This window comes from Phocoena phocoena, chromosome 20, assembly GCF_963924675.1.
Source record: "Phocoena phocoena chromosome 20, mPhoPho1.1, whole genome shotgun sequence".
Lineage (NCBI taxonomy): Eukaryota > Metazoa > Chordata > Mammalia > Artiodactyla > Phocoenidae > Phocoena > Phocoena phocoena.
The window spans coordinates 46,496,492-46,784,849 of record NC_089238.1 but is presented as its reverse complement, the minus strand read 5'-3'; the positions used below and the strand labels follow the sequence as shown (position 1 = coordinate 46,784,849).

The window sequence follows — 288,358 nt, the reverse complement described above, 5'->3', positions numbered from 1 at the left end:
ACGCAGGTTGACTGACTCTCAATGACCCTAGCAACTTACCTGATTCTCTAGTAACAACCCAGCTGCCCTAGCAGTGGACAGGGCCATAGCCATTATCTTTATTTCTGGCCTCGCTCTACCTCCAGACACGCTGTCTTTGGGCGTTTCTCGGCCGACCTGAAGAACCACCCTCTTAACTTGACTCCGTTCCACTCCTGCATTGGCTCTAGCCTCCCATCTCTGTCTTTGAACTTTGTACTGTTTCTAATTGTGCTCAGTGCAAAGCCTAACTTGTAACAGGCCCCAATAAGTGTTAGTCTTGTCTCTGTCAGATCTCTGGCAGGTTACATTGTTTGGGCTTTGGTTTTCCACCGGTTCCCTGGCCTCTGCTGCCCTCTGGTGACAGCATGCGGCTCTGCCCCCTTATGACTGGAAATTAGATGTCTGTGATTGTAAAATTCCATCACTTTTCCACCTTACCTGTTCTCTTAACTTACTGTTTTGTCTCATCTACTGTTTTTGAGAGGAAGATGGAACTATACATATGAACTTTCCAGTTCTAACTTTCTATAAAGATATGATGGTTGCAAAAACAGATGGAGATTTCTTTACAATGAGGTAATAACGGCACAATGAACTGTTACCTATTAAGGTTGCTACAGGGTGAATGTGAAATTTGGAAAATGCCAAGAGTCTCATCTGCACTCCATCCCAGACACCTTATTAGCTTATAGTGGGGGAGGTGGAAGAAGGAGCGATAAGAAAAAGAAGAAAAAATATCATTTTGACAAAAGCATAAAGGTAGGGGGCTGTCTTCATTTAGGTTCCCTAAAAAGCAAACCTTAAAACAAGAGCATTCATGCATGTAGTTTATTTGGGAGGCAATTGCAGAAATAAAGAGTGAGAAATTGGGAAAGAGTAGACAGTGGGGGAGCCAAATAAGAATGAGTATTTGAAGTTCTCATATGGATTCCACAGGGGCATCTTGAGAAGCAGACAGAATACCTGCCAGAATTGTCCACCTAAAGGACAAGAGGCTGGAACATTTACCCACAGCTTCCTCTCCTATTGGTTGAGCATTGGTGTCAACACCCTTCTCACTGGTGTGCTGTCCCAGCATGCAACGCAACCAGATTCCTTGGCTTTGACAAAGGTCCTGGAACAAAAGCAGAAAGACAGATGTATGCAATTGAAGTGGGATGCAGTCAGTACAAGCTGAGTGTGAGCTTGCTAGGAACTATCCACCAGAACTGTGGCTGAGTTCCCACAGAACCTTCCACCACAACTGAGGTTAAGACCAGAGGTGGACTGAAGGGATATGACAAGGATCCCAGACATGTCTGCTACAGACCCCAAAAGGCTAGATCCGCAGTGGAAGAGCGAACCAGAAGTAAAACCACCTTCCCAGGGCACTGCAAGTAAAATTACCTGCATGGAGTGGAGAAAAAGCTCTTTTGAGAATATAGAACCCCAAGCATAGCCCTCACGGTGGTCTGAAGCGTGGATTCACATAAACTGTGTGGTTTGAAACACCTCAAGTCAAAATTTTAGTGTAAAATATCCCTGACAGGTGGAGTCACAAGGCTCTCAGGAGAAGCACTTATAAATTTTGGTGGAAAAATATGTAGCTTCAATCCAGGCCTCAAAAAATTCCCACAGATAAAATTCCAAGGACTATAAGCTCACAATAAAAACAAAACAAAACACACAGGGAAAGAAGGCACCATGAGTAAACGCTGATAGAAACAACATGCAACAAATACACCGACAAAGACATCAGACATAGGAATTATGAGATGGGCTAGATACTTGCCATTTACTCTCCAGATTCACTCTCCCCTTCTTTCCCATCCCTCTCAGTACCCTGTGAGGCTGATCTGTGTGAACTGCATCAGTGTGTTCTTTTGCATATTGACTGCCAGTTCTGCAAATACAGGCACTGGCAAGAGACTGGCGGTCCAGGTGTTTATACCTGGAACTCTTTAATTTACTTCAGCAATGGTTTGTAGTTTTCAGTGTACAGGTCTTTTCACCTACTTGGTTATATTTATTCCCAAATATTTTATTCTTTTGGCTGCTATTGTAATTGGAATTGTTTTCATAATTTCCTTTGTTGTATTTTTCATTGCTGGTGTATAGACACACATCTGATTTTTGTGTTAATCTTACATCCTGCAACTCTGCTGGATTCCTTCATTAGCTCTAGTAAAATTTTTATTGGACACTTGGTTTTCTACATACAAGCTTATGTCATCAGTGAACAGAGATGTTTTTACTTATTATCCAATTTGAACGCCTTAAGTTTTTTTTCTTGACTAATTGTTCTGTCTAGAACTTCCAGTACAATGTTGAACAGCACTGATGAACATAAGCATCCTTCTCTTATTCCTGATCTTAGGGAGAAAGCATTCAGTCTTTCACCATTAGATATGATGTTAGCTGTGGGTTTTTCATAAATGTCCTTTATCAAAGGGAAGTTCCCTTCTATTCCTGGTTTGCTGTTTTCATCATGAAATGGTGTTGAATTTTGTCAAAATTTGTTCCTGCATCAATTGAGATGATCATGTGGGTTTTTTTCCTTTGTTTTATTAATATGGTGTATTATATTGATTGCATATGTTGAACCACACTTTCATTTCTAGGATAAATCTCATTTGGTCATAAAAAGGCGTACAATCCACTACTGTGTTTTAGGATTCAGTTTTTTAGTATTTAGTTGTGGAGTTTTTCATCTATATTCATCAATGGTATTTGTTTGTAGTTTTCTTTCTTGTGGTATCAGGGTAATGCTGGCCTCATAAAATGGGTTAGGAAGTGTTCTCTCCATTTATCTTTTTGAAACAGTTTGAGAAGGATTAGTGTTAATTCATTTTCAAATACTTTGTAGAATTCACCAGTGAAATCATCTGGCCCGACCTTTTATTTTGGGGGGAGGGTTTTGATTACTGAGTCAGTCTCTTTACTTGTTATAAGTCTGTTCAAATTTTTCTATTTCTTCTTGAATCACTTAGGTTATTTGTGTGCGTCTCATCTAGGTTATCTAATTGGTTGGTGTACAATTGTTCATATATTCTCTTACAGTCCTTTTATTTCTTTTTTATTATTATGGAAAGAACACTTAACATGAGGTCTACACTCTTGACAATTTTTAAAGTGTACAATATATTATTGTTGACTGTAGGTACAATGTTGTACAGCAGTTCTCTGGAGCTTATTCATCTTTCTTGACCGACACTTGATGCTCAATGACTAGTAACTCCCCATTTCCCCCTCCCACAGCCTCTGGGAACCACCATGCCTCTTTTTGATTCTATGAATTTGATGTTTTAGATACCTCTTATAAGCTGAGTCATGCTGTATTTGTCTTTCTGTGATCAGCTTATTTCATTTAGTATAATGTCCTCGAGGTTCATCCATGTTGTTACATATTGCAAAATTTCCTTCTTTTTTAAGGCTGAATTCTATTCCATTGTAGGTATATACCACATTTACTTTATCCATTCATTTGTTAATGGACATTTAGGTTGTTTTCACTTCTTGGCTATTGTGAATAGTATTGCAATGAACATAGATGTGCTATTTCTTTGAAATCCTGATTTCAACTATTTTGGTTAAATACCCAAAAGTGGGATTGCTGGATCATATGGTAGTTCTACTTTTAACTTTTTGAGAAACCTCCGTACTGATTTCCATAATGACTGCACCATTTTCCCTCCAACAGTGTGCAAGGGTTTCAGTTTCTCTACATCCTTACCAACACTTGTTGTCTTCTTCTTTTTTATAATAGCCATCTTGATAGGTGTGAGATGATATTTCATTGTGGTTTTGATTTGCATTTCCCTAATGATTAGTAACGTTGAGCATTTTTTCACATGCAAGTGGGCCATTTGTAAGTCTTCTTTGGAGAAATGTCTGTTCAAGTCCTTAGCCCATTTTTTCCCATCAGGTTATTCATTTTTTTATCATTGAGTTGTAGGAGTTCTTTATATATTTTGGAGATTAACCCCTTATCAAATATATGGTTTGAAAATATTTTCTACCATTCCATAGGTTGCTTTTCCACTCTTGTTTCTTTTGCTGTGTAGAAGCTTTTTGGTTTAATATAATTTTACTTATTTTTGTTACCTGTGCTCTTGGTGTTATATCCATGAAATCATTGCTGGGGTCAATGTCACAAAGCTTTTCCCCTATGTCTTCTTCTAAAAGTTTTACAGTTTCAGGTGTCATGTGTAAGTCTTTAATCCATTTTGAGTTGGTTTTTGTGAGTGATATAAAATAAGGGTTCAATTTAATTTTTTGGCATGTGGATATGGTTTTCCCAGCACTAATTGTTGAACAGACTATCCTTGTCCCATTGTGTATTCTTGGCACCCTTGTCAAAGATCAGTTGATCGTATATATGTGGATTTATTTCTGGGTTCTCTATTCTGTTCCATTGGTCTATATGTCAGCTGTTATGCCAGTACCATAATGTTTTGATTACTGTAGCTTTGTAATATATTTTGAAATAAGAAAATGTGATTCTTCCAGTTTCGTTCTTCTTTCCCAAGAATGATTTGGGGGCTTCCCTGGTGGCACAGTGGTTAAGAATATGCCTGCCAATGCAGGGGACACCACAGGTTCATGCCCAGGAAGATCCTATGTGCTGCGGAGCAACTAAGCCCATGTGCCACAACTGCTGAGCCTGCGCTCTAGAGCCCACGAGCCACAACTACTGAATCCCGTGCACCTAGAGCCCATGCTCTGCAAAAAGAGAAGCCACTGCAATGAGAAGCCAGTGCACCACAATGAAGAGTAGCCCCCACGCACCACAACTAGAGAAAGCCTGCATGCAGCAATTAAGACCCAATGCAGCCAAAAATAAATAAATTTAAAAAAGAATGATTTGGCTATTTATGATCTTTTGTGTTTCCATATTAATTTAATTTAATTTAATGCTGCATGAGAGATCTTAGTTCCCCAACCAGGGATTGAACCTGCACCTCTTGCAGTGGAAGCATGGAGTCTTAACCATTGGACCACCAGGGAAGTCCCTCCATATTAATTTTAGAATTGTTTTTCTATTTCTCTATAAAGTGACATTGGGAGTTTGATAGGGATTGCATTGAATCTGTAGACTGCATTGGGTAGATGCTCATTTTAACAATATTAAGTCTTCCAATCCATGAACACTGGTCTTTACATTTATTTGTATATTGTTTAATTTCCTTCATCAGTGTTTTGTAGTTTTCAGTGTACAAGTCTTTTACCTCCCTAGTTGATTTATTATTCCTAAGTATTTTATTCTTTTTGGTGCTATTGAAGATGGCATTGTTTTCCTAATTTCATTTTCAGATAACTTGTTGTTAGTGTATAGAAACACAACTGATTTTTTACGTTGATTTTGTATCCTGCAACTTCACTGAATTCATTTATTAGTTCTAACAGTTTTGTGGGCTTTTTAAATGGCGTCTTTAGAGTTTTCTATAGATAAGACCATGTAATCTGCAAACAGGTACAACTTTACTTCTTTCTTTCCTATTTTGATGTCTTTTCTTTCTTTTTCTTGCCTAATTGCTCTGGCTAGGACTTCTATTATTATATTGAATAGAACTGGTGAGAGTCAACATCCTTGCCTTGTTCCTGATCTTGGAGGAAAAGCATTCAGTTTTTCACCACTGAGAATGATGTTAGCTGTGAGCTTGTAATATATGGCCTTAGTGATGTTGAGATAATTTCCTCCTATTTCTAATTTGTTGAGAGTCTTTAATCATTAAAGAGTTTTGAATTTTGTGAAATACTTTTTCTGCACCTATTGAGATGATCATATGTTTTTATCCTTTATTCTGTTACTGTGGTGTATCACATTAATTGATTTTCATATGTTGAACCATTCTTGCATCCTAGGAATAAATCCCACTTGGTCATGGTGTATGATCCTTTTAATGTGTTGATGGATTTGGTTTGCTAGTATTTTGTTGAGGATTGTTGTATCTATATTCAGCAGGAGTATTGGCCTGTACTTTTCTTATATCTTTGTCTGGCTTTGATATCAGGGTAATGCTGAGCTTATAAAATGAGCTTCGAAGTGTTCTCTCCTCTTTAATTTTTTGCAAGAGTTTAACAAGGATTGGTACTAATTCATTTTTAAATGTTTCGTACAATTCACTAGTGAAGCCATCTGGCCCTGGGCTTTTCTTTGTTGGGAGGTTTTTGATTACTGATTCAGTCTCCATTACTAATTATAGGTCTGTTCAGACTTTCTATTTCTTCATGATTTAATCCTGGTAGGCTGTATGTTTCTAGGAATTTATCTGTTTCTTCTAGGTTACCCAGTTTGTTGGCATATAATTGTTCATCACAATCTCTCTCTCTCTTTTTTTTTTTTTTTTGCTCATGCTGCAGGGCTTTGTGGGATATTAGTTCCCCAACCAGGGATCAAACCCGGACCCCTGGCACTGAAGACCTGGAATCCCAATCCCTGGACCTCCAGGGAATTACAGTCACTTTTGATCCTTTTTATTTCTGTGACATCAGTTGTAATGTCTTTTATTTGTGACTCTTTTTATTTGAATTTTCTCTCTTTTTTTCTTAGTGAAGCTAAGGGTTTGTAGAGTTTATCTTTAAAAAAATAAACTGTTTCACTGATTTTTTTCTATTATTTTTCTGTTTTCTATTTCATTTATTTCTGCTCTAATATTTATTTCCTTCCTTCTGTTAACCTTGGGCTTAGTTTGTTCTTCTTTTTCTAGTTCCTTGAAGTGTAAAGTTTGGTTGTTTATTTGAGATTTCTTCTTTTTTATGTAGGTATTTATTGCTGTGAACGTCCCTCTCAGTACTGCTTTTGTTGCATCCCCTAAGTTTTGGTATGTTGTGTTTCATTTGTTTCAAGGTACTTTCTAATTTTCTTTTGGTTTCTTTTTTGACAGGATAGTTGCTCAAGAGTTGTTTAATTTCCACATATTTATGAATTTTCCAGTTTTCCTTCTATTGATTTCTAGTTTCATTCCACTGTGGTCAGAAAAAATACTTGGTATGATTTCAATCTTCTTGAATTTGTTAAGACTTCTTGTGACCTAACTTCTGATCTATTCAAAGCAGAAGCTGCCTCTTGCTCCAGAGCTTCTTGCTCCAGACCTCCCCATGGAATCTGGCTGAAGCTAGTCTGCACTGAGACCGCATCCTTGCTTAGCTATTTTCTCCCCCTGCCCTATCCTACCCTCTATCCTGAGAGCCTTCCTTCAATAAATCACAATGTACCTGATTCTCTTTTTTGGACTCTGCTACTAGGGAACCTGAGCTAAGAAGAAAACTGATAATGCAGTAGGTGGAGAAAACAGCAGGAGAATATAAATGAATAAACACCCCAGACGTCCTCTACCCAGGTCTTCCCTATCCAAAAAGTCTTCTCATACAATCCAATTCTGTCCTTTTAGAGGAAACAGCCTGATGAGTTAATGAATGTCATTCCTCAGACTTCCCAGCTGGGGACACAGCTAACTGTAATAAAACATGACTTGCACCAAAAGAGAAAGCTCTGCAGTGACCTTAGAGGAGGAAGTTGATTTCCGCCGAACTCCCCACCCCAGCTTAAGTGTGTCTCTTCCTTCACTCCCTTCCCCCAACCCCAACATTTTCAATCACCGAGAAGCAGACACAAGCACCTTCTCTCTAGCTCTGTTTTTTGCTCATCTAATCTTTCCCATACTGTGTCCTGGTTATAATAGTTTCCTGGGACCTTATTCTTTTCTGAATCTCTGGCCCCAGGAGTACTCTGTAAATAATTACTGAGAAATTTGGGGAAGGTCGGGGAGTGTGGAAAGGGCAAGGGGAGAATACCAGGAGGAAGGAAGGATCCTTCGCTCTGAGCCAGATGGAAAGAGGTTCTAGGGAACCAATGCACCCTGAGCCTGGGGTTTGGCTACAAGAGCCCTGTGAAAGCTGCGAGAAGGCGGGCCAGACTTCCCTGTCCGACGCCCAGTCCTTTAGCCGGCTCAGGGCAAAAACAGCCACCGATAAAGCTGATTCGGGGACACGTGGAGGGGCCGGGCTCAGGCGCCGTGAGCCGAACGTCGCTTGACTTCGAAGGGACACATCCGGCCGGTGGCAGCCGGCGTCGGGTGAGTCCCGCTCCGCCAGCGGAGCGCAGGGCGCGCGGCACGGGCACCGAGGGCAGGAGGCGCGGGGACTCGGCACTTCCCCCAGGGTCTCGCGTTCGCAGACTTCTCGCCCGGGAGGAAGGCAGTCGTCCGAGAAGAGAAGCCGATGTGTCTGCCTGGAACTGTGCACAGGACCGACTGGACGCCCTCAGGAGGGACAAGGGTGAGTCTGGCAGTCGTCCCGGGGCGCGCGCGGTCCCCGGAGGCGGCGGGGCTGAAGGGCGCAACCAGATTCGTGAGCAGTGAGGGGAGAGCCGCAGTGGGAGGTGGGGGTGACCCACGGTCCCATTTCCTGCAACTCAGGACCGAGTTGGTTTTCTTTCCTCGGCTCTGAGGGTGGAGCCGCCCGCTCGTGTCTCCGACCGCTTCCAGCTAAAGAAGGCGCGGCAAAGGGGTGGGCTCCGGGTGGAGGTCGTTGTGGAAGGGCCTCGGGAACCCAGCTCAGCAGAATTGACCAAGCAGCCCAGACAGACAACTCCAGACAGTGCGACATTGCCAAGGGAGATGATTCCAGATCTTGATCATTAATGCCCTCTTCCTTTTCTGGGGGCCCATTTTAGACACAAGGAGAGTAACCTTATGTAAAATGGCTCATCAGGAAAGGTTGCTTGATGGCATTTTTCGGAGGGGAGGAGGAAATGGCATTAGAGTTCTCAAAGGATTTATATTGTTACTACCGTTTTAAGATTTTTCACTTTTAAAATTAGTGACTTTTACCCCTCATTGTTTTTCTGCAAGTAACATATCCTTATCAAGGTTGTTATCAGTTTTACATATTACAAATAGCACCTCAATGTACATCCTTAGTATCCAACTATCTGTACACACATGAGCTTTTCCACAACACAAGTTCCTAGAAATTCACATTGTTGAGTCAAAGTATATATGTATTTATATTCCCTTTCATCCTTTTGGTATCTTTTTCCTATACTTAATAAGCCCTAAACAATTTTAGTAATTATAAAATTAATAAGCCCTAAACAATTTTAGTAATTATAATATCTTATAGGTAAGTCCCTTTTTATTACAAAAATCCTTGTTATTGCTACTAATTTCCTCTTTCAAATGAACTTGAGGATCATTTACTTTCAGTACCAAAACGTGCCATTGCGAGTTTTATTGGAGCTGCGTTAAATTGGATTTACCTTTGGAAAGGATTGCCAGGTTTGTCATTTTTAATCTTCCCAGCTAGGAAAATAACAGTTCTTTCCATTTCGTTTTTTGGTTTTTATTGTGGCCACGCCTGGAGGCATTCGAGACCTTAGTCCCCCAACCAGGGATGGAACCCGAGCTCCCTGCAGTGGAAGCACGGAGTCTTAACCACGTCTCTGCCAGGGAAGTCCCTCTCCATTTCTTGAAGCTTTGTTTTCTGTGGTTTTCCTCATACCACGTTATCACTTTTCCTGCGAAATGTATTGTTTTAAATTATTGCTTTGATGAGTGGGGTATTTTTTCCGATTATCTTTTGATTAGTTGTTTCTGAGATATGGCTTTTTTGATGAGGCTGGCAATAAGATAACTGAAGCTTGGAGCTATGAAGCTGAAATCCTCAAGGTTCCTTGAGCAACATTTTCACGTCTGCCTTTGTCTCCGGTGGACCAGAGAAAGGTATATAGTTCATTGCCCTCAGGAGTCCCAAGAAATGGCCTTGAAGCTCTCTGCTTAGCAACTGTGAATAGCTGGGCAGCCTGAGACCCATTGAGTCTTTTTAGGCATGCCCTAATACCTGTTACTTCTCTTGTTAGATCAGTATAACTCTAAGACAACAACAAAAATGTATCAATTAGTTGCTTATTTGGTTTGGCTTCTGCTAGTTTCTTACTCATACTTTTAAACCAGATTTGGGCTCCAGACCAATTACCTTCTTGGAATAGAACTGTTGAGATTAACTTTGTTTAAAAGTATTTTAGAGAGACTTCCCTGTCAGTCCATTAGTTAAGACTCTGCTCTTCCACTGCGGGGGAACTAAGATCTTGCCTGCCAAAATAAAAGTCCTTTGGCAACCGTTTCTGTGGACTTGTACTTATTTAAATGCAACCTTTCCCTACCTCAGGATCTTCACCTATACAATGCAGATAACCACAGTGAGCTTGTGGTTCCAAAGCACTTAGCCTGTAGTAATCATCGCTATTATCATCATTCATTACTGAACACAGTTGCCTTTGGTTGCAAGTACAGCAAACACGATTCAAAGGAGCTTAAACAATAAGGAAAATTATTGGTTCATGAAACCTGTAATTGAGGAATGAGGTACACTTCAGGGTCAGTTCAAACCACCAGTGGCTCAATGTTGTCACCGAGGACTCATTCTTTTCTTTCCGTTCTGCCATCTGTAGGTTAGCCTCATTCCACAGCTTTAGAATCAGGGCTCCATGCTTTCTCACTCCTATTCAGAGAGAGGTTGAGAGTTAGAAGCTGACTTACTGGGCTGGCTTAGGGGAGCCAGGAACTTCCCCAGCAAACGTACCCCTCAAAGTAGCCCAGGTGCCCAGTTTTGAACAAATCACTGTGATAAGCTACTAGGAATTGTCTGATGACTTAGATCAACGTTTCTCAACCCCTGCACTATTGACATTTGGGGCTGAATCATTCTTTGTTGGCGGGGCGGGGTGGGAAGCATCCTATGCATCGTAGCACCTTGACCTCTACCTGCTAGATGTCAATGACACCCATCCCCTAGCCGTGGCAACCAAAAATGTCTCCAGACGTTGCCAAAAGTCCCAGCAGGGAGTGGGGGGCGTGTGCAAAGTCACCTTCAGTTTAGAACCACTGGCTTAGATACAAGTCTCACCCTTAGAACCAGGGGTGGGGCCAGCTCCCCACAAACTGATTGCTGAATGGAGGAGGAGCAGATAGTCACAGAAAATTTGGGCAACAATAGGAAGTAGAGAAATGGATGCTGTATAGGCAACACAGATGTCTACCTCAACTCCTCTGGGCCTGAAAAGTCTCTTAATCTTTAGTGCAAATGCCTCTGAGGGGTCAGCACTTACAACATGAAGGCTTATTGATGCATCGGCCAATGGGGAGGCTGGAACAAATTTACAGAGTGCTAAAAACACAGTAGAGAGGGATGGAGGTGAGGACCAGGGAGGCAGGGCTGCTCAAGCACTGGGAAAAGAGACAGAAAAGAAAATTTGAGACTGCAGAAGCCAACTTCTATTACAGTCCTGAATATCCTCAGCCGGCTGTGGCCAAGGTAGTAAACTGAGGCTTCATGGCAATATCCAGTTGACAAACGTATTTTATTTGATCCACACAGTGTTGGACTGCACAGTTTTTAAAACATTTTTTGACTTGGTTGCAATATTTTAAATTGAGAGATTTAACATAAAAATCCAAATTTCTGATTGCTCTTTAAAAACTAGATCTTCCACCACTGGGCCCTTTATCCTTGAACAGTTGGTGACTTACTAGGTAATCCTTGCCTTATTTGGAAAGGGCCTGAGCTTTTCAACCTACTATCCTATAGTCACCCCTATACTTTGGCAGGATATATTTGTTAGAATAGGCTAAATTTATTTAATAAATAGACCCCAAAATATAATGGTTCAAATGCAATAGAAATTTAGTCCATGGCAGATATTCCAGGTTTATGAGCAGCTCTCCTCCAAGCGATGATTCCGGGATCCAGGTTCTCCCTTCTTGGGCTCTACCACACCTAGGGCTACATCATCCTGTGTAACCAGCTGACAGTGTGTGAAGGAGACAAACCTGACTCAGCCCAAAGTAACACTTATGTTACTCACACCCCATTGGTGAGAACTAGTCACATGGCCACATCAAGGTGCAAGGAAGGCTGGGAGATGTAGTCCTAGCTGGGCCAACACTTTCCAGCTAAAACTGGAAGATTTTGGTGGACAGCAAGCCATCTCTACCTTACATGAAGTTTATGGGGAGACCTCTACAGCCATTTAAATCACAGACACCCTTAGCCCAGTAGTAAATATGCAGGAGATTCCTGAGACTTAAACAAATTCCATCTGTTTCTTCCAGAAATGGATCAATTGAGGCAGATCATCTCCTTAGTCCAGCTTATCTACAACCAGTGTGAAGAGATGAAATACTGCCAGAAACAGTGCTGACATCTAAGGAGCCATGTCCATGGCCTGCTGCAGCCTCTGCAAATGCTCCAGGCCCAAGGAGAGAGGAACCTGCCCACCGAGATAACCACTGCCCTGAAACGTTTCCAGGCTGCCCTAGAGGAAGCTAAGGAGTGGATAGATAAGTTCAGCAATAAATCCAGAAGTTTCTAACAGTAGGGCATGACAGAATACTGTTCACTGGAGTGAACAAGAGGCTGAGAGATGTCTGGGAGGAGTTCTCACCACTGCTTCAGGTGGATCAACAGATGCATATTTCAAGCATCAGCCCAGGAGCATTCTGGCAACAGGAAGATCAGTAGGACGCAGAGGAAGACAGGAAGGTTATCCAAGGACTGAGAAGTGGTAAGGAGTTTTTTTAGATGGGGGGACTCCAAATGGGGGTATATTAGTCTCATTTTTGTTTACCAAAAAATCAGGAAGGCTGAAGAGGTTTTAGTAGGTGTCTATTCATGTAACTCAGAACTCCGGACATCCCTGGGTACAGACATGGTGGGGGCTGGTGAGATTTGAGTGTGCCACCAGTGGCGGGGTGGGGGTGGTACGGATGAGTCATGTTTCCCTTTCCATTCTCTTTGATGTCAATCCTCCCAGCCTTAGTTTTTCCAGGACGTTCCATTAATATGTAAATTATCCAGGAAGAAAAATTCACTAATTATCTAAACAAACAGGAATTGAGTACCATGTGCCAGGCACTGTTCTAAGTGCTGGAGATTCAACACAGAGCAAAATACACAAGATCTTTGCCTTCACGGAACATAAAGTCTGCAGATAGAGGGCTAAGTAAATTATTTTATCTAAAGGCAATAAAAATCGTACACATGGTAATGAGATGGAAAGTGACAGTGGGTGCAGTGAGAGTGGTCAGGGTGACATTTGAATGGACACCTTGAATAATCAAAAGGAGTGAGTCATGTGAAGTTGAGGGAGAGGCGCATTCCAGGCCGGGAAGACAATGAATGCAAAAGCCCTGAGGTGGGAATAAATATGGCCTGTGCAAGGAACAGCCAGAAGCCAGCATGGCTTTAGTGTGGTAGGTGAAGGAGAGATACCAGATGAAAGTGGGGAGGTAGGCCAGAAGATACAGGAGCAAGGTCATGCAGGTCCTGGTAGACCTGATAAGAATTTTAGATTTGGGCTTCCCTGGTGGCGCAGTGGTTGAGAGTCCACCTGCCGATTCAGGGGACGCGGGTTTGTGCCTTGGTCCGGGAAGATCCCGCATGCCACGGAGCGGCTGGGCCCGTGAGCCATGGCCGCTGAGCCTGCGCGTCCAGAGCCTGTGATCCGCAATGGGAGAGGCCACAACAGTGAGAGGCACACGTACAGCAAAAAATAAAAAATAAAAAATAAATAAATAAATAAAAAATAAAATAAAATAAAAAAGGACACTTTCTATTACTACCATAACTTGAAGACGAGAATCACTTATCACAAATAGGTGACCACAAATAAAACCAAAACAATGTTATTAAATTCTGGCTGCATGATGCCTCCTGCCCAAAGCCCTGCAATTCAGACCGGCATTCTCTTTGTGCAGAGGAGATGTCAGCAGATTTAGGGAGGTATTAAAGACATCCAACACCAAACTGAGACTTTCTTCTTGGCGTAATCAGAAAGACTGGAATTAAAAGAAGAATAATTTTCTCACTATGTCATCTTGCATACCACTTATCCATACTTTTGGAAATACTGCCTTAGATCTTTCTTGGAAATCATAAAGTTTATTCCTCCTCAACTCCCTACACTAGTGAGTTTTATGAGAAGTCATTTTGGACTGTAGGAGACACTGTTAGCACCTATCCAGATGTCCTCTGATCCTTTTCACCTGCTCTGCACACTCATCCCCCCCCCACTCAGCATACTTTGCTGCTAACAGCTCATGGCCGCCATCTGCAGAGGAATATCCATGGGCACTGGAGCCCCTTGGCCCTGAGAGCTGAAAGTGCCCGGGAGCTTTATAGCCACCTGTCCCTGTCCCTGTTCCTCTCCCCCAACCCCACCCAGTCCACAGTCATTGAACAACAGGTGTGAGTACAAAAGTCCAGCTCCTTTGCTTCGTGCAGAACAAACCCTGAGGGGTAGTTATCCTCTAGAAGTCCCCGTGGGGTCAGGCTGAGCCTGGAACTTCACCTGAAGTCACACCCTTGCTTGATTTCTTCTTCTCTGTCCTGCTTCCTCTACTCCCTCACCTGGTTTCTCCTGGGAATACCTTCTTAATCAATCACTTGTACCCAAATCTGTGGCTCATGATCTGCTTCTGGGAGAAGCCAACCTAAGGCCAACTCTGTGATAACACCCCAAACTGGGAGGCAGGGGCTCCATTAATCCAAAACACTTAACACTTACTAAGTTGGTGGGAACCCCAGCTTCACATTCTGTTTCAACCAGAAGGGTCCTAGGTAGGGTCCAACCATCCAGCCATGCCTCTGAGCCCTTTGCTTTGCTCAGTGCTTCCCAGGCAGAGCACCACAGAGGCGTACAGCTCACAATTGTCAAATCTCACCTCTGCATCCCGGTTTTCCCACCTACCCGTGGATAGCAAAGTCTGTGCAAAGGTCACTAATGTCCCGTGCCTTTGGTCGTGTCAGGCTGCACCATTTGGAAACACCTGCAGAACTCCACAGAAACATCAGCAGCACGAGCTTCCTGGTGACTAAAGACTGCAACGTGAAGGTGAGTATGGCTTTCCAGGGGCCCTTTGAGTTTGACCTGTGTGACTGTTTGGTGCTGGGAGAGGGATGCACATTTCCCAGAGGACTGTGCCTGCTTGTTTCTCTGCCTTCAACTGAGTTCAACTCTTCCCCTGCCCGGACAGCTTCCCGTGTGCCCACCACAGGACAGACTCAGTCCTGCCTGCTCTTCTGATGCCCGTCGTCCACCGCTGCCCAGGCACTCAGCAGGGATGGGCTAAGAGCCATTTCCCCTTAGATGCCTGGACACCACTTCTGTGTCCCTGAAACACCCATGAGGGGATCTTCTTAAGCCCAGGTAGGCATTCAGACTCACAGGCCAGCCATAGCCCACACTTGGCACCTGGAGGCAATTAGAAGGGTAGCACGCAACACAGCTTGCCAGCAGGGTAGCATCAAATTCTTCTCTCCAGCCGGAGATGCCACACCTGTCCCCACAATCCTCCAGGAGATATTCTCCTCATCCTAGGTGTGACAGAAAGAGGCTCCCCTCGGGTGGGTGTGGGGCCATCCAGGCTTAGAAGCCTCACGACTCACAGGAGTCAATATTCTTTCTTTTTCTTAGACTATTTATTTATTTATTTTCTTTACTTTTTTGGGTGCGTCGGGTCTTAGTTGTGGCACACGGGATCTTCGTTGAGGCATGCAGGATCTTGCGCTGTGGCACGCAGGCTCTTCCTTGTGGCGCATAGGCTTCTCTCTAGTTGCGGTGTTTGGGCTCTCTAGTTGTGGCACATGGGCTTTCTAGTTGAGGTGCAAAGGCTCAGTAGTTGTGGTGTGCCAGCTTAGTTACCCCAGGGCATGTGGGATCTTAGTTCCCCGACTAGGGATTGAACCCACGTCCCCTGCATTGGAAGGCGGATTCTTTACCACTGGACCACCAGGGAAGTCCCCCAATAGCTCTTTATAGTCCCCATCCCCCCGACCTCTCATCCATAAACAAGTTACTAATCACCCATCATTTTTAAATCAGCAGCAATATTACTTAGGAGCATAGGTAACAGTCAGCTTTTGTCAGTTTCCCAGGCGAATAGAGCTAAAAGGTCCACTGAAATTCAGATTCCCCTATGGAAGAGAAAAGGGTTCTGTTAACTCGATGTCCACTGTTCCCAAGTGCTAAAAGAATATTTTCTCTGTCATCCACAGATAGCTTTCTCTGAATAACAGAAGATGGGTCTTTTCTGCCTTTCAGATGTCTTTCCCCGTAGCTGGTGTAATATAAGTGTTCACAAAGCACGGTCCTTCTCACACCTGACTGTAACATGTGCTGTTCAGCCTTTCACCCCGGGTGGCTAGCGTGGAGCCAGATGTCAGAGGATGTCAGTGCTCACTGAACATGTGAATGAAAGGGGGAGGAGCCACCTAAGTGTCTAATCCTTTTCCTGACCTTGACCCTAGTTTTGGATCCCTGGCTGCGTTTAGGGCTGGCAGCCCTCTGCACACGGATGGTGCTGATGACAGATGTGCATGGACCAAGGAGAACGCACACTCCCGTGACTTGTGCTGTGGCTTCTTTAAGAGCATGGCATTGACCGTGCAGGGTCAGTGGGGTAACAGGCTGCCTATAGGTTCAGATACAACAGAGAGGATACCCCTGTGTTGGTTTTTTGTGTGTTTTTTTGGTCTGCTTCCGAGAGAAAATGAGCCATCGGTGACTCCAGGCACCCCGTCCACACTCACTCAGTGGAGCTGAGTCGTCAACTGAGAAAGCCCTGTATCTAACATAGTAACACTAGAACAACAACATACCAAGTCTTACAGGTGCTTTATAACCATCACCTCAAGTAATCCTCATGCCCCGTTTTACAGAGAAGAAACCTCTTTGTGTTTCTCTTGGTCGTTACACCATAATAAATTGAACCCAGGATGCCAGCCAGGAGAGTAGCCACAGAGCCAGAAGACACCACTGGAAATACATCCCAAAGGAAAAAAACCATCCCCTGAAAATCATGTGTAGCACCAACCCCTTCCCTCTATCCCCCACCTGAGATGGTGCTGTTTCTTTCTGTCTCTGAGTCATTATCTAGCTTGCAGGATTTGAGTTGAGCAAAACACAGATTTCCATCAGCTGACCAACTAAAGGGAAAGAAGCAGAGAGAGCCAATTCTGCCGCATACATCTCACCTCAGAGACTGGAAAATGTGTATAATAAATATGACATAAAAGCTGAAATATACAAGTATGTATATGTTCTTGTGCAGATTCTAACTCAGATGAACGGGACAAGAAAGTCCAAGTCAAATGCCATTAGGGAGGAGCACCTTAACTCTGTTGAATGGAATTGGGTGGTAATCAGAAAATTCACTGTGAGGACTTCCCTTGTGGTCCAGTGGTTAAGACTCTGCGCTTTCACTGCCGTGGCCCAGGTTCAATCCCTGATTGGGGAACTGAGATCCCACAAGCTGCTCAGCACAGCCAAAAAGAAAATCCACTGTGTTTTCTGGAAATGGCTAGAGGGGCATGGGAAGAGGGAAACTTGTTACGGTTGTTCAGTTTCTTGGTTCTCTTTTAGCTTTGGAATCGTCCTCTGGGAAATTGCCACTGGGAAAAGCCCATTTGAAGGTAACCAGTGTGAAAGTTGGCTCAGATGGTGCTGGGATTGGGTCGCCTTCCAAGAGACTAGAGATTCCCATCAGTGCTGTCCCGGGTGCTTTGTTCTTCAATGTGGGCATTGCCTGCGCTTGTCATTGGGGTCATTGGAAGCTCCTGTTTCTTCAGTTCTCAAAGTCCTTGCTTCCATTGCCAGCCATCAGCATCCAGAGAAATGTGTGTGTGCCAGAGCAATGTTTAAGCCTCCCATCCTATCATTTCCATGCCAGGCTGTGATTCCAAGATCTACCAGCTGGTGGCTGTGGACTGGCACCAGGAGCCAGTGCATAAAGATTGCCCTTCACAGTTGCAGGAGATCATTGATGATTGCTGTGCATATGAGCCCTCCAGGAGGCCCTGTGTTAAAGGTAGGGCTTTTTCTGGTCTAAAGAGCATGGGCCACATGTGTTACTTAACATTTGTGAAAGATTTTCCTTATGTATCACAACCAGGGGTTGTTTTGCCCTTCGGGGGACATTTGGCAATGTCTAAAGACATTTTTGGCTGTCACAACTCAGGGGAGGTGGGGTGGGGTGGACATGCCATTGGCATCTAGTGGATAGAAGCTTCTCAACATCCTACAAGGCACAGGACAGCCCCCTACAACAAAGATTATCCGGCCCAGATATCAAGAGCACAGGAGTTCAGAAACCCAGCCCTAAGGGCATTGTTTAGTCTAAAGTTGGGTTGCGAAGGCAGATTACTCCAGCCTATATTCTTTCTCTCCCTTCCTTCTCTTTTATCAACATCCTGGGGGGGTGGTAATTTCCTCTACTCAGACTTTTTTTTTTTTGCGGCACGCAGGCCTCTCACTGTTGTGGCCTCTCCCGTTGCGGAGCACAGGCTCCGGACGCGCAGGCTCAGTGGCCATGGCTCACGGGCCCAGCCGCTCCGCGGCATGTGGGATCTTCCCGGACCGGGACACGAACCCACGTCCCCTGCATCGGCAGGCAGACTCTCAACCACTGTGCCACCAGGGAAGTCCTCTACTCAGACTTTTATTTCACCAGGTTATCAGCTGCTCTTCCGTTTCTTTACACCATCTCCCTCCCTGGGAATGTCTCCCTCTCCCACTCTAGATCCAAATTTCTCAGACTTTCCACAAAGCTCCAGACACAAGAGAACATGATTCACAGGCAGTATCCCCGGATTGGGGAAGTGTTTCCACTGAAGTTGCTACAGAGTTCAAAGATACAAAATAATGTTTTTCTTATCTTTATTGTGATATGTATCACAGTACAGCAGTGTATAAAATATATATGTGCAATTTTTTTTAAGTCAGAGGAAAAGAACATCACATATCCACCCCTGGTTAAAGACTAGAACATTGCCACAGACTCAGAAACCACGTATGAGTCCCTTGCTTTCACATTCCTCTCCTGGAGTAGGACAGTGGCTACTCCAATATTTGTTGATCGAATGAACCAGAAAATGAATGAATGAAGGTACTGCTAATGGTAGAGGGAAATTCATGGCTTTCCCCAGAGCCTGGGGATGAGGCTTACCACAAGTGTAAACTTTCTTTGGCATATTTTAACCTTGACAGTTCTTTCAAATTTTTCATTTAAATTATACGTTCAGGTCCATAAAAGTAGTTACTATCATGTAGTTTAGGGGAACCCATTAGTTATGTCTTTTGGTGGAGAAAAAAAAAGACATCCATCTAAACAACTCTTCTATGAAGTGGCGCTTAGTGCATTTTTTTTTCAGTCTTTTTACAAATGGGCCAACGGGGGGTTGGTGTTTAAGTAATCACCCATAAAGTTGTAAATGGGAATTTCACCCCTAAAATGAAATACAGCCAATACCTTTCTCCTCTAACTATATAAAACTTTTGGAAGTTGGAGACAAGACTATAACCTTCTGGCTTGTGTGTTTATTCTTTCTCTTCTAATTAGTAAACATGGCCATTAGGTGGATCATGAATGAATATACTCTCAGAACCTTTTAGAAACATTCTGTATATTTTTCACTAAGCAGCCCTCTGTGTTGTCCGGATTTTTTTTGCCATGTGATATTACCTATTAATTTTTTTTAATTTTCAAAGAATCACTCAGTGTTTGATGATGTGCCTATGTATTCATGGACAAGGAAAGCAATTCAAGATATATTTTGAGATTAAAACACAATTCCATCTATACCTAAATATACACATTTAGATAGATGACGATTTTAAACAAAGTAACTAATGACTTCTCTGGAGACGATTTTTCTTTTTTGCTTCTATGTATTGTCTAAATTTTCTGCATTGGACATGCAGTTACTTATATAACAGTGAGAATCACTCAAAATGTTTTTCATTCTATGCCATAATATATGTATTTGTTTACAAAATAACATTCCTTTTCCTCATATTAACCTTGCTATAGCTCAGTAGAAGCTCCCTTAGGGGCAGGAAAAGGAAAAAAATGCTAATGTTCACTTTAGTGACAGGTTTGGAGGAGGAGAATATTGAAAAGTCAATTACTTGGATAATCCAAGGCTTTCAGTTGTTTACACTCTCCTCTGCTACTAGTTCCACTCAGAATTGGAAGCTGAGCAAATGAAATTCGGCAGTGTGCCGTCTGTGCCTGAGGTTTAGATTCTTAGGTCTTCCTCCTAAAGGTGAGATTTCGTCTTTCAGGGAAATGCTTGAAAAATGTTTGCTGTCAAGTGATGTGACGGTAGTTTAGTAGCAGGCAATTTGTTGCAATGGTTTGGGATTGAAGAGACCGCGTAGGTAAGTTCTTTTGCATGAGCTCTTCAACCCACTGGAGGATATACAATATATGAACAGGATTGTCCCACTCCTCTTTACCGGCTCCGGGATACTGCGGGCAACATTTTGAAATTATTGGATTAGCTACCAGCCTTTGGATAAAGACATCTCCTTCACCAAAGACTTAGGGAGAAACAGCATGAGGCACAGTTTTAATATTTTCATCTTTCCAAAATGGACCAAGAAATCTTTCTCTCCGCTTCCTCTCGTCACAAAACTCAAATAAAGACCGGTAAAACCCTTCTTCCGCTTTTCTCTTTGGGCGAGAGTTGACGGACATAGGTTCCTACCAATTGTACGAGGCCTCCTCGAGCGTGGTCCCGCCTAGTCCGTTTACGAAGGATCAGCCAATGAGAGCACCGCTGTTTCAGCCAGTGGCGACCAAAGAAAGAAGAAGAGAGGGTATTGGCCGCCGACTGGGACTGCTGCCCAATAGGAGCAGGCCGAGGCCGCAACACAGGCTGGCGGATTGAGCTGCTCCGGAAGTGGTTGTTGGCGCCAGTCCGGCGAGACTTCTTCAAAGGAGACTGCAACTGCTCCGGGGGTCTCGCGAGTCTGAACGCGTCCTTCCGGCTTCAGGTGAGATGGGCGCTTACCTTTTCCCAGACCTTGGGCGTCTGGCTCCGGGATGACTTCCTGGGCTGGGTCCATGGACGCCGGGCCCCGGGACGCCCCAAGATGGGCTGCGGGCCGGCCTGGAGCCCGGCTGTCTGAGGAGGTTCGGCCGCTCCGGAAGGCCCCAACTGTCGGGGCTGAGTCTCCCGAATCCCCGCTCTTTTGGGGTTGCCGGTGAGGGTGGGGGCGGGGAAGGCAGGAACATCGGGGATCCCGGAAGGAGCCGACTTGGCCGCGGGGCCGGAATCACAGGTCCCGGTTTGCTCTCCAGGCAGCCGAGCCTCAGACTCATCATCTGCAAATAACTGCCGTTCCGTGGAGCGCCCTCTACTTGCATCACTTTCAAGTTGAACGAAAGACCTATTCTGTCCAACTTTATCTCACAGCAATACTGTGACGTAAACACTTTTATTATCCCCGTTTTACAGAGGAGCAAGTAGAATAGGGAACCTCCTAAGGTCCCAGAGGTAGAGATGTGACAGAGCAGGGATTTGAACCCAGGTCGGCCCGACTCTCCGCCGGCGCCTCTTATTCTTTTAACTGGGAGCCATCATCCCGACTGGAGCGGACATTGGTTGAAATCTGAGTGACAAAGCTTGGGAAGATTACGGGAGGTCTAGGACCAGGCTGCTCACGGCCTGGGGCCGGGGGGTGGGGGTGGGGGTGGGGGCGGGGGCAGGCGACGCACCGCTGCTCAGCCCTAGGCCTGGAGGGATTTGTGTTTCCCCACGTTGATTGGGAAGCTTTGCTCCAGTATGGCGCTGGTTAGAGAACTTTCTGCCGGGATGAACATGTTCTATATCTCTCCTATCTCTGTGTCAATATCGGGTGCTAATATGTTCTTAGTTGTTGGGGGAATTTTGGTTGGTTTTGTGTTTTTAGGTGGATGGTGTGTAATTCAGTAGATATTTAGCATCTGCTCTGTACTTCTTGCTGTGTAGGATACACCGATGAATCAGGTTTGGATTCGGCTCTGGGCCTTTCACGTCTCATCAGAACTGGTTGTTCTCTAATCAGATCTGGCATATGATGGGAAGAAATTTCACTTTTTAATATTTAACCATACTGAGAAGTGCACAGAATAATTTTTAAAAGACCTGTGCATTCACCACACAGATGTAACAAATCTTGGCTTTGACTTTTTGATAGAATTCTTTTTTTTTTTTCTTAAAAAAAAAAAATTCTGTATTCAAAGCCTCATGTGTACCTCTGCACCCTTCCTCTCATGAATATGGTATTTTTCATGACTGGGCTTGTTTTATACTATCTTATATCTATAAATCCATATAGTAGTGTGGTTTTGCATATTTTATAAGTGTCCTAAAATTGGAATTAATAATGGAGGTTGTTCTGTAACTGATAAAATTTTTGAGGAAATTTACCGTGTTGGGGTTCTTAGAAGAGAGTGTATGGTTACATCTTGACCAGAGGTTTTGCTTCACTTTCTTCTCCATTTTGAGTTCTCTCATTCTTGTACTTCAGTTAATCAAGTATTCTAGCTTGAGCTTTTAATATTATTATTATGTTTTAACTGTCTTTTGTTTTCTGAAAGAGTTACTCAGGTTTATCTTCCAGTCCTTCTATTAAAGCATTTATTTTGGCTGTAAATTTTCTTTTTTAAGAGCTCTTTCTTGTTTTCTGATTTGATCCTTTTTTCCTTGGCATTCTTTTAAGTTTGGATTTGTTTATTTATTTACTTATTTCTGTTTCTTGCATTGTATTCCTTTCTTTTCTCCGAGTTTCTTCTCTTTGTCTGCTTTGGTCTCTTTCTCTCATGTTGGAGGCTTTTCTTGAATGTCAGTTGTTCTTTGGCTATTTGGTCATTTTGAGGAGAGACCCCCAGAAAACTGAGTGGAAGCTCTTTATGAATGACTGAACCTTACCAACCAATGGACTTTTACTGTTAGATGTATGGGCAGAGATCCAGCCATTTTCTTGAGAGTCAGAGCTGTCAGTATTTATAGATCTTTCCTCTTGAGTTGGTTTTCTCTAGGCAACAATCCTGTAATTTCCTGCCTTGAGGCATAGAGAATGTATGTAAACCAGAATATTGCGTTCTGGATTTGTGCAGCTGGGGAGAAGGGTTGAAGTGTCTCACACTTGTGAAAGTTTGTAGACTTTCACTTAACTCTTTGTTTTCACTGCTGGTCTTAAGTCTGTCTGGTTCAAACCTCCAGTTGTCTGCAGCACAGGAGGAGGGGTTTTTTGATTGTTTGCCTGAGGGACAGAGTAACTACTTTCACAGGCTCTCCATCTCCGTCTTTCAATGCTGTCTTCTTTGGTATGTGGTTTTTACAGTCCCCTCAGTGGAAATTAGCTTGCTTCTCAACAGCACACAGTCCTACCAGTTATCAGTCCGAAAAACTGATTTGTGTGTCTCATACTCTCTTTGCCTTGTACTTGTGGATCCACTGCTTTCAGTAGTTCAGTCCTCTTATTTTATCGATCGATTTATTTATTTATTTATTTATGGCTGCGTTGAGTCTTCATTCCTGTGTGCGGGCTTTTGTCTAGCTGCAGCGAGCGGGGTCTACTCTTGGTTGTGGTGTGCGGGCTTCTCATCATGGTGGCTTCTCTTGTTGCAGAGCACAGGCTCTAGGCACGCAAGCTTCAGTAGTTGCGGCATGTGAGCCCTAGAGTGCATGGGCTTCAGTAGTTGCAGCACACAGGCTTCAGTACTTGTGGCTTGCGGCCTCTAGAGCACAGAGTCAGTAGTTGTGGCACATGGGCTTATTTGCTCTGCAGCATGTGGGATCTTCCTGGACCAGGGATCGAACCTGTGTCTCCTGCGTTAGCAGGCGTATTCTTAACCACTGTGCCACCAGGAAAGTCCCTAGATCTATTTTAAAGGTTAGTGCTGTGATCACATGACTTCATGTTTTCAAAGGGCAAACAGGAAAACTGGTTATAAGTACCTATTATGGAAAAAAAAAGTCGAACAAAATCATCTCTTTAAGTTTCTCAGTTTTGCCAAGAATGATCTTAAACAGAAATATTAAAGAACAGATATGATTAGATAAAACATGTCTTATAGCTGATATATTTTACTAATACTTACAAATATTGTTTCTTCAGTGATGGCTCATGAAGCAATGAAATATGATCTTCAGGTGCAGTTAGATCATGGTGCTGCACAACAGCCTGCTCCTCCTGAAGTGGTCAGCGGCCAAGGGGGACCAGCCCTGCTCCAGCCTCCTCATACTGAGGTGGTCAGCAGCCAGGAAGGACCACCCCTGTTTGAGCCTGCACCTGCTGCAGTGGTCAGCAGCCAAGGGGGACCAGCCCTGCTCCAGCCCCCTCCTGATGAAGTGGTCAGCAGCCAAGAGGGACTGCCTCTGCTTCAGGCTGCTCCACAGGTATCCATTGATATGACGGAGGAGCTCTCAGGAGAAGAGACTGTGGAGAACATCAATCCAGGAGTTTCAGAGGAGAGTAGGCAGGAATCTGGTGCTAACCACACTGCCCAAGTGTCTTCATTGGATTCAGTGAACAACTTCATCAGTGGGCTGCAGAGACTTCATGGCATGCTGGAATTTCTGAGGCCAACTTCGGACCACAGGGTGGGGCCAGTGAGAGCTAGGAGGAGGAGTTCTGCTTCACAGAGGGCAAGAGCTGGAGGGTCTCACAGGACAAACAGTGCCAGGTAAATATATGTATAAACAGTAGGATTAGTGCCAGATTGGGAATTATGAACCTTTAGGCCCTGATCGTAGCCCCAGTGCTGCCAAGAATTGGCGTTGTGACTTGGCAAGTCAGGTGACCTTTCTGAACCTCCGTTACCTCATAAGTCAGATGAAAATAAAAGTGCTTGCCTTATTTACTTCACGAAGTAATGGAGGGGACAAGTTACACTGATATGTTTTGAAAACTCTGTGGTAGTTTGTTGACAGCGGTTTCTGTAGAGGCTGGCTTTTCTTCAGATCATTTGTCTCTTGTACATCAAAAAAATATTTAACTTGCAAGGCCACTCCACTCGCCCATGTTTCATTGTTCTCTACTTAGTGGTGCAGTAGATTTTGGAAGATGGGCAGGCTGGATTTAGAGAAGCCTTGTGAAAAGTAGAGTGTGAATTAATTTAGAGCTTATCTGACTAAGTGAGAAACATTCTAGCCCTCCACACCTGATAATGTGTTGTAGAGTTTAAAATAATTTTCTTCCATAGGTTTTGGTTTGAATTTGCCTCTTGAAGGGCTTAGCTGTCAAGTCTTGACAGAGTTATTATGAAGAACAACAATTACCTATGCCTTACCTGTTTTTTCACTTCCTCCAGCTTTTTTGAAATACTTTGTTTCACATTTGGGCTTCTAAGTATCTTCATAATGTTGAGATTGAATTCAACCTTTTCATTTTAAATACGAAGGAAACTTGGACCCTGAGAGAGTGGTTTGTTCAGGGTCTCATAGCGACAGCACTGAGGAGGTTAGAGCTGGTGTTGGAACCTGAATCTGACTGTTGTCAACAAAAACAGATAGAGGAAGCTTCAGTCAGACCCATTTGTTTTCTAACACTGAAAATAATGAGGTGACAATAAAAAGTGGTAGCTGGGCCATCTAATACCTATGTTTTACAAATGAGGAAGATGATGGGGTGATTTGTGATTTGACTGGGATAACTGGAACTGGACTGTGCCTTCTGATTCTGGATTTCAGCATCCTTTTCCATGGATCCTGCTGATTACTGTATCAGGGCCTGCTATTACTATGGCTTCAGTCTCTGTAATGCCTGGTCACTGCTGGATGTGATCCATCAAGGGTGAGAGGTGCCTAGTTCTGTGTTGACAAGAGTTGCAAATGTATGCTACTCTGTTATTTTAAGATGCCGTTTACTCGGATTTTGAAAACAAAGTAGGATTTCATACATTTGTGTCATAGGTGAAGGTACCCTGTAGTGCAATTTGGGGTCCCTGTTGAAGTAAGGGGACTGAGAGTTGAGAGCGGTGTCCCCAAGAACTGTCAAGAGGCCTCTTGCAGTAGTCCTCACGCTTGGTTGTTCATCTACTCACGAGCAGGCAGGGGTGGAGATTGCTCTTGGTCGGGGACTTTTGTGTTAACCAGTTCACAGGAGAGTGACACTTATAAACCAGATGCCAATTTACAGAGAAAATTAGAAACACCACAGAGACCAAATTCTCTTGTTGGCATGGTCAGCATGATTCACCTAGGGGATGCTGCCACACAGAAGCCAGACTCTAATCAGAAAATAGCTTGATGTGTGTAGAATCTCTGCTCAGGGACTGAGCTTCAGAATTTAGATGTTAAATGATGTCAGTTAAGCTATTTGACTGACGGTCATATGTTTGTCTCAACAAAGAGAATAAAGCTTAAAGGCAAAGAATTATGCAGTTCAGTGGAGAGAACATGGATTCTGGAGCCAGATAAATGTGGCGTTAAAATTTTTTTCCTTTAAATTGTGTTGTAAACAAATTCCACACTAAATTCACATAAAAGTCTGAGCTTTTCCAGGACTCATTGCTTATACCTTCTGAATTTCTTGAGGTGGATTTCTCATTATGGTGTTTGACACTACTCACCCGACAGACCATTCCTGGGCCAGGTGCTGAGAGCCTGGGCCAAGGTGAGCAGCTTTTGCCTCAGACTCCACCAAGAAGCCAAAATTGGGGAAACCTGCATAGTGGAATATTTTTCCCAACTACTTCTCAGCCAAGGTCACAAACTCCTTTCCTGTTTCTTTGTTTGAGGCTGCTTGATTCTGACAGCCAGCATCATCACTTATTCATCAAATATTTGTAACACTCCACTATGTGAGAGACTGAACTTTTGCTTGAAGATACGTTGGTGAACAGGACAGATCAGGGTACTGTTTCTCTTGGAGCTTATAGAATCTAGGACTATAGAGGGTAAGCAAGGGACAAGAACTTACTATACTGTTATTTAATTCAGAGATGATAAGTGTAGGAAAAAAGGAGAATTTCTTGGGTTCTAAGACTGTACTCCTAGCACTGCCTCCCAGTTGCTCTTCATAGTTCCTCTTTTATATGTCCCCACCTGACTTTGGAAATGCCTATTTTGCTATGTAAAAGCAATATTAATGAGTGATTTTTTTTTTTTTTTAATGAGTGATTTTTAAAAAAAATAGTCAATCACTTAATTTTTTACTGGTTTCTATGCAGAATGCTATTGATATGCACGTAATAGCCTAACTTTATTATGTATTTCATTTGGTTAAAATGTTCTTAGGAAATACTGTTCTTATATTCTTATTCTCATGAGTAGCTATAGCTGCTGTTCATGCACAGTTCCTAAAATAAGTTTGTAAACTTGGTTAGCATTTTTTTTTGAAAAGGAAACCTGAGTGACATCAGTGAAAACGGCAGAGTAAGGACCTCAGAAAATTCTCTCCATAAAGTCATTGAAACAGGGCTTCCCTGGTGGCACAGTGGTTGGGAGTCTGCCTGCCAATGCAGGGGACATGGATTCGAGCCCTGGTCTGGGAAGATACCACATGCCATGGAGCAACTAAGCCCGTGTGCCACAGCTACTGAGCCTGCACGTCTGGAGCCTGTGCTCCGCAACGGGAGAGGCCGCGACAGTGAGAGGCCCGCGCACCGCGATGAGGAGTGGCCCCCGCTCGCCGCAACTGGAGAAAGCCCTCGCACAGAAACGAAGACCCAACACAGCCATAAATAAATAAATTTATTTTGTAAAAAAATAATTGAAACAACTGGCAAAATTTATCAAAATCAACTTTTCAGTACTCTGGAAATTAACCAAATACTTGTAGCAATTCAGTGAGTGATTCTCAAACCAGCTGAATCTCAGTAAGAACTGTGAGTTTTGTGGCATTCCCTATTCCCATCCCCTTCTTCAGGTTCATAGTAGTCTTTTTTTTTTTTTTTAATATTTATTTATTTATTTGGCTGTGTTGGGTCTTAGTTACAGCATGTGGGATCTTTCATTGTGGCACGCGGGCTTCGTTGCCCCACGGCATGTGGGATCTTAGTTCCCCTACCAGGGATCGAACCCATGCTCCCTGCATTAGAAGGCTGATTCTTAACCACTACGATGGAGGGATTTACTATGAAGTCCCTCCATAGTAGTCTTGAAAACTAAATGCCTGCAATCACAGTGAAAAGGCAGTAGTCTGGAAGCAACTAGAGAGAGTAGAATGGAATTAGAGGTCCTTCAAAGGCTCATCCCCAGAGAATTCTCTTTCTTTGACCTGTTTGTTGGTTTCCTGGAAGATCCCACTTGAAAGGCAATCCCTGGCTTGTCCAGTTCGAAAATTCTAAAGCCTTTTCCCCAGGGTCTGCCTGTGGCAGTGGATGACCATTGGGCCAAACATTAGACTAACCAAAAAGCTTAAAAGGAAAAGGTGGAGAATGAGATCTTCCTATGGGGTTTTGAAAAGTTCTGACATATTTCTGGGACTCTAGAAGACCACATACATGCCCAGGGCTGTGTGCAGCTGGGCCCACAATCAGGAAAGACCTAAGAAGGCACTAAGCTCTCAACTCTGGCTGACTTTGAGGCTCTGCATAAGCAGGAAATGAAGGCTGAGGCAGAGTTGTCACCTGCCTGGCTGATTATTGATGATGTGTCCCAACACACACATCAAGTCTCTCAGCAAAGACTGGGAGGTGTACTGATTCCAAGTGTTTAAGGAAATCTCTATCTAGTCATAATGAACTGAACACTAAGCTAACCAAACAGAAACTTCAGTGGCCACACACAATGAAGAATGCAAACTTTATAGAATTAACTTCAGAAAAGTCACTAAACCAATAGTAGCAACTATAAGAAATAGCAACAACAACAAACCCTGGGAATGGGTGAAATCTCATTTCCAGAGTTACCACATTATATTATTTGAAACGTCCAGTTTTCAAGAAAAAATAAGATATGTAAAGAAAGTATAACCAAAACACAGGAAGAAAAAATAGAAGCTGTACATGAAGAAGCCAAGATGTTGGACTTACTAGACCAACTTTAAATCTGCTATTTAAATATATTCAAAGAACTAAAACAAAGTATAAAACAACAAAATAGACAATATCAATAAAGAGACTGAAGTTATAAAAATGTACAAAATAGAAATACTGGAGTTGACACAGTAAATGGGAAAAAATCACTAGAGAGCTCAACAGCAGGTTTGAGCAGGCAAAAGAGAGAACTTTCGTCCTTTGACATTTTTGACTTGAAAAGTGGCTCAGAATAAGAGATGAGACAATGATGACCATAGCCAGGCTTCATACCTTCAAAAGACCTTGGTCTTAGTAGCTGCAGAAGCAGAATCCCATGAGGCCATATTTGATCAATAGGGCCGTTTTAGGGCTTCCCTGGTAGCGCAGTGGTTGAGAGTCTGCCTGCTGATGCAGGGGACGCGGGTTCGTGCCCCGGTCCGGGAGGATCCCATATGCCGCGGATCGGCTGGGCCGCTGGGCCTGTGCGTCCGGAGCCTGTGCTCTGCAACGGGAGAGGCCATGGCAGTGAGAGGCCCGCGTACCGCAAAAAAAAAAAAAAAAAAAATAGGGCCCTTTTTCATCTTGCCCACTCTCTTTTCAACCCCCTAATATCAGCAGACAAATTGCTGAGTCAGCCCTCCCTCCCTTCCTCCCTCCCTCCCTCCCTTCCTTTCTTTATATTAATGAGTCATGTCTTTAAAAGGTATTGACAAAAGAAATGCCAGTAAAGTAGGATTAGCTTTTAGCAGAGGGGTCAGGCTTCAGTGTGGGCCAATGGAATACTTGAGTGGAAAGAGCATGTCTCGTCCAGTCAGCACCTGCCTGAATCTCTATTCCTACTTCAGCGTTCAAAGGCAGCACTTAATGGCCTGATGATGCATTAAAATGACTAGGATTTACCTCCAAATCACTGTGGATTATTCTTGTGATGATGGTATATTGTACAAGAATTCTGTTGTCTTTCTGCATATATAGGTTGAGATCACCGCTGGATGCTTACTTTCAAGTGAGCAGGACGCAGCCTCATTCGCCAGCCACCTCTTATGGTTCAGAGACTAGGAATCCTGTCTCTGAAGACTTGCAGGTATCAGGTAGTTCTGACAGTGACAGCTCCACAGAGTATGAAGAGGGAGTTGTCCAGGCAGAGGAGCCTGGAGCTGTTGTTTTAGAAGGTGAGTGTTTTATCCAGATTTGATCCACAAGGTCAACATCTGGAAAGCTTAGACTCCAGAAGGCTAGAAACTCTAGACCTGTGTTTTGATACTTTGCCTTTTCACCCCAAATATCATAGATTAATGCTTTATAGTACAGAGCTTTCACTGGCCATAACTATATAGAGAGGATTTGATCTGGCTTGCAATTTAATGTGACTTGTGACCCATTGAGTTGGTCACTTTATAATGGCATTTTACATTCCCTTTCATTTTCTTAGACATTTGAGAAGGAAATAGATTATTTAAAAGAAAAGCTTTGTAAATTCAGCACCCTGTCTAGTCTGGTACTTTTTAAGTCCTAGTGTAATGTTACGTGTTGTGCAAGTGGAACGTTATTTAACAGTAGATGCGCAGAGACCCTTTAAGCATATGCTTGTATTAAAAAACTCTCTGGGGACTTCCCTGGTGGCATAGTGAATAAGAATCCGCCTGCCAACGCAGGGGACACAGATTCGATCCCTGGTCTGGGAGGATCCCATGTACTGCGGAGCAACTAAGCCCATGAGCCACAACTACTGAAGCCCACACGCCTAGAGCCCATGCTCAGCAACAAGAAAAGCCACCACAAGGAGAAGCCTGCGCACCACAATGAAGAGTAGCCCCCGGTCGCCACATCTAGAGAAAGCCTGTGCGCAGCAACAAAGACCCAATGCACCCAAAAATAAATAAAATTAAATCTTTACCCAGAAAAAAAAAAAAACCAAAAAACCTATCTGATACCCTACACTGTGGTCTTCTCACACTAAAGGGGACCAAGGCTTGGAGAAATGGCTTTCCAGGTCTGTGATAGGAAATATACAAGATGGGCCTAGGGCATTTTATTGTGCTGGAAAGCAAGGAAGCTGTCTGAGTCTTATACATTTACATCAGTAGGCACAGGTGCAACCTTGAGAGAGATCTTACTGGCCTAAGTTGGGACAGTTTGAGCATTAAAAAGAATAATGAATGTATTCTTAGATTATAGATTGAAATACATTAAATCTGTGTGAATCTATAAATTCATAATTGTGCACTTTTTAAAAAAAAAAAAAACCTTACTTATCACCATAATAAGTTATTAGAGCCCTAACTCATTGCTCCGAAAACTGTTGAATAGAGGATTAAGCATTTATCCTGCCTTTCCTATATGAACTGTATCCAGAAAACCAAATAGTTGATGGAGAAGGTCTTTTAAGTGTTTGTTTTTTGTTTTTGTTTTTGTTTTGTGGTACGCGGGCCTCTCACTGTTGTGGCCTCTCCTGTTGCGGAGCACAGGCTCCGGACGCGCAGGCTCAGCGGCCATGGCTCACGGGCCCAGCCGCTCCACGGCATGTGGGATCTTCCTGGACCGGGGCACGAACCTGTGTCCCCTGCATTGGCAGGCGGACTCTCAACCACTGCGCCACCAGGGAAGCCCTGTTTGTTTGTTTTTAAGACTTTTTTTTTTTAGAGTAGTTTATGGTTCACAACAAAACTGAAAGGAAGGTAGAGAGATCTCCCATATGCACCTGCCCCCCTCCCTCCCCCACACATACATGCACTGCCTCTCCATTATTGGCATCATTCACCAGAATGGTGCGTTAGTTACACACTGTAATCACTCGAAGTCTTTGGTTTACCTTGCGGTTTACTGTTGGTGTTGCACATTCTATAAGTTTGGACAAATGTATAATGACATACATCCATCATTATAATATCATATACAGTATTTTCAGTGCCCTAAAGATTCTCTGTGCTCTGCCTATTCTTCCCTTCCACCCACCCTCTAAGGAGGTTTTTTTTAATAGAAAAATTCCAACTAGTAATTGTAGCATGAATGATAGGGGGGAAAATTATCATTTTGTGACTCCTAATGCATTGACGTATCTAGTCAAAGATCATCAGTGACTCTTCAAACCATTAGATTGGAAGGTTGGTGGGAGTCTTTTTAATAGAGGGACCAGGCTGACACCACCTGAACCCACTGATCAATCTTAGCATTTCAGAAAGTGAAACCACCAGATTTTATGTGCCTCTTGATGTGCTGCAATCACAAATGTCCAGGGCTTCCCTGGTGGCGCAGTGGTTTAACAATCCATCTGCCAATGCAGGGGACACGGGTTCAATCCTTGGTCCGGGAAGATTCCACATGCCGTGGAGCAACTAGGCCCGTGAGCCACAGCTACTGAGCCTGCGCGTCTGGAGCCTGTGCCCCGCAACAAGAGAGGCCACGATAGTGAAAGGCCCGCGCACCGTGATGAAGAGTGACCCTCACACCACGATGAAGAGTGGCCCCCACTTGCCGCAGCTAGAGAAAGCCCTTGCACGAAGCGAAGACCCAACACAGCCAAAAAAAAAAAAAAAGACATCATTAAAAGAGTGAGATGGCAACCCACTGACTAGAGAAAACATTCATAATACATATATCCAGAAAAGGGCTTACATCTAGAATGCATAAATAACTTCTACAACCTTATAGAAAAATGGGCCAAAGATTTGCAAAGGTACTTCCAAAGCAAGATAGCTAAATGGCCAATAAATATATACAGAGATTTGATTAGTCATCAGGGAAATACAGATTAAAACCACACTGTGGTAACTGATATGCACCCACCGCAACAGCTAAAATTTAAAAGACTGACAATATCAAGTATTGGGAAGGATATAAAGCAACCAGACCTCTCATACAGTACTGGTGGGAGTGTAAATTTTTTTTTTTAATGCTGCTTGTAAGAGGGTCACTTTATTTATTTTTTTATTGAAACATAGTTGATTTACAATGTTGTGTTAGTTTCTGCTGTACAGCAAAGAGATTCAGTTATATATATGTATATTCTTTTTTTATATATTCTTTTCCATTATGGTTTATCATAGGATTTTTATTTATTTATTTATTTTTGTCTGCGTTGGGTCTTTGTTGCTGTGCGTGGGCTTTCTCTAGTTGCAGTGCCTGGGCTTCTCATTGCAGTGGCTTCTCGTTGCTGAGAATGGGCTCTAGGCATGCGGGCTTCAGTAGTTGTGGCACGTGGGCTTAGTTGCTCCGTGGTATGTGGGATCCTTCCAGACCAGGGATTGAATCCATGTCCCCTGCATTGGTAGGCAGATCCTTAACCACTGCACCACCAGGGAGGTCCCTCTTCTGCCCTTTTTTTTTTTTTTTTTGCATTTTTGAGTGTTTTATTTATATCAAATTGGATAAAATGTGTGTATTTCTCAGACAGAAAAGACATGTCGAGGTAGAAATGTACCTTTCAACTATTCGTGGGTACACAAGTACACTGGGGAGATTGTAAAAGTGCAGATTGTGATTCAGTAGGTCCGGTAGGCCTGAGTTCTATTTTTTTTGGCGGGGGGGGGGGGTGTTGAGTAATTTTTATTTAAAATTTTTATTTCCTTGTATCTTTTTTTTTTTTACTTCTTTATTAGAGTATAATTGCTTTACAATGATATGTTAGTTTCTGCTTTATAACAAAATGAATCGGTTATACATATGTTCCCATATCTCTTCCCTCTTGTGTCTCCCTCCCTCCCACCCTCCCTATCCCACCCCTTCAGGCGGTCACAAAGCACCGAGCTGATCTCCCTGTGCTATGCGGCTGCTTCCCACTAGCTATCTACCTTACATTTGGTAGTGTATATATGTCCATGCCTCTCTCTTGTTTTGTCACAGCTTACCCTTCCCCCCCCACATATCCTCAAGTCCATTCTCTAGTAGGTCTGTGTCTTTATTCCTGTCTTACCCCTAGGTTCTTCATGACATTTTTTTTTCCCTTAAATTCCGTATATATGTGTTAGCATACGGTATTTGTCTTGCTCTTTCTGACTTACTCTGCCCATTTTTTGATTGGGTTGTTTTTTTGTTGTTGAGTTGTATGAGCTGTTTGTATATTTTGGAAATTAAGCCCATGTCGGTCGCATCTTTTGCAGATGTCTTCTCCCATTCTGTAGGTTGTCTTTTCATTTTGCTTATGGTTTCCTTTGCTGTACAAAAGCTTGTAAGTTTGATTGGGTCCCATTTATTTAGTTTTGTTTTTATTTCTATTGCTTTGGGAGACTGACCTAAGAAAACATTGGTATGATTTGTTTTGCCTATGATCTCTTCTTAGGAGTTTTGTGGTGTCATGTTTTATGTTTAAGTCTTTGAGCCATTTTGAATTTATTTTAGTGTATGGTGAGAGGGTGTGTTCTAACTTCATTTATTTACATATGGCTGTCCAATTTTCCCAACACCACTTGCTAAGGAGACTGTCTTTTTCCCATTGTATACTCTTGCCTCCTTTGTTGAAGATTAATTGACTGTAGGTGTGTGGGTTTATTTCTGGGCTCTATTTTCTGTTCCATTGATCCATATGTCTGTTTTTGTGCCAGTACCATGCTGTTTTGATTACTGTAGCTTTGTGGTATTGTCTGAAGTCTGGGAGGGTTATGCCTCCTGCTTCATTCTTTTTCTTCAGGATTGCTTTGGCAATTCTGCGTCTTTTATGGTTCCATATAAATTTTAGGATTATTTGTTCTAGTGCTGTGAAAAATGTCATGGGTAATTTGATAGGGATTGCATTAAATCTGTAGGCTGCTTTGGGTAGTATGGCCATTTTAGCAGTATTAATTCTTCCAGTCCAAGAGCATGGGATATCTTTCCATTTCTTTGAATCATCTTCAGTTTCCTTTATTAATGTTTTATAGTTCTCAGTGAATAAGTCTTTCTCCTCCTTAGTCAGGTTTATTTCTAAATATTTTATTTTGGGGGGTGTGATTTTTTTTCTTTCTTCTTTTTGGCCGCACAGCATGCGGGATCTTAGTTCCCCGACCAGGGATTGAACTCATGCCCCATGCAGTGGAAGTGCGGAGTCTTAACCATTGGACTGCCAGGGAAGTCCCTTGCGGGTGTGATTTTTAAAAGGTATTGTATTTTTACATCCCCTTTCTGATACTTCATTGTTAGTGTAAAATGCAACTGATTTCTGTATGTTAATCTTGTATCCTGCTACCTTGCTGAATTCCTTTATCAGTTCTAGTAGTTTTTGTGTGGAGTCCTTAAGATTTTATATATATAGTACCATATTATGTGCATATAATGACAGTTTTACCTCTTCCCTTCCAATTTGGATACCTTTTATTTCTTTTTCTTGTCTGATTGCTGTGGCTAGGACTTCCAGTACTATGTTGAATAGAAGTGGTGAAAGTGGGCATCCTTGTCTTGTTCCAGATTTTAGCAGGAAGGCTTTCAGCTTTTCTCCATTGAGTATTATATTGTCTGTGAGTTTGTCATAAACAGACATGTTTATGACAAAAAACATGTTCTTGTTCTTTGAGGAAGGCATGTATCGCTTGAACTTCTCTGTAAGAACTGCTTTTGCTGCATCCCATAGATTTTGTATGGTTGTGTTTTCATTGTCATTTGTCTCAAGGTAATTTCCTGTTTGATTTCATCATTGACCCATTGGTTTTTTAGTAGCATGTTGTTTAGTTTCCATGTAATCGTTTTTTTCTCATTTCTTTTTCTGTGGTTGATTTCTAGTTTCATGCTGTCGTGGTCACAAAAGATGCTTGAGATAATTTCTAAAAATATCAATTAAATCTAAAAGTTCTGTTGTATCATTTAGGATCTCTGTTTGCTGTATTGATTTTCAGTCTAGAAGATCTGTCCATTGATGTGAGTGGGGTGTTAAAGTCTGCTACTATTATTGTATTCCTGTCAGTCTTTCCCTTTATGTCTGTTAATTGTGTTTTATGTATTTTGATGCTTCTATATTAGGTGCATATACGTTGATGGGTTAAAATCCTCTTCTTGTGTTGATCCTTTTATCATTATATAGTGTCCTTTATCTTTCCTTATGGCCTTTTTCTTAAAGTCTATTTTGTCTGATATGAGTATTGCAACCCCCACTTTCTTATCATTTCCGTTAGCACCATATATCTTTTTCCATCCCCTCACTTTCAATCTGTATGTGTGCTTTGCCCTAAAGTGGGTCTCTTATAGGCAGCATATTGTAGGCTTTTGTTGTTTTTATCCAGTCTGCCACTCTGTGTCTTTTGATTGGAGCATTTAGTCCATTGACATTTAAAGTAATTTTTTTTTTAAAGAAATGTACAATTTATTTGTTTGTTTATTTATTTATTTATTTTGTGGTACACGGGCCTCTCACTGCTGTGGCCTCGCCCGTTGCAGAGCACAGGCTCAGACGCGCAGGCCCAGCGGCCATGGCTCATGGGCCCAGCCGCTCCACGGCATGTGGGATCCTCCCGGACCGGGGCACAAACCTGTGTCCACTGCATCGGCAGGCAGACCCTCAAGCACTGCGCCACCAAGGAAGCCCCCTATTTACAGTTTCTTTATTATTTTCTCAATTTTTTTAATTAAAAAAATTTATCTTTATTATTACTATTATATTTTTGGCTGTGTTGGGTCTTCATTGCTATGCACGGGCTTTCTCTAGTTGCAGCAAGCGGGGGCTACTCTTTGTTGCCGTGCACAGGCTTCTCCTTGCAGTGGCTTCTCTTGTGGAGCATGGACTCTAGATGCGCAGGCTTCAGTAGTTGCAGCACATGTGCTCAGTAGTTGTGGCACATGGGCTTAGTTGCTCTGTGGCATGTGGGAGCTTCCTAGACCAGGGATCAAACCCATTTCCCCTGTGTTGGCAAGCGGATTCTTAACTACTGCACCACCAGGGGAGTCCTTAAGGTAATTATTGATAGATACGTATTTATTGCCATTTTAAACCTTGTTTTCCCATTGATTTTATATTTCTTCTTTTTCCCTTTTTTTCTTTTTGTTTTTCCTTTTGTGGTTTGATTCTTCTTATTATTAGTTTTTATTGGAGTATAGCTGATTTACAATGTTGTGTTAGTTTCTGCTGTACAGCAAAGTCAATCAGTTATACATATACATATATCCACTCTTTTTTAGATTCTGTTCCCATATAGGTCATTACAGAGTATTGAGTAGAGTACCCTGTGCTATGCAGTAGGTTCTTATTAGTTATTTATTTTATATATAGTAGTGTGTATTTGTCAATCCCAGTCTCCTAATTTATCCCTTCCCCCGATTATCTTTTGTATTATACTTATGTTCTCTTCTTTTTGGTTTTTGTGTATGTTTTTAATTTGTGGTTACCCTGTTTTTCAAGTGTAGTAACCCTTTCCTATATCTGCTTGCCTTAGACTGGTAGTCATATGGGCTCAAATACATTTAAGGAAATTTTTTTTTTAATCTACATTTTCTTACTCTCCTCCTCCACATTTTATGATTTTGATGTCCTCTTTTACATCAAAATGTAAATTGGTACAAACATTTTGCTAGTATTTTTATACATTCACTATATATATATATATATATATATATATATATATATATATATATATAGAACCAGTGGCTCAACAATTTCACTTTTAGGTATATAGCCAAGGAAGTGAGTATATGTGTTCATGAATGACATGTATAAGAATGTAATAACACTGTTTGTAATAGGAAAAAACTGAAAACTATCCACAAACCCATTTGCAGTAGAATGGATAAATAAATGTTATACTTTTACGCAGTAAAACACAGAAGTAAAAATGAACTACAACTCCACACATTAGTATGGAAAAATCTTGCAAAGAATGTCAAACAGAAGTAGCAGAAAGTGGGTAACTCAGATGCCATTTATATACAAAAACAGGCAAAACCAGTCGATGGTGTTAAAATTTAGTAAAGTAGTTACTTTGGGGGGGCAAGGTCACCTCCCTGCCTGTCACCCAAGATAAAAGGAGGACATAAGGGCATAAGGGCCACTCTTAGGGTTGTTGGTGATGTTCTGGTTTATAGTTCAGTTTGTGAAAATTCACTAAAAATATTTATGGTACACTTTTCTGTATGCATATTACATTTCAATAAAAGGTTTTTTTTAAAGAGCCAATTTGAAGGGATTCTTTCTGGCTTACGATGGAACAATTTGAGCCTCAAAAAGAAAAATAACTAAAAATTAAGATTACTATCTTGACCATTAATGGAAGCTGTGAAAGGTTGTTGAGGAACCAGATAGTCTGGTCAGACTGACATCACCTGAACCCAGTATAAGCCTCCTGGTGTACTGCTATCAGAAGCACAAAACCTAAGTTTCTTGCTGCCCTTCCTCTTTCCAAAAAACAGAATTGAATCTACAAAATCATCTAGGTCTAACGGCCAGTTTATAGGAAAGGCAGGCAGTGAAGCAGTAAGTAAGGAATACCACAGGAAGCAATCAGCCAAATCCAGGATGTAGGACATTTCGTAAGACAAATGACCAAATCTCCCTCAACAAATCAGTGACAAGGAGGGGATAGAAGTAAGTGAAGGAGAATTGTTATAAATGAAAAAGACTTAAGAGACATAACAATCCAAGCTCACTGTTTGAAGACCTTGTTTGTATCCTGATTGGAATAAATCTATTTGTAAAGAGCAACTTTAAAGCAATTGGGAGGGACTTCCCTGGTGGTCCAGTGGTTAAGACTCTACGCAGGGCATGCGTTTGTTCCGTGGTTGGGGAAGATCCTGCATATCTCACTATGTGGCCACAAAACAACAACTGGGAAATTTTGAGTACAAACTAGGTGTCTGGGATGGTATTGAAGGATTATTGTTAACTTGTTAGATATAGTATTGTTAATTTTGTTAGGTATAGTGTTTATGTAAAAAAAAAAGTCCTTATCAGTGAGTGCTACAAAAGTTTTTACAAGTGAAACCACATTTTAGCGTTTGTTATTAGGAAAGAAAATAATGGGAATGGGGGCTTATTTGGAACAAGATTGGAAAAATATTATTTTTGAAATTGGGTGATGGGTACTTGTGGGTTAGTTTACTATTCTGTATACATTTAAAAATGAATTCATTGGGACTTCCTTGGCAGTCCAGTGGTGGGGACTCCATGCTTCCACTGCAGGAGGCTTGGGTTCAGTCCGCAGTCAGGAAACTAAGATCCCACATGCTGCACAGCCAAAAAAAAAAGGATTCATTGATGCTACTTGGGGAAATTGTCATTCCTTTTACATCAATGTATCAATTAGAAATGGAAAGCTGTGGTGAGTCAGGCTCTCCTGCTAGCCTCATACCTGACTTATATCTTCTTTTATATATTACCTATCCCATCATTTCTGGAAACGACTTGGCAGAGCAACTAGGAGGTAACGACTTGGCAGAGCAACTCGGAGATATCTCAACAGAGCAAGAAGTTACATGTATTGGTGGAGGAGAGACTCTCCCCAAACAGGTAATATGAACATCCTTTTAAATGAGAGGTTTCTATTTACATTTAAAAAGGCAGGTGCAGATTAAAGTGGAAAACCCACAGACTTTGTAGGCAGGGGGTCCAGGTGTAGATCCTATACAAGTTACTCATTGTGTGGCTGCCTCCCCTTAGGTTTAAAAACATGGAGTAGGGGAAGATGTGAGGAGAACTTGTCCTGTCCACCTAACAAGGTTAAGTATCAGTTTAAGTAGAAGATATGAATGCAGTTTATGAACTGTCTGGCAGAAAGATTGCTATGAGATAAACAGTTTTTATTTTTAAAAATTACAGATATCACTGTCCTCAATATGAGACTTATTTATACCAACTGTGGACCCTGCCAGTTCCAAAACATCATTGATTCAGTTTTTGCAAGTTTCTATTTTTATTCATTCTCTCTAGAAAAGTTACTCTCATATAAATTTACTTATGTGTATAAATGTTTTTTCTTTATTTATTGAAATATAGTTGATGTAAAGTATTATGTTAGTTTCAAGTGTACTGCAAAGTGACTTGACATTTGCATACATTATGAAGTGATCACCACAATAAGTTTAGTAACCATCTATCCCCATACAAAGTTATTACAATATTATTGGCCACATTTTTCATGCTATGTATTACATCCCCATGGTTTATTATTTTATAACTGGAGGTTAGTACCTCTTAATCCCGTTCACCTATTTTGCCATACCCCACTCCCCTTCCCTCTGGCACTCACCCATTTGTTCTCTGTGTCTCTTAGTCTGGGTTTTTTTGTTTTGTTTTATTTTTCAGATTCCACATGTAAGTGAGATTATATGCTATTTGTCCACACTCCATACTGTTTCCTATAGTGGGTGCACCAATTTACATTCCCACCAACAGTGCATGAGTGTTCCCTTTTCTCCACATCCTTGCTAATGCTTGTTATTTGTTGTCTTTTTGATGATAGCCATTCTGACAGGTATAAGGTGGTATCTCTTTGTGGTTTTAATTTGCATTTCCCTGATAATTAGTCATGCTGAGCATCTTTTCTTTTTATGTGTCTGTTGGCTGTTTCTTTGGGAAAATGTCTGTTCGTGTCTTTTGCCCTTTTTTTTTTTTTTTTTTTTTTTTGTGGTATGTGGGCCTCTAACTGTTGTGGCCTCTCCCATTGTGGAGCACAGGCTCCGGACGCGCAGGCCCAGGGGCCATGGCTCACAGCCCCAGCTGCTCCGCGGCATGTGGAATCTTCCCGGACCGGGGCATGAACCCGTGTCCCCTGCATTGGCAGGTGGACTCTCAACCACTGCGCCACCAGGGAAGCCCCTTTTGCCCATTTTTAATCAGGTTGTTTTTTGCTGTTGAGTTGTATGAGCTCTTTGTTTATTTTGGATATTATCAGATATATCTTTTGTTAATATCTTCTCCAATTCGGTAGGCTGCCTGTTCATTTTGTTGATAGTTTCCTTTGCTGTGCAAAAGCTTTAGTTTGATGTAGTCCTGTTTGTTTATTTTCACTTGCTTCCCTTGCCTGAGGAGACATATTCAAAAAAAATACTGCTAGGACTGATGTCAAAGAGCCTATTGCCTATGTTTTCTTCTAGAATTTTTATGGTTTCAGGTCTTATATTTAAATCTTCAGTCCATTTTGAGTTTACTTTTGTATATGATGTGAGAAAGTAGTCCAGTTTGATTTTTTTGCATGTAGCTGTCCAGATTTCCCAACACCATTTATTGAAGAGGCTGTCTTTTCCCCATTGTCTATTCTTGCCTCTTTTATCGTAAGTTAATTGCCCATATAAGTGTGGCTTTATTTCTGGGCTCTCTGTTCTGTTCCATTGATCTATATATCCGCTTATGTGATAGTACCATACTGTTTTGATTACTGTAGTTTTGTAGTATAGTTTGAAATCAGGGAGTGTAATGTTTCCAACTTTGTTCTTCTTTCTTGAGATTGCTTTGGCTATTTGGAGTTTTATGTTTCCATACAAAGTTTAGAATTGTTTATTCTAGTTCTGTGAAAAATGTTATTCATATTTTGAGAGGGATTGCATTGAATCTATAGATTGCCTGGCGGGGGTATGATTATTTTAACAGTGTTAATTTTTCCAATCCATGAGCATAGTATATCTTTCCATTTGTTTGTGTTGTCTTCAGTTTCTTTCATCAGTGTCTTATAGTTTTCAGAGTACAGGTCTTTTACCTCTTCAGTTAGATTTATTTCTAGGTATTTTGTTCTTTTTGATGTAGTTCACAAATGGGATTATTTTCTTAATTTCTCTTTCTGATAGTTCATTTTTAGTGTATAGAAATGCAACAGATTTCTGTAGATGAATTTTGTATCCTTCAATTTTACTGAATTCATTTAAATGTTCTATTTTAAAATTCACACAAGAGGGATTATATAATATCTTGTTCTGGGACTGGTTCCTTTTCCCCCAACTTACTGCATTTTGGAGAGCCTTTTAGTGTCAGTACATAAAATTGAATCTCATTCTTATTGGTAGTAATAGCTGCACAGTGTTTTTACATAGGAATACATTTTTAGTTAACTCTTCCCTTGCCATGTACACTATGGTTGTTCCCTTTTTCTTTATTTCTTTGTTGTTGCTGTTGCTTCCTAATAAGATCATGCTGCATTGAGCATCTTTGTACTATTGTCTTGGCAAATATTTGTGATTATCTTCATGGGATATATTTCTAACAGAAAGATTGCTATATCAAAGGAAAGATGTATATATTTTTAGTTTTGATAGATAATGCCAAGTTGCTCTCAGGAAAATTTGTGCCAGTTTTACTTGCAGCAACAGTATGTAAGCATGCCCATTTCTCCCTCACCCTCAGTGCTTGGTGTCATCAGACATCAATTTATGCCATCTAATAGATGAAAAAGTAAAAATGTGGTCTCTTACTTGAATTTTCATTTCTTTAATTATAAGTGAACACTTACCAACCATTTGTATTTTTGTGTGAGTTGTTTATACCCTTTCTTTTTTTCCTGGTATTTTTTTTTCTTTATTCACATGAGCCAGGTATTTTATAGCTACTTGAATTGATTATGGACCTAATTTCCAATGTATAACAAATTTAATATTCCCTGTTGTTATTTAACTGGGTCACTTCTACGTTTGTTTTGTTTTAATATCTTCGTAAATATAGCTCCTTTTTGTCATTTGAATGAAAGAAAATCAAGAATTTTATAAGCTCAAAGGGTAATAATATTTTCATGGCTTATATTACCTTTGACCAGATTGCATTCTGGAAAGAATGGGAAGTGATTCATGGGTGTTGGGGTTTTTCTTTGGCATTTTCAATTGTGTTTGTATCATTTTTGTGTGACTTTTTGTTAATTTGATAGAGTTTCACATCTTCTTCAAGACTGATTTTGCATTTTCTCTAATTTGAATGTATTCTGGTTTCCATATAGCAGTCTCCCCAGAAGTCTAATCCTCTTCTAGCTTCTGCTTCTGTGGATGAGGAAGAAGTGGACACTTGCACAATATGTTTGGAACAGTGGACCAATGCTGGGGATCACCGGCTCTCGGCATTGCGCTGTGGGCACCTCTTTGGGTATAAGTGCATTTCTAAGTGGCTCAAAGGACAGGCACGAAAATGTCCTCAGGTAAAGACCATAGTTAAGAACTGTGCATGTGCACAGTCAACATGTTAAGTCAGGAGGATTCCTAGAACCACACTTATTGTGTCCCATTGGGCTCCTTAGTGCAACAAGAAAGCCAAGCACAGTGACATCGTTGTCCTTTATGCCCGAACCCTGAGAGCTTTGGACACTAGTGAACAGGAGCTCACAAAAAGGTAGGTGGCAAGAGTCTGCCTAGCTGGAATATTCCCTTTTGGTTCTTTGTATGCACCTCTGAAAAGGTATGAGTCACTCTTAGTGTGGTTCTGAGGCTTTCCTTGGGCTGTGACTGGGGATCTCTGGGGATCATTGGCAATCTGTCTAACACTGTGATTTATGATACATGTCTGACCATCTGAAGCATGGTTTGCTCTCCATATAGCATTAAAAATGATGATCTGGGGCTTCCCTGGTGGCACAGTGGTTAGAAACCCGCCTGCCAGTGCGGGGGACACGGGTTCGAGCCCTGGTCCGGGAAGATCCCACATGCCATGGAGCAACTGGGCCCATGAGCCACAACTACTGAGCCTGCGCTCTAGAGCCCGCGAGCCACAACTACTGAAGCCCACGTGCCTAGAGCCCATGTTCTGCAACAGGAGAAGCCACCGCAATGAGAGGCCCACGTGCCGCAAGGAAGAGTAGCCCCTGCTCACCGCAGCTAGAGAAAGCCCACGCACAGCAACCAACCCAATGCAACCGAAAATAAATAATGAATGAATTAAAAAAATTTAAAAGTCATAGAGAAACCTTTAGCCATACAGTAATACCTCACACCTAGGCTGGGAAGCAGACCCAATCAGAAAGGTAGCCTGGATTTTTTGTAGCCTGTCCAGATTCTTCCCTAGGGGTTACATTTACTGCCTGCCTCTGCTGCTAAATACTGTGAACACTGAATCAGGGAATCCTCTGTCTTACTCTTTGTAGCCAATTCATGGCCATCTAGAACATACTCCCAAGTCTCAATCTCCTTGTCACTAGAATAGACTTAATGATACTTTTTAAAAACTGAGAATTTTTGTTTCTTGTGTCCCTAAGCCCTCCTGCAACAGTACTCTGCAAAGAAGTCTCACAAATGAGACTTTGCACTTGTCGTACAATGCAAGAAATTATCAAGATTTTGGAAGCCCATGAACAAATGCTAATAACACTACTTATAAAATATGCTCTAAGAACATTAAAGATTAAAAATACCTGCACTGGACTTCCCTAGCGGTCCTGTGGTTAACACTGCACGCTTCCACTGCAAGGGGCACAGGTTCGATTCCTGGTCAGGGAACTAAGATCCCACATGCCTCGCAGCACAGCCAAAAAAAATAAGAAGAACCTGCACTGAGAGAGTACAGGGATGTGGGTTTGCTCATGTATTACTGGTAAAAATGTACACAGGCACAAACATTTAGAGAGGCCTTTGGCACTATGCTTCAGAAGTCTAAAAGTAATTCTGCTTCAGGCATTTTTTCTAAAGAAATGATTAAGGATATGTGCAGAGATGTACTTAGTAAGACTTGATTTTTGCTTAATACTCTGAGGCACATATCCTAGTTGATATATGTAGCTCTAGTTGATTCATTTTAATTTCTATATAATATTCTATTTCTCTAATTAGAGTTTACTTACATGTATTTCGTATTGGTGGACAGTTAGGTCGTTTCCAGTTTTTGTTAATATAAGCCATGCTGCAGAGAGATAGGTGAGTTTCTTTAGGTCTAGAAGTGAATTTGCTTTATCATAGGGTACATGTAATTTCAACTTTACTAGATATTGTCAAATTGCTCTTCCAAGAGGCTATTCCAGTATATACCAGCAGCAGTGTAAGAGATTTCTCATTTTTTTCATACCCTCACCTACTTTATATTATCAGACTTAATTTTTGCCAGTTTCATGGAGTGAAGTAGTATTTACTTTAATTTGCTTTTCCTCAATTGCGGTTGAACCTACTTTTCTATACATTGTGCTCAAATATTTTGCTCATTTATACTGAACAAAATATATTGTCTCTTACTAATTTATAGTTCTTTGTTTTCCTTATACCAACGCTTTGTTGGTTGTATACCTTGCAAATGTCATCTTCTAGTTTATAGTTTGTCTCTTTAACTTGTCTATTGTATCTTTTGTTGAACACAAGTTTTTAATTTTAGTGTAGTCATTTATCAGTCTCTCGTTTTGTGTGTTTTTGTCCCTACTACATTACAATCATGGAGATATAATATCTTCTTTTAAATGTCTTTTTTTTTTTTTTAATAAATTTTTTCTTTTTGCTGCATTGGGTCTTTGTTGCTGCGTGTGGGCTTTCTCTAGTTGTGGCACGCGAGGGCTACTCTTCGTTCCGGTGCGCGGGCTTCTCATTGTGGCGCCTTCTCTTGTTGAGGAGCATAGGCTCTAGTTGAACGGGCTCAGTAGTTGTGGCGCATGGGCTTAGTTGCTCTGTGGCATGTGGGATCTTCCTGGACCAGGGCTTGAACCCGTGTCCCCTGCACTGGCAGGCAGATTCTTAACCACTGTGCCACCAGGGAAGCCCCTTTTAAATGTCTTTAAAAGTTTTAGTTTTTACACTAGTTTTTAGTCTGCCTAAAATCTAGTTTTATGGATGGCCACAATTGTATTAATTGTTAAAATTAATAATTTAAAAACTAATAAATAATTTTAAATTAATAAATAAAAATTTATATAGAAATATTCTTTCTATATAAATTTCCATTGCTACCTCTATCCTAAACTTAGTTTCTATATTATGAATGGACTACTCTGTTGTTCTGGGGTCTGTTTGTTAATTCTTGCACCAGTACTTCAATTTAGTCTTTCCAGCTGTGAACATTATATAATATCCTTTCACTTATTCCCTGTTTCATTTGTGTCTTTTATAACTGTGTTTTGCTTCTTAAAGGCCTTAACTTTATTCCTAGGTTGCTGTTGTTAGACTGCTATTTCGAATGAATTTTTTTCTGTTATATTTACTAGTCAGTTATCTGGTATATGGGGAATTCTGTTGATCTAATTTTCTTGATCTTGACTACAGCAGCCTTGCTGAACTCTAATAGTTTGTGGGTTCTCTTGAATTATAAGAGCCACTTTATCCCTTCCTTTCTAATTTTCATCTTTTTTTCTCTCCTATCTCATTGGAGTGGAAATTTCTTTTTTTGCATTTCATATTTTGAAACATTCAGAGTTATGATTTTTATTCCTGGTGAATGTGTCCTTTCATTACACATTGTTCCTCTTTATGCCTATTCATCCTTTTTAATTCTAATCAGTCTTTTTTTAACATTTGCCGAGTGTATACTTTCTATCTTTTTAACTTAAGCCTCTTTTTAAATTTTATTTATTTATTTATTGATGGCTGCATTGGGTCTTCATTGCTGCACGCGGGCTTTCTCTAGTGGGGGCTACTCTTTGTTGTGGTGTGCGGGCTTCTCACTGTGGTGGCTTCTCTTGTTGTGGAGCACGGGCTCCAGGCACGCGGGCTTCAGTAGTTGTGGCATGCGGGCTCTAGAGTGCAGGCTCAGTAGTTGTGGCACATGGGCTTAGTTGCTCCGTGGCATGTGGGATCTTCCCAGACCAGGGCTCGAACCCGTGTCCCCTGCACTGGCAGACAGATTCCTAACCACTGTGCCACCAGGGAAGTCCAGCCTCTTTTTATAGTGTTCTTTAATTTGAATATCTGATGAACAACCAGTCCCTTATTTTCTTTTCATCCAGTAGATAACCTTGGTCTTTTAACAGGTCATTTTTACTCTTTTATAATTTGGCTCTAACTCAAGCAGTGAGCTTGGCTGTAATCCCTCATTTTGCATTTTAGGTCCCCATTCCCTAGTAAGAGCCAGATTCCTGGTCATCACTGCCTACTTCAACACTGAGACCCACCCCAGTAGGCTCATGAGTTCAGCCCTGCATGCTACTTTCCTGTAGTGTTTCTGGGCTTGAGAGATTTTTCACTCGTTATATTTTATTCACTATCGTGACATATTTACAGCAAAGTGTATATCATAGCATGAATTTACTATGTCATCTTGATGAGAAGTCTTCTGTAGCCTTTCTAATCTCCACCTGTTGCCGGCTTTCCCCCTCTAGTTCCTTAGAAGAGGAGCAGATGCTAAGGAAGAAGGCTGAGTTAGAATCGGCACAGTGCCGGCTCCAGCTTCAAGTCCTCACTGAGGAATGCACTAAGCTTCACAGTCATGTTCAGGTAAGTTTGCCTTCTCTAATCCAAAGAACTTTTGGAGTAGGAATTAAGAAGGCATCTAAATATTATTTAGTTTCATCTCAGATACGAATAGGATTTACCAGGTTTTTCAGGAAGCAAACATGATCAGCTCTTTGTTTCTGATTAGGGCTTATATACATGCTTTATGATGAATTCTACTGCAGTGTGAATTCTTAAAAAATTGAACAGCCACCTGATAATCAAAACTTGTTTAAGTCGTTTCACTTCCTTGAATCTACCAATTAAATGAGAATTTCAGACAAAATGACCATTAAGGACTTTCAGTGCTTTATGATTCCATGCTCTCCCTATTTCAATTGCTTGTTGAAATATTGTGAAAACTGCAGCAGTTCTTTAGGATTCATGTTAACATTTTCTCGTAAAGGATAAGAAATATCCTTGTATTAGATCAAGGAATTGTGTATGAGGGGAATACCAAACGAAAAAGCTTCACATTTACAAAATCTTTTTCGTTTTAGGACTTGAAAAAACTTATCGTGCAGCATCAGGGTCAGATTTCACAGCTGACTGGGAGTTCCCAAGCACGTTTCCTAAGCAGCCTGTCCTCCAGCCAGAGCCAACACAAGTACCATTTCCAGAAGACATTCACAGTGTCTCAAACAGGAAACTGCCGAGTCATGACATACTGTGATGCTCTGAGCTGCCTGGTAGTATCACAGCCTTCTCCTCAGGCCTCCTTCCTTCCAGGTGAACAGTCCAGAACCTCAGGTGGTTTTTTTTGGTTTTGTTTTGTTTTGTTTTAAGGAACATTTATTTATTTATTTTTTGGCTGCGTTGGGTCTTCGTCGCTGCACGTGGGCTTTCTCTAGTTGTGGCGAGAGGGGGTTACTCTTCATCATGGTGCATGGGCTTAAGAGATGCAGTGGCTTCTCTTGCTGCAGAGCACGGGCTCTAGGCACGCAGGCTTCAGTACTTGTAGCTTGTGGGCTCTAGAGTGCAGGCTCAGTAGTTGTGGCACACAGGCTTAGTTGCTCCGCGGCATGTGGGATCTTCACGGACCAGGGTTCAAACCCGTGTTGCCTGCGTTGGCAGGCGGATTCTTAACCACTGCACCACCAGGGAAGTCCCCAGAACCTGTTTTTATGTTCATTTTTGGACTCTATTTCTCTCCTCCCTTCTTGAAGAATCCAGGACTCACTAGTAGGTGAACACTGTCCACAGCCCACCAAATCACTTTTTCCTAGTCACTTTCCTGTTAATACAGATACTTTAGGGTACTGCAAAGATGTCTGTACTGTCTATTGACGTCATTCTGTAAATTTGTTCACCAAAAGGGTAGAGATACTGAACCATGGTAAAGTGAGAGAAGATGTACTTAGAAGTGTGGGTTGTCCAAGGATAAGAACATCATTCCTGTATGTCCCACTAAAGTACAGGTTCATTTTAGGCTAGAAATATTTGAAAAAACACTACCCCAAGCTCTAATTCAAGTTAAAACAAGATTTAATGCTTATTTTCAGTAGTGTTCAAATGGACAAATTCCAAATAAAAGAATTTGGGAACATTATTATTTTATTAATATTATACTGCTTTTCTCTTTTTTGTGTGCTTTTCAAGCTTAATTTTAGGTTGTCTTAATGTTGAAAACCAAATCTCACATGCCCAGTGTTGTAGATGTTTTTCCTGCTGTCTTCAGCATATGATTTCTGTCAACTGTCAGGTCCCTTTGCTTCAGCCTGATTTCCTGTCCCCCAACTTAGAAGTTACATTCAAATGCTTCAAAACTATGTCCCCCACACTTAGGTATATATAGGATTGGTGGTGGAATCCCTAGATTATCTTATATTTCTCTATTCACTAATATTACCTATGAGTTGAGAGGCTATCAGGAGGCTCCAATTGAGGGGAAAGTAAAAGGATTGTTTATAATGTTCCTATATCCCATTCAAGATTTTAATAAAATGATTTATCATCATATAAAACCTTCCCCATTAATTGGAAAAATACTTATTTCTTCCAGTTGTTACCCCAAATTGGGTGTGATCTGTTCCTTTATTTCTTAATGTGTCTATTCCATACTGCAAGCTAGCTCTTCCTGATAGACTGATGATGCTGATTTCCTCTTGTTTCCTTTAATGATTAACTAGGCAAATACTCATGTTCCCTTGTCGATTTAAAGCCTGTAGTTTCTGTGTTTGTTTCTCTGGCTCTCCTAATTCTGTTTCAGGAGAAAACACAGTAAACTTTCTCTCACTTTTTCCCCTAGTGAAGCAGAAGTGTGATCTTGAATCTAGGATTTGACAAATTTTGTTTGTGTATAACTCAGGTAAAATAGATTCTTGGTAAAAATAAATGTATTATCATAACCTTGTAAGAGAACAGAGTAACAAATAAATTTAAAAGGACAAGTTTTTGGCTTTCTTTTCCTCTCTTGGAATGATATACATTGATTAGCATACTTGATGTCATCTGTTTTCATTCTGTTTCCGAAAAATGTAACATATCTTGACCACCTGACACAGAAATTACTTATTTCCATTCTTTATTGTTCACTATCTGTTCTACATCTTGAGTATCTGTGGCTCAGGTGGAATAGTGTCTTTCTCTCTCTCTCCCCCAACAGCTTTATTATTAAAGTATAATTGATGTGCAATAAACTGCACATACTTAACGTGGTGTACCATTCGGTGAGTGTTGATATATGTATACACTCCTGAAACCATCGCCACAGTCAAGATAATGAACATAGCTATCACCCTGAAAGTTTGCTCAAGCCCTTTTGTAATCCATCATCCACCTGTCCCTCCCTCCTCTCCCCATCCCCAGGCAACCACGTTCTGTCATGATAGATCAGTTCATATTTTCTAGAATTGTACATAAATGGAACCATACAGTGTTACTCTTTTTTTGTCTGGCTTTTTTCAACATAACTTTTTAAAGATTATCCATATTATTGTGTCTATCAGTAGTTCCATTTCTTTTTATTGTTGGGTAGTATTCCATTGTATGTATATACAGTGGTTTATCATTCACTTATTGATAGATATTTGAGATGGAATGTATTTTTAAAATAAATTACAACCCCAGGGACTTTTTATTTTCTTTGTTCAACTAGCTTTTTCCCAGAGACATGCCAAGAAAGGTGAAGAAAGGACCTACTTGAAATGGTAGTTTGCTTTGCCCTAAATTGACTTTCAGTGATCTGTTTCACTCTCTCGTATCTTTGGCAGGCTTTGGTGTTAAGATGTTGAGTACTGCCAACATGAAAAGCAGTCAGTATATTCCCGTGCATGGCAAACAGATACGTGGACTGGCTTTCAGCAGTCGATCCAAAGGCTTACTTCTCTCTGCTTCCCTAGACAACACAATTAAACTGACCAGGTGAGTGCTTTGTGGGGAAGATGGGCCCTGGGTTGCCTAGGGTTGAATAGTGTGGAAATTAGTTATCTGTGTTATGATGACCTTGGCTTTTGTGGGGGTGGGATGGGAGATGTCTAAGGCATTGTCTTCTCAGATCCAGCTTCATTGAATTTAAAATGTATTGCTTTAAAAAGTGGACACAGCTGGTGACAAAACAGAACGTGTGGTGTTCCATCTCTTTAAAATTATATATGTTACAAAATATATCTTAAGTCACACAGATGAGAGTAGCACCCTAGAGTTGGTAGAATGACAATATGGAGGGAGCCTTGGTACTGACACCGTGGAGTCACCATACTAGCTTGGGACTGCTTATTCCTTGTCTGTTCCCGGATCGTTGTGCCTAACAGAAATGCCTACCAGGAACTCATTGTCCTGGGTGCCATGATGACTGCTCTCATCAGTAACTACATTTTATTAGTAGTCAGTTACTACATTTTATCTTTCACATGCTCTGCAAGTACCCTGAACCAGATCTGAGTGTGCTCCATGCCTTTATCTTTTAGAAAGTAGTTCTAACCCACGCACCTATGGCCACCTAATCTATGACAAAGGAGGCAAGAATATAGAATGGAGAAAAGACAGCCTCTTCAATAAGTGTTGCTGGGAAGACTGGACAGCTACATGTAAAAGAATGAAATTAGAACACTCCCTAACACCATACACAAAAATAAACTCAAAATGGATTAAAGACTTAAATTTAAGGCCAGACACTTTAAAACTCTTAGAGGAAAACATAGGCAGAGGACTACCCTGGGGGTGCATAAGAATCTGCCTGCCAACGCAGGGGATACGGGTTCGAGCCGTGGTCCAGGAAAATCCTACATGCCATGGAGCAACTAAGCCCGTGCGCCACAACTAATGAGGCTGCGCTCTAGAGCCTGCAAGCCACGTCTACTGAGCCCGCATGCCATGACTACTGAGCCAGCACACCTGGAGCCTGTGCTCCACACAAGAAAAGCCACCGGAATGAGAAGCCTGCACACCGCAACTAAAGAAAGCCCATGCAGCAACAAACCCCAATGCAGCCAAAAAGAAATATGTAAATAAATAAACTTATTTTTTTAAAAAAAACAAAAACATAGGCAGAACACTCTTTGACATAAATCACAGCAAGATCTTTTTTTTTTTTTCTTGGCGGTACGCGGACCTCTCACTGTTGTGGCCTCTCCCGTTGTGGAGCGCAGACTCAGCGGCCATGGCTACGGGCCTAGCCGCTCTGCGGCATGTGGGATCTTCCCGGACCAGGGCACGAACCTGTGTCCCCTTCAGCAGCAGGCGGTCTCTCAACCACTGCGCCACCAGGGAAGCCCGCAAGATCTTTTTTGACCCACCGCCTAGAGTAATGAGAATAAAAACAAACAAAAGGGACCTAATTAAACTTAAAAGCTTTTGTACAGCAAAGGAAACTATAAACAAGACAAAAAGACAACCCTCAGAATGGGAGAAAATATTTGCAAATGAAGCAGCTGACAAAGGATTAATCTCCAAAATACACAAACAGCTCATGCAGCTCAATGTCAAAAACACAAATAACCCAGTCAAAAAATGAGCGGAAGACCTAAGTAGACATTTCTCCAAAGCAGACATACAGATAGATGGCCAACCATGAAAAGATAATCAACATAACTAATTATTAGAGAAATGCAAATCAAAACTATAATGAGGTATCACCTCACACTGGTCAGAATGGCCATCATCAAAAAATCTACAAACAGTAAATGCTGGAGAGGGTGTGGAGAAAAGGAAACCCTCCTGCACTGTTGGTGGGAATGTAAATTGATACAGCCACTATGGAGAACAGTATGGAGGTTCCTTAAAACACTAAACATAGAACTACCATACGATCCAGCAATCCCACTACTGGGCATACACCCAGAGAAAACCATAATTCAAAAAGACACATGCTGCAGACTTCTCTGGTGGCGCAGTGGTTAAGAATCTGCCTGCCAATGCAGGGGACACGGGTTCAAGCCCTAGTCCAGGAAGATCCCACATGCCACGGAGCAACTAAGCCCATGTTGCGTGACTACTGAGCCTGCGCTCTAGAGCCCGCGAGCCACAACTACTGAGCCCATGTGCCACAACTACTGAAGCCCACACGCCTAGAGCCTGTGCTCCACAACAAGAGAAGCCACTGCAATGAGAAGCCAGTGCACCACAACAAAGAGTAGCCCCCGCTCAGTGCAACTAGAGAAAGCCCGCGCACAGCAGCGAAGACCCAATGCAGCCAATAAATAAATTAATTAATTAAAAAAAAAGAAAGACACATGCGCTCCAGTGTTCATTGCAGCTCTATTTACAGTAGCCAGGACACGGAAGCAACCTAAATGTTCATCACCAGAGGAATGGATAAAGAAGATGTGGTACGTATATACAATGGAATATTACTCAGCCATAAAAAGAAACGAAATTGGGTCATTTGTAGAGACGTGGATGGACCTAGAGACTGTCATGCAGAGTGAAGTAAGTCAGAAAGAGAACAACAAATATATTAACACATATATGTGGAATCTAGAAAAATGGTATAGATGATCTTATTTGCAAAGCAGGAATAGAGACACAGACATAGAGAACAAGTGTATGGATACCAAGGGGGAAAAGAAGGGGGTGGGAGGAATTGGGAGATTAGGATTGACATATATACACTATTGCTATTATGTATAAAATAGGTAACTAGTGAGAACCTACTCTATAGCACAAGGAACTCTATTCAGTGCTCTCTGGTGACCTAAATGGGAAGGAAATCCAAAAAAGAAGGTATCTATGTATACATATAGCTGATTCCTTTTGCTGTACAGTAGAAACTAACACAAGATTGTAAAGCAACTATACTCCAGTGAAAATTAATTAAAAAAAAAAAAGTAGTTCTGATTAGATGTCTCTTAGTTGGCTTCTTATTGAATTTCTGCATCTAAATCTGAGGGACATCATGATGCCTGCTCCAAGCCTGATATACCTTTTGACTTTTCAAGAATGCTTCAGCTTAATTTTACCCCCAAAATCAACGTACCATTATGTTTTATGTGTATCTATATGCTATGACTTAGTTTAGTAGTGTTGAAAAATGGGAGAAAGAAAGGTTAAATAGCAAAGTGTTATTAATGACTACCTCTGGATGATTGGATTATAATTTATTTTTATTTTTCTTATATGTATTTTCTAATTTTTCAACATTAAATATTGATTACCTGTGTAATAGGTAGCTATGGAGAAGGTAATAGGGGTAGAGTAGGGAATGTACTGTCTGTCTGTCCCTTTAACTTATTCTTTTACTTCCTTACAGCTCAGGAGGAAAACCTGTGTCCCCCAAAACAAATATTTTGGCATTAAAAGGAGTTATCTGGGCAGTCCCTAGGGGAAATTGGGAATCCAGATAGTTTTGGTGTGTGGTTATGTTCTTAAAGGATCATCATTAAAATGATCATCTTTACATCTTTCTTCTGTATTTGATTTTTGTAATGCATAGTTGTAAAAGTCTTTTTTAACTCCACAGCCTGGAGACAAATACTGTGGTCCAGACTTATAATACTGGACGTCCTGTCTGGAGCTGCTGCTGGTGTCTTGATGAAAACAATTACATGTATGCTGGATTGGTCAACGGTTCAATTCTGTTGTATGACCTTCGAAACACAAGCTCTCATATCCAGGAGTTAGCACCTCAGAAAGCTAGGTAGGGAGCCACCTGTAGGTAACAGCTTTCTCTTAGACTGTTATTGTATTAATCCTGTCTTTTGAGAGTGTTTCACAGTTGATCAGAATTCCTAACAGAGGGCAGTTCTCTGAGTCCACTGATCTATTCTCACTTCAGAATCAGTAACATCCTTAGAGTTTGTGTTCATGATAGTTCATATGGTAGAAAGTTCTGGTACCAAATATAACCAGATTCACCCAACATGCCAAAATGAAATCAGATCTGTGTTCAGAACCCAGCTCCACCATTTATGAGCTGTGTGACCTTGGTCACATTTCTTGGCCTGTTATGAGCTTCATCTGTGAAATATGGTTAACACAGTCTTGGTTTAATAGACACATGTCTAACACACAGGAAGAGATCAGTAAAGAGCAGCCCAATAAAAAGTGATTTAAAACTTCCCTAATCCACAGCTGAACTATATTACTATGATTTATCCATTTATAATCCAGTTATAGAGTTGGGAGGTTTGTGAAGTTGGCCCCGGTTCTGAGGATGGGTAGCCACCAGCACCACTTTGGCTCTTCAGAGTGTACTAAAAGGGGGGTAGAGCAATCTAAACGTAAAGATATCACTATAGTAATAATTGTTTACTGAAACCTAGCCTCAACACTGTGGGGTTTTCTTTTCACTTGGGTTGAGTGGAATCATTCTTCAGTGATGTGGTTCATGGGCCTGAAGGTGACTGATGTAAGTTTATACAAATACGAACTCCAGGCAAACAAGGTGACTGCCATCGATGTAGAGGATCCACGTAGAGTAGACAATAAAATACAGCAAATAGCAAGGGAAGAATATGTATTCGTTTTGTTTCAGTTTGCTTAGGTTAACTTCATTATGACAAGGAAATGAAACAAAGCAGGCAGTGTGATCACTTTGGCAGCTTCGGCAGAAACGAGTTCATAGGAACATAGTCTGTAGGCTAATATTTCTGAGAGAACTCTTGGCATGCAGGCTGGGTCATATGATTGCAGAAAGACATTTAGAAAATCTCTAAAGAAACAATCCTGTTTCTGAATTAAAATGTAGTTGCTTTAGGCTGTTTTGTTTGTTTGTTTTTTGGCCGTGCCACACAGCTTGTAGGATCTTAGTTCCCTGACCAGTGGTTGAACCTGGGCCCACAGCAGTGAAAGCACAGATTCCTAACCACTGGACCACCAGGGAATTCCCTAGGCTGGATTTTAATTGAGGGGGTCTGTTGACTACAGCTTGGAAACTTTAGTTTATTAGATGTATAAGCTGAATTTCCTTCCTGACTTTTCTTGTGTATGTGGCTAACCCCATTTCCAGAAGCTTCACACCAATCAGATCTTGTGTTTGTAACCTTGTACTTTTAAATTTCCTAGTCCATTTTTTTTCCTGTTGCTTTTAGAGCATGTGGTGTCTCCTCTGAAACTGAATGTGGAATATTATATGTATGCTCTTTTGTTTCTGCAGAGTGGGTTGGTAGTTTTATCAGCTATCAGAGGATAGTGACCCTCAGAAGTTTTTTAACCTTTTCTATAGAGTTAGGAAAGTCCTCAAGGGCTCCTGGTAGTGGGGTCTGGAGCAATCCAAGTATTGGAAGGTGAGGCATGATTTCCTTTCTTTCCCTTCAGATGCCCGCTGGTATCCCTGTCATACATACCCAGAGCTGCCTCGGCTGCATTTCCATATGGTGGGCTGTTGGCTGGAAGCTTGGAGAATGCTTCCTTTTGGGAGCTGAAAATGGGCTTTACTCATTGGCCTCATGTGCTGCCCATGGAGCCTGGGGGCTGCATAGACTTTCAGACAGAGAGCAGCAGCCGGCACTGTCTTGTGACCTACAGGCCTGGTGAGTGTTGTTCGCGTGTCCTCGTGGGACCTGTGGTTTGTTTGGGAGCAGATCGGTAGAGGGGAGAAAAGGAGAGCTTGTCCTAGCCTTCAGGTGGTACTGGTAAGCCCTTCACAGACTAATAGCTCTTGCTACTACAGTGAGGACAGTGGCCCCGAGTTCTTCCATAGAGCCCGCCTCCCTTTTCCTCACTTGTGTGAACTGGGACATATTTGGCCAGGTACTCCTTGGAAGTGAATTAGCCACTTTAGGAGCCCCTGTGACTTAAGGCAGTAGTGGAATGAGGAGACCTGCTCTTGAAGCCACTGAGCTACCCTTAGATCAGTTTCATGTTTTCTACTTGCCCCTCATTTCACTTAAAAGAAAGGCCCAGATAAGGGGAGTCATGTAGAGAGCCCAGACTCTAGGCTATTAGCTGTTCTTCCTTATTTGGGGCCAACAAACATAAGTGAAGAGTAGACGGACAACTGTAGTGGCCCGAGCCAGCCTAACTTCTCATGCCCTCCAGAACCAGGACTGCAACCCCCGACTAGCAACTATGCTAAAATTCACAGGTTTTTCCTAGCTGAAAGGTATGGATCTAAATTCCTGATGAGCTATATTGATGGTCAGGCAGATGTTTTGTAAGAGATAGTCATTAAAGTGCCCATACTTCTGCTAGTTGTGGATTGACCTAAGCATTTTAAGTTTTGTTTGAGCTGAGAAGCTTCTTCAGCAGACTCTTCTTTCCCTTTTGGTTTTAGCCATCTAGGTCCTCTATCTCCAAGGATTTGCTATGACTTTAGAAAGCTTCGGGATCCCATTTTGTTCTCTAGCTTTTGTTTGCCTCCCAGCAGAACCACTTGTATATGTTTCCCCTTCTGTAATAATATGCTTTCACTTTATATGTACAGTTCCGGGGATTAATGGGGTCCTGACTGGGGGAAGGAAAAAACCTTGTAGTCAGAACCCTTAAGGAAGACAAAAACCCAAACAGAGGTCTGGCCGGTTACAGTGATTTTCGTAAAAAGGCTAGCTCATTCTCAGAATTGTATCCCTCGTATACAAAAACCTATTGTAGATAACTTGCTTCATCCTAGCCTAGGGTTCTGAATTTCATTTGTGATGTATTATTTTGTTCTTGTTATGTTTGCTCTGTAGCTATTCATGATGGTTTGATAAAATTGTGCCCTTTCCACGCAACTAACTGGTAACCAAGTTCATGTACTTGGTTAATTTCTTTGGACCATCCCCATGGATCAATACTGATTTCTCTGTCTCATAGATAAAAATCACAGCACGTTACGAAGTGTACTCATGGAGATGTCCTATAAGCTGGATAATGCTGGAGAGCCAATCTGTTCCTGCAATTCTGTACAAACATTCCGTGGGGGACCCACTTGCAAACTCCTGACCAAAAGTGCCATTTTCCAAAATCCAGAGAATGATGGCAGCATCCTGGTGTGTACTGGGGATGAAATGTCAAATTCTGCCCTGGTGAGTAGTCTGTCAGTTTTTTATTTATACTGATGTATATAAAGCAAAGAGCCAAAGTTCTCCATAATTGCATGTATCTTCATACGTGTATGTGTGTGGTTGCTTAGTTTATTTTTTACACAAGTCACACTTTATTGATACATACTACTCTATAGTTTGCTCTTTCCCATTTAAATTCCTGTTTTGGATATCTTTCCATACCAATATCTTTAGGTTGACCAGATATCTTTCCATACCAGTATCTTTAGATTGACCTCACTCTTTTTCTGTGAGCTGTAGTGTCTCATGGGCCGTATTGTGAACCTTTTAAAAAAAGCGCTGCTGAAACCTCTATAAAATAATCGATCAGGCATCAGCTTCATCAATTCAGGATGAATTTACAGTGGAGGGATCAGCCTGCCACCACCTGAATACCTTGATCCACCTTTGCATCACTGTAAATGGGTTAACCAGAAATAATTTGCCTCTTGATGTTAGGCAAAATGAAGCACACGATGCCTTCTGTGTGTTGTCCTTGAACCCATAGAGCAGCACTGTCCGATTATGTCACACGGGCCATGTGAGCACTTGAAAGTAGTTAATGTGAATGAAGAACTTAATTGTAAAATTTTCATGTAATTTAATTTAAATGTAAAGAGCCTTATGTGGCATACCGTATAACACAGGAAACTCTGCTTAATGCACTGTGGTGACCTAGATGGGAAGGAAATCCAAAAAAGAGGGGATATATGTATATGTATAGCTGATTCATTTTGCTGTACAGTAGAAACTAAAGCAGATGTCTTTTTTTTTTCCCTTTGGCTGCGTCGGGTCTTCGTTGCTGCACACGGGCTTTTTTCTCTAGTTGTGGCAAGTGGGTGCTACTCTTCATTGCAGTGCACAGGCTTCTCATTGCAGTGGCTTCTCTTGTTGTGAAGCATGGGCTCTAGGCGCACGGGCTCAGTAGTTGTGGCTCACGGGCTCTAGAGCGCAGACTCAGTAGTTGTGGTACACGGGCTTAGGTGCTCAGCAGCATGTGGGATCTTCCCAGACCAGGGCTCGAACCTGTGTCCCCTGCATTGGCAGGAGGATTCTTAACCACTGCGCCACCAGGGAAGTCCCAAGAAAATGTCTTTTTTTTAAGAGATGTATACTTATGTATATAAGGGTAAAATGACATGATGTCAGCAAAGAAAAAAATAAAATCAATAAAGCATGTATGGTAAAAGCTTAGTAATCTGGGTGATGTATGGCTCGTTGTACTATTGTACTTTTTACTACTTTAATTTTTTTTTCCACAATAAAACATTTTTTTGAAGGAGAAGAAAGCACCAGTTAGAATATAGGGTTCCATGCGGGCAGAGACAGGGACTTTTTGTCTTGTTGACCCTTCTTTCCCTAAAAGAGTTCTTGGCACATAGATTGAAGGGGTGAATACTAGGCTTGGTTTTCAGATCCACTCACAGGTAGACTAATTGCTGATTTTAGTAGGTGAGGCCATACGTGACCTATGTCAGGTGTGTTGGCTTTGTGCAACCTTGTGAAGGTTAGGGACAGTCTGTTTTGCTCCCTCCAGTGCTTTCAAAGTTGTGTGATGATAAAGAATGCAAATCCCTAGCTGAATTGAAGGGATCTAGCTCACCTTTATCTCTGCTTTTCTTTTTTAGCTGTGGGATGCTGGCAGTGGCTCGTTGCTGCAGGAACTGCAGGCTAATCAGCCTGTCTTGGACATCTGCCCATTTCAGGTGAACCATAACAGCTACTTGGCTACCTTAACGGAGAAGATGGTCCACATCCATAGGTGGGAGTGACCATGGTCTTGAAACTTGTCGGACATGCTTCTGGTTAATGTTAAATGTTGTTTGTTAGCACCTGGCAGCCCTGAGGAAGATCTGTGCTTATTGTCTGTGGCCTAGAACTTTTGGGATTGTGGCAGTGTCCATCAAAAGAGTCAGTGACTGGTACTTCATCACATTATACATTTCTTGGGGGTAAAAGCCTTCATGAATCTTCGTTGAGAATCAATATTTTTGATCGAATTTACTGCTGAACCTCGGAGAGTATCCTCCCAGAAGTCATTTAGGATATGTGTGTGCACCAAGCATTTCCAGAGGATGTGACATCCCACCAGAGTGGTCTTGTCACTTGAGCTATATGACTTGGGAATGCGTATGTTCCTGAAGGGACTAACCATCTTCCTGATGCTGCTTGGATGCAGCCTGGATGCAAAAGAATCTTTCGTTGAACACAAGAGGGTACTGTAGAATCTTCCAAAGGATTTGATTTATTTCTGACCTTGCGGGCTGATAACCTTTTAGTAACTTGGTCTCACCCCTACAGAAGTGTGTGGTAGAGCACATCTGGTCTGCTTTGTGGCAGGAACAGTAATGTTCAGGTGTGCAGTGCTGGGATATTGGTAAACCCAGTGATGGTGGTGGCTGATGAGCTGTAGACCCTTCCCTAATGCCGAGTGTATGGAGTTCATCACATTGTGGGAGTCAAGAAAAGACCAGTTGTTTGAGCAGTGAGGAAGACTCACTTTTTTTTCTAGCCAGCTTAGGATCTCAGGATTGGTTTTATATAAGCCAGTGCTTTGAAGGCCACTCTTTGTCCCTCTCACTAGGAAAAGATGAGCCATGTGTCAGAGCTCTTACTTGAGTCTCCTAGTATGAGAGATCAGGAGCAAGGGGCTAATAACCAAGAGAGGCTTACAAAAGAGAAGCTACTCAGACTGCTGTTGAAAGCAAAAAAAGGACTTGTCGTTTCCATTTTGAAAGAGTTTCTCGATGAATAAAGTCAACCCCTTGGAGTGAGGAGCCATTCTTGAGCGTGTTTAGAATTCCCAGGTTAAATCCTTCCCCCAGGTGAAACTGATGTTTGATTCCAAGTTCCTCTGATTTGCCTCCCTTCCTAACTTTAAAAAAAAGTGTTGTTAGTAAAACAGTTATTCTCAGGAAGATAATAGTGGTTGGAGGCCTATGTGGTTTGCAGGGAGATGCCCACCAGCTTTCATTTCAGCCCTGGATTGTCCAACTTTGGGAGATGCACTTTTCTCCAATAGAGGGCTCACTTTATATCTGTTTGCTTTGCTAAAGGCTACTCTTCTAAACTATTGTCCACAACAGAACATGTCTCAAGGTGTGTGCTCCTTGTTCTTGGGAGCAGGATGGCTAACAGTGTTATTTTCTTAAATAACTGTAGAAATTTTATCATTTTTATTTTAAAACAGTTCTGACGGTCAACTCCTGAACTGTTTCCAGCATTTCTTACCAGCAAGGGGTTACTGCAGTAGATTTCCCCAGAGTTCCACATTCTAGTTGTGCTTTTAAAGAGTGGCCTCCTATTTAAGGACATTTTTCAAAAAGCCAGTTTCCAGAGCCTGGGAAAGAGCCCCCTTTTCTAGAGGAGGTGTTTCTTTTGATATGTTGATGACTAAGAATGACTGCCCAGGCCTAGAGCTTCAGTGGCAGAAAAGGATTTGAATTAAAAAGCAGAGCTTCGGGCTTCCCTGGTGGCGCAGTGGTTGAGAGTCCGACTGCCGATGCAGGGGACACGGGTTCGTGCCCTGCTCCGGGAGGATCCCACATGCCGCGGAGCGGCTGGGCCTGTGAGCCATGGCCGCTGAGCCTGCGCGTCTGGAGCCTGTGCTCCGCGACGGGAGAGGCCACAACAGTGAGAGGCCCACATACAGCAAAAAAAAAAAAAGCAGAGCTTGGGCTTCCCTGGTGGCGCAGTGGTTGAGAGTCTGCCTGCCGATGCAGGGGACACAGGTTCGTGCCCCGGTCTGGGAGGATCCCACATGCCGCGGAGGGGCTGGGCCCGTGAGCCATGACCGCTGAGCCTGCGCGTCCAGAGCCTGTGCTCCGCAACGGGAGAGGCCACAACAGTGAGAGGCCCACGTACCGCAAAAAAAAAAAAAAAAAGCAGAGCTCATCTGGTTTCAGCTGATGATAACAGAGAGGATGCAAGTGGTCAGGCCCTGGCTGCCTTTGTCTTTGGCAGAGGCAGAACCCAGGGCAGGGTTAGGATTTGACTAGTGTTGAAGTACACTCAGCTGATGCTGATTAATCCCCCCAAGTGTAGGAACCAAGGGACTTGTATTACTAGGGAAGTTGGAAGAATCTCATGTCTTACCAATCCTTGCATTCCTCTAGTAAATTTAGATGTTTTAGAAGCAAATTCTTGGGACTGTGACTGATTTCTCCAAAGGAAAAAAACTTTGCCCCTGCCCCCGCTCACCTCTGCCTGGCAGGAGAGATTACCTCTGTAGACCCAGACTCTGCCCCACCATGTTCCCTTACCCTGGCTCTAAGGTTGTTTTCCCATTTAAGGGTTTGGAGTTAAGGAGACTCAAAAATATTTTCTTGTTTTATATATCCTTGTACCTGCTTTGAAAACCGGACAGTGGGATCTCTTCATGTTCTGTGTTTTATGTTTTAATGTTAGTATGAAAATAAAGCATTTACCATGTGTACCTACTCCTGATGTCTTTTGTCTTTTTTTTTTTTTTGGCTGTGTTGGGTCTTAGTTGCAGCACGTGGGATCTTCCTTGCCATGCACAGGCTTCTCTCTAGTTGTGGAGTGTAGGCTTCTCTTTAGTTGTGGCATGCGGGCTTTCTAATTGTGGCACTTGGGCTCCAATGGTAGCCCTAGAGTTGGCCATGACCCCAGTTCCTCTCATGAAGGTGGTATCCTGATGAGGTAGAGTGACAGTACTTAACATCACTAGGCAAACAATATGCGCCTTCCCTCACCTGAGTCACTTGCTGCCTGAGTCAAGGAAAGGAAACAAACACATTAGCAGATGCTAACATTTGCTTCTCTGATTAAGACCCCTCCCTCTTCCCCCCCCCCCCAAAAAAGAGACGTGAAGTTCCTTTAGGAACCATAGTTTGTACAGCTTGGCAAATTGTTGTAAGGGAGGTAGAACACCCACACTCCAGAATACTGGGTTCTTCTCTCTGGGTCTTACAACCCTAGACAATCTAGGGTTCTCACTCTAGACAATCACTGAGATTTCTGTGACAAACAAGTTCAGATCCCTTAGCTGGATAATTTGGAGTGCCTGGAAGTATGTTACTCCATTTTTCATTCCTTTACTCTTTTTTTTTTTTTTTTCTGCGGTACGCAGGCCTCTCACTGTTGTGGCCTCTCCCGTTGCAGAGCGCAGGCTCAACGGCCATGGCTCACGGGCCTAGCCACTCCGTGGCATGGGGGATCTTCCCGGACCAGGGCACGAACCCGTGTCCCCTGCATCGGCAGGTGGACTCTCAAACCACTGCGCCACCAGGGAAGCCCCGTCCCTTTACTCTTGTTGGTATTAAGCAACTGCTGTCATTCCAGCTCAGTAGTCATACTGTTTTGTTTTGTTTCTAAAAATTAAAAAATAATCAGAATAGTTCATTTTAGATTTATAATAACAACCTACATTTACTGAGTATGTACCTAATGCTGTGGTATACCTTTTATATGAAAGGAACTCTCAGAGAAGTGAAAGAATTTGCCCAGGTGTGGTGGCCATGAACATGAGCCTTTCAGATCTCCGACCAAGGAGGGCATAATTGACTGCTGTTCCAGCTGCTGAGCTCTGAAATCCACTACTGCATCACAGCAAGGCCACACTTTCCAAGGGTTGCTCCCAGCCAGTGACTGAGGATGGCAGGGATACTAAGGCAGGCCCATTTCTGGGAGACGCTGAATGCCTGACAGGCAACTTTAGCTTGAGGACTCTCCAGTGTTGTTGGCTAAACTTTCTTAGGCTTGAACTTCAGTCTAAGTTGTTTCCACCTAACCATCCTTGCTTCCTCCCTCTCTATCTCTGCTTCACACGGGTGAGATCTGTGTATTTGCTCTAATTGCCTCATCTATGTGGAATCATGCAGTATTTGTCTTGTTGTGACTGGCTTATTTCACTTAGCATAATGTCTTCGAAGTTCACCCATGTTGTAGCATGTATCAGAATTTCGTTTTTAAGACAATGATGTTCCATTGCATGCATAGACCACATTTTGCTTATCCACTCATCTGTCGGTGGACACTTGAGTTGTTTCCACATTTTAGCTATTATGAACAATGTTGCTATGAACATGGGTGTACAAATATCTCTTTGAGACCCTGCTTTCAATTCTTTTGGGTATATACCCAGAAGTGGAATTGTTGAATCGTATGGTAATTCTCTTCTTAATTATTTGAGGAACTGCCATACTGTTTTTCCACAGCAGCTGTGCCATTTTACATTCCCACTAACAGTGCATAAGAGTTTCAGTTTCTCCACATCCTCTTCAACTCTTGTTACTTTCTGTTTTTTCTTTTTGGGGGGGGGGTTGTTTGTTTGACAGTAGCCATCTGAATGGTGTGAGGTGGCATCTTATTGTAGTTTTGATTTGTATTTACCTAATGATTAGTGATGTTGAGCATCTTTTCATGTGCTTATTGGCTATTTGTATACCTTCTTTAGAGAATATTCAAATCCCTTGCCCACTTTCATTTATTTATTTTTTAAAATTTATTTATTTTGGGCTGCGTTGGGTCTTCGTTGCTGTGTGTGGGCTTTCTCTAGTTGTGGTGAGCGAGGGCTACTCTTTGTTGTGATGTGTGGGCTTCTCATTGCAGTGGCTTCTCTTGTTGCAGAGCACGGGCTCTAGGTATGTGGGCTTCAGTAGTTGTGGCACGTGGGCTCAATAGTTGTGGCTCATGGGCTCTAGAGAACAGGCTCAGTAGTTGTGGCGCACGGGCTTAGTTGCTCCACGGCATGTGGGATCTTCTTGGACCAGGGCTCAACCCCATGTCCCCTGCATTGGCAGGCAGATTCTTAACCACTGTGCCACCAGGGAAACCCCCCTTGCCCACTCTTAAATTGGGTTGTTTGGTTATTTGTTGATGCCTAATCCCATTTTGTTTTCTACTTCCTGGTAGACCTAGATAACACGGGTATGCCAGGAGTGTTCCGGGAAATTTGGTAAGATGGGGATGATTGAGGCCCAAGAATAATAAAGACCAGGTGGCAATGCTTAACTTCCAGAAGCCAGGAGACCACAATTCCATTATTACCAGCAAGATTGAAGAGCTGACTAAGGGGTCTTGACCCGCAGGGAGTTGGGGAGAGAGTTAATAAAAGACAGCATCCCTAGGGGCAAAATAGACACAGCCAATGAGGGTGCTTTTTTTTTTTTTGCAGTATGCAGGCCTCTCACTGTTGTGGCCTCTCCCACTGCGGAGCACAGGCTCCGGACGCACAGGCTCAGCGGCCATGGCTCACGGGCCTAGCCGCTCCGCGGCATGTGGGATCTTCCCGGACCAGGGCACGAACCCGTGTCCCCTGCATCGGCAGGCGGACTCTCAACCACTGCACCACCAGGGAAGCCCAGTGAGGGTGCTTTTTAACATCTATAAACAAAAAATTCCATAAGAAAGGAGGGACAGGAGGCTAAAGGTGGTCATCCCCAAAGGTCATGCTCCTTTGCTCAGTTTCTAGACCTGAGCCAATTTTCAGATCCAGAGCCCATTGATGAATAAGTAGTTGGGAGCCTAGGAATAAAGACTCTACAACACCATGCCAAACATATGGTTCCTTCAGTCTTTCCCCACAGAGACTCAATGGCCATTTACTTGGGTGACTATACACTGACAAAAGAGAAATAACCAACTATTTGAGGACTATTGGACATTTGGTCCAAGTTGCCATTGATAGACTAAAAGCATCATCATAGGTCCCTGGCCCTTGGTGACCTGGTACTATAAATGGAGTCCTGGCTAGATTATGGCTCACAGTGGCCCCACTGGTTATGTGGACCCATCCAGGGATCATTTCCCCAGTCCCCAAGTATATAACTGGAAATTATCTAGAATAATCTAGACCTAGAAACACTAGATCATTGTGAAAATGATCTGGAAACATGTGGTGTCTCTGGCCTGTGGGGTAAGAATTACCATTACAGGGACTTCCCTGGTAGCGCAGTGGTTAAGAATCCGCCTGCCAATGCAGGGGACATGGGTTTGATACCTGGTCTGGGAAGATCCCACGTGCCACGGAGCAGCTAAGCCCGTGCACCACAACTGCTGAGCCTGTGCTCTGGAGCCCGCGAGCCACAACTACTGAGCCCAGGTGCCACAACTCCTGAGCCCGTGCGCCTAGAGCCTGTGCTCCACAACAAGAGAAGCCACTGCAATGAGAAGCCTGCACACCGCAACAAAGAGTAGCCCCCGCTCGTTGCAACTAAAGAAAGCCTGTGCACAGCAATGAAGACCCAACACAGCCAAAAATAAATTAATTAATTAAAAAAAAATACCATTACAGGAAAGGCCAAATGTAAACCTTGGAAACTGCTCTGCAATCACTGGCCAGGATAATAAATTAAAAGCAATGTTGGGGATTCCCCAGCAGTCCAGTGGTTAGGACTCAGTACTTTCACTGCCATGGTCTGGGTTCAGTCCCTGATCAGGGAACTAAGATCCTGCAAAACGCGTGGCGTGACCAAAAAAAAACAAAAAAAAAGCAGTGTCTTACTGGGGGATGGAGGATGGTGGAGATTAGTGCCCCATTAAAACCTACAGGATGCAAGTATGACCCTGAAAGACAGTGGAGAGTGAAAAATATTCCAGTGGGTGGAGCTGCAAGCTGTGCCCTAATCTTTCCACTTTGTATGGAAGAAGTGGTTTAAGGTGAGAATATAAACAGATTCCTGGGCAGGCTCCAGCAGCCTGGTCTGGGATAGTGGCATGTGGTTGGACTATATGGAGAAGGCACAATGTGTAAAGACTTCTTATTACAGGACAATGCACACCAGAACCTCTACCATGGAAGAGGCATTGAACAACCAAGTAGGCAAAATGACTCAACCAATGGACAGCCATCCTTCAGCCACTGTAGACCTGATATGTTGGGCCCACGAATGGAGTGGCCGCGGTGGCAGAGATGGAGGCTACATATGGGCCCAAAGTCTGTCTGGGAGAATGGACTGCCACTTACCAAGGCTGCCTCTTAATGTCCAACCTGTCAGCAACAGAGACCAACACTGAGTCTCTGATATGCCCTTTTCCTAGAGAAGATCAAGTAGCTACTTTGTGGCAAGTCAGATACAATGGGCCTCTTCCTCTTGAAAAGGCCAGCAGTTCTCCCTTATAGGGATAGATACCTATTCTGCGTGTGGATTTAACTTTCTTGCTCTCAGGGCCTCTGCCAGCAGAATGCCAGATTGAGGCACAGATTGCTACACAACATAGCATCTGACCCAGGGGACCCACTGTACAGTGAAGGAATTGCAGAAGTGGATCCATGACCATGGGATCTGTTGGTCTTGTCATATACTATCCCATCCAGAAACAGCCAGCTAATAGCATACTGATAATGACCTTCTAAAGACATAGCTGAAGCACTAGCTAAGAAGCAACACTCTGAGAGAATAGGGTGTCATTCTTCAGGATGCAGTGTTAAGAGACCTCTATTGGTGCTGTTTCCCCAGTAGGCAGCATACATGGGTCCAGGAACCAACATGAGGAAACAGGAGTGGCTCCATTTACTGTCACTCCCAATGACCTGGGTGATTTTGTACTTCCCATCCCAGCAACCTGGGCTCCACATCATTGAAGGTCCTGGGTTCCTACAGGGGTGCACTTTGCCAGAGGACACAGCAAGGGTCCCACCGAACTATAAATTATGGCTGCTACCAGAGCACTTTGGGACCTTGTGCCCAGGGACCAATAGGTGAGAAGAGGAATCACCATATTGGCAGTGGTAACTAACCCTGATCAACAGGAGGAAGTAGGGCTGCTTGTACATAATGGGAGCAAAGAGAAATATCCAAGTGGTCCACTTGGATGCCTTCTGGTGCTCCGTTGCCTCTCTCTAACTGTGGACAGACATGCAACAATACCACACCAGGATGAAAAGGTTATTATGCCCACTACCAACACCACCCCTAAAATGAAGGCTTGGGTCACATCACCAGGTAAGCCACCAAGACTTCTGAGGTGCTAGCTGAGGGTAAAGGAAATTCAGAATGGAGGAAAAAGAGGATGAGTACCACTTGCAGCCCTGAGATCACCAGCAATGATGGACATTAGTTTATCTCACTAACCTCCCTCTTCTGAGTTTTTCCCTCTGAAAAAGAGATCCATGGAAACTATAGAGTAGCTGTTCATCAAATTTGTGTAGAGAAATAAATCTATGAGGCACAAGGGATGGAATATGATGGTCATGAAAATTTGCCTCTCATATGTCCAATTATGGGGACTGTAATTGGCCAGCTGCTGTGCTCTGAAATCCATCGCTGGGTTCATTCTGAGGCCACGCTCCCCAAGGGTTCTTCCAGCCAGTGACTGAGCATGGCAAGAGATGCTAAAGCAGGCCCATTCCTGTGAGGCTTTAATCCTAATAAGTTTCTTCCACAGCGAATCCTGTCTGGAGATTGCTTCTCACAGAACCCAGAATAACCCACCAGGAGGCAAATGGTGGATTAGATAAACCCAGACAGTCCAGGCTGTTTCTTCTAACTACAGTGCTATCCCCAAGGCAGGAAGAACATAGGAGGTGCTCAGAAAAGAACGGCTGAATTATAAATGAATAAATCTAAAAATGGCATGTTGAGGGCTTCCCTGGTGGCGCAGTGGTTGAGAGTCTGCCTGCCGATGCAGGGGATGCGGGTTCGTGCCCCGGTCCGGGAAGATCCCACATGCCGCGGAGCGGCTGGGCCCGTGAGCCATGGCCGCTGAGCCTGTGCGTCCGGAGTCTGTGCTCCGCAACGGGAGAGGCCACAGCAGTGAGAGGCCCGCGTACCGCAAAAAAAAAAAAAAAAAAAAAAGGCATGTTGAAAAGGGGTTAATTTTCCTAGGAAGGCTTCAAAAATACTGAGACTTTTGAGCTGAGCATGAAAGGAGAAGGAAAAAAAATTTAGGAAGAAAGTGTTAGAACTTCATGGGTCAATGTCACATCTACATGATCTTGAAATTTTGGATATGGCAAAGGTCAGGAGGTGCTTGAGGAAAGAGACCACTGATGCAGTCCTGCACTAGAGCAATAGTTGCCAGGGACCAGTGCTGCCTTAGTTGTTAGGAAAGCATATTCCTGGATTCCATAACCAGAAACATTTAAAAATTGCTCCAGGTGATTCAGCTGCACAGTCAAGTTTGGGAAAGCATTCCTGTAGTTCGGAAGCTGCCATAGTCCTCAAATGGGGAAGATGGTAAGAAGTCAGGGGAGGAAAGTGCTCTGCCCCATCACTTCTTTTCACCTTGCTTGCCCAAACAATGAGAAGAACAATTAGAGGGCTTCAGGGAAGTCACTTCAGCCACTCAGCGGTGGAAGGAGAAGCTTGGCCAGCTCAGTAAGCCTTCATTGATTGCCCTCTATGTGCCCAACATCATACTGAGCACTGAGGGTACTTGTGAGGTGGTTAAAGACTCTATTAGCTCTTGCTTGGCGATTAAACCACACCCCAGCTGATACCTCTCCAACAGCTTCCCAATGCACTTAGATTTAAGTAGACTTAAACCTAGTGCAGTTGTTTTCTGTTTATCCTACGTGTTCTTTGTTACTTTATTCCCACCTTTTTGCCTTCTTTTGGATTAATCAAATGCTTTACACTTACACATTCTTGTAGTATTCTTTTTTTTTTTTTTTCTTGTAGTATTCTTTTAGTGTTTATCCTAGACTCCAGGGCCTAGCAGTTACGATCTGCATCCTTCTTTATATGCTATGGGAGTCATATATTTCACTGTTACATATGTTAAAAATCTCTCATTATCGTTGTTTAAAACAATATTAATTGTCCACATATTTACCCTTTCAGTGCTCTTTATTGCTTCCTGCAGTCCTGTGCTTCCATCTGGGATCATTTTCCTTCAGCCTAGAGTAGTGCAGACCATCTAGCAATGAATTACCTCACTCTCTCAGCTTTAGTTTGTCTGCAAATGCCTTTTTTAACTATTTAATTTATTTATTTAAATTTATTTATTTGTTTATTTATCTTTGGCTGCATTGGGTCTTCGCTGCTGCACGTGGGCTTTCTCTAGTTGTGGTGAGCGGGGGCTACTCTTCGCCGCAGTGTGCAGGCTTCTCATGGCAGTGCCTTCTCTTGTCGCAGAGCACAGGCTCTAGGCGCGCGGGCTTCAGTAGTTGTGGCATGCGGGCTCAGTAGTTGTGGTTCGCGGGCTCTAGAGCACAGGCTCAGTAGTTGTGGCACACAGGCTTAGTTGCTCCACGGCATGTGGGATCTTCCCAGACCAGAGCTTGAACCCATGCCCCTGCACTGGCAGGCAGATTCTTAACCACTGTGCCACCAGAGAAGTCCCTGCAAATGTCTTTATTTCACCTTTTTTGAATGGATCTAATTACATTTTTTAAAACTTATTGAAGGGCTTCCCTGGTGGCGCAATGGTTGAGAGTCCGCCTGCCGATGCAGGGGACACGGGTTCGTGCCCCGTTCCGGGAAGATCCCACATGCCGCGGAGCGGCTGGGCCCGTGAGCCATGGCTGCTGAGCCTGCGCGTCCGGAGCCTGTGCTCTGCAACGGGAGAGGCCACAACAGTGAGAGGCCCGCGTACCGCAAAAAAAAAAAAAAAAAAAAAAAAAAAACTTATTGAGATCAAATTCATGTAACATAAACTCCACTATTTTAACAATTTTAAGTGCACAGTTCAGTGGTTTTTAGTATAATCACAATGTTTTGATTGTGATTATCTAATTCATCACCATTATCTGATTCCAGAATATTTCCATCATTCCCAAAGAAATCCCATACTTCTCAGCTCTCCCCTCCTCCCATCTCCTGGAAACCATTAATCTACTTCTGTCTCTATGGATTTGCCTTTTCTGGATATTTCATATGAATGTAATCCTACAACTGGTGGCTTTTTGTCTCTGGTTTCTTTCACTTAGTATTATGTTTTCAAGGTTCATCCATGTTGTAGCGTGTATCAGTACTTCATTACTTTTTTTTTCTTTTTTGGCCGTGCCGCGCAGCATGTGGGATCTTAGTTCCCCAACCAGGGATGGAACCTGTGCCCCCTGCAGTGGAAGCACAGAGTCTTTAACCACTGGACCACCAGGGAAGTCCCTAGTACTTCATTTTTTTTTTTTTTCCTAGTACTTCATTTTTGAAGTACAATTTCCCTGGGTGTAGAATTCTAGGTTAGCAACATTGTTTTTTCTTTTGGTATTTAAATTATGTCATTCTACTGTTTTCTGGCTTTCATAGTTTCTTAATGAAAAATCAGATATGCCTGTTATTGGTCCTTTGAAGATAATGCATCTTTGTCTGCTTTTAAGATTTTCTCTTTCTCTCTTTGATTGTCACCAGTTTTACAATGACATGCCAAGGCTGTCTATGAACAAGGACGTGGGCTCTCACTGGACACTGAATCTGCCAGCACCTTGATCTTGGCCTTCCCAGCCTCTAGAACTATGAGAAATAAATTTCCATTGTTTATAAGCTATCCCATCTATGGTATTCTGTTTTGGGTTTTTATTTTATTTTATTTTATTTTATTTTTTGGCCGTACCACCTGGCTTGCGGGATCTTAGTTCCCCAACCAGGGATTGAACCCGTGTCCCCTGCAGTGGAAGCATGAAGTCCTAACCACTGGACCGCCAGGGAATTCCCTATAGTATTCTGTTAAAGCAACCCACACAGACTAAGATATCCAGACTGCTATTTATGTTATCTAATGAATTTTAGTTCAGTTCTAGAATGTCCATTTGATTATTTGTATAGAATCCAATTTTCTGTTGAAATTCTCTATTTTCACCTATTTTATCTATCTTTTATTTTCTATAGCATACTAGTCACAGTTATTTTAAAGTCCCCATCTGATGAGTCCAATATCTGAATCATATGGAGTTTTTGCTGACTTTTTGTTTTTGGTTATTTAGTTTAGCTTAGTTCAGCTTTGTTTTGTTTTTAGCATGCCTCATAATGTTTGATTCAAAGCTGGACCATGCAGATTAAAAATTATAGAAGCTCTGGATGGTATTAATCTTTCTCCAAAAAGGTTAATTTTTCTTCTTATAGACAGAGTACTGGAGGGTCACCTTGACCCCACTGAGGCATGTTTTAAGCTTTATTAGGGTTGGCGCATTGTAGTTTTATCTTGTCTTCTAGGGCAAGGTCCTTACCCCTGGGGTGTTGTCCTTCCTCCTGCAATATGGCCTTTGTTCCTAGGGTGCAACACTTCTGAGGCCTCAGTTAAAAGCCAGGGGTGTTTACCAAGGCCTCTACACCTCAGCAGGGTCCAAGCTCCAAGCTGAAATCTCTCTCAATTTATTGCTCTCTCAGCTATTGTTTTCTTCAGGATTTGTTGGAGTCTGACTCTGTGCATGCACAGCTTAGGAGTCAGTCAGCCACTTGAGAGAAATTTGTTCACAGATTTTTTGCTTTTTCTCGGTGGTTTCCTTCTCTCCAGTATTTTGACCCTTAAGTCCCAGGCACTTAGAGGATTCTGAAATCCTACCTGTATATTTTCAGCCCAATAAGATTACTGCTTTCTGCAAGGGCTCAATTCTTCTTGGCCACAATTTGGACAGTCCCCTCAGAAAAAAATCTGGGCTGGATCTTCCCTGTGTACTTCTCTTTTCTCAAAGACTGTAGCCCCCCATTTCCTCACTGTATTAGTTACTTTCTAACCCCTCAAAAGATATTTTATATATTTTATCTAGTTTTTATGGTTTTATTTCAGCGTAAATACAAATTTGTATTTGTACTCGTATTTGGGATCAGAATCCTCCCCAGTTTCATGTATATATAGGGCCTGCAGGGCCTTATATGATCTGGCCCTTGATGGGTTCTCTGACTCCTTCTTCTAGTCCCCTCTTTCCTCATTTCAATGCAGCCACATAGGCCTTCATTCTGAATGCTTATTCCCTTGTCTTGAACTTGCACTTGTCATTAACCTTTGCTTTTGGAACTCTTTCATTATGGTCTAAATGTTTTTGTCCCCCCTAAATTCATATGTTAAAATCCTAATGCCCACTGTGATGGTATTAGGAGATGAGGCCTTTGGAGGTGCTTAGATCATGAGAGTAGAACCCTCATGAATGAGATTAGTGTTCTTATAAAAGAGATCCCACAAAGCTCCCAGCTCCTTCCGCCCTGTGAGGACAGAGTTAGAAGTTGGCTGTCTGCAATCCATAAGAGGGCCTTTGCCAAAACCTGACCATGCTAGCACCTGATCTTGGACTTCTAGCCTCCAGAACTGTGAGAAATAAGTTTCTGTTGTTTATAAGCCACCCAGTGTGTGCTATTTTGTTGTAGAAGTCTGAACAGACTAAGTATATTTAGATCTGCCCCTCCCTTTTTTTTTTTTTTACAAATTTATGCCAATTCACTCTTAACTCAATGATCACTCTCTGCCTTTATATAAAATCTCCTTCCCACCCAAGTCATCCCATTTATCTTTTCTTTCTTTCTTTATTTTAAAAAATATTTATTTATTTATTTGGCTGTGCCGGGTCTTAGTTGTGGCATGTGGGATCTTCGTTGCAGCATGTGAGATCTTTAGTTGCAGCATGCAAACTCTTAGTTGTGGCATGTGGGATCTAGTTCCCTAACCAGGGATCAAACCCGGGCCCTCTGCATTGGGAGTGCAGAGTCCTAGCCACTGGACCACCAGTGAAGTCCCTGTCTTATTTTCTTCATAGTACTTATACTATCTGAAATTATCTTGCGCTTTATTCACTATCTTATTGTTTATCTCTCATATAAGCCAGTTCTTGAGCAATGCGTGACATATTAAAAAAAATGCTCAACACATATCTATTGGATGAGTTACGGAAGTGAGGATCAAGAAACAAAGGGTACAGTAAAGGGTAAAATGAATTCCTAGTTTGTGATAGAGACAGTCTGTTTTTATTGAAAAGTCACTGAGTCCAGGCGACCCAGGTCAGGTCAACCCTCTTCTCACTGGCCTGTGGGTTTGTGCTTTCTGTAAAGTCTGACTTCCCTGACACAGCCTGAGCTGGCCAGGTTCCCAGATTTCTCTCAGTTTCTTGCTTGTTGGTCACTGTGATTTCAAGATAGGCACATATACTCGTCCCTATCTCCAGAGGCAGTCTGTGGCCGGGTCTAGGGTTTCCTCACTGCAGGCTGTGAGATGGGTAACTGCTGGCTTCTCTTAGCGGATTGTCAATTTCTGGCCTTAAACTGGCTTAAAAAATAAACTCCCACTTGTTGTCTGCACACATGGAGACCCATCATTGAAAATTAATGACCCTTATCCAGTGGTTAGGACTCTGTGCTTTCACTGCCGAGGGCCTGGGTTCAATCCCTAGTCGAAGAACTAAGATCACACAAGCTACATGCCATGGCCAAAAAAAATCAATTAATTAAACAATTAAAAAAATTAATGACCCTAAGTGACTTTTCAAGAACTTCAGGTCTGAGATTTACCTATGCCACATATCTGTTAAGGAACATGTACATTTATCTGTTCTACCCTGGGCTGTCTTGGTCAATGCTCAAGGTTGGCAGCAGCCTTAGCACCACATTATGGCAGTAACAGGAGTGAGTTTTGGTAGAGATGTCAACATGTCCTCATTCCTAGAGATAGAGGCCTGTGTCAGCCACAGTGGGCAGTCTGTACCCCTAAAATATTCTCAGTCTCAGGGGTTCCTTATGAGGCTCATGAGCCCCCACCCAACCTCTCAGGTTCTAGTTATGTCTGGTCTTCACTGCCCATTTGTGGGTCAGGAGAGCAGAAGCTGCATTTTTGAACACGGATGACCAGTGGGGATCACATGTCCCAAGCTGCCCTCACTCCCCAACATGGTATACTGGCAGAGTGGGATAAAAGTGCACCACGCCAAGTGAGAGGCCAGGGGTTCTGGTCCCAGGCTGGCAAAGTTCATCCTGGGCAGGACATTTAACCCTGCTGTGCAGAACTGTTACCATCTCTGCCATTCTTCAGGTGAGTGAGAACCCAACTCAGGCCTGATGCATGGCTCAGATGACACAATAGATGCGAAGATGCTTTAGGAAGATAACATCTCTCCTATGGAAAAGGAGGGGACACTGGTGTTAAGTGAAACAACCATCCCTGCCTATAGTGCTTGCTGAAGATGCTGCATGCATGTCAGCAAGACAGTTATGAGGCACAGACTTAACCTGAGGCCTCAAAGACATGTTTTGTTATTTTCTTTCCCTCCTTGAAACATGAGTTTAAATTCTGGCTTAAAATCTGGCTCACATGCAAAGGGCTTCCCAGTTTATTCATAATACTGGCTATAACTTTTTGAATTCCCTATTGTGGGCCAGGCACTTTATTATTTCTAATCTTCACAATTATACATTAGAGCTCCTCCTTTTCTTTCTCAGACGAGAAAAATGAGGGTCAGAGAAGTTAAAGGACTTGCCTAGTCTGCCGAAGAGCAAGGATTATAACAGGCTCTTTTCTTATTCTGGAACCAGTGCTCCTAACCCTGATTCAATGCTGCCTCCTTTTCTGGGTAAGAGAGGCTTTGGGGGCCGGTGGAAGGAAGCAAGGAGAAATGCAAGAAGAGGTTCTTAGATGCCGGAATACACCTGATCGTGTGAAGTTCACCTCTACACATAAAGTTTTTTTTTCAAGTCATTGAACGGATGACATACTCTACCGGCCATCTTGGTTGTGGCGAACCCAATCCTTTTTTTATTTCTCTGTGACGACAACCAAGGGAATTAGGCAAATCTGCCCTACCCAGATATCTTAAAGAGCACCAGGAACGCCCCCGGCAAAGAGCGCAGCTTTCCCGCCCGCCGAGGTCCGGGGCGTGGGCCATTCGGAGCTCGGCCACTCCCGGGCTTCGCTCCCAGCTGGCGGGTCTGCGCCGGCAGGAGAAGGGATCGGATGGACCCCGCCGGGCCCCGCCCGACTCCCCGCCCCCTCATTTAAATACGCCGCGCCGGCGGGTGCGTCGAGCTCGCCGCGGACTCAAGATGGCGGCGTGTGGACGTGTACGGAGCATGTTCCGCTTGTCGGCGGCGCTGCAGCTACTGCTGCTCGCGGCGGCCGGGGCCGACAAACTCCAGGGCCAGGGAGGCCACAGCCCAGGCCAGGGCCCGGGGGCCAACCTTCTGCCCCTCGGAGGGCAACCTGGAGGCGGCGCTCTAGGGGGTCAGCTCCAGCTGCCTCAGTCATCTCAGTTCCAGCAGCAGCAGCAGCAACAGCCGCCTCAGCAGCCGCAGCCGCCTTTCCCGGCGGGTGGGTCTCCGGCCCGGCGGGGCGGATCAGGGCCTGGCGGGGCTGGCGGGGGCTGGAAGCTGGCGGAGGAAGAGTCCTGCAGGGAGGACGTGACCCGTGTGTGTCCCAAGCATACCTGGAGCAACAACCTGGCGGTGCTGGAGTGCTTGCAGGACGTGAGGGAGGTGAGGAGGCAGGACGGGGCCGGGAGGTCCAGGCCTGCTACGGGCCCGAGGGTGTCGCCGGCCTTGGAAGCCGCTGACGACGGTCTGCTGCTTCTCTCGCTTCCTTTGAGCTGCGCTCGCTCCTTCCCTCTCTGCCCCTCGCTCCCCGGCGCGTTCCAAGAAGGGGACCCCACCCCCACCTTTCATTACCTCTGGGTGCGGGGGTCTGGGACGCAGACCCCAGCTCCCGGCTGCAGTCGGCGAAGGCCCAGAGCGTGTTTATATTTGCTCCGGTCTTTTGTGTGATGCTCTAAGCGCGGTGGCTCCTCGGTGAAAACCTGTTTAGGATTTTGCCATCCGTTTCAACTTGGATAATTTGTAGCAACCCTTTTAAACATGAAAAATGGTTGGCGTACTTCAGCTGTTAAAGAATGCCCTGCTGTTTATTGGCAGTAGATAATGTTTGTTTAGGTAACTGTTTCTATTCTGATATGTATTGTAGACAGCAACCGAATTTACTGTCTTTACCCTATTCTTTTGTAATTCAAAAATTCCTATTATTTACCAGCTGCTGAAAGTAATATATGCTTTTTTTTTCCCTTCTTCTTCTTCTTCATTTCTTTTGGTCAATTTGTAATGAATCTCAAGTGTAAGCTGTTACTCCAAGTGATTTAGAGTCCCAGAGCTTGAAAAGTTGGGGCAGTATTTGAAGATGGATTGTGGGTCTTTGCCTTTCTGACGTCTGAATATGATTTTAACAGTACCTTTTAATGCAGTCTAGGTTTGATGTTGTTTGATGTGATTCAGTTAAGTAACAGAGAATTTCTTCTCTGGATTTAATGCTGCAGACGTAAGTGCATTTTTGACAGTTACCAAAGTTTGGGAGCAAATCTGGTAGGGATACTTTTTTTGTAAGGTTTAGGTGTATAGAATCAGGCCCAAAGGTTGACAGGTAGAATGAAGCCACCGCTGGATACAATTTTATTTGGGAAGTTGTTAAGAGAATTTTCTAAGGTGTTCATGGTCATAGGAAAACCACTGGCTTGTTGAAAAATGCTAGTCTTGGCAGTTTTTTTCGCCCTTATCCACCTGTGATATTTGCTCTGGTATGCCACGCAGAGTAATTCACAGGAGGAAAAGATATACATGCTCAGGAGACAGCGAGAAGGGAAATTTCTAGAGCCACCAGAAATGTGGGGCCTTAGATGACTTATCTACAATTTGAAAACTAGGAAGATAATCCCTTGTTATTCTTTATTCTGCAACTACTCTTCTAGTCGATAACAGCTATGATTCTTAATTCTGTCAAGCTTCCTGAAATTTTCTATTGGGCCTTCGAGGATATATAATAGATGCTGTTCTCTCAAACTAGGATCCTAATATTGAAGACCAAACATTTGGTTAAGCAGTTTGTGGTAGAAACAGGATGTTATTAGGGAAAGTGGCAAAAAGTGGCCCATTCAAGGAATACATGTCTCCTTACGTGCATTAGGGACATTTGGAAACAGTCACTCACAGGAACAGTCTTCCTTTGTCATGCATGTAGAAGTGTGTAGCAGCATATATAATCTGTAAATAACTTAGCTTTGACCACTTTTGGAGTCTTTTTAATTTGGTAGGTACTATCTTTCTTGCGTTAGTTAGTGTAAAGATCCTGGCCTGAAAATGTAGTCCCTGCTCCACCTTTGACTGTAAGATTCTCAGCAAGGGTATTCTTTTGGTAACTACATTTTTCTTCCTTTATAGGGACTTAAACTCTTTGAAGGTAGTTACTAGGTCCTGTATTTCCTATGTAACTTTTCAGAGTACCTAATTCAGTGCTGAGACTCAGTGAATAGTGTTGACTGATTGAAGGTGAGTAAGCTAATGGAGCCCGTTTTATGCTCTAGAGAAAGAAAAGGTGTCATGTAAATTGGAAGAGGTGGTTTGTGGGGGGGCAGGGGTTTCCAAATTTCCAATTTAATTAATTTTCCTCCAATTTTATATACATAAAAGTTGAAAGAATAGTATCATGAACAGCTGTGTATATTCTTTAGGAGTTGGAGCTATTTTTAAACTACTTTTTTTCCTTTAAAGACAGCAGAAAGAAATTTTATTCCACTTAGAGAATTAGTTAAATCTCAATTATGTGTTTGAAAGAGCATAACGATTAAAAAAGTAAACTAGCTAGGCACATTTGAAGTGAAAGTGTGGAATATGTTTTGTATGTGCTTTTTGGTAAGTAGGACAGTTTGATAGGAAAGTAGACATTTGTGCTTCTTATCCCTTTGGATACATATTTGGGGAAGATTGTTCTCTGTGCTCTTGCTATTAGAATTATGAAAAGACAAAGCATGTGAATATTTAAATGGTAGTATAGTAAACCACATTTTTATTTTGAAACAACGTGGGTAAGTTAAGTCTTAAGTTCAGATATTTTAAGGTTCTCTTTAGTGTTCAAAGTTATGTACTAATTCACTTAGAGAATCTATTTGAAGGTATTTATACTTACCTTTAAATAATTTCAGCGGATACTTTCCGTTTGTCTAATGCATCATATGCCACCAAATTAAAATTTTATGTGTGAACTATATTAAAACTGCACATAGACTAAGATTAGTTCACAGCTTTTTCTCCTTTTGGCCACTATTTTAAGGTTATATGTTGTGGGGGATTCTTTTTTTAACCCTGTCAGCTGAGTCATACTTTTTAAAAGGTGAAGTATACCCAGCAGGTCCCCTGTTACATAGTGGGTATATTAGCAATAACGATGGATAGTAGTCCTGGCTACGTGTGTGTGTATATATATGTAGTTAGTAGTAGTTCTAGTCATAAGAATATATAGCTAGAAGGTATAAGGCTAAAAAGGAAAAATACATCCTGGGCTGTTCTACCAGGTGGAGGAGAAGTAATACCAAAAGTATTACTGTCTAGTATTTGATAAAGAGATAAGACATGCTTTATGTTGAGAGTAATTTTAAAATAGTTTATATATTTTTGGCTGAAATGACCAACAGTATCTTTTTCTTTTTTTTTTAAAATAGATTTATTTATTTATTTTTGGCTGTGTTGGGTGTTCGTTGCTGGGTGCAGGCTTTCTCTAGTTGCGGCGAGCGGGGTCTACTCTTCATTGCGGTGCACGGACATTCCATTGTGGTGGCTTATGTTGTTGCAGAGCACGGGCTTTAGGCGCGTGGTCTTCAGTAGTTGTGGCGCACATGCTCAGTAGTTGTGGCGCACAGGCTTCGTTGCTCTGCGGCATGTGGGATCTTCCTGGACGAGGGCTCAAACCTGTGTCCCCTGCATTGGCAGGCAGATTCTTAACCACTGTGCCACCAGGGAAGTCCCGACCAATAGTATCTTGTGTTTAGAAGTTGCAGATGGAGATGTTGGTTCTTTAGAAGTTTATTAGTGATGTGCATAGTTTTTCTTAGGCTGTTTTTTTTTTTGTTTGATTTAAAAAAAGAAACAAAAAACTTTCTAATATGGAAAATTTCAAACATAAACACAAATAGAATGGTATGATGACTCCCCACATACACATCACACAGCTCCAGCTATCCTCACTTTTTTTTTTTTAATCACAGGGGTTGGGAGAATGGATATTTTAAAGCAAGTTCCAAACACTGTCATTTCTGTTATAAACACTTCAATGTGAGTCTCTGATAAGGACTTAAAAAAAAAAACCAGAATCTAATTGTTATTTTTTAGTATTTGAAAGCATTGTGAGTATTTTTTCTGAATTTCTTGGTACCTTGTCTTGATATATCAGTTTCAGGTTATAAATTTGTGACCACTATCTCTAAACTATGCACAGAGTGAATGCTTTGTAAATATTTATTTAAGATGGACTATTTTACATATTGAACAGGAATTAATATTTCAACATTGCAAACTGTAAACTTACTTTCAAACCCATAGGTGAACATTTTCTTATTCTATTCTTAGCCTTTCTCTCTTTTTTTTTTTTCTTAGCCTTTCTCTTAACTGTACGTATCCTAAGATAGTATGCCATAATGTCTGTATTATCTCATTTATCCTGTGAGGTGGATAGTGTTATTATCTTAGTTGAGAAACAGGCTCAGAGAGATGAACTAATTTATCCAGTGTTATATCCTAAGTTGTAGGGGTGGTATTCAGCAAGTTCTCTTTGACTTCAAAGATTGTATTCTTTCTAATTTGCCATGGATGGTTGCAGCTATGGAAATTAGTATGTGGCTGTTGAGAACACCAGGGGTTCATAAGTGCACACAAAAGGAGAAGAGTCACCTGGAATTAGAATCTTCCTTTCTTCACTACCAAGAACAACTGGGTAGGAGCAGCATCTTTGCATTGGAGTATTGTCGATTTCTCAGGTGGACAGACTGGCATTATTAGACAAAGCTAATTTAATTACTAGTCTGAGTCCGTTACAAGTAGAGTTTCTGCTTCATGAAAAGATTTTCAGATCCCATTTCACCTTAAGCAGAATTTGTACTGGTATAATGGAAGAATTTAGATATATTCCCCTACTATTTGTATTGAATGAATGGAACACCACAAAGAGTAAACTAGGACTAGAGCTGGCACTGCCATTAACTAATTCTATGACTGTGAGCAAGTCAGTTTACCACTCGAGTCTCAGTTTCCTCGTGTGTTAAATGAGAGGCTTGGGAAAGAGTACAATTTACAATTTCTAAGATTCCTATTATTTAACCTTTATGAGTTGTTCCCTGTGTATATTCTCTGTATGTATGTATTTTATAGTTTCTAGGATTTATATATGTGACATCTCCTGGTTCCTTATTCATTCACAGGTGAAATAGTGAAATGAATAATGCAAACAGCAGTTAATCCAAACATCGTTTGGCTTTAGGATACATTATGATTGTTTTGTTTGAGCCAATATGGAATTTCCTCCTATGCTGACTCTCAGTGGTTGGAAGCAGTCTAACCACATAATCAAGGAATTTTTTTTTTGCGGTTTGCGGGCCTCTCATTGCTGTGGCCTCTCCCGTTGCGGAGCACAGGCTCCAGACACGCAGGCTCAGCGGCCATGGCTCACGAGCCCAGCCGCCTCGCGGCTTGTGGGATCTTCCCGGACCGGGGCACGAACCCGTGTCCCCTGCATCCGTAGGCGGACTCTCAACCACTGCGCCACCAGGGAAGCCCCTCAAGGCATTATTGATCCCCTATTATGCACTTATCATTGTGGAAGAACACTAGTACTTTAAGACACTACCATTGCTTACAGTTGGTTTGATAAATGGGATTGTGATCAAGAAACAGTTATATAAGAGAGTGTTCATCACTTGGTGTCACACAGACAAGTAAATTCTTTAGGGCAATGAAAAGAGCACAAAATTAGGATTTAGACTTGGATGGAACTCTGCTCTGCTACTCTTGGCTTAAAAATCTTACCACTTTTTTTTACACTTAAGTAGGGACAGTTTAGCCCTGTTGTAAGTGAAGATATACATGAGTTCTTGAGTTTGATGTGCTAGTTATATTTTTCTTTTTTATGTTAAACAAAATATGTTACCATTAAAGTAGGCAGTACTAACACATAACACCAGGAATCATCTTGCTTATCACCTATGGTACATGCTTTGGAAAATTCTAAGACTGAATTATCGCTTAAGATCCTTCCAGCTCTGGTACTTTGTGATTCTGTCATCTGTAGAAATACAAAACATTGTAAGGGAATCATAAGCACAAGTGAAAAGGGAAGATGCTTTGAGAAATTAAGGGGGCTGTACTGACTGTACTGAAGTAGAGAGTTTGAGAATTTTTTCAGAGTCCAGATTATAAAGGGTCTTGCATACACCACTGTCTTGTTCTCCAAGTAAAGCCCAGAAATGGGATGTGTTTTTATCCCTGAGATAAAAATATTCCCACAGATAAGTGAGTTACCTGTAAAATAGCACTGTCACTTATGGAAGGAACTTTTTAAGAAGCTTCTTGATAAGACTGCTTTACAGTATATAGTTGCTGAATTATTTCATTGCTCTTTTGGAAGAAAATAAAATACTCGATCAGTCCAAGAGATAAGATGATACATTTCTCCTAATGTATTCAAAACAAATTTCATCAGCAACAATCCTCCCAAAAAACTTCTGCTTATATGAGAAATGTATGTGGTATTTTAAAAAGAAGCAGTTAAAATGGCTTGTAGGATGTCATGCAAATTAATTTTTCTTCCTTCAGCAAACATTTATTGAATAAGTACTGTGTACAAGACACTGTGCTTAGTGTTAAAGGTTACAAATATTGATTATAGCTAGCATTTATCGAGGGCTTTTTGTGTGCCCTGCCCTAAGGGGCCAGATGTTCTCTAGGTGTTATATCTCATTTAATCCTATGAGAGATATATCATTAGTATTATTTTAATTATTACTATTTTTTAAATGAGCGAACTCCCTCAGGGCCAGTAAGTAGTGGAATTGATATTTGAAAGCAAGTCTGTCCAACTGTAAAATGGCTCTTTCCCCCTCCCCCTATGCCTGTGGTAGTCACCAGCTATATATGTTGCTACTGAGCAGTTGAAATGAGTAGTCTGAGTTGAGATGTGCTGTAAGTGCAAAATGCACACTTGATTTTAAAGACTTAGAACACACAGGAAGGTAAACTATCTCAATTTTTTTGGGGGGGTAGGGGTGCGCTGCACAGCTTGCAGGATCCTAGTTCCCCCACCAGCAATCGAAACGAGGACCTCAACAGTGAAAGCACAGAGTCCCAACCACTGTACTGCCAGGGAATTCCCGTCTCAGTTTTTATATTGATTACATGTTTGAATGATAATATTTTGGATATATTGGGTTAAAAACATTATTAAAGCCAGTTTTACTTTTTATTTTTTAATGTGACTACTAGAAGACATAAAATAATATATGTGGCTTCCATTATATTTCTGTTGGACAGCACTGATCTGGAAGAAGAAAAAGGTATCTTTATTAAAACTATAATACAAGTTATAAAGTAGTAAGTACCTTAAGAGAAGGATAAATTAAATGCTATGCGCATACGGTACAGGAAATGGTTGGGAGAATCAGAAAAAAAACTCTTCACTGCTTTTCAGTCTTAAATTGATGTTCATATCATGAAATTCTTAATTTAGCCACCTTAAAATGCCTGGTTAATAGATGGATGTCATTTTCCTCATGCCGACTTTATAAGTTGTAAAGGGGTACAGTAGCTCCTTCAGATTAAGAGGAGCTGAACTCATAAAACTGGAAGCCAGCAAGTGACTCATCTTTATTTGAGTTAGATATATTTAAAACTTAAGAAAGAACGTCAAGTGATGGCCCTCAGAACTGTGCCAGTACTAACCCTTGTATCTGCATTAAAATAGAGTGTGGAGGAACAAGAGTGTGGACTGGAATCTAAAAACAATGAATTAAGAGAAACAGACATTTATTTTCATTCTGTTTTAATAATTTTACTGAAATTAGAATATTATGTTAGATCGACTGCGTGGTGTTTACAGTACCTATAAATTCTCCTATTGAAGCCTTGAATAACATTATAACTCTATACAGGGGGAGTCATAGTGAAGATGGGTACTTGGTTGAATTCCTGGATCTGTATCCTTGTAGAACAGAACAAAGAACAAACTCTTAAAACATTTTTGTGTTCCTTAAAAAAAAAACAACCAAATGTGATGTATAGTTAAAATCACAAGGAAGATAAACAGTGAAGTGAAATGATATGTGAGAGAAACTAACCAGGAGAATGTGCGTATGTTATAAATCAATTCAAATGCAGAGTTGCCAAAAAAAAAAAAAATGAAAGAAAAAAATCATGTTTAAAGAAAATGCTCTGATGTCTAGGAAGGTTTCAGTTGTAATTTAAGTTAACATAGAAAGACAGACTGCAAGTCACTTAACAGAATTCCCAAAGTTCCTATGCTGGCCAAATCAGCTCCGTAATGTGATAAACATAAAGTGAACAAAAACTTCAAGGATGGAGAAGGGAATGCAATGGAGAGTTTTAATCATGCACAAAGCCTGCCATTTGTTAATTAATGCCATCTACTGCGCATACTTGTTGCACATGAAATAATCAGCAGAGATAAGGTCCTATAGTCATGTGGAGCTCATCATAGGAGGAGCAGTGTGGTGAGTGGTAAAGAGTGGGCTCTGGAACTGCAGTCCTGGATTCAAATCCTAGCTCACTTACCACTTACTGTGACCTTGGACAGATTTATCTCTTCAGCCTTCACTTTCCTTATGTGTAAAATTGATGTATGAAACCACTCCCACAGGGTTATGAAGAGGATGAAAATAATTTAAATATATAGAGCATCCATCAAATTGCAGTTGCCCATCAGTGGTCTTTCTGCCCTTTGTTGTTGCAGATGACTTCCTTCAAGATTGGCTTTATGTTCACTGTCTTAAGAGAAATCTGAAGTAAATTGTAATGTGCCACACCTTTTATTATAATCCTTCCAAGGCTTCTTCAAGAAAGCTGTAGTTGAACTTGAAGAGTAGTAAGGTCAAAAACTTTTTATAGGACTTCCCTCGTGGCGCAGTGGTTAAGAATCCGCCTGCCAGTGCAGGGGACACAGGTTCGAGCCCTGGTCCGGAAAGATCCCACATGTTGCGGAGCAACTAAGCCCATGCACCACAACTACTGGGGCTGTGCTCTAGAGCCTGCGAGCCACAACTGCTGAGTCCAAGTGCCACAACTACTGAAGTCCGTGTGCCTAGAGCCCGTGCTCTGCAACAAGAGAAGCCACCCAGTGAGAAGCCCGGGAACTGCAACGAAGAGTAGCCCCCGCTCACCACAACTAGAGAAAAGCCCGCGCGCAGCAACAAAGACCCAAGGCAGCCAAAAATAAAAATTTATTAAAAAACAAATAATAAAGGTAGTATTTAAAAAAAAAACAAAAAAACTTTTTATGGAGTCTTTACCAGGTATTTAAAATGTGTACACTTTGAGGTTGTGGAGTGCAAAGGACTGAATTCTCTGGGTAAAGGAACTCAGTTCTACCAAATGTTCTTCATTCTCTTGGCCTAAATGATGCCTAAATTTGGAATATACTGCCTATCAGACAAAGGAAATCTCTGTTCTTTGATATAAGAGGGAAAAAATTAGCTCTTCTATTTCTGAAGACTGTGTTGCTTATAACATTCTCCCTCTGTAGAATGGAATGACTTTTATCAGCTGAGAAACAGAAGGCATTGATTGTTATCTTTTTGCCCTTTGTAAAACCAGATAGATATAAAAATCACTTAAATTTTCCTGAAAGTTGTCAACTTTTCAGAGGGAAAGTAATATGTAAGGACTTTTATGTTGCTACGGTGGGAACATTTTCTGGCCTATGAAACAGTCTATATTGAGGTATAAATACATAATCATACATTAAGGACAGCACAAAATATTCTCAGTATGTAAGCCTTCTTTCTGAGGTAATTAGGTAGTAGAGTTAGTTTTGAATAGTTTTGAAATAGGCAAAATTCCACAATCTCGGGACTTCCCTGGGGTCCAGTGGTTAAGACTTCGCGCTCCCAATGCAGGGGGCACGGGTTCAATCCCTGGTCGAACTAAGATCCCACATGCCACATGGTGTAGCAAAAAAAAATCCACGATCTCTTATTCAAACTCTGATTTGCTAGGTTAGGACCTGACTGACATGTGTATAGATAAAAGCTTTTAGCGTGTAGAGTTGTTGGTTTTCTTTTAAATCATTATAAGAAGTTTCAAGAATTTATACGATTGTGTATTGATTTTCAACTTGAAAGTATCATCTGAAACAGGAGAAATTAGAGCAGTGAAAGGGGAAGATGAGATTGGTATGGTTCCCTTCCTCTTTTGGAAACAAATTCACATTCTTTAGTCCATGGTCTCAGGCTGCTTCTCCATTCTCCAGCTCTGCTTCCCACTAGCTCCCTACATGATATCCTACTGATCACTACCTTTCCCCCAAGTCGTTTAATGGTATTGGCTTCCAGAGAGTGCCAGTTACAGCTGTTGAGTTTTTATGTAAATATTTTGTTGGCAAAGATTTTATATTCAGTGATTTGAGAAGTTTCTGCCCCAGACTGTTGCTCATTACCTTTCCCTTTGCACAGTCCACTGCCCCTGCCAGTTCTCCTTTAAGCATTGTTTTCTGGCTTGTTTTTACTAGCAGACGGAACCATAAGAATTACTAATGTTTGATCATATTTGATTTATAAAAAGCAGTTTCATATGGTTCAGTCTGTTGTTCATCTTGCTCAGATTTTGAGTAAGCAGTATATGCTTCTGTAGCAATATCATTGTTTCCTTTTGTATCATCTTAAACTCTAGAGACAGGAGAAATTTAGTCATTTTAGTGTAGGGCTTTCACCTTGGGAGTCTTCCTGAAATTTTTTTCCCAGCTTCTCATTTGACTTATCTGCCCCTAGGACCAAAAGAAGAGAACCATTGTAGATTGTTTTATATTTTTACTCATTCATTTGTGAAATATTTACTGAGCACTCACTGTAGGGGTTAATTAATAAGCAAGATGATTATTTGGCATTAAAAGAAGGTGACATGAGAGTTTTGTTTCTTAAAAAATAATGTATTCTGAAAATCTTTTCTTACCTCTCTTACAATAGGGGAAATGTGGAACCAGGTATAAATGTCAGGGAAGAACTCACCAAATATACTTGCTTTTTAAAACTTGAGTATTGACCTAACAACCTTCTCCCTAAATATTTAGTTACTCTGAGTTAAGTTGCTAGCTAACATTTAGTTTATGGAACCCTTTAAATCTCATTTGCAGTTCTTGATAATGGTATGTGGTAGATAGGACAGATATCAGCCGTATTTTACAGACAGAAAAACCACAAGAATCAGGTGGATTGTGATTTGTCCAAGTCTTGTAAGTATTAAGAAACAGAGCTTAGACGCCAACTCAAGCCTTTTTAAATTTAAAGCCTCTGTTTTTCCGTGTTACCACATTGCTTCTCTGATAATTTTCACATTTACATAAATGATATATTTTCATATTTTAAAATGTATTTTTATAGCCCATTTTTATTTAAATCTGCCAACAAATATTTGAACACATACTGTGTGCCCCTGTTTCTTAAAATAATTTTTCTGTTCTCCTCTCCTGGGCGCTAATCTTACACAGGTTAAATTGCTTGCTATCGTCTCACAATCGTGAGGCTCTTTTCTTCACCCTCCTCTCCCCCCCAGCAGTGGGGTTGGGTTTTTTTTTTCCCCTCTGTTTCATTTTGGATTATTACTATTGCTGTATTTTTAGGTTCATAGGTCTTTTCTTCTGTGGTTTCCAGTCTGCTGTTAGTGCCATCTGTCCAGTATATCTTTTGTTTTAGATACTCTATTTTTCATCTGTAGAAGTTTGATTTGGATCTTACATACATACTCCATTTCTCTCTTCGTTATGTTCATATTTTCCTTTACAACCTTGAATGCATTTGTAATAGCTGTTTTAAAAAGGTCCTCATCTGCTAATTCCATCATCTGTCATTTCTTGGTCTTTTTCCACTGATTAATTTTTCTTCTGGTGGTCACATTCCTACTTCTTTGCATGTGTGGTGATTTTTTTAATTGGGTGTTGGTCATTGTGCATTTTACATCTTTGCTGAATTTGGTCGAATTCCCTTAAAGAGTGTTAGATTTTGTCTGGCACACAGGTTACATGGAGATCAGTTTGATCCTTTTGAGGCTTGCTTTTAAACTTTGTTAGGGCAAGTCCAGAGCAGCCTTTAGTCTATGTCTACTTTAATTCTACTGCTGAGATGTGACTCTTCTGGGACTCTACCCAGTGTCCCAAGTTATGTGAGGTCTCTCCTTTCTGGTTGGTGGGAATGAACTACTCCCTGCCTTGTCAGCTTCAAGAATTATTTGGCGTATTTGCTTTTCAGTGTTTCGTTTCCCACTGCATACACATAGGATAGGACTTGACTCAGGGCGATCCCTCTGAAGATCTCCTGTGTTCTTTGTACAGCTCTCCTTTCCATTACTCTCTCTGTCTTGCAAATTCTGGCCACCTTGGATCCCCTGAACTTTGATTTCTCTCCTCTATTCAGCAAGTACACTAGAGTCTGTTTGGGTTCCTCCTCCCTGTGCTGCAGCCTAGAAACCACCTCCTGGCAGTAAGATGGGGTGATCGTCAGGCTCACATTGTTTCACTTCTCTCAGGGATCATAGGCTTATGCTGCCTGTTGTCCAGTGACTGAAAATTATTTCATATATTTTGTCTGGTTGTTAATTACTACGGGGGCAATTTCTGTGGTAATTAATCCTTTGTGAGCAGAAGTAGAAATCACCATCCCTTGAAGTTTAACTTCTGACCTATCAAATGGAAATGAATAGAAGAATTTGTTAGAAAAGGAGATTAAGCATTATTTATTAAAATTGTAAATGTATATATCTATCTTTTGCGGTAACAATCCTACTTCTGAAAATTTATACATAACAGTATGATCAGTGTGTAGGAGGTATTTAATTGAAGTTTTTTTTTTTTTTTTTGGTAATAGCAAACAATTGGAAGCAACCTAACGCCCTTCAATAAGGAAGTGATTAAATAAATTTATTGTGCATCAATACAGTGAACTATTGTATTACTGTGGAAAAGAAACTCTTTATGTCAGGTATGGAAAGAGCTCCAAGATCTGTGACTAAATTAAGAAAGTAAAGTTACCACTTTGTATAGTATACTACCTTTTTTACAATCAAAGGGGAAAAATAAGAATAGTATTTATTAATATTTGCTTGTATTTGCATTAGAATACTCCAGAAGGGTACAGAAGAAATTAAGGCTAATGGAGGATAAAAATGGGTGGGAAACTTTCCACTCTATTCTTAATATTTTTGATTTTTTTTCTTTTTGGCTGCACCGTGCGGCTTGTGGGACCGTAGTTCCCCAACCAGGGATTGAACCCAGGCCCACGGCAGTGGAAGTGCCGAGTCCTAACCACTGACCACCAGGGAATTCCCTATATTTTTGATTTTTTAAAAAAATATTTGAGCTGTATGTATGTGTTACCCGTTTAACTTTTTTTTTTTAATTAAGATAAAGACCTTTTTTTTCCCATTGCTCATGTTGACTAAACTATCTTAGTATGAGAGTTCCACAGGTATAATTTCATTTTGTGCCAAGGTCAGCTTGTTTGTAACTGGGCTGAGCCAAGCCTTTCACGAACTCAGAAGATAAAAGATTTCCTTAATGTATTATTCAGGGCAAAACTAACTGCCATACCAAACCCAAAACTACCAGTGGCTTAGCGCAAGAGAATTTGTGAAAGACTGTCAGCCATCTGGTGATCGGGAGACCCTGGTTCCTCCCAGCTTGTAGTCTTATTTCCTAGGGCTTTAGAGTCTTCCGCTTTCAGGCAGACAAGAGAATTAGAAACCCTGCCTGCTGCTTTTTTTTTTTTTTTAAGTCCTTATTACCCTTCCTTCCATATAATTCACATACCATAAAATTCAACCACAAGTACTTTTTTTTTAATATTTTTGGCTGCGTTGGGTCTTCGATGGTGCACGTGAGCTTTCTCTAGTTGTGGCGAGCGGGGGCTGCTCTTCACTGCGGTGCTCAGGCTTTTCATTTCTCATTGCGGTGGCTTCTCTTGTAGTGGAGCACGGGCTCTAGGCATGTGGGCTTCAGTAGTTGTGGCTCATGGGCTTAGCTGCTTCGCGGCATGTGGGATCTTCCTGGACCAGGGCTCGAACCCGTGTTCCCTGCATTGGCAGGCGGATTCTTAACTACTGCACCAGCAGGGAAGTCCCCCAACCACAAGTTCTTAAAAGCCCTGGCCTCGAGGTGATCAACTCTTTTGTTCACATTCCACAGGTGAGAAGTCTTCACATGCAGCACCTAGATACACAGGGGACTGGGTAATGCACTTCTAGTGACAGCTCCCCACTATGAAAAGGGGAGCACAAAATGCTAGCAAGACAACTAACAAGTTGTATCACAGTTATCTGGGCAAGTCAGGTCAAGTTCATGTGCCAGCCTTTTATTTGTCATATCAAGCAGTTATGTTCCTTCCCATTTTCTCTAGGAAGATGACAGTTGTTTATAAGCAATCAGATTTTTCTTTGCTCTAAATGTGTGGAAATACTTCCATGTGATCAGTTTTCAGTGTTATGATCTCTTTGATTTAAAGTATGGAAGCAGTTTCAGCCTTGTGTAGTGATCTCAGTTCCAGTTTTATACTTGCTAAGGGTCAAGACCTTGTGTCCTATGCCTGGCATTAAGCCCCAAGCCCTAGGTTAATGGAACAGTCCCCCTTCTTCCTTCCTCTGCTTCTGGTGCCATGGCTTTTAATCTTCCCTCCCTCCTTTTCCTGGCACCTAGGGGATTCCTCTTTCTCCTGAATTCATCTATGCCTTTGAAAGAACTTCATGTTTATTGTTGAAGACTTTTCAATTTCTGAACATATATATTGCTAGAACCTGAAGTTCTTGAGTTCTGTGGCAGCTCATTCTTTGGATAAGTGACTTTGTTCGAAAGAGATGAGGAAGTAGATTAACATTTATTGGGCAACTCCTATGTGCTTGTATACATAGTCTTATTTAATCACCACTGTTACTCTAAGAGGTAGATTTAGTTTTAGCCCTCATTTTATTATGGAAAATTTCAAAGATACAGAACAGTTTTAAAAAATCATACATTGATCACCCATATACCCGACCACTAAAATTTTACCATTAACAATTTGCTCTACTTGCTTTATCACATAAATAACGTTTTAAACATTTACTGTAAGCTATATGAAAAAATTGTATTCCAAGTCAGTTTTAGTTCATAGCTTTTCTTGGGCTTAATAAAAACAAAACACTCTCCTACTGCCAGAACTTTAAAAAAAAAAGAAAGAAAAGAGAAATTGTATCTTAGTCAAAAACAACTGCATTTATTTTGTGTTAGTCTTTTTTTTTCCTCCTCAAGGTGGTTGGGAAAACCAGTGTCTTTTTCTGAAGCAGGTCTGCTCATTCTGCTATGATGAGCCAAAATCCTTAGACTTTGCTTTTTTCCTCAGTTTCTGAAGATGTTTATTTTCACGGTCATCTTTTTCTAGATCTGGCCTTTCCATTATTATAAGTTTATGTAACCTAAAAGGAATTCCAGATGATTCAAGATATACCAAGCTTGGGAAATTGAGCTGTCTCCTCAATGGCTGACCCTGCAACATGGCATGGCATTTCAAACTGATACATGTTGGAACTTTTGCTGAGTTTAACGATGCCATGCAATGGTGATTTATAGATTATATTGAGATAATAATAGGTTCATTTTTTAGATTAATTAGAACGTAGCAAGTAGAGTGTAGCAAAAGCGCAGAGTATTTGTTCCTCTGAGCTAGTATCCTCCGTCATCCAAAATAGTTGTTTAATAATTTAGTTATAATAATAACCTGTGTAGGATGTTGTCAACCTTTTGATGTGTATGTTTAGTGTGCTTTTTTAAAAATTCCATTATTTTTCTCCACTGGATGATTTAGAGCTCAGTCTTTTGTGATAATAAATCACTTCCATTGACATGCTAAAGTCTGGACATAGGTTTATTCTTGCTGTGTGCAGTGACTATATTTCCTGGATTCAGAAGATGGCTGTCAGCTGGAGCTTTCTAAGAGTCAATTTAATATGATTGGCTATATGTTAAAATGTTGTTGGTATTTGTAATGACTGCTTTTTGCCAAGAGGTCATTTAAGTTTGTTTTTTTTTTTTGGCTGTGTTGGGTCTGTTGCGCGTGGGCTTTCTCTAGTTGCGGTGAGCGGGAGACACTCTTTGTTGCAGTGCGCGGGCTTCTCATTGTGGTGGCTTCTCTTGTTGTGGAGCACGGGCTCTAGGGTGCACGGGCTTCTATAGTTGTGGCTTGCAGACCCTAGAGCGCAGGCTCAGTAGTTGTGGCGCACGGGCCCAGTTGCTCTGCGGCATGTGGGATCCTCCCAGACCAGGGCTCGAACCCATGTCCCCTGTGTTGGCAGGCAGATTCTTAACCACTGTGCCACCAAGGAAGCCCCATGCTTTTTCTTTTCTTTTCTTTTTTTTTAATATTTTAAGAATAGTTTAAAAATAATTAGCAATTTGTCACTCCATAAGGCTAGACATACTAAATAAATTTGTTTTAAACTGTTATGATCACCTTTAAAAAACAAAGTATTTTGAAATTGTTGTCACAAGGCATTAATTAGCATATGTAGGAATTATAAGATAAAGTGTGAAATTAAGGACAAGCAATACTTTTTTTAAAAAATTTTTTTGGAGTATACTTGATTTACAGAATGGGTTCATTTCAGGTGTACAGCAAAGTGAATCAGTTACATATATCCACCTTTTTTTTTTTTTTTTTTTTTTTTAAAGATTCTTTTCCCATACAGGCCATTACAGAGTATTGAGTAGAGTACCACAGGTTCTTATTAGTTATCTGTTTTCTGTATAGTAATGTGTATATGTGAATCCCAATCTCCCAGTTTGTCCCTCCCTCCTGAAAATGTTTATTATTAAAGACCTAATGAGAGATCATTATAATGGGATTAGCAAACAGATCTGCTTATTTCTGTGACATAAATTGTTAAATTAGGACTGATAACATTATATCAGGGCATCTTAGAATTTCAGGAATTTCATACAATTTTGGAACACTTCTGTTAATATATTCCTATATAAATATAAGGTTAAAAGATTGTTTTTCTTTTTTTTAATTTTTAAAAATTTATTAAAAAAGTAAAACATAATGGTACAAAAAGGTTGAAAGTAAAAGAATTGGAAAAGATATACTGTGCAAATATAAACCAAAAAGAAATTATATAATAACAGATATAGTAGACTTGAAAGCAAAAGCATTACTAGAAATAAACAAGGGCACTTCATATCAACAAGTCCAATTTACCAGGAAGTTTTAAATTTGTATGTACTTAACTTCAACTTATATAGAGCAACAGAGCTACAAGGAAAAAATAGCGAAATTCACTATCATAATAGGAGATTTAACATACTGCTGTCATTCACTGATAGAGGATACTGCTTTCAGAACCAGGAGACACCCACCCCAAAAAATTAGTAAGGATATAAGAAACTTAAATAACATGAGCAGCAAATTTGATTCAACAAGCAGATATATAGTCATTATACTCCAAAACTTTAAATTACAAATTATTTTCAAGCACACTTGGAACATTTTTAAAACTGACCATATTGTGCTATAAGGCAAATTTTAACAAATTTCAAAGTTTTAAAATTATACAAAGTGTGTTTCTTGACTTGTAGTTAAGCTACAAATCAGTAACAAAAAAGTAACTAGAAGTTATAAAATACACTACTTCTAAGTAACCCCCCAAAAAACAAATCACAATTGGAGTTAGGAAATAATTTGAACTGAATGATAATAAAAATATTACATACCAAAACTTGGATGTGACTAAAGCTGTGCTTACAGGAATATGTATAAGGACAAGCAATTCTCAAAATTATCCTTTCAGTTAGAAATGAAGTCTTTAGAGAGACTTCCCTGGTGGTCCAGTGGGTAAGACTCTGCGCTCTCAGTGCAGGGGGCTTGGGTTCGACCCCTGGTTGGGAAACTAGATCCCGCATGCTGCAACTAAGACCCAGTGCAACCAAAAATAAATAGATAAATATTAAAAAAAAAAAAAAGAAAAGAAAGAAAGAAATGAAGTCTTTAGAGTGTTTAATTTTCATCTATCACCATCATTGTTATATAGTCCTTGTAATGAATTTGATTCTGGATCAATTGCAGCAGACATTTCTTCCATTTCCTCCTGAGAAAAAGGCTGACCTTCTTCAGTCATATAGTTAATCAGTTCTTCCTTAGAAAGAAACCCATGTTTAGCTGGATCTAATACCTCAAAAGCTTGAAGAAGTAGATCTTTCGGAATTGGTCTGTATCTTCTTTCCAGTAGTACTTCAGTCATCAGGAAGAAATTTTTCAAATTCACTGTATCCAGTGGATTCTTCTTCCTCTACGTCTGCAGTCAGATCATGTAGCTCTCCTTCACTAGGGCAGCATCCTAGTGACCTGATAATTGTTCTGATCTCTCTGTGCCTTCCTTGTCTCTGTCGTCCACCATCTTGTTCTGTCTATGCTTTTTCTAATTCAGAGGTACTCTAACTTTAATAATACAGTTTTTCAGTTCAGGAAGTTCTTTGTATTGAAGCATGCATAAAACTCTGCAGACATGGGATTAAATCACTTAGAAGTGTTATATGTGTTTTGAAAATAAAGAATCTTTTGAAAGCTTGTTAATATTTTGTTCTGTGTGGCTCTTACTATAAATGATATGAATAATCTGTCTTATACTTACCTTTAGAAAACCCAGTTTAAATGATTGGACTTAAATAAGAAAAACTAAGCCACTTGATTGTATTACATACTATTAAATTTCATTAGTATCATAGCATGATAACACATTATAGTTGAATTTTTTTCTTATTTTTAGGTATATATTTTGTAAATTCTATTTTGTACAGAAACTATCCCTTGAAAAAGAAACTTGAAGTTTCTTAATGGGCTATATTTTTTTAACAGATTTTTTTCCTAATGTTGAACCAGAGTTCATCTGTTATTTTAGATAGCTAAATTAATTTGCCATAATTTTATTTAGAATTTTGAATCTGTGAGCATTGGAATTTAAGGACAAATTTATAAAATGCAGCTGTCTGAAACTCTACTTGATAACAGTGTTATAAATAATAATATTAATCATACTTGTAAGAAACACCCTAAGAGATAGTTTGTAAATGTTTTGTCAGCAAAACTTGGTTACTTAATGTTAGGCCTTTGTGATGCAATTAATAGTAACATTTTCAAGGTAATAATGCTGGTGGAGGTCTGCAAGGAACTTAAAATAAAGGAGAGTCAAAGAGAAGAATTAGTCATTGTTTTTCAATGCCACGGCCAATGGGAGAACTGCCCTGAGCAGCTGACATTAGTTGTTCTTGGCAAATTGAGCTCTTTAGTGAAATGTCTGCATTAGCTTAGATTTGTTTTTGAGGGAAATGGGAAGTCACTGAATATTATTGGGTAGGAGAATGGCATGGCAAATTAGTTAGGGAAATTATTATTATTATTTTTGGGGGGGAAATTATTTTTGTAGCAGTGTGGATTGAAGTAAGGAAGATCTGAAGGAACTCACTGAATAAGCTGCTTTTGTAATTAAACTGTGGACCACAGTGGACTAGTAGCAATGGAGATGGCAATGGGATTGAAGGGAGCCTCATTACTTAGGAAAACTTGAGTGCTTTTGTTCATTCATTTGCCAGATTTTGGATAACTGTTATTTACTACATGTCTGAAACTTAATGGTAGGTATTGGGAATATGGAGATTATCATACCACTCATCTCCTACTCCTAAAAGGCATGATCCTTGTTCTCATGGGGCTTTCCATCTAGTGGAGGAGATAGCCATTAAAGAATCGCAAAATAAATGGAAAATTATAGCTACAATAAATGGTTTGAAAGAGATCTATGTGGACATTTGGCTAATCAGAGAGTCAGGAAATATTTTCCTGAGAAGACATTGGCTGAGCTGAAGGAACAGTAGAATTTAACCAAGTGAAGAGAGGTTAAAGTTTATCTGTTAGGCTCCCTCCAAAAATATATAGTTCTTAGCTTGTGTTGAATTTGAAGTGACAGACAGGCATATCAAGCAATTTCCAGTAAGAGGGTGTAAATTTGGAACTAGATCTTGAACTGAATCTAAATTTTAGTCATTCAGCTTAAAAGGCTGTAGTTGGAGGTATGAAAATGGTTGAGCCCTCTTAAAGAATGTATAAATAGAAGAGTATGATTCCAAGGACTGAGCCCTGGGGAATGCTCACAATTGAAGGTTGGAAAGAAGCTTGTTGAGGGAATTACAGGGAATAGAAGGAATGGTTGAGACTTAAAAGAAGATTTAGAAGAGTTTTTAATTGTGGAGGCCAAGGAGGAAAATTTTAGTTGTGGGAACCAAGGAAAGGGACATTTGAAAGGAGGTAGTAGTAATCACTAGGGTAAATAACACAGTTAAGATTAATGACTGAGAAAAGAGCATGGGTTTTTGTAAAACAGAGATAGAACAGGTTCTGTAGAACCCAGATTTGGACTATTTGAAACTATATTAGTCTATTTCAGAAGTGTGATAGTGACAAGAGGTGAGAATATGTGGAAGGGAGGCCATCTCAGTTAAAGATTTTTCAAGATTAAGGAAATTCATTTTAGTTTAAAGGCAGAGAGAAAGGAACAAGTAGAAGGTAAAAGATAGGAGATGCTGGTGAGTAAGAAGGTAAATATAAATGCTTATAAAGAAAGAAAGGAGGAGGAGATTCAAATCAGTTTGGTGTCAGAAAACATGATTTGTAATTTTTTTGGGAGAACTTAAAGACTATAGCCCTTTGGAATTTCACAGACCTTACCAGTTCTCAAGAGAGTTGCCATCTTAGGTTTAACTTACAACCCACAGAGTAAAGATTATTCTGCTTTTCTTCTTTTTTTTTCCTTCCTCAGAACTGTTTCATTCTTAAGTTAAATTTCAGTCAAAGTAAATAGATGTTTATCCCTATTGTTCAAAGTAATTGTGTAGTCATTTACTAAATTGTCACCATGTTGTTTAGCATTGCAAGGTAGTTTGGGGGTGGAGCCAAACACTTGGAGCTTTGTGCCCCACAAATAATATTTAGTAAGCCTGGTTGCCTATAAGAAAGTAGACAAAACAATGGTTTAAATGCCATTCTGGAATAGATGCAGAACAGTTGGGAAAAGCAACATAGTAACTTCTGTAAAGAAGAATTACAGCTTTAGGAATGCAAAATGTGAGGACTGCAAGAGTGAACCTTCTCTCTCCAGCTAGAAGTTTTTCAATACGTCATAAAATGCCTAAACTTTATCATTGTGTCACCTGATTTTGTGTCTGACTAGTAGCACCTGGCCTCTTAGGCTCTGGGTGTATGTGCATGCTCACAGCAACACAACTGTTGTATTCCCACTTCCTAGCCGAGTGCATCTTATATGCTCAATAAATCCTGAATGAAAAAAGAAAGTAACTTTTTATTGGCTATGAGTAATTAGATACTTAAATTATTTTAAGTTTCTCTGCCACTAATGCAAACAAGGAGTGTCTGGGTTTTGTATAGTTTGTTTTCTTTTTTAAAAAAAATATTTATTTATTTTGGCTCTGCCGGGTCTTAGGTGTGGGATCTTTTAGTTGCGGCATGCAGACTCTTAGTTGTGGCATGCATGTGGGAGCTAGTTCCCCCACCAGAGAGCAAACCCGGGCCCCCTGCATTGGAAGCACAGAGTCTTACCCACTGGACCACCAGGGAAGTCCCATGTATAGTTTGTTTTCATACTTGGAATCTACCCAACTGCTTGTTTTATTATCGTACCAGCAACATACAAATTCAAAAAGAACTCAAAACTGTGTCATCCATTTTTTTTATTGTGGTAAAATATACGTAACATAGAATTTACCATTATTAAACATTTTTTAGGTCTACAGTTCAAAATGAATTAAGTATATTCACATTGTTGTGAAACCATCACCACCATCCATCTCTAGAACTTTTCATCATCCCAACTGAAACCATAGCCATTAAACAATAACTACCCATCCTCCCTCTCCCTAGCCCCTGGTAATCACCATTCTGTTTTCTGTCTGTGAATCTGACTACTCTAGTACCTCATATAATAGTGGAATTGTACAATATTTGTCCTTTTGTGTCTGGCTTATTTCACTTAGTGTCTTCAAGTTTCATCCATGTTGTAGCATGTGTCAGAACCTCCTTCCTTTTTTTTTTTTTTAAAGTTTTATTTTTTTTTATATTTATTTTTGGCTGTGTTGCGTCTTTGTTTCTGTGCGAGGGCTTTCTCTAGTTGCAGCAAGCGGGGGCCACTCACTATCGCGGCCTCTCTTGTTGCGGAGCACAGGTACCAGATGCGCAGGCTCAGTAGTTGTGGCTCACAGGCCCAGCCGCTCCACAGCATGTGGGATCCTCCTGGACCAGGGCTTGAACCCGTGTCCCCTGCATTGGCAGGCAGATTCTCAACCACTGCGCCACCAGGGAAGCCCCTCCTTCCTTTTTAAAGCTGAATAATATTCTGTTGTATGTGTAGACTACATTTTATTTATCCATTCAGCCATCAAGCAACTTGGGTTGCTTGCACCTTTCAGCTGTTGTGAATAATGCTGCTATGAACATGGGTATACAAATATCTGAGACCCTGCTTTCAATTCTTTTGGATATACATACACTTAGAAGTATCAATAGAATTGCTGGATAATATCATAATTGTTTTTAATTTTTTGAATGTATGACCATACTGTTTTCTGCAGTGGTTGCACCATTTTACATTCCCACCAGCAGTGCACAAAGTTCCAGTTTCTTCACATCCTCTCCAACACTTGTTACTTTTAAGTTTTTAAAAATTAAATTAAATTAATTAATTAATTTATTTTTGGCCATGCCCCGCAGCTTGCGGGATCTTAGTTCCCCAACCACGGATTGAACCTGGGCCATGGCAGTGAAAGCACTGAGTCCTAACCACTGGACTGCCAGCGAATTCCCTATTTTTTAATTTTTTAAATAATATTCTAATGGATGTGAAGTGATATCTCATTGTGGTTTTGATTTACATTTCCCTGATTATTACTGATTTGAGCATCTTCATGTGCTTATTAGCCATTTGTATGCCTTTGGAGGAAAGTCTATTCAAGTCCTTTGCCTAGTTTTTAGTCGGGTTACTTCTTGTTGTTGTTGAGTTGTAGGAGTTCTTTTTTTTTTTTTTTTTTTGTGGTACGCAGGCCTCTCACTGTTGTGGCCTCTCCCGCTGCGGAGCACAGGCTCCAGCCGTGCAGGCTCAGCGGCCATGGCTCATGGGCCCAGCTGCTCCGCGGCATGTGGGATCTTCCCGGATCAGGGCACGAACCCGTGTCCCCTGCATCAGCAGGCGGAGTCTCAACCACTGCGCCACCAGGGAAGCCCTGTAGGAGTTCTTTATGTATTCTCAATATTAAACTCTTATCAGGTAAATCATTTGCAGATATTTTCTCCTATCCCATGGGTTGCCTTTTCACTGTCGATTGTGTCCTTTGATGCACAGAAGTTTTTTATTTTGATGTAGTCCAGTTTATCTGTTTCTTTTGCCATCATATCCAAGAAATCATTGCCAAATTCTATGTCATGAAGTTTTCCCCTTACGCTTTAAGAATTTTATAGTTTTAGCTCTTACATTTAGGTCTCATCCATTTTGAGTTAATTCTGTACATGCTGTAGGGTAAGGATCCAACTTTAGTCTTTTGCGTGAGGATGTTAAATTTTTCCAACACCATTTGTTGAAAAGACTGTCCTTTCCCCATTGAATGGTCTTGGTACCCCTGTTGAAAGTCATTTGACTATATATGCTAAAGTTTATTTCTGTCCACACTGGAGCAGTTGTCAGTAACAGTTTAAGTGTTGCTGGCTCCAGTAGTGGGCTTCTTCTGGGCTTCAGCTTCCAGTAAACTGTGATTCCCTGTATTCACCTGTCTACGGTTTTGGGGCAACAGTTTGCCGAGTGACTTCAGGTCTGATGGATTTCAGAAGAGTTGTTGATTTTCAATTTGTTCAGCTTTTTTCTCATTGTGAGGATGGGAGTGATGATTTCCAGGCTCTTTACATGTCGGACCAGAGACTAGAAGTTTTCCTGGCTCATCTTGTACTTTTCCAGTCCCAGACCTGGAATCAACCACTTCTCTAAGGAACTCTGTTTCCTTTTAATGGAGAGTGGTCTTTAGAAGCCAAGGTCTGGGTGCTAGATGTGCTTATTGCTACTCATGTGTCATTGCTTCAGCAGACAGAGCTAGAAAATGTATAGTGTCCTTGCATCTGCATACATGCATTAATATAGACACATGCACACACGTGCACATATGTGTATATACACAGACATCTATTCATATCTGTGTGTATATATATAGACAAACATGTTAAAAGCTGATTTTTATTCATATTGATGCCTCCAATACCACAAGGTTCATTCTAGCTTTCTCCCTTTCCATGTTTATAATTCCCTTCCATGACGGTGAAAAACTTGGTTCTTACTATCCACAAATTATTTATTTGATTGCTGAATCATATAATACACTTAAAATAGTTTCAGAATGCTAAACTATGTCACTGTGAGAAAGCAAACCTCCTAACTAGGGTTAAGTATTTGTTTATAGCTCTTTTTGTCATTGCACTGAGGATATAAAGTCAAAATACTGTCTTTATAAGCCACTGGTGAGTCTCCCTCTTCCTTCCCCTCTCTCCCCTATGGTTATGGTATTCATTAGAAATACAGTTAGGTTCCTTTGTTTTTCTTTGAATTGCATTTTTGCCTTCCCTCATTATTATTTTTAAAATTTTGGGGACTTCCCTGGTGGTCCGATGGGTAAGACTCCGTGCTCCCAATGCAGGGGGCCCGGGTTTGATCGCTGGTCGGGGAACTAGATCCCACGTGCATGCCGCAACTAAGAGTTGCATGTTGCAACTAAGAGATCCTGCATGCTGCAACTAATACCCGGCACAGCCATAAATAAATAAATAAATGAATGAATGAATAAATAAATATTTTTAAAAAGTAAATAAAATTTTGAGTCACTAAAAATAACATGGTTCCAGAATTGCCTCCCTGCTACACCTTTTACCCCATTCCCATCCTTCCACCCTTTTTTTCCCATTTGCAGGGTAGCTAGTCTCAGTTTTTAGTTTATACTTTTTCTTTAGGTACAATGAGCAGATACTATATGTATATTTTTTTCTTTCCCCTTCTTTCTTACCCAGAAGATAGCATACTTGATACTCCTTTGTACTTTGCTTTTTTTCATTTAACCTTATGTCTTGGAAATCACTTTATATCAATTCATAGAGATCTTCCTTAGTTTATTCAGCCACTGTCCTGTGCATGAGTGTTTATTTTCTGTATTTTGTGGTTATGAGCAATGCTGCAGTGAATAGCCTTGCTTTTATGTAGTTTCATATTGTAGATAATATTCCTGGAAGTGCAATTTTGTTGGCTTTTGTTATTGCACCAACAGCATATCAGTTCAAAAGCAAACAAAAAATTTTTGAAGTGTTTTACATTTTATTGTTCACAAGCATTAGTTGATATTTTCAAAAACCTCTTAATAAAGGACTCCCCAGGTACTGCTACTGGGTGATGTAACCAGACAGAAAAATCCTACCTAACTGAATTGCTCTCAAAGTGAACGTGGTAAAGTGGAACGGGAAGCATCTCCTTATCTCAGGTTGGTTAACTGCTCACTTCTAAGTCACAAAACATTGTATATATTTCATAATTATTTTTCTTAATTAGTAATTCTTAGTTGGAATTTTTGGGAAAAGATTATATCGTGTACATCTCTGCAAATAATGTGAAGTACAAGCCTGTCACTCGTTAGGAAAAAAAGCTAAACATATATTAACAATACTTATAGTTTTTTGGTTTTTTTTTTTTTTTTTTTGCGGTACGCGGGCCTCTCACTGCTGTGGGCTCTCCCGTTGTGGAGCACAGGCTCCGGACGCGCAGGCTCAGTGGCCATGGCTCACGGGCCCAGCCGCTCCGCGGCATGTGGGATCTTCCCGGACTGGGGCACGCACCCGTGTCCCCTGCATTGGCAGGCAGACTCTCAACCACTGCGCCACCAGGGAAGCCCAACAATACTTATAATTTTAAAAAATGGGGCCTGATTAAAAAACAAAAACTTCGTTGTATTTATTATTAGTGTGGTTTTGCTTCTTAAGTACTTCCTATGATGAACTGTTGCTTTTCTCTTACCCAACCCTTGGATATCCCATTTTCCTGATAGGCCCAGAAAAGCCTAACTGGTATTTGTTCTTAACCCCACTTAGAGCAACATTTTCAATTTAGTTTTTTGATTTAGCATCTTTAAAATGTGATAGCCTTTAGGATTTAGATACATGTTTTGGACAGTGGTGCAGCATGAGATTCAACTATTCTGGAAAAGTTTTGCTAATATCTTTAAATGACGATCTCTTGAGTTTTTAAAACAGTTTATGCATTTAATATCTCAAATCCTGGTACAGTATTGCTATTCAGCATTCCTGGGGCAGCCTTGAACCCTCTGATTCTGGATTCCAACTCATTTATGTGGATTATTAAGAACTGGCTCTTAATAAATGTAGAACTTTCAGTACACATCTCCCTGTTTTCAGCTAGTTAAAGATTACTGAAATGCCATCTTAGGCCATGTTATCTTGGAAAAACATTGTTTCAAAGGTCTTTTCTTAAATCTTGTTTCAGCTGGTTGATTCAAGATAACCTATATACAAATGGTATTTTGGGGGAATTAAAACAAAACAAAACCAGCATCACTAGACCAGATAACTTTCTTTGTGTACTGAAGCACAGCAGAGTAGAATTAGGAGTACATCTTAAGAAAATTCTCCCATATTCGCATAGATTCCATATGTCCTGGCAGGCATATGGATTTTGTTTCTTCCCCTCCGTTTTTTATTCAGTAGTGCATATATAGTTTTAATACATAAAAATTAAAGTCAGAGCACAACCAGGTATATAATGGAAAAGTGTAATATTCTATTTTAGCTTTCCCTACTTTCAACTCTTAGTTCTTTATTTTTTTTATTTTTATTTTTTTTTTGCGGTACGTGGGCCTCTCACTGCTGTGGCCTCTCCCGTTGCAGAGCACAGGCTCCGGACGCGCAGGCTCAGCGGCCATGGCTCACGGGCCCAGCCACCCCGTGGCATGCGGGACTCTCCCGGACAGGGGCACGAACCCGCGTCGCCTGCATCGGCAGGCGGACTCTAAACCACTGCGCCACCGGGGAAGCCCTCTTTATTTATTTATTTATTTTTGCGATACGCGGGCCTCTTACTGTTGTGGCTTCTCCCGTTGCGGAGCACAGGCTCCGGATGCGCAGGCTCAGCGGCCATGGCTCACAGGCCTAGTTGCTCCGTGGCATGTGGGATCCTCCCAGCCCGGGGCACAAACCCGTGTCCCCTGCATCGGCAGGCGGACTCTCAACCACTGTGCCACCAGGGAAGCCCCAGTTCTTTATTTTTGTATTTATCTAATTTTTAAGTAGAATACTTACATTGTTCTCTTTTTTTATTAGACATTATCTATTGATTTCTTACAAACTATCTACATTTTGTCCTTATAAAACACACAAAACAGTATTTACTCTGAAATTGAACTTTGTAGAGCAAGAAATCCTACAAAGCTAAGGAATAAAATAGACTGTGCCGCACCACAGACAGGATTCATGCAAGTCACTGGCTTTAGAATGTGGCATTAATTGGCCAAGTTCTACAGAAAGCTTTGACCTACTCTAATGAGATCAATTTTGGTCCATTTCATTCTTGTCTCAGTCTCATTTATCAGTCATGAGTAATCAGCATACTCATATACTAAACAGTTTCTTAAAAAAGAGATCAAATTCATTGCTACTTAGGTCTGATTAGTTAAAAAAAATAAAAGCAAACAAATGAAAAAACCTACAAAAATCCACAAAGTTGTGTCTTACTCATTTTTTTAGTTTTAACAGAATGGGAAGCAAGTCTAAGTCATTGCTGTAAGAATGTTTCAATGGGAAGTCAGAATACTTCAATTATCGATCACCCCTTTGTGTTTTATGATTTTCATTTTTATATTTCTGTTATAGATTACAGTCTTCTAGCTATGTTTCTTTTGCATTTCTGGATCCACAGTCATGATCCATATTAACTCTGCAGAGTTCTTTCGTTAGAAAACATTTCTAGAGTCTACTTTTTGGTGATGATTTCCTTTGTGATTCAAATAATATCAAAATAGATTTACTTAGAACTTGTATGAATCTGGGGGGTTTTTTATTTTATTTTTTAATATTTATTTATTTTTTTAAATTTTTGGCTGCCTGGGGTCTTTGTTGCTGAACGCGGGCTATTCTTCGTTGCGGTTCCCAGGCTTGTCATTGCGGTGGCTTCTCTTGTTGCAGAGCACGGGCCCTAGGCGCGCGGGCTTCAGTAGTTGTGGCACTCGGGCTCAGTAGTTGTGGCGCACGGGCTTAGTTGCTCCGCGGCATGTGGGATCTTCCCGGACCAGGGCTCGAACCCGTGACCCCTGCACTGGCAGGCGGATTCTTAACCACTGCGCCACCAGTGAAGTCCCTGAATCTGGTTTTTAAATTTGGAAAAGTTTTACTCTCCATGGGAACAGCTAAGGGTATATGTCTGGTTAATTTGAGACCCTCCTGAACTGGCATTCAGTTTTTAAGTTTCTCTTAATAACTACTGAAAACGCCATTTATATAAAACTCAGCAGTAAATTTATTTTCTCTTCTATAAACAGGTACATACTAGGCAGCACAAATAAAAAAACTCTTGCCTTGGCTTGGCTTTTCGCTAGTCCTAGAGACTTACTTCTTCTTGATGGTTATCAGAGCCTGGATAGGCTTTGCTATTAGCAAAAGTGAATAGGATAATCCTTTAAAAGTTATTTTTTGTGTATTTATATTTGAAGCCCAGGTTTTTGGAGGGTGGGGTCCCATGTATAAAGTATGAAAGGAGTCATTAGAAATTTGCCCTCAATAACATCTTGACGTCTATTTTTCTAAATCAGAATTGGTACATGATTTCTTCCAAGAAATAAAAATGAAATATTTCTTCAGGTACTCATTCAGGATCATGAGTAAACAGAATGTTGTCAGTTATATTTTAAAGTGAAAAGAATAAAAAATAAACTTTATCTTCAGTAAGCTTCATTGTTTTTTGGCTTAGCAGTTCTTGTTAAAGCATTACTAAATAGCTATTAAATTGAAATCTAGAATAGATCAGTTCTCTAATTTCTTCACAACCTTGTTTTATCAAGCAATCCTCTATGCCCATTTGTATCTTAGACTAGAAATTGGCAAACTACAGTCCATGGGCCAAATCCAGACCACAACCTGCTTTTTGTATGTCTCTGGAGGTAAGAGTTGTTTTTACAGTTTTTAAAAGGTTAAAAGAAGATACCACAAGATTGTAGAGATTGTTTGTAGCCCACAAAGCCTAAAATAATTGCTCTATGTCCCTTTACAGAACAAATTTGTTTTAGACTATAATATATGTGCAACTCTTTATTTTTATTTATTTATTTTGTGCAACTCTTCTTCTTTTTTTTTTTTTTTTTTTTTTGGTACACGGGCCTGTCACTGCCGTGGCCTCTCCCGTTGCGGAGCACAGGCTCCGGATGCGCAGGCTCAGCGGCCATGGCTCATAGGCCTAGCCGCTCCACGGCATGTGTGATCTTCCTGGACTGGGGCACGAACTCATGTCCCCTGCATCGGCAGGTGGACTCTCAACCACTGCGCCACCAGGGAAGGCTGTGCAACTCTTTTTAAATGGTTTATAATCCATCTGAATTACCATCACCTTCAGTAAGAAAAATGTCTTGCTGTGTATCATTACATATCCTTCATTTTTATAGGAATTCACCAAATTTGTTAGTTTTTATAATTGATATGGGCTTAAAAATTTTTTTAATTTTTTGATTGAAGTATAGTTGATTTACAATGCTGTGTTAATTACTACTGTACAGTAAAGTGATTCAGTTATATATATATATATATATACACACACACACATTCTTTTTTTTTTTTTTCTTTGACCACACCATGCAGCTTGTGGGATCTTAGTTCCCCGACCAGGGATTGAACCTGCGCCCTTGGCAGTGACAGCCCAGAGTCCTAACCACTGGACCGCCAGGGAATTCCCAACATTCTTTTTTAATATTCTGTTCCATTATAGTTTATCATAGGATATATAGTTCTCTGTGCTATACAGTAGGACCTTGTTTATCCATTCTATATACAATAGCTTACATCTGCTCACCCCAACCTCCCAATCCATCCCTCCCACAACACCCTCCCTCTTGGCAACCACCAATCTGTTCTCTATGTCCGTGATTCTACTTCTGTTTCATAGATAGGTTCATTTGTGTCATATTTTAGATTCCACATATAAGTGAAATCATATGATATTTGTCTTTCTCTTTCTGACTTCACTTAGTGTGATAGTCTCTAGTTGCATCTGGTGTGGACTTCTATTAATCAGAATCTGTATACATGACACTGTGGGCTTTAATTAAACTAGCTTGGGGTTTGAGACAGAAAGACAGCACCCCGCAGGTACTTGTGCTTACTTTTGTGCTTGCTCTTCAGTGCGTGCATTTTTGTGATGCTGCTTTAGGAATGGTAATGAATTTGAATATTGCCATTTCTTCATAGATGCAACATTTTCTCATTGATACATTTGCCTACTGCATAGAGTGTGTTATTTTTTTGAGGCTGTATTTTGTGGTACGCAGGCCTCTCACTGTTGTGGCCTCTCCCATTGCAGAGCACAGGCTCCGGACGCGCAGGCTCAGCGGCCATGGCTCACGGGCCCAGCTGCTCCGCGGCATGTGGGATCCTCCCGGACCGGGGCACGAACCCGCGTCCCCTTTATCGGCAGGCAGACTCTGAACCACTGCGCCACCAGGGAAGCCCCGAGGCTATATTTTGATGTTAAATTGGGTGGTGTGGTTGGTTTGGCTGAGAGTTTTTAAAATAAATTTATTTATTTTATTTATTTTTGGCTGTGTTGGGTCTTCTTTGTGGTGTGCAGGATTCTCTTTGTGGTGGCTTCTCTTGTTGTGGAGCATGGGCTCTAGGCACGTGGGCTTCGGTAGTTGTGGCATATGGGCTCAGTAGTTGTGGCTCATGGGCTCTAGAATGCAGGCTCAGTAGTTGTGGCACACAGGCTTAGTTGCTCCGCGGCATGTGGGATCTTCCCAGACCAGGGCTCGAACCCGTGTCCCCTGCATTGGCAGGAGGATTCTTAACCACTGCGCCACCAGGGAAGCCCCACCTTAACATTTTGGAAATCAGGATGTATCTTAAATTTTATGACATAATTACAATTGGCAGTTTCCCCCCCCCCCCGTGGTGCATAAAATAATGGCTCATCTTAAAATCAATAAGGCATGGTTCATATATTCTACTCACTTATATTAACTGTTACGTGCATTGTTTTCTTGTTCCTTATATAAATTTTTAATAGGTTTTTAAAAAATTATTTATTTATTTATTTAGGCCGTGCTGGGTCTTAGTTGCAGCACATGGGATCTTCCTTGCAGCACGTGGGATGGTTTTTTTTTGTTGCGGCATGCGGACTTCTTAGTTGCTGCGTGTGGGCTTCTTAGTTGCAGCATACATGCAGGATCTAGTTCCCTAACCAGGGATGGAACTTGGGCCCCCCTGCATTGGGAGTGTGGTTAGAGTCTTACCCACTGGACCACCAGGGAAGTCCCTCTTTTTCCTTATATTGATTCCACCCCTTTTTACTTACTTGGATATTGCAGCCAAAATTCATTATTTTGGAAATCTTTAATCATTAAAGGATTTTGTTTGGGGATTTATTTTAATTCTGAGATTTGTAATTTGAATTAGATAATAAGCATCATCATCCATATCTGGTCAACAGAGCATTTAGGAAAATCAACAGTTAGCATAGTGTTTTGAGTAGCACAATATCCTGATCTGTTACTGTTAGTTAACAGATGGCCTGCAGCCTTGTCTTTTGTGTTAGTTACTATTTTGCTGAATATACTGTAGAAGAACATTAACCAGAAAACCAGTTTAGCTTTAGCCTTACCTGCAATTTTCTTGGGTGTTTGCAACTGAAACGCCCTGTGAATTTATAGTAGTATCCTGTTGATGGGAAATAATTAGAAATTATATAATAATTGTTTTTTAGGCCTTTAGTATCTCTGAAAGTAAGCCACTTTGTATTACGGAGACAATACATTTTTTAAAGCTTATTTTAATGCAGAATCACAAGTCAGTAACTTCAAAAAAGGCAAGGCAAATAAAAGCGGGAGGAAGGTGGGCACTGATGCCAACATTAAATATACAGGTGTATTTAAGTCAGTGATTCTAAACTCTAGTTGTACCTCGGGCGATTTTTAAAATATCAGTACCCAGAGGTCTCAGGTAAATTAAATTATAATGCCTGGAATTGGTTGCTGGCATTGAATTTAAAAAATATTAAGATACTATTATTATTGTGTTACAAAGGCAATATTTTTGTAGATTTACCCATTAGTACTTTCTTTGCTCCTCATACCTTTTTGCTTCTCTAAGCTTCCATCTAGGACCACTTTCCTTCTGCCTACAATACATTTTTTAGAATATCTTTTAGTGAGGGTCTCCTGCTGGCCAGCTGTCAGGTTTTGTTTGTCTGGAAATGTCTTTATTCTACCTTACTTTTAAAGGATATTTTTTGCTGGGTCTAGGTATCAGTTATCTATTTCTGACTAACAAACCATCCCAAACTTAATGACTCAAAATCAACAACTATTTCCTCATGAATCTGTGGGTCAGCAGTTTGATCAGGGCTCAAGGGGATGGCTTGTCTCTGATCTACCTGGTGTCTCATTCATCTACTTGTAGTCACTTGTCACGTCAGCTGGGAGCTGGACAGTCCAGATGACCTCATTTATATGTCTGGTGGTTTGGTAAGGTGAGAAAGGAACTGGGCAACATATCTCTCATATCTCTCAGCTGGCTAGGCTAAATGCCTTCATGTGGTAGCTGGGTTCATAAAGCAATATAGGGACTTCCCTGGTGGCGCAGTGGTTAAGAATCTGCCTGCCAACGCAGGGGACACGGGTTCAAGCCCTGGGCCAGGAAGATCCCACATGCTGTGGAGCAACTAAGCCTGTGCGCCACAACTACTGAGCCTGCACTCTAAGCCCACAAGCCATAACTACTGAGCCCAAATGCTGCAACTACTGAAGCCCGTGCGCCTAGAGCCCATGCTCTGCAACAGGAGAAGCCACCGCAATGAGAAGCCCACACACTGCAACAAAGAGCGTCCCCTGCTCGCCACAACTAGAGAAAGCCCACGTGCAGTAACTAAGACCCAGTGCAGCCAAAAATAAATAAATAAATTTATTTTAAAAAAAGCAATGGCAAGATCCAATGCACAAGTACTTTTCAAGCTTCTTGAAAAGTGTCTCATTGACCAGAGCAAGTCAGATGGCCAAGCCCACATTCCAAAGGGTGGAGAAATTAGATTCCATCTCTTTATGGGTAGAGGGACAATGTCACATTCAAAGGGATGTGCATTAAGGAATGGGAGGGATTTGTGGCCTTAAAAAATCAATAACAGGGGCTTCCCTGGTGGCGCAGTGGTTGAGAGTCCGCCTGCCGATGCATGGGACACGTGAGAGGCCCGCGTACCGAAAAAAAAAAAATCAATAACAGTGTAGAATTTTAGGTTGGAGTATTTTTCAGCACATTTTCTTTCCACTGTCTTTTGGCTTTCACTGTCACTGTTAAGCAGTTAGTCAGTTCCTGTGGCTTCTTTTCAGATTTTCTGTCTGTGTTCTCTTGACCACTATGATTTGTCTTGGTGTAACTTTTCTTTTATTTCTCGACTTGAGCTTTATTGAGTTTCTTTTGATTCGGTGTCTTTCATTCTTTATGCAAAATTCTCAGCCATTATCTGCCTCTGCCCCACTCTTTCTCTTCTTCTTGAACTTCAGTTAAGTTAGATTTCTTGCTATTTTTTCATATTTATTTATTTTTTACTATAAAGGTTTTATTATGCACAGAGAGGGGAGGGGGCTTAGTCCTTGGCAGCTGCTTTCCTCTTGGCAACCAGGACATCACTCAGGTTCTCTTGCCTCTTGGCATGGCTGTGTGTCCCCACTCTTTTCTTGATGAACTTGAGGGCCTGTGTGTCCTTGGAGAACCTGAGCATGTCCCAAATGCTCTGCCTTTATGAGGCAAAGCCTCATACTTGTCAGATCATGTCCCTTAGGGACTTGGTGTGCTTGGTGAGGCATCCATGGCAGTGGCTGTGCCTCAGCTTGCTCATGTTCTTGGTCACTTTGTGGCCCTTGTTGAGGCCCATGGCCATGGGGTAGTACAGAGCTGTGGCTTTGTTCCTTAATGGCTTCTGAGGCAGAGTCTTCATATTTATTAACTTTTCGTCTTCATGCTACATTCTGGACAATTTCTGTTGACTTACCTTTCAGTGTACTAATTTTCTCTACAGTTATACTGGAGAGCTGCTTAACTCTTCTACTTTTGTAAAAAATTAAATTTACCATAGTTCATCATTTTTTCCTTTTAAAAAAATTAAGGTATAATTTACATGTCGTAAAATTTGCTTTCTTTTTTTTTTGGTTTGCAATCTACAGGGTTTTTTTTCTATTTATATTGTACTTTTATTATTTATTTATTTATTTATTTGGTTGTATTTATTTGGTTGTGTTGCAGCAGGCGGGCTCCTTAGTTGCGGCTCGCAGGCTCCTTAGTTGCGGCAGGTGGGCTCCTTAGTTGTGGCATGTGAGCTCCTTAGTTGTGGCACGTGAGCTCCTTAGTTGTGGCAGGTGGGCTCCTTAGTTGCAGCAAGTGGGCCCCTTAGTTGCAGCTTGCAGCTCCTTAGTTGCGGCATATGAGCTTCTTAGTTGTGGCATGCGAACTCTTAGTTGCGGCATGCATGTGGGATCTAGTTCTCTGACCAGGAATTGAACCCGGGCTCCCTGCGTTGGGAGCGCTGAGTCTTAACCTAACCACTGTACCACCAGGGACGTCCCTGCAATCTACAAGATTTAATATTCATCCTTTTATCTGGTGCTTTTGCCAATAGCACACTCTTAATTACTGTTGCTCTACTGTAAGTCTTAAAATGAGGTAGTATTCCAACTTTCTTTTACAAATTGTTAGGGTCTTCTATTTACAATCTGCTTTTTTTTTTTTTTGCGGTACGCAGGCCTCTCACCGCTGTGGCCTCTCCTGTCGTGGAGCACAAGCTCCGGACACACAGGCTCAGCGGCCATGGCTCACAGGCCCAGCCACTACACAGCATGTGGGATCTTCCCAGACCGGGGCACGAACCCATGTCCCCTGCATCGGCAGGTGGACTCTCAACCACTGAGCCACCAGGGAAGCCCTCTCTGTCTCTTTTAAAGAAAGGCAAGTCACAGAGGCCAGTGCTCATGTTCCATAACCCAAATTGTAGATCCCAGCTGTTAGTCCTCAGCAATAACTTTGAGAACTTCATAGTAAAGTTTTGGTGTTTTTCTGATTTAAAGTTTTCAACCTCTATGCAATCATATTTCCCTATTTTAAATATAATTTTAAACCTTTTCTAGTCAGAAATGTTGTGAGCATTCTATAAAAGCAAAAAAAAGTAAATGACATTTGGGTAACTTACACTTTATTTTCTCAACAAAAATGTGTCCCCTTTGTAACTCCACCACACACACTTTTTTGCCACTGTTACCATTTTTTATTTCATATGTTAAATAGTTGGAAAAGCTATACCACATTATCTCCAGCTCATAGGTCAACAGACAAGATTGGATCCCTGTGGAATAGGTTATGTCATTTTAGTCACGATGTTCTCCTATAAAAAATTCAAAACACCAGATTTGAAGAGACCATTGAGGAGTCTGAAAGATTTCCTTAGATTATTTTCCTGGGCAAGGACATTTTCCTTTTCTTAGCTTCTTAGTTAGTTGTAGTTAGCTTTGCAGCACCTTAAACATTTTCTCCTGACGTTTACACTCTTCCTGTATTATAAATACTTTTCATCCACACCTCAGCAATATGTGTTGTTTAAAATAATTAACATTTAAATATTTCTATTGTTTCTTTAATTTTCTGCAAGCTGTTTTAATTTTCCTAGCATGGAGACTAAACTACGGTAAAGAAAAATTTTGTTGTATCTTCTACTTCCCCAACAGTTATTTATTATGTACTCTACATTCTAGGTACAAATCAGGGATACTCTGTCTCTCTGGAAATTTCTGTCTCATACAATATGACTGTATGATAGATGAAAGGCAGATTGGAACAGAACAAGGCGTGGAGGCCACAAAAAAAAAAGAGAGACCTGCTCAGAGATTGTCGTCTAGAAAATTAGGATTTGGACTAAAGCAATGACAGAAAGAAAGGAGATTGACTAAATCTAATACTGAAAAAAGATGACTAAGGAGAGCTTGTTAAAGGACTAAGATAGGGGACTTGCAGGAGGAAAAGGAATCAAAAGTAAACCCAAAGTTCCATTGGGTATGTGGGCATTTCTTACTGGGGGAATGATGATGCCATGGTAGAAAAAGAATTAAAAATAATTTATGTAGATACTTCCTCTTCCAAGAGGTAGAGCTTAACTCCCCATTCCCCTCGAGTATGGGCTGGACTCAGTGAATTGCTTCCAAGGAGTAGAATGTGGAAAGGTAGAAGGGAGTCATTTTATAGTGGAGAAACCTGGCAAACACTCCCTTGGCCGGGTGATCAAAGTTGGCATCATCAGTATGTATGCCCTTGATATGATGTGTTGAGAATGGCAGTTCTTCCCCAAAACCTATATCCTATGAGAAAAACATCACACTAACTGAAGTTGAAGGACATTCTACAAAATACCTGACCAGGCTTCCTCGAAAACTGTCAGGTCATTAGAAACACTGAAGCTAAGGAGATCAGACTAAATCCTGGATGGGAAAAATGTTTGACCAAATATCTGGGCACCTGTTGGCCCAGTCAAGTTGACACATAATCTTGTGTCACTGTCCAAAACTAAGAGAGGATGGAGGGTTAAAGAAGATAAAGGGTTAAGGAGGAGAGAGTTGTTCTTTAAACATCGAAAACAACAGAAAGCCAAAAAATGGGATAGAGAAGATGGCTCTTAATGATAAAAATCACATGAAGCAGGAAATCAGGAAATGTGGTCTGACTCATTTAAAAAGTGAAAGGAAGATGCACAGTCAGTGACAGAATGGATAATAGAAGTAAGTTAAATTTTCATTTTACAGTTGACCTTTGAACGTACGTATTTGAACTGCACAGGTCCACTCATACGCAGATTTTTTTTCAGTAAATAAATACTACAGTACTACATGATCAGAAGTTGGTTGAATACGCAGATGTGGAACCACAGATACAGAGGGCCAACTCTAAAGTTATCCTCGGATTATTGACTGTGAGGAAGGTCTGCACCCTTAACTCCCCCTAGTTGTTCAAGAGTCAACTGTATTTTATCTGCCCCTCTCTCTTGGGATATCCCTTTTCTTCTAACTACTCCAGTCCTAAAGTAGGGCCAAAGTAACTAACTTTGGGGGGAAAAACAAGTGTTCCCCCCCACCCCCCTGGCCCAAGAAAGAAAGCAGATTCTTCACATCCACTAAAAATGTCTTGAGGTTCTCAAGTACTCAAATTTATGAATGTGTATCCATGGATACAAGGATAAAAGTCATATAGGTTAAAGCTAAACTTACATGTTATAAAGCAGGTGCTTGGCGAGTTAACAAATATTATAAAATCCTAACTTACTCTTAACCTTTTAGGTACAGTCTTCAGTAATATAGTTCAAACATTTATGCACACTCTTTCTTTTTTCTTTTTTTTTTTTTTTTTTGCTGTACGCGGGCCTCTCACTGCTGTGGCCTCTCCCGTTGCGGAGCACAGGCTCAGCGGCCATGGCTCACGGGCGCAGCTGCTCCGCGGCATGTGGGGTCTTCCCTGACCGGGGTACGAACCCGTGTCCCCTGCATTGACAGGCGGACTCTCAACCACTGCGCCACCAGGGAAACCCCACACTCTTTCATTTTATTATTCATCCTTTATAATTGAATTCATGGAAGACTGGCTTTAGGCCAGAAAGCAGTAAATTAAATTTGAAATGCTTCTTTCTGCTAGTATTTAGCACTTGCATTTTTCTTCCCGTTTTTTTCCCTCTAAGCCCAGTAAAATATCCTAATAATTTCACAATGATACGGCCTAAGAGGTGATACTGCCAAAGGTGAAATATTGCTGGGCAAGTAGTACCTCCACTCAGTAGCTTAAAAATTTGCCAGCTGTAAACACAATATTTAAAATCAACATTTAAAATTCTCCTAGGTATGTAAGTATTTAATGTATGAAAATCAGATTATGAAAGTTGAGGACCATCTGTAAATAAAAATGCAAATATTTTGAATTCTTAATTACCCAGAGTTTCATTGTTTTACTACTTTCTTTAGTGTGTGTCTAACATTTTAAAATGTTCTCCTGGGCTTTGATCTAGCAGTGTCTGCAAATTGTGTTTACCATCACTCAATCACATGCTCTTCGAGTAGCCTATACTCCGTTGCTTCTTAGACCCTAATAGAGCTTCCTATTTTAGTACCTAAAACTCTCTATGATTAAAATTTCTCTCAGTTGAGATTCTTACTGCTCTATTTCATCTAACTTACTATAAAATAAAATGGATAACTATCCAGTGAATAAAGATCCCTAAAAATAAAATGAAACTCACAACTCAAATATTATATAGTTATAGAAAAGTTTGTGATGTTTGAGATAAGAATTTACAAAGCTATTAAATCAGAGACCCTGGGTTCCTTCTAGTTTTGCTAAATATGCCAATTTTATGGGGGAGAAATTGGTCAGTAGGAAAAGCAGAGACTCACCCTACTGATTCAGGTGTGGAGGGTAAATCTTCCTCCTACTAAATAAAGTACTTCACTGTTCTGAACAGTGACAATCTGAATACATTTTCTTTATGAGAACGTGATTAAGTTAATTAAAGACAGATTATTAGGGTTGTTCTTACAAGTTGTTCCTATCTGCCTACATAATGTAAACAACCTACATACAGTTAGACTGTTAGTTTTAGCTCTGTTTTTACCCCTTGGCTCCAGACTTCAGGCTATTTTCCATATAACCTGCCTTACAGGGTGCTCCATACAAAAGTTGGTTAAATAGGGGCTTCCCTGGTGGCGCAGTGGTTGAGAGTCCGCCTGCTGATGCAGGGGACACGGGTTCATGCCCCGGTCCGGGAAGATCCCACATGCCGCGGAGTGGCTGGGCCCGTGAGCCATGGCCGCTGAGCCTGCGCGTCCGGAGCCTGTGCTCCGCAACGGGAGAGGCCATAACGGTGAGAGGCCCGCGTACCGCAAAAAAAAAAAAAAAAAAAAAATTGGTTAAGTAACGTGCTTGAGTTAGCCTCAAACAAAAACATACGTTTTGTGGAGAGAAGTCCATTTCTCCTAGTAAAAAAACTTTAAACTTTCTAGTAAAAGAACTTATGGTATTTAAAATGAAGGTTTATAATGTGATAAAAATATTCAATATTGTTGACCGTTTTCATCATCTTGCTTTTCTCCTATAGGACCGTTTCACTTTCTTGTAGTAAAAGCAAAAGGGTATTTGTGTGTGTGTGTGTGTGTGTGTGTGTGTGTGTGTGTGTGTGTGTGATTTAGGAATTTAGAGTTAACTCACCAGCTTATAGTTGTCCCTGTATGAATTAGTGACTGTTTTTCCACAGAAATTGTTTCTATCCTAGGCTAATTGTTTCTGAGCCATTGCTCAACCTGTTTTCAGAATGGGAGCACATTTTATTAATAATTAGCTCAAGAAAAACATAATTAATAAAGTTAATCTGTTGCTAAGTAAAACCATATGAAATTCCAAAGCAAAATACAAATATGAGTTTATGTGTTCCAAAGCGAGTTCCTTAGCGTAAGTAAGTGATAGAAAGCCCAGGCATGATCCTAGTTCTTGCTGTACCAAAAGGAGCTAGCAGGAGACTTTCTTCTTTGCCATCTTCTGCAGTATGTGAATTAAGAATACTAAGAATCTGGTTAACACACGTTAACAGTTATCTTGATGTTATGCATGGTTATTTTATACAGAAATGTAAAAATAGTGGAAATCAGTCTTTGAAGAATAGAATCACATTTTAAATGTATTGATGGAGTTAGTGATTTAAAGGAAATTTGTGCTAAGTTTTAAGTTTTTTGTTTTTGTTCTGTATGGCAAGTCCCTTCACAACATGAATAACTGACCTATTTTATGTTTCGTTGTCTGAAACAAAGCCACTAAACAAGACAAGATTCTGATTTGGAATTTGGTGACCTGATTCAGTTTTCAAAGAAGGAAAAATTGTAATTTGTGAACTTTTAAACTACCACAGTGATCATTTGATCAGTATGTGAGAATAGTCCATTTAGTTAATATCTCCAAGCACAGCTATAACTGTTTTTTAAATTATTTTTTTTCCATTTTACCACAAAATCCTATAAAATAAACTGAAGGAAATTACATCTTTTTGTATTAGCATCTCATCTTTATTGGGGTATCTGTCAGTAGGTCCACTGTTAAGCAGAGAGCTAATTAAAGTGACAAAGCAATGATGTCGTTGAATTTGCAAGTTGAGGAAATGAATATTAATAAGATCCATCCCATTAGAAAATAATTTTATTCATGCACTTTGCCAGAGTTATTGGGTATAACAGTTCTTTCCCTGACTAGTCATTTTCATCCTGATTTAATGATGTCCTATCTGACTTTTCAGTGACCAACTGATATTTAGCAGTAATATATTCAGAAGAGTGTAGGAATCTCAACCCATTTATTGAAAAAATTCTGTCAAATATTTTCAAACAAAGTAGGGTTTAAATAAGTAGTACTGAGGAATTGTACAAATTGGTTTTTATTCCCCAGGACTGTTTTTGTGAGCATAGTAATTCCCAAGTATCTCTTTAAAGATCATTTTGTGTTGTACCTGGTTCTTAAAGACTTATGTTACTGAGGTTTAGCATGGTTGTAAAGTATGTTGTTGCCATGGTTAAGAATGTTGGATGCATATGCTTTGGGTTGAAGGGTTTTTTTGGTTTGTTTTTTGTTTTTGCTGTGCCATGCCGCTTGCGGGATCTTCGTTCCCTGGGATCGAACCTGGGCCCACAGCTGTGAAAGTGCGGAGTTCTAACCATCAGGGAGTTCCCATGGTTGAGGATTTTTAATAATCCCATGAGAAATCTAGATGGATAATTTGTATCTTTGTATATGTGAGTCCTGCTATTATCAGATGGCTACTTCTATAAAAGAGCTGTTTATTATACCAAATTATGGAATTTGGATATACAGTGAAAACTCAGCTTTTAACAGCTACAAGAAGACCAAAATAATGGCAAAGTGTAATAGGAACTAGAATGGAAACTGCTATGGAATCCATATTTTAAAGAATGTTCCAAGGGATTCCTTGGCCGTCCAGTGGTTAGGACTCCATGCTTCTACACTGGGCCAAAAAAAAAAAAAGAATGTTCCAGAAAATTGCCATTTGTCTAACTAACACTGTTAAGCTAGAATCTGTCAAAACAATCAAATTTTGAGCAAAGATAAAACAAGGTCCTGTGACTCAACCATGGACTTAAGTACAAATGAAGAGGGAAGATTTCTCTTAAGAAAGGGAGAATGGAGAACTCTCCCTGAATCTTTGCCCGCACCCGACTCTTCTGAGGTGTGGCTGAAGCGACACTGTAAAGGCATACCCCACGGGAAACTGCTCACATTCTTCTGGCCCTTGTGCTCGAAGTGACCCGGCCTAGTTTTGATATTTTTTTAAAGGCAGTTGTAGAGGAGACTGAGCGGTCCACCTCATGCACACCACCGCTGCACTTCCACACTGGTGAATTAGCAGTGTATTTACAAGAAACCAGGTTTCCCTCCTCGTTTTTTTTTTTTTTTTTCCACACACACACACACTGTATTTTATTTTTACAAGAGATAAATAAACTGACACCAAGCATTGTAACTGGATGACCACAACAAAAGCAACAATGATTGCAGTTACCAAACACGAAACACACTCATACTATGTCATGATATTGACATTCAGTCCAGTAATCCTCCACTGTAACAGCTCCTTTACTTTGCAGTGAAAATTGGTTTGTATATTTTTTGCCTTGAGTCCTTGTGGGATTTTTTTTTTATTCAAGCAGAAAGTCACAAAAATTATAATCATCCTCATCAGTTCACTCAGTCCCATGTAATTAATTTGTTTTTCACCTCCTCATTTTTTAAGAGTGGTATAATAAAATATATATTTGATCTTTGTCTCCAGTTCCTGGCACAGAGCTCTGAAAACGCTTGGAATTTCCTGAGTAATAGGATTTGTTACTTCATAACACGCCCCTTTCTTTACACTTGAGTTTATGCTAATGAAGTGATTTATGACGGGGCCCCAGGATAGCCTGAGAATGGGCCGGTCATCAGGAGTGATTAGAAGGTTAGAACGTTCAGTCCCACCCACCGGCCTCCAAGGATGGGGTGGGATGGCTCTCTGGAGACTGAGCGTTATAAAAACTCAAACTAGAAGACCTGGGGAGCTTCTGTGTTGGTGAATAGATCAAGGTGCCAGGAGGTGACATGCCCTGTGTGGGCCTGAAGCTCTGTGGTGCCTTCCCTCACTTTGCCCTAGGCATCTCTTCCATTTGACTGTTCCTGAGTTGTATCTTTTATAATAAACTGGTAAATGTAAGTAAAATGTTTTCCTAAGTTCTGTGATTTGGTCTAGAGAGTTATTAAACTTGAGGAGGGGGTCATGGGGACCCTCAAACTTGTAGCCAAGTCAGAAGAATTACAAGTGTCCTTGGGACCTGAGATTCACGACTGGCATCTGAAGTAAGGGCAGTCTTGTGAAACCGAGCCCTCAATTTGTGGGGTCTGCCCTAACTCTGGGTAGTTAGTGTGACAATGAAAATTAATCAGTAGTTAGTATATGAAAGTAGTCGAAAATTTTATTTGAGCCAAATTTGAGGATTATAACTTGGGAAGAGCATCTCAGAAAGCTCCCAGAACTGTTCCTCCCATTGGGAGTCAAAACACAGTTACATAAGTTTTTTTAGACAGAGGGCTGTACATTAAATGACGTATTATTGACAGTTTACACAATCCAGATCTAAGCATGGCCCTTACAAGATCAAGAAGGAATGTTATCTTTTAAGGAGTTGTTGATTTTAGGAGAATGTTGCTCTTTGCTTCACTTGAGCAGGTATTTCTTCTGATGGGGGAGGTTTGGTTGATGCATAAAGCAGATACACAGTAGGCGGGGAGAGAGGAGGCCAGAGGGCAGAAAAAATTTTTTATGTTTAAATTTTTCTTGTCTTGCCATAGAATATGAATTTTATTTCACAGCGTCAGAACTAAATTGACACCCAGTTAACATGAGAATCTGAGAGCTGGTATCACAAAGAGTAAGCTCTGCTTGGGACTTCCCTGGTGGTCCACCTTCCAATGCAGGGGACACAGGTTCGATCCCTGGTCAGGGAACTAAGATCCCAGATGCCGCGGGGAAACTAAGTTCGTGTGCTGCGACAAAGACTCAGCGTAGCCAAAAAAAAAGCATAAGTTCTGCTTTGTTTTGTTTTGTTTTGTTTTTTAAATTAATTATTTTTGGGGGGGGCTGTGTTTTGTCTTCTTTTCTGTGCGAGGGCTTTCTCTAGTTGCGGCAAGCGGGGGCCACTCTTCATCATGGTGCGCGGGCCTCTCACTATCGTGGCCTCTCTTGTTGCGGAGCACAGGCTCCAGACGCGCAGGCTCAGTAGTTGTGGCTCACGGGCCTAGTTGCTCCGCGGCATGTGGAATCTTCCCAGACCAGGGCTGGAACCCGTGTACCCTGCATTGGCAGGCAGATTCTCAACCACTGCGCCACCAGGGAAGCCCTCTGCTTTGTTTTTATGTGCTTAGTAGATATTAACATTTGCATTAAAAAATACATAAGAATAAATTTGCTGAAAGAAAGTGTCAACTGAAGAAAAATGCACAACCTAAAAATTGCAAGTTATGTTTTACTTCGGGACCTTGCTGAGGACTATAGCCCAGGAGACAGCCTCTCAGATAGCTCTGAGGAACTGTTCCAAAGAGGTAAGGGAAGAGCTAGGATATATAGGAATTTTTGCTGAAAAAGAATCATGTAGTTGAACATCAAAAGATTACTGCCAATCACAAAAAAATACCCAGACATTTCAAGTTAATGATTTTATTGCTTTTCTGTGTATGGGAAGAAGCTAGAGTCTGGGCTTATTGAAATTATTTCTTAGATACGCATCTTAACTATTTAGGGCCAGTATCCTGTTTCTTCTCCATCCTGAATTCCCCTTATAGCACACTATGGCACTGTGGCGGGGCGGGGGCTGCAGTGGCTGGTGGCTTGGTGGTGGCCACATTTGCTGTTTACTGGAATGAGGGGCAACATTGTTTGTTTACTGGAATGGCAGGCAACATCCTTTGTCCACAAAAGTAAAGATCCAACTTAACAGAAAGAGATAATATTCTTCCTAGATTTGGAAGACCTGCAGATCTGTTCAACGCAATCGCAGTCAAAATCCCAGCAGGCTTTTTTGGGGGGGCTAGGTAATAGAAACTGACAAGCTGAGTCTTGCATTTATATAGAAATGCAAGTGAGCTTGAATAGCTAAACAGCTGAAAAAGAATAAAATTGGATGACTTGCATTACTTGTATTTCAGCACTTACAAAGATTTACTATAAAGTAATCAAGACAGTATGGTAGGGCTTCCCTTGTGGCGCAGTGGTTAAGAATCCGCCTGCCAATGCAGCAGACACGGGTTTGAGCCCTGGTCCAGGAAGATCCCACATGACACGGAGCAACTAAGCCCGTTTGCCACAACTACTGAGCCCATGCACCTAGAGCCCATGCTCTGCAACAAGAGAAGCCACCGCAATGAGAAACCCACGCACCGCAATGAAGAGTAGCTGCTGCTCACCACAACTAGAGAAAGCCCACATACAGCAACGAAGACCCAACACAGCCAAAATATATATATTAAAAAAAAGACAGTATGGTATTGTCAGAAAGATAAACTTATAAACCTGGGGTTGACAAAATGGCTGTGTGTTTTTTTTTTTTTATGCGTTACGCGGGCCTTTCACTGTTGTGGCCTCTCCCGTTGCGGAGGACAGGCTCCGGACGCGCAGGCTCAGCGGCCATGGCTCACGGGCCCAGCCGCTCCGCGGCATGTGGGATCCTCCCAGACCGGGGCACGAACCCGTGTCCCCTGCATCGGCAGGCGGACTCTCAACCACTGCGCCACCAGGGAAGCCCGGCTGTGTGTTTTGTAAGTAAAATTTCAGTGAAACAAAGCTAAACCTATTTGTTTACGTATTCCCTAGGGCTGCTTTTTTTTTTTTTTTTTTTTTTTTTTTTTTTTTGCGGTACGTGGGCCTCTCACTGCTGTGGCCTCTCCCGTTGCAGAGCACAGGCTCAGCGGCCACGGCTCATGGGCCCAGCCGCTCCACAGCATGTGGGATCTTCCCAGACCGGGGCACGAACCCGTGTCCCCTGCATCGGCAGGCGGACTCCCAACCACTGCGCCACCAGGGAAGCCCCCTAGGGCTGCTTTTGATCTACAGTTACCAAATTGAGTATAACAGAGACTATATATGGCCCCCAAGCCTAAAATACTGTCTATTCAGTGGTTCAGAATCGAAAGTTGATAAATAGGTCCACATATGCCTGATTGTTACCTGAAAACTGATTTCACCTCTTGGTGGGTGTTGAGCCAAAAGATACAACCAAGCCAAAGACTGGGAGAAGGAAGGATTTGTTACTTGCAGCAAGTAAGGAGGAGAACACGGGAGATCTTTCCCAAAGCAGTGTCTCCCTGAACAGCAAAACTGGGGAAGTTTTAAGCTAAGGGTACATGCATATTCATGAAGGGGCTTGAACAGAGGAGAATTCAGCATAGAACTGAGGCAGAGGTTGAGTCCAAGCTTTAGCTGATTAAAGTCATGAGGGTCAGAAAAGGTCACCATTATAATTCCTTAGATTCTGGCCAGTCTGGGGTTTTTAGCATGTAGTTGCCATTCTCCACCTGGATGGGGCCTTAGTTCCTGTTGAACAGCGCAAAGATATGTATCAGATTGTCATTTATATCCCTTGAGAAGGAAGTAGGACTCTGTTTTATTGCTGAACTACTGTTTCTTTCTTTTTTTTAATATTTATTTATTTGGTTGTGCCGGGTCTTAGTCGTGGCAGGTAGGCTCCTTAGTTGTGGCTCGTGGGCTTCTTAGTTGCTGCACGCAGGCTCCTTATTTGTGGCATGCAAACTCTTAGTTTCGGTATGCATGTGGGATCTAGTTCCCTGTCGAGGGATGGAGCCCAGGCCCCCTGCATTGGGAGTGCGCAGTCTTAACCACTATGCCACCAAGGAAGTCCCTGAATTATTGTTTCTTGACTGCTTTTCCTCTGTTCCTGCATTCCTTTGTTCACTTAGGATCATTAATTGCTGAGACCTGTTAAGGGCAAGCATTGTGGCCTGGCTTAGATTACAAAATGGCTTAGGCCTAAAATGCCTTCTTTTATGTCAAAAAAGGCTGTATCTGCTTCTTTTCCTCTGGGGATCCTATACCCCATCTGCCTACATGATCAAATGATTTTCAACAAAGATGCCAATCAAAAAGGAAAGGATAGTTGTTCAAGCACAATTTGTTTAGGACTCTGTTGTGTTTATATGGGAAGAAAATTAACTTCAGCCTTACATCACACCTTCACAAAAAATAACTTGAAATGGATCATAGATATAAATTTAAAAGCTTTTTAAACAAACTTCGACTGAGTAAAAATGTAAAGATCTTACTGGCCTTATTCAGTGATTAATGAATAGGACAGCATCCCATCTAGCAACTAGAAAGGAGCTCGGAAGAGCTGTACAAAATGAGTGGCTTTTATAGGTGAAAGGGGACAGAAAAAAGAAATTTCTAGCAAAGAGTGTGTTGTTTCAGGCAAGGTCACCTTCCTTTGGGGGACAGAAGGGGTCTCAGGCAGATTACCTCACTAGTGCTCACCAGTAATTAACCAGATTGACTGGTTAAAGGTTACATTCCTGGTAAAGACTGAAACTGCAGTTAGGTTAGGTATTGTCTTGATTTGCTGATGTGGGGCCATTTTGGGCCTGCTCTCTCTTTTTTTTTCACAAGCTAAAAATAAAAATTCTAGAAAAGATACAGAATATTCATCAACTCAGAGTAGGCAAAGATTTCTTAAGACATAAAAGCACTAACTATAAAAAGAAAAAATGGATAAATTTGATTACATAAAAATTAAAATTTCTGCACTTTAAAAAGCACTATCGGGACTCCCCTGGTGGTGCAGTGGTTACCTGCCAATGAAGGGGACACGGGTTTGAGCCCTGGTCCGGGAAGATCCCACATGCCGCGGAGCAACTAAGCCCGTGTGCCACAACTACTGAGCCTGCACTCTAGAGCCTGTGAGACACAGCTGCTGAGCCTGTGTGCTGCAACTGCTGAAGCCCACGCGCCTAGAGCCCATACTCTGCAACAAGAGAAGCCACTGCAATGAGAAGCCCACACATCGTGATGAAGAGTAGCCCCTGCTCGCCGCAACTAGAGAAAGCCTGCACGCAGCAACAAAGACCCAACACAGCCAAAAATAAATAAAATTGAAAAAAATAAAAAGCACTATCAGAAAACGAAATGGCAACCACAGACTAGGAGAAAATATTTGTAAAACATATATCCATCATATGATGTGTCTAGAGTAAATCAAGTCTTAAAATTCAATAATAGTAAACTCAATTTTTAAAAATAAAAAGATTTGAACAATGCTTTACAAAAAAATGATATTAATGGCCACTTACCACTTGGAAAAACTCTGTATATCATTAGTCATCAAGGAAATGCAAATTAAAAACATGAGGTACCACTTACTATCCACTAGAATGGCTAAAATTAAAAACATGAGCAATTGTTGGCAAAGAGGTGGAGCAACTAGAACTCTCATGCATTGCTAGTGGGTGGGTTGTAAATTGGTGTAACCACTTTGGAAAACTGAATTAAAAAAAATTTTTTTTATTGAGGTACAGTTGATTTACAATATTATATTAGTTTCAGGTGTACAACATACTGATTCACAATTTATATAGATTATATTCCATTTAAAATTATTATAAAATATTGGCTATATCCCCTGAGCTGTACAATATATCCTTGTAGCTTATTTATTTTATACATAGTAGCGAATTTTCTTATATTTCAACATGCACTTAACATATGATCCAGAAATTCCAGCCTTAGATATTTACCCAAAGTATACCTTGAAGTTTTTTTTAAAAAATAATTTTATTGAAAAATAATAAATAGGGAATTCCTTGGCAGTCCAGTGGTTAGGACTCTGCACTTTCACTGCCGTCAGCCTGGGTTCAATCTCTGGTCGGGGAACTAAGATCCTGCAAGCCACATGGCACAGCCAAAAAAATAAAAAATAAAGAAAAAGAAAAATAATAAACATCTCTTTTGCAAAAGTAATTTGATCACGTCTATCCCCTGATTAAACTCTTTTAACACTTTCTCACTGCATTTCAGGTAAAATCCAAATTCTTTCCTGACTTCTTTTTGAATGTATTTTCTGCCACTTTACTTTTCACTAGGCTTTGTCCATACCTGCACTCTTTAGTTGCTAAAACATGCCAGACTCTTTCCAATATGATGTTCCTTCTGCCTAGAATACTCTCCATCCACCCCCACTTTCCCCACCCACTTGTTCATAGCTACATCCTCTCCGTTTAGATCTAGGCTTAAATGACATCTCCACAGAGAAACTTTTCCTGCCCTCCTTACCTAAAGTAAAAATTTCCACTGTTACTCTTTATTCCCCAGTTTCTTTCACGACAAAATTAGCCATTATTTTAGTTGTCTGCCTATTTTTTCATTGTTTATCGCATCCTCTCACATGAAAGCTCCACAAGGTAATGCCCTTGTCTGTCTTGTACAACACTCTGTCTCCATCACCTACCTCAGAGTCACCTGGGCTTTGTGAAGGAGTGAACATTGTTCCCTAAGCCTGAAATCTCTCTTCCTTCTCATCTATTGTAACTCCCCCCTCATCTTTCAAGGCCCAGCTCAAATGACAACTATTCTTCAAAGTCTTCTTCCACTCTTTGTTTAATTCCTTAGTGTATAAGTTAGTGTTTGTACTACACTAAAATGTTTTCAAAACTGGTGAAGGGGGACTTCCCTGGTGGTGCAGTGGTTAAGACTCAGTGCTCCCAATGCTGGGGTCCTGGGTTCGATCCCTGGTCAGGGAAGTAGATCCCACATGCATGCCACGACTTAAGAGTTCTCATGCCACAACTAAGGAGCCCGCCTGCTGCAACTAAGGAGCTGGCGAGCCGCAACTAAGGAGACTGCCTGCCACAACTAGGACCTGGCACAACCAAATGAATGAATGAATGAATGAGGAAATAAATATTAAGAAAAAAAAAAACCTGGTAAAGGAACTTAGAACCAAAGCAGAGGTTGAACACTGGCTTAAGCAAAAGGACCTATAACTTAACGGAGTTCATATCTTCCAAGTCAAGACATTTGAAAGAAAAAACGGTGATCTTTGGTGGAAAATATAGTCTATTTTCCACTCCTCCAAACTAGGTCATAGCAGTGTCTTAAGCTATACACACTTGAAACTTCTTTGGTTAAAACTTAACTCCTCAGGAGGATAGATATAGGACTGGTAAGAAAAGAAAAACTGGAAAGGTGTTTGCCATTTTCTTTTAGTTGTAATTAACTTCCTGTTCTAGGCTAGCTTCTGTTGTGCCTCCTTGGAGGAATGGGTAGAATTTTTAAGAGCCTGCAGGTGAAAAAAAGTAGTTTTAAAAAGATGCCTTCCCCTTCTTCCTCCTCCTTTATCTCCCCAATAATTCTCCTGGCACATGATTTACCTCATTCATTTGAAATTAGCTGTTTAACATCATTATAGCCTTTGCCATGACACCTAAAGGTGCGCCCCCCTGCCCCTGAACACACACACGTGCACACAAATCAACCGACACTTTAAAGTTAGATTTTCTTTTATTAAAAAAAAAAAAGGTATAGCATTTGAAGGGATAAGAAGATACAATTCTGTAAAACCCTAAAAGCATTTCTCGGATAATCCTGTCATAGTCCTCTGATTAATTTATGACTTCTAGGCATTAATATTCTCAGGAAGTTACAACAGCCAGCATGACAGAATAAACCAAAGTTGCTAAATTGCCTTTCAGCAGTGTGATCTGTATTTGGCATACTCTGTCTTTCTCAGATCGAGAGTCCAAGTACTGTTACTTCAGTGGTTCTTAAACTCCAGCATGCATCAGATCACTTCGAAGCCTGGTTACAACATAGATTCAGTAGGTCCAAGAATTTGCAGATGCTGATATTGATGCACTTTGAGAATCACAGTAGCTTATATGAATATTCCTACATATTTGGGTTGCCCAGACAAAAGCTCTCTTTAGGTGAATGTTATTTGAGTTTACGATTCACCTTAATCTAGATAATTTGTGTTTATTGTTGTTCAAGGAATTGAATGGGCAGGAAAATGAAGTTCTCATAATTTTAGATTTAACCTAGTCCTTAAAATTTTTCTTGCCTTATATAAAGCAGTTCATAAAACCTATCTTGTCATCTCAGGCCAAACTAGAAGCTATTTTTATTACGTATAATTAACCTAATTCTCAGAAAAGGAGCAGGTGTGGGGGAATGGCCAGCATTGAAACAAGTGTGGAAGCTCTCAAAAATTGCTTTTCTGAAATTAATGTTACCAGCCTCAATATAGCATTTGAAGTTGTTGTTTTTAGAATGTTGGACCTAGTTACTCAGATCTAGGACTGAGTTTGTAAGGGTTAAATAGTTTGTCTGTGGATTCAACATGAATATTTCCAAGGTTGTCCTAACTCCAAACGTTAGATCAGCTTATTTGAGAAGTTGGAGGTGTGTTACTGTGCAGAAACTTGGAGAAGTAGTTAGAGAGAAATATAGAATCCATCCCATTGGTGAACCGTCTTTCAGCTTCTCACATCTACTGCCCGTGTTTGATGTTATCACAGCATAGTATTCCAGAAGCTGTTTCTATACATAGCATCTTTATGTTTATAGTATAACTATGGAGAAGTTTTGTTTAAATCTTTAAAAAAATTTTTTTCAAAGAATTGTTGCCAAGCTTATTCCCCATCTTTTGACTTTTGTTTGAATCTTTGTCTTATTTCAAAGGCTGAGAGCTGTTACCCAATTGAGCCTTGAATTATGAGAGTCCAATATTTTTGAAATCGTAAAATTAAAAAAATCTTTTTTAATTAAAAGATTCTTATGTTTTAAATTTTGGAGTTATCACGTCTTACGGACCAAAATAGCACATTCAGTTTTTGGCAGCTTCTGTCCTGCCCATGCCAATAAAAGCAGCACCATATGGTGTGACTGCTGTCCCACTAGGAAACCCACACCCTGTGGAGACGTTGCCTGCCATGAAGCAGAGCCGCTGCTCCCCATATGCTTATCTTTTTAAGCCAACATATTGACCAAGATATATTAAGATTCCAGGACATCCTATCAGTTGAGTCCTGTAGCCCTCTTTCCTACCAGCTTTAACATTTGACCACATTATGAAAATACATACTCAAAACTTTATGGAATCTCTTACCCAGCCTCAGAAAGAAGCTTTTGAATGACTACTGCAAGAAATGAAAATATGTATGTTTTAGAATACAGTCAGTAAGTGTTTCATTGCTCCTTAACTGCTAGTACCCCTCCACAGCTATCTCCTCTCTCGCTCACCCCCCTCCCCTGACCAAACACCCAGAAGGAAAAGGGTTTGCAAATATTAATCTTAGGTGTTGGTGTAAGTGTAGGAAGATGGGCTGAAAGTTGTAGTTCTCTGTGATGGAAAGAGTTTAGAATGTGTAAGAAAGAGGGAATAATTGCTGCTCTACTCACTTCTGTGTATTCTGTCCTTTGTTGGATAGGTGTGCAGTGTTTTCCAAATAACCACCCTTTGCTGCCTGTTCTTTGTCTCTTTTATGCTGGAGCAGCCATTTAGTTATGGCTGGAGCAGCCATTTAGTTATGGCTGGAGCAGCCATTTAGTTCATTGTAACCTTCATCCAAGCACTTCTCTACCTTATAAAATTACTATTAAGGCTTTCCAGTATAAAATTATCTAATTCTGAAAATAAAGGCACACAGCTAAGTTTTGTTCATCATATAGATTATGTCTGTAGTTTTTAATAACTTTATTTAGTTATTCTTGAAACATTATTGAGCATTTACTGTGTTAATTGTATTGGGCAATGTGTATATGGAATAGATAAAATTCCACCCTCCAGAAACATATAAGCAGGTTATAATACAGTATAATGCTTTACTGAAAAGATATACAGTATACTATGGTTGTATCTTGAGGCAGCTCCTGAAATTAAAATTTCTAAAGACTCAAAGGAAAATATAAAACTTTGGTGTTACAGCAAAGTGCTTATAAATGTTATTGCCTGGTCTGTCAAAAAAGTGCTTAAAGCTCAGAGAAATTTATAAGGCTGGTTCAAGCTAAGCGACAAATAACTGAAAAATTAAATATCTTTAAATAATTTATGTTACAGTATTTCTAAAATTTGAACATCTAATAGTCATGTGCGATTTTTCAAAGTTAAAATTTTGGGAAATTATATTTTTAATTTGAATATGGTGAAGTGTTTTGTTACTAACGTATATGCCTTATATTTAAATTTCTAGAATAAGAATCTACAGATATTTTACATTTTGAGGTGTTACTAGATAGGAACGTGGTTTAAATCCGTGTTTTTCAGCAGGAATACTTTCGGCATTTTGGAGGAATCATTTCTCCTTGTGTAGTACTGTCCTATACATTGAAGGACATTTAGTATACTCAGCCTCTTTTTATATTTTTTATATTCATATAAAAAGTTGAATGCCTTCTTACAACTGTTTGACCCAATAACATTGAGGCTGCTTTTATTACGTATAAATGAAGACCAGTATGTATTTCTGATTTACTGTTTTTAAAAGCAGTAAATGATAGTTAAAACATTGCCCTCTAAATGCTAGTGTTTCTCCCCCTTCCAAGTTGGTGTGATAAAGAAAAATATCCCTTCACATTTCCAAATGTACCTCGTTGGGAGTTGACCATCTCCTTATTACATAATACTTTCGCTTTCTGTACATGTGTACAAAATTTTACTTTCTGAACTTAAGAGATTTGCCCTGAACTTTAATAAATAAGACATCTCTCTTTTAAAAATTAGAATGCATGCTTAGATATGTATGGGAGGGGTTTCCAGCTGGCTTGGTGCAGGAGCGTATAATTTTGTTTACTGTAAATCTCAGCAAACATTTTCTCACACTAGGGACAGCAGCCACATCACAATGTGGAAGATGCAATACTCAACCTGATCTTTTTTTTAACAGCTTTATTGAAGTGTATTTTACATATCACAGAATCCACCAATTTCAAGTTTACATTGATTTTTAGCAACTTTACTGAATGGTGTAATCATCACCATAAATCAGTTTTACATTTTTATCACCCCAGAAATATGTCTCGTGCCCATTTATAGTTAATCCCCATTCATTCCTTTACCTAGACTCTACTAATCTACTTTTATATAAATGGAATCATCAACATGTGACCATTCCCTTCTTAAAACATTTCTCTGTGGCTTCCCTATCGGACTGTTGTTTTTCACTCACCTCCTCAGTTAAGGGCTTGAATGTTCTATCAAGGGTTCTGTTCTCTCTCAGCCTAGGTGATTTCATTCTGACCTAAATGTGATGATTACCATATCTCTGTCACTAACCTAAATCTCTTTCCTGAGCTCCAGACACATATTGCCAACTACACTTTCAGGGTATGTCCACGGGCACCTCAGTCTCAACATCTCTGAAACTGAGCTCAATACCCGCTAATACAAGCCTAATGGGCCTGAATTTCACTTTTCAGGGAAGGTACCACCTTCCACTTTGTTCCCCAACTTGTAAAGTAGGGCAGCCATCATCCTTCATTCTTCTTTCCCTCACTTCCACATCCAATAAGTTACCAACTCTGAAATTACCCTTTAAATACCATATACACTGAATACAGTCAACCTGAATTTAGGTAGTATAAGTATGCCATGTGGTTTGGGTCAAGAATCTGTAGAGATTCTAAGCAAGATCAGGCCTTAACAGGAAGTGTAGTAAATTTTCACCCATTTTAAGTTTTGAGATTCACAAGAATAAACTCAGCACACTTAGTAACAAGGTATCTTTAAGAAGTTTCAGAATTCTTTAATTTTATTATAATTTTATTTTTCTTTCTTTAAGTTTTTTTTATAAAAGTTACACATAATTTAAAGAATCAACGGATTCTACAGTGTTTCTTTTTTTTTCCTAAATAAATTTATTTATTTATTTTTGGCTGCGTTGGGTCTTTATTGCTATGCACGGACTTTCTCTAGTTGCTGCGAGTGGGGGCTACTCTTCATTGTGGTCCATGGGCTTCTCATTGCGGTTGGCTTCTCTTGTTGTGGAGCATGGGCTTCAGTAGTTGTGGATCGCAGGCTCTAGAGTGCACGCTCAGTAGTAGTGGTGCAAGGGCTTAGTTGCTCTGCGGCGTCTGGGATCTTCCCTGACCAGGGATCGAACCCGTGTCCCCTGCATTGGCAGGCGGATTCTTAACCCCTGCACCACCGGGGATGTCCCCCCTTTTTTAGGGGGGGAAAATTATTTATTTATGCTGCACCCAGTCTTAGTTGTGGCACATGGGATCTTCCTTGCCGCGTGTGGGCTTTTCGTTGCTACATGTGGGCTCCTTAGTTGCAGCATGTGGGCTCCTTAGTTGCAGCATGCAGGCTCCTTAGTTGCAGCATGTAGGATCTTTAGTTGTGGCACATGGGATCTTTAGTTGCAGCATGTGAGATCTAGTTCCCTGACCAGGGATCAAACCCAGGCCCACTGCATTGGAGGTGGAGTCTTAGCCACTGGACCACCAGGGAAGTCCCTACAATGTTTCTTAAGGCATGTAGCAATCTGTATTTCCCCTTATAATTTTTTTTTATTAAGGCTAAAACAGAGATTCTTTTGGCTTTTACCTCCCCACTCCCAGATACTCTAAGTAAAGTTTTCCATTTTCTGTAGAACAGAATAATAATTTACAGTTTTCTCACAAAACAAAATTGGTACTCGCATAACAAATTGAATGTCTATTTGCAGTGGTTTGACACAATTAGGTAGAGGCAGTTTCCTGTTCAGTAAGTAAATAAAAGAGTAATGTTTTATAACTTTACAAAAGAGTAAAGTTCCTTTCTATTTTATTTAGCAGCAAATTTTAGTTGGATAAAGAGCATTTTAAATTTTATATAAAATATTTGTTGACTTAGATTTTCAGGGTCCTCATCACAAAGACTGAGTGGACTTTGTGAAGAACATAGTGGGACATGGGATAGAATTAGAAATGAATTGTTAGACTTCAGTAGAAGCTAGCAAGAATGTCTTTTCTAAGCAGCTGTTAAGAAGCTAAGGAAAGGGGGTTTTCTTTCCATATAGGAGGTGGCTTTCCCATTACTTCCTCTTCCCTTTTGAATTATTTTTGTTTGTTGTCCTAGGGAGATAATCATTTTTTGCTCTTAGTTCTGTCTCTCTATCTCTCCTCCAGATCTCATCCATTGGTGTTTATTCATATGAAATTTTTTCCTTAGTCATTTCTAAAAGCTTTACCTGAAGGATGAGCGGTTTCTCCTGAGGGAATTGGATTTAAATGAATAAGGGTGATGAATTCCTTTACAGGTGCGCAGAGGAACTCCAGAAATGTAATTCTTGATTATCCTTTCCTTCTCCATCCTAGTACTATTCCATCAAGAATCCAAAATAGTGGATTTAGTTTTCTGAGAATAGTGCTCTTTGACATCCTTATTTAATAATTTCTTGTCCTGTCCAGCTTAAATTCATTGCATAGTTTTGGTCTTAATTTGGGGATATCTTAGGGAATTGATGTTAAAATAAAAGGCCTGAAAAATAGACCAAAAAGGAAGAAGTTTAGGAGAAGCTGTTTATTTCATTGTGAGCCCAGTGATTGACAGCCTGCCTTTGGAAGCTTAGAGATCAAATAGAATTTCTGTCAACCAAGTAACAAATATTTGCAGAATGCCAGTGTGTGCCTAGTATTGTGTAGCACAGGATGTAATTACTGCCTTCCAGGAACTTCCTTAAATATAAGTTATCTTAAGAAGAAAATTTTTGCCAGAGACTTGTGGGGGTTTGTGGTCAACCAAGAATTTATTTTATTAGGATTTTAATATTTTTAGGAATATTTTCAGGATAGATATAACTTGGAGCCAAAAATTATGTTTCATTGCTTGCTCTGTGATGTCATAGTTGCACCAAGTAAGAATTAGAACATAGATTTGAAATTCTTACTCACTTTCAGATTGAATAAAGGTATCCTGCAGCAGATTTTTTTAGAATGGAGGATCAACTGAAGGGCCCAGGTTCTCATGCAGAAACTGATGTTGGGATATTGACTTTAAAACTTTGAATTTTTCACTCTGAATTATTTTTCTGTTCTGAAATGCAAGTTTAAGCTGTCATCAGTGGATTAAATCAATTTTTATATATATAATAAGAATACAACTTCTGATGTCAGAGACAACTTAAATGATCCCTCTATTAATAGGAAGTGGATATTTTTCACAGATGTTAACTATTGAGTTGGTGATTATACTATCAGAATTGTCAGATGGCTTTAGATGGGTATGGCTCTAATTTTTATGGGAGAAAGGTTTGAAAAAATGTGTTTTTCTCTTTTCACCGTACTTAAAATTTAAAGCATTGTAATGGCAGAGGATGGGATTAATGATTAGCTCCTCCCAAGTCATAGTATGATTTAACTGGTAGAATAGGGATAGGAATTAACAATTTCATAGTCTTAGTCAGTTGCTTTCCTCACCATACAAAAAGAAAGCTAAATGTGAAAAAACTGTTTTGAATTTTGTCATTAATGGAAACTGTAGCCTTAAGCCAATACACAGATATAAGACACTTTTGTTGTGTCTGATCTATTTTGGTGGCAATTAATTATGTAAGTTAGATCTACTTAATCTTAAATTCTAAGGCAAAAGTGATCAGTCATCTTTGGAAAAAGGATCTGCTATTCATTATTTCTATTTTTTTTCCTGAGATTTTTAGAGAGGGTGTATAATTATATTAAATAAGCTATTGGTGGAACAGGGAAAAGGTTGCAGAGATAACTTACATTTTTAGGAATTTTTTTGTTACTTTTTTTAAAACTTTATTTATTCATTCATTCATTCATTCATTCATTCATTTATTTATTTATTTATGGCTGTGTTGGGTCTTAGTTCTGCCCGCAGGCTTTCTCTAGTTGCGGCGAGTTAGGGCTACTCTTCATTGCGGTGCGCGGTCTTCTCATTGTGGTGGCTTCTCTTGTTGTGGAGCATGTGCTCTAGGCATGCGGGCTTCAGTAGTTGGGGCACGTGGGCTCCAGTAGTTGGGGCTCACAGGCTTAGTTGCTCTGCGGCATGTGGGATTTTCCCGAACCAGGGCCCAAACCTGTGTCCCCTGCTTTGGCAGGTGGATTCTCAACCACTGCGCCACCTGGGAAGCCCTTCGTTACTGGTTTTTTTTTTTTTTTGCGGTACGCGGGCCTCTTACTGTTGTGGCTTCTCCCGTTGCGGAGCACAGGCTCCGGATGCGCAGGCCCAGCGGCCATGGCTCACGGGCCTAGACGCTCCGCGGCATGTGGGATCTTCCTGGACCGGGGCACGCACCCGTGTCCCCTGCATCGGCAGGCAGACTCTCAGCCACTGCGCCACCAGGGAAGCCCTGTTACTGTTTTTAATTGAGGTACTACCACCTCCAAGGGGCCCAGGGAGCAAAATAAAACCAGAAAAACTTAGGAATTTTTTTTTATTGACCTGTAGTTGATTTACAATTTTGTGTTAATTTCTGCTGTACAGCAAAGTGATTGAGTTATACACACACACACACACACACACACACACACACACACACATTCTTTTTTATATTCTTTTCCATTATGGTTTATCACAGGATATTGAATATAGTTCCCTGTGCTATACAGTAGTACTTTGTTTATCCATTCTATATATAATAGTTTGCATCTGCTAACCGCAAACCCCCAATCCATCCCTCCCCCACCCCACTCCCCCTTAGCAACCACAAGTCTGTTCTCTATGTCCGTGAGTCTGTTTCTATTTTTTAGATAAGTTCATTTGTGTCATATTTTAGATTCCACATATAAGTGATATTATATGGTATTTGTCTTTCTCTTTCTGCTTACTTCACTTAGTATGATAATCTCTAGGTCCATCCATGTTGCTGCAAATGGCATTATTTCATTCTTTTTTATGGCTGAGTAGTAGTCCATTGTATTAGGTACCACATCTCCTTTGTCAGTTCATCTGTTGATGGACATTTAGGTTGTTTCCATGTTTTGGTTATTGTGAATAGTGCTGCTATGAACATAGCGGTGCATGTATCTTTTCAAATTATATTTTTGTCTGGATATATGGCCAGGAGTGGGATTGCTGGATCATATGGCAACTCTGTTTTTAGTTTTTTGAGGGACTTCCATACTGTTTTCCATAGTGGCTACTCCAACTTACATTCCCACCAACAGTGTAGGAGGGTTCTCTTTTCTCCACAGCCTTTCCAGCATTTGTTATTTGTAGACTTTTTAATAATGGCCTTTTTTTTTTTTTTTTTTTTTTTTTGGTGGTACACGGGCCTCTCACTGTTGTGGCCTCTCCCGTTGCAGAGCACAGGCTCCGGACGCGCAGGCTCAGGGGCCCAGCCGCTCCGCGGCATGTGGGATCTTCCCAGACCAGGGCACGAACCCGTGTCCCCTGCATTGGCAGGCGGACTCTCAACCACTGCGCCACCAGGGAAGCCCAATAATGGCCATTTTGATCAGTGTGAGGTGGTACCTCACTGTAGTTTTGATTTGCATTTCACTAATAATTAGTGATGTTGAGCATCTTTTCATGTGCCTATTGGCCATCTCTATGTCTTCCTTGGAAAAATGTCTGTTTCGGTCTTCTGCCCATTATTCGATTGGGTTGTTTTTTTTTGTATTGAGTTGTATGAGCTGTCAGAAAAACTTAGGAATTTTTAGTGCCACCAAAATGAACTTATAAGAGACTCTTTTAAACCAGGGAACTCGATTTCCAATTCCTATGCACTGTTTCTTTGTTTCGGAAGCAGGAACAATTTAGTAACCAGTCTAATAAATTACTTGGTAAGTCATGGATGTTGAGATCATTTATTCAGTGTCAAGCCTTTTGGAAAGGGAATATTAATACCTTCACTTATCTTTCTTTTCAAACTTCATTAACTGGCTGTTAGACCAAAACTATCCCATATTATTTTGTGTTTTAAAATGTGTATTTGGTATTCACAATGTACTATGATGTAAAATAAACTCTTCTATACCTGAAAAAAGAAATGTGTATTTGGTAATTTTGAGATGAAGTTTAAAAATTAAAATTCTGGCTAAAGGTTTTTAGTAAGTTACTTAATTAGATGATACTAAGATATCTCGTATGAATTATGTCCTAAATTTTTCTTTTAAAATCTGTCATGAATCACATATTTTGGCTTATATATATGCTTCTGAATTCTTTATGTTAATGGTATAACTAGCCACCAACATTCATAATGTTGTAAGATTCTTAACCAGACAGATGACTCAGAGTAGACATAAAGGTGTGTACAGTACAGCTTACAATTGAAGTGTGTATTTAATTTAAAAAAAATTTTTTTTTAAGTCTTTATTGAATTTGTTACAATACTGCTTCTGTTTTATGTTTTGGGTTTTTTGGCCGCAAGGCACGTGGGATCTTAGCTCCCCAACCAGGGACCGAACCCACACTCCCTGCATTGGAAGGCGAAGTCTTAACCACTGGACAGCCAGGGAAGTCCCCGAGTGTGTATTTTAAATAAGTCCTAGAATGTTGCATTTTATGGATTTTATTTAGTCCGTATTACAGAGAGAAGTCTCAGGTAAATGCTTGAATCTTTTCTTCTGGCATACTGAGGTGAAAATAAGGATCATAGAGAGTCTAGGTAAAAGGTTAAAAATATTCCTTGGCACCAAAAGCAAGAGAGAAAGCAATCCAAAATTGACTTTCTACTGTTCCCCTCTCCCCAGTCTTTTTTTTTCTTTCTTCTGAAGCTGAAACAAAAATATGTTTGGGGTTATTAGATATTAAGTCCTGCTTCTGAATAGGTATAGTTATGCCCTGCCTAATGCGGAGAGATTTTCCCCATTCGAGTTCTGTGATGTGGATTATTTAGTAAGATTTCAGTTGGGAAAATGCTTGTGTGCTTTCTGTGGCTCACTTATGTTACTTGTTCTGTCCTCTTTCTGTAGTCCATGAGGCATTTCATTTGTATCACATGTCAGAATTTAAAATATTGTGTTTGAAATAGTGAACTTTCCTCCAGTCATAGATCCTTATCTTCTATATTTCTGGTGTAGACTAAAGATTCAGAGACCCTAAATCAAAGGCTTCTATTTTAGACATTAGATTTCCCAGTACTCTTCTGAAGAATAATAACTGTGATGATCAGAATTTTAAAGATACTGTTGTAAGGTCTGAGTGTATTTGAAAGAATTATGGTAGTGTAACCCTAGACCACTTTTGCACTGCTTTGTACGATCTGTTCGCAGGTGGCTGTCAGGTGATTTAAAGTAACAAACCCAGACAGATGCATGGCATTGACTGAATTGTCAAAGACATCAGTCTTGCTTATTAAAATTGACAGTTGGTGACAAGCAGCATTCACTTTCACAAAATGAATCAACTGGAGTTTGATGTGATGAGAGAAGTGCATTGATTGCCAGCAGTGGGCTAGAAACATTTACCAAGTAAAATTTAGAAAAGCGATTTTAGATGACTAAGAACCTTGGTTTGTTTGCATATTTAAAGATACTTGCATCTAAACAGTTGGACTTAAATACAACCAAATACAGAGGTTGTTTGGATCCTTAAAACAGTTGAGTGAACAAAATCAAAACTATTTAACTTCTGATGTTTACTTAGAAACAAAAACCTAAATGAAGTTCAAAACAGATATCTAACCTGGATTTGTATATGGATATTAGATTGAGAGATTAGAGTGAGGAGCAAGACAAATTCCACACACATTTGTGCTGAGCAAACTTGGTGAAGTGATTTACAGACTGTTCTTTCCATTAGGATAAGATTTTTCTACCTTAATTTCCTAAATTAATGTATTCCTTTAGTCTAGTTTATCCTAATGTAATTGAACTACGTAAACTGAAGTTGCCTTCCTACGGCTAAGAATCTATGTATCTTAGATTTAAAAAGAAAACCTCTGTTTTTTTTCCTTATTTTTGAAATTGGTTTATTTTGGGGTTGGGGCAGTACAAAATTAACTCTTCTAGAAGTATACTATAATAATAATAAATGTTATTATTTTTATAGATAATATTTATTGTATATTTACAATGAGCGCTGTGCTAGGTGCTTTATGTGTTTTGCTCTACTTATCGCTACATGTGTAATAAATACTCTTACTATCCTCATTTATAGGTAAGGAAATTTAGGCTTACAAAAGTTAAATAATTTGTCCAGGGTTACACAGCTAGTACCTGGAAGAGCCCAAATTGATCTGATCCCAGGTATGTCTCTCCAAAGTCTATGCTGCATAGCCAGTTCTACAGACTATACAGTAATGAGTGCTCCACAATACCTGGAAGTGTCCTTTGTTTCCATTATTGGAAGTAAATATTTTTTTACTGGAGAAGTAATGCATATTTAAACCACTGACAAACTTACAGTGTTTTAAAACAATAATTCTAAAAGGGGGCTTCCCTGGTGGCGCAGTGGTTGAGAGGCTGCCTGGCGATGCAGGGGACACGGGTTCATGCCTCGGTCCAGGAAGATCCCACATGCCGCGGAGCGGCTGGGCCCGTGAGCCATGGCCGCTGAGCCTGCGCGTCCGGAGCCTGTGCTCCGTAACGGGAGAGGCCACAACAGTGAGGCCCGCGTACGGCAAAAAAAAAAAAAAATAATAATAATAATAATAATTCTAAAAGGATCTGTGATTGTTCTGCCTATCTCCTTTCACCTCTCCCAGTTATTTCTATAACAGTATTTCTCCTTCCTCAAAAAGGTAAATTATCTGTTTTTCTTTTTGGCGGTACGCGGGCCTCTCACTGTTGTGGCCTCTCCCGTTGCGGAGCACAGGCTCCGGATGCGCAGGCTCAGTGGCCATGGCTCACGGGCCCAGCCACTCCGCGGCATGTGGGATCTTCCCGGACCGGGGCACGAACCCGTGTCCCCTGCATCGGCAGGCGGACTCTCAACCACTGCGCCACCAGGGAAGCCCTAATTATCTGTTTTTATAGAATCATATTAGATAGCCAATTGGAGTCAAACTGTCTTGCTTTTTATTCAGTTTCCTACCTATTGTAACTGAAGTGTGGGGAATTATTATATATTCAGGTCATATAGTGATCATTGGCTCAACTGAACTTACCAGCAAAAGGATCCTCCTGGTTTTTTGTTCTTTGCACTTTCGTTTCAAATCAATTTTATAATAGAAAATTACCACTTTAAAAGGCAAAGATGTGATTTAGAGATTATGGATAATTCTTACTAAATATTGTATCTTTATTAATGTTTATATTAATTTATCAATATTTCCCAGAGTAAGTGTTTAATTCTATCATTTCAGCCTTTATAGTTTGATATAATGGTAATTATTAACATACAATTAATGTACCTTTGTTCTACCGAATATAGAATGATATTATCTAAGCAAGAAGAAATATGGAAAACTTTTGAAGATTTCTCTAGATTTTTTTTTTTATTCTCTAGATTTTATGTACATTACTGATGTTGTTAACCCCAGAAGATTGTTTTTAAAATATATCAATTAAGTTTTCCCCTGTTCAGCCCTAAATGCCTTTGAACTGGATGTTGAAGGATCTATTGGCATAGAACCTGATGAACTCCTCCAAATTTCACCAATCTGTTAATAAAGCAAAGCTGAATTTATTAGAACTTACTACAGTAAAGGAGAATACCACTTTGACAGGAAGAAGTAAAAAAATGAGATATTTAAATGGCTTTGACGTCAAGTGGCTTTAATGGGATTTTTGTTTTTTGGCCGTGCTGAGCGGCTTGTAGGATCTCAGTTTGTTGCAACACACAGGCTCAGTATTTGCGGCATGCGGGCTTAGTTGCCCCGCAGCATGTGGGATCTTAGTTCCCCGACCAGGGATTGAACCCATGTCCCCTGCATTGGAAGGGGGACATTGAATTCTTAACCACTGGACTACCAGGGAAGTCCCTGTTCAATAGTGATTTCTTTTGCCCTTTCAGTTTCTCCATGTGACTCCCTTTTGAGAGGAGACTATTTATGTGATAACTCTTTGCTGTTCCTCTACCACTTTTCAAGCCCATTTAAGCATCCACTGGTGTTAAGGTATCAGGTACTCTTCTTCCCCCATTCCAACTTACCATACTCAACTGTTCTTTTTTTGGCTGCATTGGGTCTTCGTTGCTGCACGCAGGCTTTCTCTAGTTGTGGCGAGCAGGGGCTACTCTTCGTTGCTGTGCGCGGGCTTCTTACTGCGGTGGCTTCTCTCGTTGCAGAGCACGGGCTCTAGGCGCACAGGCTTCAGTAGTTGTGGCATGCAGCCTCAGTAGTTGTGGCTCACGGACTCTAGAGTTCAGGCTCAGTTGTTGTGGCACACCCGCTTAGTTGCTCCACGGCATGTGGGATCTTCCTGGACCATGGCTTGAACCCGTGTCCCTTGCATTGGCAGGCGGATTCTTAACCACTGCGCCACCAGGGAAGACCTACTCAAATGTTCTTCATTGGGACTTCCCTGGTGGTCAAGACTTCGTGCTCCCGATGCAGGAGGCCCGGGTTCAATCCCTGGTCGGGGAACTAGATCCCACATGCATGCTGCAACTAAGAGTCCATATACCACAACTATGAAGTCCGCATGCTGCAACTAAAGATCCCTCACGCTGCAATGAAGATCCTGCATGCCGCAACTAAGACCCGGTACAGCCTAAATAAATAAATAAATAAGTAAAATATTATTATTTTTTTAAAGTTCTTCATCTCTCTCATCTAACTGAATTTTTATCTCCTGTGCATTCCTGCTTCAAAACTTGCATATCCTTCAGAATTATGCAATGTAGTTGCAGACTTAATTCAGATAGAAGGCCAGTCCCTGAATCACAGCTGTTCTCTTAAGCAGCACCAATCATCTGAAATGGGTTATACAGAAAGGGTTCTGTACAGTCTGGCAATTCAGCCCTATTGGCTTCTTCTCATCAGGCCAGTAAAAGTAAACAGTGCACTCACCACTAGTCAGTATGGAAGAAATGTGGTATTTTTAGATACTTGGGTATGGAGCATGAGAAATTATATTTAATTTCACGACTTTTTTTGCATCCTGTAATCTTATATCCATTTTTTGGTTTTATCTTTTCACAATTATTGAAGTAGCATAGTTGGATTGGGGGTAATGAGCTACATTGATAGAATCATTCCAGATTTACTGGGTATAAACATTAATAGTATTGTCAGATGTCTGGAAATTTTGTCTCTATTTTAGTCTCCTTTCCCACTTTGCATTTGGCTGTAGTAGCCACTGTTCTGACACATTTGTACCTATATTCAGCTGTTCCAAATCATCTGAGATGGCAAATAAAGAGTATAAGAGGTACCGTATTAAAATTGACATTCTGTTCCTTTTCTTTCCCTTCTAGTTTTATTGAGATATAATTGACATACAGCATTGTGTAAGTTTAAGGTATACAGCATAATGATTTGATTTACATACATCATGAAGTGATTATCACAAAAGTTTAGTGAATATCCATCATCTCTTAGAAGTACAAAATTAAATAAATAGAAAAATTTTTTTTCTTGTGATGATAATCTTAGGATTTACTCTCAACAACTTTCATGTATAACATAGAGCAGCGTTAATTATATTTATCATGTTGTACATTACATCCCTAGTACTTATTTATTTTATAACTGAAAGTTTGTACTTTTTGATTGCCTTTGTCCAATTCCTCTTACCCTCCCCACCCCCTGCCCTTCTTCTCTGGTAACCACAAATCTGATGTCTTGGGCTTCCCTGGTGGCGCAGTGGTTGAGAGTCCGCCTGCTGATGCAGGGGACACGGGTTCGTGCCCCGGTCCGGGAAGATCCCACATGCCGCGGAGCGGCTGGGCCCGTGAGCCATGGCCACTGAGCCTGCGCATCCGGAGCCTGTGCTCCGTAACGGGAGAGGCCACAACAGTGAGAGGCCCGTGTACTGCACAAAAAAAAAAAAAAAAAAAAAAAACTGATGTCTTTTTCTATGAGTTTGTTTATTTGTTTGTTCTTGAAATATAATTGACCTACAACACTATGTTAGCTCCTGTTATACAACATAGTGATTCATTGTTTCTCCCCATTCCAAAATGATCACCATGATAAGTCCAGTTGCATATGTCACCATACAGAGATATTATGTGGTTAGTGACTATATCCCCCACACTGTACATTTCATACCCATGACATTTATTTTGCAATTGGAAGTTTATACCTCTTAATACCCCTCTCCTATTTCTTACTTCCCCCTACCCTCCTTCTCCCTGGCAGACATCTGTTTCTTCTCTGTATCTGTAACTCTGTTTATGTTTTGTTATGTTTGTTCATTTGTGTTTTTTTTTTAGAATCCACATATAAGTGATATCATACAGTGTTTGTCTCTCTCTGTCTGATTTATTTCACTTAGCATAATACCCTCTGGGTTCATCCATGTTGTTGCAAATGACAAGATTTCATTCTTTTTTATGTCTGAGTAATATTCCATTGTGTGTGTGTGTGTGTACCATATCTTCTTTATCCATTCGTCTGTTGATGGGCACTTAGGCTGCTTCCATATATTTGTTATTGTAAATAATGTTGCTGCAGTGAGCATAGGGGTGCTTATATCTTTTCAAATTAGTGTTTTTGTTTTCCTCAGGTAAATACCCAGGAGGAGAATTGCTGAATCGTATGGTAGTTCTATTTGTAAATTTTTGAAGAATCTCTGTACTGTTTCCATAGCTGTTGCATCAGTTTACAATTCCACCAACAGTATATGAGGATGACATTCTTCTCATAATTCCTATAATGCTCTTCAGAGAATTTTGTTTTCATCTCTCATTTTAAAACTCCCATGTAACAGTTGACCACACTGGGAAAACTAGGCCAAAAATTGTTAATGTGCTTTTCTTAGAGAAGAACTACCAATGTAGGACTTTTTTTTTTAATACACATTTATTCTTTCATTCATTCATTCATTTATTTTATTTTTGTCTGTGCTGGGTCTTCGTTGCTGTGCGCAGCCTTTCTCTAGTTGCGGCAAGCAGGGGCTGCTCTTCGTTGTGGTGCGCAGGCTTCTCATTGCGGTGGCTTCTCTTGTTGTGGAGCGTGGGCTCTAGGCGTGCAGGCTTCAGTAGTTGCAGCACACAGTCTCAGTAGTTGCGGCCCGTGGGCTCTAGGGCACGTGGGCTTCAGTAGTTGTGGCTTGCCGGCTCTAGAGCGCAGGCTCAGTAGTTGTGTCGCATGGGCTTAGTTGCTCCGTGGCATGTGGGATCTTCCTGAACCAGGGCTCGAACCCATGTCCCCTGCATTGGCAGCAGATTCTTAACCACTGCCCCACCAGGGAAGTCCCCTGTAGGACTCTTAAAAGGGCCAGATTTCCACTTGCCATGTCCCAGAAGATGTTGATATTCCATATTTCCTCCCCACCACTACCCTCTTTGGAATAGACAGTGGAAGAGAAAAAAAGAGAAAAATACGGACTGAGGAGGGTATATCATTAAATTTCCTCGGTGCCCCAACCATGAATATGTATTCCAGATATTTTCAAAGGTGTCTATGTTTATGTCTTAAAATGGAATTATCTTTGATTTTTCTTCTTTTTTCTTCTTTTTTGCATGTGGTACATAATTCAAAAAATGCAAAAGGGTATATAGTGAAAGTCAGTATTTTTATGTGTCCTTTCAGAGATAGTATATACAAGTACAATCAAATATGTATGTCATTTATTTTGAATTCTTATTCTTCTCCTGCATGAATTATGGACTACTAGAAAGCAGTAATGTTGCTTTTGATGTTTATTTGATTAGATTATGTGCAGAGACTGAAGGGCCAGTATTATATTTGAAAGGCCCTGTATAATTTTCAAAGGCCTTTTAAATAATTCTACTCTGAACAGCCCTGTGAAGTACGTAAAGCAGGATTTATCTGTTTTGTAGACATGAAATTTGAAGCCTGAAGAATTATGTGACTTGATCAAGGCTTGTTATGCAATCAATATACAATGGAACTGGAATCAGAACTTAAGGTTTTTGGCTCCTAATCCAGAATTCTTTCTACCATGTTTCCTCTCAAACACGATGAAATGAGGGGATCTACTATATGGTGTCTGTTTTTATGAGGTATGAAAAATACTGTGAGTAGCTATTTCAGAAGAATTTTGGTGCTATATTTTTGTAGTGTTGGCATAGTAGTAGTAGTCATTGCAGCCTCACAGTTCAGAGGAAGTATGTCCTTTTTGATGAATTGTCTGCAAAATAGTTTATAAATATTAGGCGCTTTAGACTGAATGATAATGCTCTAGGTGCCACTCTTGTAACATGGGCACCAAAACTGACTTTATCCAGGAAACTGGGCAATGAAAAACAAGGTCTTTTATCTCTTTACATCGGTGTGCCCATCATGGCTGGAAGCCACGTTGATAGACCTGTCCAAGATTCTTTCCCTTGAAGGTTAAAGGGGAATCTGGCCAAGCATTTGATAGAATGCCTGACTCTTTTTTCTTCCCCACCCCCCCCAAATTAGGACTAAATTGGATTCTGAATTTCTAAGTTGTCTCCTAGGGAGAAAAAAAAGAGTTGGTAGGAGGTAACGTTTTTCTCTTTGCTGATAGTAGGCTCTCATGAGGATGATTTAGTTCGAGAAAAACTCATTCATTCACGATGGTGAAGTGAGGCAGAGTCCTTGCAAGGCCATAATTGGATTTTAAAGCACTTGTCATTACAAAACCATCCCTGTATTTCTTCAACGTTAGGCAGTCCCAAATGGAAGGTTGATGAAAACGTTGAATGAGCTCTGTATGTGAAAGAAATATCTCTAAACATTCTTTTGAGGATGACCTGTCTCCTACAGTTTATAGGTACCTTTATTTCTGATTCATAATAGAAAAATGGGGGGGGGATGGGGAAAAACTTCACAATATTTATTTATATTTTTTTATTTTTTGTGGTACGCGGGCCTCTCACCGCTTGTGGCCTCTCCCGTTGCGGAGCACAGGCTCCGGACTCGCAGGCTCCGGACGCGCAGGCTCAGCGGCCATGGCTCACGGGCCCAGCCGCTCCGCGGCACATGGAATCTTCCTGGTCCGGGGCACAAACCCGTGTCCCCTGCATCGGCAGGCGGACTCTCAACCACTGCGCCACTGGGGAGGCCCACAATATTTCTTATAGTACAGAAAATTACTTGGATTTGTAATTTACTTTTTTTTTTTTTTTTTTTTTGCGGTACGCGGGCCTCTCACTGTTGTGGCCTCTCACAGGCTCTGGACACTCAGGCTCAGCGGCCATGGCTCACGGGCCTAGCCGCTTTGCGGCATGTGGGATCTTCCCGGACCGGGGCACGAACCCGTGTCCCCTGCATTGGCAGGCGGACTCAACCACTGCGCCACCAGGGAAGCCCTGTAATTTACATTTCTTAATAAACTTTAAGATTTGTAAAATGATAATCCAATGTGTATCCTTTGGGCCATAATGTAATGATGCAGTTTTTGTTCAGTAACTAGATTACTATATCCTTATTTGTCATTACCTGCTCTGGGCACAGAAGATGATAAATTTTATTAATTTTGAGTGTTTCCATTTGGTCATTTGAACAAGTTTTAGTGTTTTCTTAGGCAAAAATAAGATGTAATTTGACTTCTCAAAGTGAATTTTGGGGCATAGCATCTTCATGGATATGGATCATTCAGTCAATGAGTCAAGAGTTGCTCGGTCTTGGTGTGTGAGCTGCTAAGTCCAGTAATTAGCCAGGTTGTTGTGCTTTCATATTTTTAAAATAGAGCTAAAACCTCATTGAAGGTGAATGAATTAGTACTTGACAAAGCTGCAAGTCTTGCCAGTATTTTTCATCTATGAGTAAGTGTGTTACCTGAACCAGAGCAGAACCGTTTGCTAATTCCTACTATAATATAGATATAGATATAGATATGGATATATATATATATATATATATATAACTAGAATTAAAGGCCATTGAGGATATTTTTCATTTTAAAGGTATAAGACAAGTAAGTCTTGACCTCATCATAGTCCTCTGACTGTCCAAGAACCAGGGTTAAATGGGCCCTAATTTGTGTGTGGGGGGTCTTGCCTATTTATCTTTTATCCCTTTAAATTGTATCATGTTCCTATAGAAGTAACATTGAGTAACATTCTTGGTGTTGAGTTTTTGGGCTGTTTCTCTGAACTACACCTAAAGTAGTGCCCTGGTCAGTTGTCTGCTCCAACACCTCCGACCTGGGGAGGAATATGATGATGGTGAGAAGCCCCTTGATGTCTGTTACTCTTCGTGTTGCCAGATGGTCCTGGTACTGGACTGTCAGAGAAATTACCCATGAGTCCCCAGGATTGGTCTATGTAATTGATGCTGCCAAACACAGTCACAAATTTTGTAACACAAGTTGAAGATACTATGTATCTTTGGAGGCCTGAAGGTGTGGAAGGACAGCACAGGAAGAAGTGTACGAAGTGTAGACTGCCACTCTTCTGCCAGTCCCAGCTGAAGAATGCTCCCATGACCTCCATTGTGGATGGAGCAGTAGTCAAGTTTGGCCAGGGTTTTGGGAAAATGAAATACATACCCAGAAACAAGAGCCTCCTAAGAAGGTGATAATGACCAAATGGACTAAAGACATGGGCACGTTCAGCTCTGTCACTGTGTCTGCTATTGATGAAGAGGAAGAGAAGACTGAGGCTAGGGAAGTTGCTGACTTGTGTGCACAGAATGCCAAAGTGATTGAAAAACAGTTGGAACGCAAAGTCCTGAGCAACAGGCAGTTGCAAGAGCTAGCTGAACTAGAAGCCAAGAAAGCAAACATGAAAGGGACTTTGACTAACTATCAGTTCAAATGATCAGGACCTTTCTCTGAACCCAGCTGGAAGCAAACATTTAGATCAAGAGGAAAAAGAGCTTTTCTTAGACTACATGGACTGGTTCCTACCTTTATGCCCCAGCAGAAGGCTTTATGTTGTTTCCCTTTGATTCTCCTAGATTCAGTGAGGTCTGTGAGTCCATATGATCTGCTTTCCAGAAATGGATTTTTCTGAATCTTTCTGTATATAGGTCTTCTGTACTATTTTTTGCCCCTATGATGTACACTTCTTGAGCTGTGTAAAAACTATGAATAGGGGCTTCCCTGGTGGCACAGTGGTTGAGAGTCCGCCTGCCAATGCAGGAGACACGGGTTCATGCCCAGGTCTGGGAGGATCCCACATGCCGCGGAGCGGCTAGGCCCATGAGCCATGGCCGCTGAGCCTGCGTGTCCAGAGCCTGTGCTCCGCAACGGGAGAGGCCACAACAGTGAGAGGCCCGCATACCGCCAAAAAAAAAAAAACTATGAATAGGTCAGTGCTTGAGTGTCTCCAGTTTCTAAAGTAGCTGTTCTTATTCCTTCTTCAAAGTTAATAAAATGTTTAAAGATTATTAAAAAGTAATTATACATTATTTACCTGTTGTTAACCCCACCACCCATTGGGGGAGCACAGAGGTAAATAACAGTAAATTGAAGCACCACTCTCTGCACTGAGTTTACCATAACATATTAATATGGACGATGGCAAACCACTGTTAGACCAATGTTGGGATTTTATTAAAATTTTGTAGTTATCTCACTGTGTATTAGAGGATGCCAAATATGTAAGCCTAAGAATGGTCACCACAGAGTTCCTCACTTTCTTGCTCAGGTCTCTGCCCTCTGTACAGAATATACCTTTCAAACTCCTCCACACCTAGTGTTCACAGCCCCCCTCTCATCTGCCTCAACCTAGACACAGTATTACATCACCAAATCACAACCTCCTTTTAAGGCTGAACTCAATTGTTCCCTCCTCCATTAGACGCTCTCTGATTCTATCATCCTAACTCATGAGGGGTGGTGGTACTTCTTTCATTCTTTAAGATATCAGCTCCTTCAACTCCACATTCAACTTTGTGTGATCGTTAGGTACAGACTCATGTTTTACCTCCTCTACCACAGTAATTTACTTGAGAGCCAGCATCTGTAACTCTGTTTCATACCTTTACTTTTTATTTCGCACTGAACCTGTACGTAAATCCTTTCTGAAAAGATGGATGAATGTTAAAGAATCATACAAAAGCAAAACTCTTTAGTGAATCAGAGCACAGTTGGAGGTCATGAAGCTTATGTTTATCACTGTTCTTTTGGAAAAACAGTACTTAGCAGCTATCCTGGGTACAAATAAAAATTAATTATGGGGGACTTCCCTAGTGGTGCAGTGGTTAAGTATCCACCTGCCAGTGTAGGGGACATGGATTCAAGGTCTGGTCTGGGAAGATCCCACATGCTGCGGAGCAACTAAGCCCGTGCACCACAACTACTGAGCCTATGCTCTAGAGCCCATGAGCCACAGCTACTGAAGCCTGCGCGCCTACAGCCCATGCTCCACAACAAGAGAAGCCACCACAATAAGCCTCTGCACCGGAATGAAGAGTAGCCCCCGCTTGCCGCAACTAGAGAAAGCCCGCACGCAGCAATGAAGACCCAATGCAGCCAAAACTAAATAAATAAATAAATTTATTAAAAAATTAATTCTGACTCAGCCAGAATAAGGCACTAAAGGAACTTAGTTATGAATCTGACTGAGGGTTAATATTCAGTTTACACTTGCTCAGGGGAAGTTTACCCAGACTAAATGACTGAGTTTGTCTAATCATTACCAACTATATTATTTTCAGTGTGCTTTTTTGGTGGGCAAGAGTGAAGTGGTTTGGGCCAAGTTAATAAATGAATTGCTTATATGATTGGAAGTTTACGGGGTTTTTAATGTATAAACTCCCAGAAGAAGAATTTACTTACTACTGTAGCAGAATGTTTCTAATCAGAAGGAGGCATCGCGCTGTTGCTCAGCCTTCAGATTTTTGCAAGGCCGTGAAAGCACCAATGCTACTGATTTCTTGTTTTGTTTTGTTTTTTTGTTTTCTCTTAGTGATTAATAAACAGAGTCTCTTGCCACTTAATTTAGTATCAGGTGTGATCTGGTGGGTAGTTCAACTTCAGTGGATGTGACTATAGAATGTTTCATATTTTAGACACAGTCTAATTCCCAAGATTTCTGTTTCAGAAACTGGGACAACTTCCAAGTTAGTTTTGTGAATCCTTTAATTTCTCCTGCTAGACTCATTAACTCAGCCTGTTCGCCTTTGGGGAAATCGTAGTTCCAGACTTCTACTCTTTGTAAAAATCATCCTCTTAAGTGAGTATGATGGTTGAATTAATTGAGAGCATTGAGACTCAAGCTTTTCAGCAGTATATTCTGAAACCTGTTTGTTGTGACTTTGACCAACAGAGAATGATTAAGATGAAGTAGTAGGAAACCATAATCATAATACAAAAATTACCTGCATTAAAAGGTGTGGAATTCAACAAATACTCTATTTTTGTGTTCCACATCTCAGCTTTTATAGACTTAGAAAGCTGGAAAGAATCTCGACCATCTTAGACCCGTGTTTTTTTTTTTAAACCATAGTGTGCATTTATTTTAAAAAATCCAAATATAAGTGGACCCATATAGTTCAAACCCATGTTGTTCAAGGGTCAACTGTACTTCAGTGCATTGTTGGCTTTGATTATTATTCTGAAGACTGCCATAGTATTGTCTTGAAGGTTGTCCAGTGTTCTTTTGTTTTTAACTTTTTATTTTATATTGGAGTATAGTTGATTAACAATGTTATGTTAGTTTTAGGTGTACAGCAAAGTGATTCAGTTATACATATACACGTATCTGTGCTTTTTCAAAGTCTTTTCCCATTTATGTTGTTACGTAATATTGAGCAGAGTTCCCTGTGCTATACAAGAGGTCCTTGTTAGTTATCCATTTTTTAATTTTTATTTTTATTTATTTATTTATGTATTTATTTATGGCTGGGATGGGTCTTTGTTGCTGCATGCGGGCTTTCTCTAGTTGCAGCGAGCGGGGGCTACTCTTCCTTGTGTGCGGGCTTCTCATTGCGGTGGTTTCTCTTGTTGTGGAGCACGGGCTCTAGGTGTCCGGGCTTCGGTAGTTGTAGCACACGGGCTTCAGTAGTTGTTGCTTGCGGGTTCTAGAACACAGGCTCAGGAGTTGTGGCGCACGGGCTTGGTTGCTCTGTGACATGTGGGATCTTCCTGGACCAGGACTCGAACCTGTGTCCCCTGCATTAGCAGGTGGATTGTTAACCACTGCACCACCAGGGAAGTCCCTGGTTACCCATTTTAAATATAGCAGTGTGTACATGTCAATCCCAAACTCCCTAACTATCCCTCTCCCTATCCCCCCCAGTAACCATAAATTTGTTCTCTAAGTTTGTGAGTCTGTATCTGTTTTGTATCTCTGTTTTGTGTCTTTTTTTTAGATTCTGCATATAAGCAATATCATGCTATATCTGTCTTTCTGACTTACTTATGGATCTTTTTGAGATTATGATGACAGCTGTGGATTCTCAGGAAAATATACTTGTACACAGAAGTTTGTATTCAGTTTCAGGACAGTCTCACTCCTAAGTCTGTCATGGATCCTAGGTGGTGAAATCCCTGTTATAGTCCAAAGCCTGTCCTTGGGGGGCTAGAGAAGTGACCCATCTAAAATCACAGAGCTTCTAGGGACTTCTCTGGTGGTCCAGTGGTAAAGAATCCACCTTCCAATGCAGGGGATGCGGGTTCAATCCCTGGTCAAGGAACTAAAATCCCACATACCATGGGGCAACTAAGCCTGTGCGCCGCAACTACTGAGCCTGCGTGCCTCAACTAGACAGCCCACGTGCCGCAAACTACAGATTCCACGCAACCTGGAGCCTGCGCGCCACAACTAGAGAGAGAAAACCCTCAAGCCACGACTAGGGAGAAGCCCATGTGCCGCAACTAAGACCCGACACAGCCAAAAAAAATAAAGGAGAAAATAAATAAATAAAGTAATAAATAAATATTAAAAATAAATAAATAAAATCACAGAGCTTCTATAGCTAAATACTTCTGCTAGTCTATTGTTCTTTCTCCACAGTTCTATCCCTTAAAGCACATACTGAGTTTACAGAACTAGAGGAAGGGCTTAGGGGTATTAAGCCTTAAAATCAACTGTTTCAACTTAATTTAACCAGTTAGGAGATTAAAGTACAATAATACCCCAAACATTTAAGTCATTGATTTAGAAAAGCCAAATGAACTAAGCAAAGTTTTTTTTATAATCTGTTGTGGTTATTCAAAGAGCTAATCCAGATCCCTAGTTGATCTAATTACCAGTTTCTTACCCAAGCTGCGGGCATCTGAATTCATTAAACAAATCAGTCTAGAGCACTAGTTCTGTTTATTCATCCTGTCTACCTTTCTTTGGTTTTTGGGGGGTTGGTTGCTTTGTTTGTTTGTTTATTTTTAACATGTATATTGGAGTATAATTGCTTTACAGTGTGGGTTAGTTTCTGCTGTGTAACAATCAGCTATATGTATGCATATATCCCCATATCCCCTCCATCTTGCATCTCCCTCCCACCCTCCCTATCGCACCCTCCCTATCCCACCCCTCTAGGTGGTCACAAAGCCCTGTGCTATGCGGCTCCTTCCCACTAGCTCTCTGTTTTACATTCGGTAGTGTATATATGTCATTGCTACTCATCCCAGCTTACACTTCCCCCTCCCTGTGTCCTCAAGTCCAGTCTCTATGTCTGTGTCTTTGTTACTGTCCTGCCCCTAGGTTCGTCAGAACCAATTTTTTTTTTTGAGATTCCATAAATATGTGTTAGCAACGGTATTTGTTTTTCTTTCTGACTTACTTCACTCTGTATGACAGACTCTAGGTTCATCCGCCTCACTACAAATAACTCAATTTTGTTTCTTTTTATGGCTGAGTAATATTCCATTGTATATATGTGCCACATCTTCTTTATCCATTCATCTGTCAGTGGACACTTAGGTTGCTTCCATGTCTTGGCTATTGTAAATAGTGCTGCAGTGAACATTGAGGTACATGATTCTTTTTGAATTATAGTTTTCTCAGGGTATATGCCCAGTAGTGGGATTGCTGAGTCATATGGTAGTTCTAGTTTTAGTTTTTTAAGGAACCTCCATACTGTTTTCCATAGTGGCTGTATCAATTTACATTCCCACCAACAGTGCAAGAGGGTTCCCTTTTCTCCACACCCTCTCCAGCATTTATTGTTTGTAGATTTTTTGATGATGGCCATTCTGACTGGTGTGAGGTGATACCTCATTGTACTTTTGATTTGCATTTCTGTAATAATTAGTGGTATTGAGCATCTTTTTCTGTGTTTGTTGGCCATCTATCTGTATGTCTTCTTTGGAGAAATGTCTATTTCGAGTCTTCTGCCCATTTTTGGATTGGGTTGTTTGTTTTTTTGATATTGAGCCGCATGAGCTGCTTGTATATTTTGGAGATTAATCCTTTGTCAGTTGCTTCATTTGCAAATATTTTCTCCCATTCTGAGGGTTGTCTTTTCATCTTTTTTATGGTTTCCTTTGCTGTGCAAAAGCTTTTAAGTTTCATTAGGTCCCATTTGTTTATTTTTGTTTTTATTTCCATTTCTTTAGGAGATTAGTCAAAAAGGATCTTGTTGTGATTTATGTCATAGAGTGTTCTGCCTAAGTTTTCTTCTAAGAGTTTTATAGTGTCTGGCCTTACATTTAGGTCTTTAATCTATTTTGAGTTTCTTTTTGTATATGGTGTTAAGAAGTGTTCTAATTTCATTCTTTTACATGTAGCTGTCCAGTTTTCCCACAACCACTTATTGAAGAGGCTGTCTTTTCTCCATTGTATACTCTTGCCTTCTTTATCAAAGATAAGGTGACTATATGTGTATGGGTTTATCTCTGGGCTTTCTATCCTGTTCCATTGATCTATATTTCTGTTTTTGTGCCAGTACCACATTGTCTTGATTACTGTAGCTTTGTAGTATAGTCTGAAGTCAGGGAGCCTGATTCCTCCAGCTCCATTTTTCTTTCTCAAGATTGCTTTGGCTGTTCGGGGTCTTTTGTGTTTCCATACAAATTGTGCAATTTTTTGTTCTAGGTCTGTGAAAAATGCCATTGGTAGTTTGATAGGGATTGCATTGAATCTGTAGATTGCTTTGGGCAGTATAGTCATTTTCAAAATGTTGATTCTTCCAGTCCAAGAACATGATATATCTCTCTATCTGTGTGTATCATCTTTAATTTCTTTCATCAGTGTCTTATAGTTTTCTGCATACAGGTCTTTTGTCTCCTTAGGTAGGTTTATTCCTAGGTATTTTATTCTTTTTGTTGCAATGGTAAATGGGAGTGTTTCCTTAATTTCTCTTTCAGATTTTTCATCATTAGTGTATAGGAATGCAAGCGATTTCTGTGCATTAATTTTGTATCCTGCTACTTTACTGAATTCATTAATTAGCTCTAGAAGTTTTCTGATAGAGTCTTTAGGATTCTCTATGTATAGTATCATGTCATCTGCAAACAGAGACAGCTTTACTTCTTCTTTTCTGATTTAGGTTCCTTTTATTTCTTTTTCTTCTCTGATTGCTGTGGCTAAAACTTCCAAAACTATGTTGAATAATAGTGGTGAGAGTGGGCAACCTTGTCTTGTTCCTGATCTTAGTGGAAATGATTTCAGTTTTTCACCATTAAAAACGATGTTGGCTGTGGGTTTGTCATATATGGCATTTATTATGTTGAGGTAAGTTCCCTCTATGCCTACTTTCTGGAGGGTTTTTATCATAAATGGGTGTTGAATTTTGTCAAAAGCTTTTTCTGCATCTATTGAGATGATCATGTGGTTTTTCTCCTTCAGTTTGTTAATATGGTGTATCACATTGATTGATTTGCGTATATTGAAGAATCCTTGCATTCCTGGGATAAACCCCACTTGATCATGGTGTGTGATCCTTTTTTATTTTTAAGTTTTTTTTAATTTTTTATTTTTTATATTTTATTTATTTATTTTTGTCTGTGTTGGGTCTTTGTTGCTGTGCACAGGCTCTCTCTAGTTGCTGTGAGCGGGGGCTACTCTTTGTTGCAGTGCATGTGCCTCTCACTACAGTGGCTTTTCCTGTTGCAGAGCATGGGCTCCAGGTGTGCGGGCCTCAGCAGCCATGGCACATGGTCTCAGCACTTGTGGCTCGTGGGCTCCAGAGTGCAAACCCAGTAGTTGTGGCACATGGGCCAGTTGCTTCATGGCATGTGGGATCCTCCCGAGCCAGGGATTGAACCCGTGTCCCCTGCATTGGCGGGCAGATTCCTAACCATTGAGCCACCAGGGAAGTCCCTGTATGATCCTTTTAATGTGCTGTTGGATTCTGTTTGCTAGTATTTTGTTGAGGATTTTTGCATCTATGTTTATCAGAGATATTGGCCTGTAGTTTTCTTTTTTTGTGACATCTTTGGTTTTGGTATCAGGGTGATGGTGGCCTCATAGAATGAGTTTGGGAGTGTTCCTCCCTCTGCTATATTTTGGAAGAGTTTGAGAAGGATAGGTGTTAACTCTTCTCTATATGTTTGATAGAATTTGCCTGTGAAGCCATCTGGCCCTGGGCTTTTGCTTGTTGGAAGATTTTTAATCACAGTCTCAGTTTCACTGCTTGTGATTGGTCTGTTTATATTTTCTGTTTCTTCCTGTTTCAGTGTCGGAAGGTTGTGCTTTTCTAAGAATTTGTCCATTTCTTCCAGGTTGTCCATTTTATTGGCATATAGTTGCTTGTAGTAATCTCTCAGGATCCTTTGTATTTCTACAGTGTCAGTTGTTACTTCTCCTTTTTCATTTCTAATTCTGTTGATTTGAGTCTTCCTTTTTTCTTGAAGAGTCTGGCTAATGGTTTATCAATTTTGTTTATCTTCTCAAAGAACCAGGTTTTAGTTTCATTGATCTTTGCTGTTGTTTCCTTTTATTTCTGAACTGATCTTTATGATTTCTTTCCTTCTGCTAACTTTGGGGGTTTTTTTGTTGTTGTTCTTTCTCTAATTGCTTTAGGTGTAAGGTTGGGTTGTTTATTTGAGATTCTTCTTGTTTCTTGAGGTAGGATTGTATTGCTATAAACTTCCCTCTTAGAAGTGCTTTTGCTGCATCCCATAGGTTTTGAGTCGTCGTGTTTTCATTGTCATTTGTTTCTAGGTATTTTTTGATTTCCTCTTTGGTTTCTTCAGTGGTCTCTTGGTTATTAAGTAGTGTATTCTTTAGCCTCCATGTGTTTGTATTTTTTACAGTTTTTTCCTGTAATTCATATCTAGTCTCATAGCTTTGTGGTCAGAAGAGATACTTGATACGATTTCAATTTTCTTAAATTTACCAAGGCTTGATTTGTGACCCAAGATACGGTCTATCCTGGAGAATGTTCCATGAGCACTTGAGAAGAAAGTGTATTCTTTTGTTTTTGGATGGAATGTACTATAAATATCAATTAAGTCCATTTTGTTTAATATGTCATTTAAAGCTTGTGTTTCCTTATTTATTTTCATTTTGGATTATCTGTCCATTGGTGAAAGTGGGGTGTCCCCACTTAAAGTCCCCTACTATTATTTTCTTACTGTCCATTTCCCCTTTTATGGCTGTTATTAGCATTTGCCTTACGTATTGAGGTGCTCCTGTGTTGGCTGCATAAATATTTACAGTTGTTATATCTTCTTGTTGGATTGATCCCTTGATCATTATGTAGTGTCCTTTTTTGTCTCTTGTAACAGTCTTTATTTTAAAGTCTATTTTGTCAGATATGAGAATTGCTACTCCAGCTTTCTTTTGATTTCCATTTGCATGGAATCTTTTTCCATCCCCTCACTTTCAGTCTGTATGTGTCCCTAGGTCTGAAGTGGTGTCTTGTAGACAGCATATGTATGGGTCTTTTTTTTTTATCCATTCAGCCAGTCTGAGTCTTTTGGTTGGAGCATTTAATCCGTTTACATTTAAGGTAATTATTAATATGTATGTTCCTATTACCATTTTCTTAATTGTTTTGGGTTTGTTATTGTAGGTCTTTTCATTCTCTTGTGTTTCCTGCCTAGAGAAGTTCCTTTAGCATTTGTTGTAAAGCTGGTTTGGTGGTGCTGAATTCTCTTAGCTTTTGCTTGTCTGTAAAGGTTTTAATTTCTCTGTCAAATCTGAATGAGATCCTTGCTGGGTAGAGTAATCATGGTTGTAGGTTTTTCCCATTCATCACTTTAAATATGTCCTGCCACTCCCTTCTGGCTTGCAGAGTTTCTTCTAAAAAAATCAGCTGTTAACCTTATGGGGATTCCCTTGTATGTTATTTGTTGCTTTTCCCTTGCTGCTTTTAATATTTTTTCTTTGTATTTAATTTTTACATAAGTTTATCTTATTTATTTATTTTTGGCTGCGTTGGGTCTTCATTGCTGCACACGGGCTTTCTCTAGTTGCGGTGAGCGGGAGCTACTCTTCGTTGCAGTGCGCAGCCTTCTCATTGTAGTGGCCTCTCTTGCTGCCGAGCTCGGGCTCTAGGCACGCGGGCTTCAGTAGTTGTGGCCTGTGGGCTCTAGAGCGCAGGCTCGGTAGTTGTGGCGTATGGGCTTAGTTGCTCCGCGTCATGTGGGATCTTCCCAGACCAGGGCTTGAACCCGTGTCCCCTGCATTGGCAGGCAGATTCTTAACCACTGAGCCACCAGGGAAGCCTGTTGTATTTAATTTTTGATAGTTTGATTAATATGTATCTCTGTGTGTTTCTCTTTCGGTTTATCCTGTATGGTAGTCCCTGTGCTTCCTGGACTTGATTCACTATTTCCTTTCCCATGTTAAGGAAGTTTTCAGATATAATCTCTTCAAATATTTTCTCAGACCCTTTCTTTTTCTTGTCTTCTCCTGGGACCCCTATAATTCGAATGTTGGTGCGTTTAATGTTGTCCCAGAGGTCTCTGAGACTGTCCTCAATTCTTTTCATTCTTTTTTCTTTTTTCTGCTCCCTGGCAGTTATTTCCACCATTTTATCTTCCAGCTCACTTATCCGTTCTTCTGCCTCAGTTATTCTGCTATTGATTCCTTCTAGAGTATTTTTGATTTCAGTAACTGTTGTTCATCACTGTTTGTTTGCTCTTTAGTTCTTCTAGATCCTTGTTAAATTTTTCTTGTATCTTCTCCATTCTGTTTCCAAGATTTTGGATCATCTTTACTATCATTACTCTGCATTCTTTTTCAGGTAGGTTACCTAGTTCATCTTCATTTATTTGGTCTTGTAGGTTTTTACCTTGCTCCTTCATCTGTAACATATTTTTTTGTCATTTTTTTTGATGGGTGGTACTGTAGTCCTGTCTTACTGGTTGTTTGGCCTGAGACATCTAGCACTCCAGTTTGCAGGCAGTTAGATAGAGCTGGATCTTGGTGCTGAGATGAGGACCTCCGGGAGGCCTCACTCCAGTTGATATTCCCTGGGGTCTGAGGTTCTCTATTAGTCCAGTGGTTTGGACTCGGAGCTCCCACCACAGGAGCTCATACACGACCTCCAGCCTGGGGACCAAGATCCTGCAAGTTTCGTGGCGTGGTGAAATAAAAACGAAGAAAGAAAGAAAAAAAAGAGCTGTACAATATCAAAGAATAAGAAACAAAATAAAATTAGAAGGATAAAAAATATATTAGGAAAAATAAAACTATAATTGAAACAACTGCAGTAAGGTAAAATAAAACCACAGCAGAAAAAAGAAAAGAAAGAGGGGGGAGGGCAACAAGCCAAAAGGAGAGATCACTAACAAAGTATAAAAAATAAAATAAAATTAGAAAAATAAAAGATTTATTAGGAAAAATAAAAATATAAAAGAATCAACAACAATGAATCAACAAGGTAAAACAGAACCCCAATCTAAAAGAGGAAAAAATAAAAGGAAAAAGAAAAAGGCCTTGGCTATGGGGGTGGAGTTTAGGAGCAGGTGGAACTTAGGCAGGGGTGGGGTTTTGGGTGGGGTGGGGCCTAGGCAGGTGTGTGGGGGGGTGATGTTTGAGAGTGGAGTGGGGCCTAGGCGGGCACGTTGCAGCGTGGGGTGGGGCCTCTGCTTAGGACCTGGGGAAGGGGAGAGGCAGCACATCCAAAGGAGGGCCTCTGGAGTGTGGGGTTCCGGAGTTTGGAGGTAGGGCCCTGATTGAGGGTGTGTGGGTGGGGTTTAGGCCCAGCTCATTGGACAGGGTCTCCCAGTGTAGAGGTGGGGCCCTGGGTGGGGGTGTAGGGGCGGGGCTTGGGCTCTGTGCACAAGAGGGAGGCTCCGAGGACAGAGGGCTAGGCCCGGGAGCCCAACAGTCTTCCCGGTGCCTAAGTGGACAGGGGACGCACTGGCCACGTTCCCTTCTGTTCCTCTGCGCCCCTCCCCCACCTTCTCTCCCAGGTTCTCGCCCCCTAACGGGGGTGGGTACCGCTTGGTGTAGGAGCTCCTCACCTCCCCTAGCCGCTCCTCAGGGGTGCCGGTCCTGGAGGTACGGCCTTTACTTTTACTCTGTCTTGCCTTCCTCCTACTCCCTCAGGACCTGCACAGCTGGAGGGGGCCTCTGTGGGCAGAGGATCAGGCCTGGGTCTTCAGCAGTCTCCCAGGGGCCCACGTGGGCATGGTAAACCTGGCCATGCTCCCTTTTGATCCTCTGCCGTCCCAGTGGTTCCCCAATTTCCCCTTTCGGGCGTGGGGTACCTTCCCCTCCCACAGCCACCCCTCAGGGGCGCCAGTCCCATCCCGCCTCCACTTCTCCTCCCCCTTCACTACCCCCACACCCCACGTCCTACCCAGTCACTAGGGGTTCCTCCCATCCCCTTAGGTGTCCATGGTCCCCCACCAGTGCCTGGTAGGTGCCCTAGTTGTGAGGAGACGCGAATTCTGTGTCCTCCTAGTACGCCATTCTTGATTTTGCCCCTGGTTTTTTTTTTTGGTTTTTTTTGCGGTACGCGGGCCTCTCACTGCTTTGGCCTCCCCCGTTGCGGAGCACAGGCTCCGGACGCACAGGCCCAGCAGCCATGGCCCACGGGCCCAGCCACTCCGCGGCACGTGGGATCCTCCCAGACCGGGGCACGAACCCACAGCCCCTGCATCGGCAGGCGGACTCTGAACCACTGGGCCACCAGGGAAGCCCCCATCAGATTCTTTATTGGAGTCAGGCAGGTGTCTCCAAGTACTCAGGACTTGTCTCTCCTACAGTGCTGTTGCTGCATCATTCATTCAACATTAACTGAGTTCCTTCTCTGTTTTAGTCACTGCTGTGTTTGGTTGGGGGGATGCTTCACATTTTCTTCTTTTTCTCTTTCCTTTATTCATAATCATTTCTTTTTTGATATTAATATATGTAACTTCAGCAGTCTCTTTTCCAAAATTTGATCATTAATTTAACAGAAAGTTATTTGTGGGGCTTTTCATAAATTTTTCTCCTCCCAGTTTTCTGTTGTTAAGAGGACAATTATTTTAATTCCAAAGAGGGAACACTTGATGTAAGAGTCTTTTCAAAGTCCAGATTTCTATCTCCAGAGTAATAGAGAGCAGCTAATAATGTGGCAAAGCTTAGCTTCTAATTTACTGCTTCCACAGCTAGGAACCTTCACTTTGCCTCTGATTTGAAGGGGTAGGGATGGGTATAGGACTCCTAAACTGGTGAGAGGAAAGGTTTCAACTCTCAGTTTTCTATCTTGATCATGTTCTTATCATTTGAAAAAATTACTGAGCATACTCTAGTAGATATATATTCATAAAATATTAATTATTCTAACATATATTATAAAAACATTAAAGTATAAATTAAAGCATGAGCTTTTCAAAAAAGAGAGGTCCATTATTTTCTTCCTGAGCACCAGGGGATCATCTAACTTGCATCCCCTTTGTAAATCATTCTTCTCTCTAAACCTTCAGGCCTAGCTCAAGTCCCTGCTCTTGCTTACTTGCTTGATTTCACCATTTTATTTCTATAACTGGATTGTAAACTACCTGAGCTTAGGGACAATTTGTGTCTTACCTTTCTTCTGTATCCCACAGCAATGCGTAGCACAGTTTTGGGTACTTCATAATTATTCAGTTTTTACTTGTTGATTGATTTCTTAGGATCATTTCAGAGTATTATTTCACTGATTGTTAATAAAAGGAAAAAATTCTCAGCCTTTTTTCACCTTAGTAATTCTGGTGTTAGTCCTCATACTATTCTTATTCTAAGATTAAAGATCATCAAGCCTATCTGCATTTACAGATTTGCAGAAATAGATAACGTCTGATGAAGTGACTTGATTGGGACCTCATGGCCATGGTGTAGGCTCAGAACCAGACCTGTGTCAGCACCCATGTTTGTTTTTGTTCCTTGAAATTTCTGTCTTTTAGTTTCTTATCAAATGGCTGAGTGCCAAACCATAGCATTTTCTCTTTATACTTTCTCTAAAGTTAGTTTGTGCTGGCATTATTCATGTTCCCACTGTTTGGGTATACTACTTTATATTTTATATTCTGCAAGTCTCTTTTCTGTTCCTCTGAACCACTACTTTGTCCTTTGATTCTAAAGGCGCTTTTAAATTTATAAGAGTAATTATTCATAATTACACTTAGAAATTCTTTATAGCTGTTCAGTTCAGTGAATCTCAGTGGCTTAACATCATAACCTTGTTTTCATGGCACTGCTATATTGTCTTCTCTTTGTGGGTAGAAAAACTAAATCTAGAAAGAAAAAAATAAGCCAGTTTATTGTCAATTGCAAATTGATACAGTGAGAGAGGTGAAAACCAAACACTGACCTCCACATTTGCAGTTCACTTATGTCTCTGTGGACTGTGTCATTCCTTCATAGAAGGTGTAGTATTCTGTACTTACTAATATAATTCACTAAATTAAACCATTGCAGTTACCAATTACAACTTAAAGGTTTTGAGATTTTTCTTATTTCATTTGCCTGATAGGCTTATTAGTCATTTTTTTCTTCATTACAAACACCCTCAAAATTTCAAGGGCTTATAATGACAAATATTTATTCTTCTTGCTCATGGCTGTGCAGGTCAGTTGGGGTGGCTGTGCCCTGGGCTACGGGTTAGGTTTAGGTCTGCTCCACGTGTCTCTCCTTTTCCTTGTACTAGCAGCTCTCTGTACGTGTTGTTCGCATCGGGAATGTCAGGAGTGCGAGAATACAAGCCAAACCACCCAAGCACATTTAAAGCCTCTTCTCATATTATGCCTGCTAAAATCCCATTGGCCAAAGCAAGTCAGTGGCCTAACCTAACATCAGTGGAGCAGGGTATATACTCATTCCACAGCAGGAGGCTATGCAGAGTTACAGAGCAAAGGATCTGGATATCAAATCCTATTAAAGAAAAGTAGAAAACTGGGGGAAATAATCCATTCTATCACTGTAGGAAAGTAAGACATTAAAACAATCATTAATTTGCTGATGTAAGTCCTATGGACTGTAAATATGGCAATGCTTTTTTTCCATGGGTAACTTAAATCTTCTTTGACTACTTTACTTAGAAGATTCTCCAATGCTCTGAATTTCTTTCAAGAATGCCCCTTTAATCCAAAGTTATCATTTAATAGAAATGAACACAAGTAGAGATGCTAATGGTATTAAATTGCCGTCTGTGCTTTGAGAAAGAGCTAGAATTACTGATTGATTGGAAAAAATTGAAAGGATAGATTAAAAGGGGATAAGGTAGAAAACTGCCTGTACAAAATAAAGTATTCTTGCAAATAAACTGTTAAGGGCTATAAGTTAAGCACTTGGAATTTCAGTGAAGGGAACAGAGTTAAGCTAGATTAACTCATAGTATGGAGGCTGACTTCTAAGATTTAGAAAGACACCTCAGGGGCTTCCCTGGTGGCGCAGTGGTTGAGAGTCCGCGTGCCGATGCAGGGGACACGGGTTCGTGACCCGGTCCGGGAGGATTCTACATGCCACGGAGCGGCTGGGCCCGTGAGCCATGGCCGCTGAGCCTAGCCTACGCGTCCGGAGCCTGTACTCCACGATGGGAGAGGCCACAACAGTGAGAGGCCTGCGTACCGCAAAGAAAAAAAAAGCAGTAGAAAGACACCTCAGAAAGACATTAAAATATCTATTCTTACTTAGACAAGGAAGGAGAAAGTTCAGAAGTGGTGTGTTATAATCTCACGATTGCCTAGCAATCTAATTAAAGTCAATTTTAATATAATATTTTATAAGTAAGTACAAAAATGAGTTTGTACTTTAGAATTAATGCCTGCTAAATAATGTAGTGGAATGAATAGTTCCCTAGAAACCTTTTTCTTCCTAAAGTGATGCTAGGTGTGTCTGCTTAATTTGTTAATATTTACTGTTTTCTGTATTGCCTTATTTCTATCCTTGAATAGGGAGAATCTTTTTATTTTGAAAGTGGCATCTTTTATAGCCTATGTCAGGAATATTTCATAGAGGGGACACAATTTACTTTGTTTGAGCAGGTTGGAGTACTATGGAATCTCAAAGGAAATAATGCTTTATTATGGCGTGCATTATGACAATTGTATCTCCTTTAACGGTATGAACAAGGAAATTAAAGGAGACGTGTATGGCAAAGGTATTCAATATAAGGCCTAACCTAGTCTACTTTTTTGTCACAGAATTGAAAGTTCATTTTATCTCTGTTATATGTACCTGGCTTTATGAGCAAATGTATTCATGGGAATATATAAATAATTTCTGTTTTTAGAAACTTTGTATTTTTAATCATAGACCTGCAAGATTATAGACTCATAAGAAGTTACAAACATAGACGTAGAGGTCCCATGTACCCACCACCTCACTTCCCCTAATGGTGACATGTGAGACTAATTTTTAAATCATTGTCAGACCTTTTTTGCCCTCTTTAATAAGCCTTCTTTTTTCCAGATATCTAACTTTCTTTAAAGCGAGGGCACCTGTATTGTGCCTGATCCTCTTCAGCTTTCAGAATTATGAAGTATTATGTAAGGATCCTTCTGTCACTCTTGCTTTATGTCTTTAGTACCTCCTTCTCCATTTTCCCAATTTCCAGATCGTACCATTGATTGGGAAGGGACTATGTCTCATCCTTTTCTGGTATATTTCTCCTCAGCAATCTAAAAGATGTATAAGCCCCATTTTACTCCTCATATTGAAGTATTATATTCAGTTGAATATTCAGATTTCTTGTTTTGAGTTTATTTTGGTGGTGTTTGAAAACTTGAGAGGATATTTTTTTTAACATCATCTCTTCTTTTTTTTCCTTTTAGCCTGAAAATGAAATTTCTTCAGACTGCAATCATGTAAGTATGGATTTTCCATAATTCACCTTACGTGCTTTATATATATGATGATAGATATTGGGATGCTTTTCCTGTTGTTCTGGGAAGCATAATGTTTTCTTAAATTCACTTAATCTTAACAAGAGGGTGATTAACCTCATTTATGGTAAATCTATACCTACTCCTCTATTGTCGAAATCAGTAGGCTCTGCCAAATAATATTAATATACTTAAGTTTAAATTTTTCTTCAGTTACAGCTACCATATGAAATTGTTTCTTTGCATGTCAGGCTTATAATTGTAGAGTTTTGTATTTTAAAGTTGTTTCATTTAGTCATCATACAGTCATCTACTGTGTGCCAAACACTGTGGTAGAAACAAAGACACACAAATAAGCACCTTGAAGATAGAGACATATATTAGAGTTAGCAGATAAGAACTCCAGAGATAACTACGATTAATACATTCAATGTCATATATATGTGTCATATATATATTTGTAATACATTCAGTGTCTATATATCTCCCCATATTACATACAGTCTGACATTAAAAGGAGAGTGACGTGAAATCAAATCTGTGCAAAAAGTACCAGGTGCTTCGGCAGAAACTTGTAAGAGTACAATGGGGACACAAGAGTGACTTTTGCCCAGGTGGGTTGATGTCAGGAAACACTTAATAGTGGAGATGATACTTGAGTTGTGTCTCAAAAGAGGAGTAGTTATATATCTGAAATCACTCTGTGTCCACATTATTTGATAGTTTGAATGGGAGACTGCAAGAATAGAGAAGCAGGTTGGCTGCCTAAGTTGACTACTTATTCTAAGGAAGGTCTAGATAGGTCAGAGATTTAAAGTAAAAATAAAACCACAAGAGTAGTAGAAGAAAACATGAACAGAGGGTAGGGTTTTTAAAACATGATACAACCTCAAAAAATATTTAAAGAAAAAAAAAAGATTTATAAATCTGATTGCATTAAAACCTCAGAAAAGGGGACTTCCCTGGTGGTAAAGACTTCACCTTCCAATGCAGGGGGTGCAGGTTCAATCCCTGGTTGGGAGCTAAGATCCCACATGCCTCGTGGCCAAAAAACCAAAGCATAAAACAGAGCAATATTGTAACAAATTCAATAACAACTTTAAAAATGGTCCACATCAAAGAAAAAAAAATCTTTAAAAAAAAAACTCAAAAAAGAGATTTGAGGGTTTTTTCCTCAAAAATATTACGTAAATTATGAAAAAATATTTGCAGTGCAAATGAAAAAGACTACATTCTTTAATAGAAAGTGCTGTTAATAAACATAGAAAACAGACATAAATAGACTATTCACAGGGAAAGAAGAAGATGTCCAGTAAACAACAAAAATTTCAGTTCTTTCATAGTTTAAAGTGTGAAAATTAAAAGAAAAATGAGTACACTGTTTTTATCCATCTGATTAACAAATATTAAAAATTTGATAAATATACAGTATTGACAAGCATATGGAGATTTAAGCATTCTCTAGCCCACCAGTCAATGGCTACCCATTGGCCAAATCCAGACCACTGCCTGTTTTTATGCATAAAGTTTTATTGGAACACAGCCACACTCATTCAGTTACATACTGTAGCTGCTTTCCATGTTATAATGGCAAGGTTGAGTAGTTACAACAGTGACTATAGTTTCCTGAAAACCTAAAATATTTACTTTCTGGCCCTTGCGGGAAAAGTTTGCTAAACTCTGCTCTAGCCTATGGATAGGAATATAAATAAGAAAAACTTCTTTATAAAGCAGGCAACTTAAAATGATATTTGTTATGGCATTATTATGGCATTATTTATTAAGCAAAAGATTAGGAAAATATCCTCAAAAATCTATTAATAGACTGAATCTGACAGAGAGGAAGCCCAGAAAGAAGCTCCAGAGGGGTGGAGAAAGAAGCTGATCTCCAAAGGATATTACACCGCTGAAAATGGGGACAAATAGTATACAGAAAACGGAAAGGTTGATGTCCTAATAAAGAGAGATTAGGGCACAGACACAGGAGAAGATGGACATCTACAAGTCAAGATGAGAGCCCTCAGAAGAAATTGGTACTACTGACACCTTGATCTCAGACTTCTACCCTCCAGATTTGTGAGCAAATAAATTTTTGTTGTTTAAGCCACCCAGTTTATGGTATTTTGTTACAGCAGCCCTACCAAACTAATACACTTGGGTTGGGATGGAATGCATTATAATTTTTCCCATTAAAGTTTTTATTTTATTTTTATAAATTTATTTATTTATTTATTTTTGACTGTGTTGGGTCTTCATTGCTGCGCGTGGGCTTTCTGTACTTGCAGCAAGCAGGAGCTACTCTTCGTTGCGGCATGCGGGTTTCTCATTGCTGTGGCTTCTCTCGTTGTGGAACACGGGCTCTAGGTGTGTGGACTTCAGTAGTTGTGGCACACGGGCTGTAGAGCGCAGGCTCAGTAGTTGTGGCATACAGGCTTAGTTGGTCCACGGCATGTGGAATCTTCCCGGACCAGAGCTCAAACTCGTGTCCCCTGCATTGGCAGGCAGATTCTTAACCACTCTGTCACCAGGGAAGCCCTAAAGTGAATTTAAAAGTAAAACTATTTAAAATAGCATATAAAGCATCAAATACATAAGAATAAATCTAACAAAAGTATGTAAGACATCTCTACAGATAACTGTAAAATATTATTCAGAGAAATTTGAACACCTAAATAAATGAAGAGATATATTAATATATACTATGCTAGTGAGTTGGAAGACTCAATATTATAAAGACGTCAGCTCTTACCAAATTACAGATTCTGTACGGTCCCATTTTTGTTGTTTCAAAAAATAGTAAGCTGATTCTTAAATTTACATGGGAACACAGTTTTGACCAATAATAGCCAAAAGTCTTGAAAACAACCAAGCAGAGAGAATTTCACCACCTGATTGAAGACTTAAAGTAGCAATAATTAAGGCAGTGTGGCAGAGGCACAGGGGTCAACAAGTAGACCAGTGAAACAGAATGAGTCCAGAAACAGACTCATATATAGATAGACACTCGAATAAAAAAATCTAAATCCTTACTGCACACCATTCACAGAAATCTATTCTAGATGCATTATAGATCTAAAGGTGAAAAGTATAATAATAAAACTTCTAGAAGATAACATAAGAGACTATGTGGGATAAGCAAAGATTTAATAAATGGGAAACAAAAAGCAGTAAGCAAAAGCAAAAGATTGATAAATCAGATTATATTAAAGTTTGTTTCATTAAATATAGTATTAAGAGTGTGAAAAGGCAAGCCATAGAGAAGGAAAAAATATTTTAATCCTTATGTGACAGTATGTGCAGAATATATGAAGAATTCATACAAAGCAATAAAGAAAAGACAACAGGGCTTCCCTGGTGGCGCAGTGGTTAAGAATTCGCCTGCCAGCGCAGGGGGACACGGGTTCTAGCCCTGGTCCGGGAAGATCCCGCATGCTGCAGAACAGCGGGGCCTGTGTGCCACAACTGCTGAGCCTGCTTTCTAGAGCCCGTGAGCCACAACTACTGAGCCTGCGCGTCTGGAGCCCGTGCTCCATGGCAGGAGGGACCACCGCGGTGAGAGGCCTGCACACCCCAGTGAGGAGTGGCCCCTGCTCGCCACAACTGGAGAAGGCCTGCATGCAATAATGAAGACCCAACGCAGCCAAAAATACAAGATAATAAATAAAATGAATATTAAAAAGTCTTAACTATTAAAAAAAAGAAAAGAATCCCCCTGCCAATGCAGGGGACACGGGTTTGAGCCCTGGTCTGGGAAGATCCCACATGCTGTGGAGCAACTGAGCCCGTGCGCCACAACCACTGAGCCTGTGCTCTAGAGCCTGCGAGCCACAACTACTGAAGTCCGCGCACCTAGAGCCCGTGCTCTGCAACAAGAGAAGCCACTGCCATGAGAAGACCGCACACCGCAACAAAGAGTAGCCTCTGCTCACCGCAACTAGAGAAAGCCCGTGCGCAACAACAAAGACCCAACGCAGCCAAAAATAAAATAGATAAAATAAATTTAAAAAAAAAGAAAGAAAGAAAAGACAACAGAATAGAAAAATGGAGAAGATAAATTTAATCAAGGAGGTGAAAGACGACCTGTATATTGAAAACTACAAGACATTACTGAAAGAAATTGAAGAAGACATAAATAAATGAAAAGATATTCCATGCTCATGGGTTGGTGGAATTAGTATTGTTAAAATGTTCATACTACTCAAAGCAATATACAGATTCTGTGCAATTCCTATCAAAATTCCAATGACATTTTTCACAGAAATAGAACAAACAATCCTAAAATTTGTTTGGAACCATAAAAGACCCCAGATAGCCAAAGCAGTCGTGAGAAAGAAGAAAGAAGCTGAAAGCATCACACGCCCTGATTTCAAACTATATTACAAAGCTATAGTAATTAAAACAATATGGTATTGGCATAAAAATAGACACATAGATCAGTGGAACAGAATATAGATCCCAGAAATAAACCCATGCATATATGTCAGTTAGTTTACAACAAAGGAGCCAAGAATATGTAGTGGGGAAAAGAACAGTCTCTTCAGTAAATGGTATTGAGAAAAGTGGACCACTGCCTTACACCAGACACAGAAATTAACTCAAGACCTGAGACCATAAAACTCTTAGGAAAAAAAAGGCGGTAAGCTCTTTCATAGGTCTTGGTGATGGTTTTTGAATGTGACACCAAAAGCAAAAATAAGGCGAGGCTATATCAGACTAAAAAGCTTCTGCACAGCAAAGGAAACCACCAAGAAAATTAAAAGGCAGCCTACTGAATGGGAGAAAATATTTGCAAATCAAATATCAGATAAGGGGCTAACATCCAAAATGTATAAAGAACTCATACAACTCATACAAACAAACAAAAAAACCCAATTAAAGAATGAACAGAAGATCTGTATAAACACTTTTCCAAAAAAGACATACAGATGACCAATAGGTACATGAAAAGATAATCATCAGAGAAACCAAATCACGAGATGTCACCACAAACCCGTTAGAATGGCTGTCATCAAAAGGACTAGAAATAACAAGTATTGGTGAGGAGGTGGAGAAAAGGGAACCTTTGTGTACTATTGGTGGGAATGCAAATTGATACAGCCACTGCAGTGTGGAGGTTCCTCAAAAAGTTAAAAATAGAACTACCATACGATCCACTTCTGGGTATTTATCTGAAGGTAATGAAAACACTAACTCAGAAAGATATGTGCACCCTCATGTTCATTGCAGCATTATTTACAATAGCCAAGATATGGAAACAATATAAGTGTTAAATGGTTAAGAAAATGTGTGTATACATATACATACATACACACACACACACAATGGAATATTATTCAGCCGTAAAAGGAAGGAAATCTTGCCACTTGAAACAACATGTTTGGACCTCGAGGGCATTATGCTATTGAAATAAGTCAGACAAAGACATATACTATACGATCTTTTATGTGGAATCTTAAAAACAAAACAAAAAAAAACAACACCAAGCTCATAGATACAGAGAACAGATTGGTGGCTGCCAGAGGTGGGAGAAATGGGTGAGCTGGTTTTTGATGTTGTTGTTTTAGTTTAAATAAATTGAATTTTTTAAAAATAGAAATTGTTCCTTAAGATACAATATAACTACTGGATGGACAAATTTAGGATAAGCCCTTAATTAAAAACAAAAAGAAAGAAAGAAAAGAAAAATGGGTAAAATACTTGAACATCCATATCTTAAAGGTGATACTTGAATGATCTACAAATAAATGGAAAGGTGCTCATCCTCATTAATAATCAGGGAAATGGAAATTAAAACCTGAGTGAGATACTAGTATCTACATTCACCATTAGAATTGCTAAAATTCAAAAGACCGACAGTGTTAATACCAAGCATTACTGTGAATATAAAATAAGGGAGCTTTCGTGATCGTTTCGGCAGCACATATACTAGAATAACGGAGTTTTCAAATACTGATAGTGATAATGTAAATTAGTGTAACTACTTTGAAAGCTGTTGGGTATTACTTAGTAAAGCGGAACTTAGGCATAGTATATAATGCAGCCTTTTCACTTCCAGGTACTTACCCCACAGAAATGCTTATGTATCTGTCTATACATGTAAGGAACATTTATAGCATCTCATAATAGCCCTGTGAGTAAACAGTTAACAAAACCTTTCTTTCCCCTTCAGGAGAATTTCAGTCCTGTTAACTATGTAGCTCAGTTCCTTGGTGACCTAATAAGGGTAAAATACCAACTAAGGTTCAAGGCAGTATTACTTAAGATAAAAATGACCCTGATTGGTAAATTCTATATGGATTGGGGAGAACTATAAATGAATTATAAATACTCATTGGGGGTGCCATACTATAGGTTTCCCTGAATGTGGTGACTCTTGTACCTGGGTGTGTGTGTTCCTTGCAGGGATCCTGGAAACTATGCCCAGAGGGCTGTTTCAACAGATAATGGCTCGCATGGGGCTTGAGGTTTCTAAGCCAAAACTACCTCTTCCAGTGCCTGTTGGGAGTGTTGTCTTCTCACACCTGAGCTGTCATTTGGAGAGAAGATACCGCCAGATGGCTACATAGACTGTTGCCATGACTCCCATTGGAGAGGAACAATTGATGCTGCCCTGCTGACTGACAGTTTGTGGTTCCTGTCTTTTATCCAGCACAGACCTTTCCACAAACTCCAGACTCCAAGTGCTGATTTCACGTTTCTACGCTGTCTCACAGTCATTTCTAGAACTGAACTCTTGATTTTCTACCTCTAAACCGCTCTTGTTACAGTCTTCCCAATCTCAGTTCTTCCCATTGCTCAAATCAAAAACCTTGAGTCCTCTTGTCCTCTTATATCCCACATTCAGTCTGTTAGCAGCCTTGCTGTCTGGCTGCTCCTTTTGAAATGTGTCCTGAATCTGACCATTTTCACTGGTACCCCCTGGTTCAAGCCATTGTCAGTTCTCTTTTGTGCTTCTTTAATAGCCTCCTAAGTAGTCTCCCTTCTTCTGCCCTTGTCCCTCTACAGTCTGTACTCCATGCTACAGCCTGAATGATTCCTCTAACAGTCAGGTCATATTTCGTCTCTGCCCAAAACCCCAGAAGCTTTTTTCTCACTTATTAAAACTCCCAGGTCCTTAACAGTGGCCTACAACACATGCAGAGAGTAGAGACCTGCTCCTTGGCCTCTTCTACCACTGTCCGCCTTGATAACTCTACTTAGGCCACAAGCAGCCTCCTCGCTATCCCTCAGATATTCACAGAATGTGCCTGACTTAGGTCTTTTGCATTTGCTGTTCATCACGGAACAGTCACCTTTTCAGGATGTTCATTTTCCTTGTCCCCCTCTATTAAAGCACCCCTCACCCGTCACTTCAGTTCTTTTATACTAGCTTAATTTTCTTTATAGCATTCAATACCTGATCTATTTATTTGATCATTTGCATATTATCTTTCTCTCCTTCATACAGTGTAAACTACTTGAGGGCAGGGATTTTGCCCTTCTTTGCTCACATCTGTCTTGAGTGGTGCCTGGTATATATTAGCCATGCCAAAAAAAAAGAAAAAACTTGAATGAATAATATGAGAAAATTTCCAAGAACTGAAGGATGAGTTTCTAGATTAAAAGTGCCCATGAGTGCCTCACACCATGGATGGAAAGATAACCCAAACCAATTTTAGGGTTCTGAAAAGAACCCTGGGAGTAAATAAAAGATCTCAAAAGCTTTCAGAGACAAAAATAATAATTAAAGTACTGGGAGTTTGAGTAATATGATACTTCTCATTAGCATTACTGGAAACTAGAAGAGAGTAGACCAGTGCCTTTAAAATTCTGAGGAAAAATTATATTTAGTCAAGATAATACAAAATAGACATTTCATACATAAAATTTTTCAAGACATTTACTACCCATACATGTTTTCTCATAAAGCTACTAGAGGATGTGCTTCACCAAAATGAGGGAATACAGCAAGACAAAGAAAACTAAAGAATCCAGTAATTAGTGCATCAGCCTAAGAAAAAGCAAAGGAATTCCAAGGATGATGGTGAAGGATGACACCTGTGCAGAGGCTTAGATGGCAACCAGTCCTGACTGAAGCAGGAAGACAGAAGACTCCAAGAGGAATGTCTCACCTGAGAGATCACTTGAAGCATTTGAACATTTTGAGAGATTTGCTTTTCCAGTGAAGAGATGGGGGATTAATTAGTAATGGGTATATCGAAAATAGGCTTATGAAATAAATGACTGTTAACTACATGACAAACTAAAAATTGAAAGAAATATAATATTCTATATGGCTCATTATATATAGTATTTTTACATAATAACGTAAATACTGAGTAATGGCATTATGATTTAACTATATTGGGAGGATTGGGATCAGGAAGAGGGTGTAAGAGTTCATTCCTTACCTTCTATAGTATAAAGCTATTATACAGTATCTAAAACTAACAGGTCAGGAAGTAGCAATTTAATAGCTTAAAAGTATGGAGGTAATTACCATAAGAAAAAGCTAAAAGAATTGTCTCTGGGTAATGAGTAGGACTTTAGAAAGGGACTTTGTGGGGACTGCTTGTTTGTTTAGATTGACTACCTTTGACTATTTAACTAAACACACAGCTTTGATTTTAAAAATTTTAAGGATGAATGGAAGAGTAAGTAGATTAAATAAACTTAGACTATACTTTAAAGGAGCTTGACTGTGAAGGAAGAATTTTCCTTCATTCCAACTCATAAGTCAGACAGAGAAAGACAAATATCATATGATATTGCTTATATGTGGAGTCTTAAAAAAAAAGGGTACAAATGAACTTACCTACAAGAAACAAATAGAGTTACAGATGTAGAAAACAAACCTCTGGTTACCAGGGGGTAAGGCAGGGGAGAGGGATAAATTGGAATATTGGGATTGACATATACACACTACTATATATAAAATAGATAACTAATAAGGACCTACTGTATAGCACTGGGAACTCTACTCAATTCTCTGTAATGGCCTATATGGGAAAAGAATCTAAAAAAGAGTAGATATATGTATATGTATAACAGATTCACTTTGCTCTGCACCTGAAACTAACACAATACTGTAAGTTAACTATACTCCAATAAAAATTAAAATTAAAAAAAAGAATTTTCCTTCACTCCCCACACCCAAATCTTGTCATTATTCTAAATAAATATCTCAAATATATCCCATCTTCTCCCATCCAAAAACTCTTGCCTTTTAACTGGCCTACTAACCCCCTCAGTGTAGCCCTTCTCTATACAACCAGAGTTCATCTTTTGAGTTCTCTGATTAAAATTATCCATTAGCCTCTCATTTCCTTTAAGGTAAAATCCAGATTCTTTAATATCAGCTACAATAGTGTGATCTAACACCCCTTCTCCCCTGATCTTTCATACCCTCAACTCCAGCCATTCTGAACTGTGGGATTCCCAGAAGTTATCATTATTCTTTCTGTCCTTTCTACCCTTGCAGTCCTAGAACCCCAGTCTTCCTCAGTTCATCTGACGAAATTCCTTCTTACTCCTGGCCCATTATAGCTTGACCACTACCAGCCTCACCTATCCCTCCTCCACAATCACTGTGATATGTTCTTTCCTTGTATTCCCATAATATCTTCTGCATGCTTCTGTTACCACATTTATCACACTGTGTTTTTATTGATTATTTTCTTCCCAATCGAACTCTTCCATCTTTTGTTTCCTGTGGTTGAGCTTCTTGAGTACTAAGACAGTGGCTTTTTAAATTTTTTTTTACTTCCACCTGTCTCAACTTTGTCGCCTAACACAATACTCAGATTATAGTAGTTACTCAGTACATATTTGGGGGAGGGAGTTGGGTGTGTAGATGGATTCAAAGATGAGACTCTTAAATTTAAGGAAATTGAAGCTGAAATACATCATGCTAACCAATAGTATTTATTGTCAAATTGCAGTTATTTTTCTTAGTTGATTATAGCCACTCAGAGGAAAGGACACTTATCAAATATGGTGTAAATAGTCACCTCTCAGTAATCAAGTGTAATGTGTGTTTATCTGTTTTCTAGAGGAAAATGTACTTGTGGCAACCTATGTTGAATTCCCTTTTTACCTATATTCCTGAAAGAGAATAATAAAGCATTAATAAGTCATATTAAAAGTGAAAGACCAGAAAGTAGATTAATGGTTGTAAAGGATGGGAGTAGGGAGGATGGCGAGTGATAGAACAGGCATGGGGTTTCTGCTGGGGTGATGAGAATGTTCTTGAATTAGAAAGTGGTGATGGTTATGCACCCTTGTGAATACAGTTGACCCTCGAATGACACAGGTTTGAACTGCACGGGTCCACTTATACACAGGTTTTTTTTCAGGAGTAAATACTGCAGTACTGCAGGAATCTGAGCATGTGGAACTGTGGATGCAGAGGGCCCCCTATAAATTATACTCAGATTTTCAACTTCACAGAGGGTTGGTGCCCCTAATGTGGCCGTTGTTCAAATGTCAACCATATATTAAAAAAACACTGAATTGTACACTTTAAAATCGTGAATTTTATGGTATGTGAATTATAACTGAAAAAGTGAATAAAAGACAAGAGGTAGAATATTTAGCATTAGACAATAGTATCATACTTATCTGGGAGGAGTCCTGTTTGTAAGGAAATTTACACCTATTATCAGAACAAATAAGGTTCCAAATTAAAAGTTAAAGACATTCAAAAGATCTAAATGATTATCTGAATGGTTTTTGTCAGAAAATCTGTTTCTAGCCCAATCATAGGACATCTGAGTTTGCATTAGATAAAGTAAGGAAATACTCTGTGGTTTGTATTTATTTTTTTTGACATTTGTTGCTGTTCACTCCAACTCTAAGTACCAAACAACTTTTTTCTTTCTTGCATTTTCCCTTTTTTTCTTTCTTTCTCTTTCTTTCTTTTTCTTTTTTTCTGTTTTTTTTTTACATGGAAGAAATGCCATTGGGTCACCTGCAAGTCACTCAATAAGGAGGACATTTTTAATCTGTCTTTGGTTTGATGTACATATATAATCAGAATGTGTTGCCTTAATTTTAAAATATAACATTTAATTACCATGTAGTACTGACTTAGATAGATGGTAATAGATAGATAAATAGTAAAATATATTTGTCCAGTTCTAACCACATCTTTTGAATCATGGGATCTACTTCTGAGGAGCCAGGAGGCCTAACGTGCCTTCAGTTAGAACTAAGCTTCTCCTATATCTATTCTCAGTTTGGCCTTATATGTCCTATTGGTTGAACTTATCATGGTATAGATTTGTTATTTTGTTGATCCATTCAACAAATATTTATCAATGCCTATGTGTTGCATGCACTCTTCTAGGCACTGGGCATATAGTAGTAAACAAGGCAAAAGTCCCATCCTCTTAAAACTTTCATTATAGATAGTAGCCAGATTCTTAACCCTTTTTCTGAAAACTCACTTATTGATGATAGTTGGGCGATTAGAGTTTTTTACTGCTTTTCTTTGTTTTTTGGTTTTGAGGAGGGAGGAGAAGAAATCCTACTCATCTTTTATATTTTATTTCTTCACAAAATCTTCCTCAGCACTCTTATGTGGAATTTACTGCCTGTTTTTGTGTTGTTTCCTAATGCACTTTATATTAGCTTCTGTTCTGCTTCTAAAAAGCAAATCCGGTCATGTCACTCCCTTATTTCCCTTTTAGTGACTCCCCATTACTCTTGGGTTAAAGTTCAGACATGACTTACAAGGGCTTTATGATCTGGTCCTGGCCTGTGTCTCCAGAGTCAATCCTCCATTGGACTTTCAGTTCGTCTAACATGCCCTGCTTCCCATTCCAATGAGCTTCCACACATGCTGCTTTATTTACTTAAAACAGTCTTCTTACCCTTTTTAATATGGCTAAATGCTACTAATTTTTCAGATTTCATCGTAGATAGCACTTTCTCTGGTAAACCTTCCCTGACCAAACCCCCTACTGCAGTGTGGGGTACTCCTCCCCTGTACTGCTGTGGCACCTTGTGATGCCATTAACCAAATACACATTACCTGCTATTACCATAGCCACCACCGGACAGTGTTTGTCTTTCTCCTCCTGTTTTAACTCCCAGTTCCTAACACAGTATGTGCTCAAACATTTGCTTCTGTTTCCTGTAATAACCTATGAAGCCCTTGAGATTAGACTGTGTGTGGTACATCATAAGAAGTGCTAAGCAGATGTTTGAATGAATCAGTGAATGAGTGATTGTATTCTTTAGTCTTGGAGTGCAGCCATCTGAAAGAAAAGCTTGTGAACTGCCCCTCCACCCCCCAAACCTCTTCATGTTCTACGTCATACAAAGCCCCTGCTCTGTCTCTCCATCCGAGCAGAGTTTAAGAGCTCATTTTTGCTACTTTTCAGGAATTGAATCATGTATTGAAATTTTTAAACTGAAGCTGCAAAAATAAAGTAATATTCAGCCCTCACCCATGAATAGTAATGGATTTAGAGGTTTCATAGCTTAAGACATGTTAAAACAGTTGTGTAAAATAGACCTTATCGTGTATATGTCAAGTTGAGGGTTTTAGAGGAATAAAGAAAGATGTGTCAGGAGACTAGACTCTGGACAACACTCCTTCATAAAAATGATGTGTGAAAAGCACTGTTGATTGTAAAATCTGCAACTAAACCTACCAATTCTTGAGCTTCTGGGTTAGACTTTTTGATTTAAGAATTTTGCATATACAACCTATTTATATTTTCTCTGAAACCCTTATCAGGAATTTTTAATTATTTTAATTATTTTCCTGACTTAAAAAAAAATTTGTCCTTAAGTAAAAAGAGAAAAATGTATGTCCGAATGGTAGTGTTTTATTTTGTCTGCACATTTTTTCCTTTTATCTGTAAATACAGTGACATTTTATCTTTTTGTTTGTTAACTGAAGTGTGAATATGTTTTATCTGACTCTGTATAATGGAATTTTATCATTTGTAGTAACCATTGATGTTAAATTTCATACTATTCTAACTGGAGTTTTTTTGGCTTCTTTGTTTTGTTTTTCTCTTATACCTAGTTGTTATGGAATTATAAGCTGAACCTAACTACAGATCCCAAATTTGAATCTGTGGCCAGAGAGGTTTGCAAGTCTACCATATCAGAGGTAGGTTGTGAAAGAAAGAATTTTGTGCATATTTAATGACTTAGAAGCAAAAATTACATCTGTTGACCAGACCAGTCATTAAGGGAGGAATGACTGATTCAGTTACTTTACTTTTCTTGGAATTAACATATGTCTTGGCTCAGAGATAGGCTAAAGGAGTGTAATTAGACTTCTTTTTCTTAACATTCACCTACGATTACAGTAAGATACTGTTGATTCAGACAAGTTGGAAATCAGGCTCTTTTTGTCCCCAAATGGAGAATACAATCACTTCTGTCATCAGTCAGTGCTCTCACACATTGTACAATCTGCTTATGACTGAGGCGTATCAGAATGGTTTCCCCAGGAGGCTGATAAACATTCCTAAGTGTTTTGGCTATGCACTTGGACCAGTTGAACCACAGGGCATATGCTTCAAATAATAGGAGTTTGCATTAAAAAGGTTTGTAAAAAGATTGTATATATTGTTATAAATGGATATTGAGTATAAAAACAAAAATAGTTACTAAAAATGTATAACATTATATGGATGCTAATTGGTGATATTTTTCAATCATTTCTCTTGGCTCAGTGTAAATATCAAATAATATTAGTGAAAATTGTGGTATTGAAATTTTTATTTTAATTTATTTTATTTTTTAGAATTAGTGATAGAAATTCCATGAAGCTGGGGATTTCTTCATACTGAAAGAATCACAAAGAAAATAGTTGCTATTTTTTTACCTCAAAGTTAATAATCACAGATCTTGCATCATATAGATTTGTCCCCAAACTACCCTATTGATGACTTAATTCAGGACCATTTTCTCCTGAGGTCTTAAGGAAGACTACTCCAACCAGATAAGTCCTCAGCTTGTGTTCCTAACTTTCGTCATTATGGGATCTTGTGGAACCTGTTTTCTTCCTCAAACTTTCTACTACTGAATCAGATATGATTTATTCTTTTAAAGCAGTGACCTTTCTTCATATGCGTTGGGGCTTCAGAATAGAATAGCTTATTTTAAAACATTGATCTTCAGCTCCTAGGTTCAGTATTATGCACCTCAAACTCCCTATGTGACCCGTGTACATACCAGTTTGAGTGCCATGTGGAAATTTAGCTCATAGATTATGCAGATTCATCAGAATAATCTCCCCCTTTGCTGGTTTTATCCATCTATATTTATAAAATGAAACCGGCTTCCTTGTAATGTACATGTTATGTTATGGCCCTCTTGTAACCTTTTGGGGTGTTGTGGTTTTATAAAAGATTAATGTAACAGGGACACTTCTCCCTCCCTAGAGGGAGATTATACTGGAGTCAAGGAAACTAAATATCAGGAAGAACATAGTTGCCAACAAAACATTTTATTCTACATCTCCCTCTTATCTTCTTTCTTAATTTTGGAATCCTTCCAAGGAGGAAAACAACATCATAAGAATACTGAAGACTGCCAACCAAACTTTTTATTTACTCTCCATGATTAAGTCAAATATTGCCTGCTTTTCTCCTGCCTCATGTCAAAAATAGAGTGACTATAGCATTTTTTAATGGCACCTTAAGAATCTGCTCCCCAGCCACTTCAGAGTTTACTCCCATTCATAAATATGTTGACGATTTAATGCTGTTTTTTGCTGTTAATCTTAGAAATTTCTTTTATTAGACTTTTATTAGACTTCTCTCCAATAGAGTGGTTGAAGAAAAGCATACACTTTTAATTCAGACACTACATCTGGTTGTAATTGGTGGTGAACAAATAGGTGTTTCAGTAAAATCTCAGGTGATTGAAGCTAAATATACGTTTAATTTCTTATTGAGGCTCCAATTCAAAATGTCTCTTGGTCTTTCTTCAGAGTTTTAAACCATTGATTGCCCAGTATTAGAGCCTATACGAATACTTCTACTTCATTGTTTTAAAACCCAGGTGTCTGCCACTAGTCCTGTATTTTTCATGCAGGGTTTTTCCAGTGGTTGAATTACAAATGCTGAGATTTTCAAGCAGCTATTTCTCCTTTTACTTTTGAAACTTACCTCTGTTTTGCTTTAAAAAAATCACAAACAAACAAACAAAAAACCCTTTTCTTGGAAATACATTCACGGCCCTCTCTTTAGGCATCACCCCAAAAAAAGAGCTCAATGTTAAGCTGAAAACATTGCATTCAGCTTGTTGACTGTTGAAGATCTCTGCTGCCTCTTAAAGCCAGTGTGAGGCTATTTAAATTTCCAGGTTTGCTTCTTCAAAAGTAAACACGATTTCCTCTCTTGAACTGAGTCTTTGACTTGCTCTGGATTTAATCCTGGGGTTAGACATGAAGAGACCCATCGGCCCATAGGACAATTAGTATGTGGTATATCCTTCACCTAGCACCTTTTGGAAAAGGAGATTGTATTTATCTTATCAAGTGTACATGGTTACCATAGGTGGTGTAATAGTAGAGAATGGTCTCTATTGGTTTCAAAAAAACCAGTAAAATATTCCCTTCTCATTTTTTTTTTCCTTCTCATTTATATTGGAAACAGACATTTACATTTGGCTCCTTCCTCTTGTCAAAACTGCCTTTTTTTTTTAATTGCTCCAAATGCAACAGGCTTTTTCTAAACAACCTTCTCTGCTTTATAATTCAAGCTTAAAACCCTGTAAGTAGATTTCACTTTTTTATGCCTGAATTTCAACATTTTGGGGCTATTTTCCTTCATTAGCGCTTGTGATTTTGTGTACTTTGCAGGAACACTACCCATGTGGAGTCACGCTGTGCTTGATCCACTAGATCATATGTCTAAACCACCCAAATTAGACTTGCAATGGCCTTCCCCTTCCCAAACTTCTTGCCAGACTGCACTGAACATCATTTTTTTTAAATAAATTTATTTATTTATTATTTATTTTTGGCTGCATTGGGTCTTTGTTGCTACGTGTGGGCTTTCTCTAGTTGCGGCAAGTGGGAGCTACTCTTTGTTGCAGTGCGCGGGCTTCTCACTGCAGTGGCTTCTCTTGTTGCGGAGCACGAGCTCTAGGTGCGTGGGCTTCAGTAGTTGTGGTTTGCGGGCTCTGGAGCGCGGGCTCAGTAGTTGTGGCAAACGGGCTTAGTTGCTCCGCAGCATGTGGGATCTTCCCGGACCAGGGCTGGAACGCGTGTTCCCTGCATTGGCAAGCAGATTCTTAACCACTGCGCCACCAGGGAAGTCCCTAAACATCATATTTAAACATATTTCTGTTCTAGACCACAGTGTTGAAGCTGGGATTCTACTAGGTTCAGAAACATATGTCCAAATCCATAGTTAATTCAGAACACATTAATGTCATGTCAAGAGGTAATAGTACGCCTTCCTCCCTCCCTCCCCTTGGTCATTAGGTTTACCTAACATTAGTAGTTTGCTGTGTAGCTTGGCTTGGGATATGCAACTAGACTTTAGTTCTGCACCTGTTTTTCAGACCTATTCCTTAGACTAATCTTCTCACTGTCCATTGTGTTCTTTGCATGGATAAAGGGACTTCTCAGTAGAATCATTATAAAAAGAGCTGTCAAAAGCTCTTTTCAATAAATACATTTTAATCAACTTTCTCAACAAAGCTGAAAATTTTTAAAAAGCTCTTTTTACTCCATTTAAACATGACTTCTACCTAAGCATTTGTATATGTATGTATTTTCTTGCAAAGCATATTAATCAGGTATTTCCTAGAAGGTGCAACGATCTGAGTAGGCATGGCACACGATTTTCTTTAAAACACAAGCATTTCTAAGTGTTTTCCTTTTTCTTCCCCGGAAGAAGAAACAAGAAAATGTCATTCTCTCTTTTGTAAAAGTTGTTTGGTAAGAGAATAGAATACTTGTGTAAAACAGCCACTTTCCTTTGAGCAGATCAAAGAGTGTGCTGATGAACCAGTTGGAAAAGGTTACTTGGTTTCCTGCTTGGTGGATCACCGAGGCAACATCACTGAGTACCAGTGTCACCAATACATCACCAAGATGACAGCCATCATTTTCAGTGATTACCGTCTGATCTGTGGCTTCATGGATGACTGTAAAAATGACATCAACATTCTGAAATGTGGGAGCATTCGGCTTGGAGAAAAGGTATCTACCACACTGCCTTCACCAAAGGGGTCTTACAGACTCGATGGATGAAAAGCTTTGTATGACTGGCATGGAAAAATTTAGGGCTAGAGGTAGACTTAAAGCTGAGGCCCAGACAGCCCCAATATCTAAGGCTAGTTGGCCTGTGGGTACACTTCATCTGTTTGTAACAGAATGTTTCGATACTGTATGGGGGAGTAGAGGAATTAATATCTGCTAAGATTAGTGTTAGCTTCAAAATGCAAAACCAGCTGCTGGTTACCTATAAAGTTCCTCTAGAAAAGTATTCAGTAGTCCTGTGGGAAAAGTAGTTGGATTAGGAGGGACTCAAGTTCTCTAACCTTTCTTTGCATATACCTCACTGTTGCCATAAAAAAAATTACTTAGTAAGCACACCAGTATAAAAGAAGATAATGTATTTAAAAATTAGAAAATTTAAAAATATGGAAGGTACTTTTAGTTTCTCAGAAGAAAGCTACTCTGTAAATGTGATATATGTTATGTTCATCTCAGGAGAACTAGTTTCAGTAAAGACAGGAAAGAAAATAACTACCTAGGTTCTTCTTCCTTAATTATATCTGATCTTATTTTTGTCCTTATTAGTCTGTTGTCCAGAGGGTCACAATGGAGGTTCAGCCAGGTTAATGCTGAATTTGTTTGCTTAGCAAAAATGAAAGAACTCCTGAAAAGTAGCAGATGCCGGTGGGAGAGGCAGTCTGAGACCTGTGTATGGCATCAGCTGTTAATTGCTGCTGCTCATTTATCTGCTGTTCAGGAAGTACGAGAGAAAGCAAAATCCATTTGTGCCTTTGCCCTCTGTTCAGAGCACTGTGACTTGCAGGCTTCCATCCCTGACTGGGGGGCATGGTGTTAGAATTCTGGAACTGCACACACCAGTTCAAATGAAGGTTTGAGCGCTGGTTATTGTCTGGCTGTCACCAAATACCCTTTGCTTCATACCAGCACAGGGCTCGCCCTTTCACAGGGAACCTCTGAGTCGGTCTTGAGAGCACTGTGAACTGGCATTTAGCTTTCAGGCAGCTAATGAAAGGCCAGTTTTAATCAAGAAGGGTGATTCTTCACTTTCCCAGCACACTGCAGAAATGGAACAAAAGCATTTAAGTCACCCTGATAGTTCAGGAAGCGCCTCTGACTTTATTTAGGGTGTTGAGGGTTATATCCAGTTCCAAACCTCGATCTTAAAAATCTTCATATAAGTGTAACAGACACACTTTTCAGGAATCAGTGATGACACATTTTCATTTTTGTGGTTAGTGATCCATGCTGTAGAGCAGACCATTACAATTCACCTCTCTTTGTAGTAGTTCTTCCCTATTGCCCACCAAGATAATTGCTGGTTAGCTTCCCACTAGCAATCTGAATTGTCAGTGCAAAACCTGCTTTCAGCTGCGTGTACAAGTTACTAGGTCTGCACTGACTTGAACCATGGTAGAATATAACAGTGCCAGAGCCCAAAGATGTGGCAGTGAGGATTGATTTTTCAGCTTAGTTAAAATAACAAAAAATGTTTCCATGGACCATCCAAATGCACATTTCTGTCATTTTCATCTTTGGCTCTACCTGCCAGTTAGATGAATTTCTTTTTACTCCAGACCCCCACCCTAGCACCCTAGAATGACTCATGCCTGCACTTCTGAAAAAGCATGTTCCTTTCTATGTAATCCACCCTATTGCCACAGCCAAGTTTTAAAATGATAGCAGTCTGTCCTCAGCCCTTCTTTGCCTTTTTCTAACTATAGTTTACTTCTCTGAAGCCAAATTATTTAGTTTTGAAAATTATCCTGAAAATTTATAAAGTCAGCTTCTGACCATAGAAGAGAACACACTCATCAGTTTTAAATTTGTTGCCCTGAGGCTTGCAAACTCCTCTGTGACTAGCTTTGAACTCACCTCCAAAGGCCAGAGGAGAGGGGTCATGGTTAATCTGTTTATACCCTGCCTCTGTATGAACATATAAATGTCATAATTTCAAAACTATAATGATTTTTTCAGAATGTTAATATATGTAAATTTTTAGAACAAAGACTATATATTTAATAAAACCTTTAGAATTTTCTAAACAAATATTTTTAAAATGAAAAGGCAGATCTCCAAAAGTAAATGTAAATAATTTATATCATTTGAAGAGAAAGTAGAATGTGGCATCCAGTACAGGAACTTAATTGCAGACAAGTGCCCCATATTATTACTCCTTTTATACTTTTCACACACTAGTTTTATCATTTTATCCTTTTCTGCTTTTAACCAACTACTTTGAATAGTTCAGACATTCTTTTTCTCTCTTTACCTATAGAGGTAGATCACAGAAGACATTACAGATGTTGAAATGGAGAATGGTTAATAGCAGAGATGAAAACTGAGTTCTTGCCCACCTTTTTGTGATTAGTGTTATCCTTCTCTGGTCTTTAAAAAAATTTTTTCATAAAGCAAGGTGTATGGAGAAGAAAAAATATTACCTATTGAACTGCTAAAAACTGATCGGGACCCTAGTAATAGTTTGTTTGTTTGTTTGTTTTTTGCGGTACGCGGGCCTCTCACTGTTGTGGCCTCTCCCGTTACGGAGCACAGGCTCCGGGTGCACAGGCTCAGCGGCCATGGCTCACGGGCCCAGCCGCTCTGCGGCATGTGGGATCTTCCCGGACCGGGGCACGAACCCGTGTCCCCTGCATCGGCTGGTGGACTCTCAACCACTGCGCCACCAGGGAAGCCCAGTAATAGTTTTAAGACAGACATTTGTCTCACCACAATAAGAATTTTAAAAATTCATTTTACGTCCATTTACAGTATCATTTGTTATTCATATGTCAAGCCTGCATATTAATAACTTTTTAAAACCTAACCCTAAGTAATTTCATTTTCTTGTAGGTAATGTGCTGCTGTACAGTTCCTTGCTTTCATTCATATTCAGTAATAACCCTACAGTCTTCTTTGTCAAATATTTGCATACATTTCAGTTGTATAACTCAAATGGGCTGAACTGAAAAGCTCAGAGACTCTGGGAAACTGAGAAGAATTCCTGAAATATCTTTATTAGAAAAAATTATCTAAAGTTATGATGAATGAAAATATCTAATGGAGGTGATGTTATGGCACAATACTAATATGTGGTGCTACAATTGCTATAATTAAAATTACATCTCACATTCCTTAGAGGATCTCAAACCGTGGTGCTGGTGCATTTAAACAGTTGTAAACCCTAAGTATACAGGGAAACACTTAGACTCATTACAGGGAAATCATTTCTTTACCCTATGATGTCAGAACTAAAGGGTAAGTCTAAATCGTGAGTTGACTATCATGCTGTTATTTTCAACCTCTTTTATATGATTACAACCTAATTGCTAGCAACCTCTCAGTAAGTTATTATGAGCTACTAAAATTTGGTATAGGACATTATTTCATTAACACAAAATCATGTTTATAATAATCTCTTGTAAACTGTAAGTGACTGATATGTTTCCAAATCTTTGTTATCACAGGTTTGTTTTTCCTTTGGGAAGTGGAAATGGGTAGGGCTCTTCTAAGTGAGCCAAAGTCAGACACATTTTAGTGTCACTCATAAATTAGGAAGAAAAAATAAGCCTTACTCTGAATTTCTGGGGTTGTGTCCACTTTTCTCTCTGTCCTTATCTTTTTGTCACTTGTCCTTCAGAGTTTTTTCTCCCTTCAGAATTACTCTCTAAAAAAACTTTTTGCTCATCTCCCGTTTCTAAGCATTGGATGGAATCATAAAGCTAGTGAGAAAGTTTGAGGTACAGATAGAAAATAGGAAGGCGCGAGAATCTGCTAGTATAGTGTGCTTCCTGATCTTTTTTGGATCAGAAAACCTTTTGAAATTTAATGAAAGCTATGAACTCTCCTCAGGAAAAATATACAAAACCCACATACAAATTGTAGGAGTTTCATAGCACTCCAAGATCTAAAAAAATAAATGGTGGACTGTTAGCTAGGTGCCTTATGTTCTGCAACTTGGACGAGTTGATAAACTCCTCTAGGCCTCTGTTTACTCAACCGCACAACAGGTATCACAGCTCGTAGCCCCTTGTCACAGGTATATTAGGAGAAAACATGAAAGTTTTCATGAAAATACTTGGAAATAAATGTGCTGTGGAACAAACCCTATTACAACAAAATGGAAAAAAACTATATACATTTTTTGTTGAATTGAAATTTTAGTAAAATAGATGTTTCCCTACCTAGTTTTAGGAGTCTTATATACAGATGATTTCATAACCATGGTATTTTACTATAATGAGATTTTATATGCGTGCGTGCGTGCGTGCGTGTGTGTGTGTGTGTGTGTGTGTGTCAGTAAAATGATAACACTGAATTTTCTGCTGCTTTGGTTTGGTATATTTATGGATATACCTCTCAAGTTTTTGAAGCATATCTTCTGAGTATAGAAAATTAGGACTCTTGAGTAGAAAGTGTTTAGGGGAAATTTTTCATATTTTGAACGATTGAGTGCTTGTGGTTGCTGTGGGGTAGATGCAATGTACAATTAAAGATAATTGGATGGTTTTAGGAAAGCTCTCAAAAGCAGTTTGTATAAATGGTGGTAATCTTGTTAAATCATATTAAGATAAATCCAGAACATCAAAGTGAACATTACACTAAAGATTGGGGTCTTTGCGGACAGTATAAAATAGAAAAAAGAGAAAGGGGGTCTCTATAACATATTTTCTCAGTGAATTTTGAGGTTTGTTGTTATTTTTTAAACTTGACTAAAGCACTATTATTTGAGAAATACCTAGCCCTTAGAGGTAAATGAACAGATATTTCTGCAGTGTTCTATCAGTATTGACAATGAACTGTGATCACTACATTGGGCTGATGTAATTTCTTTAAAATTTTCTGACATTTTAAACTCTGAAAAGTCAGGTTCTTGTTTCTAGTGCAAACTAAACTGACTTAAATTTCCCAGGATCTGTATTTTCATTTATAGCTTGCAACTATTACATTCTTACCAAAGATTATCGAGGGCATTTTCTGTAACTTTCACAATGTGGTTGGTTCTTACCCTGTTTCTCAATAGAACATTGATAAACAATTGTGTGTTGAGTTGGTCTTTTTGGTTTTTTGTTTTTAACCAAATGATGTTTATTTGATGCTCATGGTGGTGAGAGTTTTTAAATGTTAGTATCCTTGCTGTTTTAGGATGCACATTCACAGGGTGAGGTGGTATCATGCTTGGAGAAAGGCCTGGTGAAGGAAGCAGAAGAAAGAGATCCTAAGATTCAAGTCTCTGAACTCTGCAAGAAAGCCATTCTCCGGGTGGCTGAGCTGTCCTCAGATGACTTTCACTTAGACCGGCATTTATATTTTGCCTGCCGAGATGATCGGGAACGTTTTTGTGAAAATGTGAGTCAGCTCAGAAACTGTTCTTCTTTGCTTCCTTTTCTTCCTAAATATTTTTTTATACTCGATTCCAAAATTAAACCAACACAAGCTGTCACATGTAGAAAAGTCACTGAAATGGAAGGTGGAGTTGGTCCCAGGATAACAGAAAGTTATCTGGGTACTGGATACGGCTGCTCAGCCTTGAGGTAACATCTAGTTAACACTTGGCTTCGAACAGTCTCCATACGTTGTTTTTTCTACTCTATCTCACTTCTCAATTTCAGTTCTTGGAAGTCTGTTTTATATATAGGAATCCTATCTTACCAGGGAATCCCATTCACATATATTCCGTGGCTAAAAATTGGCCATATTACGTATTTATATTTAACTACTTTTGGCTAAGACGAAGGAAGCAACAGGTGGCTAACTTTTAAAACCAAATCTTTGGTTACTACCTGCATACCCTATAGAAGAACTTTCCAACCCTTTAGGCAGAAATAATCTCCATCTTTACCGCAAAGGACTGAGCGTGACTTGTGTACACTCCCACTCTGCCTGCTGTTTTGAATTAATAGCTTTAACTATCAGAACCACTGATCAGAGCCAATGCTAGAGTTTTATTGACTCTAGCATAAAGTTGTAAGAAGAGAGACTCATTGACGCTTCTCTTGGTTTCCTAATTAACAGTATGTCTGGGAACACATGACAGTGTATTCAAATACCATGGGAAATTTTTTTTCATCTTTACTGCAATCATTACTTTCTTTCAAAGGCTACTAAATTTTATAAATGGCTGAGCCATGTGTTCAAAGGTAGTCATCATTATAATAATTTAACAGAAAGTTCTTTATAAGATTGTGGATATTGCCCAGCGTAACTACTTAGCTAGTGATGATGATGACGTTATATTCCATCTTACAGACACAAGCTGGTGAAGGCAGAGTATATAAGTGCCTCTTTAACCATAAATTTGAAGAATCCATGAGTGAAAAAGTAAGTATTACTTTGAAACAAACCAGCATTTTATTCATTTTCTTAAAAGCTTTCTCAAATCCTCTCAAACAATATTCTTATAAACTCATACCAAAATATAAAATACTGATACAGCTTGTCCTTTTCAGGGGTAAGATACTTGGCTTTTAGTAGGAAACCAAAGCATATTTCACCTAAACCAAAAAAATTAAGCTTCTCGTGATATCTGGACTTTGGGACGCCAATGGGGAATCAATTTGGGGAGTAAAATCAGAGAATTTTATGTCAGAATCACACTGAAGCCATCCCTATGTACTCAAGAAGTTTAGACTAACCAAACCAATATGCTTCATAGATAATTAGCAATTTAATTTTTCAGCAACTGTGTCATTAAGCTTTCTCATTACTGTTAGTTCTTTGTCCCTGGATGAATGCAAGAATCTTTCATGACTTTTGAAAGTCATTATTTTTGGCTTTGCTATCCTGTCACTTACTTTCCTGTGCAGCTGAAGAAACGTTTTTCATTTCACTTCCTTATATCATTTAGTATTGAATAATTATATTTAAAAAGTATAGTAGAATGGAGCTTCCAGAGTGTTATGTCAGTTGCCACTTTCATTCTGGTGAAATTTACTTTAGGGATATTGTTGAAGAGGAAAAGAATACTTTGTCAAGTTCATGTATTAGAATCTACCAAATATTTATGTGTTTTGGACAGTTGCTATTGTTGCAGCAATCAGCAATTCACCATAGAATTCCAGGCTTTCCTGCTCATATACCCCTACTTCTTGCTACACTAGTTCAGCACACTTGTGCTCAATTTTAACTAAACCTAAACGGAGACATTTTGGTAACTACTGCAGTTGTTTACTGTACTTGGCCATGAGCCTCTGCTTGTCTTAGAGGTACATGTGAACGGCTCAGCCTCCTGAGCGGTCTCACAGCTCCCTTGGTGCCCTCTTTTCTCAGTGTCGAGAAGCACTAACAACCCGCCAAAAGCTGATTGCCCAGGATTATAAAGTCAGTTATTCATTGGCCAAATCCTGTAAGAGTGACTTGAAGAAATACCGGTGCAACGTGGAAAACCTTCCTCGGTCCCGGGAAGCCAGGCTCTCCTACCTTCTGATGTGTCTGGAGTCAGCTGTGCATAGAGGTAAGAGTTAATTTCTTTTTATCCTTTTCGCTCCTTTTTGGATCGTCTCCTGCTATGTGGGCTCTTTTGAGTACACTTGTACCTTGTGACTCAGGAGCCTTTCTTTGTAAGCAAAACTCTAGGCTGAAGGCTTGGTATCCCTAAGTCTTATTGAAGCCCCTTCTTCTTAACTCAACAGCCCTAAATTTTGTTTTTCTTTACATCCCAGCCTTTTTTAAGTAAGGTATATTTCTCAAATCCAATTAAAAATTTTTAAAATGCATGTCACACAGCAATTTTAGGAGAGTCAGGGAAGCGTAATGATTTAGCATATGAGCTTTGGGTCAGAGAGACGTGACTTCAAATGATGGCTCTATCAGCATACTAACTGCCTGGGGACCATTATTTATGTTTCTTAATCTCTCCAAACCTCATTTTTCTTATCTATAAAACAAAAATATATTACCTGTGTTGAGGAGTTCTTGTGAGGATCGAATGAGGTTTTTTGGCATAGCACGTAACATACGGTAAGTGACAAGTACTGTTATTATTCTAACAGTGTTGATATAAAGAAATTAAGCAGTGAAAGAAGGAAGGATTACCTTATAAGGTCAGACTCAGGGTCTGTTCAGTCCAAAAGTCAATCCCTGATAAAGGAACTAAGAAGGATGTATAAAAGGTCAGAGTCATTCAGAAAGAACATTTCTTAACATGGACTATAGGATGTAAAAATGAAATTTCTAGCTGTCCAATGAATGATGCTAGGACAATTGACTAGTGATTAAAAAGTTAAGTGGAAAAAGATCAGTTGTTAAATAAAACTCAGAACTTTTTGTTGAATTTTTTTCTCATATCTGGGTAGTGAAAGACTCCTAAACTTAAAAGCAATGGAATAGCAACCAGAGACCATGCATGTTTGGTATTCATGCAAACGAAGGACATTTTGGAGGAAATTGGAGAATTTTGATTATGGTCTGGGTGTTTGATGAAATTTTCTTGAAATGTAAAGGTGGAGATTGTTGACTACTAAAAGCATATTATAAAGCAGAATGCAAAACATCTAATTTTGGTATTTAAAAAATAGAGAGTTAATCTCCTTAAACTGCAAATTAACAGGAAACACAAAAAGACTCAGCAAATAAATGGTCAAAGGATATGAACAGGTAATTCATAGAAGTTATACAGATTTTTAATACTAAAAAGTCTGACCATGTGAGTGTTAGTAGGATGTGAAAGAACTGGAACTACAGTATTGATGGGAATTTTAAATTTCTACTTCGGAAAATAGTTGGCCAGTTTCTTAAGAAGTTCTGCATACATCTAACTTATGACCCAGCCGTGTAAATCCTAGGTTACCCAAGATATATGAAAGAATATATCCATATAAACTCTTGTGTATGAATGCTCATAACAGCATATTTGTTGTAATAGCCCCAAACTGGAAATAACCCAAATGTTCATCAGCAGTTTAAGGGATAGACGAATTGTAGTATAGCCACATAATGGAATCATATTATTTCAGTAAAAGCAGCGCACTGTTGATTTGTGGCTGAATCTCAAAAACTCTGAAAGAAGTCAGACAAAAAAAAAAAGAGTCCATAGCATATCATTCCATTTATATGAACTTTATCTATATGAACTTCTGAAAACTGCAAACTAGTAAAATAATGTGTAGTCACAGAAAGCAGATCATTGGTTGACTGGGCATGGGGTAGGTGGGTAGAGAGGAAAGGAAAGGAGGGATTCTAAACGAACATGTGGAAGCTTTTGGAGTTGATGGTTATATGTTCGATATCTTGATTGTGGTGATGGTTTCATTGATGCGTACATATGTCAGACTTATCCAATTGTATGTTTTAAAAGCGTAGTTTATTATATGTCAGTTATACCTCAGCAAAGCTGGGGTTTTTTTGTTAAATTTCATAAGTTTTCCCAGATGGCATTGACAGCTCAAAGAAGAGTTGGGGAGCTGTAGTGAGTATTTGAAGTGAAGATTTTTCCACACGCTTAAAGGGTGTAAGCCAGTAGGGATTTTCCTGGCTTTGATTTTTACCCCAGTAGTTATCTTATTGATAAGACTTCTGTTGGCAAAACATACGCATTACTAGTTCAGTAGTATAAAATTCTGTATAAGGCAGAACCCTGACAGGGTAAACCCTAGTCTTTGGAGTATTAAACTCATTTTAGGCTGATAAAGCTTTTGCTAAGTTCTCTGCTTTTCAGTCTAGATAATAGTATGACTGGTGTATTCTAGGGAAAAACTTGTACTTTTAATATGTGGTAATATCTGATCCTGTAGCTCACCGTCCATAATGCTGTGACTTAAATCCTAACAGGGCGGCAAGTGAGCAGTGAGTGCCAGGGCGAGATGTTAGATTACCGCCGCATGCTGATGGAAGACTTTTCTTTGAGCCCTGAAATCATCCTGAGCTGTCGCGGGGAGATTGAACACCACTGTTCTGGATTGCATCGAAAAGGGCGAACCCTGCATTGTCTGATGAAAGTAGTTCGGGGGGAGAAAGGGAACCTTGGAATGAACTGCCAGCAAGCGGTAAGGACAGATTTTCCGCTGCCGTTGTTAATGTTACAGTTTATCAGCCGAGGACCTCTTCCTGACACTGTCCCAGCTCATTTATCTGGATCATTTGTGACATCACAGTGAACCTTAGGTATTAAGAACTAGACACAAAATACTGTTTCTTCAGGCATATCAGAGTAAAAACGTGGAATTTGCTGCAGAGCAGAAGTTTGAGCTCATAATAAATAAAAAGAGCTATACAGTAAACTTAAAGAAATAGATTAAATGCATTGTTTACTGGAGTGTTTAAAGAAGAGATATCTGGCTAGATTGTGTTTACTAAGGCAAACCGGGTTCTGGTAAATCAGAAAAGGTCTTCCAGCAAAAGAGAATGTGCCTCTCCCACCACTTTTGATTGAGTTGAGGCTGAAAGAGAGCTGAAATGAATTGAAACTTTCTAAGATTCTCTTCGTGTTACTGATATGCAGCATGGCATGAATTCCTGGCCTGAAGGATCAAGAAAGCATGTCGTTTTCAAAATCCCACCATCTTTTCTTGTTCAACAAGGGCAGCTGTGCATGGGAGGGTCTGTCTTTCTCTACCGCCAAACTCTACAGTCAGTTCTGTAAAGATAGTTGGAAAAAATTAGTGTGCTTTGCTTGAGAAGATAAAGTTGTTCTTGATTCAAGGTTCATAAACAGTTGAGTAACTATAGATCAGGTACATAATATAATTTATTAATATAATTTTGTTAAATAATATATAGATACAGTGCATCTGTTTCATTACCATTATCCATGTTTATTGCTTTTTACCGAATAAGAGTCTTTGAGCAATTTACAATACGAAATGTAACAGTGGCACCCTGTACAATGAATTCTGTGGTTTCCTATACCTTCCTTTAGGAAGCACAGAAGATAGAGTTTAGCCTTATACTCTAAATTAGAAGGTTGAGATTCTCTCCTAAGTGAAACTTCAGAAAACTGCAATTCATTAGTCTCTTATTTTTGTTGTTGGCATTTTTTATTAAAAACAGAATATTAATTGAATTTGATTTTCCTACTAATCAGGTAAAATCATAATTTTACAGTCTGAAACACAAAATTTCCATAGAATTTTGACGTGGAGTAAAATTTCATCTTAGCTTCTATTACTCACCCTGACCCAGAGTGGACAGTAACTTACACATCCCATAGTGGGGAAAATAGATAAATGTCGCCTCTTATCCAGAATACCAAGCCTAGCTAGAAGGAAGGCTTCTGGATGTAGTTCCTCAGAAGCAGTCTTTGCTGGTGATTGTCCTCAGAAACTTCTGTGACAATGTGTGTGCCTGGGCCCCAGACCAAGAACAAATCAAGACATTTCATCCTTAATGCAGCATGCAAAGGGGAGGGTGGTGGTCAGGACTAAACTTATATTTTTACTGAGGCTACACTTTGTACTAAGGTGTACAGAAAAAAGAAATTAGTTTGATTTATTTGGAAGCATCTAGTTTACCTCCAGGGCTTTTTGAAATTTAGCTTGTTGAGAGAGAAATAAATAGCACCCACCTCATGCTTTGTGCCCAAAAGGAAAGTGCTTCCAAACCTAGAGGTTAGCCTCAAAAGGTAAAATACGTAGTTTTGTCCACATTAAGTTTGGCTAAGTGGGCAAGAAACACTTCATTTTGTTTTTTATGGACCTGTGGTCTTTAGCCTTTGCTCACAAAAATTGAAGATAGGTGATCCAAAGGGAGAAAGTTTTCCTTAGTCATCTACTTCATTATCCATCCTCAGTCACATGGAGGAATGTTTTGTAATAATTTGCTTTTCAAAGTTTCTTTCCTTGATACAGTAGACTTCCATATTGGTCTGTGGTTGACCATTAATTTTCCCTTGTTCTCTGCTTGGTGGTGCTTTGATTTAGTGATCTCTCAATAAATAGTAAAGCGAATAAATAGTGAAGCATAGGAATAATTATTATCTTAATGAGTATATACTCTTCCAGATACACTGTGATCATGAACTTAAATTCTTTTCAGTTATGGCTGAACAAATCTGGGCCCAGTCTCTCCTAGGCTGAGGAGACTGCCGTCTATTCTCTAGACTAATTTTTTGGAAGCATTTTCTCACGTTTTCCTAAGCAATCGGGGCAGGAATAGATGTATCATCATGTAATATTTCATGTACGTAGTGTTTATTTCCCACACCGCTGTCACTGGATTCCAGAGTAGCAGTGATCCCTTGAGCCTTTGACCTCCTAGAGTCTGTAGGGCATTCACTGTCTTCTTTTAGAACCTGCAGTCTGGTACATGCACGGAGAATTCTCAAAGTTTGCCTGTCAATCATGGATATTTAACTAAGTTCTTAGAGAAACTTCCAGACTCCCATGATGCTTATAATGTCCCTCAGAAAAAGAAGTAAATATTTTGGTCTTTGTCAGCAAATTAAAATTGGTAGTCATTTGACAGTAGTAGTAATCTTCCTACTAACTAACCACTGCATTTTGAAACTTCTCCAAATTGCACCAAGAATTGGTATAAATAAGTTCCATCCCAGAATATTAGATATCTTTCATACTCTCTCATCTTGATTGTTGACTTCTTTTAGGAGAGACAAAATTGGGTTTTTCTTTTGATCTTTGTTCTCTGATCAAGTATGCGATGGGGTCACTGCTTTCATATGAGCCTCTATAGGATTGTAGGTCAAATGTATGAGGATCAGAGAAGGCTCCTACAGAGGCTAAATCAATGACACAAAAAGGGCTCCAATTCTTTAACTTGGAACAAAAGGAACCCCAACCAGAAGGACCGTAGTGTTCAGATTTGCTTTGTGTTATTTAAGATTCCCACCCCAAACACCATCTGCTACCCATCTGTAGTAAATGATCTTTTACATCTGTAAAATGCTTTGCAGCTTACACAACCTTCTATATATTATTCTTCCTTATAATTCTTTGCAGTTAAAGAAACTGGAACTTAGAGGTTAATCAACTTGCCTTTGTTCCCAAAGCTAGTATCTGGCAGAGACAGAACTATTAATAGAACTCAGGTTTTCTCATCCTTAATTTAGAGCTTTTTCATCTGTGCCCCGACTGCTTTCTCCTCAGACAGGAAAAAAGAATCTGAGGCACATCTTATCATGCTTTCACTTTATTCTATGACAGAGTGTGGACCAAGCAAAAGTAAATGTTAAAGAATATATCCTCATTTTCAACTGCATAATGACAAGTATTTTTCTGTATTACTTGTAATGAACAAGCTCTGGTTCATCTCTTGGTTATATAAAAAATAGTTGAGGAAAAACAGGAAATTATAAGTAATATTCTTGTTTTTTGTAATTGGTATTTCTTGCAACTGAAATCTCACATCTCTTTTTAATAAAGCAGAGTATACTTGTTTTATGCCATTGTCTTTGCAGCAAAATTCAAATTCTAGATTTTTAAGACCAAATTAGATCTCTAACTGGAAATGTCTTCTGTTTACTCTTCTCCACTCAACTCTGCCTTGGCACTGAGTGTCAGATTTAGTAATTTGATTAACAGATGTGAGGAAAGAGGCAGCTTTTATATTGTAAGGTCCTCTTGTTTTGCACACATCCAGGGATGGTTCAGACAGGTAGGCAAGCTATACCTACAATGAGTTAAACAGAAAAACTTGCAAAGTAGAAGAACTAGTTGGAAAGTATTTGACAAGAGCTGTTGAGCTTGGCCAGTGACAATTGTAGTACCTTGTTAAGAGTACATTGTGATATACCAGACTGAGAACTGATTGAAGACATGACGTTGCCCATCCTAGATGTATAAGTGACTTTCTTTCTTCCTTCTTAATTTTTCTTAATCCAGCTTCAAACACTGATTCAGGAGACTGACCCTGGTGCAGATTACCGCATTGATAGAGCTTTGAATGAAGCTTGTGAATCTGTAATACAGACAGCCTGCAAACACATAAGATCCGGAGACCCAATGTAGGTTATCTTATTTGTGGTATTGTATTGTATTTGGCAGTGCAGCATGGGGAATATATCCCCAAATGACTTTCCGATGGTTTAGCAACTTAACTGAAATTTTGTTAAGCAGGAACACATACCAGCTTTTGTTAAAACTAGTATTGAGGGGCTTCCCTGGTGGCGCAGTGGTTGAGAGTCTGCCTGCCAATGCAGGGGACACTTGTTCGTGCCCCGGTCCGGGAGGATCCCACATACCGCGGAGCGGCTGGGCCCGTGAGCCATGGCTGCTGGGCCTGCGGTCCGGAGCCTGTGCTCCGCAGTGGGAGGGGCCTGCGTACCGCAAAAAAAAAAAAAAACTAGTATTGGGATTGAGACTTGGGCTCTGCCTCATCCATGATGTAGAGAACCTAGACCCAGCATTGTGATGATGTTTGTTGACAGTGACTGAGCATATACAGTCCTAGACATTAGGTCACTGAATAATCCTACTTAATGTTCAAATAAAAATCAGAGAGAAAAACTCACAGGATAAAATGAAACATGCTTTGGCTCTATACTTTTCATCCTGTGTGTATATTGTCTCATATGCATTAGCAACTTGATAATTATTAGAGAGTAATTAATTATAATTGAAATAAAACACAAAATGTGGTTGGAGGGGGTAATCATGGACAAAATGAACTCTGAAGTTATATCCAAGATCTAGGAAAGCTGTAAAATGCTGTAATAAAGCATTTGAGTCTCATGTATTGGGTTTTTTCCATATGATGTGCAAACAGCTCTTAAAACCAGGTTGCAAGTAAGAACAGGTTTTCCATTCTGCAAAAATCTTTATAGCCTGCAGCCGGCCGTACCCAACTGTGTGAAACAAATGCAGTCCATGTTTCTCATCATTCTCCTGTGCATATACTCCAGATGTTCATGCTGTGGTAGGAGGTTAAAAAAAAGGTCTTCTTCCTTGAAGCTCTTTGTATGGTTGGTGGAGGTAGACAAACACTCTTAAGACTGATTAAGACTATTTACCAATATGAAAATAGCTGTGTCAACTATTAAGGGGGCAGGGGAGAGGGAGGAAGGAGGGAACTGCTACAGATGAAAATAGATTTGAGATACTGTCAATTAAATGCAGGTTGTGGACCTTTTCTGGGTCCTGATTTGAACAAATGTGAAAAGCCATGAGATAATTGGAAAAATTTGAAAGCTGACAGGATATTTCATGATATTAAGGATTTTTAGATTTACTTCTTTGGTGGATAATGGTATTATGTTTTCATATTATAGAGAAACATGCTAAAGTATAATATTTACAAATGAAATGATAGGGTATCTGGGATTTATTTCAAAATATTAGCAGGGAGGGTATAGGGTTAAAACAAACTTGGCCATAGGTTGATAAAGCTATGGGAAGGGAAGATGGATATTATATGATTCTCTACTTTTGTATGGTTGGAAGTTTCTCATAATAAACAGTTAAATATAAAGCAGCTGCACACAGCTCTTGTGTAAGCTGAGTCCTAAGTGCTAAGTGGTTCTAAAGTTGATAGAAGGCATAAGCACTGTTAGGTTGAGTTAATTTGAGTGATTCTCAGGAAAGTAAGTCCCTGATTGCCCTAGGAAAATAGCTAAATGGCTTTTTCTACAGACAAAGCAATACTGGTGTGAGAGTTCTGAATCCATTGTCAGAACTTTCTCTAGTTACAATTTCACCCCTGTTTTATGCCCAGGATCCTCTCGTGCCTGATGGAACATTTATACACAGAAAAAATGGTGGAAGACTGTGAACACCGTCTCTTAGAGCTGCAATATTTCATCTCCCGTGATTGGAAGTGAGTATTTTGTTTTGTTTGGTTTGGGGGTTGTTTTGGCCATGCGGCATGTGAGATCCTAGTTCCCTGACCAGGGATCGAACCTGTGCCCCCTGCATTGGAAGCGCAGAGTCTTAAGCACTGGAAGTGAGTATTTTGAAGCCATAGAAGGTAAGCCTCAGCCTGTTCTCCTGTGTAGTCACTATCCCTTGTATTTTTAAAAAATAATCAGTAGTAATTTGTTTTTGTTAAGTTGTGGGATAGCTGACACTCTAATCTCCAGAAAAATCTCTTTCTTGCTTTCAGAACAGTATGTAAAAGCAGAGACAGCCCCTGCAGGTCTATTCCCAAGTGTCCCCATTAAACTACTACATTGAAAGTCAGGGTCCAGTGTTTCTGATACCACAAACATCTATCTAGAAAGAACTTGGGCAGCGGTGGGACAGCAGAAGCATCTTCAGATATGTCTCTTATAGTGATTTTTATTTTTATTGATTTGTCCTGGGTATGGGAGTTTGCTTTATTTCTTTTACTATTCAAAGTTATTGAATTTATTCTGTCTTAAGAAGCTCTTCTCGGTAAATGACAACTTGATTCTCTTCTCATCCTGTTAGCCAGAAAAAAGGGAGGAGGTAGATGAAATAGAAGTATATCTCTTATAGTCAGAATAACTGTTTATGGGCTGCAATCCCTCCCTCTTTCCATGTCTTATTTTCTCTTCCCACCTCCAGACCAGGCTGTTCCTCCTGCCTCCCAAGTTCAGCTGCTTCCTGATTGTTTTAAGCCACTGTACTTTGGTCATTAATTATTTTTCTGGTGATTAATATATGTTTTACCCCCATACTTTACTGGAAAAAGATTACTTGAAGACTCAGTGTGTCTATTTCTGTTTCCTCAAGTTAACTCTTGAAAGGACTTCAGAAACTTGGGTGGGAATTTCCCTGTGCTTACTCTAGCTATCTAAACCGAAATAACAGAGTGTTTACTGAGTTTATGACCTTAAAAAAGTATGTTTTTTCCTCTTCTGTAATTCCTTCATCCATGATCAAAGGATGCTTTCCAGTCTTTAAAGCTACTTAAATATTAGCCTTTTTCCTCCCATTAAGTAGCCCTCCCCCAAGGTTGATAGTATAATATAGACAGAATGAAGTATCCATTGGTCTGATTTGGAGAGGCAGCAGGCTCATCACCTAATCCACTGTCTCCAGAGTCAAAGTTAAATGTCAAGTTTTTTTAATTGATAAGCATGTTCAGGTAAACTAAAAATATAACTGCCTTATCTTGCCTGGGAAAAAGAACTGGAACACTTTTACTAGAAAAGAACTTGAGGAGGAGACTGTTTATGTTGTCCTTTCCTGATCTTAATGAACCTAGTATATCAGATAAGATTGACTTTTACTCACAGAAAAAGTACTGAGTAAAAGTTGTGAATTGCCTGGTGATTGCTACAACCCTTGTCTCATTTCAGCTAGGGCATGTTAATGCTGAGTCTATTGTAATGTTGTGTGCCTTACATTGCGAAGATACCATCTTTTTTTTTTTTTTTGCACTATGCGGGCCTCTCACTGTTGTGGCCTCTCCCATTGCGGAACACAGGCTCCGGACGCGCAGGCTCAGCGGCCATGGCTCACGGGCCCAGCCGCTCCGCGGCATGTGGGATCTTCCCGGACCGGGGCACGAACCCGTGTCCCCTGTGTCGGCAGGCGGACTCTCAACCACTGCGCCACCAGGGAAGCCCACGAAGATACCATCTTTGAGGCAGAACTTAAATCTTCCATATTAAGGATTAACAAACTTCTACAGATTAACCACTGTGTGTTCATGAGGAACAAAATTCAGGAATGTACTTGTGCTCACCTGCCGTCTCCATTACCCTAGAAGTGATTGTCAGTGGGTACACAAACAAGCACCTTGCAGAAACCCTTAGCATGTCTCGGGAGGAAAGGTATAGTAAGAGTGGTTATCTCTTAACTCTTAACCTTATAGGCTGGACCCTGTCTTATACCGCAAATGCCAGGGAGATGCATCTCGTCTTTGCCACACCCACGGTTGGAATGAAACCAGTGAACTTATGCCTCCTGGAGCTGTGTTCTCATGCTTATACCGACATGCCTACCGCACTGAGGAACAGGGCAGGAGGGTATGCGCTCAATATTGACTTCATTTCTTCCTGTCGTCATTTAATTCATTTGCTGTGAATTGCTGTGAGTCCTATCATCCTAGAAAACCTTTGTTAGTATATCTGGCGAGGAGGGGTTGCTGCACTACTAGAAGCTTCTCAGTGAGTGTACATAGAATTGTTCTGCCAGCTTCCTTCCGTCTGATTTTATGTTTTTAACAAAATGAGGGGACATTTCCAGTTTTTCTTAAAATTACCAAAATCTAAATCACAAGTAGACAAATGCCGCTACCCTAACTGTAGTTAGCGTTAAAGATCCATTAGAAGCTCTTAGCCAAGGTGTAAATGGTTTTTAGGCTTCTGCCCTTGGCAGCAGAGCCCATAGTGAGTGTATTGGTGAGGCCCCTCAGACAGCACACTCATTAGAGCTACACCCTCCACGCCCCACTCTCTTGGTATTTGTCCGCCCTGAGTACTGCCTCTTGTTGGGATGTTCGTGTCTGCTTGGCTCTCAGGTGACATTTGTTGCCTTCTGGTCCCGTACTGACATGCTACTTGCTCTCCAGGGTGGCCTTTTTAAGCCTTCTGAGATACTCTATTGCATTTCAGCCCTGCATTTGTTACAGAAAATATAGATGGTATTATTTCACAGGCATGTTTGCAAATACCCCTTCTGAGCTTAATGCAAAAGTCTGACTGTTTAGGATTCAGAATGAGGAGACTCAGACAGAAAGAAATGTCATACTTTAGGTACTGCAGTATTAACCCAGTTTTTATATTGCTACATAAGAAAATATGGAAATTTGTTGTTACTTTTTTCTTCGTATAATGAGCCTGTCATTGATCACAGGAGCTCCTAAATCCTAGCGTCTTGGTAGTCACTATAGTAGGAGGTTCCTTGTCTTTGTAAATAAAGAAAGAGTTGGAATCTGGTATGCTGTCCTTTTAAAAAATAGGCTTCTTTGAAAAATCGAGGTTAAAGTCACATAACATAAAGTTAATCATTTTAGAAGGAAAAATTCAGTGGCATTTAGTACATTCACAAAGTTGTGCAACCACCACCTCTGTCTACTTCCAAAATATTTCCACGTCTCCGAAAGGAAACTCCTATGCCAATTAAGCAGTTACTCTCTATCCCCACCGTACCTCCCTCCAGATGTGTTGGCTCTTTTAGGAGAAGAGGCTGACTGTACCTGTCAATGACAGCTTTCTCACAACTCTCCCCAAAATATTAGTTTTAATATGTTTGACCCTCTGCTTAATTCTCATTAACTTATCTAGAAGAGTCGGGTTCTGACCTGAAGTAACTCTCACCTGCTTGTTCCGAGTTTAGGTAAATTTGAACTCAGTTCTCCTCACCCAAGTGTTTATTCTCTCTTGAATCAGACCCAGTATTCCACTCTACATTCATAGAGTAGTGGCAAATTAATTTTCCTGAACAAAAAACTCTCTACCTCATCTGAACAAATTCAGTTCATTTTTTAATTGAAGTATAGTTGACTTACAATATTATGTTAGTTTCAGGTGTACAGCATAGTGATTCAGTCCTAATTCACTTTTATCAGGATACTCTGAGAAAAGAATATTGTTTCATACAGTATATTAGAAAATGCCTAATGTATTTATAATCGCATTCCTAGAGATAAAGGTGTTTAGAAGCCTCATAGAACATTTAATTTTTATTCTGGAAGAGATTCGAGGTTTAAAGTTTGGTTCAAATAACTGTAAACTTATTTGTTATTTTCCTGACAATGGATTTGTTCTATCTGGTGTCTTTTGGTCTTGGTACCTTTGAAGTATTTTGCTTATTATTTCTCATGTAGCTCTCACGGGAATGCCGAGCTGAAGTCCAGAGGATCCTACACCAGCGTGCCATGGACGTTAAGCTGGATCCTGCCCTTCAGGATAAGTGCCTGATTGATCTGGGGAAATGGTGCAGTGAAAAAACGGAGACTGGACAGGTAGGTGACAAAGCTACCTATTTATGGTGTAGTAATAATAATAATGTTCGTGATTAACATTTTATGTCGACTACAAACACCGTAAAATCCATCTCCATCAGCTTCACAGGTGTGTGATTTGTTATATTAGTCACTGTTCTTCCTATAAGAAATCCTGAGGAAAATGTTCTCTTTGGTCTCTATAACTGTACTTTTCCTAAGCAGTTAGTTTGTTTGAATGTTATGGTTATTATGGTTTGTAATTGATTGTTTTCCCTCTTTGTGCTGCCTCTTAAAAAGCCTCGAGCCAAAGATATGGTGTGCCTCTAGCAGGTGTATTAGATTTTGTGGTAGGCGTTTTGTGTACTAACTACTGGCTTCATTCCACTTTCCTTAACATATTTTCTTTTTCTTTTCTCTTTTTTACTCATTTTTAATTGATTTTATCTTGCCCTTCTTTTTTTTTCTTTTCTCATTTTTGTAAGCTACATTAGGTCCTTTTGAGGGAAGGCAGAGTATAAATATATACATCGATACACAAATACTGATATGCAAGAATAGTATGCTTGCCCTACGACAGTCCTAGAAGAGATGTAGAAATTGAATTATCTTTTCCATTTAGTAATTGATACACTTGAGGCTCAGAGAAATGAAGGGTATTGACTTAACTTACCTAGAGCTCAGGTCTAATCCTAGCCAGGCATTTGTTCCATTTTATTATAACCTCTCCGTACAGGAAAGTGTAGAAAAGGAGCAGCCCCAAGAATTAATGTGCATGCTATAAATGGTTTCTTAGGATTTTGTGCCTAGTTAAAAAAAAAAAAAAAAAGATATGTTGTTTCATTCTAGCAAATTAGGGTGGGAAGGTATCTTGTCTTGTAGATCAAGGCAGAGGAACCATGCAGTGAGGAATAGCTACTTATTTAAAGCCCCATTAATAGGCATGAATGGTTCCATTTGTACCACTCCAAAACACCCTCTGGGATTAAACTAATGAAAGTCACATGTGCAGGAACTGGACATTTTTTAAAAGCAACATGATGCCTACTTAGATCTGTTGGGCCCGGGAATATCATTTTCAGCAGTCTGTTTCCTGGGCCTGCTACAGTTCTGTCGAGTTTATTGTTAGGAAATGGCATATAGTTTAGCTTGCTGTTGCCTCTGTCTAATGAAACAAGGGATATAGTCATATGGAATCCCATGAAACAGTTTCCTTTCATATGCCCTGTAAAGTAACAGTGAGAAAGCTGCACTACATTACAGCCCATCCCTGTGAAGCTAAACTTAGGAAAGGAGTCCATGAGTGGAATTTTTCCCTTAGCTATTTATCTCCTCCCAAAAGTTGTATGCATTTTCCTTTAGGGTCCCCCCACTCCAACTCCCTCTCTGGCTCTTGTATAATTCCCACAATCCTTCTCCTCGCTTCCCATTCTAATTCTGAAACAGAGATTCTTGCAGAATAGTCAGTAAGTTAAACTTGATCCTTTAACAGAGCCCTTTGCTGAGAAATAGCTGTTCATGTTCTTTGGGAAAGTAAGCTAATGTAAAACTTAAAACCTCTCAGTCTCTAAAAGGAATAGCAATAGACTGATGTTACAAGGTAACTCCAGCTCAGTTTCCAAAGCCCAGGTAAGATAGCTTTTAGATACTCAAACCCTAGTGTGCTCACTTGTTTTGCAGTTACCCTCAGAGGATCCTTTTATGTGGGTTAGGGTTAGAATCCCAGATTTGATTTGCAGGAGCTATCAGCTCTCTACTGTGTTTCAGACCCTGAAACTGGGTCCCAACTTACTTGCCCACGAAGAGTCGTAGAATGTGCCGTGTCTTTCACTGTGAATATTTTGTCCAATGATAATTATCAAAATGCAGATTAGCAGGGTGTTTGACAGAATGGAGTAAAGGCCTGATAAGATTTTTAGACTCTGAGGACACCTGAACATTGATTCTTGTTGGACTTATCAGTTTGGCCTTCTGGAGGATTTGCATGGCTGTTGTACCCCCTTGACCCTCTTAAGCACCCTGATACATCAAATAATTATCTTTTCAAAAATCCCAGTTTGGGGACTCAAATAAAGCTCTAGCATTCTGTTCAGTGAAGTTGTTTAAAAGAAAAGAAAAGGAAGACCACTGAAAAGGAAGTGGACACTGGTGTCTCATCTACCCTTGACTATTTATATAACTGACAGATGCTAAGAGAGTGCCTTTTCATTTGCAGGAGCTTGAATGCCTCCAGGATCATCTTGATGACTTGGCTGTAGAGTGCAGAGATATAGTCGGCAACCTCACCGAGTTAGAATCCGAGGTAAGCAGTTTGCAGCTCATGGAAGGAGAGTGCCCTGTCAGCAGCCTTTCTTTTCTTCTTAGTTCTTTTGTTTCGAGACTCTTGAGAGTTCAGATTCCCTGTAGAATAAAAGAAACCTTGTCAGATTCTTTGTTTGCTTTTTAAAGATGAATATCATCATGCTTCTTGAACCCCTTTCCTCATTTCTGTAGCTAAACACTGCATTTAGCCCTTTGGTTTTCTTCATAAATTAGAATTATCACAGTGACAAGACCAATCTTTTTTCCCCCTTTAAGAAAAGATAACAGCTATACTTCAAATCCCTTAATCACATTCAAGAATAGTCCAAGCATTCCTATTCTGTCATCCTTAGCTCTTTCAATTAGGTCATTTGGTAATGTCTTTTTGTTTTGTTTTTTTAACTTATTTATTTATTTATTTTTGGCTGCATTGGGTCTTCTTTGCTGCGTGTGGGCTTTCTCTAGTTGAGGCAAGCAGGGGCTACTCTTGGTTGTGTTGCGCAGGCTTCACATTGTGGTGGCTTCTCTTGTTGTGGAGCATGGGCTTTAGGCGTGCGGGCTCAGTAGTTGTGGCTCATGGGCTTAGTTGCTCCGCGGCATGTGGGATCTTCCCCGACCATGGATCGAACCCATGTTCCCCCCCATTGGCAGGCGGATTCTTAACCACTGTGCCACCAGGGAAGTCCCCATTTGGTAATGTTTGTGTGTCCACTGAAATAAAATAAAAGCCTGGGATTTGCAGTTAAACATGGAAGGTTGAATATTATTCCATGTTTATCCCTGTTCCATCCTAAAACTCACTAAAGTACAAAAAATGAGATTAAAAAGAAACCTCATAAGCATAGGTATACTATTTGAAATACAGAGAGTATTGGGGGGGTGGCAGTTAAAATGTGAAAATTGTCTTGTAGGGCCAGAAATCAGGGAAACGGAATAGCTATTTTTTTTTTTATGTAAGCCTTTTAGAACTATTGAAGTTGTCAAAATTGGCAATACATAAAATTACATTTCTTAGGGTCTTTATTTTCTTCCTGTTTTTCAAAAATGCCTTGCCTTCTTTTATCTTGTGTCATCTCCTGTCTCATTCTCATTGTCCTTGTGGGCCGCGGAGCACAGACTCCGGACGCGCAGGCCCAGCGGCCATGGCTCACGGGCCCAGCCGCTCCGTGGCACGTGGGATCTTCCCGGAACGGGGCACGAACCCGTGTCCCCCGTATCGGCAGGTGGACTCTCAACCACTGCGCCACCAGGGAAGCCCCTGGGGTGTGTAACTCTTGAAAGGAAGATGTTATTTCAGCAGCTAATGCTGCACAGCAGTTACTCTGCTTGAAGGCAGTTAGCATGTGTTCCCGAGAGGTAGTCGTTTGTCATCTGGTTCGAGGACAGAATGATAGATGTCAGTTACTCCTGTTTTCAATTTGAACTGCTTAGCTTTGGAGAAAAATTCCAAAGGCTTTACATACTCTAATTTTATTTTTTATTTTATTTTATTTTTTATTGGGGTAGAGTTGTTTATACTCTAATATTATTTTTAAATATTTTTTTCTCCCCACAGTTCTTACTTCTGTCTTCTCTCTTGCTCAAGCACGAGGGGAATCTGCCTCTAGAAAACTTGCCTTTCAAAGTATAATGAAGGAGCGTTAGAGGAGTAGCGTAGAACTGCTGTTCTGTCTGTGCTGGGGCTATCTAACCGAAATACTGGCATAGTTTCCAAATGTACATATTGGACTATTTACGCATCAGATGATACTGATTCAGAGAAAGAAACTGCTCCTCCCCCACCCCTGGCTCTTTCTAAAGCAGAATTACTGATATTTTAGCTGGAGAGGGTGTGGAGACAAGGGAACCTTTTTGCACTGTTGGTGGGAATGTAAATTGATACAGCCACTATGGAGGTTAAAAAACTAAAAATAGAACTACCATACGACCCAGCAATCCCGCTACTGGGCATATACCCTGAGAAAACCATAATTCAAAAAGAGTCATGTACCAAAATGTTCATTGCAGCTCTATTTACAGTAGCCAGGACATGGAAGCAACCTAAGTGTCCATCAATAGATGAATGGATAAAGAAGATGTGGCACATATATACAATGGAATATTACTCAGCCATAAAAAGAAATGAAATTGAGTTATTTGTAGTGAGGTGGATGGACCTAGAGTCTGTCCTACAGAGTGAAGTAAGTCAGAAAGAGAAAAACAAATACCGTATGCTAACACATATATATAATCTAAGGAAAAAACAAAAAAGGTCATGAAGAACCTAGGGGCAAGACGGGAATAAAGACACAGACCTACTAGAGAATGGACTTGAGGATGTGGGGAGGGGGATCGGTAAGCTGTGATAAAGTGAGAGAGTGGCATGGACATATATACACTACCAAATGTAAAATAGATAGCTAGTGGGAAGCAGCTGCATAGCACAGGGAGATCAGCTCAGTGCTTTGTGACCACCTAGAGGGGTGGGATAGGGAGGGTGGGAGGGAGGGAGACGCAAGAGGGAAGAGATATGGGAACATATGTATATGTATAACTGATAAACTTTGTTATGAAGCAGAAACTAACACACCATTGTAAAGCAATTATACTCCAGTAAAGATGTTAAAAAAAAGAATTACTGATATTTTAATCTTCTGCAGGATATTCAAATAGAAGCCTTGCTGATGAGAGCCTGCGAGCCCATAATTCAGAACTTTTGCCACGTAAGTGATGTCTAGAGGAACAAGGGTTAGAAACAGAACCAGTTTCACTGGGGCTCTGGCCCCCACGTGTATTGAACTCATCTCTGTCTTCAGCTCACATTGCTCCTAAGTGATAACCAACTTTCACCCGTTAAAGTTGAAAATGTAAACATCAAGAGGGGCCACCATCCTGGGAAACTATTTGCTTACCCCTCGTAGGTAACCAGATCGTTGGTTAACAGCACTTGCTGAGATGCCCTTTGCAAGGAAAGAGGGGAGGGGGAAGCCCCATTTGTAGGGCTGAATTGCTTCTGATACATACAGCCGGGATTTGTTAACAATAATGTGGCTTCCCCTTCCAGCTCTCTCCTTGTACCTGATGTTGAGGGACTTCCGTTACTTTATTACTTTCAGTCACTTACTGAACTACCTAAATTGTGGGAGTGAAGCACACCCAGTAACCCTAAGGATCTGACAATCAGCAGACAATGTTAGACGTTATCCCTAAAGCCAGCTGCCGGCATCATATAAGGAAAAGTGTTAAGAGACCTGCATAGTACATGTTCTTGTTGGAGCTTCACGCAGGGAGGGCAACTTGCTGCGTAAATTTTATTCCCCTGAGTGTTGATCCTTTGTAATGTCTCAGACTTATTTTGACATAATTTGTGATGTGTCTTATTTGTAAAGGCTCTAGAATCAATCTCGTTTGCAGTTTTTGTATGGGCTGGGGTGCAGGCTTTGTTCATTAATAGTTACAAATGAAGGGTAAATGTGCACTACCTTCCCCAGGATGTAGCAGATAACCAGATAGACTCTGGAGACTTGATGGAGTGTCTCATACAGAACAAACACCAGAAAGATATGAATGAGAAGTGCGCCATTGGAGTCACCCACTTCCAGCTGGTCAGTAACACCTGGCACATCCTTCTTGGCTTGGATGGTTACTGAATCCCTTCCTCTTTCAGAACATCAGAGCACCTCTTCTGTGAAAAATCATTTTTTCCAAATATCTGTTCAGTGCAGCAGCCCAAATGTGTATCAGTACACTAGAATCTAAGCTTTTTTTTCTTTTAAATCATACTACCCAGGTCTGGCATTTGAATAAGAAGGTTAAACCATAGTCTTCGTAGTTACCACGTGTCTAAAGGAAGTATTTCTGATAAAGCAAGCACTTCCTTCCTAGAAGGGTGAAATCCAGTCATCTATGTAAAATTGACCTCTTCTTGGGGCACCTAGCCTCCCTGACTGCCATCCCCAAATGGTACTGAGGGCCTCTGGACTGTGGGCACTGGAAGACAGGGGAGAACAGACAAACTCTGCCCTTGTTGACTTGTTTACATTCTTGTGAAAGAAAGATGCAAAAGTACATTTACAAATAAATATATAGTTTCAGGTGAGCCTGTGAGGAAAAATAAAGCAGTGTAAGGCCTGCAGGGTGATGGAGAAAAGGGACTTGAGAAGGAGGTATTTGAATAGAAGCGTCAAGAAAAGTGAGGGAGCAAACCATGGGAAGATCTGGGGGAAGAGTCACAGCCTGTGTGTGACTGGAAGCTGGTGTGCGCGGAGCAAAAGATGCCGTGGGCAGCTTAGCAGGTCATGAAGTCTGAAGAGACAGAGTTGTGCAGGCCTGAAAAGCTAGCCGCTGCAAACGGTATATGAATACACTTACACCCAGCGCTGCTGCTGAGACCTCGTCACAGAGCTTCTGATTTTCTTTTCCATCATCTTTTTTAGGTGCAGATGAAGGATTTTCGGTTCTCTTACAAGTTTAAAATGGCCTGCAAGGAGGACGTGTTGAAACTTTGTCCCAACATAAAGAAGAAGTATGTAGCTTTTAATTGATTCGTTCTGCTTCCCTAAAGTCCCTCTTAGCTACTGAATGAGTATCCAAGATATCAGGTGGCCTGCTGCCCTCTGACAGGATTAGCCCTGCAGGCCTCCTACACTCTCCTTTGGTAGTATGGCCAAACACTTGGATTGTCTAGACATATCCTCTTTATAGCAGCCTGGAGCCACACCTGGTGGTGGTAGTTCTGATATGGAGAGCCTGTGTCCTAAAGGAGCATTTTTAATTTTTCTAGGTTCAGGCTATCTAACTGATGAAGTACATACAGATTGTGTACTTAGAGGAGCACGTTGCAGTGTGAATAAGATGTTAACCCATTTCCTCCGAACGTCATTCCATTGTGTCGTCTCTTCAGGGAAGCAGCAGAGGCTTTCACTGAGTTAGAGATGTAGTAAAGAAACAAAAACTGTATTCATTTAAGAATTAGGCATTAATAAGGAGAGTGATGAGCTTTTATAGCATGGCTGCCCAGATTCTTCCATGCTGCTCTTTGCAAAGGTGCATTTCTAGAACACAGTTCCCCTCATAGAAACCAAGTTCCCGTGTTTGCTTAGATTTCTGTACTTTTCAGGAATGATTTTCTCAGTATATCAAAGACACTGTCCAGAGATAAGAGTAGAGTAGCATTCCTCTCTGGTCACATGTTTTCATCAAAACAAGTGTTAAACTGTCCTTGCACACATGTTCCCTCTCTGGCCTCCCCACCAGCCAGGAATGTTGTCAGCATTTGAGCTGTGGCCCAACTTTTATGACATATACAGACAAATTGCTGCTTTTAGCTCTCTGAAAACACAGTGAGACTTACAGGAAAGGCATTCAAAAACGCGGTAAAGGGGTTCCTGGGTTCTGGGGGGATGGTGTGGCCCCTGCCCCAGCCCAGTTCTCGGCCATCTGCCTTTGTGTGGCTCCAGCCAGTCTCAGGCCTCTTCTTTCCTTGGCAGGGTGGACGTGGTGATCTGCCTAAGCACCACCGTGCGCAACGACACTCTCCAGGAAGCCAAGGAACAGAGGGTGTCCCTGAAGTGCCGCAAGCAGCTGCGGGTGGAGGAGCTGGAGATGGTAACGCTGCAGAGCACAACCTCTGGTCCAGAAACCACAGGGCAGGGCTTAGAGAGTTAGGTGAAGGGTGAGGGCAAACTGAAAGATTTCAGCCACAAGCATGATGGTTAAGACTTGGAGCTGCGTGCTAAAATTTTACCATAGGACAGCTTCTTGTTTCCCATTTTTTCAATGTTAAAGTATTTTTTACCACACATAACTGGAAGTCTAGCTGTAAGACAGGCTGTAAGCATGTGATGTAGTCATTGCATCAATAATGTCCTCAAGGATCGAGGGTCTCTCCCTCTCCAGTTTGCTGCCTTGGACACCAGCTTCATTGTTAAGGCTGATTTCCCTCATGGCCGCACAATGGCTGCCTGCAGCACCTGGGCCACCTGTTGCAATATTCATCTCCAGCGGGAAAATAGAAACAAGAGAAAACTGCCCCCAGCCCGAAATAAAGGTCCTTCTCCTCAATTTGATTGTGTCAGTTTGAGATCTGTGCCCCATCCCCCATCAGGGGATGCACTCACTGATGAGCTTACTGATAATCAAGGGGAGGTGGATGCTGGGAAGCCACCCACAGTGTGCACTATGAGAGGACACTACTTTTCACTTTACTTTTGAGGATAAGCCTAAGCCACATAAGGCAGCTAAAAATATATTTTAATATGTTTTGTACACCAGAAACTAGTAATGGACACCAGGTATTATTAATATCCCCAAAGTTGCAGTACGAGATTTTCACATACAGAGGTAGTGATTCTGTGGTAATTATGTTTAAGTGGAACTGGCCTAAACATACTTCTATAATAGGAACTTTGGGTCCTCAGATTTGAACCTGGCTCTTTCAGTAAAATAATAATAATAATAAAAGTAGAGTCCAACATCTGTATAATGGTTTTAGCTTTCAAAGTGGTTTCCACATCATACTATCTTATTTCATCACACAGCAGTCCTGTGAAGGGGTCAGAGTAGATGGTAGCATTTCATTTTGCAAACAAAGGCCAAGGCCTTGTAGCTAGGTAGTGGCAGAACTGAAACTCAATCCTACTTCTCCGTTTACTGCAGTGACCACACTGCTGCCACTTAGCTGTGTAGAACTTATGGCCACCAGACGAGATCCAATCAACAAATAAATATATAGAACATTTGATCTCTCCAGCTTAGAGTAAGCTCACTTTTCCATGCCGGTTCCCCCTCATACAGACAGAGGACATCCGTCTGGAACCAGATCTGTATGAAGCCTGCAAGAGTGACATCAAGAACCACTGTTCCACTGTGCAATATGGCAATGCTCAGGTAACTTTTTGTTTTTATTTTTTAATTGTAAAGGTAACATGAAGGTACCTTTTTAATAATTAATTCTGTGCTGGTGAGATAGGCCCCATCACATCCTGTCCAGCCTGATCATCCCTTCTTAAGCTACGCCAGGCTGCTTTTCCCAAACAGACTGCTTTTGCTCACCTTCATTCCTCTTTGTCACCTATTCATTCTCTTCCCTCTTTCAAGTTACCTTTTCCTCCCCCACCTTGTCTGCCTAGTAAACTCCTAATTATCCTTCAAATGCCTCCTCCTCTCTATAGCTTTCCCAACACTCTGCACCTCCAAAATTAATTATTCCCTCATATGATCCCATTGCACAGAAGTTACTAACTAGAGGTCACATAAGAACCATCATGAGAGGTTTTCTTTCCCTAATTCACAGAACAGGGCCCTACCCAGAATCATCAGGAATGAAATGCAATCAAGTGGTTTTTTGTTTTTGTTTTTAATGTTCTTACATTGACTCATCTACCTCTTCTAGTTCAGGGCATTGCCAGGTACTTTAGCCTTTGAGATAATGGCTTCATTGTCTTCTAGTATCTGCTGTTGGTGATGCAAAGTCTGATGTCAGTCTGATTCTCATTTCTGTGTAGTTAATCTACTTCTGAGTTTTCTCTTTATCTTTAATGATCTGTAATTTCACTGTGATATAATTAGATATGGTTTTTGTTTTCATTATCCTGGTTAGCTCATTCAGTCTCAGAATTCATGTCTTACTTCAGTTCTAGGAAATTCTCAAACCTTTCAAATACTGCCTTCCTTTTCCTTCCTTCTGGAACTCCTGTTAGACATTTGGAGCATCTGAATCTGTCCTCCATGTCTCTCAATTTTTCTTTTATGCTTTTCATTTCTTCATCTCTCTGTACTACACTGAGGTAATTTTTCAGTTCTGTTTCCCAGCTTCATAATTTATCCTTTAGCACGTTCCATCCTGCTCTTTAGAGAGACTACCAGTTGGGTTTTATTTTTCATTTCTTTTTTTTCTCATATAGTGTATGTATTTTATTAGAGAGCATTCGCAATTCCTTCCACCCATCCCTTGTGACATTGCTATTATTCATTTTTTATGCATATGCTATGATCACCCAGTACATTGTTATTAGGCAGTTATCAGGTCAATTAAGAATAAGAAAAATAAATCTTTTTTTTCACTTTTTTCCTTCTCTAACGCTCTTCCTTGCTTTATTTAGATCCAAGGTTTTGACCTATATATTTTCCCGTCTGCCCAAAGAACTTTTTTAACATTTTTTTTACAAAGTGCATGTATGGGCAATGAATTCCCTGTTTTTGTTTGTGTGAGAAAGTCTATCTTCTCTTCATTTTTTTTTTTTTTGCTGTACACGGGCCTCTCACTGTTGTGGCCTGTCCCGTTGCGGAGCACAGGCTCCAGACGCGCAGGCTCGGCGACCATGGCTCACAGGCCTAGCCGCTCTGCGGCATGTGGGATCTTCCTGGACCAGGGCATGAACCCGTGTCCCCTGCATCGGCAGGCAGACTCTCAACCACTGCGCCACCAGGGAAGCCCCTCTTCTCTTCATTTCTGAACAGTTTTGCTGGATATAGAATTCTAGGTTGCTGGATATAGAATTCTGGGTTGCTGGATTTTTTTTTTCTTTCAATACTTTAAATATTTCGCTTCACACTGTTTTCTGCATAGTTTCTGATGAGAGGTCCACTGTAATTCTTGCATCTGTATATGAGTTTCATAGAGCTGCCAAATTACCACAAACTGGGTGCCTTAAAACAAATTTATTATTTCACAGTTCTGGAGGCCTGAAGTCTGAAATCAAGGTGTTGGCAAGACTGCTTTCTTTCCTAAGGCTCTAGGGCGGAATGCTTCCTTCCTTTTTCCATCTTCTGGTGGTTCCAGTCCTTGACTTGGGGATACATGATTCCAGTCTCTGCCTCCATCTTGTCATGACCTTCTCCTCTGTGTCTCTCCTTTGTGTATTATGTATATTTTCTTATTCTTATAAACTTATAAAGACATTTACATTAGATTTAGGGCCCATCCAGATAACTCAGGATGATCTCATTTTGAGATTCCTCACTTAATTACTTTTGCAAAGAATTTTTGTCCCAAATATTCACATTCACAACTACAGGTTTAGGACTTATACATATCTTTTGGGGAACCAAAATTCAGTCTACTAAAATCTCTTTCTCTATAGATAAGGTGTTTTTCCCCTCATATTATCATTTATTTAGGTTTTCTTATTGGTTTATATCTGCAATGATTTTTAGTTTCTGGTGTACAGTTTTTCTACATCTTTTGTCAGATTTATCCCTATGTACTTTATGTTTTCTGATGCTATTTTATCTTGTAGTTGATTTCTAATCTCACAGTGTTGTGGTCGGAAAAGATGCTTGATATGATTTCAGTTTTCTTAAATTTACTGAGGCTTGCTTTATGGCCCAGTATGTGGTCTATCCTGAAGAATGTTCCATGTGCACTTGAAAAGAATGTGCATTCTGCTCCTTTTGTATGGAATGCTCTATAAATAAAAGTTAAGTCCATCTCGTCTGATGTGTCATTTAAGGCCTATGTTTCCTTATTGATTTTCTGTCTGTCCATTGACGTTAAGTGCAGTGTTAAAGTCCCCCACTATTATTGTGTTACTGATGATTTGTTCTTTTAAGGCTGTTAGCATTTGCCTTATAGATTGAGGTACTCCTATGTTGGGTGCATATATATTTACAATTGTTATATCTTCTTGTAGTGACTCCTTGATCATCACGTAGTGTCCTTCTTTGTCTCTTGTAATAGTCTTTAAAGTCTATTTTGTCTCATATGAGTATTGCTACTCCAGCTTTCTTTTGATTTCCATTTGCATGGAGTACCATTTTCCATACCCTCACTTTCAGTCTGTTTGTGTCCCTAGATCTGAAGTGGGTCTCTTATAGATGGCATATATATGGGTCTTGTTTTTGTATCCATTCAGCCAGTCTATGTCTTTTGGTTGGAGCATTTAATCCATTTACATTTAAGGTAATTACCTATATGTATGTTCTTATTGCCATTTTGTTAATTGTTTTGGATTAGTTTTTGTAGGTCTTTTTGCTTCCCTTTCTCTTTTGTTCTCTTCTCGTGATTTGATGACTGTCTTTAGTGTTGTGTTTGGATTCCTTTTTCTTCTTTGTGTGTATATCTATTGTAGATTTTTGGTTAGTGGTTATCATGAGGTTTTGATATAGCAGTCTGTATATATACACAAGATTGTTTTAAGTTGCTGGTCTCTTTTTTTTTTTTGTGGTACGCGGGCCTCTCACTATTGTGGCCTCTCCCAATGCGGAGCACAGGCTCCAGAGGCCCAGCCGCTCCGCAGCATGTGGGATCTTCCCGGAGCGGGGCACAAACCTGTGTCCCCTGCATCGGCAGGCGGACTCTCAACCACTGCGCCACCAGGGAAGCCCTAAGTTGCTGGTCTCTTAATTTCCAATGCATTTCCAATATCCTGCATTTGTACTCTTCTCTTCTCATGACTGCTGGTTTTGATACCATATTTGTGGATGATTTCCTACCTTTACTCTATGTTTGCCTTTCCTGGTGAGCTTTCCCATTCATATTTTCCTTGTTTCTAGTTGTGGCCTTTTCTTTTCTGTCTAGAGAAGTTCCTTTAGCATTTGTTGTAAAACTGGTTTGGTGGTGAATTCTCTTAACTTTTGCTTATCCGGAAAGCTTTTGATTTCTCCATCAAATCTGAACGAGAGCCTTGTTGGGTAGAGTATTCTTGGTTGTGTGTTTTTCCTTTTCATCACTTTAAATATATCATGCCAGTCTCTTCTGGCCTGCAGAGTTTCTGCTGAAAAATCAGCTGATAACCTTATGGGAATTCCCTTGTATGTTATTTGTTGCTTTTAATATTTCCTGCTTGTCTTTAATTTTTGTCAGTTTGATTAATATGTGTCTGAGTGTGTTCCTCCTTGGGTTTATCCTGCCTGGAATTCTCTGCATTTCTTGGACTTGGGTGACTGTTTCCTTTCCCATGTTAGGGAAGTTTTCAGCTATCATCTCTTCAAATATTTTCTCAGGCCCTTTCTCTCTTCTTCTTCTGGGACCCCTATAATGCAAATGTTGTTACATTTAACATTGTCCCAGAGGTCTCTTAAACTCTCCTCACTTCTTTTCATTCTTTTTTATTTTTTTAATTCTGTTCTGCAGCAGTGATTTCCACCATTCTGTCTTCCAGCTCACTTATCTGTTCTTCTGCCTCGTTTATTCTGCTATTGATTCCTTCTGGTGTATTTTCATTCCAGTTATTATATTGTTCGTCTCTGCTTGTTTCTTCTTTATATCTTCTAGCTCTTTGTTAAACATTTCTTGTATCTCCTCAGTCTGTAACTCCATTGTTTTTCCAAGATCTTGGATCATCTTTGCTATCATTACTCTGAATGTTCTTTTCAGGTAGATTGCCTAGCTCCACGTTACTTAGTTGTTCTTCTGGGGTCTTATCTTTTTTCCTTCGTCTGGAACATATTCCTCTGCCATCTCATTTTGTCAGACTTTCTGTGTTTGTGGTCCCACTGGCTTCAGGATTGTAGTTCCTCTTGCTTCTGGCTTCTGCCTCCTGGTGGGTGAGGCTGGTCTAAGAGGCTTGTGCAGGTTTCCTGGTGAGCAGGGCCGTGTCAGTGGGGTGTGTTTAGAGGTGGCTGTGGGCTCAGGAAGACTTTAAGCAGCCTGTCTGTTGATGGGTGGGGCTGCGTTTCTGCCCCATTGGTTGTTTGGCCTGAGGTGTCCCAGCACTGGAGCCTAAGGGCTGTTGGGTGGCCACCAATGTCCTTGTCCCTGCAGTGAGCCACAGCTACTGCCACCAATGTCCTTGTCCCTGCAGTGAGCCACAGCTACCCCCTGCCTCTCTAGGAGACCCTCCAAGTCCAGCAATGAAGTCACTGCTTTTCCCCCTGGGTCCTAGTACACACAAGACCTTGTGTGAGCCCTCCAAGAGTGGAGTTTCTGTTTCCCCCAGTCCTGTGGCGTTCCTGGAATCAAGCCCTGCTGGCCTTCAAAGCCAAATGCTCTGCGTGCTCCTCCTCCTGATGCCAGACCCCCAGTCTGGGGAGCCTGAGGTGGGGCTCAGAACTCTCACTCCTATGGGAGAACCTCTGCGATACACTTACTTTCCAGTTTGTGGGTCGCCCACCCAGTGGGTATAGGATTTGATTGTATCATTAATGCGCCCCTCCTACCATCTCACTGTGGCCTGTCTTTTTGGTAGGTTCCAGTCTTTTTTGATGGTTGTTCAGCAGTTAGTTGTGATTTTGGTGTTTTTGCGAGTGGAGGTGAGCTCAGGTCCTACTACTCCACCGTCTTGTCCCCTTCACTTATTTTTCATTTGTAACATCTCTAATTGGTTCTTCTCATAACTACCTGTTCTTGATTCTTATTTACTGTTTTCTTCTCTGTTGTTCTGAAGATATTCAATATACGTTTGATTGCTCTGTTGCCTTTCCCCCTCAGTTCTGAGGCCTTGATTTATTTTGTTTATCATCTTTCTTACAGTATTAGTGTCCCTTAACTGCAGTTGACCCTTGAACAGCATGGGGTTAGGAGTGCTGCACGTCCACATAGTTAAAAACCTGTGTATAGTGTCAGCCCTCCATATATGTTGGGCCCTCCCTATCTAAGTTCCACATCCACAGATTCAACCAGTCACAGATCATGTAGTACTGTAGTGTTTACTATTGAAAAAATTCTCATATAAGTGGACCTGCGTAGTTCAAACCCTTGTCATTGAAGGGTCAACTGTATTTGGTGATTCTTGGTTGTGCCTTGAGGATTTCATAGAAGTCTCATGACTACATGCTACAGCCCTAGCTACTGCAGCTTCCCATCTGCTTTCTTTCTTTATCTTTTTTTTATAGTAGCTAAAAGTTTGTTGTAGGGAAGGGGAGGTTTTAGGATACACCTAATTCACTCTCTTAAAATCTATCCCATGGCACTTTATTCTTTTATGTTAAGTCACTCATCTTTTTTATTGTAGTTGTTTGTTTATATAACTTTGCCCTGTGAGACTGTATAGTCTTCAAAGGTAAGGATTGAGTCTCATTCATAGCTGGCATCTAATGCTCTGTTCTCTTGTGGTAAATGGTGAGTTGAACTGAACTTCCTGGCTTGTGCCTGCTGTCGAGTCAGGGTTATTGCTCCAGGGAAAGGCAGAGAGCCTGATGTATGCTCCAAAAGGGATCTTGACAAGGAATAGCCCTGGAAGGAAGAAGAAACCAGGAATCTTGAGAGGGTTTCCTTCCCCTTAGACTCCAGTACAACCTGCTCTTTATCCATAATTTTTATACATTTGGTTTGCTATTAGCCCTGGGGTTGTAAATCTATAAATATAATTCTCCTTTGTGAGGAAATCCTGATTCCTATTACCTAGGAATTAGAAATGAAAGGTACCTGTATAGAAAAGTGAGGAACGTACTAAGAACTTAATGCTTCAGTCAGAGAACATGGATTATCAATACCTGATCCACCTCTTAACTTGCCCGTAACTGTTATGCCCTAGATTATTGAATGTCTGAAAGAAAACAAGAAGCAGCTGAGCACCCGTTGCCACCAGAAAGTCTTTAAGCTGCAGGAGACAGAGATGATGGACCCAGAACTAGACTATACACTCATGAGAGTCTGCAAGCAGATGATAAAGGTAAGGGACCCAAAACCAAGGGTTGAGCACAGGGTAAGTCAACGTAACAAAAACACAAACTTCTTTAAATTTCAGAGAAAATTCATATAATCTCTCAATGTCAACCTGCTTTATATAGCTACGGCTGTGGTTCTCGAAGTCTGGTCCCTAGACCTGCAGCGTCAGCACCACCTGGGAACTTACAAAGTCTCAGGCCCCACCCAGATCTCTGAGTCAAGCTCTGGGAGTGGCGCCCTCTGTTTTCACAAGCCCCCGGGGGTTCCAATGAAGCTAAAGTTTCAGAACCACTAAGCTAAGGTAGCTAACCTCACTTTGACCTCAGGAAGAAGTAAATAGATGTCCATTAAATATGTGATTGGTTTTGAGCGCGGTTGGTGGTAGGTATACTGAGGAAGCCACCATCAAATGTCCTGATCATCCATCTATCACCATCAAAGGCTTTTTTTGTTCTACAGGTTGTTTTGCTTCATTTACTTCTCCAATAAATGCCCCCTGCAGCAGGGCTGACTGGAGAACCTGGATGTCAGTTCCTTTATTTGTCCACACGTACAGAGAGATTAAACTTAAAGTGCTAACCCCTTATTTCAGCTTCCCTTTAAAATAAAATGATACTCCTCATCCTATCAATAAACTCCAAAGAGAACTGTGAAAGTTAGAAGTCTCTTTAGCTGGGTCTGGAAGAGTTGAGTCCTCTGTAAAAGTGGAAATGTCAGGCTCTGACTTGAGGGAGGTTTGTAAGATTTTGATGACTTCTATAAAAATCAGTCAGCAATCCATGTCCCCATATTAAGATAACAGTGGACTATAATTAATAGACTGTGGACTAGCAGATAGAGATGGAGTTTATCACTAGTCCAAAATGAATCTCTGACTTCAAGGACACTAACAAGTGTACAGGGGCTGGCTCTGCAGGATTTGGTAGGATTATAGCCCCTCTGGTTAAAGGGGTGAGCCAGATAGGTCCTTCCCCCACATCCCTGTTCACACTGGTTGCTGGGTAATTCCTAAATTTCCCATTGGGATTGGGTAGATGTGGCTTGAGGGCTACGTGGTCACCTGGTACAATGTTACGTTCATGCATAAACAGTATGTAAGCTTATGAGAGGCCGTGTAATGTAGCATAGCCATGTAAGTCGGGAATGCATCCTATCCAAAATAGGAAACAGGTAGTAGAAAGAAATGTGAGAAATATAGTAGAGAATAGATAAAGGGGAACTTGAGGCTGGGTGATTATTCAGGCTTACCATTTCTCGTCCCAAGTGATGCCTTTAGGTTCTGTCACAAGCTCCCCAAAAGATGTAAGAGTGATAAATATGGTGTTAATTGCCATATTTGGGTAACTACTTCTATAAAACTTTGTTTCTCTGCAGAGATTCTGTCCAGAAGCGGATTCCAAAACGATGTTGCAATGCTTGAAGCAAAATAAGAACAGTGAACTGATGGATCCCAAATGCAAACAGATGATAACCAAGCGCCAGATCACCCAGAACACTGGTAACATTTTGGCGTGGCTTTCCTGGTCCTGCTGGGTATGGCTTGAAAGGAATTGAGTGGGCATATACTTGCCTAATTAAACTAAAGGTGCTTTGTTGCTCCTGAATGTTAAGGAAAGAGTCTGGATGTGATGAGCAAAGTGACGTACTTCTTCCTTGAAGGGCTTCTAGAAGAACAGAATGAAAGTCATGGGGAAGAGGAGGCTGAAAACATAGGAAACTTGCCTTTGAAGGGTGTACAAAACGAATTAGGGGTAAAATTCGTTGAAAAGTCTAGAAATTTAGTAAAACTTCACGCATGTGGCAGGAGAATATATGGGTAATCTGTTTTAGAACAGAGAAATTTAAGCTCTGAGTTGCAAGACCTTGTAACTTAGTGGTCAAGTTGAGTTGGATATTCTGTTCTCAGAATTTTCAAAAATATGTATCATAGGGAAGGTTGCTGATGTCTGCTAGCTTTTTGTGAGGACTGCTTAGAATGTTGGCCCCAATAGATCCTGCAGAGCTGCTGCAGAGTACATTTCCTGGGGGTCTCCACGTCTGCTCTTCCACCACAGTATATTGTTGATTTAAAACAGTGTGTTGGGGGAGTTCCCTGGTGGCCTAGTTAGGATTCTGGGCTTTCACTGCCATGGCCCAGGTTCAATCCCACAAGCCGCAGGACATGGCCAAAAATAAAATAAAATAGAACAGTGTAGTGAGAGCTCAGTAAACATTTACCGCATAAACAAATCAGTGGTTTATTAGTGGTCGTTGACATAATATGCCCCCTTTGGATACGTGGATCTCAAAACATTTGTGAATCCTGGTGGAGTGTTTTATCATGTGCTTATTACTTTCTGCTCTAGATTACCGCTTAAACCCTGTGCTAAGGAAAGCCTGTAAAGCTGACATTCCTAAATTCTGTCATGGTATCCTGACTAAGGCCAAGGATGATTCGGAGTTAGAAGGTCAAGTCATCTCTTGCCTCAAGTTGAGATATGCTGACCAGGTAAACTGCCCTGGGCTTTCCACAGAGGTGTACTTATGGAACCTCCACTAGTCCTGGCAGTTTTTTCTTTGGAGGTCCATAGCTTGCTGCTACTTTCCCCAAGACCTTTTTGCACACCTTCCCCAAGCCAGGGCCCAGATAAAAAGCTGACGTGTTCTAGGCTAACATACTCTCCCTTGTCACATGTAGCGCCTCTCTTCAGACTGTGAAGACCAGATCCGGATTATTATCCAGGAGTCTGCTCTAGATTACCGACTCGATCCTCAGCTCCAGCTACACTGCTCGGATGAGGTAGGATTTGGGGACAAAACTGGTTGTAAACAGAGCTGGTCAGAGAAGTTTTTACTGGAGAAAAGTTCTTTACTCTGTTTCCCTTCAGCCCTGAATCCAGGGCTCTTCTAGGCTCTCCACTGTCTGAGTTCCTGGTTCTGTGTAACACTGAATTTGGTTTGTCCTTAGTCCCATCACTATTCAGTTTTGATTCCATATTTCTCTATTGAACAGCGTTTTTTTTTTTATTATATCTGTCTACATCTAGTTTGTTCTTCCCTCTCCTTATTCTGATGTTCAACGCAGAATACTCCCAACACTTGCCAGAAGGATAAAAGTGCTCCTGTAATGCCTCTAACGAAGTGCCAGTTCTTGGATATTACTTGACTTTCTAGCTAGAAAAGGTCATGTAGTGAACCTTGTTCAACATATGTCCATTTTATGGGAACATAGCTAAAGATATTTCAAAAAAGCTTACTCACAAAGCTGTCCAAAGAAGGATAAATTTTTAACTGTGCTGCAGGCTATGTGTCAGGACCCCTTTGTGTGTGTGTGTGTGTGTGTGTGTGTGTGTGTGTGTGTGTGTGTGTTTCCAAGTTGTGTAGCTGGGTTGACTCTGAACCTCTGTCAATGTCAAGCATTTGCTTTTAGGATTTTACTTGGCTATATGACCTTCCTCTTGAGGAATCAGAGAGTAGCCTTCTTTGTGATCAGCCCTGGGACAGTCTGACTCAGGTCTTGGGGTTGACAGCATGAAGATACATGTATTGACTGTTTTTCAATACTGTGCCAGTCCTTGTGAAGGAGAACGGAGCCTGGCATCCCATATGGGAGGGAGGGGAGTGAAATCCACCAGGAATCCATTTGAGAAGAGCCCCGGGCACATGTGTGGGAGGATCTCCAATCGACATGCTTCAGAGACCAAGGTGTCTCGTGAGAGTAGGGGTTCCCTTGTTTTTTGTGTGTGTCCTGAACAGATTGCCAGTCTATGTGCCGAAGAAGCAGCAGCCCAGGAGCAGACAGGTCAAGTAGAGGAGTGCCTCAAAGTGAACCTGCTCAAAATCAAAACAGAAATGTGTAAAAAGGTAACTACCATCAGTCACCATTTTCTCTCACTTGCTTTTCTCTGCTCTTCTTCCTCTTAAAGCTATAGTCTGTACATCTTACTGATCAAATCTAAACCTTCCTTCCCAGAATTCTATCATGTTCCCTCTTACCAAACTAATTTGCCTTTTGACCGTTAATTGTCTGTAACTTAAATAGTCTTTCACATGTACTAATTACTCGAGAATATGTCTCATCCCCATGACTAGACCATTGTTTAAGGTTATTGTTTAAGTGCTATGCCAAAGTAAAATGTCAATTCCAATATATCAGTAAGCGTACTGCATTTGTAAAAGTCAATGAAACTACAAATTCAGTTCATTTCAGAAACATCACATAAAAACAAATTTATCAAAATATGATAGCTGGACTTCTCTGGTGAGGCAGTGGTTAAGAATCCTCCTGCCAGTGCAGGGGACACAGGTTCGAGCCCTGGTCTGGGAAGATCCCACATGCTGTGGAGCAACTAAGCCTGTGTGCCACAACTACTGAGCCTGCGCTCTAGAGCCTGTGAGCCACAACTACTGAGCCTGCCCTCTAGAGCCCACAAGCCACAACTGCTGAACCTGTGTGCCACAACTACTGAAGCCCACGCGCCTAGAGCCCATGCTCTACAACGAGAGAAGCCACCACAATGAGAGGCCCACACACCGCAACAAAGAGTAGCCCCCACTCACCACAACTAGAGAAAGCCCACGTGCGGCAACAAAGACCCAACGCAGCCAAAAATAAATTAATTAATTAAAAAAAAAGATAGCTAAACATGCATTATCTTACAAAATTTAAAGTGAAATAATGTATTTGATCTTTTTTAAAAAACTTAATCTCTTTTTGGAAAAGTGTTTCAATGATATTACTGAGTCACTGTGAATATTGTGTGCAGATATTTTCATCTGCTAAAAATGTTTCTAATTCCACATGGTCTGAGGAGTGGCAGAAGTTGGCTAAAGGCTAAATCCAGATATTTTCCTTTGAATACTTTTTCATCAAATTATCCCATTTAACTTCAAGGAGGACTTTTTGAACAACATTTCAGGTTTTTTTTTGTTTTTGTTTGTTTGTTTTATTGTTTTACAGTCTGTGAAGCACAAAGTAATTTTTACTTAAGAAAGCAATTTTTGACTGTTTTTACCTGCTATAATTTCGTCATGTATAAATGGAGAGTCTGCAGAGTTGATTTCAGTTCTATCATGTTTATATTCCTGTTGTTCAGAACATCTTTAAGCTCAAATAAGAATTATTCTTGCAGTAGAAGTTATGCTCTGTCAGTTCTTTCTTTCCTTTTGAGGATAATAGAAGTAAAATGAAACATTTTGCAAATGCACCTTTCTGTTTGGGAATTTTAATATAGCTTATTACTCTGATTTTCAATTTTCACATTTTCAGACATATAAAGTAACAAAATAACTGCATTAAATCAATATAAACACTAACACTTAGTATTTAATAATATAGCATACCAGAGTGCCCAAAACCCAATTCTGATCTTAAACTTGCCTCGCTTTGCTTATTAGCAAACAGCTCTGCATATACTAGGTCCCCAAATTGTATTTACTGAATTAAATTGGATGCTAACCGTCTGCGTTCTTTGCATCATCACCACATTGCCACGTATCTCAGAGTAGCCTCTATTGGCTTAATCGTCCCTCCTTGACTTTTTTGTTTGTATGTAAAGTATTTACAGACAACAGATCTGATGTATTTCCTCTATAAAAGCTCTCTCTATGATCTTCCCTTCTTAGGAAGTGTTAAACATGCTGAAGGAAAGCAAAGCAGACATCTTTGTGGACCCAGTTCTTCATACAGCTTGTGCCCTGGACATTAAACACCACTGTGCAGCCATCACCCCCGGCCGAGGGCGTCGTAAGTCACGGTGTTCACTCTGACCCTGTCTGAACTATCTTGGGAGGAGCAAAGACTCCCTCTGAGACATCAGTTCCAGCTACTCTGTTCTGTAGCTGCAGCTCAACCGTAGACAGCATCCACTGGGGGCCTGGTTGATGCCTTTGTGGCAAAGTGAGTTTAGGAGTAATCCTGCTGCAGGTTTGAACTGATAGAGCCATGACCCGAGGTAAAGATTTGATGATAAGAGGAAGTTGAGTTATTTATCAGGGAGACAAAAGTTAAGCTATCATCATGGCCCTCTTCCCTGCCTTGTCCAACCTTGAACAGCTTCATCAGCTTCCCCGGTGGCCACAGTGGGCTCAGCAGACAGGTTCTGTGTGAGGCGGAACCTGGGCAGGTATATGGTTGTTTCTGAGCCATGTGTGTCCAATGAATAAAATGAGAGAGGTTTTAAGAGAGACTCTGGACAGCCAACCTTAAATATTCTTCTCCATGGTAGATCTTGGGTTAAGTGTCCTTGAAGGGATTTAACTTTGTATAGCCTCCAGATCTGAATTCTCTGGTGCTTAGGTACCCTTCTCCCCATCCTTACCGAAATTTCTGTTCTGTACAGCTTCAGACGCTTCTTATCCCTTTCCGTTGCACAGAAATGTCCTGCCTTATGGAGGCCCTGGAGGATAAGCGGGTGAGGTTACAACCTGAGTGCAAAAAACGCCTCAATGACCGGATTGAAATGTGGAGTTACGCAGCAAAGGTAATGACCACGAGAATCACCTGATGTGGCGTCTCCTCTGTCAGTTTCCCAGGTCTCTTTGAGATACTTCACTGGCCTCCTTGTCCTTGTTGTGAGACTGGCAGTAGGTTTATTTGAAAAAATCTCTCAGTGCACCATAAGACGCCTGGGCTCTGTGAGCCTGGAGCCATCATCTCCAGATAGCACAGCAGAGACATTAATTAGTCCCTTCTTTCGTCACTGGTTTCCGCCTTTGAGCTGCCAAGCGTTGCTTCCCAGTGACTCCGCTGCTAGTTTTTTGTTGGCAGATGTTGGTGCTTAAATCAGATTAATCTGGAGCCTCCTTGCTCTGTGCTGAGTACATGGAGGAGCATAGAAGCAGCCCAGACCTCTCTGGGCTGGACCCTTTTCAGCACCCAGGCTAAGTTGAGACTCAACAGAACAGGTCCATGTGCACCTGGGGAGCCTTTTGGTCCTGATTCTGCTATAGTAGCCTACCATAGAGGTCCACTGGAGAAAGCACTGAGGAGAACTGAGGACTCTGAGTGTCCACGACTGGGGGAGTGATTAAGTATATTCAGTCAGCATAAGTCATGTTTGCAAGTTGTTTTTGGTGGGGGGGATGCTGATGGTATGATGGTGAGTGAAAACAAGTCACGACAGAGAATCAGCACCCGACAGAATCTCAGCTTTTCTCTTTGTTTTTAAAAAGACAGCAACATGAAGAAAATAAATCAAAATATGTAAGAACCTGTGACCTTGTGCAAGTCACTTGACCACTTCCCACCCCTTGGGCCTCCGGGTCTTCATCTGTAATGTGGGAGTAGTAAAATGTACGTCCCAGGACTAATGTGAGGACTAAACGATTGAAACACGCTGAGCCCTTTGCCAGCACACCATCGGGTCCTCAGTGTGTGAGCTGTTACTGCGTGGGCGGCAGTGATCACTGTGATGAATTGTACGATCGGGAAAAACAGTTGTAGCTCGGTGTTTGATTTTCTTGCCCGTTGCCCTCCTCTCTCCCCAAAAGAAATGACCTAAGTTACAGTAGCAGTCCAGGGGGGCAAGTTAGAGCAAGCGTTGTCCCAGCCCACTTCTCTCCGAGGATGATGCCCCTGTGTGTTTTCCAGGTGGCCCCAGCGGATGGCTTCTCTGACCTCGCCATGCAGGTGATGACATCCCCTTCAAAGAACTACATTCTCTCTGTGATCAGTGGGAGCATCTGCATACTGTTCCTGATTGGCCTGATGTGTGGACGTATCACCAAACGAGTGACACGAGAGCTCAAGGACAGGTAGAGCCACCTTGAGCACCAGAGGAACTACCTGTCCAGTGCCCAGTTTGTACAGCCCTCCTGTATAGCGTACCCACTCACCTCGTCCTTCTGCGAGGTGACACCAACACCCATGTTAGAGCAGCAGCAGGTATCCACCGCATTGTCCCGTCTCAGACTTCACCCATGTCCACGGTATCCTCCTCCTCGACCATTTGTGCAGCAGCTGGCCGCTTTGGGTATTGCCTTTGTTGGCAAACCCGGGTTTACCTGCCCATAGACAAGTCTCTCATACCGATGGAACTACCAACTCACCTGACCTGCAACTCAAATGATTTTTTTTTTTTTAAAAACACCAAAAAAAAAAAAAAAAAGAAAAAGAAATTTTTAAAGAAAAAAATGTATATATAGTAACACATCTCCTCCAGGCTTGATTTGAGCAATGGGGTTATTTCTTCTGTGTGACAGTGTAAAATGAAGGCAGGACTTTAGAGGGGAAACACACCACCCAATATGCTATAACTGGGATGTCTTGCTTACTTCTCAGCAGCACCTTTGGCCCACGTCAGGGCCATGGACTTCACCGAGTAGTGGGAAACGACTAACCAGCCCGCTTTGGGTCTTGTTTTCTTCTGCTGAAACAGTGATGCCTTCCAGTTCCTACCCTAGTAGAGCCACTGCTGGTCAGGACCCCACAGCCGTGGGTGTTTGTGTGATCTCCTCAGCTCAGTGGAGTAGAGTATGAGCTTCCCTAGGCCGAGGGCAGGTGGGTTGGAGAGGGGATCAGAAGTGTGTGTAGCTGATCAGTCCACTGATCTGCATGGAGAGGCTGGACCCTGAGGCCCAAGGCAGAGCGCCCCAGTGACCTTCCTCCTCCAGGGCAGTGCAGGACTCAAGCCGCGTTCGGATTGATCCTGCTGGGGTGGCAGTTCCTCCAGAAGCCCTCCGCTTCACCGGGAGGCCGTGACTCTGGGGACCGGGGCTCAGGGCAGGAAGGAGGAGTGGGGGATTGTTTGACTTTGCTTTACTTCCCAGGTGAGACAATGGCTTATAAAGACTTAGCCTGGTCTCAGGGTGTGACTGGCAGTCCAACCTGACCTTTCTGCAGGTTCAAGGCCACCTTCCCAGACAAGCTCCTTTAGGCCTCTGCGTGGAGAGGGTGTGGAAAATTACTACATTAAAAGATGGAGGCGTTCCTCCGTTTTTTCTTTCTGTCCGTTTGCTGCATACACCCACTACAGTCGGCACTGGCTCAGTGTGCTTCGATGATTCATCAGTGTTTCCTGAATCTGAGCTTTATGGAAGCAATATTCCTGACCATCCCTCGTCCCTCCAGTGTAGAGATGACAGGCTTGGAGTATAAAGAGGGAGGAGTGCAGGCATCACAGTTCAACCTGGTGCACCTGGACTTGAGCTTGGGGCATGGAATCCAGTGGCTGCACAAGAGGGCGGCGTGTACAGTAGAAGATATATTTATATAATATATATTTTATTAACCTGTTAGACTCCACAAAGTATTATAAATCACGTGCCTAAAACTGTCCACGTAGACCATGCTCCATCCCTTGCCCTGTGCCTCTTTGCCGCTGTGCACACGTGCTGAGGGACCTCCCCACATCTGTCTTCCCTGGAATGTGTTCAGTACAAAGTGGGTCAGTTTGTGGCTCGGTTGATCCAAATGACTCCTTGTCTAACCTGACTGACATATATTTGAATACTGTGGTTTTCTTCTTTTTCTTTCTTTTTCCTTTTTACTACCCTTCCTGGAGGCAGTGGGTTCTAGAAGCTGCATATCCCCCCTGCCTAGGGTACTCCAAGTCATGAAGGGGAGCTTCCAAGCTGCTTGGTCCCCCAAGTCCTGCTCTTAGGGTCTTCCTGATTCTTAGCAACTGTCCTGGGGTTCTTCAGCCTCATAAAACTTGAAACTCTTGGAGTCCGAGCAGCGCCCCCTCCTACCACCACTTTTGGACTGAACTGAGCTGATCTAGATAGTCCACCTCCAGGGGCTCCCCCCTGGGTGGTGGGGTCTGGGATCGAGGACCGGGGATATATCTGTACACAGGCCCCCACTGACGTGTCTGATGTGGTTTACAGGATAGAATGACTGTTCCCTGTTTGATGAGCGTGGGAGTACCATTCTCCATCTCTGCAGTCTCCCTCCCAGTGTATGTAAAACATCTCCATAGTTTAATGTGTCTAGATACTTTTGTTCTTTCTGAACTGAGAGATGATCTCAGTTGTCTGCAGCAGATCTGGAAGTTTGAAAAGGAGTTTGATTCTTGAAACATTTGTCATCTTTAGGAATGATCCGGACAGATAGAAGGGATAACTCGGCCGGTATCTTTGATTGCTCGTTGTCAGAAAACATTTCACCATCCGACTTGGAATAGTTTCAGTGACTGGTCTTTAGAATAGTTTCATATGACTGAGCAGTTTCCTGCATCCAAGGGGCCCAGCACCATCTGAAACTACAGCCCAGCTATATCCATTTCTGTACCTCATTGGTGTAACAAAACAGGTTCTGGGACACCTCTGGTTACTGGGCTCATAGGTCACTCTTGGGTAAATCGGCTAGTCAAGAATTAGTCAAGAAGAAACCATGGCCCTAGTGGAGCTGATGACAGACCTGTGTCTTTTTTCTCTTCTGATGTCTAGCCCATGAACAATAACATAAGCAGCAGGTAGGGTTTTTGTCCAAGGCCAAGTTTCCAAGCACTTGCTGAAGATTACAGTAGCCAGAGAACTCATCAGGCCTTGTCAGCTCACACCAGTGTCTCAGAGACTCAGACTTGGTGTCTCTACAACACCCCAGAGGTGCCAGGAGGTCAGTCTCTGGGCTGGAGGCCCTGCAGTGCAGGAGATCAGAAATCTGAGCAGAACGTCAAGAACAAGGCTGTCTTCTCCCTGCATCGGAGTTTCTCACACAGAAGGGTGGCTGTGGGAGTGAGACCTTGACCCTGGTGCATCCCTGGCCTTTCTCTGCTATTGTTGCTGTCCCAAGAGAAGTCTGCTAGCAAGATGCTCTGAGGTGGGAGCCATCGCTCGGGCTTGGGTTCACTCCAGCAGGAAAGCCTTCCTTCTTAGCGTTCCCTAAAATTCTGGTACCACTACCAGGCCCAGTGCTATGGATCCCATCAGCTTGTTCTGAGCCAGTGCATCCTTAGAAGCGAGGGGAATTCTAATACTGAGTGAGCAGGTGTTGACTTGTATTCATTGCAGGCCTTTAACTGTCTCACATCCTGCACGTATTCTTCTTGGGGACACTGGAAAGGAGGGAGATTCTGCTTTCCTAGGTGTGACAGGAAATTACCATCAGATTTCATTTCTTCCTGTTTCCTGAGGTCAAGTAACAAGAGAAGCCAGTAGTAAAGAGTCGTAGGATCGTTTACGTTTTATCAGACAGAGTGCTGACCTCCCTCCACCTTCCCAAAGGAAGATTCACTCTCCTATATGAGCCTGACTTCTGTGCCACCTCCAGGCTTGTAGTACCACTTCTATCCTAAAGAACCCCACTAGTGTGAGTCACCCAGAGAGGGGTAGGTTGCTTTGTGGGACCTCCTTACCTGGTCTCAAGTTCCTCTGAGAAAAGGCCTCCCCATCCCATTTCTTCCCCTCCCCCACCAAAAAGTAAACGTTTTCTGCATATAACTTACTCCAAGCAAGTAGATACAGAGAAGGAACCTGGAGTAGGGACCCTTAGAAGCCAGCCAACACAGCCTGACACATTCAAACTAAATTTGGGCCGTAGAACAAAAAGAAGAATATGGCTTTTTGGATCATGTGCATTTTGGTATGTTTACTTACATTTCTGATTCTTAGGAAATTTGAAAAACCTCGAAGACTCCTTTTATTTATTCTCACCATTTGGACAGCACCTAAGTAATTTTATAAAATGCAGCATTCCAGTGCCCTGAGTTTCCCCCAGGCCTTTAGGGATACTCCACTCCTAAGTCCCCTCTTCCGCACTGGTCTTCAATTCCCAAAGGGCCTGGGGCCAGAGCTGATGTTCTGGTCTCCGTCTCTCTCTCTCACGTGTCTTGGTTGGTCATCTCTCCCACTACACTCCTCTTGGTCCTCCTCTCCCGTAGGACCAGGGTCACATGTCAGGGCAATCAAATTTGAAGCCGAATCCCCCTTCCTGCCCAGACCCCAGACAAAAGATCAGTCATTAGCAAACCAAGACTGACTCTTCAGAGTGACAGGTTCATCCAGGCCATCTAGTGAGATCACTGTGGAGACCCAGGGACTGTTTGTCTTCTGGAGCACAAAGGTGGGACTGTCTGCTCGGGCTGGTAGTGACAGGATCCTGATGGTGGCTTCCTCTCCTTCTCCCTTCCCAAGAGCTGCCACAACGCACAGGTAGGGGTGTTGGCATACATGCAGTGGAGGAATCTCCTTGGGCAAGGAGAAAATTCAGATAGTGCCTCTATATTCTGTTTCGCCTTCCCCCCAACGTAGAATTGACAGCTGGACCCCAGAGCCCAGCAGGCCCTGTACCACACACGCTAGATGGTTTGAACAGGTCCCCTGTCAGACTGAGGGGCACTAGAGTGAGTGACCGACGGGAGGGGCTGGCAGCCCGAGGCTTCCTGAGCGGCTTCTCCCAACACCATGTTCCCAGGTCAATCGAAGCAGGAAAACAGACTGTACAGCAAATGCTGTGTGAGATCTTAGGCCTTTAACTTTTTTTTTTAAGAAGGAAAAAAAGAAAAGTAAAACTAACAAGCCTCTTTTGTAAATGGTTTTCCTTTCTATGTATAAAATCCTGGAAGTTTCTTGTTTTTACATGTTCATGCTGTGTAATTTTGAGATGTTACTGAGATTCTGAACATAATGTGCATTTTTTTCTGTACAGATGAAATGGGAGAATTTAATAAAGAGTTTGCAGGTTTTTACTTGTTAAATTTTCTCTGTGGTGACTGGGAGGACTCTCCTCCAGCCACATGCTCTGCTGGAAGAAGTCTCCGGAGCTGTGAGTACTGACTGTAAGCTTGCCACTGACGCTCAGGAACTTACTGTTAGAATGTCCGTGTTCTTGGCTAATTAGGTCAAACAGAGTAGGACCATAGGCCTTTACAGGAGAGCTGGAAGCCAGATCTGGGGTTTTCTGACTCTCAAGCTCATGTGTCCAGACTTGTTCATTCTACTGATGTGTTTAAGCCATGTGATGAGGCTCCTTCCTGGAGGGGACACATACCTGGAACTTCTCCTTACAGCTGTGACACATCGATGGCACCTGGTCTCTGATGGCCTCCTTCCCATTCAGGCCCAGACCTAGGCCACATTTATATTCTGAGCCCTGCTATGTCTGCGTTTAGTCAGTGCTTGCCTCCCCCTTCCAGCAACCCACCCCTGAGGTCAGTGACCTCATGACACCCTTCCCGAACCTTGTCTTCTACCTCCTCTACTCTCAGCAAAGCCAATGTGCATCCGGCTGTTAAAAAGTAACAGCTTAAGGAACTGCATAGTAGCAAGGATTTCTTTAAGTAGTAATGGCTGTACTAATATTCAAGTAATGAAATGGGATGTTCAGTGAGAAAGGAGGGATAACCTGGAACCCAGGGTTTCTTCTCAGAACTCCTCAAATCCATTTTCAGCAACTGTCACTTAGGAGATAGTAGGCCTATGTGTACAGTGGACATGGGAGAAGGTGAAGAGTAGAAGAAGAAAGGAGGGAGCGGTTGAGGGGCATTTTGAGTCCCAATGTGAATATTCCTTTATCTAGGAGGCTCAGGGCAGCCGTCAGCCCTGAATGCATGCCCTGGAGAGGCTACCCTGCTTTGGTGTAAGTGTAGGACATGAGCTGCGGGTTCAGGCTCCTCGTCACCTGTATCTCTACAAGGGAGAAGTGGTCCCCCGGCCAAGCTGCCCTCAGCCCCCCGAGGGGACACCGCAGCAGTGAATGGCTCACCTGTTGCCTGGCTGACACCTTAGCAGTCTCTGAATGAATTGCCCCACTCCCAAATTCTGTGTGTGATTTTTCTGGTAAAAGATCCTTGGCCAACTTCAATCCTCAGAGGCGTTTGGCCTCTGTTTTCCAAAGGGACTAAGAACAAAAGAGTTTTAGCCGAAAAGGGGAGAAGCTTAGACTGTCCAAGTCTCTCACTTAGATGAAAAAGTGAGGTGCAGGAACTTCCCTGATGGTGCAGTGGTTAAGAATCTGCCTGCCAATGCAGGGAACTACGGGTTCGAGCCCTGGTCCAGGAAGATCCCACATGCCGCGGAGCAACTAAGCCCGTGCACCACAACTACTGGGCCTGTGCCCTAGAGCCCATGAGCCACAACTACTGAGCTCATGTGCTGCAACTACTGAAGCCCATGGTCCTAGAGCCCATGCTCCGCAACAAGAGAAGCCACCGCAATGAGAGAAGCCTGTGCACCACAACGAAGAGTAGCCCCAGCTCACTGCAACTAGAGAAAACCTGCGCGCAGCAATGAAGACCCAAGGCAGCCAAAAATAAAAAAAAAAAAGGGCTTCCCTGGTGGCTCAGTGGTTGAGAGTCTGCCTGCCGATGCAGGGGACACGGGTTTGTACCCCTGTCCGGGAAGATCCCACATGCCGCAGAGCGGCTGGACCCATGAGCCATGGCCGCTGAGCCTGCGCGTCCGGAGCCTGTGCTCCACAATGGGAGAGGAGGCCACAACAGTGAGAGGCCCGCGTACCGCAAAAAAAAAAAGAAAAAGTGAGGTGCAGAGGCGGGGAGGGACTTGTTTTCACATACAGCTGATTAGCTGCAAAACGAGAGTGTTTGCCCTTGCCATATGCTTTTTCTCTGACTAGCCAGATTGGCTTTGGGACCTGTGTGACCAAACTGAAACTCCAGCCCTCATCCAGCTCTGGGCAGAGGCTACTGACCTGACCCCAGAGCCTGCAGACCCTGGACAAGGCCTCCCTTGGGAGCTCTTGACCTTGGTCCTGGGTTCCCACCTCCCCTGCTAAAAACAATAACCCTCAGCACAGCAGTGTCTTCTCAAATTACTTGTTATCTACAGAGAGAAAATAGTAATTTACAGTGGAGAAAACACAGCTAAACCATGTGATCCACGTTAACATCAAGAGGAGCAGAATGAACAGACATCACGTGCCTCCTGATATAATGTACTGAGGACACAACATCCTTTCGTCTCCCTGTCAAAAGAGCAGAGCCTGAATCCAATCATAATGAAACATCGGACAAACCCAAACTGAGCAACATTCTACAAAATAACTGCCCTGCACTCAACACTTATCAATCATGAAAGATAACAACTAAGGAATTGTTCCAGATTAAAGGTGGCTGAAGAAGGACATAATAACTAAATTCAGTGTGTGATCTGGACCAGAAAAAAAATGTTTTGTTACCTAACACACATCTGAGGTAACCTTTTTAGAGAATTGGGTCACTTGGTTTTTAAGGCTGCCTCTCCACTACGGAGACCAGGGGGCCAACAGCAGTTCTTACTTTGTAATAATTTGATGCAACCAATAAAGAAGCCTTGAACATGAAAAAAAAAAAACACTTTTTTTGACCATTGTATTGTGTTACACTAAGACTGATGGCTGACTTCAAATCAGAAATGATGGAAGTCAGAAGACAGTGAAAAGACATATTTAAAGTCCTGGGGTGATAAAAAATGCCAATGTAGAATTTTTTTTACCTAATGAACATAACCCTTAAAATAAAGATGTTCTCAGATAAAAGCTTAGAGAATTTGTCACTGTGAGACGTGCACAAAAGGAATCCGAAAGGAAAATCTTCAAGCAGAAGAGAATGATCCTAGATGGAAACACGGAAATGCATGAAGGAGGAGCACTAGAAAAGGTAAATATGTGCTTAAATATTAGCAAAAAGTTAAATTAAAATATATATGAATTTTAGGGAAATTTAAGATTAAAGATAAATTTTAATTTTTTTTTGATATGTAAGAAGTGGATTTATTTAGAGAGAAACACACTCCACAGACAGAGTGTGGGCCATCTCAGAAGGTGAGAAAGGCCTAAATTTTTTAAATTAAAAAATATATAAATATTGTACAAAGCAATAGAAATGTCTTTAACATATATGTTGACTTAAAATGTCTTAAAAAAAAAAACACAGGGGTTCCCTGGTGGTGCAGTGGTTGACAGTCCGCCTGCCGTAGCAGGGGACACGGGTTCGTGCCCCGGTCCGGGAGGATCCCATATGCCATGGAGCGGCTGGGCCCGTGAGCCATGGCCGCTGAGCCTGCGCGTCCGGAGGCTGTGCTCCGCAACGGGAGAGGCCACAACAGTGAGAGGCCTGCGTACCGGAAAAAAAAAAAACCCACAAACGTTGGTAGGAGGCAAGTGAAGTTGAAGTGCTCTAAAGTTCTAACCTTACTGGAGAAGTGATCAAAGTAATGTATTAGACTATTAAGTCAAATGCTTTGGTGTGGTGGGGGTGTAAATTAGGAGTTTGGGGTTAAAATATACACGCTATATAGAATAACCAACAAGAACCTATTGTATAGCACATGGAAGTATACTCAATATCTTGAAATAACCTATAATGGAGAAGAATCATATATATCATGCAAACTGAAATGCAGACTACAGTGAGATCAGCTGCACACACACCTGAATGGTTAAAATGAAAAGACAGTGTTTCGTTTTGGCAAAGATGTGAAACCACTGGAATCCTCGTACAAATGTATTTTATCTGTTTTTGTTCATATTCCAAAATCAGAAGGTAATATTTGAAACCATTAATAGTAGCAGAGTGTGGGTTTACGATTATGGGAGGTCTTTTAACTTTTAATATTTCTCCTCTTGTTTTAATTGTATTTTTCATGCTTTAATCAGACAAAAATGTTCAAGTTTCACATTTTGAAAAGAACAAGCCCCTTCCGCACCACACACGAACACCAAGGCCCGGGACCTAAGGACATCTCACCTTCATCTCTCCCGGCCTTCCAGCCACCCTCATCCCTGATGCCGCTGGCTCAGAACCTCGTTAGTCCTCCCCACCCTCCTCTCCCCACCCCCTCCGTCACCCCTCCAGGGCCCTCCGTCTTAGTCCTTGGCCTCTCTCTCCCTCACCCTCTCTCCCATCAGGGTCAGGGTCCGTCTTTGCTGAGGGCGACTCAGTTTCCCCCATCTCAGTTCCCGAAGGAGAACGAGGAACAGACCCCGCCCCCTGCCCCTTCGTAGCCAGGCTCCACCAGCAAGCGCCCTCTGTCTCTGGTCCTGTAGGTTCCTCTCCCACCCAGCCTCCCTCCACCGAAGCCTGCGGAGCCCAGGTCTGCTTCACCTGCCGCCTGGGTGGCGCCCAGCCTCCCTGCTGCTCCCGCTGCCCCCTCTCCTGCTCCAGCCCATCCTCCACCAGAACTCCACCACGTGCGCCAGGCCCACCCCACCCAGACCTGCAGTGGCTCCTGTGCCTGCTGGCCACCGCCCCTCCCCAGGTCGGCTCCCCAACCTGCTAGCTGTGTGACTGTGGATAACCCCGTCTCACCTATGCAGTGGGGGGTGTAGAACCTACATCACAGACTTGTCAGAAAGGTTAAAGGAGAGAACGTCTAGTGCGAGGTGGCTGTCTTATCAGTGTGGCCCACTTCTGCCATTTCTGTTAAGCTTCAGTGGACAGCATTGCAACAAGGTGTCCCCCACTGCCCCCCCCCCGGAGTACTGCCTCTCTGTGCCTGGTGCTGTTCCTCCACCCTTCAACTGCCCTTCCAGGCCTCCCCCAGCCCGTCCATCCAGGTCCAGCCCTGGTAACCTCTCCCCTACCCGCTGCGCTCCCATCCCTCAGGCCTGTGTTCTTCATGGTGGGTGGCAGTGAGGGGCCCACAGGGTTGTGCACCAGGATTCTGCCCTCCAGCCCATGGCCTCTGATACCCTCCCCAACCTAGGAGGCCCCTTCTTTATTGGCTCCTAAACCAGGATTTGTCTCTTGGGCAACCTCCCGACCCACCCACCCCCCATTAAAAAGGAGAAAGAGGCTAAGGATCTGGGGGTGGGGGGCTGGGAAACAAGGACCTCGCCTGAGGCAGAGAAGAGCAGCCAAAGCCCCAGGGTCCAGCCAAGCCGGGAGACTGTGGCTCCTCTCAGAAGCTTTCCTTGGGTTACCATCTCCATATCTGCCCGGGGACAGAAGGCGCAGCGCTTCTCGAACTGAGCCCTCCTTGTCGGGGGCTTGGTATCTTCTTCCTCCCTAGGTAGGGAGGGTAGGGGACAGACACAGGTGCCTCTCAGTTCAGCAGCCGTGCCCCAGCCTCTGCCCACAGAGCCGCCTCCTCACTGCCTCTCCGTGTCGCTCTCTAAAGGGCGCCTCTGCTTCCTGATGGGTCCGATGAAGTGGGCAGCACTTTCTCTTACAGCTCAGTGGTAAAAGCCCCAAGGTTCGGTCATCAGAGACCTGAGACACCCTTTCCTCCCAGGGACCAAGACCTCATGGTTCTGTGATAACAAGATCATCATCATAGAAGATAATTGGCCACCTCATCTCCGCCTTGGGTTGGGTTGTTGGGAGGACTCAAGGACAGTGCCTTGCCTGTTGGAAATACTTGGTGAGCGAGGTAGGTTTGTGTTTTCCAAGATGGCCACCACAGCCTATCACCTCCCATGTGCCTTCTTTCTTTTTTTTTCTTTTCTTTTAATTTTTATTGGCGTATGCTTGATTTACAATGTTGTATTAGTTTCAGGTGTACAGCAAAGTGAATCAGTTATACATACATCCGCTCTTTTTTTAGATTCTTCTCCCATATAGGCCATTACAGAGTATTGAATAGAGTTCCCTGTGCTATACAGTAGGTCCTTATTAGTTATCTATTTTATATATAGTAGTACGTGTATGTCAATCCCAATCTCCCAATTTATCCCTCCCCCCTTAACCCCTGGTAGCCATAAGTTTGTTTTCTACGTCTGTGACTCTATTTCTGTTTTGAAAATACGTTCATTTGCACCCTTTTTTTTAGACTCCACACATAAGCAATATCACATGATATTTGTCTTTCTGTGTCTGACTTACTTCACTCAGTATGAAAATCTCTAGGTCTATCCATGTTGCAGCAAATGGCATTATTTTGTTCTTTTTTGTGGCTGAGTAATATGCCATTGTATATACGTACCACAGCTTCTTTATCCATTCCTCTGTTGTTGGACATTTAGGTTGTTTCCATGTCTTGGCTATTGTAAATAGTGCTGCAATGAACACTGAGGGCATTTATCTTTTCAAATTATAGTTTTCTCTGTGTATATGCCTAGGAGTGGGATTGCTGGGTCATATTGTAGCTCTATTTTTAGTTTTTTTTAGGAACCTCCATACTGTTCTCCATAGTGACTGTACCAATTTACATTCCCACCAGCAGTATAGGAGGGTTCCCTTTTCTCCACACCCTCTCCAGCATTTATTGTTTGTAGATTTTTTGACGATGGCCATTCTGACCGGTGTGAGGTGATACCTCATCGTAGTTTTGATTTGCAGTTCTCTAGTAATTAGTGATGCTGAGCCTCTCTTCATGTGCTTTTCGGCCATCTGTGTGTCTTCTTTGGAGAAATGTCTATTTAGATCTTCCACCCATTTTTTGCTTTGGGTTGTTTGTTTTTTGATATTGAGCTGCATGAGCTGCACATGCCCTTCTTCCTTTTTCCAACCTAATATTTTTTATTTTTAAAATTGGCCCACGGTAAACTGTGCATATCTAAAGTGTACAATTTGGTACAATCTAACATGTATACACCTGTGAAACCGTCACCACTATCAGGGTACTGAGCATATCCATCAACCCTAAGTTTTCTCATGCCCCTTTGTCATCCCTCCCTCTACCCCACCCCTAGCATCTCCATGCAACCACTGGTGTGCTTTCTTGTCACTACAGGTTAATTGCATTTGCATTTTCCAGACTTTTATATAAATTGAATAATACTGTGCATACACTTTTTTTGTCTGGCTTCTTCCACTCAGCATAATAATTTTGAGAGCCACCCATGTTGTTGCATGGATCAACAGTGAATTCATTTTTTTTAATTCAAAAAATTTTTTTAATTAAAATTTTTTTTTAAATTTTTTGGCTGCATTGAGTCTTCATGGCTGTGCTCGGGCTTTCTGTGGTGGCAGCGAGTGGGGGCTACCCTTCCTTGCAGTGAGTGGGCTTCTCACTGTGGTGGCTTCTCTTGTTGCGACTCTAGGCACACGGGCTTCAGTAGTTGTGGCACATGGGCTCAGTAGTTGTGACACACGGGCTTAGTTGCTCTGTGGCATGTGGGATCTTCCTGGACCAGGGATCGAACCCGTGCCCCTGCACTGGCAGGTGGATTCTTAACCACCACGCCACCAGGGAAGTCCGACAGTGAATTCATTTTTATTGCTGAATTGTATTTCTCTGTATAGCTATATCATAATTTACTTATCCATTCGCCTATTGATGGACATTTGGGTTGTTTCTCATTTCTGTTTACTTCAGATAAAGCTGCTATGAACATTCATGTGTAAATCTTTGTACGGACGTCCGCTTTCATTGCTCTCAGGTAAATAGCTTGGAATTGCGTGGCTGGGTCATATGGTAAGTGTATGTTTAACTTCCAAAGAAACTGCCAAGGATTTTCCAAAGCAGTTGTATGAGAGCATCCTTGACAACCCTGGGTATGGCAGGTCATTTTTATTTAAACATTCTACTAGGTGTGTAGTGGTATCTCATTGTGGTTTTAATTTGCATTCCCCAATGACTAATGATGTTACCTGGGGTCACCAAGCTGGGAAGAAGCCGAGCATCGGCAGGGAGAAGCCCACATGTAGGTGTGCTGCTGACGACCAGCCTCAGCTTGCAAGTGAGCAAACCCTCAGATGATACCAGCTTCCAGCCTTCCAGCCACCCCTGCTGGTGCCACATGGGGCAGAAACAAGCTGACCCCACTAAGCCCTGCCCCAGCTGCAGATTCGTTGGCAAAGTAGATGATGGGTGTCATAAGCCTCTCTGTTTGGGGTGGCATATGCAGTGGTGGCTAACTGAAACAGTGAGTCTGATAGCTGTGATGTGTTATTACTACTGACCTAGTTCTTTCCCTCCACATGTGGTTTAATATTTGTCTTCTCAATAAACCCTCAGTTCCTAGCAGACAGACATCGTTTCTTTCATTTCTGGAATGCCAGCCCCAGAACCTTGCTCCTGACTGTCCTGCCCCCTTCTCCCTGCGACTCCCTCCTCCAGTCCTACCACATTCTCTCGTCTGTTACATCAGCTCCCTCTGACCCTTTGCCTTCTCTTAGCCACCTCCCCAGGGGACAGAGTAGAGTGTTGAAGAGCTTAGGCTCTCCTGTTGGACTGCCTGGATTTGAATCCTGTCTCTGCTCCTTCTTTTCTAAGCTGTAAGAAATTGACCAAATTCTTTAACCTCTCTGAGCCTCAATTTTACCTTCTATAAAATGAAAACAGTAGCACCTACCGCAGAGGGTGGTGATGAGGCTTCAATGAGATGATGCATGTAAAGAACTTAGACTTGGCCTGGTGCCACTACTGTTATTTTCACTATGGTGTTGTCTGATGCCTGTATGGATATAAAAACACCCTCTCTCATTTTCTCTCAGGGAGCTTGTCTGCCCAGCTCCTGATGGAAAGGTGTCTGAGTGGGAAGAGCTAACATCTGTTGTCCTAGGAGAGTTACAAACATGAAATAACTTGCATTCTTTTTTCTTTTTTATAAATTTATTTATTTATTTTTGGCTGTATTGGGTCTTTGTTGCTGCGTGCAGGCTTTCTTTAGTTGCGGCGAGCGGGGGCTACTCTGTTGCAGTGTGTGGGCTTCAGTAGTTATGGCACGCGGGCTCAGTAATTGTGGCTTACGGGCTCTAGAGCACAGGCTCAGTAGTTGTGGTGCACGGGCTTAGTTGCTTCTCAGCATGTGGGATCTTCCTGGACCAGGGCTTGAGCCCATGTCCCCTGCATTGGCAGGCGGATTCTTAACCACTGAACCACGAGGGAAGTCCCTCACTTGCGTTTTTAAATCCTGGCTTCTCTCCTTACAGGTCTTATATTTCCAGGCAAAATATTCCCTCCTTCTGAGCCTACTTCCCGCACCCAGAACAGGGGTAATGCTGTCTGCCAAACAGGGGTGAATGCAGGGACGTTACAATGCACTGTCCTGACACAAAGTGAGCCCCTGATGAGTGGTAGCTTTTAACACGAATAACATTCACTCTGTAATGCGGCAGGTAATAGTTACTGAGGAAAGAGAACAAGGATGGGGGAAGATTTTTCAATGGATATTGTTTGGAGCTTTAAAATATTTATATTATCTATGTTGTTTTAAAATTAAATATAAATTTTAAGAAATGAATAAAATTGATAAATTCAGATTATGAACAAATAAAATTTAAAATATACTATATTCCAGATAACTATTTTTGCCCTATTTTATAGATGGAGAAACTGAGACTCAGAGTGGAATAACTTGCCCAGGATCCAGCAGCCAGCCAGAGCCGGAGCCGGGATTAGAACCCAGGTCTGCCTGACTCCAGTGCCCGGGGCCTTTCCCTGCGCTTGGTCTCTGGTTTCTGGGTAAGCACCATGGGGTGGTCAGGCGGCCTAATGGATGGGAGTAGCTTCCTGAAATCAGCTTCCCAGTGAGAAGCTGGTCCATCCCCATGCCTCCTTAGACTCGTGAAGACGGGGTGTCTCCTCTGGAAATCTTCCGGCTGGGTGTCGGGGCCTCCTGACCCTCCCACATTTGCTCCAGCGGGCAGGTCCCCACATCTCAGATGGCAGCTGTGTCTAGGACTGAGCAGGTTCCTTCAGAGGCGCAGACCCCTCACTCCCAGTTCCGCTAACTCATGGTCTCACGTGGGGAGCGGTCCCATTCCCATGGGGTGGGGGGCAGTTTGGGAGGGCTTTGGCACCTCCATAATTCCCATCAACTCCTTCTGGCAAAATAATGAAACAGTTTCAAGGCAAGTCCTTAAATCCCTTCTCGATGCCCCTCATTAATTATTATGCAGACATTCCATAGGTGACCAGTGGCTGCTCTCAGACTGCTTCCTGACTGTGGCTGTGCCACAGGCTTCCTCCTTCTGGCCCAACAGAAATTCAGCCCAAATGTTACAGGGAGCAACGAAAGTCTAGAAAAGTACACAGCTGTGGGGCAGGGGAGGGCCGGTGTCACGGGGCCTGGCCCCATCATTTTGCACTTGAGGAACGTGGGTGGGGAGTGGGGCACTGACACATGTCGAGTCAGCCGTGGCACGGGCTCTCCAGGCCTTCTGAGTGCCCACCGATGCCCTTCTCCCTAAAGATCTTCCTGAGCACCGGCCCTTTGCAGGGAGTTAGAGGACAAACAACAAACAAAACAAAATCATTGCCTTTGAGCACTTATGAATGTCCCTGCTGGACAGGAGAAGATAGATTGAGGGGCGGAGCCCTGGATTCATGTCAAAACAATCAGGGAACCAAAGGCCATCCGGTAACAAAGTCCTGCAGCTCTCACAGAGTACCATGGTCGCAGGCTCTGCAGATGTATCCTGGGCACCTGCCCCGCAAAAGACCACACCTGATATCCACAGAACACAATTCACCGGCTCCCCTGGGGGCAGAGACTGGCATCCAACGTGCTTTTAAAACAGCTTTATTGAGATTTAACTCACATACCATTCAATTAACCCATTTTAGGTGTAGAAGTCAATGGTATTTAGTACATTCACAGTGTTGTGTAACTATCGCCACAATAAATTTTAGAACATTTACATCACCCCAAAAAGAAACCCCATACCTGTCAGCAGTCACCCCTATTTCTCCCCAGCTTCGCATCCCAGCCTGTCGCAGCCATAAATCTACTTTCTGTCTTTATAGATTTGCCTATTCTGGCCATTGTCTACAAATGGAATCATATAATATGTGGCCTTTCTGTCTGGCTTCTGTCACTTAGCTTAATGTTTTCAAAGTTCATCCATGTTGCAGCTGTACCCACACTTCATTCTTTTTATTGTTGGATAATATTCCATTGTATGGATATACTCTATTTTATTTATCCACTCATCTGTGGATGGGCATCTCGGCTGTTTCCACTTTTTGGCTCTTCTGAATAATGCCGCTATGAACATTCATGTGCAAATTTTTGGCACCGAATTTTCAAAACATATTTACAGCAGCCCAGTTATCTAATAGGAACCACTGCCTCAGTTGCTGTTCCTTTAAGGGAAAGTGGCAAATCCCATCCAGAAGCAGCCTGACGTGAGGGGCCCCTCTAGGTGCTCCTCTAAGCAGTGAAGACAGTGCTGGGAAGGGGGCAGCTGAGGGCTAACAGTGGCGAATTTTCTATAGCTCTCACTCTGCCATGGAGAAAAAGGAAAACTAAAAATAGTTTGTAGGTGGATCCCAATGTTGGTTTGCACTTCAAAGAGCCTCCATCAATAATTGTCTCCTAGTTGCACAGTCAAGGTGTCGAAATGGTTGGGCCTCTCTTATTAGCTGCTTCCTAGAGAGTATTCAGCTATCCTTTTTTTAATTCAGTGTGTTTCACTCAACTCTAGTTGCAACTTGAGGAAAGAAAACACATGTGAAGTCTCCTAACAGAAGAACAAATCACTGAGCAGAAATCAGCCAGCAGGCAGATGTCTTGGGGTTCATAGGATGAAGAGGCAACTCGAGAATCTGCTGGGCATTGGTGAGCAGGTGGAGTGAGGGAGGGAAAGAGTTCTGGGGATGTTTGATTCTTCCTCAAAGGTTGGGTATTGTCATTCAGCCATTCCTGGTAAGAGACGCCGCCGGAAAGAGCTAAGGAAAGAATCCCCCTCTAATTCTGACGTAGGAGCTTCTCAGGTGGGGCACCCAGTTATCTGGTGAAGGCAGGTGTCTTCAAAGTGGAGGCAAAACAAGTTTTGCTCAGTTAAACACCATTAACATAACTCTGCAAGTGTCCCAGCGGGTTCACAGGAACAGCCCTGAAATGGCTCAGTTACACTTTTGAAGGGAAAAGATTCTGAGAAGTGACCAACATTAGTTGTGAACAAGCACCACACAGGCCCCCGGAAAAGCTGGAAAGCACAGAGGCCAAGTCAGCCAAGATCACCGGAGGCCAGGGTAGAGCTGCTCACAGGTCATCCACACCCATGCATCCTTGGGCCTGGAAAGAGCTCACTCAGCTCAGACAAGCCCACTGGATTCCCAGGCTGCCTCCTGAGTGAGTGAGTCTCCACCAAGCCCAAGTAGCTCGTAAACAAGTCATAATGAGCACAAAGCATCAGCCGCAGGGGCACCTGGGGACTCCCGCCCAGCTCCCGCCACAGGCGTCAGGCTCACAGGCCTGGGCACAGGTCTCTGCTCTTCAGCTGCGTGTCACCAGCCTCCGTGGTCATTCAGTTTGGCTCATCACCCACACCTCCCACAGTCTGGAGCCTCAGGTGCCAGGCCGTTCAGCTCACTTTGCAAGAATAATAATAAAAGTAGCTGTTGTGTAAAATTTTTCACAAATTTTGGGCCAAGTATTTTATACGCATTATTTGAGTCTGCAAAAACAAAAACCCAAACGTATCATTGCCCGTTTTACAAGCAAGTAATCGGAGGCTGTGATGATTAATTTTATGTATCAACCTGGCTAGGATATGGCGACCAGTTGTTTGGTCAGGCACCAGTCTAGATATTGTTGTAAAGGTATTTTCTGGATGTGAATAACAGTAAAATCAGTAGGCTTTCAGGAAAGCAGATTACCCTCCATAATGTGGGGGGGCCTCATCCGTTCAGTTGAAGGTCTTAAGAGAAAAGACAGAGACCCTGTGGAGGAAGAAGGAACTGGGCCTCTACACTGCCTACGAACTCGAGACCCCCAACATCAGCTGTTCCCTGGGTCTCCAGCCTGCCCGCCTGCCCTGTGCATTTCAGACCTGCCAGCCCCACAATCCCATGAGTCACTTCGACATAAATCTCTCCCTCTCTATATATATACATCCTATTGGTTCTTTCTCTTTATATATAGTCTCTATTGGTGATTACTACAGAGGCCCAGGAAAGGTAACCACCTCCCAGGGTCATACACTAAGGAAGAGGCAGTGCTGGCCAGCTCCAAAGTTGTGCTCTTAACCAAACACACAACAACCCTTTCAGCCTGGACTCTGAGAGGCTCCAGTCAGCTGATGCCCCAGATCCAAGTGTCTGAGGGTCCCTAACTCTACAGAACATCTCATGGGAAGGACAGCTAAGGGATGGGCACACACCTCTCTTTGGGAGGCTGCACCAAAAGAGCTGCTCCTCAGTGGCTCCTGTGTCACAGGGACCACGCTGGGTTATCACCCCTCGGGGGAGATTTTATTAGTCTGACTTGGGTTTCTAACTAATCTCCACGTGGTGCCCTCCAGATGAGGGGCTGTGTGAACCAAGAACACAGCATTTCATAGGCCGCAGCACCACCTACTGCTGGTTTATATGAACAAAGAGAGTGACTGAATCACGCTGATCTGAGGCCACTCCAGCATTAGCCCCATTTTACGGACTGGCAAACAGAGGTTCTTTAAGAACCAGCTCAAGTCCTGCCTCATCCACAAAGCTTTACACAACTACCATTTCTCCTCCAGACTTTTCAAGAGTTGGCACCCAGGGGATTCCAGATACAAGAGGACTTCGGAAAGCTCTTTAGAAGGACGGACATGTCTCTCAGCCTTGCTGATTCCAGTTCCTGTGGAGGATATGGGTTTAGATTCCCCAGGTGATTCTAATGCACCACCACTGTCTCTACCACATGTCTTAGCACTGACTTGAATAGTTCACTACTTCATAAATACTTAGATCTGAGGCCTGGTTTTCATTATCTGCAACTTGAGAACGTGCTTCTCTAGGCCTCACTTTCCTCACAGGTCAAGCAGGGATACTCTGCTCTAATTCACACAGTTGTGGTGAAGTTTCAACAAGGCAAGGCAGTTAGGGCACAGGAGCCACTTATAAAATTACTCTGTCTTACAGGGACTCTGTGAAATAGCACCCTGCACCCTGCACAGCACTGAGTCCATAGCAGGTGTTTTACTGCAAAACTGCACCATGATTTGTGGGTACAGGTTGGTGTGGTGAGCACACTGGCTGCTTCTCTCAGACAATGAGCTTGTCTTCCCACAGGTGTGAACAGGAATGGGCACAGCCCTGGTTTCCACACAGATATGGGCTCACAGGTACATGGAGGATACGCCCTGTGCCAGGTGCTTACCATGGAGTCCATGTAAGGCTGGATGTCAAGTCCAGTGACAGCGATAGTAACTTCAGGGGGAGGAATGGGGTTTCTCCCCCAGCCATGCCCCTACTGCATGGAGAGTAACATTTGTAAATGTTTGTGTCTTCATTATGTCAGTTCTCAAATTCTCTTTTACACTTCGGTAACAGGACAATGGTTTTTTTGGTTTTTGGTTTTTTTTAGTATGTTGGGGATAGGAGTTTATTCATTTATTTATTTATTTTTGCTGTATTGGGTCTTTGTTTCTGTGCGAGGGCCTTCAGTTGGGGCAAGCGGGGGCCACTCTTCATCGCGGTGCACGGGCCTCTCACTATCACGGCCTCTCTTGTTGCGGAGCACAGGCTCCAGATGCGCAGGCTCAGCAGTCGTGGCGCACGGGCCCAGTTGCTCCGCGGCATGTGGGATCCTCCCAGACCAGGGCTCGAACCGTGTCTCCTGCATTAGCAGGCAGATTCTCAACCACTGCGCCTCCAGGGAAGCCCAGGACAATGAGTTTTTCTGCAATGTTTATTCCATCGTCTAACACAATGCCCGGCCACAAGAGGCCATCCATTAAACGAAATTGGCTTGTGTGGTGAGATGGGCTTGAATCCAAAGAATGGGAACTGGTGAGTGTGGCCCCAGATGGAGCATAACCTGTGCCCATTTGATTATCATCCATTCGAAGACATATTTACTGGACAATGTGCCAAACACAGTTCCAAGTGCTGAGAACACAGTCGTGCATGAGATTTAGGCTCTGTTGTCAGAGGGCAAAGCTTGCAACTAGTGGGAAAGGCAGTCAACACTGATCTAATTTAGCGACAAGTTCTATAACGGAAAGAAAACAGGGTGATGTGATAGTAAGCGGGGTGATGGAGTGGATGGGGGGCTTCTGAGAGGATGGAGTGAATGATTCCTCTTCCTCTGGTTCAGACTAGCAGGGAAGGTGCAAAGAGTAACATCCAGCCCAGAGCTCAGGTCTTCTTATCCTGCCTCTGAGGTTGGGCCAGGCCAGAAGACTGGATTTCAGATCTGCACTTTGGTAAGGTAACAGGACAACCATTTTATGTGCAATGTTTATCCTTAGTGATGGTAAATACATATGCCTGGTAGCTACAGATATAGAACATTTCTCAAGCAGACATGGCAAGAGTAGTGAAACGTCTGTTCATTCATTTACAAACCTAGTGACATGAAAAGAAAATCTTCATTGAAATCCGGCTTGATAGAAACTGTGCACAATGTTAATACCACATTCGCAGAGGGCAGAAATGCTCGGTCACCCTGTGTGCCTGTCATCACCAGGGCTCGTGAGAAACATCCCATTTACTGAAGTGCCTCAGGGAATTCCCTGGCGGTCCAGAGGTTAGGACTCCGGCTTCCACTGCCGAGGGCCTGGGTTCAATCCCTGGTGGGGAACTAAGGTCCTGCAAAACATGAGGCACGGCCAAAAAAAAAAATATTCTAATAATAATAACGTGCCTCAAACGCCCTCAGGACCACATGCTGATGCAACACAGGGACAGAAAAGGCTGAGCTGAGCTGGACATTTACAAATGCAAAGAATAAGTTGTAGCCTTTACAATAATTATGGTGGCGTTTATCATACATCCAAAGCGTTGACCAGAGAGTAGAGCGTTAGCTGTGCTGTTAGAAAACCCTTCACTGAAATGAGCTGCAGTTTTTTTTTTTTTTTTCAGTACGCGGGCCTCTCACTGTTGCGGCCTCTCCCGCTGCGGAGCGCAGGCTCCGGACGCACAGGCTCATCGACCATGGCTCACGGACCCAGCCGCTCCCAGGCATGCGGGATCCTCCCGGACCGGGGCACGAACCCGCGTCCCCTGCATCGGCAGGCGGACTCTCAACCACTGTGCCACCAGGGAAGCCCTGAGCTGCAGTTTTGACCCCACACCCTCTTGTTCTGGGAAAAGAGAAGCTGTGTAGAGTGAATGGTTACCCTCAGACAGAAATTAAGGTACTTTTTCTTCCTCCTTCACGTCTCCACCCACCATGTGACACTCTGCAGTATGAGGCATTAGAATATAGCTTGGAAGAAAGAGGTCCCCCAAGCTTCAGTTCTTGGTGTGCAAAGCAAATCCTGGCATTGATCTTTTGAAAAAGGCGCTAAAAGTACCCTCCCCACCTCTTGTAATTCCTGTCCTTGAGAGAATGAAAAACGAGAAGGCAGAAGGTTTGCAAAGGATAAAACAGATGCACCTAGGGGCTTCCCTGGTGGCGCAGTGGTTGAGAGTCCGCCTGCCGATGCAGGGGACACGGGTTCGTGCTCCGGTCCAGGAAGATCCCACATGCCATGGAGCGGCTGGGCCCGTGAGTCATGGCCGCTGAGTCTGCGCGTCCGGAGCCTGTGCTCCACAACGGGAAAGATAACAACAGTGAGAGGCCCGCGTACCGCAAAAAAAAAAAAATAGATGCACCTAAATATCAGGAGAAACATGGCCCATGAAGAAATGTGTAATTCTGCAAGGGCTGCATACACTCTTCTCAGAGGATTCAAGAATCACACAAGAAATAACTCTGGTCTTTAATAGAAAAAGAGAAGTCAAGATCATAAAAACACTCGATCCTCTTGAAAAATAGTGCATCAGTGGTTATGAGAGCCTACAAAGCACAAGACAACATTGACAATGAAAGGAGCCTCAGGACTTAGCATTTTAAAGTGGAGGCCAGGGGCTTCCCTGGTGGCGCAGTGGTTAAGAATGCGCCTGCCAATGCAGGGGACACGGGTTCAAGCCCTGGTCTGGGAAGATCCCACATGCCACGGAGCAACTAAGCCCGTGTGCCACAACTACTGAACCCACGTGCCACAATTACTGAAGCCCACGCACCTAGAGCCCGTGCTCTGCGACAAGAGAAGCCACTGCAATGAGAAGCCCGCGCACCGCAACGAAGAGTAGCTCCCACTCGCTGCAACTAGAGAAAAGCCCGAGCACAGCAACGAAGACCAACGCAGCCAAAATAAATAAGTAACTTTATTTAAAAATAATAATAAATAAATAAAATAAAGTGGAGGCCAGAAATGGCAATGGGGGAGGGAAGCAGGGAGAAATCTAAACAGCTTGTTCAGTACTTACTGCATGAAAACAATGTAATTAACAGGTTAAATATCACTATTCTGTCCACCATTTCCTATACACAACTACATTTCTCCCAAATTCACATGCCTGGGAGATGGCTCATCAAAAATATTTGTGACGGGACCCCTGGTGGCACAGTGGTTGAGAACCCGCCTGCCAATACAGGGGACACGGGTTTGATCCCTGGTCTGGGAAGATCCCACATGCTGCGGAGCAACTAAGCCCATGTGCCACAACTACTGAGCCTGAGCTCTAGAGCCCACGTGCCACAACTACTGAAATCCGTGCACCTAGAGCCTGTGCTCTGCAACAAGAGAAGCCACCGCGATGAGAAGCCCGTGCACTGCAACGAAGAGTAGCCCCCGCTCGGTGCAACTAGAGAGAAGCCCACGTGCAGCAACGAGGACCCAATGCAGCCTAAATAAATTTTTAAAAATATTTTTTTTAAATGTGACTATTTTCCCTCGAAATTGCCACATCCAGGTATCGGAAAGACTTCCCCAAGAATATACCTTATGTCTGTTAGTCTATTTCCTCTTCTTTTTTGGGGCAGCTGGTGACCCTAAGCTTTAAGCCCAGAGCTAAAATATTAACGTATGTAGCTAGCATGGAGGCCCAGAATGCCTTGAACTTTCATGTAACAGAGTAGCAAAAGACAGTGTCTGTTCTCAGGAAACCAGACCTCATATGGGCTGTCCTGTGTGAGTTAACTGGCAAGTGAGAACATATAAGGCTGTGGGCTAGCGTGGTGACACAGAGGTCCCTGGAACTTTACTGCCACTCCTTAATAGCAGAAGCCCTTTCTTTCTTGTGCACTGCTGAAACCCGTCACCCAGCAGGACGCCCAGCCACAAGAGGCCATCCGTTAAACAAAATTGGCTTGTGTGGTGAGATGGGCTTGAATCCAAAGAATGGGAACTAGCGAGTTGGCCCAACACGCTGGGGAGGCTGTACCATTAGATCACTGTCCATTCAAAGAATGTGTACTTTGTGCCATGCGCTGTTCTAAGTACTGAGAACATAGCCCTGCACGAGATTTAGGTTCTGTCGTCACAGGGCAGAGCTTGCAACTAGTGGGAAAGGCAATCAACAAACACTGATCTACTTCAGTGACAAGTTCTGTAAAGGAAAGAAAACAGGGCGATGTGATAGTAAGCAAGGTGACGGGGAGCTTCTCAGAGGATGTAGTGAATGATTCCTCTTCCTCTGGTCCAGACAAGCAGAGAAGGCGCAAAGAGTAAGATCCGGCCCAGAGCTCAGGTATTCTTATCTTGCCTCCGAGGTCTGGCCGGGCCAGCAGACAGGATTTCCCATCTGCTCTGCTAGCGATTCGCCCAAGAAGACCCGGGCGACTTACAAAAAACGAAGCGGCTGTCCAAGAATCTACTTTACGCCCTGGACTAGAGTGTCTTTGGGCAGCGGACGACGTGGGACAAGCCCTGGGGAACTCGCCTCAAGGGAAGAAAGAACCCCCGCTCTCTCCCCACACTGCAGCGGGGTTGCCACAAACTCGGCCGGCAGGACTGCACCTGCAGAAATAGCAGGGTCCGAGGCTAGAGTCCTAAAGCGAGCCTCAAACAGCAGACCCGCAGCTCACCGCCATCTTGGCGGAGGCGGCCCCCATTTAGGGGACGGGCCTCCGGAGACCCAAACAAGCCCCACGTGTCAGGGGCGGAGCCCTGCCACCTAACGTCACGGTGCGCGTGCGCGAGCCAGGTCACGTGCCGGCGTACCCTTGCTAGGCACCGTAAAGCGCGGAAGGTCGCCGTATCAAGCTTCGCCGGAACTTTTTCCTCCCTCCTGTTCCGCCCCCTTCCCTATCCGTGTACCACCTTCCGGCCCCCAACCCCGGCAACGGTTGTGGCTGCTGCCCCGCTTCAGGCGGGGTGTTGCTGAGCGCGGAGCCCGAGGGCGCCCGTGAGGTAAGGAGAAGCTGCGGAGCCGCTCTGGCGTCCCCGTCCGCGCGGACCGTGGAGGCCCGGGATCCCCAGCGCCCCCGCTTTCCGCTGTGGTCTCGGTCAGGGGGCTTCCGGCGTCCCTCGTTTCCCGTCGGTTCTGCCTGGTCCTCGGAAGGCGCGTCCCGGCGCCGGGACTCCGCCCGCCGGGGCCGACAGCGCGTCGCCCGGTCTCCCTCAGCCTCTCTGCGGCGGTGGCGTCTAGCGGACCCGTGCCCGGCTGCCCGGGGCCCGCGCACCGGCTCTGGCAGGCGCCCGCAACCCAGCCCGAATGCCCAGGGCGGCCGGGGTAACTTCGCTCCTGAGGCCCTCCTCGGGCAGGCAGCCCCCACCCCCACCCCCCAGCGTGGGTCGGGCTTGCCCAGGTGGGTCGTCTCTGCAGGCGGAATTGTTTTCCCGCGTGGCAACGTGCGGTCCGCTTGTGCTTAACTAACTAGTAAAAGTGCTGCAGAGTCAGCGGTGAGGTTAGGTGGAAACGTCCAGGCCGGGGCGGTGAGCTCTTTTCCCAACGTTTGACCCTTTGGGCCTGATGTGTATGACACCGAGATTTGATTCTGGCATCTTCATGTCCTTTTCGCCCGTGCTGCGGGGCGGCGAGGTAGCCGGGCTGAAGGGGACACGTTCCTAGGGCTAGAGATTTGTGTTAAGTTCTCAAACTTGGCTGATCACCTGGTGCACTTGTTGAAAAAGACAGCACGCTGGACCGCAGGATCAGCATCTCCAGAGAGGGAGCCTGTGAGTGAGTGAGTGAGTGTGTGTGTTTTAAAACACGTGTCCCAGGTGGCTCTCATTCGGAGGCAGGTGTGGGAAATGCTGTGTTAATCCGTCTCCTCATCCAGTCTCCCTTGTGACCAGCAGCCAGTTTGTGCAAGGTGTTGTGAGCATGCAGAGGAACAGCTCAGAAGGAGTTGGAGCTGTCCTCTTGCTCTTGTCGGCGTAAGCAGATCTGAGCATAACCAGCGTCAGTATTGAGATTGTTTAGCAGGAATTCTTCTCCTTAGCAGAAATTAAACACGTAATTTACCTTCAGCCAGGTGTGTGTTTTACTTTGTTGTCTTTGACATCTTCCGGTTCTTCTCTACAGGCTTTATGTCCTTTGCTCTCAAGTTTTATTTTGCTTTAGCTGCCAAACCTACTGGAATAGACTGTGGTGCCTTCTGTACCTTCATTGTTTGCATCCACTGTAAGTCCTTCTTTTTTTATCCTCACCACTTCACTGACTCTTGAAGGTCATGATGAGCACAAGGTCAAAAATCCTTTTCTTGGTTCTTATCACCCTGGCCTTTTAGTATTATTTCTTCCATCTTGAAACTCATCTGTTGTTATGTTTTTGGGGTTTTTTTATTATTTATTTTTGGCTGCGTTGGGTCTTCATTGCTGCGCGCGGGCTTTCTCTAGTTGTGGTGAGCGGGGGCTAGTCTTCGTTGCGGTGCGTGGACTTCCGTAGTTCTGGCTCACAGGCCCTAGAGCACAGGCTCAGTAGTTGTGGCATACGGGCTTAGCTGCTCTGTGGCATGTGGGATCTTCCCAGACCAGGGCTCGAACCTGTGTCCCTTGCATTGGCAGGCAGATTCTTAACCAGTGTGCCACCAGGGAAGTCCCTGTTATGTTTTTTTGTTTTTTTTTTTTTTTTTGCGGTACGCGGGCCTCTCACCGTTGTGGCCTCTCCCGCTGCGGGGCACAGGCTCCGGACGCGCAAGCTCAGCGGCCATGGCTCACAGGCCCAGCCACTCCGCAGCATGTGGGATCCTCCCGGACCGGGGCACGAACCCGCGTCCCCTGCATTGGCAGGCGGACTCTCAACCACTGCGCCACCAGGGAAGCCCCCTGTTATGTTTTTAATGCTACCTTTGCAGTTCCTGTTTTCTATTCGGGGAAGTGCCTTGTGGTTCTGGCCTCTCAGCTACCCTTTTTTAATCATCTAATGCTAACTTACAGGTAGCAAGAAGTAATGATTCAATGGCAGACTCTAATGCTGAACTGGCGGGCTTTGAATTGAGGCTCTGCCACTCACCAGTATTGTAGGATCTTGGATCAGTCACTTCACGTCTCTGTGCCTCCTTTACCTCAAGTGTAGAATAAAAATTGTAACATCTTCTAGATTTGTGAGGGTTAAATTAGTTGTATACATAAAGCAGTGCCTGGCACATCATAACTACCTATAAGAATATAACCTTTTTAAAAAAATTATATCAGGTTATTTAGAGATCTCCTCACATCTGGGGGCCTAGCCTTGAGATCTGAGTCATCACTGAATTTTTTCCCCATCTCCTTTGTTCTCTGTTCTCATTTAATTGTCAGGTTGTATTTCCAAGGTGCCTACTGTGACAACCCTGATCAAGTTATAAGTGGTCCCTGCTCTCAGAGAGCTCCATTATCCCAGGGGGTAAAGGCTGCCACTTTCCAAGTGCTTCTGAGGCGCCACTTGCCATGTTCTTCTCGCATTTCTGCTTTAGTCTTGCAGCAGCCACGTGAGGCAGGTATTCCTAGCCCGTGTAACGGACGAGCAGCCTGAACCACAGAGATAGAACAACTTGCTCAAAGTCATACAGCTAATGAGTGGTGGGGGAGATTATCAGACCCAGATCTGTCTGCTTCTGAAGTCGGCTTCCTCCTCACGCAGCTTGCTGTTTTGCTTCCCTGATTGGCAGACAGACCGTTACAGAGTGTGGTTGGCTCTGAGCTGGGGCTTGTGCAGGGTGTTTGGGGAAATACAGAACAGTTACCTGAGTGTTGGGGGGAGAGTGGGAACAAACAAGGTGTCAAACAGGCTGAGAGCTGCGGGGATTATCTTTATTTGGGGGGATGGGTGGCAGGAACTATGCCACTGAGAAGGAAAGGTCTGCACAAATCCCAAAGGTGGAAGAGAAAGTTCATGCCTGACACGTGTGAGGAATTAAAGTAGTTTAGGTTTGATGCGAGTGTGAGAGGAGAGAGAGAAGAGAAATTAGATCAGAGATAAGAAGTGAGCAGGGTCTTGCACTTCCAATTAAGGAATTTGACTTTTTCTGAGGGCGCCAGATAGTCATTGAGGGGTTTGAGCAGGGGCACGAAATAGGATCTTCATTTCAGAGATGTGCTCAGGCCTCTGTGTGAAGGCTGTGGGGCGTGGGGAGAATGGTGTACAGATTAGAGGCGGGAAGCCCAGTTGGGAACCTTCTGCAGTAAACAGAGAGGATGGCGGGCTGTGCTCAGTTCAGGGCAGTGGAGATGGAGAGTAGATCCACTGCAGGGAGATTTAGGATGTAGGGTTGTTGGTTAGGCCTTGATGATTGGAGAGAGGAGATGAGAGAAAGGGAGGAATGTGGGATGACACCCAGAATTCTAGTGTATGGTGTTCCTGGGGGACACAGGAAGTGGAGCAGAGTTGGAGATTGGGGAAGATGGCTTTACCTTTTGGATGTGCTCAGTTTGACCTGTGGGAGTCCAAGTGGAGGTGGCCCTTCTTCCACTAGACGTGCGGGTCTAAGGCTCAGGAGTGCTATGGGTTAGGCCATCAGTCATGGCAGGAAAGGGAATCACCCTGAACAGTGGTGGATGGGGAAGCGAAGCTGGCCTCCGGGAGCCCTGGGGGACGTCAACACAGAGGGAAGGGCAGAGGAGAGAGGCCAGTGATCAGGGCAGAAGGTGCCACAGAAAACAAGGAAAAAGTGTGGATAGGAGGGAGTGAGATGGTGCCCAGAAAGTGCCCTTGGAAAGGAGCAACATTTGCGTTCCTGGTGAGAGGAGTGCAGTGGCCTGGTGGGGCAGAAGCCCGACCACTTTTGGTTCAGAAGAGAGTAGGACGGGAAATAAAAAAGACAGGTTGTGAAATACATGTTAGGAAATTTTTGCTTAAAAAGTCCACAGGCCAACTATGCCACCACCTAGGTAATAAAAGAAGAACTTAAGGGCTTCCCTGGTGGCGCAGTGGTTGAGAGTCCGCCTTCCGATGCAGGGGATGTGGGTTTGTGTCCCGGTCCGGGAAGATCTCACATGCCGCAGAGCGGCTGGGCCCGTGAGCCATGGCCGCTGAGCCTTCGCGTCCAGAGCCTGTTCTCCGCAACGGGGAGGCCACAACAGTGAGAGGCCCGCATACCGCAAAAAAAAAAAAAAAAAAAAAGGACTTAAGACAAAGGTGGTGGCAAACATCAGGGCAGCTCATTGCTGCAATAATAACATTCTGGGAAAATGTAATTGATACTGGTATTGGTGACCTTTGAGTGGAGGGAAATCTTCCTTCTGTTTTTGATTTTTCGCAAAGACCATCATTTTAGAATTTAAAAAATTAAAAATTGCTAATTGAGTGTTTTGGAGCTTTGCTTTATTTCTGAAATCGCCTGGGTGGGGGGAGGGGGTACTTGAGCACATCTAAATGCCGAGGAGAAGGAGGTAAATGTGAGGGTATGTGAAAGAGGGAGGACAGCTGATGGAGCTCGGTTCAGGGGAAGGGGGCAGGAAGGGGGATCCAGACCGTTGTAAGGGATTAATTTCTGACCCTGTGAAGGAAGGCAGGGATGGTTTGCTGATGCAGGGAGGTATACAGGTGGCGTTTTGGGGAACAAGATGAGACAGGTTATCTGCTTCGATGAAGGAAGAGAGGAGGTGGTGTTAAAGGTTGGGAGAAGAGCCATGTTATGGGTTCAGAACCCGGATGTAGAGAGAGCTGTGCCTGTGGCTTAATAGGAAGTAGCCCGGAGCTAAGTAGGGGTGCCTGCTAACTTAAGGCACGAAGGAACAGGGTCTTTCCCAAGTGTGACTGAGTGGTAATGGTTCACAAGCAAGGAGGATGCCGACTGTGCCTCTTGATGGTGAGGTCAGTGGAACAGGGCTGGCTGTGTGACAGTGACAGTTCCCTCAGGAGAGGTGCATTTCCATTAAGACAGAGGGTGGAGAGAACATTCGTGAAGGGGTGGGTGCGTCACTTTGGTAAGGGTGTTCTAGAGCGCCCATAGAGGTTTTAGGGGAGGAAAACAGACGGTTTGGAACTGGGGAGAGAAATTGGTCTTGTGGAGATGAGCTTACAGCAAGACTAGCTGTGTGGAGAAGCTTCCATCTTGAGACAGAGTTTGACAGGGACATGAGGCGTGGTGGGACCTCAAGGTGGCCAGAAAAGTTAGTCCCTAGTTGGTTGGGATTTCTTTTGGGATGCAGTCTGTGCCTGCCCTCGTCACAGATCTGAGAGTCCTCTGACAGATGGGTGTTGATATGTGGCCTTAGGTGATTCAGGCTGATGGTGGAGCGTGCTGGGTCCTGAGGCTGCTGGTGGACGTGCTGTTGGTGACTTGCTAGCCACGTCCTGCCCTCATGTCTGCTTGTCGTCCCCACTCTGGTCTTCAGGCCTCATCTTCCTGTACGTCTGTGACTGCATAGTCTGCGAACAGGTCTTTCTTCAGTTTCTTGAAACTTGAACAGTCCCGTTTTGCTGTTAGATTAATTTTGTTAAAACCCTGCCTTTGTCATATTCAGCCTGTGGTACTGGACCAAGTATCAGAGGCTTCCATGGTCTGGCTTCACCGTACTTCAGTTTCTGCTATTACCCAGGGTTCATAGAAGCTGCGGCCTCTGAGCCACGTCCTTCGCTGTCATCCACCAGTGGGTTCTTGGACTCTTTAATCAGTAGAAATTGAGGCAAGGCTCTATCGGGACTCGAGGGAGCAAAAGCAAGCAGCAGGTTCCCTTGCTCACTCCCCCGGGGTGGGGGCAGATCGGTGGGTGGGGCCAGGGGGTGGCTTGGGTGGCCTGCCCCCCCCCCCCCCCCCCCCGTGGTGGTGCTGTGTGCAGGGATCATGCCAGGAGCCTGCTTTTGCTTCTGGCCCCTCAGAAATGGCAGGTGGGTTTTGGCCTTTTTGTATCTTTGTTCTTTTTGCCCCCATTGCCCTGCATGCAGTTATTTTTAGTCCCTTACTGTTTCTCTGTGTTTTTTTGCTCCAGGAGATGTTTGTCTTGGTGCAGGCACTGCAACGAAGGGTCCCAGGTCCCAGCCTGTCTCACAGGCAGTTAGGGTCAGGCTTGTTCTGCAGCTTGATGGTGTGTGCTTCCCGTCTCTGTCCTGATTTTGCCCCTCCCAGGCTCAGCTTAGGTCTTACTCTGTACACGATCCTCATCCCCGTGCACCTGGCCTCCACACTTTTCCTTGTCTAACGTAGGATATTTAGTCTTGTAGAAATGTCTTGGTTACAGCCTGTGACTGGTGTGTAAGTGATCAGCCTGATGGGACTCAGCATCCTCTGCTCTCAGGAGCTCACACCTGTTACCTTCAGCTCCCCCATCGCCGTGGAAGCACGAGGCGAGCTGTCCTTCCTGCAGCTTTGAATCCCGTCTCTCTCTCTCCTTCTCCTGGGCCTCATCCTTTGTTCTTGCCTCTCCTTTCTCTGCCGTCTCTTCCCTTTTTACTGGCTCATCTCCCCAGCAGTGAAACATGCTTAATAGCTCCCGGCCCTAAACACAGACCACCTTGCTCGGCTCCGAGTTCCTCTGCTCCCCTCAAAGCCCGGGGTAGCGGTGGCCTCACTCCCTCATCTCGCTTACTCTTTAGTTTGCTCTAATCTCTGTTCTATCCCTGCCATTCCCCTGAGAATGTTCTTTTTGAGGACACCTGGGGCTCTGTGCTGTCACATCTGGTGGACACGTGGCCGTCTTGCTCCCCCCTCAGCACCCTCTGTAGTTACCGCTTCTTCACACACGTTCCTCTGTTGGCTTCTGTGCCCTCTGCCTGGTTTTCTTTCTACCTCACTGGCCACTCCTTCTCTATCTCTTTAGCCACTTTTCTTTTTCAGGATGCTCTGTGCATCTACAGCGTTCAGTCCTGTTTGTAGTCCTTTCCTTCTCTTCCTTGTGTGTAAATGCTGGGAGGCTTGGGGGTCTTGTTCCTCCAGATGCTAGGGCTTCAAATATTGTACATATGCTAATGACTCCCGGACCACAACCCCAGGTTTCAGGCTTGGGAACCCAGCTGCTGCTCCCTGTTTTCACGTGCTGCCTGCTGGGTCTCTGGCTGTTGACATCTAAGACTGGGACCTTTCACTGTTCACACGCATGCACACCCTCACAGCCTCCCTCCCTATGTCTGATCCATCTCACATAGTCCGTGGCCCCAGTTGCTTACCCCACAAACTTACCCATCATCCTTATTTCTCCGTTTTTCCCGTTTTAACTTCCAGTTTGTTGGCAAGTAAGTTCTGTGTTTTCTGCTTCCCAAACAGTCCAGTCATTTCTCTGACTCGGCTGCCACCATCCACGTCTGAGCCACCACGGTGTCCCCCCTGGAGAACTGCCATAGCTTCCTGACTCACCCCTGCTTTCCCTGTCCTTCTGGGAGCCTTCCATGGAGCCAGCCTGATCTTGGAAAAACAGGCCAGATTATGTCATTCCCCTGTTTTAGTGTTTTCCTTTGCATGTAGAATAAATCCCACTCCTTGTGGTGGCATCCAAGAGCTATGTACGATTGGTCTCTGCCACCTCCAGCTCGATCTCAGGTCACCTTCTCTCCCTCACGTGCTGTGGACACACTGGCCTCTTTTCTGTGCTTGGACTCCTCAAGCTCTCTCACTTCAGGGCCTTTGCACATACTGGTTCTTCTGTCCGAACACTCTCACATAGCGGGTTCTTTTTCATCCATCAGGTCTTTTCAAATGTCACCTTCTTTCTGACCATGATATGTTGGTGTGCCCCTAGTGACTCCGTCGTACTAGCTTTGTTACTTGTTTTATTTGTATATTGGCTGCTTGTCTCTCTGTCTCAAATGTAAGTTGTGTAAAGGCAGGGACCTCCTCATTTGTCGTCATTGCTGTATCTATACCTAGCAAAGTGTCTGGAACTCAGTTCTCAGACATTTGCTGAATGTACAATTATTGTTCTGTGTTTCAACACTTTCTCGTTAATCTTATGCTCTTGGTTTTCTCTGTCTAGTTTGAATTCTTGGGATCCGCTTCTTGCTGAGTGAGAGCACGTCTCCCAGTTGCTGACAGACGTGATGCTTTACCAGTTGCTATCGGTGGTCCGAAGACCAAGAAGCAGCCGAGGATGGCAGAAGTGGTCCTCAGCCAGAGGCGGTGCGTCAGCTGCCAAAGCGCATTCTGTGGCCCTGCCTGCCCAGGCACAGGTGGTCATCTGTGGTGGTGGAATCATGGGCACATCTGTGGCCTATCATCTCTCCAAGATGGGGTGGAAGGATATCGTCCTTTTGGAGCAGGGCAGGTAGGGATCAAGCTGGACATGGCTTGGGGCTGTGCCGCACTGATTATATGGGCTTCCCTCATCCCTCTCATTTCAGTAATACTGACTCAGCAATAGCTAATGTAAGTGTCACTAAGTAGCATAAGTAGAATTACAGAAAAGTGAAATCTTTGGTACTTTGTTTTGCGATGCCTAATACTCCTGTTTTCTGGTTTTCAGAGAGATGGCAGATTGGGACATAACAAGTAGCTAAAAGATGTGTTTATTTCCGGTTCAAAGCACATCTTATCATCTTGCTCTCTTTGTTGTAATAATACAGCAATAAATCCTGCGACTCAGGTGCTTCCTCTTTGAGCCAAAATGAAATTGGCTACATTATTTCTTATTTCTATTCCTTTTCAGTTGATTAACTTACTTTAGAACAGTTTAGATTTATAGAACAATTGGAACAATAGTGCAGAGTTACCATATACCTTGCATCCAGGTTTACCTACTATTAACATCTTACATTAGGATTAATGTTTCAATTAATGACGCAATTGTGATACATTATTTTAAACTAACATTGCTGCTTTATTCGAATTTATTCACTTTTCACCTAGTGTCCTTTTTCTGTTCCATGCTGTTTATGTTCTGTTGCCTACCGCAAATTGGACAACATTTTAAAAATTTAAAGTGTGGTTATTTCTGAATAGGTGATACATTTACATAGTTCAAACTTGAAAATGTGTAAAAGAGTGTACAGGGGAAAGTCTCCTTCTGCTCGCTGACCTCTAGCTACAAGTTTCCCTCACTGGAAGCCAGTTAAGTTCCTTAGGTACCATTTCAGATACTCTTCTCCATGTATAATCAGATATGTATTGGTAGGTATGTATGTGGGTATATGCATATTCATTTATTTTTTTTCCCTTTTTCATATGAGTAGCAGCATACCTTAAACAGTGTTCCTCACCTGGCTTTTTTCATTAGGGTTGTTCTATTAGGATTGGTGCATAAAAGTGTTCATTTATTTTTTATGGTCGTAAAGTATTCTGTTGTATAGGTGAACTCCAAAATTTTAAATCATTCTCATGTTGATGGACATTGCGGCTGTTTCCATCTTTGGATGTTACAACAGTGGTATAATGAGGAACCTTGAACTTGTTGTATTCACAGATATATGCGTCTACCTAATAGCATTTGCATCTGTCCTGCAGGCTGGCTGCTGGCTCTACGAGGTTCTGTGCTGGCATCCTAAGCACCGCCAGGCACTTGACCATTGAGCAAAAGATGGCAGCCTACTCAAACAGACTCTACCGTCAGTTAGAGCAGGAGACAGGGATCCATACAGGTAAGCAGGTAGTCTAGACTCTTTTACTCAGTACTGTATTCGGTCCTATACCAAGTCAGCTTGTGATTTGGTAATTCAGACTTGAGTTTTAATACAGGTTTTGCCACTTGTCAGGGTATGACCTTGGGCAAGTCACTTAGCTTGTTGAGCTGTCTTCACTTTCCTTATCTGTAAATCGAGGGCCTTCAGTCAGTATCCTAGCTCCTTTTCAGATTCTATAATTCTTATGAAATGGAAGTTTTCCTGGGCCATTTCCTCTGTATTTCACTCATTGAAGTCTAGTAAGTGGCAGCACTTGGCTCCTGAATAAAGAGGAGGAGAAACAACTCAACTCTAGGTGCTTGGTAGTTAAATCATAGTCTGACCCACTGCACTTCAAAAATTGATGTTAAGGATATTTCTACCTAGAAAGCATAAACATGTATTTCTCCTTACCTGTGTAACCAAGGGCGTAAGGACACAGAATTGTAAGTTAAATAATACTGGAGTAAGTAGGAACTGTCCCAAGGAGAGGGAGACAAAGCCACGTTACGGTTCCATATGGTAACAAGGTAGAAAGAAAGTCCAGCGCTTTGTTATAAGGTGATGGATTAGCCAGAAGCCCAGAGTCAAACCCAGTCTCGTGGCTGATTAAGCAGTTTGGTGACCACAGTATAATCATGAGAGGGTAGTGAGGCCCAGTGACGAAATTCAGGACAATGCCTATATGAGGCAGACCTTGCATAATTCAGATCACAGATACTTCAAGATTAATACTGACAAAAAATGGTAGCTTTTCTTTTTGCCAACTGAAGTGTAACCTTACTTGTACATTGTAACTTAAGACTGATTTTCTAATAACTTGAATATGATAGACATGGACCTAACTGGATTTCAGTCCTTTTTGGTTGGATTTAATTTAATGACAACAAGGTACTTGAATCAGATACTAACCAGTATTTGAGTCAGAAGAGGGTCCACATAATGAGCCCAGAAATGGAACTGCTGAGTCCTGGTCCTTTGGTTCAGTTACTCGTGCTTTGTTGAGCCTTGCATGGCTCAGCTGGTTAGTTTCCAGAGGAATCAGGGCTGCAGGCTTCTTTTCTGTAAGGTAAGTTAGTCTAGCTTTTGTTCGAGGTCACTGGCTGGAATCCTTTATTGGGCCTGATCGCTCTTTGATGTCTGTGGGGCAGTGAGGAAGTCAGGCAACAGAGAGTAAGGGCATCCCCCTCAATCTGTCACCCCCATTGTAGTTCACCAGTGATGCAGTGAAAGGTGATGTAGGGACTTCCCTGCTGGAGAATTCTGTTGTCCAGCAGAATGTACAGGTGTGCATTCCAGTGACTGCTGTCATTCAGTGGACTGCTTTGAGATATTAAATAGCTGACATGTGTACAACATAGATTTGATGATAACATAATAAGCTAATCCTCTGAAAATAGTTCATTCATGTGAGGTGTATGTTAACTGCTTTCTACTCTGAATTACTGGGTCACTCCAGGGGTCCTCATTATGCAGATACTAGTTTCTGCAGTGCTGCTTTTGCTCATGATGTAATTTTTGTCAAGTGATTGAACATGATCATCTAAAAGTTCTAATAATCTTTGAAAGTATTCCACGTATTATTTGATCTTATAATAAGGAAGGATCATTCCTTTTTTAAAATTTATTTTACTTATTTATTTTTGGCTTCATTGGGTCTTCGTTGCTGCACGTGGGCTTTCTCTAGTTGCAGCAAGCAGGGGCTACTCTTCGTCGCGGTGCACAGGCTTCTCATTATGGTGGCTTCTCTTGTTGCAGAGCACGGGCTCTAGGTGCGTGGGCTTCAATAGTTGTGGCACGGGGGCTCAGTAGTTGTGGCTCGCAGGCTCTAGAGCACAGGCTCGGTAGTTGTGGCACACGGGCTTAGTTGCTCCGTGGCATGTGCGATCTTCCCAGACCAGGGCTTGAACCCATGTCCCCTGCATTGGCAGGCGGATTCTTAACCACTGCACCACCAGGGAAGCCCAGATCATTCTTTTACAGATGAAAAACCTAGATGCAGATAGATTAAACCATTAATTTACTAAGTTGGTGCCAAATCAATTTTTAAAAATTACTTTGTGGGTTAAAAGGAACTTTTAAAAAGTTTTAAACATATGTAATTTATATACTCATTATAATAAGTGTGAACAATACAGAAATCTGAAAATAAAAAGTGATCCTCCCCGCTGAATACCCACCAGAAGGTTACTAGTCTGTGGTTAGTTTGTATGTATATACAGGTCTACTTTTTTTTTTAACCCAAATGAGATTGTATTAAGCGTATTATGTACTTTGTTTTTTCCACTTAAGAACATCTTGTACAAAAATATACGTGCATGAGATTGGTAAAATAAAATGGAACATCCCCACAAAGGATTATTAGGTAGATGTAAAAAGAAGGAGGAAGATGTCTGTGAATTGCTATGGAGTGATCTCTGTGATAATTGTTAAATGAGAAAAACAAGGTGTTAAAAAGTATATAAAATGTGATACTTTTGTGTAAGAAGAAGTAAGAAAATATGCAAATGTATACTTAATTTTGCAAAGAAAGAAACATAGGAAGGATAAACCGGAAAGTACTGAGGTTGGTTACCTCCCAGGGTAGGTGGGAAACAGGGTGCAGGGTGGGGGCCTGGGGGGTAGTGGTATTTCTGGCCTGACTTTGTATAGTTCTGACTTTTAGAACAATGTAAACATTTTGCATATTCAAATATAGAATAAAACCATCAGGAAAAGGGAGAAACGTTCAGTGGAACACTATCCGAAATAATCTAGTTGCATTTCATATGAATAACAACTTTACTGTAGGGGGAAACAAGAACAAACGCAGGGATTTCTGATCACAGTATTTAGACTCCACCTTCAGTCAAGACAAAAGGAAATGTGAACAAACATTGACCCATAATTAGCAAGTTTATTTTTCACAGTGCTATGGACAGTTCTGCTTTCTGTGTACCCCAGGATTGAGCAAAGGAGTAAATATATTGAGGATAAATTTACCACTTATAAAATCAGGCTCTGAAATTTCAGTTTTCCGAACTTGGCAATCTTGTCATGTCTGCGAAGGGCATATTTATCTGATGATTTCAGAAGTAACAATAAAATATTTAAATTATCGTGACTGTATTTCCTTTTTAAAAAGACACTTGATGTGAGTTTTTCTTCATAAAAGCTAAGACTCATTGCATTCTGGGAGGATTGTCATTGACTATGGCGTAATAGTGGTCGTATCCAGTACATTGATTGCAAACAACAGGAATTGACCATGGCTAACTTGGGCAAAAGGAGTTTGTTGGAAGGCCACTGGGGCCTGTAGAGTTGGCAGGAGGCTGCCAGCTGGAGGCAGGGTGGAGGCCAGGTTGTAGGGACCCAACAGCAGCCAGTCCCTCAGCTGGTACAGGAATCATGTGGCCAGGACGCTGCTGCTCCCGAGATGAGGGGCGTCCAGCCATTCCCCTCCTTGCTCAAGACTCAGTATTCCAGGAGGATCAGATTGGCTGAGCTTAGGTCACAGGCCTGCTGGCTGTACGGAGGTGGAAGATTGCTGAGTGGCCTTCACCAAGGGTTACTCTCCCACCAACAATAGGCGGAGAAAGGGTCTAATTATAATTACATAAAGGAGTGAAGAACTGATGGGTCACAGTTACTTCTTGCCCCCCTCCAAAAAAACCAAAGGTTTGTTCAGCAATGGTGTCCTTCATTTCTAGCGTAAGAGTGATTTTATGTACATTAGACTCATTTGATCCTCACAAAACTGTGAGCTGAGAATGATTGGGAGGTGGCAGCCCAGGACTCATCACAGGTCTTCCACTTTACAGTCTAGTGGGCTTGCTACTCCGCCCCCCTGCATTTGGCCTGCTCTGTCTCAGTTTGGGCTGTTTTTTCTTCCAGGTTACATAAGGACAGGCTCGATCTTTCTGGCCCAAACTCAGGACCGGCTGATCTCCCTGAAGCGCATCAATTCAAGGCTGAAGTACGTATGAGGCTAGAAGCCTGTCCTGACTTTACTGTCACCTGACCTCTGCCGGAGGGCAGTGAATGTCATTGTCCCCCTGTGTTCTGTGGCAGTGTTATAGGCATCCCCTCCGAGATCATCTCCCCCAAGAAAGTGGCTGAACTTCACCCTCTCCTCAATGTGCACGACCTGGTGGGGGCCATGCATGTCCCCGAGGATGCAGTGGTGTCCTCCGCTGATGTGGCTCTTGCCCTGGCAAGTGCTGCCTCCCAAAATGGTAAGCACGTTTTGGGGTTAGGAAGGAAGAGGTCATCTAAGAAAGCATCTCTGAGTAGGGCAGGAACACCAACCAACTTCCATATGGGGACACTGGCTCCTGGCTCCTAGAATTTTTGTCTTAATATAGTATCTGTTAATAAATATTTTTCTTCAGGGCCACATTTTTCTTATTAAGTTCCAAGGATCTGCTTTTAGTCCTGCTTAAAGCACTTCAGATTTAAGGGCATTTTCTCCCCCACAGGACTTGAGAAGCTCTAAGGTTGAAACACACCTTGGGGATTTAATCCACAGCTTGGATCATATCCTGATGTTGGAATGAATGGGGGGAAGACTGATCAGTGTCTGTGGTGTTATGTACTTTGGATGAACTGATTCATGATGTATGTAGATTAGGATTTAAGGATGCCCAATGGCACTTTTTCTCTCCTACCCCTTTTATGATCCCTGGAATTTTTTTGGCCATGCTGCGTGGCATGTGGGACCTTATGTCCCTGACCAGGGATCGAACCTGTGCCCCCTGCAGTGGAAGCGCAGAGCCCTAAACACTGGACCGCTAGGGAATTCCCATGATTCCTGGAATTTGATTACATACTGAAGTCAGTTTTTTCAGTTGGCCTGGTATTTTCAGTCTCGGGAAAGGTCCATTTACACAGTCTCAGGATGTGGTTCCAGGAGTTTTTTGCTTTTTAAATTAAAGGCCAGCATCGCCCTGGCCTCTTCCGTGTTTGCTGCACGTGCCTAATTCCGAAACATCAGGTGATGATGCCCCAACTCTTTGTTTACGTTGGAACAGGTGTTCAGATCTATGACCGGACAAGTATTCTTCATGTTATGGTGAGGAAAGGTCAAGTCACTGGTGTGGAGACTGATAAAGGACAGATCCAGTGTCACTATTTTGTCAACTGTGCGGGTCAGGTAGGTTAGCGACAGTACTGGGTCACTGCTTTTCTTATTGAACTTTTGTCTCCAGGATTTTGGGGGGGGGGGCGGTACAGATGTACAGTTAATATTGTGGTGGACTAAGCAGATGTCAGGGACCACACTGTTTCTTGTTTGGATAGGAAAACTCAGAATCTCTCACTCCAAATCGGAAGCCTGTTCTCACTCCTCAAATAGAAGCCTGGGTGACCTTTTCCTTCCTCCCCCCTGGCTAATTGGCACTGTCCTGGTCAGGAAGGCCAGGAGAGTTGGGCATTGACAGAAATCAGTCCTTGGCGTCGGGTCTGTCTGTGGTGTTTCATTTCATCCTACCACCCAGCAGCTGAGTATTAGGCTGTTTTATTGTGTCAGGAGCGTGGATTCAGTTTCCAGGACACTAAACTGCTGCTGCTTTGAAGGCAGATTGGTCCCTTGCCTCCCACTCCACAGTCTTAAGGGGACCTAGGAGTACTTGCTGCCATGTGCAGTTCTTTATGATTGGTATTTGGGGTTTGTGGTTGAGGCCAGGCGTTTTGTTAGAAGGGCCTCACTTGCTCCCCACGAGCTCCTTTCACGAGCTCGTAAATCTGTCTTCCTCTGCTCGAAAAGCAGACTTTGTGGTGTAAAGGGCATAGTGTTGCTCCCCGTCCAATAACTGAACTAAAGCAGGCTGGAACTTGGCTTCCCACAGCTGATGTGGAGGCAAGAGCGCACAGAAGCCACTTGAAATTAAACTCTTTTCAAGAGGCTGCACTTGCTCATTTGTCTTTCTGTTCCTCTTCCACCCACAAATCAATCTGTCCGTTTGTAGTGGGCATACGAGCTGGGTCTGTCCAACGAGGAGCCGGTTAGTATCCCGTTACATGCCTGCGAACACTTCTACCTTCTGACTCGCCCCTGGGAGACCCCTCTGCAGAGCAACACACCAAGTGAGGACTTGCACTTTGTTTTTAATCTTGTTTCCTTGCCCCTGTTCTGTCCTCTGCAAAGGAAGGCTTTCTGCTAAGGACAGACTGCGCCCGGAAGAGTCTTTTCTTTTTGTTTCTTTTCTGGAGCATGGTACAGGGAGGTGGACCCCATTGTAACTTGACTTTAATAACTCTTTATGAAAGGATGGCCAAAGTGGGCATTGCACTTAAGCCGTTTTGTTTGTTTGCAAGCTAACGGGTAGTCTCAAACAGGTCTAAACTGAGGGTGTTTGGAATGTAACCTAGAGTTCCTGACTTAATGCTACACGTTGTGGAGATGTCACAGGTGAGCTATAAACTCGGGCTGTTCAGAGACTCCCAGCGCTGTAGGGAGGGGTTGATACCACTTGGAGGCCTTCATCCCTGGAGTGGGCTCCACAGTCCCCCCTTCTCTCTGGCTTTCACATGGCACAGTGGCAGTTAAGCAGTTTGATTCTGAGAACTAGTCAAAGCTTCTAGATAAGTGATCTGGTTAGGGATAATCTGAGAAACAGTCTCCACTGTAAATCTGAGAGGGAGGATCCTCCCCCATGACCGGGAACAGTATTTTAAAGCTAATGAATGCCTGTGTTCACTGAATGCTGTTTGGTTAATAAGTCCAATTTTGGGTGTTTTTGTTTTGCTGCTTTTTCTGTCCATTTAGACAGCTGGCTTGTCGCTCAACCCTGTCTTCTCCTCTACCCCCTACCCCCTTGTCATTTCTCTTCCTCAGCTATTGTGGATGCCGATGGAAGAATTTATATTCGGAACTGGCAGGGTGGCATCCTGTCTGGGGGCTTTGAGAAGAACCCAAAGCCAATTTTCACTGAGGGCAAGAACCAGCTGGAGATTCAGAATCTACAGGAAGACTGGGATCACTTTGGTGTGTGAACTAGATTCTAACAAGATTGCCTTATATTTGTCTAAGATGTTACACTTTAAAGCCTTTTCAGGAACACAGGCATACCTCATTTTATTGTGCTTCGCACATGCTGAGTTTTTTCTTGGTTTCGTTTTTCAATTTTTTTTTTTTTTGAAGTATAGTTGATTTAGTGTCATGTCAAACTCTGCTGTCTGATACTGAGTTTTTTATAGATTGAAGTTTGTGTTGAACAAGTCTGTTGGGACTGTTTTCCAACAGCATTTTCTCACTTTGTGTCTCTGGCACATTTTGGTAATTCTAACACTATTTCAAGCTTTTTAATTGTTATGGTTGTTACGGGGATCTGTGATCAGTGCTTTTTGTTGTTACTGTTGCAAAAGATATGATTTGCTGAAGGCTGATGATGATTAGCATATTTTAGCAGTAAAGGTTTTTTTTGGTTTGTTTTTTACTTTTCTTAGAAGTTTTTAATAATACACTGAAGTCTAAGTAGAAAATTTTTTTAAATGATCTTTTTCTGAGGTACAATTGATGTACAGTATACAAGTTTCATGCGTACAAACGATATAGTGATTCACAATTTTTAAAGGTTATGTTCCGCTAATAGTCATTATAAAATATTGACTACGTTCTGTGTTGTACAGTACATCCTTGTAGCTTATTTTTTTTATACATAGTAGTTTGTACTTCTCGACTCCCTGCCCCTATCTTGTCCCTCCCCTTTTCCTTCTCCCCAACAATAACCACTAGTTTGTTCTCTGTATCTGTGAGTCTGTTTCTTTTTTGTTTACATTCACTAGTTTTTCTTTTTTTGAGTCCACATATAAGTAATAACATACAGTGTTTGTCTTTCTCTGACTCATTTCACTAAGCATAATACCCTTCAAGTCCATCCATGTTATTGCAAATGGCAAAAGTTTTTTTAAGAGCTGAGTAGTATTCCATTGTGTGTGTGTGTGTGTGTATACACACACATCTTCTTTAGCCATCTGTTGATGAACACTTAGGTTGCTTGCATATCTAGCCAAGTAGTTTTTAATTTACATTGTTTTTGGTTATGTACATTGTTTTTTAGACACAATGCTATTGTACATAGAGTACACTATAGTATAGTGTGAACAAAATTTTTATATGTACTGAGAAACCAAAAAATTCACATGACTCACTATATTGCGATATTCACTTTATTGCGGTGGTCTAGAACTGAACCGAGATATACCCGTAGTTCCTTATTTGATCTTTGTAACAACCTCTTTTGGTGGTTACAGAGGGTAGGCTACAGAGTTTGTCTAATCTAAGGATACGGTTATTGGTGAGCAGATTCAGGGACCTAAAATTAAAATCTTGGTTTAAGGGACTTTTGGCTTATCACTTATTCGCCTAAAATCATTGCTGAAATTTTAGGCTGGGAGGAAACCTTCTTTTGGTAGGACTTCATTTAAAATTGAAGAGAATTTTAAGAAGCAAAACAGTTTCATTAATATGTTCTTTTACTCAATTTTTAAATAATTTTAATTTAATTTATCGAATAGGTAATACAGTCACATGGTTCCCAATTCAAAGGTCTGTAGTGAAGAATGTCCTTCCTTCCACTTGGACTTAAAATATTTTTTCTTTAAATTTAGGAAATTTCAAACTTTTAAAAGTGAAGAGAATAATATAAAGAAATCCCATGTACCTGCCAGCCAGCTCCAGTCTGGCTTCATCTTTACCACAGTCCCCCTGGATCATTCCCTGACGATGGACTTCCTTAAAACAGGTTGAGGGTCTGTCTTTTGCAGCTGTTCCAACTGAGGAAAACATTGCCTTTTATTGCACATCTCTTTGGGGGTCATTTAAGAGCTTTTCCATGAGTCCTGATCCCTTTGAGATTCTATAGCCAGATGTAGTATTTACTCTTCCATAGCTCCTTTCCCTCTAAAGAGTATCTTTTTTCTCCGTCTTTATGCCAAGAACTCTGTAGGAATGTCCCATACTTCCCCAAGCCTTCTGCTTCTGATAGATGGCCCAGTTGGCTCATCTTAGAAAACCTCCACAAGACATTTTCCGAAAGGAGAGGGAACAGAAAGTGTAAGGAGTACGGAGTTTTGAATCCCCTAAAGCTGACGACTGTGTTTGGGTCTGTTTTTGTTGCTCAGAGCCCCTGTTGAGTTCCCTGCTGCGTAGGATGCCAGAACTGGAGACTATGGAGATCATGAAGTTGGTGAATTGCCCCGAGACCTTCACCCCGGACATGAGGTGCATCATGGGCGAGTCCCCTTCAGTGCGGGGCTACTTCGTCCTGGCGGGAATGAACTCTGCTGGCCTTTCGTTTGGTGGAGGAGCTGGAAGGTAAGTCTTTCGCACTCAGGTTCGGCTTGCGAGGCTTCTTCCTTTCTGGAATTACTTCTGGTTCATAGGGTTTGTGATATACCTAATCCAGTATGTTGATAATAAGAGGAAGACACATGTCATGAGAGAGTTGTCCCCTTGAAAGTATTTGCCATGGGAGGCTCTCCCCGTGTTCCAGACACGTCATTGTACAGAATGTTTTCGGAACTCCTCTTTTGGAGTTAGCCTTGGAGCCAGTGGGATGTTCTTCTGTACTACTTCAGTCATAACAAATGTTGGTCCTTTGAATATGTATTTGAGTTTGGAAATAGCCAAGTGTGGTGAGTGAAGTAAAAGATCATGCTGGTCACACGGGTTTTTATTTTCAAATTTGGTACTTATAAAAATTAAGCAAGGGGGCTTCCCTGGTGGCGCAGTGGTTGGGAGTCCGCCTGCAGATGCAGGGGACATGGGTTCGTGCCCCTGTCTGGGAAGATTCCACATGCCACGGAGCGGCTAGGCCCGTGAGCCATGGCCGCCGAGCCTGCGCGTCCAGTCCGGGAAGATGCCACATGCCGCAGAGCAACTAAGCCCATGCGCCACAACTACTGAGCCTGCACTCTAGAGCCCACGTGCCACAACTACTGAGCCCACGTGCCACAACTACTGAAGCCTGCATGCCTAGAGCCTGTGCTCTGCAATGAGAAGCATGTGCACCACAACAAAGAGTAGCCCCCGCTCACCGCAACTAGAGAAAAGCCTGCGCGCAGCAACGAAGACCCAATGCAGCCAAAAATAAATAAATTAAAAATTAAGCTGGTGTTGAAAGGACAAATACTGTATAATTCCACCCATATGAATACTTACAGTAGTCTAATTCATAGAGACAGATGTAGAATGGTGCTTGCCAGGGGTAGGGTAAGGAGGGAGTAGGGAGGGGCTGCTTAGTGCATATAGAGTTTGTTTGATGAAAAGAATTCTGGACGTGGATGGTGGTGAGAGTTACAGATAACGTGCAAGTGCTTAATACCACTGAAGTATACACTTGTAAATGGTTAAGATGGTAAATTTTACGTTGTGTGTTTTTTACCACAATTTAAAAACATTTTTTAATTGACCGGTGTTCTTGAGTGAATTATAGAATGGCTCTGAAGACAGTTATGGAGTAGAAGTTACCAAAAATGTTTGGAGCAAAGGCGATATGGCCAGATAACTGTATAACCTCCTGAGGTGACTTTTTACAGGAAAAAACAAACAAAAAAAAAACCCATTGCATGTATGGAGTACATTTGTATGGAATGTGGCTTATCTCTATACTTTCTAGGGAATCTTATCATTAGAGCTCATATCCTCATAGCGGTCTTGTGAGAGCAGTAGATGGATACAATTTGTTTCTTCCAGAAGTTAAGGAAATTGCCCAGAATTGCTCAACCACTCTTGACAAGATAGAGTCTTTCGATTCTGTTGGTGCTTGCTTCCTAGTACAGCGCTGAGAGTATCACGGTGCTGAGAGGCCCAGCAACTTCCCCCATCTACACAGGTACCTCGCTGAGTGGATGGTGCATGGCTATCCCTCAGAAAGTGTCTGGGAACTGGACCTGAAGCGTTTTGGAGCCCTCCAGAGCAGCCGAACCTTCCTGCGCCACCGTGTCATGGAAGTCATGCGTAAGTGAAGCTTTATCCCCGTTGCCCATCGTTGCAGGCATCTGACTGGTTCTGTCATCCAGAGGGGCAGATTCTTCCTTGGTTCTTTAGTAATTGCTTCAAGTTGGGCGTCTGAGTTTGGCTGTTTCAGGCCTGTGTTGGGGGCATTATGCCCACGTGACATTTATGGAACATTTTCTTTATTGTATCTTAGTTACCTCGGGGACCAGGAAAGTGGACTAGGACGTACAGGTGGTGATTCCTGTTAGACTCCTGGCAGCAGCTTCTTGAACATTCCCAGCATTGCCTCCTTTCCACTTTGCTGTGTCAGAATGAATGCTCTCACTCCCCACTTGGTCTTTGAGATCATGGTTTGCTTTCCAAGGCAGAGAATTTGCCAAGTTAGTCTCAAAGCTTCAGGCTCCTTTGAGTGACTCTCCTCATTAACCCATCCTATGCTAGCAAGATAGGAAACCATTTCTCATGTAAATACCAAACATACATTCTTGCTCTTTCTCCTTGTTTTTGCTTCTCTCTGACTTTGAAGGACGCTTTTAACTTGTTACTACTTTGTCTTAGCTTTATTTTCCAGTGTGCCCTTTAGAGATAGCTTTTGAATCAGGAATTGAACCAAATCAGATTGTAATTTCATTTTTGTATACTGAGGAACTGTTTTCAGACTTGACCAAATATATCTGTTTGGGGAATAGTTATCCTCAGGACTAATATTCTGCATTGGCTGTGACCAGCATTCTTGTTTAAGGACGGACTGCTGGTTTAGTAGCTGGAGGTTCCATTAGCAATGAGGCCTTTGGATGACCTGTCACACCTGTGTGCTCACTTTTGGTCTGGGGCAGAGAATTCACATCCATGGGAGTTAAAGGACCTGGAAGCAGTATGTGTAACTGCTAAGGTTATTTAGTGAATATTTTGGTTACAGTGTTGAACTGTTAAGAGTCTAGGTTTCTACATCCATCGTTACTTTGGAAGCTGTGCAGATTGTAAATGAGCTGGAGCTGCTTCTTGATGATACAGTACTTTTGGTGGCCGCCTCTGATTCTCATGAGATGGAAGTTGCAGGCATGATAGAAAACGGGGAAAGGGAAAGTAGAACCTAAAGCCCAGAGGAGACTGTCACAGTATAAGGATGCCAGCTTGGTTTCCTTCTCTGTGATCTCCCAGTCTCCCCCCACGCTGACGTACCTCTTGTTGGGCCTGGTGTGAAGTCCGGTCTTCTCTCTGCAAGAGACTAGAGATCACACTCTTTCTGGATATTTTACGTATTCACTGTTGCAGACTGGACATTAGGAGAAATGAATTCTGACCCTCCCTTTGTTATGTAAATCATGTCACTGGGACAATACTTGGCAACCTGTCGGATTTCAGAACCACCAAATCAAGGTATGCTGTGTGCCCTTTTGCTTCAGAAATGGCTAAATATTAGGAAAAGTGTGTAACAGGTCTGAGGCTCCAACAACACAGGCACTGGAAAGAATCAGGTGCCATTTTTTCACACTTTGTAACCACCTGTGTCCCGTGTAGACATAACCTTCATCTCTGCTGGGAGCTTAACAAGGTTTAGAACTCTGACCTTTCTGCCATTGTTTCTACCTACTAATTTGGAACAGTAATTATAAACAAAGATCTAGGGTTGTTATGTGACTCACAGCTATATAAGTCTGTGGAGGGGTGTTACCAGCTCTTGCAATGTGATCCTTTCTTCTGGAACATTCGTGTCACACTGGGTACTATTTGGCAAATCAGGCTACAGCAGCCTGAAAGCATGCTTTTTTGAATAGGAGCAACTCCAGAGGCCCATGGATATTGGTGCTCAGCTCTGTGCCTTGGGCTTTCATAGACTGCTCTTCTCTCTCCTAGCTCTTCTGTACGATCTGAAGGTTCCCCGCTGGGACTTCCAGACAGGAAGGCAGTTACGCACATCTCCTCTGTATGACCGGCTGGATGCACAAGGAGCCAGGTGGATGGAGAAACATGGATTTGAGAGGCCAAAGTACTTTGTGCCACCAGACAAGGGTAAGAAGGCACGTTCTCATTTTTGTTTTTTGGGGTTTTTTTGTCTTAAGAATAGTAAACCTTGTTTTTAAACGTGCATAGCTAGTTTGTCTTCCTAGGAGAATAAATAATAAAAACCTGTTATACTCTACTGATCTATCAAGGAGACTCACCAGTACAAGTCCCCTCCTTTTCTGTCTTCCTTTGGTTTTCTCTGTCCTGTAGACCTGTTGGCCTTGGAGCAGAGCAAGACTTTTTACAAGCCAGACTGGTTTGAGATTGTGGAGTCCGAAGTCAAGTGCTGTAAGGAGGCCGTGTGTGTCATTGACATGTCCTCTTTCACAAAGTTTGAAATAACAGTAAGTATTTGGGAACCAAAAGAACAGATTTGGAAACTTGCGTATTTATTGAATGCCTCTTGTTTTTCATCTGTCACTTCAAAGCAGACTAAGAACTCTGATATATTTTAGTGTTTCACCTGTATTATAACATTTTCTGGAATTTTTAGCGCTTTGTTTCTGGTTCTTCATCTGCTTGCAGAGGCTCATTTGACACTAGACTCAATAGCTAGCTTCTCTGGAGCTCGTTGCAGTGGAGCAAATCTGCAAATACTGTTGCACGAGTACGGCTAATTGAGTCTTCTCCGCAAGTGACTTTGCCTGTCAGGCCGCATTACCGGCCAGAGGTGCTCATGTTTGTTCTCTCTGCTTCGTTCCCTAACCCTACAGTCCACCGGGGATCAGGCATTAGAAATTCTCCAATACCTCTTCTCCAATGACCTTGACGTGCCCGTGGGCCACATCGTGCATACCGGCATGCTCAACGAGGGCGGAGGGTACGAAAATGACTGCAGCATAGCACGGCTGAGCAAGCGAAGGTGAGCCGGCTGCCACTCTGCTCCCTCCGCCTAATGGCTGTGGCGGAGCCGAGCACTCAGCTCACCTCTCCAGGAAACTGTAATAACACTGAGGACAATAAAACATTTCAAAGTCATGGCCAGTTCATTAGCAGCCCAGCACACACACACACACACAAAAAGCACCAGGAGGAAAAAAAAAAAAAAAAGAAACCTACCAGATTATGTAAAACTTGGTGTGGAAAAATTACTCTATTGAGGAAAAATGCCTTATCTTATGTTAGTAGGTCTGTATAATTTCTTGGCACTAGCAGAAAGCCAGAATCTTCTGTTTTGTCATTATGTGGTATATCCTAGAAGTATGTGCAGTTGGCCTTCCCTGAAAGCTAAGAGATCATTCACCAGTGTTCTGTTCGTTGCTTTGAAACTAGCTGAGAACTTACTGCTTCCTGATCATTCTCCTGCTGCCTGGTTTTGATTACTTTTGGGTCTCACTTTCAGTTTCTTCATGATTTCTCCAACCGACCAACAGGTCCACTGTTGGGCCTGGCTTAAGAAATACATGCCAGAAGACAGCAACCTGATTCTGGAGGACGTCACCTGGAAATACACTGGTAAGGGGGCCCTCTGCAGTCAGCTGAGCGAGGAAAAGCCAGCTGATCGAAGTTGATCCAGATCTGTCTTCTCCATTTGCCTTCTCTATATCTGATATTCAAAAATGAGTGTCAGAATTAGAATCTTGGAAGAGGCTCCTGGTCATAGAAAATTGATCTCTAATGCTTCCCCATGTTTTTATAAGTGAAGTGTGAATGAGTTAGTGCTTCAGTTTCTTTGTGTTTTGTTTACTGCTGTGTCCCCTACAACCAGCATATCAGAGTGCAAATATTTGTTGAATGAATGAGTGACTCATTATTAAAGTATTTTTATATTTATTACCTAAGTATTATTTTCTTCAAAATTTCCCCTTAGTTTTTATTTTTTCTTTAATGAGTAAATACTTTTTAAGGATAGATAACTTAATTTCCATATTATCTCTTCCTCAGCAGTCTTCTCAGGGAGCAACCCCTCCTCTTCTGCCACCTGATTCCAGCTTTAACCCCTCCCTACCCTCAATGGACCCCTGCCCCTCGCCTCCACCAGGCCCTCATCCTCAGTTCATCATGGTAGCAAATATGATTACTTTCTCGCTACCAGATTCGAAAACTATAGAAGCTTATTGAAGCAAGCCTATTTTCTAGTCCATTTAAGGGTATTTGATGCGTAATTAGCTTAGGTGCTGTCGTAAATGTGACAGAATCCAGGCTGGGTGGGCAGCTCTCCTCAGGGCTCTCCTGGTACTGATTTGGGTTTGGGGCTTTTTCCATCATGTAGCCACACTGGGAAGAGGAGGGGAATGGGAATTGTTTTTGTTTTGTCTTGGTTTTAAATATTTATTTATTTATTTGGCTGTGCCGGGTCTTAGTTGAGGCATGCAGGATTTTCATTGCGGCACATGGGATCTTTAGTTGCGGCATGTGGACTTCTTGGTTGCGGCATCTGGGATCTAGTTCTCTGACCAGGGATCGAACCCAGGCCCCCTGCATTGGGAGCATGGAGTCTTAGCCACTGGACTATCAGGGAAGTCCCAGGGAACAGGAATTGTGCAGGGGGTGGTTTGGCCAGCCCTGGGAGTGGGCTCCTATCCCCTGGCCTCATGATCCCAATCTAGTTGCAAAGGAGGCTGTGGAGTTTTGTCTTCCTTTGTTCAGGAAGAGGCAACACACTAGCCGGGCTGTCAGATGCCAGGAGTCAGTAGCAGCATTAAGCAGCCCTGTCAGGAGAAGTGTATTTGCCAGAATCAAGGTCCACCCTAGGATTGCCTAAGCAAATGGACATTTTCATGGTCTTGCCACCCACACCTGGCCATAGGTGAGCAAGTCCAGAGCAGACCTTTCCCATTGGTTCAGCTATTCACCTGGAGCGGCCAGACATCTCTTGTTCTTTTCCGTTTAGCCCTCAATCTGATTGGTCCTCGAGCTGTGGATGTGCTGTCTGAGTTGTCCTATGCCCCTATGACTCCAGACCATTTCCCAAGTCTGTTTTGCAAGGTGGGTACTAGTAAAGTTGTAGTTTTTAAATAAGCAGGGAATATTTCTTTTACAGAGATGGCAATTACATGTTCTCACTATGGTGTTAATACCCACAGAACGTGTTCTGACTTTCATTAAGCAAACAGAATGACTGAGTAAATCCATTTCTTTCTTTCTCAGTCTTCATGTTCTTCTTGTTTAATAAGCATTGATATCTTCGAAGACCTCGTCTCTGTGAGTGTCGGTTCTGTGTGTGTATTGACTCTGTAGAGGTGGACTAAATTTTTAAGTTAGAGTGTTATGATGCGGACGCCGAAAAATGCCAGTCAAGGTCAGGCCCCTTCTCTCCATGCAGTGCTTCCTCTTTTCCATACACAAAGTAACTTCTGTGTATGTGGCACCTTCAGGTAAGAAATGGTTTAGGTGAATCCCTAAACAACTTACTTCATTTTCTTTCTTTCTTATAAATTTTCTTTCTTATACTTGGCAACTAGAGCTGAGTGAAACAAATTGTAACTGAACAAAAGGAATGATAACACACTCTCTGGGAAGTGGTTGATTAGAGAGGTCCAGACAGACGTGTTTTGGCAGCCTGTAACAAGCAGCTTCGGGACAGTTACTGATGGGATGCTCTTTGAAGTTCAAACCGAAGTTAGGATCCACCTCTTAAGTGATTTTACAGCTCTCCTTTTTCTCCATGGCACAGTTAAAGCAACAGGAAACTCTGTTAGCTGGCAGCAGACCCCGTCACAGTACATTCTTTGCTCCTTGAAGAAGTAACCACGTGCGTGCGCCTACGGCGTACTGTGCTGCTATGCCTGCTCCTCGTGGAAACAGTCTGCTTTAGGGCCGTCTGGGGCTTACCACTTCCCATTGCAGGAACGGTGATTGAGTCAGGGGCCCCTTTTGGGTAACTGAGCTGCTGGAAACACGTTCTGAACATGAGAAGCCCAGTCTCTTCCCCCAGGGTAGCAGGTGAACGGTGTTCTTTGGTCATCCGGCATCATCTTCTGCGGGGCAGGTACCCAGGACTTGTCTGCCAGGTCCGCCAGAGAACACATTTGCCTGGTCTTCATCGCTCCCGGCGTCTCTGACTAAAACAAATCTTTAGCACGACTTTGCAAAAAGAAGTATTTCATGCTTTTCAAAGACTTTGCCTCCACTTCCCTCCACTGGCTTGGCTGGCACTCCTGAACTGGGGCTGTTCATGAGAAGAGCATTGGAAAGGCTGTGCTCTGTTCCTAATGATCCCGATGCCTGGAAACAGACTGTCTTGAGGAAGAAATTTTCATTCACATGTATCTCCATTAGGGTCCAGCACAGGGTACAGAGCTAATGAGAGGGGTTGCCTCAGGCGTTCGTTCCTCTAACAAACATGGAGGGGCCCACTTCCCCTAACGAGTTTCCACGATGACCTTCTCCCTTTGTTTCCACAGGAGATGAGTGTGGGCTACGCAAATGGGATCCGGGTGATGAGCATGACTCACACGGGAGAGCCAGGATTCATGCTTTACATTCCTATAGAGGTGAGAGCCACGAGAGGATGGGTGCTGGCAGGGTTAGAGCGCCATGTCTGACCGGGCCTTGGTCACTGAGGTAGGCTGCGTTAAAGAGATTTTAACGTTTTTAGCTAAGTTATGTACTTTTTTTGTGTAGGTAATATCTTTACATGGTCTAAAACTAAAAACCTCTAAAAAGTATTCAGTGCCACCTGACCAGTTCCCACCAGCCACCACCAGTGATATTGTTAGTTTATATCATGTCAGAGATTTTTGTGCATATGGAAGCAAGTTCAAAGACGTATTCATAACCCTCTTTTTTAGAAACACAAATGGAGGCTTACTGCTGTTCTTCATCTTGATTTTTTTTACTTAGCAATTTAGAGATTTTTCCCTGCCAGTACCTAAAGAGAAAGAGCTTCCTTTTTCTTTTTTCTTTATTTTTTAATGAAAATGATATAGTATGCCATTATATAGTTGAATCGTAATTTATATAACCAGTCTGGTACTAATAGACATTTATAGGGTTTCTAGTCCTTTGCTGTTATAAAAACTTCCGCAGTGTACAAGAGTGTCTTTTTCTTTATTGCTTGTACCAGGACACAGAATTGTCAGACTTTGGGCTGATGGGTGCAGTTCCAGGCAAGAGATCAAGCTACTTGTCAAAACCCCTCTCACACCGAGTAAAAGCCCATCTGCAGGGCGCACACAGCTCTGCCGACCTTCCTCCACACTGCTGCTCCTCATCTCACCCTATCTTCTTGCCTCTCCTTGCTGGATATGTTTCTGCCTCAGGGCCTTTCCACTTGCCCTTCCCCTTTCTTTGGCATATCCCTCCCCCCTGTAGAGCCTCCCAAGCTCACAGCGACACATGCTTCAGGTCTTATTCACACCTCACCTTTTTTTCTTTTTAATTAAAAAAAAAAAAAAAACTTTTTGGCCACGCCGCATGGCCTGCGGGATCCTACCTAGTTCCCCAACCAGGGATTGAACCCACGTCCCCTGCAGTGGAAGCACAGAGTCTTAACCACTGGACCACCAGGGAGGTCCCCACACCTCACCATTTTTTTTTTTTTTTTTTTAGTTTATTATTTTTGGTTGCGTTGGGTCTTCATTGCTGCCCGTGGGCTTTCTCTGGTTTCGGCGAGCGGGGGCTACTCCTCATTGTGGTGCGCAGGCTTCTCATTGTGGTGGCTTCTCTTGTTGCAGAGCACGGGCTCTAGGCGTGCAGGCTTCAGTAGTTGTGGCTCACGGGTTCTAGAGTGACGGGCTCTAGACTGCAGGCTTAGTAGTTGTGGTGCACGGCCTTAGTTGCCCCACAGCACGTGGGATCTTCCTGGACCAGGGCTCGAACCCATGTCCCCTGCATTGGCAGGCGGATTCTTAACCACTGCGCCACCAGGCAAGTCCCACCTCACCTTCTTGAAGAGACCATTTAAAGTTGCAGTCTCTGGCCCCCTCCTCCCTAGCCTCCTTCCCTGTTTTATTTTTCTCAAGAGTGCTTACCACTGTCTCATAGAATATATATTTTCTTTATCTCGTTCATCACATTACCCGTTTAAATGTAGGTTTGCTAAAGGCAGGGATATTTGTTTAACTTCTATATCCCCAGCAGTTAGAGAAACACTTGGCACATAGTAAACGCTTAATAAATGCTGCATGAATGAATGTCCTGGCAGTATCTTTTGTCCATTTTTGTATTGAATTATTGGTCTTTTCCCCCAATTTCTAGGCATTCTCTGAATCAGCCAGCCAGTCCTTACTATTAAGTTGTAAATTTTTTTTCCGGTTTATCATTTGTCTTGATTTGGTTTTTTTTTTGCCACATAGAAGGGTTTTTTTAATATATGTATTTTTTGGCTGTGTTGGGTGTTGCTGGGCGCAGGCTTTCTCTATTTGTGGTGAGCGGGGGCTACTCTTCATTGCGGTGCGCGGGCTTCTCATTGTGGTGGCTTCTCTTGTGAAGCACGGGCTCTAGGCACGTAGGTTTCAGTAATTGTGGCATGTGGGCTCAGTAGTTGTGGCTCGCGGGCTCTACAGCATAGGCTCAGTAGTTGTGGCACACGGTCTTAGTTGCTCTGTGGCATGTGGGATCTTCCCGGACCAGGGATGGAACCCATGTCCCCTGGCAGGTGAATTCTTAACCACTCTGCCACCAGGGAAGTCCCAGAAGGGTTTTCTAAATTTTACTTTTTATTATGGAAATGTTTCATACGTTGCAAAAAATTTTTTTTGTAGGTGAATTGATGAATCTTTTGTGGCTTCTAGAGTGTAATACGTAGAAGGGGCTTCTCCACTCCAGAGTTAAAAATTTTTTCCACTTCTGATGCTTTTATAGTTTGTGTTGTTGCTATTTATGGGTTTGTGTGTTTTGTTTTTTCATATTTAAATGCTCCAACCTTTTGCACTGTCTCTTGGTACTTTATGAGCTATGGATCAAACTATTTTTTCTAACGTGGATGACCAGTTGATGTGAGATTCTACCTTTACCACATACTAAGTTTCTATATATATTTAGATTTATTTCTGGACTTTTATTCTATTTGTATATCCAGTATCACATTGTTTTAATTACTGAGTCTTTATTGTATATTTTAATACTTGGTAATGCTTATCCTCCCTCATAGCTTGGAAAACTGGAAAAGACGAATTCCTGTTTCCTTATTTTCCCTTATAATCTTTTTTTTTTACATCTTTATTGGAGTATAATTGCTTTACAATGGTGTGTTAGTTTCTGCTTTATAACAAAGCGAATCAGTTATACATATACATATGTTCCCGTATCTCCTCCCTCTTGCGTCTTCCTCCCTCTCTCCCACCCTCCCTGTCCCACCCGTCTAGGTGGTCACAAAGCACCGAGCTGATCTCCTTATAAACTTTTATAATCATCTAGTTAAAACAGAAACACCCTGAGTTGTTGGATTGTTACGTTTGTAAATTAGGAAGAATTGACATTCTTATATGTGTTGAATCTTACAATCAAAATATACCTTTCTTTATGTGGGGTTTTTTTTTTGGTGACCTTCAGAGGTATTTTGAAGTTTTCTTCATGTAGATGGTATACATTTCTTAAATTTATATGAATATTTTGGTGGTGTTGCTGTTGTGAATGGGAAGGGTGTCTTTATTCTGGTGTCTTATGATTTATGAAAGCTTTTTTCCCTGTATATTAATGCTTTAACCTGTTTCCCTCCTAAACTATCTTACTGTTTATAGCTGTTTTTTAGTTGATTTCTGGAATTTCCAGGGTTCAGTCTTACCATACACACAAACAATAAGTTTTTGTTTCTTAACAATTTTTATTCCTGCATTTTCTTTCCCTTGTCCAGTTGTGACAAGTAGCAGTGATCTTCAGCCTCGTCATGTTCTTGACATAGTCATACTACTCATGGTGTTAGGTTTCCTTTTAATTATTAAATGAAGCACGGATTTACCAGCCCATGAAATTTTATCTGCTTTTCCACACTCAAAAGTATTATAACAATATTAAGGTGAAGGGATTATTCATGATTTGAGAAGAGTTAATATGCATGTAGCTGATATGTTTTGCCTGTACTGAAGTGCCATATGGTCATTCAGGTGTTACCACCTGCTCCTGGGTCATTAATCAGCCAAGCCCATCAGGAGGGAGAAGCCCTGTTTTCTACCCAATTTTCCTGGGCTGGTCCCATTTTTATGGTTTTCTGTGAGTCCAAGAGGTAATTTGTGCACTGCTTGGGTTCTTTTCAAGCTGGCTTTTGTCCTCAAGAAGCTTATACTTGTCTCTGAGGAGCTGCCTTCCAAAGCATGGTGGCAGATAGCAGATTGGTTTGTTCACACTCAATCCCTGGCATCTAGTGAGAAAATGAGTAAGTAGTGGGGGACCCACTTTTCGCGTTGCTCTTCTCTAGCCCAAGACTACTCACCTGCTTTAAACCTTTGTCTTCTTAATTCAAGTACAGAGCATTCAGCTTGAGACACTGAACCCGCCCGAGATACAGCTCATTCTTACTCTCGTTTCCCAGCCAGTCTCCAATGGTCTCCTCCACCCGCCTTTGCTATTTGCAGTGTTTCACTTACACACATACCACAGGCTGTGTTGTACCCAATAGCTCAGACTCCCTTTTCCACATCTAAAGTTGCCTTGATCACAGCAGTCTGCTTAGTCAATGCCTGTTCGGCTGCAGTAGTGCAGTTTATAGAGCAACATACATTGCCAGGATAAAGAATTGCGATACCAATGAAGCAGATTTTTGTTTTTGACTTTTCCCCCCCGTTTTATTGAGATATAATTTACATACATCATTGTATAAGATTAAGGTGGACGGGATAATGGATTGACTTACATAGACTGTGAAATGATTACCACAGTGTTTAGTTACTAGCATCCATCATCTCATATAGACACAATAAAAAGAAAAAAATTTTTTTTTCCTTGTGATGAGAAGAACTCTCAGGATTTACTCGTAATTTTCATGTTATCACACAGCAGTGTCACCTAGTCATCATGTTGTGCATTATATCCCTAGTACTTACCTTATAACTGGAAGTTTGTACCTTTTGACCACCTTCCTCCAATCCCCACCTGTAACCACAAATTGATCTCTTGGTCTATGAGTTTAGGTGCTATTTTGGTTTTGTTGTTTAATAGTTGTTGTTTTTTTAAGGTCCCACATATAAGTGAGATTATACAGTATCTGTCTTCCTCATTCCTCTGTCTTGTTTTCTGTTTTACTTTTACAGTTTTTAAAGTAAACAGTGTCGTTTGTTGTTGGGCTTTAGACTTAACAGAGTATTTAAGTATTTGCTTTTTGTTCATTTAAGTTATGTGATACTTAAACGTGTCTGGAACCAAGAACAAAACAACATGAGAGACTGGATATTGTGGGACACGGGTAGGAGAGCTCTGATTTTTGGGGTCCTCTGTGACTCACTCTAGGTCTCTTAAGATACGCCATAATCCGTGTGACAAATCAGAGTTGTGCGTGCATGTCTAGAGTTATGTGTAACACCAGTTTCACAGCATAGGCCATTGCATAAGGGAAGGACCAAGTTCAGGGAACTGGCGCAAAAAAACAAAGCCAAAGCCAGTGGAGGATGCATGGCTGTTGGAGAGGCAGTTACGAGACTGGTCGTTTACTGAGTGGTAAGAGAGCTTCTGTGAGTTATTATTTAATAAGTGCTATATATATACTGAGATCCTAGACATTTTAGAGAAGTAAAAAGATAAAGGTGCTGCTTTCGTGGAGCTTAAGCCTGGGCTGCAGCACTTTGGTTCCTGAGGATTGTAGACAACCTTCTCCCTTGTCCAGGTAACAGTGTCAGCCGTCAGGCACTGCCAGACAGATTCCATGTTTAATTCTGAAGGTCTGCTGGTTACTGACCTTTTGTCTCTCCCTCTAGTACGCCCTGCACGTATACAACGAAGTGATGAGTGTTGGACAGAAATACGGAATCCGGAATGCTGGGTATTATGCTCTTCGTAGTCTCCGAATTGAAAAGTTTTTTGCCTTCTGGGGTCAGGATTTAAACACCCTCACCACACCCCTGGAATGCGGACGAGAGTCTCGGGTGAAGTTAGACAAGGTATTGTACCTGTGCACACCCCACTCTGCCCTCAGCCTCCTGAGCAGGGAGCCTCCGTGAGGACAGGGAGAGCTGAGTGCTTTCTGGGCAGTTTTTCTGAGTTGATTGTGGTAATTCATTAATATGCCCCATGTACAACATTCAACTGCCTAATTTTTTCGTAATCACCATTCAAGAGGATGAAAAGGCTCTTTCCCACCTCTGAGCCCACCCAGTCCCACTGCCAGCTTGACCAGAAGCAGCAGGGTTCTGCCTCTCCTTGTAGATAGCTTCCATGCAGTGCAAACAGATGAGTAATTTCCCCTCACCACGTTCTTAACCTTGGTGGTTGGATACTGTATACTTGGTATTGCACCCTGCCTTTTTCACTTAAAATATCTTAGCAGTCATTCCCTATCAGTATAGTAGATCTCTGATGTTCTTTTTGAGCAATTAGGTAACTATTTTTCTCTGATATAAAAGTAAAGAATACTCGATTTGGAAAATAGGGAAAAACAAAGAATATTTTTTCAGTGACACGCATTGTTAAGAGTTTATTTTATCCTGCTCTTTTTTGGACATATGCATATGTAAATATTTATGCATAGAATACGGATATATATGCATGGACTGCTGGTTGAGATTATATAAAAACATTGTTTTTCTAAAATAATTCTAGCAAGCATTTTCAAGTGTTGATTTTTCTTCCTATTTTTGTTCTGTGTGGTCTTGTGATTGAAATGTGTTTATAAAATAGAAAGAAAAGAGAGTGATGCGTACCTGTGTTGTTACAAGAATTCTCTGCAGGTGTCTTTCATACTGTGAATGCAGTTTTCCGCATGGGGGAAGCACACGTTCCCCAGAGCTAGCAGGGGTGTGGTGGGGAGTGGGCAGCCCACTGCAGCGACACCGGGTCCCGAGCGGTGATGCTGTCTCTGTGCTCTTTCCTAGGGGATGGATTTCATTGGGCGAGATGCCCTGCTGCAGCAGAAGCAGAACGGGGTGTACAAACGCCTCACTATGTTCATCCTGGACGACCACGACACAGACCTGGACCTCTGGCCTTGGTGGGGGGAGCCCATTTACCGAAACGGGCAGTACGTGGGCAAGACCACCAGCAGCGCATATGGTTACACCCTAGAGCGCCACGTGTGCCTGGGCTTTGTGCACAATTTTTCCGAGGACACCGGAGAAGAGCAGGTGGTGACAGCAGATTTCATCAACCGGGGAGAATATGAGATTGACATTGCAGGACACCGGTTCCAGGCCAAGGCCAAGCTCTACCCGGTCACCTCCCTCTTCACTCATAAGCGCCGAAAGGATGACGTGGAGCTCAGTGACTTGCACGGGAAGTAATGCCAGGCAGTCCCCCCACCTTCTACTCATCTTCGGAGCTCCTCTTCCTGATCCCATCCCTCTTCTTGATTTAACCTTTGCCTCTCACCTCTTTATCTTCCTTGTCTTATCTCCTTAATTTTAAGCGTTAAAACTTTTCCTTTGCACCCTCTCTTGTCCCTCCATCTTCTCCTCCCTCCTTCTGCAGTTTCCCATCTCCTGATACTCACTCTGGGCTGGTCATCCCTCCCCCATCTCAGGTTCCTGTGGGGACAGGAAGGCAGGACAGAAGCAGACTCCACTTGTGGAAGTGGGTTACAGTGACAGCCTCACTTAATGCTGGGTCTTGAAGCAAGGGAGGCTTGTGGTGTGCAGGCCTCAGGGTAAGAGTCCCTGTCTGTGGGGCTAAGTTTTCTCGAGTAACCTGTGAATTCTGGCTAGCTGCTGTCTGTGTGATACAGCCGTGTGGAATAGCTTACGCCTTTTAGCCAGGCAGGTCCTTCTCCCATCCCTTTGTGCTGTGGGTCAGCACCCTGATACCTCTAGCAGGAGGATGACCATCTACCTCGCTGATGAGAGGCATCATGTGGGCGTTACCTGGGGTTTAGCACAGATTAGTTAACCATCCTGGGCCTCCCTACGGGCCACCTGCCTATAATTTTCTTCATCTCTTGCTAATCTCTATTATGAGGAGGGTTGTGGTTTATTTAACCGACTAAACAAATAAGCCAGAGTGTTTGAAAGGGAAAGCCCATGTTGCCTTTAGTGTTGCTTTTCCTAGCTGAAAGGGTGTGACCTCAAACTAAGCTCCAGCGATGCTGAGTTTTGTATGAAACAGTGCTGCTTTTCTTTCAGCTACTCTCAGTTCAGCCTCATGTGTCCCTTCCACAGGAGGCCCACTGGCTCAGTGCATGCTCTCTCCCTTAGGACGGGGGAGGCAGGACAAGCATCCTGGCTGAGTAACTAAACCTTGTGGCCACACTGAGTTGAAGAGAGCTACTGGGACCCAGGGTTGCTTCCCCCGCACAAAAGACATAGATCCACACAGAGATGACCACTTGGGTCCCTTGAGAGTTCCCAGTGTGGAGAGCGTATGTTACCTGAGCCCAAGGTCTGCTTTCCGTCTTCTCTTTCCAGACATCTCTCCACATTTTCTGGAATAGAAGGTAACTTGGGGTAAGAGCGCCCTGTGCACTTCTAAGCAGTGTCTCTATTTTGTAAGGGTGGAACTTGGATCGCACAGACTGTGGTATCCATCCCCACACTTAATTTCCCCTTGCAAACAAATGGCTGCTAGAGATTTTAATTAACCATAGCCTTTGTTATCTTGGTATCTTGGATGCATTAGTTCTGATAGGTCTGTAAGTATATTAGAGACAATCCTTTCATTTTATTAGAGCAGCTCCCAATTCTTAGGTGTCTGCCTGTTCTGGCATTTCTCTGGGATTTCTGTTTACCCACTTGATCACTGACTTTAGTGTCCACCTTCTTATGAGGTCTTCATTGATTTAATGAGGGAGTATGTGATTAGAATCTGTCGGGGGGCCTTGGTATTTTGGTGCAAACGTGAATTTAACTAGCTGAGAGATGCTGCTTCTAGGCAAAGAGGAGAGGTGCTGCCCAGCTGGAGAGCAGTGAACAGCAGCTGTGAAACTTGGGAGAGCAGGAAACTGGCACTGGACAATGCAGGTGTTACCAGCAGGGAGCCGACTGACCCAAGAAGATGGAAACAGATGTAGAACTAAAGGTATCCCATGCACACCACTGCAAAGTCGTCTTTATAAATGCAAAGTTATTTGGGATTGAATCCAAAAGAAAATCTAGATTTATGCATAAATCACATCTTGTCCATAAATAGGGGTCACACTTCTAAGACTGACAAGATGTTAAGATTCTGGGGGGAAATCACTTGTTATTGAGTACCCTGAAACTTACTATTTATCTTCCAGCACTTTACAATTCATCTTTCAAGTCTCCTTTGGTTCATTCAAATATAGCAATATGAATCTGGTAGGTTTCTCCATTTGGTCCTAAAGGGAAGGGGGTGACTCTTTCCTGCCTCAAGCATAGTTGACAATCAAAACATCTTCATTTCTGTGTCATCCGCGATGGGCACTGGGACCGCATGTGTTTGCTTTCTGTGACAACTCACCTCTCCCTGGAGGTTGGAGGGATTGTTCAAGGAGTAGCTGGACTCATTTTAGATGGTTGGTACTTTATTCTTCTCTCTGAAATGATGTTATCACCACTTGTGCTGTCTTGGGAGAGAGGCTCCACAATCTTCTCAGCATATGCAATTGAAGAATCATTTTGAACCTAGAAACACAAAGTGTGTTGGCTTCAAACAGATAGATGGAGAATCAAGGTTGCAAGTCTCCTGTGAGCCTTCTCCTCTCTTGAGATAAGCCCCTACCTACTTGTGCCACATGTAAATCCCATGGTCATGTGACTGACATTGAAGATTTCTTGTCTGTGATAAAAGCTCTAATTCAGAAAGTTTTTAGAGCAAAAAGGGACAGACAAGACCTACCTGCTTGGATAGCACAATGTGATGTCCTTTAACTTGTGTTTTGGTCACGTAGCACTGCATGGGCAGGACAAGCTCCAGGAGAGAAAACTGAACAGTTCCACTACATTCTAGTGCTTTTCTGAGAAGTCCCTGTACCCCCAAATGCAAGAGATGTCATTTAGCCCAGTGATTAACCCCAGTCTCACTTTGGCCCCAAAGTTCCCATTTCTGCACCAAGTCACTTGTTTGATTCTCATCAGGAGGTGTGCTGTCCCTGGATTCTACCTCCTTGTACAGACCAAGAGTTTTAGCTGTATCTCTTCTTTCCTAGGCTGTTGTTTCCAAGAAAGTAACTCAACGTGAAAAATAACTCTTCCGCTTTCTCCTTTATCCTGCCTTTGCATGCATTTGCGACATTAACCCCTCCCCACTGCCACCATGTATGTGGCAGGAATGATAGGAGCTTCCTAAAGTGATTTTGCTTCACTGGAGGGATATGACCCCTCCGCCTTTATTTCTGCCTCTAAAACAACTGCATTGGCTGGCTTTCAGGCATTACAAGTTCCTTTTTATATCTTTGTTGCCTCTTGGCCAGTGTAGGCAGCAAGGATCTAAGTATCTTTAGTATCTAAGATAGAGATTTGGTCAACAGTGCTCAATCCTGAAGTATAACCTACTGTGTTCATTTTCTTTCTGTACACACCCCCCCATCCCTCACAAACTTTGATATAAGCAGCATTTTATCAACAGGAGGTAGAGAAGTTTCTCACGAGTAAGGAATTTTCATCTGGCACATGTCATGTGCAGGCACATGGACTCAGGAGCAGCACAGTTGAGTGGAAGAGACGGCAGATGAAATAACAGGCAGTAGCCACATCCTGCAGTGAGTCGTGAGGGAGCTAGGGAGCCACATATCAGAGCCGCTCCCCACACCCACCGCCACTGCCCTCCACTTTAAGGTGCTCCGTTAGTTATAAGGCTCCTTCATTGTCATCATGGGGCTGGCATATGCAGTCCCTTACCATGACAAATACACTATTTTTCAAGAGGACTGAGTATTTTTGTACGTCTTTGCCTTCTCTTTTATCCATTAAACACCAGAGTTCCTTGTGTATGATTCGTGACTTCTCTGAGCAGAACCCTTGGGGAATTACACATTTCTTCATGGGCCATTTTTCTCATGATATTTAGATACACCTATTTTCATCCTTTGCAGACTTTCTGCCTTCTCATTTTTCTGTCTCTCAAGGACAGAAATTGTAAGAAGTGGAGAGGATACGGATACTTTTAGCATCTGTTTCTATGGATCTATGCCAGGATTTCCTTTGCACACCAAGAACTGGAGCTTGGGGCACTTCTTTCCTCCAAGCCAGGTTCTAGTGCCTTACACTCCAGAGTGTCACATGGTGGGTGGAGACGAAAAAAAGTACCTTCAACAGATGGGTGTAGGGTCGAAAGCTTCTGCAGCTCGTTTCAGTGAAGGGTCTTCCAGCAGCACAGCTAACACTTTACTCTCTGGTCAACTCTTGGGATGTAAGAAAATGCCATTGTAATTACTGTAAAGACTACAACTCGTTCTTCGCATTTGTAAACGTGCAGTTCAACTCAGCCCTTTTCTATCCCATGTGTAGCATCAGCATGTGGTCCTGAAGACGTGCGAGGCACTTTAGTAAATGGGATGTTTCTCACGAGCCCTGGTGATGACAGGCACACAGGGTGACAGAGCATTTCTGCCCTCTGCGAATGGGGTATTAACGTTGTGCACTGTATTTCTATCAAGTCAGATTTCAATTTTATTTTACGTTACTAAGTTTGTAAATGAATAAACGGACATTTTCACTACTCTTGCTGTGTCTGCCTGAGAAATGTCCTGCATCTGTGGTAACCAGATATGTTTTTGCCATCACTAAGAATAAACGTTGTACATAAAACCATTTGTACCTGTTCCCAAAGTGTACAAGAGAATTTGAAAACAGGTAAATAAGATCCCTTCCCTCCATGCAATGGGGGGCATGGCTGTGGGGGAAAAGCCCCATTCCTCCTCCTGAAGTCCCTATCACTGTCACTGGACTTGACATCCTGCCTTACACTTGACTTAGTAAGAACCTGGTACTTGACTCATCACTCAAGTATTGGGTTGGCCAAAAAGTTCATTCGGGTCTTTCTGTAAGATGTTATGTAACATGAGCCCATGTCTGTGTGGAAAACGAGCTGTGTGTGTATTTTTGCTTACAGCAGAAGAGAAAAACAGAGAAGCAGCCAGTGATCCTTTACTATACTTAGCTTCCATCCAGAAATTTAGTCACTGGACTTCTATTCTCTTTACCCAACTGTTCTGTGAGTCACCACATCTGGGAATCCACAGGTAGGCTAACATGTCTAACAAAAATTTCATCATCGTATCGTCCAAACCTGCTCTTTCTATTTCCAGTTTCATGAATGAGCAACATTTGTTATGACTGAAGTAGTACAGAAGAACATCCCACTGGCTCCAAGGCTAACTCCAAAAGAGGAGTTCCAAAAACATTCTGTACAATGACGTGTCTGGAACACGGGGAGAGCCTCCCATGGCAAATACTTTCAAGGGGACAACTCTCTCATGACATGTGTCTTCCTCTTATTATCAACATACTGGATTAGGTATATCACAAACCCTATGAACCAGAAGTAATTCCAGAAAGGAAGAAGCCTCACAAGCCGAACCTGAGTGCGAAAGACTTACCTTCCAGCTCCTCCACCAAACGAAAGGCCAGCAGAGTTCATTCCCGCCAGGACGAAGTAGCCCCGCACTGAAGGGGACTCGCCCATGATGCACCTCATGTCCGGGGTGAAGGTCTCGGGGCAATTCACCAACTTCATGATCTCCATAGTCTCCAGTTCTGGCATCCTACGCAGCAGGGAACTCAACAGGGGCTCTGAGCAACAAAAACAGACCCAAACACAGTCGTCAGCTTTAGGGGATTCAAAACTCCGTACTCCTTACACTTTCTGTTCCCTCTCCTTTCGGAAAATGTCTTGTGGAGGTTTTCTAAGATGAGCCAACTGGGCCATCTATCAGAAGCAGAAGGCTTGGGGAAGTATGGGACATTCCTACAGAGTTCTTGGCATAAAGACGGAGAAAAAAGACACTCTTTAGGAAGGAAAGGAGCTCTGGAAAAGCAAATAAAAAAAGTGATCAGTGGTAGTAAAAGAGCTCTTAAATGGCCCCCAAAGAGATTTGCAGCAATTTCAACTTAGGAAATCCTTGCCATTTACTGCATAAGACACAGTCTCAGCTTGTTTTAAAATAAGGCCAACATCAGGGAATAATCCAGTGGAACAGTGGCAATAGATGAAGCCAGACTGAAGCTGGCTGGTGGGTACATGGGTTCTTTATACATTCTCTCCACTTTTAAAAGATTGAAATTTCCCAGAAATTAACTCCAAGTAGAAAGAGGAAAACTCTTCATTATAGACCCTTTCATATATTTTGAATTTGGAATGTGACTGTCTTAACTATTCAATAAATAAAATTATGTTAAAATTGAATAAAAGACTGTATTAACACAATTCTGCTTTCTAAAAAATGTCTTCAGGACTTCCCTGGTGGCGCAGTCGTTAAGAATCTGCCTACCAATGCAGGGGACACGGGTTTGAGCCCTGGTCTGGGAAGATCCATATGCCGCAGAGCAATTAAGCCCCTGCACCACAACTACTGAGCCCGCCTGCCACAACTACTGAAGCCTGTGCACCTAAGAGCCCGTGCTCCGCAACGAGAGAAGCTATTGCAATGAGAAGCCCGCGCACCACAACAGAGTAGCTAGCCCCTGCTCGCCGCAACTTAGAGAAAGCCCGTGCGCAGCAACGAAGACCCAATGCAGCCAAAAATAAACAAAAAAAAACTCCTTAAAAAATAAACAAGTAAAACAATAAAAGGACCTATGGGAGACCTTTTCTTACTACTGACATTCTACTGGATGAAGAAGTGAACCAGGCCCTGAGACACATTATTAATCTAGGACAAGTTCAAAAGACAATCCTGAACTATACCCACAAGGCACTGCAAGCTCCCACTAAAAATACAGAGGAAGGAGCTGTTCCTTCACAGATCCCAGGGACCAAGTTCTTCTTAAAACCTGGAAAGGGGTCCCCCGAAGACCAACTATTGCCAAAATGGAAGGGCCCCTATAAAGTAATCTGAACCACTGCCACTGCTGTCAAAGTGCAAGGGATATCTAGTTGGGTACATGTTTCCAGACTAAAGCTTTTACCTCCAGAAACCCCGCAGGTTACAACAGAAGAGCAATACACCTGTAAGCCAGTGGAAGGTCTGAGATACCTATTCAAAAGACAGGCACCATCGACAGATAAGTAAAATGATGTAGTGGGTTGGACTCCTGTTTGCCATTCTTGCTACTGTACTCAGCAGATCATACGTGAACATCTTGTTAGAAATGTTGTAGAGCTTTATATGCTTAATCATCAACATAATAGTCTGCTGTCCCCTGTTTAAGTACTAACAACAGTTATGTCCTCCAAGGGCTATCCGGTCTTAACAACTGTGAGACAGACATTCAGGTCTGCACCCCTGGAAGGGTTTGTTTTCCTCTGCGGACACCCAAACCATCATATGTTACGGAATTGTCGACAGACCCTGTCTTTTCCAACCAAGCCATAGCATATAAATGCACTGACAATGTTCACTTCATAGGAGAGTGTGCTATAAGGACTACAGGGTTAAGAGGGATTTTTATCTGTAACAGAACCAGTCAGGCTCACCACCAAACCCAGAAAGCAGTAGGAATGATCTTTTTTCTCTATATATGTTTGTTTATTTGGCTACGTGGAGTCTTAGTTGTGGTACACAGGATCTTTAGTTGCGAAACGCAGGATCTTTTAGTTGCAGCATGCATGTGGGATCTAGTTCCCTGACCAGGGATCGAACCCAGGCCCCCTGCATTGGAAGCACAGAGTCTTAACCACTGGACCACCAGGGAAGTCCCCTAGGAATGATCTTTGCAAGGGCAGAGCTGGCCACAGGACTGGCAGCTCCATGGGGAGGCTTTACCTATCATGAAGCAACACTGAGATCAGACAGCTTGGTTATATGATGGAACAGACAAGACAAGCCTTAATGGGACTTAAGACCTCTCGTTTCTTTGGCGAATTTAGTTCTTGGCAGTCATCTAGCTCTTGATAACCTTCTGGAAGAACAAGGTGGAGTCTGTGCGATAATACTTCCTACTGCACCTGAATTAGTGTGATAGGACAGGTGGAAGTTAACATTAAGGAAATATATGCCCAGGCAGACTGGCTTCATAATTTTAGAAGCAGCAATATCGCCTCCACTGCCTGGTCAACAGTTAAGGAAGCCCTCCTAAAGTTACCCTGGTTCCTTCCCTTTCTAGGCCCTTTAGTGGCTACTGGTGTTCTTCTCCTTTTTGGCCCTTGTTTGTTTAGCCTTCTGGGCAAGTTTGTGTTTTCTAGGCTCTAAGAGTTTCAAGTAAGACTCATGATGGCTCAAGGAATTCAACCCGTTCCAGCAGAGGGTGGCCCAGGTCCCTACAGGTCCTTGGAACAGTCAGAGAGGGACTTCTACACCTCTAGGGTAAACTAGGGTCTGCAGCCCCTGTCTGGCAGGAAGAAGTTCCAGAAGATGAGACACTTGGCCCTTTACCCCTTAAGAATAAAAGGTGTAGAATCCCTCAGGGGATAATGAGACAGACTAGGACCTGGGACCCTTTGCTGCAGTGCTTAC

The 288,358-nt window shown here is 41.8% G+C and overlaps 5 protein-coding genes and 1 pseudogene across 9 annotated transcripts; 5 read left to right on the top strand and 1 right to left on the bottom strand.

Moving 5' to 3' along the window:
* Positions 1-12,115: 12,115 nt before the first annotated feature.
* Positions 12,116-20,730, top strand: MLKL (mixed lineage kinase domain like pseudokinase). Its single transcript, XM_065898397.1, is given in 8 exon segments — positions 12,116-12,359; positions 12,362-12,565; positions 14,097-14,247; positions 14,809-14,893; positions 16,938-17,089; positions 17,423-17,472; positions 17,730-17,867; positions 20,525-20,730. Coding segments are annotated over 8 exon segments (1,230 nt in total).
* Positions 20,731-23,949: 3,219 nt separating this feature from the next.
* RFWD3 (ring finger and WD repeat domain 3) lies at positions 23,950-59,166 on the top strand. 3 transcript variants are annotated; one of them, XM_065898918.1, is made up of 12 exons: positions 23,950-24,515; positions 29,769-29,965; positions 39,122-39,192; positions 42,605-42,796; positions 42,896-42,987; positions 46,880-46,994; positions 47,492-47,720; positions 50,204-50,354; positions 53,890-54,066; positions 55,686-55,900; positions 57,165-57,376; positions 59,023-59,166. In XM_065898918.1, exons 1-12 carry the CDS (start codon positions 23,950-23,952, stop codon positions 59,164-59,166), a joined length of 2,361 nt encoding a protein of 786 aa, XP_065754990.1. The 3 variants fall into 3 exon arrangements, with proteins under 3 accessions (XP_065754990.1, XP_065754989.1, XP_065754991.1); XM_065898917.1 differs by having other exon boundaries at positions 42,602-42,796; XM_065898919.1 differs by lacking the exon at positions 53,890-54,066 and having other exon boundaries at positions 42,602-42,796.
* A 16,092-nt stretch (positions 59,167-75,258) lies between these two features.
* GLG1 (golgi glycoprotein 1) lies at positions 75,259-222,222 on the top strand. 2 transcript variants are annotated; one of them, XM_065898724.1, is made up of 26 exons: positions 75,259-75,687; positions 161,671-161,703; positions 174,740-174,826; positions 178,667-178,882; positions 184,061-184,264; positions 185,165-185,236; positions 186,185-186,368; positions 188,684-188,898; positions 192,688-192,809; positions 194,516-194,617; positions 196,583-196,736; positions 198,539-198,676; positions 200,871-200,957; positions 203,596-203,658; positions 204,427-204,540; positions 205,372-205,460; positions 206,425-206,542; positions 207,731-207,823; positions 214,351-214,488; positions 215,859-215,982; positions 216,830-216,972; positions 217,162-217,263; positions 218,220-218,327; positions 220,089-220,209; positions 220,839-220,945; positions 222,055-222,222. In XM_065898724.1, the coding sequence occupies exons 1-26, from the start codon at positions 75,259-75,261 to the stop codon at positions 222,220-222,222; spliced, it is 3,531 nt and encodes a 1,176-aa protein (XP_065754796.1). The 2 variants fall into 2 exon arrangements, with proteins under 2 accessions (XP_065754796.1, XP_065754797.1); XM_065898725.1 differs by lacking the exon at positions 161,671-161,703.
* Positions 109,192-109,542, bottom strand: LOC136140830 (large ribosomal subunit protein eL36-like). Its single transcript, XM_065898985.1, is given in 1 exon segment — positions 109,192-109,542. A coding segment is annotated over 1 exon segment (351 nt).
* Positions 144,746-145,408, top strand: LOC136140829 (STING ER exit protein pseudogene; annotated as a pseudogene).
* Positions 222,223-246,274: 24,052 nt separating the features above from the next.
* PDPR (pyruvate dehydrogenase phosphatase regulatory subunit) lies at positions 246,275-280,220 on the top strand. Of its 2 annotated transcripts, XM_065898636.1 has the most exons (18): positions 246,275-246,337; positions 254,261-254,548; positions 255,724-255,857; positions 259,752-259,833; positions 259,929-260,092; positions 260,888-261,009; positions 261,824-261,941; positions 262,693-262,842; positions 264,981-265,173; positions 266,693-266,817; positions 268,675-268,830; positions 269,035-269,168; positions 269,538-269,686; positions 270,167-270,279; positions 271,658-271,752; positions 273,171-273,260; positions 278,616-278,798; positions 279,729-280,220. In XM_065898636.1, the coding sequence occupies exons 2-18, from the start codon at positions 254,325-254,327 to the stop codon at positions 280,131-280,133; spliced, it is 2,637 nt and encodes an 878-aa protein (XP_065754708.1). In that variant the 5' UTR covers positions 246,275-246,337; positions 254,261-254,324; the 3' UTR covers positions 280,134-280,220. The 2 variants fall into 2 exon arrangements, with proteins under 2 accessions (XP_065754708.1, XP_065754709.1); XM_065898637.1 differs by lacking the exons at positions 246,275-246,337; positions 260,888-261,009; positions 261,824-261,941 and having other exon boundaries at positions 254,328-254,548; positions 279,729-280,133.
* The last annotated feature ends 8,138 nt before the right edge of the window (positions 280,221-288,358 follow it).

What these genes read in the sequence shown, in the direction of transcription:
- RFWD3 (XM_065898917.1), top strand. Translation starts at nt 23,950, where the DNA reads ATGGCTCATGAAGCAATGAAATATGATCTTCAGGTGCAGTTAGATCAT. An exon ending in AGGCACGAAAATGTCCTCAG is followed by an intron (nt 42,797 to 42,895) that starts GTAAAGACCATA and finishes TGGGCTCCTTAG; the next exon opens with TGCAACAAGAAAGCCAAGCA. An exon ending in AAATGTCAAATTCTGCCCTG is followed by an intron (nt 57,377 to 59,022) that starts GTGAGTAGTCTG and finishes TTTCTTTTTTAG; the next exon opens with CTGTGGGATGCTGGCAGTGG.
- PDPR (XM_065898636.1), top strand. Translation starts at nt 254,325, where the DNA reads ATGCTTTACCAGTTGCTATCGGTGGTCCGAAGACCAAGAAGCAGCCGA. An exon ending in GGAGACAGGGATCCATACAG is followed by an intron (nt 255,858 to 259,751) that starts GTAAGCAGGTAG and finishes TTTTTCTTCCAG; the next exon opens with GTTACATAAGGACAGGCTCG. An exon ending in CGTCACCTGGAAATACACTG is followed by an intron (nt 270,280 to 271,657) that starts GTAAGGGGGCCC and finishes TTTTCCGTTTAG; the next exon opens with CCCTCAATCTGATTGGTCCT.
- GLG1 (XM_065898724.1), top strand. Translation starts at nt 75,259, where the DNA reads ATGGCGGCGTGTGGACGTGTACGGAGCATGTTCCGCTTGTCGGCGGCG. An exon ending in TGCAATATGGCAATGCTCAG is followed by an intron (nt 207,824 to 214,350) that starts GTAACTTTTTGT and finishes GTTATGCCCTAG; the next exon opens with ATTATTGAATGTCTGAAAGA. An exon ending in AGCTACACTGCTCGGATGAG is followed by an intron (nt 217,264 to 218,219) that starts GTAGGATTTGGG and finishes TGTCCTGAACAG; the next exon opens with ATTGCCAGTCTATGTGCCGA.